General features: G+C 40.8%; 6 protein-coding genes and 1 long non-coding RNA gene across 12 annotated transcripts; 3 read left to right on the top strand and 4 right to left on the bottom strand.

Moving 5' to 3' along the window:
* Positions 1-4,750: 4,750 nt before the first annotated feature.
* Positions 4,751-6,393, top strand: LOC130095957 (uncharacterized). The gene is made up of 3 exons (XR_008808160.1): positions 4,751-4,907; positions 5,945-6,135; positions 6,305-6,393. It is a non-coding gene; the product is annotated as an uncharacterized LOC130095957 (long non-coding RNA).
* A 60,583-nt stretch (positions 6,394-66,976) lies between these two features.
* LOC130095946 (olfactory receptor 52K2-like) lies at positions 66,977-68,223 on the top strand. The gene is made up of 2 exons (XM_056262555.1): positions 66,977-66,983; positions 67,211-68,223. The coding sequence occupies exon 2, from the start codon at positions 67,212-67,214 to the stop codon at positions 68,199-68,201; it is 990 nt and encodes a 329-aa protein (XP_056118530.1). The 5' UTR covers positions 66,977-66,983; position 67,211; the 3' UTR covers positions 68,202-68,223.
* A 9,758-nt stretch (positions 68,224-77,981) lies between these two features.
* Positions 77,982-134,622, bottom strand: arrb1 (arrestin, beta 1). Its single transcript, XM_056262554.1, has 16 exons — positions 134,136-134,622; positions 96,618-96,648; positions 95,950-96,010; positions 95,440-95,484; positions 94,120-94,316; positions 93,920-93,979; positions 93,736-93,803; positions 92,719-92,854; positions 91,823-91,907; positions 91,651-91,723; positions 91,419-91,556; positions 91,241-91,324; positions 89,731-89,754; positions 89,266-89,336; positions 88,730-88,781; positions 77,982-79,064 (listed from the first exon to the last, which is right to left on the bottom strand). The coding sequence occupies exons 1-16, from the start codon at positions 134,153-134,155 to the stop codon at positions 78,953-78,955; spliced, it is 1,257 nt and encodes a 418-aa protein (XP_056118529.1). The 5' UTR covers positions 134,156-134,622; the 3' UTR covers positions 77,982-78,952.
* Positions 134,623-142,572: 7,950 nt separating this feature from the next.
* Positions 142,573-193,353, bottom strand: LOC130095944 (protein Atg16l2-like). Of its 3 annotated transcripts, none has more exons than XM_056262552.1 (18): positions 193,034-193,353; positions 192,212-192,281; positions 191,777-191,837; positions 191,080-191,153; positions 188,782-189,033; positions 186,590-186,655; positions 185,083-185,172; positions 184,931-184,984; positions 180,639-180,744; positions 178,990-179,095; positions 178,319-178,389; positions 175,324-175,395; positions 174,050-174,170; positions 173,814-173,919; positions 163,063-163,212; positions 161,836-161,883; positions 146,058-146,159; positions 142,573-143,718 (listed from the first exon to the last, which is right to left on the bottom strand). In XM_056262552.1, the coding sequence occupies exons 1-18, from the start codon at positions 193,167-193,169 to the stop codon at positions 143,625-143,627; spliced, it is 1,779 nt and encodes a 592-aa protein (XP_056118527.1). In that variant the 5' UTR covers positions 193,170-193,353; the 3' UTR covers positions 142,573-143,624. The 3 variants fall into 3 exon arrangements, 2 of the variants coding, with proteins under 2 accessions (XP_056118527.1, XP_056118528.1); XR_008808159.1 differs by having other exon boundaries at positions 143,701-143,718; positions 161,836-161,878; XM_056262553.1 differs by lacking the exon at positions 184,931-184,984.
* A 5,054-nt stretch (positions 193,354-198,407) lies between these two features.
* Positions 198,408-233,012, bottom strand: wdr62 (WD repeat domain 62). 2 transcript variants are annotated; one of them, XM_056262550.1, is made up of 31 exons: positions 232,614-233,012; positions 232,291-232,382; positions 230,653-230,715; positions 230,506-230,563; positions 228,361-228,531; positions 226,523-226,660; positions 225,880-226,062; positions 222,976-223,136; positions 221,875-222,064; positions 221,650-221,799; positions 220,209-220,372; positions 220,039-220,130; positions 218,909-219,034; positions 218,726-218,796; positions 216,121-216,242; positions 215,873-215,948; positions 215,650-215,761; positions 215,450-215,513; positions 214,534-214,656; positions 211,009-211,136; positions 209,122-209,183; positions 208,771-209,040; positions 207,766-207,920; positions 206,753-206,874; positions 206,508-206,633; positions 205,879-205,993; positions 205,602-205,704; positions 203,806-203,863; positions 201,131-201,838; positions 200,647-200,741; positions 198,408-198,750 (listed from the first exon to the last, which is right to left on the bottom strand). In XM_056262550.1, the coding sequence occupies exons 1-31, from the start codon at positions 232,743-232,745 to the stop codon at positions 198,505-198,507; spliced, it is 4,476 nt and encodes a 1,491-aa protein (XP_056118525.1). In that variant the 5' UTR covers positions 232,746-233,012; the 3' UTR covers positions 198,408-198,504. The 2 variants fall into 2 exon arrangements, with proteins under 2 accessions (XP_056118525.1, XP_056118526.1); XM_056262551.1 differs by having other exon boundaries at positions 206,523-206,633.
* A 2,189-nt stretch (positions 233,013-235,201) lies between these two features.
* On the top strand, positions 235,202-235,887 carry LOC130095983 (melanocortin-2 receptor accessory protein-like). Its single transcript, XM_056262598.1, has 3 exons — positions 235,202-235,325; positions 235,401-235,497; positions 235,802-235,887. The coding sequence occupies exons 1-3, from the start codon at positions 235,217-235,219 to the stop codon at positions 235,872-235,874; spliced, it is 279 nt and encodes a 92-aa protein (XP_056118573.1). The 5' UTR covers positions 235,202-235,216; the 3' UTR covers positions 235,875-235,887.
* A 1,191-nt stretch (positions 235,888-237,078) lies between these two features.
* urb1 (URB1 ribosome biogenesis homolog) lies at positions 237,079-287,929 on the bottom strand. 3 transcript variants are annotated; one of them, XM_056262547.1, is made up of 41 exons: positions 287,697-287,929; positions 287,034-287,173; positions 286,418-286,569; positions 286,066-286,195; positions 285,064-285,160; positions 284,897-284,982; positions 284,696-284,821; positions 280,913-281,037; positions 278,463-278,658; positions 278,160-278,297; positions 276,881-277,054; positions 276,684-276,792; positions 276,470-276,595; positions 276,277-276,389; positions 275,993-276,112; positions 274,032-274,148; positions 273,231-273,369; positions 272,264-272,434; positions 271,837-272,036; positions 271,083-271,295; positions 270,105-270,278; positions 268,420-268,685; positions 266,881-267,163; positions 265,620-265,881; positions 265,314-265,512; positions 263,417-263,594; positions 262,222-262,280; positions 258,728-258,918; positions 257,830-257,940; positions 257,676-257,739; positions 257,420-257,588; positions 251,529-251,637; positions 249,747-249,907; positions 248,996-249,107; positions 248,790-248,896; positions 248,457-248,600; positions 247,205-247,314; positions 246,932-247,129; positions 244,966-245,207; positions 241,961-242,512; positions 237,079-237,276 (listed from the first exon to the last, which is right to left on the bottom strand). In XM_056262547.1, the coding sequence occupies exons 1-41, from the start codon at positions 287,827-287,829 to the stop codon at positions 237,116-237,118; spliced, it is 6,657 nt and encodes a 2,218-aa protein (XP_056118522.1). In that variant the 5' UTR covers positions 287,830-287,929; the 3' UTR covers positions 237,079-237,115. The 3 variants fall into 3 exon arrangements, with proteins under 3 accessions (XP_056118522.1, XP_056118524.1, XP_056118523.1); XM_056262549.1 differs by having other exon boundaries at positions 276,881-276,997; XM_056262548.1 differs by having other exon boundaries at positions 280,913-281,034.
* Positions 287,930-288,358: the final 429 nt, after the last annotated feature.

Raw genomic sequence — 288,358 nt, 5'->3', positions numbered from 1 at the left:
TGGTCTCAACAACCTCGGTTGAGAGACCACTCTCCATGAGTTGGGCCCCCTCAGAGGCCAAACCCACAGTTTCCAAATCCCCTGCCGGGGGTGCAATATTGCATCCCCTGCCTGAGACAGAAGGTCTCTCCTGATCGGGACCTCAAAGGGAGGTCCGTCGAGGAGAAAAATTAGGTCCGCAAACCAAATTCAGCTCGGCCAGGGTGGTGCTACTAAATAGGCTTATTCCATCCTGGCGGAATCACTCCAGAACTCCTGGGAGCAGAGCAACAGTGGGAAATGCGTACAGACGTAGCCTCAGCCACGTCTGCACCATAGCAACCAGCCCCGAGGGGACTGGTTGAGTGAGGGATAACCAGAGTGGACAGTGCGTCGTATGCTGAGACGAGAACAAATCCACTTCTGCCTGGCCATAAAACTCCCATATTTGCTCCACCGCCTCGGGGTGGAGTCCCCTGGCCTCAGCCCCTGCCTCGACAGGGTGTCTGCTCCAATATTCTGGCCCCCCTGGAATATACACTGCCCTCAGACAGCGTAATTTCCTGAGGGACCAAAATAATAGGCCACCAACGTGTTGTCTGTGGGTCAAGAACCAGAGTTTCCTCCATATAACCAAGGCGCGGGGATACTGTCGCGTGATCTTGATCGTACGGAGTGGGTTTCCCCTCAGGGAGAACCCTCTGGTCCTGAGCCACCACTGTAAAGGTCTCACGTACAGCAGGTCAAAGGGTATCACATTGAACGCTGCTGCCCTGAGGCCTAACAGTCACTGTTCTAGAACAACACATGATGGCCCCTCAGGTCTGGGAGGAGATGTCTCAACGCATTGAAGACTACCATCATCTCTAGGCAATTCATGTGCCAAGCGAGAGGATGACTCCTCCCAAGCCCTGAGCTGAGCGGCCTTCCAATACCGCTCCCCAGCCGGTGAGGGAAGCATCTGTCGAGATAGCAACTCGATGGCAAAGAGCTCCCAACACCGGACCCTGGGTTAAGAACCAGTGTTTCCTCCATATAACCAAGGCACGAAGGCACCGCCGCGTGATCTTGATCATACGAAGAGGGTTTCCCCTCGGGGAGAACCCTCTGGTCCTGAGCCACCACTGCAAAGGTCTCATGTACAGCAGGCCAAAAGGTATCCCGTTGGACGCTACTGCCACAAGACCCAACAGTCTCTCGAACTGTTTTACAGTGCGTGACTGGCCTAGCCTCAGCTCTTTTGTGGCTGTTAGGATAGCAGCTACACGAACGGGCGACAGAGTGGCCCGCATCGTCACTGAATCCCATACCACACCAAGGAAAGTGGTTCTCTGTGCTGGAGAAAGCACACTCTTCTTGGCATTGAGCCTCAACCCCAACATCTGCATATGAGCGAGAACGACACCTCGGTGCCGAACCGCTAACTGTTCTGATTCCGCTAGAATCAGCCAGTCATCTATGCAATTCAGAATGCGTATACACTGCAGCCTGGCGGGGTCAGAGCTGCGTCTACACACTTCGTGAATGTGCGGGGTGATAGAGCTAGACCGAAAGGAAGTGCCTGATACTGGTGTTCTTTGCCCCAAAGAAAACCTCAGGAACCTCCTGTGCTGAGGGAGGATGGAGATATGGAAGTATGCGTCTTTTAGATCTATCGTGACAAACCAGTCCTCGGATCTGATTTGAGTCACGATCTGTTTGAGTGTCAGCATCTTGGACTTGAGTTCCAGCACCAAACACTCCAACAGACGAAGATCTAGTAAGTGACGCAGCTCTCCATCCTTTTTTGGAGAAATGAGATAACGACTGTAAAGACCCGACGCAATGTCGGGTGAGTACACCTGCTCTATAGCTTTTTTTGCTAACAGGGCCTTTACCTCTTGCTCCATTACCAGAGCCTGCTCGGAATGCACTAACGTGAGCAACACCCCGTTGTAGCCTGGAGGACGAGAACCAAATCTGCCTCTTACTACTAACTGCAGGACCCATAGAGATATATTTGGCAGTAGCTAATGCGCTGCAAGAAAATCTACCAAGGGAACCAGCCCCTCGAGGCTGGCCTCTGATGTAATAAAGACAGCCAGCTCGGGGACCTGAAGCATACTGGCAGGAACCACCCGAACTGACTGTTTTCGAACCCCCCTCAGAGGGCGCGAGTCCGACGCAACGTCGAGTTGACGCTGCGCCAGAAGCTCGCTTGGAGAACGCTGCGCCCCGAGCACCAAGGGTGGCGGGTTGGCAGAACGATCCCCTGAGGGCACCGAGATGGAAAGGGCACCGTATAATGAGGTGTTCACCATTCCACCCCGATTGGGGCTGCCCTCAACGGTCTGACGCCGGTGGCGCCAGACCTTTTCCTTCGAGCCGAAGCTTTCTCAGCATGAAGAACGGTCCTCGGATCCGGCTTCTGCTTTGAAGGCTTTGGCTGCTGTGTTGTGTATGAGAAACTAGACGGCTGGAGCTGCTCACGCCCAGCAGCCCCAGGGAAGGGACATAGCGAGGGAGAGATTATATTGTATCTTTCTCCATGATTCCCATCAAATTGAGCCAGAGGTGTCTCTCAGTGACCACAAGGGCTGCCATCCCTGAGAGATAAATCTGTGGCCCGACAAAGTTCTCACAAACCCCATCGGGCCAAACTCCCTCACTTCTGTCCAAATACCACAGCAGGTCAGCCTGATATGCTTGTAGCACTGCTATAGTGTGCAAGCAGGCTCCTGCTAGACCCACTGCCGTAAATGCTTTTCCCACTAGATTAAAAATAGTTTTCTTTAATGGTTTAGTGAGAGAAGCCGACACCTTCAGGGTCGATACTGAACCGGGAGACAGATAGCTCGCAAGCGTCTGTTCTAACCGGGGTATTGCCCCATAGCCATACTCTCTTAACCCCCTAATATCTGAATATACATGAATGTGGGGGCTAAAAAACAAGAAGAGTAAGGCTTTTTCCATGATCTAGACAGCTCGCTGTGCAGATCGGGAAAAATGGAAGGCCCCGTGATGGAGGTGAACAAATAGAGGGAAGGAAACTCGTTTTATTTTTTAGAACGAGTGCCCCCTTATTTCTGCTGGCCATTAAATATTTAATTTATCTACAGCCTTACTAAACACCTCCACCAGCTTATTTTTATATATATATTTTTTATATATAATATATAAACTATCAGATATATATATATAGGCTTATATATTTCTCATACGCTGGGGAAAGAGATGGCAAATCCACTTCCCCCATGATTGTGTACACTTTCAATGCCCAGCACATCTACCTCCTCGGAGGTAGAGCACTGAAGCATTGATTTCTCTCCCCGGGCGGAAGAGACCGCAGCGCGGGCTTCCGAGACCGGAGAGAGAGCACTGGATCCCTCGTGGAAAGGGAGGAGATAAGATCCGCGGACCCGTCTCCAACCCCGTAAAGAGATCCTATTCGTGATCCACAGGAATGCATTCTCCTCGCTGCCTCGGCAGACGCGGGTCCTGCACCCTGAGGATCGCGAGCCTGGCCACTTTCCTCGAAAAGTGACAGGCGGGAGTGGAGCATGCGAAGCGAAAGCTTCTCACAATGTTGCAATCAGCCCCCTCGGAGGCTGATACCGCATGCTCCACTCCCAAACAAACTACACAAAGCTTGTGTGTGTCCCCACCCGTTAAATAACGCGGGCAGGGAGAAGCACAGAGTTTGTAAAGTTTTTTCGCCATAACTCTTCCCAATAATATCGAACAGACAACAATAAATAGACAGAGACAGAGTAACACAGATCGCTTGCTGAGACACAGAAGCTAATGCCGCGTTTCACCGGATGTGCTCTTATGCCTTCCTGGTCATGACGTCACCCGCCCGTGACGCTGATTCTTTCCATTGGACTAGTTGACATTGATGCTCAGACGCATTCACGCTGGGGGCGTTCCCAAAGCGTCGATGACGCATCGCGAGTTCCCTCGAAAGGGAACATGTTATAGGTAATAATGTGGAGCTCATGTGAAATATATTTGCACGTTGTAATAGGTTTTAACATGTGAATTATGTTACCACGTCACAAATACTGTACATTTTTAGCTTTAATAGCCTTTTTCACACAAAATGCATAGAACATAAAGCTTATAATGCATGTTTAGGCCTAGGCCCACATTTGCCTACTAATGTGAAAATATATTCATGAAAATATTTTAATGATAATGAAGCGTATAGTTTTTAATCAAGTGAGTTTTTGCAATACTTTTATTTCAACACTGTTTACCATTTCTAAAGCTATATTATAAATATATTTTACATAATCAACAGTATAATATTATATTTGATATAATCAATAGGCTACTGCTTTCATATTCTATTTACAAAGCACTTTCAGGACATCTTTATATATATATATAGTGATGTTACTTTTAGGAGCAAGAAAATTGGCTGAAACTAACGTTAGCTCAATGGTAACGTTAAACACATTTTGATAAAAAAATGTTCTGTGATTTCAGTAGTAACAAAATAACCCATAACAGAGAGAAAGCTCAACGACTTCAACATTTCTGGAGAAAGTTGCTGCCGGAGAAGTAACGTTAGGACTCAGGTGAGCCGAGGAACCTCATTAAATAACCTCATTTTATTTCTCAAAATGTTTTTTTTAAATTGTTTATTTTAAGAAGGTTTTGCATCCAAACGAAGTTACACCGTATGAGCAAAACTAAATGAATAAGTAAACCCAAAAACAAATTCTGTTAAGAAATTATATTCTGTATATTCTTTAAATTCTTTCTCTTTTCTGCATTTCACCTCTGCTGTAGCTTCTTTCCTTTTAATAAACCTGGCATTGCATTGTTGGCTCAGTGACAAATGGCTTGTTGTGTTCTTAGATCCTTCAGTGCTGATGCCCTTCAACGTAGCGGAGTGGAGCTGATCTTCATCTCTAAAGCACTATTGATGAACCATATGATTAGTAAGTAAAACGCCAAACATACACTAATGTCAAACATACACTAATTGTCTTGGTACAAATGTTTATGTCTCTTATGTTCACCAAAAAAAACTTTAAAAACAATAATATTGTGAAATAATATAAATAAATAAAAACTATTTTCTATGTCAATATATTGTAAAATGCAATTAATTCCTGTGATCAAAGCTGAATTTTCAGCATCACAGCTTCACATCATCCATCATAAATTATTCTAATATGACGATTTGATGATCAAAAAATATTTCTGATTATTATCAGTGTTGAAAACAGTTGTGCTGCTTCATATTTTTGTGTTTTTCAGGATTATTTGATGAATAGAAAGGTTAAAATAACAGCATTTATTTGAAACAGAAATCCTTACTCTCTCTTTTGGTCAATTTAATGCATCCTTGCTGAGTAAAAATATGAATTTTTTCTATTCATTTTTAAATCTATCATTGACCCCAAATGTTTGAACATTAGTGTAAACTACCCTTCATATGTGTGTGGTCTATTTAACAATGAATCCTGGAGGGGAAAAAATGGTTTAAACTGTTACAATGGTTTACACAAACACATTAATCAGCACAACTGTTTTCAACATTGATAATAATCAGAAATGTTTTGGATGTTTACAAGGTAAGAATATATAGTATTCAAATATAAAAAACACTGACTCGTTAGGTCATGTTTTTTCATTAAAGTCAGATGATTTCCTATTAATTCAATAGAATATGGTGACTTCAATTTACATGATGTCATGAGCAATCAAGCCATTTATATAGATCAGTGAGTAGTGCCCAGCATATCTAAGTCCACTAAAGGAGATTTCTCGCATTTTACCCCTAAACTCTGGAATAACTATGAAGGTGAAAGAGTAACAAGACTCGAGCATGAACAATAAAAACTTGTATGCTAAAATTTACACTCACAGCTCCAAAGTGAAAACCTCACCTAATACGCAATAACGTTGAAAAGATCACGGTTTCTGTCCTGACGAAAATTTTCTATTTTTTATTTTATTTTTTGCTTTGCAGAACAAGTCTGTGACTGACTTAATGAACCCAGTTGCTTTGGATCATGCTCAAAGATGTAAGGGTTACAAAAAGTTAACCAGAACTCTTATGGACTCCATCTTCTCTTTCGAAGAGATGGCAGCATGAACGGAAAAAAGGGGGTTGTTGGTGAAAAAAGAGCCTTGACCTACAAAAGGTGCAGCTAATAATTGGTAAGCATGTCTGAATATCTTTTATCAATAGTTATTATATATGACAAGCACTGAGCGCGTCCGTCAGCGCCAGCCATAGCGCGGAAAGCACAGTTTGAATCTGGCAGTTATGTCACGTCATGTCGAACTTGTTTTCAAATTTTAATGTAATCAATCTCATTTCTTACAGACCATGTCAAAAAGAGGCACCCAGGCATAGGAGGCACTGAGATCAAGGTCTGCATGGCACAAAAGTTAAAAGATCTGAGGAGACGGGCAGAAAGGTAATATTCAGACGATCCAACATCCAAGTGTGATCCCCATGTGGTCTGTTCACATTTGCGAAACCGACATGCGCGAGGACTGACTCAGTTTATTCCTCAGTCTGAGTCTACATTGTGATCTATTCACAAACTGTCAATAGTTTCTTTTATAAATGAGACGCACCACTCGTCTTATACAGTTGTTGTTTAAGCAAGATGTATTTCCATAGCATATTTACGTAAAACGTTTAATGACATAATAACATTACAAATGAATAATAATTAATTATTAAGCCCCCATCCACTTTAGGCTTCAAAAATGCTTTTCAGAAACCTACGGGGTGACGTCACGGACACTACGTCCATATTTTTTTTTACAGTCTATGGTTTGCACTGCCCTAATCTTTGATCTTTTTCTATCCCAAAACAGGATGCCTGCTGCAGGAGACACTAAGGACTGAGGACTTTCACAAACGCACACCACACACACACACATGCGCGTATACCTGCGTTTTTTGCGGCTTTTTATGTATTTATGTATAATTTTAATTTGGTTTTGCTTTGTTTGTTTTAAACATTCAATTTGTATTGCATATTTTGAAATGAAATAAAAAGTGAATAAATTAAAAAAAATTTAATTTGAATTATTTGTTTTAATGTTGGGAAACATTAGGCTATAGACCCTACACAAGAACATAGGCCTACCGTTTTCTGTGGTATATTGCTTAATAATTTTTACATGGATTTCACATGAAGTTACAGGTTTACATGGTGTATAGCGGATTGTTGATGGGTTTCAAATGTCATTCCATGGGTTTCACATGAGATATTTTACATTTCACATGATATCTCATGGGTTTCACATGTGATTAAGGGTGCTTTCACACCTGGATCGATTTGTTTTGTTCCGGAACAGATCCGAAACAGAATACTTTGTTCCGAATCAATTTAATACGTCACTCTGTTCACACCACACTGTTGTAAAGCGGTCCAAATCGCGCACCCTTCCAGGGCTTTCCTTACTCCATTACATCACTACCTCATGCATGCAGGTCGCGCATTCCATTGTGGGACATCGTCATGACAACAGTAGCCTAACACAAAATGAATCGCGGGTTGACTTGGTGCTACGAAGAGGTGAAATGCCTCATAGATATTTGGTCGGAAGAACACATCTCCCGGATGTTGGACACTACACACAAGAACACCGAAGTGTACAAGAAGATCAGCTATAAAATGAGAGAGGGGTTATGAACGGTCCGTCGAGCAGTGCCGCGCAAAGGCGAAAAAACTCAGACATTGATTTGTTCCGGTTCGTGGGTCGGTTGTGTTCTCACTACAAACCAACTGCTCCAGGGTTCGTATGGAATCGAGCCGAGACCACCTCTTCTAGGCGGTCTCGGCTCGGTTGTTTTGTTCCGATTCAGAGTGTGATTGTTGTGTTCACATATAACCAAACGAACCGGGCCAAAAGGGAAACGCCCCTTTGTTTCGGAACAACGTCTCCAATCGATCCAGGTGTGAAAGCAGCCTAAATGTTTCACATGGGAATTTTACGTTTCACATGTAAGCTCATGGATTTCACATGGGAATTTTACATTTCACATGTAATCACATGGGTTTCACATGCAATCCCATGGGTTTCACATGCAATCACATGGGTTTCACATGTAATCACATAGGTTTCACATGTAATCACATAGGTTTCACATGTAATCACATGGGTTTCACATGTAATCACATGGGAATATACATGGGTTTCACATGTAATCACATGGGTTTCACATGCAATCCCATGGATTTCACATGCAATCACATGGGTTTCACATGTAATCACATGGGAATATACATGGGTTTCACATGTAATCACATGGGTTTCACATGGGAAAATGTTCCAAAAGCACACGTTTCCCATGTGCAAATTACCTTTAACATGTGCAAAGCACATGTGTTCCACATATTTCACATGTTAAATTTCACATGTGCAAAATCACATGTCCACGTTATCACATGGGATCACATGTGTTTTTGCACATGTGAAACTCATGTGGTTTTTCTCATCAACATCTAAACCTCTGTTAATTCTCAAACCGAACTGTAGATGTATGACAGAAAAAAAGTAAATCTGGTTAGTAATAAGTGAAGCAGGTAATGCTGTTTGTGGAGTTGTTTAATCCTCCTCTGCTGAGATCTTAAGAGATTTAATGTTTTTTATCTTCAGTTGATCTAAGTCTGTGGCTGAAGTCATGCTGATGGGTTTTTTTACCGTAAATTTCACAGTTTTTGTTTACATTGTGTGTTTTTTGCCCGTAATTTTAAGTTCCGTAAAACATAAAACATTGCCACCATATTTTTATGGTAAAATACTGGCAACCACAGCTGCTGTTTTTTTTTACAGTAAATTTCAAAGTTTTTTTTTTTTGCAGTGTATATTTTTACAGACTGCAAAAAGCTACAGAAAAGAGAAGCAAATGGACTGCTGGCACTCATAGAAGCAACTGGACTGGCAGCGAAAGGTGGATTTGCAATTATTGTTTTCTGTCAATATGCTGAATTTAGAGGTAAAAATCATACCCTATATATTTGTATTGACAATTCATCAATTAAATATTTACCATCTTAATTCTGCATAATTGGACAGTTTTAAATAAACACTGACAAAAAACTATACAACTTTTAAGGCTGAACGATATGACAATATATATACACTGTTAGACCTTACCAGGCTTGTTTACAGTAAAGTACTGGCAATACTGTTGCCAGTAATTTACTGTTAATTGTACAGTTCTTTACTGTAATCTACAGTATGTTACTGTTAAAATACCATGCACTAAATTAAAACTAATTAACTAATACTAGTTAAATAATTTCACTTACAGAAACCGACTGCCGTAAATTGACCAACTGTCGTTTAAATGTGTTAACTAAAATTTAGAATGCACTAATAATGTGAGCAAAGTATTACTGTGAACTTATTTTGAGAGCACTAAAAAAAATGTAAATAAAGAGATTTCTACACTTTAAAGAGTAAAAGTAACATTGATTAAGTGTTGCAGTGAGATAGCTAAGTGATTATATAAGTGATTGTTGATCATTAGTGATGAACACCTGCTGTTAACAAGCAGAATCACTGAAGGAAAGAGGAACACACGAACAGAAAATAGAGAAACACAAGAACTACAACTGACTTCCAGCCATTACACATTATTACACTTATTATTAACCAATATGACTTTATTTCTGTCATACATCTACAGAAGTTGTTATTGAGATGTTTAATTGAAAATGTTTGGTTTGAAGTTATCATTATGGAGATCAGTGTTTGCTTTAGTTGGGATGCTGACCCTTTAGTTTTTCTCCGGCTGCTTGAACTGTTTTTGCATGCCATACTTGTACACGCACGACTTGTGAATGCAGTTTTTTGATGATGATGAGAAAATCATCAAGTAGCCTGTTCATTCACTGATCTCATTTAGAGTTTAATCCTCTATCAAAAGTGTTTCATTACCGCCACTTTGAAACTACTGCAATAAGTTACAATGACAAGTATTTTTTTTAAAACATGATGCACAACAACAAAACAGAGCTACACTATCTTATAGAAACACAGATATCAAAAATCAGCACATGAATTTCAACAGTGGTGGCAAAAAAAAATCATGCTGCAATGCATGCTGTGAGTTTTATACTATCCTGTAATCCATTATGCATTGTGACATGAAACTTTTGATTGTCACCATTGTTGAGATTCATATACTGATTGTTGATGTATGTGTGTGTTTGAGTTAAGCAGTAGTTTCAAAGGTTTTAATGCACTATATGATTTCAATAACCTTCAGAATAACTGATTACAGAAACATTGCTGGATCTCATGCTGTAGATTCACAGATGTATGATTAATATTCAATTCAAATTTATTTGTATAGCGCTTTTCACAATACATATTGTTTCAAAGCAGCTTTACAGAAAGTGCATTTCAGAAATGTACATAGAAAAATACAGTTAGTTAATCATGTATTAATTTAGGGCGTAACATATCGCCGGCGTTGAGTTGTCTCTTCACAGGCGTTTAGTTATCTCATCGCAGGTGTTGGGGCATCTGAAGTCTCCGTGAGAGGCTGGATACAAACTGGAACTGACGAACGCTATTTACCGAGATAACAGCAGAAAAGCACATATAATAGTATCTATAATATTATCAAATATTAAATACCCATAAATTCAACGATTATACACAGGATGAGATCAGAGAATCAGACATGTCCAGGATGATTTTGATATAATTTCTTGCCATAAAAAAATATGCTTTATAAATAGACTGTTAGAGCATCCAGGACAAAAAAACTAACAGCAAAGAGTCAAGAGCCCAACTAAAGCAAATGCAAATCTCCATCATGGTGACTACAAACTTTATTATTTTCAATAAAACATCAACAACTAAATCTCTGTTAATTCTCAACAAGTACTTTTGTACATGTATGAAAGAAATAATGTTGAACTAGTTTGTAAACTGTTTTCACACTCAGTGGCTGGAAGTCAGTTCTTGTTTCTCTTATTTCTGTTCTTGTCCTTCAGTGATTCTGTTTATCAGGTGTTCATCAGTGTCTCAATTCATTCACTTCTTTTCACTCACTCAGTCAAGTGGACTATACTAGTGAACTAAATTAGGGATTAGTGAATGAGGGTATACACTCAAAAAAATGATATGTTGGCTTTACTTAACTTTTTTATGTAAACAGGTTCCACCGGTTCCACATAACTATGTTTCGTTGAACAAACATAATATGTTCATGTAACTTCAACATCATGGAATTTGGTCATTTTAAGCGACCCAATTAAACTCTGAGCTAATGAGTTAATTAAGTGAATAACTGAGTGATGATTGAGCATTATTGAAGACACCTGATGTTAACAAGCAGAATCTCTGAAGGAGAAAACCGGAATGTTTAAGTCACCATTATGGAGATAAGTGTGTGCTTTAGTTGGGCTCTTGACCATTAACTTATTAACTTTAGATTTTGTTTGGTTGTTTGGTTGAACAATAAACAAAGGTCATCTGATGGTGTTGGTTGTGTTTTAACATAATCATTATTTCACAATCATTTGACCTGAGTCACTGAACTTATATTAAACCGAATTTCTGAGTTAAGTTTACCTTACGAATAATAGCAGCACTGTCATTGTAGAGCATACTATTTTTAGACTTTTCAATGAAATTTAAATGATCAAATCAATAAATACAAAAGAAACTTCCTAAAAAATATTTTGAGTAGGCACACACAGACATCAAGAATCAGCCTGTAAATCTCAACAATGGTGACAATTATAAAGCATGTTGCAGTGCATTCTGGGTGCCACCAATCAAAACTCATTCATGGCTCCCATCATGCATTGCTGCATGAATAAATAATGAGCTTATGATCTGTTTGTCACCATTGCTGAGATTCATGTGCTGATTCTTGATGTCTGTGTGTGCCTACTCAGGATATTTTTTAAGAAGTTTATTTTTTATTTCTTGATTTGATCATTTGAATTTTATTGAAAAGCCTAAAAATAGTATGCTGTACAATGGCAGTAAGGTAAACTTAACTCAGAAATTGGGTTCAATATAAGTTCAGTGACTCAGGTCAAATGATTGTGAAATAATGATTATGTTAAATCACAACCAACACCATCAGATCTCCTTAGTTCATTGTTCATCTGGCTGCTATAACTCATGTACAGCAACCAAACAAAATCTAAAGTTAATAAGTTAATGGTCAAGAGCCCAACTAAAACAAATACTTATCTCCATAATGGTGACTTAAACATTCCGGTTTTCTCCTTCAGAGATTCTGCTTGTTAACATCAGGTGTCTTCAATAATGCTCAATCATCACTCAGTTATTCACTTAATTAACTCATTAGCTCAGAGTTTAATTGGGTCGCTTAAAATGACCAAATTCCATGATGTTGAAGTTACATGAACATATTGGGCCCTATTTTAACGATCTGAAACGCAAGTGTCAAAGCGCAAAGCGCAAGTAACTTTGTGGGCGGATCCCGGCGCTGTTGCTATTTTCCAGGCGGGATAAATGACTCTTGCGCCAGGCGCAAATCTAAAAGAGGTTGGTCTGAAGTAGCTTCATTATTCATAGGTGTGGTTTGGGCGTAACGTGGAATAAACCAATCAGAGCGTCATCTCACATTCCCTTTAAGAGCAGGTGCGCATGTTGCATGGCGGATTGCTATTATAACGGCGGATTTGCCAGGCGCGCGTCAGGAGCGGTTCACAGCCGAGGAGACCGACGTTCTTGTCAGGACCGTGAAAGACAGAGAAGTGACGTTGTATTGCGTGTTTTGCGCGCACCTGTAAACTATGGCATAAACCCTCATGCAGTAACACCCTCAGACGGCACTGTTTATTGACTGTCTGAAGTAGAATGCATGCAGAAATAACAAGAAATTCAACGTTCAAATCAGACTTATCTATCTATTTATCTCTCTATCTATCTCTCTATCTATCTATCTATCTATCTATCTATCTATCTATCTATCTATCTATCTATCTATCTATCTATCTAATCTATCGTGGGTGGGTTTCTCCCATCCCCATACAAATCAGCGTCGGTTAAACAGGCGTGGGAGGAAAAAAACTAAATTTTCATGGACACCACAATGATTTCCCTCATGTGTTAATATTTTTCCTTGTTATAATGTATGATTTGCAAAAATAAAAACTGCTGCATCTGTGTTGATGAGAGAATAAAAGTGTAAGCGCGTTGTGCACCCGCTACATTATGGCCAAGCATGCGCGCTTAAAATAGCATAATGAACAACGCGCGACGCGCCACTGACTTTAGACTAGTTTTTTTCTGGTCAGTGGCGCAATTGTTTTATAGAACAGCAAAATAGCATGAGGGAAAGTTTGCGCCGGAACACGCCTCCTCTTTGCGCTGAACCGCCCCGGGGAGCGCAAGTGTATTTCTTAGTTAACCGACGTGTGTCTGTGGAGGGAAAAGTCCGCTTTGCGCGGGTGCAAAATAGGAATGATACATGCGTCAGTGTACAAAGTCATTTGCGCCGAGTGCAAGATAGAGCCCATTATGTTTGTTTAACGAAACATAGTTATGTGGAACCGGTGGAACCTGTTTACATAAAAAAGTTAAGTGAAGCCAACATATCATTTTTTTTAGTGTAGGGTGTGACTTTGAACAGCGTCTGAGTGCCGACTTTGAGCGCTGTTCATTCACAGTACATTCCTGTAGGCTATTTTCTCGAAAACAACAAATGTTAAACAGAATGCACTATTTTCTACGGTACGATATATTACTGTTTAATGGAAAATGGTATGATACTGTCAGAATTTGGCCTTTTTTTACAGCAAGGGTTAAAAGTGTAAAATTGATATGTGTGATCACATGGATTTAGACCTACCTATATTGTATTTATATAAAGCGTTCACAGGCAAATTTGCTTTATGTATTTACCCAGCGTCGAAATCAGGCACATGTAAATGTCAGGAAACAAGATTCTTGGCTGCATGTCAATATCCATGGATCACTGGATCTTTGGTAAGTTGTAAGGAACACTATATCGAGTCCAACCTTTAGTTTAAACTGATAATCGTTATTCACACAGGAGGCACTTTTGACACTCAGTCCGGCTGAGGGGGCGTGTTCCGACAGGAAAGTGATGTCAATGTATTCTCTCTATAGAACACAAACCCCTCTTAACCCTTTGGGCCCTATCATATACCCAGTGCAATGCGGCACCAGGCGCGATGCAAGTGTAAGAAGCATAATTTTCACGTCCTGCGCCACGTTGTTTAAATAGCAAATGCATTTGCGACCATCTGTGTGCCCATGGGCTGCTAGTCTGAAAATGAGGTGTGATTGGCACGTTGCTATTTTGAGGCAAATGAAATAGACTGTGCCATTGACCAACAAAAACCTGGTCAAAAGTCAATAGCGCAGTATTTTTTTTTTTGTTATTTAAACAGCGTATTAGTAATGTGTGCCTATAGGCGGGTACACAACGCATGTGCACTTTGTCCCGTAGATGATCTGCTTTATGACGTGCTTTAACCTCGTGCCCAAGCAGATCCGTTTCCTCGCTAGAAAAGCGTTCAGTTTCTGTAGCTTGCAAATTCCGCCATGGTGTGAGCGCAACTGGCTTTTAAAGGGAATGGGAGATGAGACTCTGATTGGTTAATTGCACGTTATGCCCAAAACACACCCATTACTCATTAAGAGAATAGGGACAACCCTTTTAGACCATACGTCGGGTGGGCTGACCATTTTTTCCCCGTCGTTAAACTAGCAAAAGTGGATTCGGACAGGCCCTAAGTGCACTTGCACCGTGCGCTCAGATCGTAAAATCGAGCCCTTTGTCTTTTTTTATATTTTTTACCATTTTGCCTGTGTCAATACCAAATGCATACATTTTTATCAGTGTGTAATATCATACAGTTTTATCAGTGTTGCCCTCATTTCCTTTCATAAATCTATTTTACATTATAGGTACACAAAAATGTCCCCCATTGAAACGCATTAAAACTGCTATTTTTTAAGCCCAGGGCCATTTCACTATGAAAAAAAAATGATGCAGACTTTGTTAAAAGCCTTTCAGGTAACACTTTCTTTTAAGGGTCCAGAATTATGCATTAGTTAAGCACGAACACGCTATTAATTAATGATTAACTAAACATGTAGTAAGGACATAGTCTTAGAGCTCAAACATGACAATCTGGGGCTCAAGTCAGGGAGCAGACAGACTGGCTAAACTGACCGTCTGCTAGCTGTCTGACATCACCTAGATATCATAGAGACTGTGTCTGTTCCCAGAATTAGGACATACAAAAAAAAAACCTTTAAGGGAAAAAATTTGATTGATGTTCAACAAATTAAAAGCAGATATAATACGGATGAGCAAATGATAAAGCTTGGCTTGCTGAATATTCAATCCCTTACTTCAAAAACACTTATTGTTAATGATATGATTACAGATTATAACCTAGACGTGCTGTGTTTGACAGAAACCTGGCTAAAACCAGATGATTACATTGTATGGCCGTCTAATTCGATCCAAATGGCGGTACTCGATTAGAGGTGAAGGTCTCACGCGTGTTCCGTCTCTTCCCATGGCAAAGGGATTTTTAATTAAATGCAATACATTTTATCTTATGTATTAACTCGTTTCATCTGACTCCATAAAATGAAAAGGTTTTTCAATGATATCTGTGCATCATTAAATATACGTTAATGTTTGACTATTCCTTTTAACTCCAATGAAAATAAAGTCAAAGTCTGTTAGAATAATCAAATATAACAATTTATTATGTCAGGTAAATGTATTATTACAATTCCATAATCAATTGAAAGATAATCAATGCAAACCATCAAATGTTCTAGAACAAAGAGGAAAATCCTTTACCCGACATAGTGTGGCTACATGAGCTGAGAGTCGCGAGACCCTCAATCACACGGGCTAATCTGAATACAGAAAAACAGTCTCGATCTTCTAGCTGCATTTCCTTACCCAGACCTCATTTCATATGTAAACCTGAGTTCACAGTAGAAATTTACTGTATTCATATTCAATTATAAATTACGTTTGAGATTTGTGCTGGCTACTGTATACAGGCCACCAAGGCACCATACAGACTTTATCAAAGAATTTGCTGATTTTCTATCAGAGTTAGTACTGGGTGCAGATAAAGTCCTAATTGTTGGTGATTTTAATATACATGTACATAACGAAAAAGATGCATTGGGATTAGCATTTAAAGACATTCTGAACTCTATTGGAGTTAGACAACACGTGTCAGGACCTACTCATTGTTGTAATCATAGTCTAGATCTAATATTATCACATGGAATCAATGTTGATGCCATTGAAATTCTACAGCAGAGCGATGACATCTCAGATCATTATCTAGTCTTGTGTAAACTTCATTTAGCCAAGGCTGCAAAGTCGACTCTGTGTTAGAAATATGTTAGACCTATCACTTCTGCCACTAAAGATTGCTTTATTAATAATATGCCTGATCAGTTTCATCTTCTTAGCATCCCAGATAGCTTAGAAAAACTTGATATTGCGACAGAAACTTTTGGCTCTCTCTTTTCCAGTACTTTAGACACAGTTGCTCCTTTGCGCTTAAAGAATATTAAAGAAAACAATCCAACGCCGTGGTACAATGTGCACACTCAGGCCCTTAAGAGAGCAGCCAGAATTTTTTTTTACGCATTTCATGGAAAGAGAGCATGATTGCGTACAGAGAGGCCTTAAAAAACTGCTAGATCTGCTTATATTTCAACCCTCTTAGAAGAGGATAAACAAAACCCTAGGTATTTATTTGAAACAGTGGCTAAACTAACGAAAAATAAAGCTTCAACCCCAGACGCTTCCAAGCACAGCAGTAATGACTTTATGAACTTCTTTACTTACAAGATTGATGATATCAGGGATAAAATTATAACTATGCAACTGTAATAATAATAATAATAATATGTAAGGGTCAGACAGGTCAATTTAGCTCAAAGGGAATTATTAATTAATTTATAGGGAATTCGAAAAAATCACTTATTACGGCCGAGCAAATGACTCGTCCAGCGTTCATTTGAACGGGCCATAACTTTCAGCTCTGCAGCGGATATAAATATCCAAACTATAGTGAAACACTATTTATTAGCAAGGTAACTTAGATCAGCAGTTTAAGACATTAAATTCATAAGCACATAACACAAGAACAATTATCTTTAAAATACAAACAAGACTTTGTGTTAGATATTAGTTTCATGTGTTCGAATAATCAATCACACACATTTCGTAATTTTAACTGTAAAAAACTGTAAAAAAGCAACGGAAAATACATGTTAATTGCTTTACAGTATGCACCCTTACTATATACACAGGACATTTCATGTAACTTTGTACGGATTTTGGAAATACACTGTAAAAAAACCTTACCGTTGCATTTACCGTACCTTACCGTAAATAAATACGGTATAAATATTTATGTTTTACGGCATAGAAATAAAGTTTACGGTAAAAAACTGTCAGCTGGTTGCAAGCGATTTACCGTAAAAAATATGGTAGTAAGATTTTAGGTTTTACGGCAGTGATCTAAAGATTACGGTAAAAAACTGGCAGCTGTGGTTGCTAGTACTTTACCTTAAAAAATACGGTAGAAACATTTTAGTTTGCGTGGCACTGAACTAAAGTTTACGGTAAAAGACGTCTCGGGTTATGACTATAACCCTTGTTCCCTGAGAAGGGAATGAGACACTGCGTCGAGAATCGACTCTTTGGGGACGCTCCCTTAGCGTGCGCCTCTGAAGTATGAATGAAACTATTCCAATCCTGATTGGTGTTGCGTCATGACGTAACATTTGACGGCATTACCAGATGCATAAAAGCGACGCCGGAACAAACACAAACTAGCCTAGCGGTGAAGCAAGCCGCTCTCAGGCCTTGAGGGGCGTGGCAGAACGACGCAGTGTCTCGTTCCCTTCTCAGGGAACAAGGGTTATAGTCATAACCCGAGACGTTCCCTTTCCAGGGATAACCCCTCCAGAACTATTGCCAGGTCCCAGGCAGGAACCCTGGACCTGGTTGCCGGCCTCATCCTCCAAGTACCGCGGAGAAACCGAATGACCAACTGGTGCCTCCCCAGAGGCCCATCACTTAGTGGTGCGTGGAAAGCCGCAATGGCAGCCACGTACACCTTAAGCGTGGAAGAGAGACCCGCAGAGAAACGATCTTGAAGAAATTCCAGAACTGAAGCCACCAGACAGTTGACTGGATCTAACTCATGTTCTCTACACCAAGTGACAAACATATTCCACTTGAGGCCATATAATCTCCTAGTAGACGGAGCCCTAGAGCTAAGTATGGTTTCAACCACCCCGGCTGATAGACCAGCATTTAGGTACTGAACTCCCTCAGAGGCCATACCCACAGCTTCCACAGCTCTGGGTGAGGGTGGAAGATTGTGCCCTCCGCCTGAGACAACAGATCCCTCCTCAGAGGAATCTGCCATGGCGGAGCTATCAGGAGTGATATTATGTCTGAAAACCATACTCGGGTCGGCCACATTGGGGCAACCAGAAGTAGACTGATGCCCTCTTGACGAACCCTCTCCAGGACTCCCGGGAGCAGAGCGATCGGGGGAAATGCGTACAGGCGAAGCCTCGGCCAGGCCTGTACCATGGCATCCAACCCCAGTGGGGCTGGATGTGAGAGGGAGAACCAAAGTGGACAGTGGGATGTCTCTCGAGACGCAAACAGATCCACTTCCATCGGTCCAAACCTCTCCCATATTAACTTCACCACCTCTGGGTGAAGTCTCTACTCCCCGGGCCTCAGCCCCTGCCTCGACAGGACGTCTGCTCCCTGATTCTGAACCCCCGGAATATACATTGCTCTGACAGACAGTATTTTCCCCTGGGACCAAAGAATAATCTGATGCGCCAGTCTGCACAGAGGGCGCGATCTGAGTCCCCCTTGTCGGTTCAGATAGGCTACCACTGACGTATTGTCTGATCGTACTAAGACATGGTAACCTTTGATGTCTGGGAGGAAGCTCCTCAAAGCCCTGAACACAGCCATCATCTCTAGGCAGTTTATATGCCAAGAATGATGATGGTCCTGCCACAGACCCCTGGCAAAGCGGCCGTCCATGATCGCGCCCCAGCCAGTGAGGGAGGCGTCTGTCGAAACGGTTTTCCGGCGACATGACACTCCCAACACTGGCCCTTGGGATAGGAACCAAGGTTTCTTCCAAATTTGTAGAGAACGAAGGCATCTGCGCGTTACTCTGATTATACGAAACGGATTCCCCTTGGGAGAAAACCCCTTGGTTTTTAACCACCACTGAAGGGGCCTCATGTGTAGAAGGCCCAAAGGAATGATGCTGGATGCCGCTGCCGTGAGGCCCAGCATTCTTTGAAATCGCTTTACAGTGGATACCATCGCCATAATTGACTCGATACGTGCGGGAGACATTCGTGCCTGCATCGTAATCGAGTTCCACACGACTCCCAAAAACATCGTGCACTGGGATGGTTCTAGCTCACTCTTCTTTGTATTGAGTCTCAACCCCAATTTCTGAATGTGGCCAAGGACGACATCTCGATGCCGAACTGCCATCTCTCGAGACTGAGCCAGAATGTCGCCAGAATGTCGCCAAAAACTGAGCCAAAGTCGTCGAGATAATTCAATATACGAATGCCTTGAAGTCTCAGTGGAGCAAGAGCTACATCCATACATTTGGTGAATGTGCAGGGAGAGAGTGCTAGGCCGAACGGAAGAACCCGATATTGGTAAGCTTCGCCCCCGAAAGCGAACCTCAGGTATCTCCTGTGACATGGAAGGATGGAGATGTGAAAATAGGCGTCCTTTAGATCTATCGTGACAAACCAGTCCTCGGATCTGATCTGACTCACGATTGCAGGAATGGTTAACATTTTGAACCTGAACCTCCTCAGAGACTGGTTCAAAACCCTGAGATCTAAAATTGGCCTTAACCCCCCATCCTTCTTTGGAACTATAAAGTACCGGCTGTAAAACCCAGACTCCCTGTCTAAAGGATGAACACGTTCTATGGCTTCCTTTAGCAGCAGAGTCTGTACTTCTTGTTCCATCACCTGAGCCTGCTCTGGAACCACTGTAGTCTGCACCACCCCAGAAAACCTGGGGGGGGGCGGTGCGCGAACTGCAGTCTGTACCCTGATTTTATTATATGCAGGACCCATGCAGATATGTTGGGAAGATGATACCATGCCTCTACAAAATCTATTAGGGGTACCAGCCTCTCGAGACTGGTCTCTGGTGTTTTTCGAGCATCTTTCCCGACTCCCTGAAGCGGAATACCGGCAGGGTGTAGTCGATACGGTTCTTGTGACCATAATTGATGCTTTTTCTTTGTTAGAATATTTTCGCTGGAAAGAGATGCGGCCCGAAGCGTCGTTGACGGCGGGCAACATACATCGTTTCCTAGAGGGCTCCGCTGCGAGAACAACCTCTGCAGCGGAGGGGACAACCCTCAGAGGTCCTACCACTTCGGTTAGGACCTCTTTCCCGAAGCCCTCCTAGCCTGAATGACGTCCCTCAGGTCGCCTTTCTGGCTGGAGGACTTCGATTTCTGAGAGCGTTTCCTCTGTTGCCAATATCCAGGAGGAGGGGCTCTAGAGGAAACGCTCTCTCTCTGCTCTGCTCGGTGTGAGGAGCTGGCTGATGGCTGGGGCTGATCTCTTGGCCCCACCCTACTCGATTTAGACTTTGCCTTACGGGGGAGGTACTGCTGGAACGCCGCAGATTGTTTCTTTGCCTCCTGAAACCTGTCGACGACCGATGTAACGGCGTCGCCGAACAGGCCAGAAGGCGAAAGCGGCGCATCCAGCGGAAAGGATCTATCCTTCTCCTTGATACCAGATAGATTTAGCCACAGATGTCTCTCCGTGGCCACCATAGCTGCCATAGAGCGGCCAATGGCGCGGGCCGTCTCTTTTGTGGCCCGGAGAGACAGATCTGTGGCTTTTCTCAACTCTGCAATATCCTCAGGAGTTGGCCCCTCCCCCTCGTCTAAATCTTTCAGGAGGTCGGCCTGGTATGCCTGCAAGATAGCCATAGAGTGCAGACATGAACCAGCCCGACCTGCCGCCATGTAAGCCCTGCCTATTAATGCAGATGTATCCCTGCAGGGCTTACTAGGCAGCGCCGGGGTTTTTAAGGAAGATGCTGACTCAGGGGAAAGATAACCCGCTAGAGCCTCCTCCACTTTAGGCATCTTCCCATAACCCATGTCCCGTGCCCCCATAACATTGCTGTAATCCACCATACTGGGATTGGAGACACGGGACGAGTGCGGTTTATCCCACGATCTCGAGATCTCTCTGTGGAGATCGGGGAAAAACGGCAAACCCCGGCGCTGAGGTTGTGACCTGTGCTGCAGGAAACGCTCATCAAGTTTTCTTCTCACTTGCGTTCCCTGCTCATCATGTGGCCAGCTGATGTTAAGTCTAGCCACAGCACGAGTCACAACCTCCACCAGCTCCTCATAACCTTGGCCGTGAACTGGCGCACCCAAATCACGGTCATCCGCATCAATGCTGAGCACATCCACTTCCTCGGAAGCAGAGAGCTCAAGCATTGGGACCTGGTCGTGGGTAGGAGAAGCTGCGATGCGGGCTCCTGCACCACCCTCAGGGGCTACGGGATCCTCAGATGAAGAATGAGAAGGTGCCTCAGCAGTCTCATTCTCATCTGCAAGATCCCGCTGCGAACCCCACGATCTCAATCGCCGCGCCGCCTCAACGGACGCGGGACCAGAACCGTGGGGAACGCGAGCCTGACCGTGCTCATCAAAGCACGCCAGCCGGGAGGGCAGCACTCTGATGTGAAGTGCTTCACAGTCTGCACAAGCAGCTCCCTCGAGAGCTGCCCGTGCATGCTGCGCTCCCAAACAATTCACACATAAAGCATGTGTGTCTCCACCCGTGACATAACGAGGGCAGGGGTGCACACATGCTTTAAATTGTTCGCTGGCCATTAAATCAAACTTTCTGAGACAAACAACACCAAATAAGACAGACAGTTTTCAACACAGAGCGCTTGCTGAAGAGCGAAAGCTAGTTCCCTTTCGAGGGAACTCCAACTGCGTCGAATGACACTTTGGGGGAACGCCCCTCAGCGTAGCGCCTCTGAAGTATGAATGAAACTGAGCTGATCTCTGATTGGTGCAACGTCATGACGTAATGTGTGACGGCAGATAGGCGGAAGTTATAAAAGCAGCCGGTACACATAAGATGTTAGCTTTCTGTTCTTCAGCAAGCGCTATCTGTGACTGTTTGTCTTATTTATTGTTGTCTGTTACTGAATGAGTGAAATGGCGAGTGTGAGCTTCAGGAAGTGTGTGCATCCTTGCCCTCGCTACATCACGGGCGGGGACACACACCAACTGTGCACACAATGTTTGGGAATGGAGCACGCGCAGGCAGCTCTCGAGGGGGCTGCTTGCGAGGATTGTGAAAAGTTGACAATCCGTGTGCTGCGTTCCCGGCTGGCTATCTTTGATGAAGATGGTCAGCCTCGCGAGCCCCGTGGTGCGGGACCCACGTCCGCTGAGGCGGCGCGGCGACGCTCTTCATGGGGCTCGCAAAGAGATCTGTCCGGGGATCTCGAGGCTGCTGAGGCACCTTCTCGGGATTCATCGGGCAGTTCTGATGTCCTCGAGCCTCGCGCAGAAGCCCGCCCCGCGGCTTCTTCTGCGCGAGTCGAGGAGCCGATGTTTGAGCTGTCTGCCTCTGAGGAGGTTGACGTGCTCAGCATCGAGGGCGGGGATTTCGGGGACGACTCGCCGCCCCGTGTCCCCGCGTATGAGGAGCTGGTTGAGGTTGTTTCCCGTGCGGTGGCTCATTTAAATATCAGCTGGCCACAAGAGAGGCAGGAAGCGCAGACTAAAAGTAAACTGGATGAGCGCTTCCTGCAGCACAGGGAACAACCTCATCACCGGGGCTTGCCGTTCTTTCCCGATCTGCACAACGAGTTGTGTAGATCGTGGAAAAAACCACACTCTTCTCGTGTCTCCAATCCCCCTATTATAAATTATAGTAACATCATGGGGGCACGAGAGAACGGTTATGGGATGATGCCGCGCGTTGAACAGCCTTTGGCGAATTATTTATCGCCTGAGTCGGCATCATCCCTTAACTCTCTGGGGTCGGCGGTCTCGCCGGCGATACCAGCTCACTTTTTTCCTTATCAGTGCAAAAGAGACTCAAATTACTCTGTTAATTTTGATCTTACATATAAGTGTTGTACATCATTCGATCCTGTTAAGTTTGTATTTTTTTTGTGGAACCTCATAATAAAAACAAAGTGTTGTGCTTTTCGCCTAATAAAGAAAAATAAACATGATGCGCGTTCTGCGTTCTCTCTGTCAGTGAAGTCCATTCTGAAACGCGTCCGAAAAATCATCTGTAACTCTGCAAATACTCAGTCAAACAGGTATACAGGCACACAGGCATGAAGCCTGAATTATCTTCTTTTAAATGAAGTAATTTATATTAAAAAAAAAATTCTCATTTTATGTAATCTGTACGAAAAGAGAGAGATGATAGTCGTTCCCGTCTCAGCTCATTAAAGTTAATTTGACCACGCCCACGGAGCGCGCGCTCTATTCAAACACAAATGCTCTGAGGCGATCCACGCCCACATCAGCTGGATAACCACCGAAAGAGACTCAGATTTACGACGCTGTGAGGAATAATAGTACTATCTTAATAATAATCCTGGAAAAAATTACCTCAGAAGTAGGCTACAGGTAGTTTCATTTGGAGGAGCAACGGATCCAGCCGAGGAAATAGGTACATTCTTTATTTTCAAGTGCTTTAATTGTGCTAATCGCGAAATGGAATAAGTGTCTGTAAACAAAAAGACTGTTTGAATCGCGTTTTTGTGTGTGAATGAATGAACAGCTTTTACCTAACTATATTCCAATACTGAGATGAGTAAAAATCGACTGAAATATGTTGAAATAAAATATTTTTGTATAAGCAACGTATTAAACTGCAAATTAACATTTATATGTCCTAATCATAAAAACGATATGTTACATATGAAAGACAAGATGTCGTTTTTACTGTAAAATACTGCCACATCAAATAAGCTTGTTTGCTAAGATGTTATTATAGTATTTGTTCGATTGTAAGCTATATTCAAACTAATTAATCCGCAACTGTGAAATATGTATGATAAAATGTATACTTTAGTATATAATACAAAGAAAGATTACATTTGAAATATAGTTAAATTTTAATTGTTGTTGTAATTGTAACCTTTTTATTAAAATAGCAAAAATATATGTAGGCTACATATAAATAAATCTTAGGTAAATCTTAAAAGCTCAATATAAGCCTCGATCCTCTTTAAATTATTTGTATTGTGTTTTATTAGTGACACATTTGGGATACATTCCCAAACTTTCTGTAAAAACAGTATGATAATTAACTGCACAATTACTATAATTTTTTACATTTGATATTATACAATTTGCAAGCACAATTTGAAAAATAAATAAATAATTGGAACTGTGAACCAATTTTGTATTATATAGGCATATATATATATATATATATATATATATATATATATATATATATATATATATATATATATATATATATATATTGTCATTGCATTCTTGTGGCTCAGTGACACACCTGAATGAAAGGGTCATTAGTATGCAGCCCCATTATGCGCTCATTATGCGGGCCCATTGTCTTCTCAGGTGTGAATCACAGCAGGTCACACCCCTGCGCATATTGCCTTTCCAAACAAAAAGTGTCATTTTTAAATTTAAACCAATCTATTGTTTTATGTGAATGATAAGGCAGGATGATTTTCAGATCATTTTGAAGAAAAAACTCTAGGCCACAACATCCATTAGTCAAAAGTCTTGTGGACAGATATTTAGTATGTGTTTTGTGGCCTTATTTCAGAAACTTTAAGTTTTAGTTTTTTTCAATAACCACGCATAAACAATATTCTCTCAAAAATAACAAAAATGTACATACATGTTGATAACACATTATGGTAGCCCTGTTTGTGCTAAATAGAGTGTAATTACACCTTTGCCAGTAATATGTTTATAAGCAACTGAAAAAAGCACAAATGTCAGAGTATGTCAAAACATCTCAAGGACCCCAAAAACACCTTGGACCCCAGAGGGTTAAAGCCCCGGTGCTGCCCACTAAGCCGTGTAGAGACACATCAGCGCTAGTGGGCAGGGCTTATATGGCTGCGGGTCGGGCTGGTGCGAGTCTTCACACCATGGCTATGCTCCAGGCGTACCAGGCCGACCTTCTTAAGGACATTGATGAGGGCGAGGGTCCAACTCCGGAAGATATTGCGGAGTTGAGGAAGGTCGCTGATTTGTCTCTCCGAGTCACCAAGGAGACGGCCCGCGCTGTCGGCCGTCCATGGCAGCTATGGTGGTCTCGGAGAGGCATTTATGGTTAAATCTTACGGGCATCAGGGAGAAAGACAGGGCTTTCCTCCTTGATGCCCCGATTTCGCCTTCTGGCCTGTTCGGCGACGCCGTTAATACCGTCGTCGACAGGTTTCAGGAGGCGAAAAGACAATCAGCGGCCTTCAAACAATATCTCCCTCGCCGCTCAGTGTCCAAGAAGTCTGCCCCCAGTGGGCAGCCGCAGCCACAGCCATCAGCCAGCTCCTCCGCCTATAGACAGGCTCAAAAACAGAGCGTCGCGTCTAGAGCCCCCCCTCAAGGAGCTTGGGGGCATAGACAGCGCTCTCAGGCGAAGCCTCAGCCTAAGCAGGGCGACCCTAGCTATTCTAGGATTTCTGCGGGCGGCCCCACCCGTGGTGGAACGACCGAGGTCTTCTCCTTCACGGAGCCCGCAGGAAATTCGGGACACATCGGTATCCAGCGAACGCAGGCTGCACTGTCCGCCCCACAGGCTTGCGGTCAGGCAGCATTCGCGTCCGCCCATCGAGAATCGTTTTCGGTTCAGCCCTGCCGGGAATCCGCTTCAGGGGGCCGAGAACGAATCCCGATTAATACCCGAAGCCAGGCTCGAGAGCCTGGTTCCCTTGGTAAAATATTTCGATGCATGGAAAAATCTGGCGAATATTTCTCCTTGGGCCCTGCGCACCATTCAAAATGGGTACAGGCTGCAGTTCAGTTCCCGCCCACCCAGATTCAACGGGGTGGTCTGGACTGTAGTCGACCCAGTGCAGGGTCGGGTATTGGAACAGGAAGTAAACTCCCTGCTGGCAAAGGAGGCTATAGATCGTATTCCTCCACCGGACAGGGAGTCCGGGTTTTACAGCCGCTACTTCATAGTTCCCAAGAAGGATGGGGGGTTGCGTCCAATAATAGATCTCAGGCACCTGAACCGTTCTCTGAGGAGATTCAGGTTCAAGATGCTCACTATTCCCATTATCGTGAGTCAAATTCAGTCCGAGGATTGGTTTGTCACGATAGATCTAAAGGACGCATACTTCCACATATCCATCCTTCCATCTCACAGGAAGTTCCTGAGGTTCGCTTTCGGGGGCGAAGCGTACCAATATCGGGTTCTTCCGTTCGGCCTAGCTCTCTCCCCTCGCACATTTACCAAATGTATGGATGCAGCTCTGGCACCGCTGAGGCTTCAGGGCATCAGGGTGCTCAATTATATCGACGACTGGCTGATTTTAGCACAGTCACAGGAGCTGGCGGTTCGGCATCGAGATGTCGTCCTCGCTCACATCCAGAGCCTGGGGTTGAGACTCAACACGAAAAAGAGCGTGTTGACACCAGCCCAGAGAACTACGTTCCTGGGAGTGGTGTGGGACTCGGTCACGATGCGGGCACAATTGTCTCCCGCGCGGATCGAGTCCATCCTGACCACAGTGTCCAGGATAAGGCTAGGCCAAGCCATCACTGTGAAGCACTTCCAGAGAGTGTTGGGGCTCATGGCAGCAGCGTCCAGTGTCATTCCATTCGGCCTGCTGCACATGAGGGCCCTTCAGTGGTGGTTAAAAACCAAGGGGTTCTCCCCGAGGGGAAACCCGTTCCGCATGATCAGGGTTACGCGCAGATGCCTTCGTTCCCTATCTATGTGGAAGAAAGCTTGGTTTCTGTCCCAAGGGCCAGTGTTGGGAGCGTCATGTCGCCGGAGAACCGTTTCGACAGACGCCTCCCTCACGGGCTGGGGCGCGGTCATGGACGGCCGCTTTACGACAGGCCTATGGCAGGACCATCATGCCTCCTGGCACATAAACTGCCTGGAGATGTTGGCGGTGTTCCGAGCTCTGAGGAGCTTCCTGCCGGACCTCAAAGGTCATCATGTCCTTGTGAGGTCAGACAATATGTCGGTAGTGGCCTATATAAACCATCAGGGGGGTCTGAGGTCTCGCCCTCTATGCAGACTGGCGCATCAGATCCTCCTGTGGTCCCAGGGGAAGTTGTTGTCTCTAAAAGCAACATTCTTCCCGGGGAGTCAAAATCAGGGAGCAGACATCCTGTCGAGACAGGGGCTGAGGCCCGGGGAGTGGAGACTCCACCCCGAGGTGGTGGAGTCAATATCTCAGAGGTTCGGCCCAGTGGAAGTCGACTTGTTCGCGTCTCGAGAGACGACCCACTGTCCACTGTGGTTTTCCCTCACCCATCCAGCCCCGCTGGGGTTGGATGCCATGGTGCAGACGTGGCCGAGGCTACGTCTGTACGCATTTCCCCCGATCGCTCTGCTCCCGGGAGTTCTAGAGAGAGTCCGTCGCGACGGGATCAGTCTACTGTTGGTAGCCCCGTTGTGGCCGGCCCGAGTATGGTTCTCCGACATAATTTTGCTCCTGGACGGCCCTCCTTGGGAGATTCCCATCAGGAGGGACCTGCTGACACAGGCAGAGGGCTCAATATTTCACCCTCGGCCCGAGTTATGGAAACTGTGGGTCTGGCCCCTGAGGGGGCACAGTACCTAGAGGCCGGCCTATCAGCTGGAGTAGTGGAGACCATACTCAGCTCTAGAGCTCCATCCATGAGGAAATTGTACGGCCTAAAGTGGAACGTCTTCACCGTTTGGTGTAGGGAGCGTGAGGTGGACCCAGTTAACTGCCCAGTGGCTTCAGTACTGGAGTTCCTCCAAGATCGCTTTTCCACTGGTCTTACCCCGTCCACACTCAAGGTGTACGTGGCTGCCATTGCGGCTTTCCACGCTCCTCTGAGTGATGGGCCTCTGGGGAGACACCAATTGGTCGTACGTTTCCTCCGTGGGGCTTGGAGGATGAGACCTGCGGCTCGTACCAGGGTTCCCACTTGGGACCTGGCAGTGGTTCTCGAAGGACTGGCCGAGGCCCCCTTCGAGCCGCTGGAGTCGGCTGAGGCCAAGAACCTTTCGTTGAAGGTGGTCTTTTTGTTGGCCATTACTTCTCTGAGGAGGGTAGGAGATCTCCAGGCGCTCTCCATATCTAACGAGTGCCTGGAGTTTGCTCCAGGCAACATTAAGGCCATTCTTCACCCTAGGCCCGGCTATTTGCCTAAGGTGCCGTCCAGTGCGGCACGGCCTACGGTTCTGCAGGCTTTTCATCCTCCACCTCATGTGACGGCGAATGAAGAGAGACTTCACATGCTCTGCCCTGTCAGAGCACTGAGTATTTACATTCAGAGGTCCTCTTCATGGCGGAAGTCGGACCAGTTGCTGGTGTGTTTCGGGTCGCCCAGAAAGGGGCTTCCCGCCTCAAAGCAGACCATCAGCAACTGGATTGTCCAAGCGATTTCCACGGCCTATCAGGTGCGCGGTATGCCTTCACCTTTGGCCGTGAGGGCTCATTCTACCAGAGGCATGGCGTCCTCTAGAGCCCTTCTCGCGGGGGCCCCCATCCAGGAGGTCTGCGATGCAGCAGGATGGGCTACCCCTCATACCTTTATTAGGTTTTATAGTTTGGACATTCCGTCTACACCCGGCTCTCTTGTGCTCGCATCCTAAGTGTGCCTGTGAGCAGCTTCACACTAGGGCAGGCAGGGCGCGTTGTGGCGTAGTGGGTACTCGTTCCCCCAAAGTGTCATTCGACGCAGTTGGAGTTCCCTCGAAAGGGAACGTCCTCGGGTTACGACTGTAACCCTTGTTCCCTGAGAAGGGAACGAGAACTACGTCCCTTGGCCACGCCTTCCCCTGCCTGGGAGCGCTTGCTTCATCACAGAAGCTGACATCTTATGTGTGCCGGCTGCTTTTATAGCTTCCGCCTATCTGCCGTCACACATTACGTCATGACGTTGCACCAATCAGAGATCGGCTCAGTTTCATTCATACTTCAGAGGCGCTACGCTGAGGGGCGTTCCCCCAAAGTGTCATTCGACGCAGTTCTCGTTCCCTTCTCAGGGAACAAGGGTTACAGTCGTAACCCGAGGACGTTTATGTTTGTTCCGGCGTTGCTTTTATGCATCCGGTAATGCCGTCACATGTTACATCATGACGCAACACCAATCAGGATTGGAATAGTTTCATTCATACTTCAGAGGCACACGCTAAGGGAGCGTCCCCAAAGAGTCGATTCTCGACGCAGTGTCTCGTTCCCTTCTCAGGGAACAAGGGTTCCCTTTCGTCCTGGGAACTCCAACGTGTCGTCGGGGAGTTCCCTGACGAATTGGGATCACGCTAGGGAGACCAATTGCCTTCGAGTGAATTAAAACGAGCCAATGAAAATTGGCATGCAAGGTTTGCATTCCGCGACCTGCCTACCAACGCGGGTATAAAGGGCGGAAGTAAACATTGCGCAATGCTTTTAGCTTCGGAGCCGTCCGATTGTGTCCTCTCTGAGTGAGTGAGCTTTAAGAAATGTATCTTTCTTACAACTACGAGTCTGCTGTTTCGGGAGGGGATCTCTCTGTGTTGGTGAGATGGCGTTTCAGCGACCGCGCGGTTTCCTGTCTGCCGGCTGCGTCTATATGCTGTTAATTCAAAAAGCTGTTTTCACAGCTGGTAAACGGTTGAGTGCGCACAGCGGGCTTGCAGTTTCCCCGCTGTGTTGCCACGTTGGGTCCCTGTGTGCTTCAGCACGATAGAGAGAGTACTTTCTTCCTGAAAGAGCAACACGAGTGAAGATCGCGTCCTTTTCAGGATGACGTTTCACTTGTGTGTTTCTGGATGCGATCGTTTCCTGTCCTTATTTGACGGCCACGTTCATTGTTTCACATGCCTAATCAGTGTGTGAGACTATGTTCGTGGGTGGTTCGTGTTCTCTTAGGAGTGCATGACCACGTCGGCACGTTGTTCGCCTCCCCTTTCACGTAAAGGTTGGAGCAGCTCAGCGTGCCGTGTGCCGTCGAGCGCCGGCTGACAGGGGTTCTCTTACGAGAGTATCTCTCGTACTGCGTAATAGCTTACGCTAGGGGAAAAACTCTTTTCCGCCAGATATTGAAGCCAAAAATTATCCTTAATTTTTTATTAATGTAAAACGCTTTGCAGCAGCAAGCAGACATAGGCGAAACAGCTCGCGCGCCTATTGGTTGCTCTGCAGCAAATGCAGCAGCCTATCGAGAGAGACTCTGCGTGACGTAATGACCAATGGGGGCAATTCGCGCCCATATCGTCACGTCCCGCCAGAAGGGGCGTGGTCTCACCCTATAAATATGCTCGTTAGGCTGATACAAGCTGATTTTTACCTCTTCAGCGAAGCACACGCATCGCTGGATCCGTCGAAGCAAGCCTTTCAGCGGGACGAGCTCTGGAGTCGCTGGCCTCGCCGCCTTCAACTGCCGTACCTGCTGCGCTTTCCGGCGTTATATATCCTTTCATACTCTGTGTGTATTTACTCTGTTGAGAGTGTTTGCTCGCTTACTTGACGCGACTCACACTTCTCTCACAAAAGAGCTGCGTCTTTTTAAAGATGCCTTCCTGTGGCTCGTGCCGCGCCCCGCTCAGCGATGGAGACCGGCACGTCATCTGTGTTTCCTGCCTGGGTGAGGATCACGCGGCTCTCGCGCTCGCTGACGGCGGATGCCCTCATTGCGAGCTTTTGCCCATGGTGACTCTGAGGACTCGCCTGGCATCATTCTCCGAGCCTTCACCGCAGCCCGCCGTGGTGCCGCGCCGCAAGAAGCGCCGTGCCCAGCGCGCTCCCGAGCTTTCTCCAGCCCGCCAAAGCTCGCCGGTTCGCCCGCCAGCTTCGCCGGCTTCGCTCGAGTCGCTCACTGACGGACAACGGCCGCCGCCTGCCGCCGCGTCCATCCACGAGTTTGACGAACCCACCGAGGCGTGTTCTCTTCTGGCATCCGATAGTGAGGATTGGGCGAGCCCCGTGGATCTCCCCTCCGCTAGCGTTTCCCGCCAGACCACTGGTAAGAGAGCCGGCATTGAGACTGAGCTGATGCGTCTGCTCTCTCAGGCCGTGGAAAGCATCGGCCTCGATTGGGAGGCGCCCGCGCAACCGCCGCGCAACAGGCGAGCTCTGTGGACCTCCGCCTTCTGTCCGCGAGTTGTCAAGGAAACGGGCCAGCATCAAGACCGCGAGCCCTAAAACCGCGGCTAGCTTTCTTTACGTTATAAGAAATCTACCCCGCCCCCCATGGGCGTGCGTCACCGGCAAATGAGAGAAGAGTGTGTTTTAGTCCCCGCCGAGGCCGGACTAATCTCCATTTCTTAAACATTTCTCAGCTCCTAGTTTGAGCGGCTGAAAATGTCATTATTGCAGCAATGAGCCTGTTGTATAACACGCACACCTGCATACAAACGCCGACACACACAAAACTGTGATGACGCTCTCTTATCTGCTTGCACCAGTGTAGTTCTCCCTGTGGCCCAGTGGCGGAACCCGTAGCTTTCACGCGAGAGACCCGTGTTCGATCCCGGCTCTCGCAGCAGATAAAAATTTAGTCTCGCCGCGGCCAGACTTCTACCAAAAACTTTTCGCTCGTTCAGTTCCAGAAAATGCGACTGTTCCAGTGTATTTTGCAGTAAACAAGCTGGTACCACGGCCCGCTTGCCTGCACATAAAGGCCGTTTCCACGGCGACCCAGAAAAATCATGTAATCATTGTATTTCTGGTTTTCCGGCCACAGCCGATGGTGTTATAAGTGTAATAAAATGCTCACAGCCCAGTGTTCATTTCTACACACAAACACAGCCCGCCACGGTACAGGGCTCGCACAAATGAATTCGACGCATGTCAATTGTGCATCAAATGTAGTAAATGTGCCCACAACCCAGTGCCCACAAACACTACCACGGTTTCTGTAAAACGAAACCAACACAAGTCTTCCTAGCCTCCTAGGAAATCGACGGTGTTTCAGTCTCGCGTGGCCAGACTTCCACTGAAATTTTCGCTCGTTCAGTTCCAGAAAATGTGACTGTTCCAGTGTATTTTGCAGTAAGCAAGCCAGTACCATGCCCGCTTGCCTGCACACAAATGCTGTTCCCACGGCGACCCAGATAAATCACATAAATGGTGTATTTTCTGGTATTCCGGCCACAGCCGATGGTGTTATGAGTGTATTGAAAATGCCTACAACCCAGGGCTCATTTCTACACACAAACACAGCCCGCAAATATGCAGGGCTCGCACAAACAAAATCGCCTCATGTCGATTGTGCACTAAATGTAGTGAATGTGCCTACGTCTCAGTGCCCACAAACACTACACACCACATGTCCCACGGGTTCTGTGAAAACGAAACCAACACGCATTCAGTCAGCTCAGGCCGACGGTGTTTTTCAGTGCAGTAAATGTGCCCGCTGTCCTGCGCCCACATTCACTCACAGACATGTTAAGCCCCACGGGGCTCGCCCCGCTCTCTCTCCCTCAGCAAACTGCTATAAGGGTTTTGAGCGCGGCCAGGCTGCCCGCCGCGATCGGCGCGCCCCCCGCCTCACACACTGTAAACACAGTGTCTGCGTTACAGCACGCCGGAGCTCTCTTGCCGTCACTATGTCTCGGCCAGAGCCCAGATCTCATTCTACCCCTAGCTATTCACGCGAAAGTGTGGGCACAGCTTCCTGGGGTATCAGAATGGGTCCTGAACACTATAAATAGAGGCTATTCGCTACAGTTCGCTCGACGTCCCCGCCGTTATACGGCGCACGTCGAGACGACGGTGGAAAACGAAGTATCTCATCTACTTCGAGCCGAGATAGCGAAACTACTGAGCAAAGGTGCTATAGAACCTTTATCTCAAGCTCAGAGCAAAGGGGGCCTACACAGCAGATATTTTCTGGTACCGAAAAAAGACGGAGGTCTCAGACCCATTTTAGATCTGCGACAGCTGAACAGAGCGCTTGTGAAGCGCCAGTTCAGAATGCTTACGACCAGGAAAATCCTCGCGCAAGTGCGCCACGGGGACTGGTTTATGTCAATAGATCTGAAAGACGCCTATTTCCAAATACAAATGGCGTCCCATCACAGGCGATTCTTGAGATTCGCTTTCGGGGGCCAGGCATATCAATACACAGTCCTGCTGTTCGGCCTGTCCCTAGCACCTCGTACATTTACGAAGTGCATGGGCGCGGCGCTCGCACCCCTGAGACTTCAGGGCATGCGAGTCCTGAACTACTTGGACGATTGGCTGGTTCTAGCTCGATCACGATCGGAGCTCATAGAACACAGGGCCGCATTACTCGAGCACCTCGAGGAGCTGGGCCTCACAGTCAATTGGGCGAAGAGCTCACTGTCTCCCAGTCAGAGAATTTCCTTTCTGGGAACCGTGTTGGACTCGCTGTCCATGACAGCACGCCTGTCACCAGAGCGCGGGCTAAATATTCAGCGCGGCGCGAAATCCTTCTGCCACGGCGCGATAGTTCCGCTCAAAAGGTTTCAGAAAATGCTGGGGCTGATGGCCTCAGCAGCCTCTGTACTCCAGTTGGGCTTGCTCCGCATGCGCCCACTGCAGAATGGACAGCGGGTCTGTTTCGCCTCAGGGTCGACCTTCAGTGTATTTCAGCTCTGGAACCTTGGAAAATAACCGACTGGTATCAGTCAGGTGTGAGTCTGGGGACTGCTTCGAGTGTGAAGGTGGTGTCTACGGACGCCTCCACCTCGGGGTGGGGAGCGCTGCTCGAGGGCAGACCGCTAGCTGGCCTGTGGTCAGAACGGGAAAAGCTCCTTCACATAAACTGCTTGGAGATGATAGCAGTCGACAAAGCGCTACGGCGTTTTTGTCCCCAGGTAACAGGCCACCACGTCTTGGTCCGGTCGGACAACATGTCAGTGGTGGCATACATAAATCGCCAGGGCGGCGTCAGGCCACGAAACCTTCACAGGCTGACGGAACGCCTCCTGGTCTGGGCTCAGCACAACCTGCTCTCACTGAGAGCAGCGCACGTGCCTGGTCACCTGAATGTGGGACCAGACACTGTCCAGGAACAATGTTCCAGCAGGGGAATGGTCGCTGCACCCGCAGACGGTCCAGCTGCTGTGGAAAACGTTCGGCAGAGCACAGGTGGACCTATTCGCGTCCCACGAAAACGCTCATTGCCCGGAGTTTTTCTCGAAAAGCAAGGACGCGCTGGCTCATGTTTGGCCCCGCTGCCCCCTATATGCTTTTCCTCCTGTCTCGCTCCTGCCTCAGGTGTTGGAACGAATCAGGGAGAACGGATGCCCAGTGCTGCTCGTAGCTCCGCTCTGGACAAACCAGACGTGGTTCCCTGCCCTGATGCAGCTGACCAGCACTGCCCCATGGCCTGTACCATTGAGGAGAGACCTCCTCTCTCAGGCGGAGGGCTCGATTTGGCACCCTCGCCCGGAGTTGTGGTCCCTGCACGCATGGGCCATCAACGGGTACCCGCTAGCCTCCCAGAAGGAGTGTTAAACACGATCGCGCAGGCTAGAGCTCCGTCTACCAGGCGGCTCTACTCCTCGAAATGGTCTGTTTTCTCTGCATGGTGTCAAGCCCAGAGCTTTTCACCTGTGGAATGCGGGGTTTCGGAAGTGCTTTCCTTCCTTCAAGAGCTACTGGATAAGGGCAGGACCCCATCCACGCTCAAAGTATATGTGGCGGCCATAGCAACGTTTGCAAAACCGGTGTCTGGCCAGTCGCTGGGGAAAAACGACTTAGTCGTGCGTTTCCTTAGGGGAGCTCGGAGGCTGAACCCTCCCAGGCCCCCTTCAGTCCCGACGTGGGACCTTTCCACGGTCCTGGAGGCCATGAAAGGCGCCCCGTTCGAGCCAATCCAGCTGGTGGACATGAAACACCTGTCGTTCAAAACAGTGTTTCTCATGGCTCTCGCTTCAGTGAAGCGCATAGGGGACTTACAGGCGCTTTCAGTAAGCGCGTCGTGTATGGAGTTTGGGCCTAATGACTCGAAGGTCATTCTCAAACCAAAGCACGGGTATGTCCCGAAATCCCTCAATACACCGTTCAGGGCCCAGGTAATTTCCCTGTCCGCCCTTCCGGTTCTCAGTGAGGAGGAGGATGCGAGTCTCCTTTGCCCCGTCAGGGCATTGAGAGCTTATGTGTCACGCTCGTCTGTTTTCAGACAGACGGAGCAGCTTTTTGTTTTGTTTGGCGGGCGTTCCAAGGGACTCGCCGCCTCAAAACAGAGCCTATCCAGATGGATAGTGGATGCCATTGCGCTCCCTTACTCTGCGAAGGGCCTACAGTGCCCCTTGGGTGTCAGGGCGCACTCCACGAGAGGCGTGGCCTCTTCGTGGGCATGGTCGAGCGGGGTTTCCCTGCAAGATATCTGTACGGCCGCGGGCTGGGCCTCGCCGTCTACATTTATAAAATACTATAACCTGGAGGTACCCGCCTTACAAGCTAAGCTTTTGGCGGTCTAAAATTCAGTGCTATCTGCCCCGCTGTGCGGCCCAGATGCTGAGTTTACTGCAGCCCCATGAGTGTTGACACACGTATGGCCACCCAGATCAGGCTGAAAGCTTTCACCCTGGCTGCGCGTTTTATTGTCATATAATAGCCCCGCTGGGTGCTTTTTTATAGGGAATGACGCTTCCAGCCTCTCTTCCTACACTCTATGTGAGTTTATGGTGATTATGCACTACATGAGCCCTGGGCTTCGGCCCCCGGGACTTTGGTGTTGGATCCCTGTACGCACGGCGTGTTGCATTGTGTTCCCCTAGCGTAAGCTATTACGCAGTACGAGAGATACTCTCGTAAGAGAACGTACTCGGTTACTAACGTAACCTCGGTTCTCTCTAGAGAGGGAACGAGTACTGCGTATCTTGCCGTGCTTGGTATACGCTCTGGTTCGCTTCAGTGATAAAAACCAGCTTGTATCAGCCTAACGAGCATATTTATAGGGTGAGACCACGCCCCTTCTGGCGGGACGTGACGATATGGGCGCGAATTGCCCCCATTGGTCATTACGTCACGCAGAGTCTCTCTCGATAGGCTGCTGCATTTGCTGCAGAGCAACCAATAGGCGCGCGAGCTGTTTCGCCTATGTCTGCTTGCTGCTGCAAAGCGTTTTACATTAATAAAAAATTAAGGATAATTTTTGGCTTCAATATCTCGCGGAAAAGAGTTTTTCCCCTAGCGTAAGCTATTACGCAGTACTCGTTCCCTCTCTAGAGAGAACCGAGGTTACGTTAGTAACCGAGTACGTTGTCACGGCAACCCAGCGCGCGTCATTCGGCGCTCAAGATGCGTGGTCAAGATCAAGACTCGCGTGCCTCTATGAGGTGAGTCCCTTTGCTTATTTCCCGATCCAGTTTCTCTTCTGGTGCACCAGAGGAGGGCTGCTTTGGCGAATAACATTGGTGATCTGAGGGTTTCAGTGAGCACGAACCACTCACTCCTCTAGCGCATCGTAAACATGCTGAGATTGTGTTCGTGGGTGGTTTATGCTTTCTTATGAGAGCATGACCACGTCGGCACGTTGTTCGCCTGCCTGAGGGCTTGAGCGTCCAGCGTGCCATGTGTCATCGAAGCGATGGCCACGTTCACTATCTTGCATGCCTGGTTGACGGCCACGATCACGGTTTCACATGCCTAATCAGTGTGTTGAGACTGCGTTCGTGAGTGGTTCATGTTCTCTTAGGAGTGCATGACCACGTCGGCACGTTGTTCGCCTCCCCTTTTTTCGTAAAGGTTGGAGCAGCTCAGCGTGCCGTGTGCCGTCGAGGCTTTCGAATGGGTTTCTGGTCCTTCTCATGAGGGACCAGGCATTTCATTCGGGGCCCCAGGGAGGACAGATGTCGATTGCTACATCGGAGAGAGAGCGGTTATACTCTGAAAATGTTGCTGAGTTCCTACTATAATGGTGTGTTCTCATGCTGAAGATTCAGACTTAACGGCCACACTTTCCTGGGCTGTTCTAAAGTGCCTGGATGTGTGTGAAGAATTTTGGCAGTATGGAAGCATTTTGGTGCCAATATAGCAAGCCAAACATGCCTAAATCTGCAGAAGTTTTTCCTCTCTCACTACCACTGCACGTGCGTAGTTCTAACTCGGGGTTGAGCTGTGCTTAGTGACTGACCGTGATTAGTCACAGCGCTGGCCCTCGGTTAGACGATGTCCACACCGGTGGTCCAGAAGCACCTCAAAACCAGCCCGCTCGGAGTTTGTTTTCCCCCAGCTAAGGGAAGGGAAACAACCCTGAGAGGAGCGACCCAGAGTATGTGACGTTCTGCTCTTTGGGAGTGCGTGTCATTACCACTCCTTCCCCCGGGGGAGGGCCGGGTGGAGAATTTCGTTTATGTTCCGCCGCTGGTTATCCTGTAATCAGCGGTAGCCAAAGTTTGAGCAGTCCACTTCCTCTGAGTCGTTCACGGGCCCCAGCGCTCAGATGGCAGTGGGGGCTGCGGCCTTGTCACTCTCGTCTCTCGCTGGGTGAGGGGAAACCAGGACTCGATGCCCCCGGGCCTCGTTCCTCGTTTCCCCTCACGGTCGAGACTGGCAGTATAATAAGACCAGTTTCCTCCGTCCGAGAGGGTCAGAATGGCAGTGCGTGCTGCCCCCAAGCTGCACCACTCCCGTTCCCCTCTACCCAGCTTGCAGATAGCAGTGACGCAGCCTCGGCTGCGTCGCTCCGGTCTGCAGCTGGGCCCGGAGGCGCAGAGACCAGGACACGAGGAGTCAGGGCCTCGTTCTTCGTCTCTCCCCCTCCCTTCGCCACCGGGCAGCCCGCAGCAGAAAGCCTACGAGCTCTCTCTGCCGTCTGCCCCACGGTGGAGCGCCCAGACCCCGCTTCCAGTGGCTACATTGTCACTGGAGCCGGGTCCCGGCCTTCCACCTCGCTGCCCCTCCGCGGGTACGCCGGTGGTTCGGGTGGGCTTATTGGCTCGGTACCTGGAAGCCTGGCTAGCGCTTCCGGGTCCGTCTCGATGGCTCGTCCGCACCATTCGGTTCGGCTATGCAATTCAGTTTGCAGGCCGGCCTCCCAGGTTCAGGGGCATCCAGTTCACCCGTGTGCGGTTAGTGGATGTCCCTGTCCTGCGGAAAGAGATCGATGTCCTGCTGGCGAATGACGCGATCGAGCCGGTCCCTCCTGCCGAGATGAGGTCCTGGTTTTACAGCCCCTACTTCATTGTACCCAAGAAAGGCGGTGGGTTACGGCCAATCCTGGATCTGCGAGTTTTGAATCGGGCCCTGCACAAACTCGCGTTCAAAATGTTCACGCAGAAGCGCATTTTCGTGTGCATCCGTCCCCAGGATTGGTCTGCAGCGATCGACCTGAAGGACGCGTACTTTCACGTCTCGATTTTTCCTCTTCACAGACAGTTTCTACGGTTTGCTTTCGAGGGTCGAGCGTATCAGTACAAGGTCCTACTCTTCGGGCTGGCCCTGTCGCCCCGTGTCTTCTTAAAAAATTAAACTTTCATATATGTTAGATTCATTGCACACCAACTGAAATATTTCAGGTCTTTTATTGTTTTAATACTGATGATTTTGGCATACAGCTCATGAAAGCCCAAAATTCCTATCTCAAAAAATTAGCATATTTCATCCGACCAATAAAAGAAGTGTTTTTAATACAAAAAAAGTCAACAAAAAAAGTCAACCTTCAAATAATTATGTTCAGTTATGCACTCAATACTTGGTCGGGAATCCTTTTGCAGAAATGACTGCTTCAATGCGGCGTGGCATGGACGCAATCAGCCTGTGGCACTGCTGAGGTGTTATGGAGGCCCAGGATGCTTCGGTAGCGGCCTTAAGCTCATCCAGAGTGTTGGGTCTTGCGTCTCTCAACTTTCTCTTCACAATATCCCACAGATTCTCTATGGGGTTCAGGTCAGGAGAGTAGGCAGGCCAATTGAGCACGGTAATACCATGGTCAGTAAACCATTTACCAGTGGTTTTGGCACTGTGAGCAGGTGCCAGGTCGTGCTGAAAAATGAAATCTTCATCTCCATAAAGCTTTTCAGCAGATGGAAGCATGAAGTGCTCCAAAATCTCCTGATAGCTAGCTGCATTGACCCTGCCCTTGATAAAACACAGTGGACCAACACCAGCAGCTGACATGGCACCCCAGACCATCACTGACTGTGGGTACTTGACACTGGACTTCAGGCATTTTGGCATTTCCTTCTCCCCAGTCTTCCTCCAGAATCTGGCACCTTGATTTCTGAATGGCATGCAAAACTGAGCAACAGTCAGTGCTGCTACTCTGTAGCCCAGGTCAGGCGCTTCTGCCGCCGTTCTCGTTCAAAAGTGGCTTGACCTGGGGAATGCGGCACCTGTAGCCCATTTCCTGCACACGCCTGTGCACGGTGGCTCTGGATGTTTCTACTCCAGACTCAGTCCACTGCTTCCGCAGGTCCCCCAAGGTCTGGAATCGGTCCTTCTCCACAATCTTCCTCAGGGTCCGGTCACCTCTTCAGCAGCGTTGTGCAGCGTTTTTTTTTGCCACACTTTTTCCTTCCCACAGACTTCCCACTGAGGTGCCTTGATACAGCACTCTGGGAACAGCCTATTTGTTCAGAAATTTCTTTCTGTGTCTTACCCTCTTGCTTGAGGGTGTCAATGATGGCCTTCTGGATAGCAGTCAGGTCGGCAGTCTTACCCATGATTATGGTTTTGAGTACCGTATTTTCCGCACTATACGGCGCACCGGATTATAAGGCGCACCTTCAATGAATGACCTATTTTAGAACATTTTTCATATATAGGGCGCACCGGATTATAAGGCACATAAGATACTGCAGTCAAACGTTTGACTGGGTTTGCGTTATGCATCCACTAGATGTCAACAAATGTCAACAAAACAGTCAGATAAAGTCAAACTTTATTAAGCGTTCTGACAACTCCGTTCACTCCCATGGTAACGTTGTTCAAACGTTAAAGGAAAACTCTAAAAAAAAATTGTGATTGTAACAATCATTTTTTGTAAATTTGGAGTGCTGTCAGTACAGATAACAACAACAAAAACCGGTGTTGCCTAACTTACACCGTGTTATCCTCTTTTTAAAATTTGCACCCTGTTGACTTAAACGGGACAAGTTTTAAATCTGCTTTTAGCCTCTTAACAACCTTAATGTGTCATTACAAGTGCACAGCCATGTGAGTGAACACAGTGAATCTGACTGCAGTAAATGTGAAAGATATGAATAAAAATGATGTTTATTCAGCCAGCTCACATACCCGTATTTTCTTCCTGTTTTCGGTCGAAGTCCACAGTAGGCGATTGTCGAGTGCGCGCGCGCGATCATTGGTAACTAAGCAACAGTGGAGACTCAGACTGTCGGCTCTCAGCCGATGACGGTGCTGTTTGGTGTTCTGAGAATATCAGCTCAAATGGATAGTTCATCCGAATCAGATGTTGAACACACGGAGGAGGTTTGATCGCGCGCGCGCGAACTCGACAATCAACTACTGTGGACTTCGGCTGAAAACAGGAAGTAAATACGGGTATGTGAGCTGGCTGAATAAAGAGATTATTCCTGCCTTCGTGAACGCTCGGATCACAGTTGAGACTGATATATCAGCCCAGGCATCTACGATCCATTGGCAGATAGTGGCTCGCCCGGCGCTGTCTCCCCGTCTTGGTGAACATGTGTTCACCATCCATATATAAGGCGCTCCGGATTATAAGGCGCACTGTCGTTTTTTGAGAAAATTAAAGGCTTTTAAGTGCGCCTTATAGTGCGGAAAATACGGTAATGAAACAGGCTGGGAGTTTTTAAAAGCCTCAGGAATCTTTTTCAGGTGTTTAGAGTTAATTAGTTGATTCAGATGATTAGGTTTATAGCTCGTTTAGAGACCCTTTTCATGATATTCTCATTTTTTGAGATAGGAATTTTGGGTTTTCATGAGCTGTATGCCAAAATCATCAATATTAAAACAATAAAAGACCTGAAATATTTCAGTTGGTGTGCAATGAATCTAAAATATATGAAAGTTTAATTTGTATCATTACATTATGGAAAATAATTAACTTTATCACAATTATGCTAATTTTTTGAGAAGGACCTGTCCATCCATCCATCTTCTTCCGCTTATCCGGGGCCGGGTCGCGGGGGCAGCAGTCTAAGCAGAGATGCCCAGACTTCCCTCTCCCTGGACACTTCCTCCAGCTCTTCCGGGGGGACACCGAGGCGTTCCCAGGCCAGCCGGGAGACATAGTCTCTCCAGCGTGTCCTAGGTCTTCCCCGGGGTCTCCTCCCAGTGGGACGTGCCCGGAACACCTCCCCGGGAAGGCGTCCAGGAGGCATCCGAAACAGATGCCCGAGCCACCTCAGCTGACCCCTCTCGATGTGGAGGAGCAGCGGCTCTACTCTGAGCTCCTCTCGAGTGACCGAGCTTCTCACCCTATCTCTAAGGGATCGCCCAGCCACCCTGCGGAGAAAGCTCATTTCGGCCGCCTGTATCCGGGATCTTGTCCTTTCGGTCATGACCCAAAGCTCATGACCATAGGTGAGAGTAGGAACGTAGATTGACCGGTAAATCGAGAGCTTTGCCTTACGGCTCAGCTCTTTCTTCACCACAACAGACCGGTACATCGACCGCATTACTGCAGAAGCTGCACCGATCCGTCTGTCAATCTCCCGTTCCATCCTTCCCTCACTCGTGAACAAAACCCCAAGATACTTAAACTCCTCCACTTGAGGAAGGATCTCTCCACCAACCTGAAGTGAGCAAGCCGCCCTTTTCCGACTGAGGACCATGGCCTCGGATTTGGAGGCGCTGATTCTCATCCCAGCCGCTTCACACTCGGCTGCAAACCTTCCCAGTGCATGCTGAAGGTCCTGGTGTGAGGGGGCCAACACGACAACATCATCCGCAAAGAGCAGAGACGAAATCGCGTGGTCCCCAAACCTGACACCCTCCGGCCCCTGGCTGCGCCTAGAAATTCTGTCCATAAAGATTATGAACAGAACCGGCGACAAAGGGCAGCCCTGCCGGAGTCCAACATGCACCGGGAAGAAGTCTGACTTACTACCGGCAATGCGAACTGTAAGGGGTATACAGTCAAAGACCCAGAACCAGATATGAAGAATGAAGACCCGGAGTCAGACTTATAAAAAATTAAAGAAAAGTTTTACTGAAGATAGTTTGCATTTTCATCAGCAGAAGTCAGCTTCAAGACTCCCACAGGAGTTCGTAGGCCGCCCCACTTACAGTTACAAAGATCACAGCAGTTATACCATTTCCAAGGTCTAAGCTACGTCATTGCTTACAGGTTGAATGATTCTCATTGGCTAAGAAACATGAAAGCCTAAACAATTTAACACATGTGAGGAGATAGGGGTGCCTATCGCCATTAGTAAAGATAGTTGTCGTCCACTCATTGGATTTAGGTCTGTGGTGGCCTCGCAGGTTAGAGAAGGGCGCCGGGGTGTCTGGTCCGAACGTCCAGAACCTACATAGAATGTCATACGCACACACACACAAATAACAGACACTAGCAAATAACAGCTCCCATCAAGGCTGAAGAGAGTCTGAGCTCCTTATTATCAGTTAAGTATACCAAAACATAATGCTAAAACATTCACTCGTTTGGGAGAAAAACAGATAACTGACATTTACTCCCAAGGAAGGAAATATACTGGAAAGAATACATTTTAATACAACAATTCAAGTTTGATAGTAACGCTCAATATAGCTTGACCATATGTCCAGCGAAGAATCATATGTGCCCACGCTGCCTTTAGGACCCTCTAACCTTTCTACTGATCCCAGAGAAAGAGACAAACGGCCTTGTGGGTTCCGTGGCCTTCGTGTCCTGCGTGTACTAAGTGCAATCTCAAAGTAAGATTGGAATGCACCTAAAAGAAACTGGTTACTTGCATCCATGCATTTAAGAAAATATAATTTCACAAGCACAAGAATATAAAAATTATTATGTGATAATGAATATATTTGATTATTGATTTTTATAAAGGAAGTATATAACCATTCAAAATGATATATGATTATATATGTATTTGAAGAGGCAAGGGATTTTGACCAACCCTTCAGTCCCCCGTTTTAGACCAATGTGGGGTCCAATACCGCCACGTCTGGTCTAACCAGGGAGGTCACTACGGAAGGGAGGAGTGGTGATGCATGCTCCCCTGCCGGGTCACACTTGTCTCTTCACCTCGTCATGGACATGCTGGATACTAAAAATTCCAGTCCCCATTAAGAGGCTCTCCCACCTTCCACTCACAACAGGACATCAATGTCATTCTTCCTCAGTTTATCAGTCAGGTTAAAATTTTTATAAAACACATAACTGATTACGAAACAAGTACATATTTTTTCTTTGGAAGCCAGGCTAAATAAGCAAGCACTATTGCTGTATTCCTAGCATGGGCTAGATCCACAGTCACTACTCAGATCCTAAATAAAGACATTGTCTATAATCATGAGTACCAGAATATATGCACTAGTTTTTTTTATTTATAAAATTATGATTTCCAAATCATTTTATTACAAACAAAGTTGGATGGTTAATCCATTATTTTCACTACCCCTTTTATAGACCCTTTAGGTTTAAAACACAATGGTTGTCTAACTAAAAATAAACAACAAACAATAAAATATTAATAATTAAGACCCATAATAATCGATGTAAGCCCTTTAAGTCTTTACTGAAATCATCCTTCAGTTTACAGTCACATAGCATGTACCATTTTAATTGTATAACATCTTATACCCTTTTTTGTTTGTTTCAAAAATAGAAATAAAATAAAACAAATTCACATCATCATTTCAGTCATTATTTTACCACTAAAATATAGGATCGTTCCCCATTCTGCTTAATAAAGCTTTTGTTTATTCCTTATCTTTATATCACTTGAATCCCTGTCAATCATACAATGTCTTATTGTTTTTATTTTGAAACTCACTTTTTCATACCATTTAAACTTAATTTGACTTCCATAAATCCTATCAGAAATTGTATTTTCATAACATACATTTTTTTCTACTATATTTCTTCCATCTTGCCCTACATGCCAGTTCCTTCTGCATCCGAGTCTCTCACCACTGTCAGCCTACTGACACTTAAAGTTCCCTCGTTAGGGGAATCATGGTATTTTATTAATTCTTCAATACTCTTGTTTTCTTATCATTAGCTTCAACTTTATTTTTCATTATAACTACTTCTCACAGTATTTGTCTCAGTTCCACTTATCTTTACAGTTTTACAGAAACCAAAATATTATGTTACTCAGATCCCAGCCAGCCATATAGCTGCTTTCTCTTTTTACCTTTATTAAATTGTAGTTTTCTTAGACATCTAATGTCATACATACATTTAAGGGATTGAGAAATAAAACCTTTTCTTTTTAGAAGTTATATTCATTCGCCCTCTGGCCTTTCAATAAAAATGAGGGAGCTCACTCTGGATAATTTGGATAGTGACTTAGCCAATGTGCCACTTTGTCTCTCTGCCGTCAAGTCTATATATATATATTTTTTTTCCCTACGTTTAACCTTATGATCCCACCTAGTTGTCTATTTAAATTTAGACCCTCAGTTGAATTTAGACAAGAGTTTTACCCCAGAATGGACGGCAATCTTCTTTACAATTCCAAATTATATAAAATACTAATCCAGAGAGTAATTCAGTTCAATATCATAAATGACAAAAGCATTCATAATTACCAATAGCAGACAGAGATGGAGAACCACTTCAATTAAAGCTCGTCCCATGTTCTGCATTGTCTTTTCATCAGATTGTCTTAGAATTATCAACTTTTTTAAAGTTGGTCATTTCACTTAACCCATCTGTAATGATAAAACACTAATTCCAGAGGTTAATGACACAATATCCTCAAAATCAGGAAATAATAGTACCCCAAACTAATACATACAAGACATAAAGTGCTGTCACCATCATACGCACTCATACTAGACACACATATGTTAACTGTTCATTTTCAATGTTCATTTTTCTTTATATTATTGCTAAAAGATTTAAATTTTAAATAAGATTTTAAACTTCCCATTTTCCGGTAGCTTCTACCTAATTTTACATGGTCTCCCAACCAGTTTCAAAGCATGTCTTGTTCATTATTCATTAGAATTTAACAAGGTCAGCTGGGTTGTTTTGTTTCATTATCATTATTTTGCTTCAGCTTGCTCTAGCAGGCCGATAATGGAAAGACAGACACAGTTACCATCCCTTCCTCTGCTCAAGCAGTCTCTCTCACTATAAATAAATAATCTTTTTCAACAGCCTTCTAAGGCTGTAACTTAGACAAAATGTAATATTAAATTAATTACAATAACCTTTGACCATTCACCTTGTTATCCAGACTTTTCTCAAATCTACAAAAGCTGTCTTCATCTTTAGCCACCACCATGTCTAACGACCTTCAGGAGTTAAAACTATGTCATAGACCTATTAGTTCAAAATCAACACTATGATTTTCCTTGCCCATAAGGCAAACCAGTACATAAAAAGTTTTGCTACTGTCTCCACAACAACTAATGGGAATCACTTCATGGCCTCAGCTGGCTCTTGAAAGCCCACTCCTGTTAGCCCTTTATCTATAATCTCCATCAGGGTGTTTTCCCCTGGCATATTTGCAGACGATAAAAAAAAAAACAAGCCATACAATGAATGCGGTTTCTGGTGATTGGTATTAGAGGAACACTCACGTTTCGGGGTCAGACTGTCTGTAACTCCTCACAGCTCATCCGCCCTAACGATAAAGGATGCTGCTGGCCTCACAGTCATCCGCTCCACTCTCATACCTTTCTCACATAAACACCTCCATCTTGAGATGCCCAGTGACTTTACGTGATCCACTCTGGCTTGGGTTGCCCCCTGTCTGGCCAATAGAAGGTCTTACCCGTCATAGAGATGGCCACTCGTGCCCACTGGTGACCGCTCTTTCCCATCACAGGCTGTTTGCTTCAACAGAACTCAGCTGTTTTCTAGAGCTTAGGAAAGGCACGTTCAAGAGTCACCAGAGCCATTCGAATTGCCTAATAGTGTTCACATAGGGAGACAGGTCAATAACAACAGTATTTAATCACTTAAATCCATTAACTATCTTAAAAGCAGCAACCTAGCCACTTGGATTATACTCAGTGAATTCAGATCACAACCGTACATTCAGTGTACATTTCCGTCGGCCCCTCCCCCGTTTCATGGTGGGGACTAAGATCAGACAAAGAAGTTACTGGTCCTAAATTAACCTAATCAAAATGTCATCTCTATCTGTATTATTATTTTAAATACTTCTTTAAAGTCATTCAGTTTTATTTTTAAAACATCTCTGTGTCTATGATCCTTCAACTGAAACACTGTGCTTTACACATTATCACAGATACCAGTTTTTAGCTGACTCATTGAATGAGAGAGACTCTGAGACTCTATTGGATGGTACACTGCTCTCTCATATACTTCTAACATCAAACATTTATCTATCATCTTTTAACTCTATCCCAGCTTAAGGCATCTTTGCCAGAAATTATATACGGTTTCAAATAAACATATTATTTATATTTGTCTTTTGCCCACCTCAGGGAATTTAGACATTACAAATTTCCACTCAGATTGAGTCTCTGTCGCACTGGCAGTTTCAGGCACAGCACACATCAGATTTTAGATAAGCGAGCTGTTTCATTACAGCCAATAACAAACTTATCTTTTGAAAGCAAAACATCAGCTCTGTTCTTTTCATGGTCAACACTAGCAGGCCTTTTTTTTTTTTTTTTATCAAATGCCTTTCAACACATTTTACATTTAGCAACTATTAATCCAGTACGGCTTCTGCTTATTTGTTCTTACATAAAAATAATTATTCTAGTTCTCAATAACGTTTCATATTTCTCAATCTCAATTTTAATTGTCAAGTTCTCAACCATAGTTTAATATTTGACTTAAGTTTTCTCTTGGAGTTTATCAATCTCCAATTAGGATTCACACTAAGTTTGACGAGGCAAGCACTCTCTGCTTGTGATACTTTTGCAGTTATTGTAAATCATCTGTGAGATTAGTCTCTCTATATCATCTAAAACCTTTTTAAAATGTTGAATTACAACACAATCATCCTTTTAGTTACTTTGATATATTTTGCAACTCACATTTGTTGGAGTCATTAATTTTACATCAACCTGTATTCATCAATTCACTTATAAAAATTAGTATTATAGATCTTTTCTTCAAAAGGGTTCATGTGTCAGCCTCAACGGCTCCAACAAGCACGCCCTTGAAGCAGTGTGTGTCCCATTCAGGAATGTAAACAGAGCCACTGATTAAGCAGTTCTCTGTATTCTTTTACAGTCCACCAGTGGCGGATTTAATCATAATAACCCAATCATAATCTTCATCATTATTATTGGCAGAACATTAATTTTCATAAGCTGCAAAATATTCTAAGTTGTTTTCACAAAGTGTCTGTTTAACTTTAGTCGCTTGTCCAGGGAAATTATCCCTGACCCAGAATTTCTTTCACTTGCTTCTTGTAATCATCGTAAGCAATACGAGGCTAAACATTTTAATTTTTCAGTTTCTTTGTTTGTTTGTAGCCAGTCAAGTTTTTTTTTTTAAATTTCCAATCAGAATCAAAATCCTGACTACCATTTACTTAATCATTTCTGCAAATTTATTTAAAGTGAGGGCTTTAGAGCACAGCTGCTTACAGCGTTTGCTTTTCCTGTCTCACTATTTGTTTCAGGACTCTTCAGGTTACTGATTAAGTTATTACATTTTTCTGCCATATCTTAATCATGGTTCATACTCACCTGAAGTTATTGCAGAAATGGAGGCGGCGATCTTTGAACAACACAGCTTGGCTTCTGCGTGATGAAACTGCAAAGTATACTCCAAAATCACAGTTACATATACTGGTCCATGCCAATTTGGGTCACAACTTTTTTAATTTTTCTCTCGGAATCGTTCCTGATGCATCCCTGGCAAACAACCCTGTTATTGTTAGTATCCCTAACTGCCTGATTCACTTCACTAAGTTCGGGGATCCCCTATCTGAGATGGAAGAGATTGAGCAGGTTTACGGTGCCACTGGACCTCTAGCCCAGGGACGTGCTCTGCTGGGGTGGTGCTACACCAGTAATGCCCAGCGGGGCCCCCACAGAGCACGCTTTGCTTGCGCTGTCTACTGCCGTTACCCTTAACGACGCTCTCAGCGACTTCTTATACTGTCAGCAGTATAATTAACTTACTCCTTCACTCGCCTCATCGGAGTGAAGCTTCACTCGCCTCATCGGAGTGAAGCTCTCCCGCTCTCCTTCAAAATCTCTTCCAGTCAGACAGCCCTAACAATTAATAAAAGCTTACTACCTTGTTTGTTGATTTGCCAGGGGTGTCACCGAGAATAATTGCCAGCGCATCCTCCACCATAACTGTAAGGGGTATACAGTCAAAGACCCAGAACCAGATATGAAGAATGAAGACCCGGAGTCAGACTTATAAAAAATTAAAGAAAAGTTTTACTGAAGATAGTTTGCATTTTCATCAGCAGAAGTCAGCTTCAAGACTCCCACAGGAGTTCGTAGGCCGCCCCACTTACAGTTACAAAGATCACAGCAGTTATACCATTTCCAAGGTCTAAGCTACGTCATTGCTTACAGGTTGAATGATTCTCATTGGCTAAGAAACATGAAAGCCTAAACAATTTAACACATGTGAGGAGATAGGGGTGCCTATCGCCATTAGTAAAGATAGTTGTCGTCCACTCATTGGATTTAGGTCTGTGGTGGCCTCGCAGGTTAGAGAAGGGCGCCGGGGTGTCTGGTCCGAACGTCCAGAACCTACATAGAATGTCATACGCACACACACACAAATAACAGACACTAGCAAATAACAGCTCCCATCAAGGCTGAAGAGAGTCTGAGCTCCTTATTATCAGTTAAGTATACCAAAACATAATGCTAAAACATTCACTCGTTTGGGAGAAAAACAGATAACTGACATTTACTCCCAAGGAAGGAAATATACTGGAAAGAATACATTTTAATACAACAATTCAAGTTTGATAGTAACGCTCAATATAGCTTGACCATATGTCCAGCGAAGAATCATATGTGCCCACGCTGCCTTTAGGACCCTCTAACCTTTCTACTGATCCCAGAGAAAGAGACAAACGGCCTTGTGGGTTCCGTGGCCTTCGTGTCCTGCGTGTACTAAGTGCAATCTCAAAGTAAGATTGGAATGCACCTAAAAGAAACTGGTTACTTGCATCCATGCATTTAAGAAAATATAATTTCACAAGCACAAGAATATAAAAATTATTATGTGATAATGAATATATTTGATTATTGATTTTTATAAAGGAAGTATATAACCATTCAAAATGATATATGATTATATATGTATTTGAAGAGGCAAGGGATTTTGACCAACCCTTCAGAACCAAGCTCCTGCTTCGGTCATACAGGGACCGGACAGCCCTTAGCAAAGGACCCGGGACCCCATACTCCCGGAGCACCCTCCACATGCCGCCTCGGGGGACACAGTCGAATGCCTTCTCCAAATCCACAAAGCACATGTGGACCGGTTGGGCAAACTCCCATGAACCCTCCAGCACCCTGTAGAGGGTAAAGAGCTGGTCCAGTGTTCCACGGCCTGGACGAAAACCGCACTGTTCCTCCTGAATCCGAGGTTCCACTATCGGCCGCATTCTCCTCTCCAGTACCCTGGCATAGACTTTTCCAGGGAGGCTGAGAAGTGTGATCCCCCTGTAGTTGGAACACACCCTCCGGTCCCCCTTCTTAAAAAGAGGGACCACCACCCCGGTCTGCCATCCCAGAGGCACTGTCCCCGACCGCCACGCGATGCTGCAGAGGCGTGTCAGCCAAGACAGCCCCACAACATCCAGAGACTTGAGGTACTCAGGGCGGATCTCATCCACCCCCGGTGCCTTGCCACCGAGGAGTTTCTTGACTACCTCGGTGACCTCAGCTAGGGTGATGGAGTCCACCTCTGAGCCCCCAGCCTCTGCTTCCTCAATAGAAGACGTGACGGTGGGATTGAGGAGATCCTCGAAGTATTCCTTCCACCGTCCGACGACATCCCCAGTTGAGGTCAACAGCTGCCCACCTCCACTGTAAACAGCGTTGGTAGGGCACTGTTTCCCTCTCCTGAGGCGCCGGACAGTTTGCCAGAATCTCTTCGAGGCCAGCCGATAGTCCTTCTCCATGGCCTCACCGAACTCCTCCCAGGCCCGAGTTTTTGCCTCCACAACCACCCGGGCTGCAGTCCTGTCAGCTGCCTCAGGAGTCCCACAAGCCAACCAGGCCCGATAGGACTCCTTCAGCTTGACGGCATCCTTTACTTCCGGTGTCCACCACCGGGTTCGGGGATTGCCGCCTCGACAGGCACCGGAGACCTTACGGCCACAGCTCCGAGCCGCCGCTTCGACAATGGAGGCGGAGAACATGGTCCACTCAGACTCAATATCTCCAGCCTCCCTCGGGATCCGGTCGTGGCTCTGCCGGAGGTGGGAGTTGAAGATCTCTCTGACAGGAGATTCGGCCAAACGTTCCCAGCAAACCCTTACAGTAGGCTTGGGTCTGCCGTGTCTGTCCAGCTTCCTCCCCCGCCATCGGATCCAACTCACCACCAGGTGGTGATCAGTTGACAGCTCCGCCCCTCTCTTCACCCGAGTGTCCAAGACATACGGCCGCAGGTCAGATGAAACGACCACAAAGTCGATCATCGACCTACGACCTAGGGTGTCCTGGTGCCACGTGCACTGGTGGACACCCTTATGCTTGAACATGGTGTTCGTTATGGACAAACTGTAACTAGCACAGAAGTCCAATAACTGAACACCGCTCGGGTTCAGGTCGGGGGGGCCGTTCCTCCCAATCACGCCCCTCCAGGTGTCACTGTCGCTGCCCACGTGAGCGTTGAAGTCCCCCAGTAGAACGACGGAGTCCCCAGTCGGAGCACTTTCCAGCACTCCTCCCAGAGACCCCAAAAAGGCCGGGTACTCTGCACTGCCGTTCGGCCCGTAGGCACACACGACAGTGAGAGACCTATCCCCGACCCGTAGGCGCAGGGAAACGACCCTCTCGTTCACCGGGGTAAACTCCAACACATGGCGGCTGAGCTGGGGGGCTATAAGCAAACCCACACCAGCCCGTCGCTTCTCACCATGGGCGACTCCAGAGTGGTGAAGAGTCCATCCTCTCTCAAGGAGTGTGGTTCCAGAGCCCAAGCCATGCGTAGAGGTGATCCCGACTATCTCTAGTCGGAACCTCTCAACCTCACGCACGATCTCAGGCTCCTTCCCCGCCAGCGAGGTGATGTTCCACGTCCCTAAGGCTAGTTTCCGTGTCCAGGGATCGGGTCGTCGAGGCCCCCGCCTTCGACTGCCGCCCGATCCTCTCTGCACCGGCCCCTTACGGCTCTTCCTGCAGGTGGTGAGCCCACGGGAAGGCGGTCCCACGTCGCTCCTTCGGGCTGAGCCCGGCCGGACCCCGTGGGGAGAGGCCCGGCCACCAGGCGCTCGCATACGAGCCCCAACCCCGGGCCTGGCTCCAGGGTGGGGCCCCGGCTGCGCCATACCGGGCGATGTCACAGTCCTTGTATTGTTGTCCATCATAAGGGGTTTTTGAACCGCTCTTAGTCTGACCCCTCGCCTAGGACCTGTTTGCCTTGGGAGACCCTACCAGGGGCATATAGCCCCAGACAACATAGCTCCTAGGGTAATTCGGGTACTCAAACCCCTCCACCACGTTAAGGTGGCAGTTCAAGGAGGGGAGAAGGACCTGTATTTCTTCAAAACCCAACGAAACTTACCAATTCACACAATTAACGGAATGCATAGCTGATATAAAAAATTGGATGACTAGTAATTTCCTACTACTAAATTCTGAAAAAACAGAGATTCTAATTATTGGACAAAAAACTTCCAAACGTAATAACCTAGAATACTGTCTAACACTTGATGGCTGCTCTGTTAAGTCTTCGTCGTCGGTTAGGAACCTGGGTGTGCTCTTTGATACCAATCTTTCATTTGAAAGTCACGTGTCTAGTATCTGTAAAACCACATTTTTCCATCTTAAAAATATATCTAAATTACGCCATATGCTCTCTTTGACAAATGCGGAACAATTAGTTAATGCGTTCATGACATCAAGACTAGATTATTGTAATGCTCTACTGGGTGGTTGCCCTGCACGCTTAATAAACAAACTACAGCTAGTTCAAAACGCAGAAGCTCGAGTTCTTACCAGAACCAGGAAATATGACCATATTAGCCCGGTTCTGTCTGTTCTCTTAACGCATTATAGTCCTTCACGCATATTGCGTTCTCGAAATTCCGGCCAGTTAATAATACCTAGAATATCAAAATCAACTGTAGAACACAAACCCAGCATATACCCAGCGCAATGTGGCACCAGGCGCGATGCAAAGACGCATCATTTTCACGTCCTGCGCCATGTTGTTTAAAGGTGCCCTAGAATGTTTTTTTTATTATTTTAAAATGTTTCCTGGGTTACCCTTATAATGTTAGTATGTTTTTTAGATAAAAAATAATCATAATTTAGAAATAAATGGCATTTTTCCTAGCCTGCTTTTAGCCTCTGATTTGAACACTCTGTTTGAAGGGGCGTGTCTGCTGTGGGATTCAGTGTAACCGCGGCCACTGCTGTGATTGGCTGACATGCTTGCATATGAAATAGCTACGCATTACATGTGAAACTCTCTCCCGAATACTTTTACTACTGCTATTATACGTTTTTACTATAACAGCTATCGAGATTAACGAAACGTGAGATGTTTTTAAAGTATTTAGATCTATTCCCATCACATAAAATGTTGCCGTGATGAGCATTGAGCAGATGACAGTGTGTTGATCGCGAGAATGAAGATCTTATCATTGCAAAGCAGTTTCTGCACTCTCTCTGCTTTCACCAATGCAAAAACGATGATGTAAATACAGTAAGAGCTTCGTTGTGCAGTAACGTGCGTCATTGATTTCATAACGAGTTTGGCAAGTGTTCAGATAAACTCGCGCTGTGTGGAAAGATTGTTCTTTGATCGCTTTCTGTATATAATTTGTTCACAATTTAAATACGATTATTTTCATCCTACTAAAAGAAACGATGTGAAGCTGATATTTTAGTCACTGGCTTGACTTACTGATGCATAAACAGTATTGAACGATTTTGAGAGAAAGATTACCTGTCTGAACTTGAACAATTACACATCAGAAAGTGTTGCTTGGTAGCTCGATCCGAGGCCAGCTCTGTATTGGCCCAAGTTGAGAAAACAGTCGGTGAAATGTTTGGAAATTTCCAGAGAAAATAAAATTAACCCATTGTTTCTTCAGAGGCTCAGATGAAGGAACTAAAAAAATACTTTTGTGTTCATGTGTACATCCACACTGAGCAACTGCCATGCGTCGGCTGCGCAGTTCCGCCTGGCATTGAGGGCTGGCATTATATTGCAAATATTTGGAGGCGTACATATTAATGATCCCGACTATTGCGTCACAGTCGGTATTGTGTGGAGAACCGATTGTTTTTCAGGGGTGTTTTTCATAAACATGAACTAAATGAGAACGCGAAAACAGTCCAGTTTGAGATTCACTCTATGTCATGTCCATGCACTGAACTCTTGTTATTTGACTATTCCAAGGTAAATTCAATTTTGAATTATAGGTCACCTTTAAATAGCAAATGCATTTGCGACTATCTGAGCACCCATGGGCAGCTAATCTGAAAATGAGGTGTGATTGGCGCGTTGCTATTTTGAGGTGATTGACTGTGCTATTGACCAACAAAAACCTGGTCAAAAGTCAATGGCACAGTATTTTTTATTATATTATTATATTATTTAAACAGCGCATTAGTAATGTGTGCCTATAGGCGGGTACACAACGCACGTACATTTTGTCCCGTAGATGATTTGCTTTATGACGTGCTTTAACCTCGACGTGCTTTAATCTCGTGCACAAGCAGATCCATTTCCTTGGTAGAAAAGCATTCAGTTTCTTTAGCTTGCAAATTCCGCCATGGTGCGAGCGCAACTGGCTTTTAAAGGGAATGGGAGATGAGACTCTCATTGGTTAATCATTATTAGTTCATTTCTTCATTTTTTTTACCGTAAAAAATACAATAGCAATTTTTAAGTTTTACATCAATGAACTAAAGTTTATGGTAAAAAAAATGGCAGCTGTGGTTGCCAGTACTTTACCGTAAAAAACAATATGGTAGAAATATTTATGTTTTACGGCAGTGATCTAAAGATTATGGTAAAAAAAAACTGGCAGCTAGATGCAAGTGCTTTACTGTAAATAAATACGGTAGTAATATTTAAGGTTTTATGGCATTTAACCTCAGTTATAAAAAAAAAACTGCCAGCTGTGTTTGCCTGTAGTTTAAAAAGATTGTATTACAAACCAATTTGTCATAAAAGTTATTATTGAGAATTATCAGAGGTTTAGATGTTGATGTTTTATTGAAAATAATACATTTTGAAGTGACCATTAAGGAGATGAGTGTTTGCTTTAGTTGGGCTCATGACCCTTGATTTTCTAACTTTAGTTCCCTTTCGTTGTCACTCGGGGGTTCCGTCGGATGACGACAAATGGGGGTTTCGCTTAGAAAGCCAATCGACTTCAAATACTACAAAACGAGCCAATGGCAAAGAAATGCCATGGGTCTGCGGATTTTGCATAGCGTCACTCCACCTCACCTCGTGGGTATTTAAGGAGAACGCTGGCAGCAAAAAGGCATGTTTTCGCTTTGGAGCCAAGAGCATCTCTTCGCTCCACAGCCATTTCTGACTTCACTCTACGAGACGAGCCACTCTCTCCGGTGTTGGTGTGACGGCGATCTGCAGCGAGTTCACATTGCCTGCTGATCTGTGCAGTGATCTGCCAATGAGTGTGTTTCTCCCGCTCGCTTCAACATCGCGGAGTTTTTTTCTCCTCTCACAAAAGAGCTCGCACGCGGCACGTCTTTTTAAAGACGGCTCGCCCGTGCATGTCTGGTTGCGGTCGACTCATTTCCGATTTTGATGGGCACATTCTCTGCTCTGTGTGTTTGGGCTTGATCACGCTAGAGCAGCGTTTGTGGATGACTCACATTCTCCCCGTGGGAACGTGACCATCGCGTCATTACGGTCGAGACTCAATGATCTCGTTAGAGAGAGAGTCCCCTCATCCACACCCCGATCTAACACTCTTCACGTGAGGTGCTACTTCGGCTGGTGGCCAGGGTGACCTGAGAGTGTGAGTGTGGAACAAATCCGCTGATTGTTTGTCCGTGGACCACGCCCCCCTCTTCAGTGACGCAACCCGCGAGTGTTCAGGGGATTCCCCGGGTCTATTTTCGGATGCCCCGCGGGTTTCCCTTGACGCTCCAGAATCGGATCTGTTGTCCATCGCAGCATCACAGGGCGGGCTAGAATCTTCAGGAAAGGAAGATTCGACAGTGCTGCCACTTTCGGGTGTGCATATGGCATTTGTCGAGTCAGATCCTGAGATGACGGCCATGCTTTCCCGGGCCACTGCGAGCATCGGACTAGGGTGGAACATTTCACCCTGTCTGAGCGCTCGCTGCTGGACGATTGGTTTTGGGTGTGGCCGCTGACTCCTGTCGGCGTCCACTCCAATGCCTTTCTTCCCGGATGTGCATCAGGAGATCTCGAAATCTTCGAAGACCCCCATGTCTTCCAGCGATCCCTCGTTGATCTCCTCTGCCCTTCCTTCCCTCGACGGGGCCGCTGCCCATGGGTACACTGGGGTCCCCCCGGTTGAACGCTCTGTTGCGATGCTACTGTGTCCTCAGAGTGCTTCCTCTCGGCGTGATCCTAAGCACCCGTCCAAAGCCTGTAGTTTTTCGTCTACACTTGTGGCGAATTCCTATAGCGCTACAGGACAGGCAGCCACCTCACTGCATGCCATGGCCATTCTGCTGGTCTACCAGACCCAGATGCTCACGGACATGCACGAGGGCGGGACTGACCCAGGGCTCTTCAATGAGCTGCGCGCCGCCACTGACCTTGCTCTCCGAGCGACGAAAGTGGCCGTACGCTCCCTGGGTCAGGTGATGTCCACCATTCTGTGGCTGAACCTGTCTGATGTGAAGGATGTCGGGCGGACCCATCTGCTTGACACCCCCATATCCCAGGTCGGCCTCTTCGGCGGTGCGGTTGAGGGCTTTGCCCAACAGTTCTCAACCGCCCACGAGCAGACTGAGGCTTATTCTGCCCCGACGGCCCCGCCGTCCGAGCGGATCCCTCGGTCTGCCCACCGCCGAAGGCGCCCTCCTGCGGCTCCCACCCCGTCCGTTCACCCAAGCTGGCTCTGGAAGCCGCAGGAGGACGCCACAGCCCTCTCCAGCCCCGCCCCCCGCTATACACCGGGTTAAGCGGCACTCTTGAGATAGGCTGCTCAGAGATGGGACTTATCATCATTATCATCGTTTCCAGGAGCTGGTAGCAGGGCCACTCCTTTCCCTGGTGGAGGGCCGGGGAAGAATCCTTATTCCAGAAAGAACTGACTCTCCCGTCTCTGAGCACACAGAGTTCTCGGACGACACGGTGCGCCGCCCCCGGGCTGTGCACCCCTCGTCCTCCTCTGTCCCAGAGCCGGATGACAGTGCACGCCGTCCCCGGACCGTGCCGCTCTCATCCTCCTCTGTCGCCAGACCCCTGGCAGAGCAGACCCCCGTGGAACGTTCGTCCTTCCCTGGTCTCCTCTGTCAGGACGCGGTCTATGACTGTACCCCCACACCGGGCCGCTATGCCGTCCACGTCTGGGTCAGTCATACCACTTCGCTGCTCCACCGACGGTAAGTCTGTGGTTCGCATGACCCCGCTGGTACAGTTCTTGGGAGCCTGGCTAGAGCTTCCCAACCTGTCCCGCTGGGTCGCGCGAACGATCAGGCTCGGCTACGCGATTCAGTTCGCGCGGTCTCGCTCCACTATGGTCGGTGGCAATGCCCCTATCATGAGAGCGGAGGTTGCTACCCTGCTGGCGAAGGGTGCGATCGAGACTGTCCCTCCAGCCGAAATGAGAACCGGCTTCTACAGCCCGTACTTCATTGTCCCGAAGGAAACCGGTGGGTTACGGCCAATCCTGGACCTGCGCGTTCTGAACCGCTCCCTTCACAGGCTGCTGTTCAGGATGCTCACCGCCAAATGCGTTTTCGAATGTGTGCGGCACCAGGATTGGTTTGCAGCGATCGACCTGAAGGACGCCTACTTTCATGTCTCCATTCTCCCTCGTCACAGACCGTTCCTGCGGTTTGCTTTCGAGGGGCAGGCATATCAGTACGCAGTTCTCCCATTCGGGCTAGCCCTGTCTCCTCGAGTCTTCACGAAAGTCGTCGAGGCAGCCCTTGTTCCCCTCCGGGAGGACGGGGTTCGCATTCTGAATTATCTCGACGACTGGCTAATCCTAGCTCACTCTCGAGATCAGCTTGGCGAACACATGGACTTGGTGCTCCGCCATGTAGCCCGTCTGGGCCTTCGGGTCAACTGGGAGAAGAGCAAACTTTGCCCCGTGCAGAGGATCTCTTTTCTCGGTATGGAGATCGACTCGGTCGCCATGTCCGCGCAGCTTACGAGCGAGCGCGCGCGCGGTCACTGCTGACTTGCCTGAGACAGTTCGGGGGCAAGAGCGCGGTTCCACTGAAACTTTTTCAGAGGCTCCTGGGGCATATGGCATCTGCAGCCGTGGCAACACCGCTCAGATTGCTTCTTATGAGGCCGCTTCAGCTTTGGCTTCGCGACCGAGTCCTGAGGTGGGCATGGCAACACGGCACTCTCCGAGTACCAGTTACTCCGACCTGCCGTCAGACCTTCACCCTGTGGTCGAACCTCAGTTTTCTACGGGCCGGAGTGCCCCTGGAACGAGCTTCCCGGCATATTGTTGTAACAACAGATGCCTCTACCACGGGCTGGGGTGCCATGTACAATGGACGTGCTGCCGCGGGCTCCTGGACAGGACCCCACCGCCTATGGCACGTCAATTGCCTCGAGTTGCTGGCTGTACAGCTCGCCCTGCGCCGCTTCCGAGCCGTGCTCAGGGGCCAGCATGTACTAGTCCGATCAGACAATACCGCGACTGTAGCATACATCAACCGCCAAGGTGGTCTGCGCTCCCGCCGTATGTCGCAACTCGCCCGCCACCTCCTCTTATGGAGTCAGAAGCATCTGAGGTCGCTTCGTGCCATTTATATCCCCGGAGCCCTGAACTGTGCAGCCGACGAGCTCTCACGGCTTCAGCCCCTCCCGGGAGATTGGCGACTCCATCCCCAGTCGGTTCAGCTGATTTGGGACCAGTTCGGGGACGCACAGATAGATCTGTTTGCCTCTCACGACTCGACCCATTGCGCCCTGTATTATTCCCTGACCGAGGGCACGCTCGGCACGGATGCACTGATGCACAGCTGGCCGCGGGGCCTCAAATATGCTTTTCCCCCAGTGAGGTCAGGGAGGACGAGGAGCAGGTCATTCTGGTCGCGCCGTACTGGCCCACCCAGACCTGGTTCTCCGAACTCATACTCCTCGCGACAGCACCTCCTTGGCTGATTCCCCTGAGGAAGGACCTCCTCTCTTAGGGACGGGGCACCCTATGGCACCCTCGTCCCGATCTTTGGAACCTCCACGTGTGGCTCCTGGATGGGACGAGGCAGGCTTGGGTACCCTACCACCAGCGGTGGTGGCTACCATCACTTCCGCTAGAGCGTCGTCCACGAGACACGTCTATGCGTTGAAGTGGAACCTCTTCGTCAACTGGTGCTCTTCTCACCGAGAAGACCCCCGGAGGTGTTCGATCAGTGTCGTGCTTTCCTTTCTTCAAGAAGGGTTGGAGCGAAGGCTGTCTCCCTCCACCCTCAAGGTCTATGTCGCCGCCATTGCCGCACATCATGACCCAATAGAAGGTAAGTCTGTGGGGAAGCACGACCTGATCGTCAGGTTCCTGAGAGGAGCGAGGAGACTGAATCCTCCTCGCCCTCCTCTCGTACCCTCTTGGGACCTCGCAGTGGTCTTAACTGCCCTGCGCAGTGCTCCCTTTGAGCCTTTGCAATCGGTCGAGCTTAACTTCCTGTCAATGAAGACAGCGCTTCTGATTGCATTGGCCTCCATCAAGAGGGTAGGGGACCTGCACGCATTCTCCATTGACAAAGCGTGCTTGGAATTCGGGCCGGCTTACTCTCACGTGATCCTGAGACCCCGGCCTGGATATGTGCCCAAGGTTCCTACCACTCCCTTCCGGGACCAGGTGGTGAACCTGCAAGCGCTGCCCCCGGAGGAGGCAGACCCAGCCTTGGCACTGCTCTGTCCAGTACGTGCTCTTCGCATCTATGTAGACAGAACGCAGTGTTTCAGGACCTCAGACCAGCTCTTTGTCTGCTATGGTGGGAAGCTGAAGGGAAAGGCTCTCTCCAAGCAAAGGTTGTCTCACTGGATATTGGACGCCATTGCTTTGGCATACCAGCAGCAAGGTCGACCGTGCCCCCTTGGTGTGACCGCCCACTCCACCCGGAGTGTGGCGTCCTCTTGGGCTTTAGCGCATGGCACCTCGCTAACAGACATCTGCAGAGCTGCAGGCTGGGCGACACCTAACACATTCGCCAGATTCTACAATCTCCGAGTGGAGCCAGTCTCCTCCCATGTACTGTCTTTTTCAAGCTAACATGGGAGCCGTTCAGGTGTCTTCGCTTGCTCGCCATTCCACTCCACGGACTGGATACGTGCGATATTCTCCTCAGGTGAGCTTCCCCGAAAGCCCTGAGTTCCTCCAGCACTCCTGACATCGGCGCCAGTGTCTATTGCTTGCGTGTCGGCTAGGTGCCTCCCCGTGTGCATGGTCCCTCCCCTGAGTGACCCCCACATGTGTATTTCCACTGTAAGCCTCTTTGAGCATGTGTCTTTCCCTCGGCAAGCCACCTTGCCACCCCTGGGGTTGAAATATTCCACCTGCGGCTGGACACCCCAGTGATTCCCCATATGTATCCCTCGGGTCATATGTGTATTCTTAAGTCCCCCCCCCCCCCCCCCCCCCCCTCTGGGTTGGCAGTAATTGCATATTCCCCTAAAATCTGGGATATGCTCCCCAGTGTACCTTGGTATTCCTGTGCTAAATTGGAGTCTCAAGACAGGGATCTCAGATTTACGCAGGGCACTGAAAGACAGCTGAGAAGGTGGCGTGATTAGACTGGTATCCCCATTCGTCGTCATCCGACGGAACTCGGAGTGACAACGAAAGGGAACGTCTCGGTTACGGATGTAACCCTCGTTCCTTGAGATGGGAACGGAGACGTTCCGTCTTCCTGCCACTTCCGCTGTACCGCGGGGATCGCCTGAGCTCAGTCTTGGCTCCTCAGCGAAGAAACATGCCTTTTTGCTGCCAGCGTTCTCCTTAAATACCCACGAGGTGAGGCGGAGTTACGCTATGCAGAATCGCAGACCCGTGGCATTTCTTTGCCATTGGCTCGTTTTGTAGTACTCAAAGTCAAGTCAAGTCAAGTCACATTTATTTATATAGCGCTTTTCACAATACAGATTGCATCAAAGCAGCTTCACAGTGATAACATGAAAGTAGTACAACACAGTTCAATAGTATTGTTGAATATTAAATATCCCCAACTAAGCAAGCCAAAAGCAAGGCGACAGTGGCAAGGAACCAAAACTCCATCAGATTGGATGGAGAAAAAAACCTTGGGAGAACCCAGGCTAGTCAGGGGCCAGTTCTCCTCTGGCTAACAATCATAGGGTTTTAAAGAAGCTTTACAGTAAGTGCATATCAGAAAGTACCTGGAAAAAATACATTTAGTTAAACATGTAAGTTTTAGGGGATAACATATCGCCGGCGTTGAGTCGTCTCTTCGCAGGCGTTGAGTCGTCTCTTCACAGGCGTTGGTCTTCTCATCACAGGCGTTGAGGCATCCGAAATCCCCGTGAGAGGCAGGATACCAAACTGGAGCCTACGAACGCCATTTTTCTCGGGACAAGCGTCCCGAGATAACAGCAGAAAGGCAGATGGGAAAAAAATTAGCATAGCTGATGTTCATAATGATTTCCATTACACGGGAGTAGGTGTTAGAAAACCATAATCTCACAACTCTCCGCAACCCAAACTCTCCGCAACCCAACCAAAGTCGATTGGCTTTCTAAGCGAAACACCCATTCGTCGTCATCCGACGGAACGTCTCCGTTCCCTACTCAGGGAACGAGGGTTACATCCGTAACCGAGACGATTTTCTCTGACTGCTTTAAGTGTGTGTTTATGCATGCATCATAACTGCATGAAAATAAGAGAGAAAATGTGAACAGGTGTTGTTGACTATTTATTGATGATGACATAATCGTCATGTCGTGGCCTGATTCACTGATCTCACAAAGAGTCTTATCTTTCATTGTATGAGGGTTTTTTTATTCTAATAGAAATAAATTTTTTGAGTATTATAGCTCTGTGGCCCTACCACCTTCTAACCAGCAGTGACTGAATGATAATCTGAAGAACTTTAATAGCACATTGTGTAAAAAAAAAAAAAAAAAGGTTTTGACCTACCTTTAGACCGACACAGACATCAAGATTCAATGTATGAATCTCAACAATGGTGACAATCAAAACTTTGAACATCACAAAACAAGCTACTAAAAAGTTGCAACAAAAACATCATAAAGAAACAATAAAACAAAAGAAAATACTAAGGCAATTCAGCATAATTTATTCATGCTGCAATGCATGCTGGGAGATATTGATGAGTTTTGATTGATGGTTCCCATCATTTACTGCACTTATATCATCACTATTGTTGAGATTCAGATGCTGATTTATCAAATTTACAACTGCAAATGTCTTAAATGATAGTAACTTTTGTGTGAAAGTGGTTGTTTTGATAGACCTTTCATCTGAAATTGTCAAAGGTTGCAAGGGTTTGTTTTATTCGGTTGTGGATTTTGTGATTGATATCGCTGTCCTCTGATAGGATGCTGCCTAGTTTTTAATGGTTAAAGCTGCTTAGTTAGAAATATTAACTTATAGGCAGAGTCTGCTGTAGGTCTTCACAGCAGCAGCAAGGATGGTTTGCTGGTCTTCTGGGGAGAGAGAAGACCAGCAAACCACAATGGATATTAAAAAGATTTCTGTCTAGCCTGAAGCCAAGAGTGATCCAACAACTACTTTCAAGCTTGCCACGAAGAAGCTCCATGGACCATGACACATAGGAGGAAGATGTGTATTAACACACACTCTTATCATGCACCAAATTTATTATACTACTTTTAAAAATGAATGCTTTTCAATCAGTCAAAACTGTATTATATTACATAATTTATTATTTTTGCCAAGCTAAATACATACTTAAAGGGGTTGTGAATGTTATCATCAACATTGTTTCAACACCTGATTCTTTTTCAAATAAAATAAAATAAAATAAAATAAATTAGAAGTAAACAATCAGCAGCTGACCAATGATGCAATATAAACCTGGTGTTTTCTTTTTTTCAATACACAGTTATGATATCTCTTGTGATAAGTGGTCAGAGTCTAATTAACACAAAAATAAGATAATTGGACCCTTGTTGACGTCAACTGTATATCATGGTTCAGTCTAATCTTAAGCCTCCCCTTGAGTGCTACTTAATGTGTTTACCGCCAAGTGTTAGGTTTGACCCTTGTTATAGCAACAAAAACATATAGGGCCCTTGAGATGGGTCTAGCTAAACAACGTCCAGTAATGAGTGATGAATGAGAGCTTTCTAAGAGTTCTCTATACTGTCATAAGCGGGCAAAGTTACACAAAGTTTATCACCATGACTCTTAAATATCAGTCAGACCTTATAATAATTACAATAAATAGGAAAATAAAGCAAAAGCAAAACATATGTTTAATGGCCTGAGACACTGCTCCAATGCCCCTACTCTAGATAGGAAGAACAGTTTGGAACAATAATGGATATGGAAAATCACCATATGCACATTTAAACAGCCTGATCATATCCTGAACTTTGATATTTTAAAACTTGCCTTTTTCTACAACCTTTTGTACAATTTGATAACAGCAATGACAAGAAATCAAGGGACAATCTATGTTTTATTGTTATTTACATGTTTAATACACTTGCTAGACCTTGCAAATGCTTAAAGTAGGAAAACAAAATGAGTATAAAAGCAAATTCACAAATTACATAAGTGGTATGAAGGGCACAAAGCATTTTTCGGGAACTTGAAATTGACTTTTTGTGGGACACATTTTGCATATTCTAGATGTCGTATCTACATTGTAAAATTGTAAAAACTACTATAATGTAATAAAATATTTGAAAAATGTAAAATTTGGTCATTTGCAAAAAGTATATTGTCAGGACGCAACCTTTTAGCTGCCATCAACAATGAAAGGCCTGATATGGTGACATCCACCAGAATGGGTCATGCTAACCATCCAAACCCTAACCCCTTGGTAACATGCTTTTTTCATCTTATACATAATTAAGTCAATCTCTCTCACCATTATGTTCAGTTTAATTCAGTTCAAGAACTTTTAGTTTGTATTCCTTTAGTTCATGCCTTCCTTTTTTTTGATTTCCCGCCACTCTTAGTTACCATGGTCACGTCATTATTAGTTAATTTCTTCCAGCTGTGGTCTATTAATTACAATGTTTAGTTCACTATAGTTGTACCCCTGTCTTCACTCTTTGTCTGGTCATGTTCACATTTAGTGGTGTTTGCTAATGCCTGTTGCTGAATATATTTGCTATTAAACTTTGTTGGAACATGAACCACTCACGAATGCCCACTTCAGGCAGTCTGTACTGCAGCGAGTGAAATTCTCTTTTAGGAGAACTACAATGAAGGCAGAGAAAGCTCTTTTAGAAGCAATCGCTGCTGACGTGCCACCACCGACACTCTCTATAGAGCTTCTTCCTGGTTTGTTGTACACACTTGAACGATGATTGCAGAGCAGAATCGCGGGAAATGCTCAGCTCCGAAGCGAAAGTTTGAATGAGTGAGTTCAGCACGCTTCCATTCATATCCTCTTTACAGGGTGTGGTTTGTGATGCAAAGCCAGTTGCGCTCGCACTATGGCGGATTCGCTATTTACATGGCAGAATTTGCAAGCGGAAAAACTGAACTTTTCTCTAGCGAGGAAATGGATCTGCTCGTGCGCGAGTTTAAAGACCATCTACGGCACAAGTCGGATTCCACCATATCTTTATCATTAATCTTTTACATTGTAATCCATTTATTTTTAATACTTGGCATGTTTGTGTGCCGCTGCGCGCCCCTGTGTGTGTGTAATAAGCAGAGTGTTTCGATAGTACTCTGGTCTCTTGATAGTACCTAGAATATCTAAGTCCACTAAATGAAGTTCCTAAACGTAAGTTAGGGAGGAGTGAGCCAATCTAATCTTTCAATCAACAGCCTGAGTATATAAGCAGCCGCTCACCTCTCCCTATCATCAGCTGTTCCAGTATCCCTCCACCTCCCCAAACTCCACCTTCATCTTAGGTACCTTGCCCTTTTTATTATCAGGTCCTACATTTAGCCACTGGGGGGGTATATCAGAGCTCGAGTTGAAGCTGCTTCATCGAGCCCCTCTCCAGTGGACAGCAAGCCAAATAATTTTAACCTAATATCTTAAAGATTCTATGGGCAAACAAACTCGTTAAAGAGTGTAGAGCGTTTTCACATTTGACTCCTAAACTCTGGAATAGCCTTCCTGATAATGTCCAGAGCTCAGACTCGCTCTCCAAGTTTAAATCAAGATTAAAGACTCATCTCTTTAGCCAAGCATTCATATAATGGATCTCCTACCCTTATACTGTTATATCATTAAATTATTACATGGTTTAAATTATTACATTTTTAGCTAACTGTGACTTTGTATATTTACATTTCTGAAATACTTAACTAAGGGTGTATTCACACATGCCTTGTTTGGTTCGATTGAATCGAACTCTAGTTCGTTTCCCCCCTTGATGCGGACCTTTTGGGCAGGTGTGAATACAGCAATCGAACTCGGGTGCGGACCAAACAACCGAACCGAGACCCAGCTGAAGAGGTGGTCTCGGTACGGTTCCAAACGAACTCTGGTACGGTTCGTTTACGGTGTGAACATGAACCGACCCAATTGCAAGAAAGCACTGCGCCTTTGAGTTAACAGGCTTCCGTAGTCGGAGATTTTGGCATAATGGTTTGTGTTATTGTTGTTCAAGTGCGAAAGAAAATTCCATTCCGGCGCGCGCGCGCTTGTCTGGCCACACGATACTGTTGCGTGTCTTTCTGCGCGTCATGTGTGCGTCATTGGAATGGAATGAATGAATGAGTGTGTGCATCAGGACATTCACATACAGAGCGTTGTCTTTAGTCTAATCGCGCATAGATGCAAAAAAAAAGCTTTTGCAGTTCATATAATGTAACGATAGTTACAATACAATGATGATGCTGCTGCGTTAAACTGGACAAACTTAATCGCAAGCGTTAACATTGACAGCACTTGTTAGCAGTATATACAATAAGAATCTCATTATTTGAATGTGTGAACATGGCCCCTCTCTATGAATCAAAACTTTATACCTTATCCGTCTTCTGCGCAGTTTCTTCATATTGCGTTTAAGTACAGAATAACACAAAATTAGTAAAATAACAAATATTGCAGTATGAAATATCTCCATGCTGAGCCTTTTTTGCACTTCCTGATTTCCCTACTTGAGAATCCTTGTCCAATGAATGGACGACCTTAGCACACGTGTGGTTTTGTTTACAAATTTTGGTTCACTTCCAAAAAGAGCAGTGTGAAAGCGAACCGTACAAAAAAAAAAAAAATAATAATAATTTGGTCCGGACCAAAGCAAGTGAACTATCGGACTTTCCTGGTGTGAATACACCCTTAGACAATTACCTCTGATAACAGATCACTCTAAATTGTAATATGGACTTTCTGTAAAGCTGCTTTGAAATGATGTGTTTTGTGAAAAGCCCTAAACAAATAAACGTGAATTGAAGTGTACGCGGTTTGTGTACCCGCCTATAGGCTCATATTACTAATGCACCCTTTAAATAACACAAAATAAAATACTGCATTGACTTTAGACCAGGTTTCAGTTCACCTCGTTTTCAGACCAGCAGCCCATTGGCGCACAAATGTGCGAAAATGCATTTGCTTTTTAAACAATGCAGGGCGTGAAAAGGATAACTGTGTCGGGCTGAAACTAGCTAAAAACACTTGTCGCTGCATTGCGACGGATGTATGATAGGGCCCTTAGTTTACAGTTACGCTTAAAGTATTCTTAAATGTATACTTTTATAAACTAAAAAGTGGGCCAATTAAGTCCCAAGTATAATTGAAACAGTACACATACAACTTCTAGTACATTGATATACTTACTACATAGAGTATTCTTAAAAATATACTTGAACTTTACTAAAGTATAGCCTACTTAATAAAATTAACTTGAGTATACTTATTTTTTCATAAGGGATATATATAATTGCAAGTGCAAACCTGTGGATGGTTCTATTCCAACATGGGGATAGTTTACAGACTCATGGGAACACGGCATAGTGTATTTAGAGACCATGTTTTCATGTCAAGCTTTCATTTCACTCTTACATGCAAGAAAAATAGTTATAATAGCTAAACAAAATGAGCAAAGATTTCAGTTCATCAATGTAATGGGGACAGGTTAATGCATGAAAGGCCTATGTAATTAAACATAACATCATATCTTGTTTACTATATTACTACAATTTTCTGCTGTTTATATAATGAAACATTCATTGAACATCTAACTTGTAAAAGTCCGCTTGATTTTTTTCTCTCCACAACAACAGTACAAGAAAGATTCCTCACAAATAAGGTAAAATTAAGTGTATTCTAATCCTTTCATTATGATAATAGATGAAAAGCACATTCACTTTGCATTTTAATTCATATTGTGAAATTGAAATCGCAGAATTGTGAGCAATACTGTAGATTTTTTTTTTTTTTTATCACTCTGAAATGTAGCATTGCCAACTGGACATACATGGGGAAAAAATAGTTTTTATCTTTAGGCATTAATTCCTTTTTTATTATTATTAACAGCATGAAGAATCTGTCTGCACAAAATATTTCATTCACAGACTTCAATCTGATTGGTTTCTACGGCCTAGGAGAATGGAGGCCTTTGTTATTTATCCCTTTCTTTCTGATGTTTTTTCTGTCTATCACAGCAAATAGTATTCTCATATATTTAATCATATGTCAAAAGTCTCTGCATTCTCCTATGTATGTACTAATAGGTTTAATGGCTGTTGTAGACTTAATCTCGCCTATATTTTTTGTACCTAACATGCTTCTTAGTTTTTTGTTTAATTGGAGTGGGATATCTCTAACAGGTTGTTTGATACAAATGTTTTGCATTCATTATGTTGGATCATTTCAGTCCACTTTGCTTTTTTGGATGGCACTGGACCGTTACTTTGCAATATGCAAACCTCTTCATTATCATAAATACATGGAAATCCCTAACTTCCTAAAGTTTATTGTTGTGCCAGTAATGAGAAATGGACTCCTGAATGTCACCATGGTCTCTCTGGCTGGAAAACTGTCATTTTGTTTAACAAATGTGATTGATCACTGTTTTTGTGAACACATGGCGTTGGTTCAGTTAGCATGTGGAGATATATCTATTAATAACTTGGTAGGACTATTGTCTGCTTTCCTTATACCAACTGCAGATTTTATTCTCATTACTGCTTCCTATGCTGTTATTTTTATCTCTGTGTTTAGATCTGGTAAGGCCCAGATTAAGGCCATAAACACCTGCATTACTCACATCATTGTTATGACATGTAGTTTGATTTTTGCCCTGATTGCGTTTATGTCATACAGAATAAGAAATAATTTTTCTACCAGTAGTCGTGTATTTGTGAGCACAATGTACTTACTTTTTCCAAGTTGTTTTAACCCAATTGTTTATGGAGTGAGAACAAAAGAAATAAGACAAAAGTTTCTTCAGTTTATTAGAGAAGTAAAAATCTTTCCTTTGCAAAGAAATCCGTTTTTTTTTAAAAAAGATCAACAATATTGCTGATACTGTAACATTTTAAAAAAGGATGTGTTTTGTTAAAGCTATAAAGTTTAAAATGGCCATTTGAAAATATGAAAATATGTAGTTATTAATAAACATACTGTAAACACTGATGGTAATTTACAAGAATGATATCCTTGTGCACAATTTTTGTATACAGAACTGGAGTTATTAACTAAATCAATTAGCAAAAAAAAAAAAAAAACAGCTTTCTCCATCAGCTACATTTTTTTCTCAAGCCTGTCTGATAAAGCCTACTAAATTATAAATATTTTTTTTACTCCATTTATACTTTCTCTTAATAAGAGAAATACAACCTGTTACCTGTATATTTTCTACTGTGCTTACTACAGTATACACACCTCTAAGAAACCAATCTCTATGAAGTAAACAAAACTTACTACCAGAATATTGTAAAAATCAGGTATTCAACCATATAATCATTTTCAGTAATATAGGGTGTACCAAAGCTTAGAATCTGTAGTTATCTGTAATGATAGTCTGAGGTGTAAATTAAGCTTCATATACAGATTTGAGTAAAAAAAACATACATTATTGTCTCCCTCTCCTGGTAGTAGTCTGTATTGCTGGAGCAAAATAACTTTTCCATAAATACACACACATATATATATATATATTTATATATATATTAGGGCTGTCAAATGATTAATCACGATTAATCACATCCAAAAAAAAAAAAAAAATTTTTACATAATATATGTGGGTGCACTGTGTATAATTATTTTGTATATATATAAATACACACACATGCATGTATATTTAAGAAAAAAATATTATTTATATATAAAATATTTATATTTATATATAATATAAATTATATATAAATCTATATACAGTATATACATGAAAATATTTCTTAAATATATGCATATAAGCATGTGTGTGTATTTATATATATAAAATAATTATACACAGTGCACCCATATATATTATGTAAAAAAACTTTTATTTTGGATGTGATTAATCACGATTAATCATTTGACAGCCCTAATATATATATAAATATATATATATATATGTGTGTGTGTGTGTGTGTGTGTGTGTGTGTATGGAAAAGTTATTTTGCTCCAGCAATACATATATATTTCTAGCAAAGCTTTGGCCATGGCAATCATTACCTAAAACAATTGCCTGTGTTATTTTGTTGATGCCATCAGTCATTCATTTTAACAAATATATATAATTTCTTTAAAAACTACATTTTTAGATTGCTTGCATACAGTCTTTTCCCACACGTTCCCACACTGACCCACATATAGTGACGGCCCAGATGCGGCCCACATCTGGCACATGTGGAAAGATGATCTGGCCCACATGCAGCGTGGAATAACGGGTGGGTACATTGGGTGCCTAACTCCTGTTTGCCAGATCTGGGCCACAAGCAGGCCATAGCAATGCCACATGTCAGCCAAGAGCAAAGAAATAAACCAGAACTGGACCTTATCTGAGCCACAAAATCTGTGTATATTAAATGATGTTTTATTAACAAAGTTCGGGAGGAGCACGTTCAGTTAATTAACACGAGTGGAGTGCACCCAGCAATCAATGATAAGAGGTATATATAGATTCAGCAGTCTCACCTCACTCCATTGATACTCCATTTTCACACTTCTAGTCCTAAACACTTACATAGGGGGGAGTACTCTGGGTTCAGGCCAAACTCCGAGCTCGGAGCCCTCCCCCGGACAGCACACCAAATACGCATTAAACCTTATCCACTCTAATTGTATGCAAGTGTGAACTCGTGAAATATGGAGTCATTTCAGCCTTAATAAGCCTGTTAACAAGCAGAATCACTGAAGGAAGGACGAGAACAGAAAAAGAGATGAGCAGAAACACAAGAACTACAACTGTGCCCGTCGGTGTATGAATGAGTGAGTGAATGGGTGAATGTGAGGCAAATTGTAAAGCGCTTTGGTGGCCATTGGGTCTGTGAAAGCGCTATATAAATGCAGTCCATTTACCATTTACCATTTACCAACTGACTTCCAGCCACAGTCTTAGATGAAATCAACTGAAGATAAAAGAAGACATTAAATCTCTCAAGATCTCAGCAGAGGTGGATTAAACAACTCCACAAACAGCTTTACCAGCTTCACTTATTACTGACCAGATTGACTTTTTTCTGTCAGACGTCTACAGAAGGTTTTACTGAGAATTAACCAGGGTTTAACTCTAATGTGTTTCATTTGAAGTCACCATAACAGTGATTAGTGTTTCCAATAGTTATTCTCATTTCTGTTTCTTATTTTGTAATTTTATACACTTTATCTGGTAAGACCCACATGAAGACCATAAACACCTGCATTACTCACATTATTGTTATGGCAAGTAGTTTAATTTTTGCCGTGATTGCATTCAGAATAAGAAATAATTTGTCTACCAGTAGTCGTGTACTTACTTTTTCCAAGTTGTTTTAACCCAATTGTTTATGGAGTGAGAACAAAGGAAATAAGACAAAGGTTTCTTCAATTTATAAGTGAAGGAAAGGTCTCTCCATCTTAAGATATCCAAGTAAAAAAAATATGCTAAAACTATAACATTTAAATAAGGATGTACTGTTTTGTTAAAGTTTAAAATACAGTAGCTGTTATTGTGTAACAACTTTGAAAATATGCACATATGAGATGAATATGAATATGCACACAAGAATGAAATACCAATGTGCACTTTTTTCCATGCAGAACTGGATGGGCTCATAAAGAATTCAAATAAATGCACAGTACACAGCACTCTCTATCAGCTGAAAGGCAGTTTCTAACCACAGTACCTACCTGACACAGCCTACAAAGTACTATATAGAGAATACCCTTTTCAAGAGAAATAATACCTACATTTTCCATTAGTGCATTAGCAGTTCCTGACCAAAATGCTGTATCTGATAGCTTAAAGGAACACTCCGACTTTTTGGGACTTTAGCCTATTCACCTTATCCCCCAGAGTTAGATAAGTCCATACATACCTTTTTCATCTCCGTGCGTGCTATAAGTCTGTTTGACGCACCCACCGCTAGCCTAGCTTAGCACAAAGACTGGATGTAAATGGTTGCAGCTAGCATACTAATCCAAATAAGTGACAAAATAACGCAAACATTTTCCTATTTACATGTTGTGATTTGTATAGTCACTGAGTGTACAAAAAAACAAAGTCACATGAGACCCAGACATATTTTAACCGTATAAATACTGGGAACTATATTCTCTGAAGGCGAAGCACTGCTACTTGGGCGGAGTGATAACCGCAGCACCTGAGACGAGCCGTGGTGAGGAGCAGAGAGCGCGTCTCAGGTGCTGCGGTTATCACTCCGCCCAAGTAGCAGTGCTTCGCCTTCAGAGAATATAGTTCCCAGTATTTATACGGTTAAAATATGTCTGTGTCTCATGTGACTTTGTTTTTTGTACACTCAGTGACTATACAAACCACAACATGTAAATAGGAAAATGTTTGCGTTATTTTGTCACTTATTTGGATTAGTATGCTAGCTGCAACCATTTACATCCAGTCTTTGTGCTAAGCTAGGCTAGCGGTGGGTGCGTCAAACAGACTTATAGCACGCACGGAGATGAAAAAGGTATGTATGGACTTATCTAACTCTGGGGGATAAGGTGAATAGGCTAAAGTCCCAAAAAGTCGGAGTGTTCCTTTAAGCTATATAATTATGATATGATTAACTGCTTGTATGTTTTATATTCTAATCACGGAACACATACAGATGCACTTCAAGCAGAGGTCTAATTTAGCCTGACAGGCTCTGAATCAGAGGTGTCCAATCCTGCTCCTGGAGGGCCAATGTCCTGCAAAGTGTAGCTCCAGCTGCTCCAACCCACTTGCCTGGAAGCTTCAAGTGATCCGAAAGTCCTTGATGAACTGTTTCGGGTGTGTTTAATTAGGATTTGAGCTAAACTCTGCAGGATAGTGGCCCTCGAGGAGTAGGATTGGATACCCCATATCTAAATTCACACAATATTATCTTATATACAATATATGTCAGCAGCACCCTCTGCCCCTCTTAGCTTGATCATCACCTGCCGAAACCACACAATCCAACTCCCTTTATACCTTAAAGGTGTCCTACAGTGTTATGCCCTTTTATGTTAAGTTTAAGTCTTGCTATTGTTTTTGGGGTGTTCTAGGTTTTCATGCTTGACAGTTCAAAAAACGCATTATTTTTCACATATTTTACATTATTGCAGCACCTCTCCTCCCAGTCTGTCTCAAACACACTGTTTAGTTCCTGTTTCGATGAAGCCCCTCCTTCCCGAATACGAAATGTGCTGTCATTACAAAAGCGAGAGCCTTGTAGCTAAACACTTCGGAGCCACAAATAATAAAATATATACTTACAGGTTGTGATCCATAAACAACTTTAAACTTTATCTTTCAGGAGAAACTATTGTGCTTTGCCGTTATTGTACTCTCTTAGGTTCTGGAAGCCATATCTTAAAATATGTCTGTGCCTCAAGAGAAACACCAGTAATGTTTTTTTTTTTCTTAGGCACATATACATTATATATATATATATATTTATTTCTAAAGCACGTTTAAAAACAACACAAGTTGACCAAAGTGCTTTACAGACTCAACTGTACAAAACAAAATAGACAACAACACCTTAAACAAAAAACACAACATAAAGACCACATATAACTAAGAACACTTAAAAGCAGCCGAGAAAAAATAGGTCTTTAACCTAGACTTGAAACACTTGATGGAATCACAGGATCGAAAAAGGAAGAGAATTCCAAAGACGCGGTGCTGCTACCTCGAAAGCACGATCTCCCTTGGTTTTTAACCGAGCTCTTGGTACATTTAGAGTAAAGCTTTGCGGGGATCTAAGTGGTCTAGCCGCAACATGCTGCTGTAACAAACTCGAAATATATACGGGGGCGAGCCCATGTAGACCTTTAAAAACCATTAATAAACACATTTATAAAAGCTACTTAAATGCCCTAATTTAACTAAGGTCTAATCCTGACTCAATCAAAACCCTGTCTGGAAAACCAAGCCTAATGGGCATTTTAGTTATTGACTTAGTTTTGGTCAATGAAAACAGTCACATTTTCGTCATGCTGCATAATGGTTAAACTGATAATATTGATTATTATATATAGTAGAAGATTTATTTATTTTTACATTTCATTTCAACTTTTTCTTTGAGATTGGCAGACAAACTGACAAAGTATGAACTTGTAACTCATCTTCCAGAAGTGGTTCTGTTTGTTCTTTTAGGTAGGCTCGACTCAGAGTGTCTGCGATGTACAACTCCTTTCCAGGCTTGTAACTAACACGTAAATCATATAGCTGCAGTCTCATCAGCATTCTCTGCAGTCTCGGAGGAGCTTTTTGGAGAGACTTTTTGAACATCGTCTCCAAGAGCTTATGATCCGTCTCCACTTGTATACTGTCTTACCATAGACATACTGATGGAACTTCTCGCAGCCATAGACAATCGCCAAGAGCTCTTTTTCTATTTGGGCATATCTTTTCTGTCACTCAGTAAGAGACCTTGAGCCGAATGCAGTCCTTCTTGCAGCAACACTTCTCCCAGACCTTCAGCGCTTGAGTGCACTGACAGCATTATCTCTTTCTTGACATCAAAGTACTTTAACACTGGGGCGTTGCTCACAAGTGACTTCAGTCTTTCAAAGCTCTTGCCATGCTACATCTCCCTCTAGCAGTTTCCTCAACGGAGCATTGATGTCTGACATGTTTGGAACGAACTTGTACAGATACTGAAGCAGGCCTAAGAACCTCATTAGTGCAGCTTTGTCCTCTGGCTCTGGCATGTTCTGTATCGCTCTGACTTTCTCTTTGTCTGGCTTCAACCCTTCTGCAGTCAGAATGTGTCCAACATAGCTGACTTCGGTCATCCTGATCTTGCAGTTGTTTTTGTTCAACTTTAGATTGATGTTTCTGATTCTGTCTGACAATTGTCTTAGTCTCTTGTCGTGTTGTTCCATGTCTTCACCCCACACCAGAATTTCATCCATGTTCACGACTCCATCTAAGCCTTCTAGTCTTTGTGCAATGCATTTTTGAAACACTTCTGGAGCTGACACTTTTGCCAAATGGAAGCCTCAAAAAACGGTATCTTCCAAAAGGAGTGTTGAACGAATAATTTGGAGCTCTCATCATCCAGGGGTACTTGCCAGAATCCATGATTGGCATCAAGCACTGAGAAGACTTTAGCATTTGGCATCTCAGCTACTATTTCTTCAATTGCACGCAATGCATAGTGTTCTCTCTTGATGGCTTTATTAAGATCTTGTGGATCGATGGAGATCCTGAGTTTCTCTGGCTTCACGACTGTAACCATACTATTAACCCAATCAGTGGGCTCGGTTTGCTTCGCTATGACTCCAAGATCTTCCATCCGTTTCAGTTCCATTTTGACCCTGTCCTTTAACGCTATGGGTACTTTTCATGGTGCGTGAATGACTGGAGCAACATCTGGATTGAGCTTTATGTGATGCAGTCCTGGTACACATTCTAAACCAGTAAACACATCTTGATATTCCCTCAGAATGTCAGTTTGGTCTTTGTTCTCTACTTTGTACACTCTTTTAATCAGTCCAAGTTTTGAGCATGCTTCTCTTCCCAGAATTGTTGGTGAATCTTCATCTACAACGTGGAATTCTAGATCAAACTCAGTGTCTTTGTAACCACATTTAAGCCTTACTTTACCCGTTGTCTCCATCGTGTGGCCAGAATATGTAACTAACGTGCATTTGACTTCTTTAGAGTTGTTGTCTTGTTAGAGATTTTCTTAAAATATTTAAATGACAACACGTTGCACTCTGCTCCTATATCTAGCTTAAAGGTAAGTATGGATTTGTTTATTCTGAATTCTTGAGTCCATTTCTTGTTTTCACTTTCCATGGTAGAGACTGTATTCATTTGTGTCAGCCATTTGCTATAGCTGTTTGCTCACTTCGTTGAATTTCTATGGTACCTATAAACAATTCAGCATCTTCTTGTTGTTCTATCTCATATACTTTTTTTCTCAAATCTTCTTGGTTTGCCTTTTTGTTGTGGTGTTTTGCACATGCGGCTAAAATCAGATACGTAATATTCTTTCTTGGCTCACAGTATTCTCTAAACTTCTCTTTGAGGACTTCAAAATCATCCACATCATCATCAAAGTCCATGGTATTAAATACCTTTATGGCATCATCTACCGCCACGTGAAAAAATGTCACAAATTTGACCTTGTCACTCTTTTCTGCAATGCCAGTTGCAATTAGATACAGATCAAACTTTTGAATCCACGTTCCCCAGTTTTGCGCCAGATTTCATTTGAAATCCAAACTGTTAGGAGGTTTCCACTGATCCATAGTTTTCTTCTGACACCATGTGATGTTTTGTGGATGCAAGTTTGAATAATTCACGAAGAGACACTGGTTTCATGCGACTTGCTGTTTCACTGAACTTTCTTATTCTTCTCTTTTATAGGTTACAACCCAACACATACACATCTTTAGACTGAGAGCGCCATCCTCAGGTAAGGAATAATAATACCGTACATCACAGTAAAAAATATAAAGTAGTATACAATATATAAAAGATAACCATTCTTTTTTGGGACTGGGCTAGATAAGGCTCCGGTGTGGCTCTGTTTTGGTTTACTTAAGGCTGATAATCGATACCAAGAATAAAACCTATTCTGTCTCAGGGCAGGGCTAGTTGTGTGTTATTAAATGGATGAGGGTCTGGTTAAAAGCTGGTGTTTATATGCTTTATTAATAGCTGAGAATCGGTGCACCTATTAAAACCAGTTCTGGCCCAGTTCAGGCCCTGTAATGGTTATTAAATGGCTGAGACTTGGGCTAGTGTTGGCCCATGTGTGGTCCATGTCTTCAGTCCGGATCCGAGCCACTACAGGGCCGTCATTCTTTGCGGTATGTGGACCGAGGGAAAAGGGCTTCTGTGGAACAGAGCTGGGCCAGATAAAATTTGCTATGTGGGAGTAAAACCAAAGATTGCCCGTTTAATATACCCCAAATGAATTATATCTCATGTTTAACCACTATCTACATACAATTCCCGAAGGACTGGCCGAGATGACACTGTTCTCTGCAGGTTCATGAGAGCTGAATGGCAGCTGACGGCCTGGAGCTCACATCTCTAAAAACTTTTGTTTTTAGTTGTAAAATAGGCATATGTAGTTATTAAACCTCACATAGGAGACTCATAGATAAACTATGAGTCACATATGTGAGGTTTAAGAACTACATTCTCGCCTAAAAAACTCTTAAAACTACATTATCGTGACACAATAACAGTAGTATTTGTAAATGATATGGTGGAATTGGTAGACCGCCATGACAGTCGCCGCAAGTGGAGTGATACAAACAGTGAAACGGTTGGAGTGCTGATACTGGGGGAATATCGCACGGCTGGAAAAGGCTCCCAGCCAATCAGATTCGAGAACCAGAAAGAACTGTTGTCTAAATATATATATATATATATATATATATATATATATATATTAGGGCTGTCAAATGATTAATCACTATTAATCACATCCAAAATAAAAGTTTTTTTTACATAATATATGTGGGTGCACTGTGTATAATTATTTTGTATATATATATAAATACACACACATGCATGTATATTTAAGAAAAAAATATTATTTATATATAAAATATTTATATTTATATATAATATAAATTATATATAAATCTGTATACAGTATATACATGAAAATATTTCTTAAATATATACAAGCATGTGTGTGTATTTATATATATAAAATAATTATACACAGTGCACCCACATATATTATGTAAAAAAAAACTGTTATTTTGGATGTGATTAATCACGATTAAACATTTGACAGCCCTAATATATATATATATATATTAAAGTATATATACTGTATACATAGAATATAAAGAAGAAACAAAGACTTTGATATATACAACATAGTATGTATTTAATATATTGTAATTTCTACTTACATTTTATCATCAATATAATTTTCTTGCCTTATGTCAATAATCAAGTTTATTTATTTTAGAATTGTGGTTTATCCAGCACATGGAAATTATAATATATCAGTTCACTGAACAATCCATTTTTATTTAAATTTCTTTCTTTCTATCTGTCTTTCTTCCTTTCTTACAAATGTTTCATTCACAAAACATACAAATTATTGACATGTTTCATGCAGTAAGTCAAGGCCTCATTCATATAGAAAGCACATAATCTTTGCAATGTAAAAATGGCTACATTTCCAATCAAGAGTCTTTTGATTTTAGTGGCTCTCCAGCTCAGAGAATTACTGGATGAGTCTTGAAGAATTACTTGATGAGTACAAGTTTGAAATTGTCCATAGAAGATCTAAACGAATAGTTTGCCCCAAAATAAAAATTCTGTCATAATTTATATAACTGCATGATTAAAATTAAAATAGGGACCGGAGCTTTCAAGTTTCCGATATGGCCATATGGAGCAAAATCCTCTTTAAAGAATTATAAAAGTGAGTCTGTACACTTAAATATCTGTTTGTTCTTCTAACAATGCAAATCTTTTTTTCACTGAAAATCTTGGCATCTGCCCAACATCTCCTTGGCTAGTTCAAGTAGTGATTTCTGATTTAACAAGTTTTTTTTTTTTTTTTTATGAATGTAATGTTTAATCTGAATCACACTAAATTATTAATTCGCAAACTTGGCCAAACTTCTTGCTTTCTTTACACAACTGTTAATTGAAAAAGCCTCATACAATATATGGGGTGAATTTTAATGATTATTTTATGGTGCTTTTAAAGCTTTATTGACACTTGAAAGCTGCAGTCCCTATTAATTGTGATAACACTGGAAAAATAACCAGTATATTCAAAATTTCTCCTTTTCTGTTCCACAGAAGATAGTTTTGAAACAGATTTAAGGATACATATACTTTATTCAGACTAGATATTGTAACTGGAATGTTTGTAGCACAACTATTCATTGGTGCTTTGTTTGAGAAGCTTCAATTATGTAAAAATATCATATAGTAATATATTGTCCCTTTGAAGATATATAGGCATTGTTTACAATTAAATGATTTCATAGAAACCCACTTTTACAAACGATTGAAGAGAAAAAAATGTCATAAACGGTTGTTGCATTGTCATGTATCTTATATATATATACCCATAACTTTTACCCATACCCATAACTTTTTAGATTTTGATACATTGGTTCTTTTGAAAAGTGGAAAAAAAGTTCTCAGTTGAGACACAAGACATTATAAAGATTATTCAATTTGGCAGCTTTTTATAATAAAAATACTAAATCCAGTTCCTTTTTGAGTAATTAAAACAGATCAAATTCCATACATTAAATATGGTTTAATACTAAGCCACGGCCCTCAAACTCCTCCTCTGTTCTAATCAAAGGCAGAATCTATGAAACAAAGCAACATTAAAGGCATGCTACCACTGACGTTTGATTTAGCTATGATGAGAAACCATTGCCTCAACCCCAAAAGACCCTCAAATATCCGAGGCACTCAGTGGGTGGCCTATCAACTAAAACCTCACCTTCTAATCGCTTCAACGACAAGGTCACATTTTTCTACACTTAAGTTTTTATTTTACACCCTCGCATGATGGAAGAGACGAATGTGAACAAGAACACAACAACGTCACCACTGTGAGTGTGTTAAAGGGTGTCCCATTTTTCCAGGTTATCTCGAAAGGGTCTCTCGTATCGTCACAACACAGGAAACTCTTATCTGCGCGTCTATCTGTCATTCAGTTTGGGCGAATCGGCACCCTCCTCTTCTTCATCTTTGTCGTCTTTTGCCCCGATCAGTCGTTGCCGAGCAAAGTCCTCGAAGATGATGTCATCATCACTAGGGACAAACAGTCAGAGAAGAATTCAGTTGTTGTGTTTCCCTAAAAGCACTTTTTGCCCTGTGCATTACACACTGTTCTTGTTACTTATAGACAAAAAAAAAAAAAATGACAGAGCTAAAGAATTTGTAGGCAGAAGCTGATTTTTTTGTTCTTTTAGTAGATGCCTTGATGCTTTTGTAGAATTTTTTTTTAATATATAAATTGAATATATATTTAAAATAATTATATATTTATATATAAATAATATTACAATAAATTATACACTACCGGTCAAAAGTTAGGAATAATTACGATTTTATAATGTTTTGAAAGTCTCTTCTGCTCACCATGGCTACATTGATTTGATCGAAAAATACAGAAAAACAGTAATATTGTTAAACATTATTACAATTTATATTTACATTTTTAAATATTTGAAAATATTATTTATCTGTGATCAAAGCTGAATTTTCAGGATCATTACTTCAGTGTCACATGATCCTTCAAAAATCATACTAATATGATGATTTGCTGCTCAGCAAACATTTCTGATTATTATCAATGTTGAAAAAAACAGAAATCTTTTGTAACATTTCTATTTTAAATTAAAAATGCAAGTGGGTCGCATATTTGTCTTTCGCTTCGGAGCCAGATGGTGAATGCTGTTTCTGCTTTATCGCTATCCACTATTGTGTAGCCACGGCCATCTCCCCTGTGCGCTTCGGCACCAGAGAGAGCAACTTCCTAAAAAAGCTAACACAGTCTGACCCTGCATCTTTTTCAAGATGTCATTCAGACCATGTGCTGACGAGAGAGAGGAGCGGGGAGTGGAGCGGTGTGATTTTGAATGGAGTACGGAGCGGATTTTTTTTAAAGTCGGAGCGTCGTGGTTTTCATTCGCTCCGAGAGCGCTCCACTACCGCTCCATCACGAGTACAATTCATGCCAACGGCTCATTATAGAACTGCATTTTTAGTAAGGATTCACACGTTAAACACATTACTCTAGCATGGTACAGAGATGGATCACTCAAATCAGAAAAAAATGAGAAGGATGTGAATGATGACGCCGATGGACATGAGTGGCTGCGGGAGGTTATTTCTCAAGCCTACTGAATATGATCGGGCAACACTATCTCATGAAAGTGCGTATCTATAGCACATATTTTATTTTTTGTGCCATTTATACATAAAAAAAATTTTTGCGTGCAAATGAAATGCACTAAACCCCTTGCCTTGGTTATGATTAGGTGTGTGAAGTGCGTGAACGCCATAAAGTGCGTATCATATGCACGCGAAAACTGCGTATCCTAGGCTTAGGCTATGCAAGCAAAAACAGGTTTTTGGCGTATAAATGGTACGAGAAATAAAATGTGTGACGCACTTTCATGAGATCGAGCTGGATCGGGTGAAAGCACATTTTAAACAGGTAACACTTATTCACACACCCAATCGCTTTCTCACGATTGCGTCTCAATGCATTGCATTCAAAAAATGTAATCTTACAGTGCTGTCGGTTTGATTTCGAACGAGCAGAAAACTGTAAGAAATGTAGTGACCCGTACGTAGATAACTGATGAAAACGTTATTTTCATCTTTCCAAACAAAATATGCTCTGCAAAAAGCAGCAATGATATTTAACTTATAATGCTGATAATGTAATAAGTCATAAGTTCGCACACTATCCAATAAACCACATTGAAACTATTCTCCTAATGATGTTTAAAAAAAACAAATAATAGTAAGCCTATATAGGCTATTACGATGAGGAGAAATTTTGTGAGATTTCAAAGCATACTTAAATAGTTATTCGCAATTTCCTCGGGGAGCAAAGACGGAGCGGTATTTCTGATATCAGTGAGCGAGGAGTGGAGCGGGAGCGGTAAATGGTGAACCCGGAGCGGATCTGGAGCGGAGTGATTATTAAATGCTTGGAGCGCGGAGGGAACATTGTTGCCGCTCCACTCCGCTCACATACTCTGATCGGAGGGTGAGCTAATGGAAGATTGGTATCTCTGGTTGGCCCGTGCTGGTTCTCAGCGCCCCGCCCCGCCCCAGTGCCTTTCTTTCCAGAAGTGCATGATGAGGTCACTAGATCATGGACGGCACCTTTTTCTACCCAAAACCGGTCTGGTGCCTTTTCCTCCCTCACTAACCTCGATGGCGGAGTGGCTAAAGGGTACGTGGAATGCAATTGTGTCCCAAGACGGCTACCCTGTGCGTGTAAGTTCTCATCCGCTCTCACAGGTAAGGCTTACTTAGCCTGCGGAGAAGCTGCCTCTGCCCTGCATGCCATGGCGCTCCTGCAGGTCTACCAGGCCAAAGCGCTCAAGGAATTTCATAAGGGGAGTTCTGACACAGGGGTTATGCAGGAACTGCGTACAGCGATGGACCTCGGCCTACGGGCAACGAAAGTCACTGCACGCTCCCTGGAGCGACACCTGAGGCTGAACCTGGCGAATGTACATGAGCCAAACAGGCAGCAGGCGGCAAAAGCAAGAGGAGCGAAAACAAAAGAGCAAACTCTCCCCTGTGCAGAGGATTTATTAAAAAGGGTTCCCTATCAGTCGGTCACTCTCGACGAACGTAGTGACCGACAAATAGGAATCTCGCTAGAGAGGCCAATCTACTTCGAGTGAAACTAAACGAGCAAATGCACATTGGCGTGCAATCATTTGCAACAGCTGCTCTGCCACGCAGCACGGGTATATAATGAGTAGCAGGTGCGATTGCACTTCAGCTTTTTGCTTCAGAGTCGAGCACTTCGATGCTGATATCTAAACAGAGTATGAACAAGTTTTCAGGATGATCTCACGTGGCTGGTGCGGGCGATACAGCGCGGCAGTGGGGTTGATTTTCTCTCTATCTTTTCTTGCCTGTAAAAAAACTGAGCAAAAACAAAAGGGCTGTTTTCACAGCTGGTAAGGTGCGCAGTGAGAGCGCTGAAAGGCCGTTCTTACGGCTGGTGAGGTCGCCAGTGAGAGAGGCCGCGCACGACAGGTGCACATTCATGTCCGTGTTCGCTGCGACCGTTTCCCTGTGTGCTTCAGCACCAAAAGAGCAGTTCCCTAAAAGAGCTTACACGGGCAGATCATTTCTTTTAAAAAATGTCACTCTACCTGTGTGTTTCTGGATGCGGTCGTTACCTGGGATCCCAGGTTGGCCACGAGCACTGTATCGGATGTTTGGGCATTGAACACACTGAGGCAGCGTTCGTGGATGAGTCATGTACCCATTGTGGGAAGATGATCATCTCGGAGCTGTGGTCGAGACTCTCGTTCCTGCAAAGGGGCAGAGTCCCTGCGCCTCCGCCTTTGATCTAACCTTCCTCTGAGGGTTACTTCAGGCGGTGGTGCAGGTGACCTGAGGATCACGGTGAGCGCACTTCCTTCGGGGAACCAACCCCCTAGGAACCCTCACCCCTCCCACGTAGTAGAGCCAGTAGAGCTGCCAACGGAACGTGCTGGACCATCGACGAGGTGTGTACCAGTCGTTTCCTTCGGTGCTCCCCATGATGAACAGATGTCAATCGCTGCATCGGAGGGTGGGTCAGACTTCTCTGCGGATGACGATTCGTACCCGTAGATGATGGCCATGCTTTCCCGGGCCGCCAAAAGAATCAGGCTCGTGTGGAACCCTCCACCGTGTCCCCAGCCCTCGAGGCTGGACGATTGATATCTCAGGGTGGTGCGCACTGGTTCTCAGCAACCCACCCCGGTGCCTTTCTTCCCGGAGGTGCATGAGGAGCTCATTGGGGCGTGGACGGCACCTTTTACTGCCAGAAACCATCCCGGTGGCTCCTCCTCCCTCAGGCGGCTAAGGGTTACACGCGCATCCCACCAGTGGAGTCTCCCTTCCCGGGCCTGTAAGTACTCGTCGGACTTAACTGGCAAGGTGGGGAAGCCTGTGGGGAAGCCGCCTCTGCCTTATACGCCATGGCGTTGTTGCAGGTCCATCAGGCTAAGGCACTGAAGGACCTGAACGAGGGTGGTCATGATCCCCAAGTTCTCCAAGAACTTCGTGCCGCGACGGACCTCGCGCTTGGTGCGACAAAGGTGACCGCACGGTCGGTGGGTCGTGCGATGTCCACTATGGTGATCCATGAATTGCCATCTCTGGCTGTGTCTGGCTGACATGAGAGAGACTAGGCCTGTCGCGATAATTAAATAACCGTCTGATCACGATTATTAGATCTAACCGCGATTGTTTCAGACAACCGCGATTATTGCGCTCTTTTATAGGCCTACGGCACAAGGGGGAGTCATGGACCAAAAGAAATAGACAAGCACTAATTAAGTTTTCCTGCAACATATTCAAAGTCATCTGAAGCCATTCCAATGCTTAATGTGAGCGACAGAAGTATATTTACATTGTTAAATTAAAGTTCACGGAAACTCGTCTTCCCTCCTCTGCGGCTGTCAATCATTCTCTGTTCAGCATTTAGCACACGACTAGTCCGGTTACGACAGGATGCACGTTAAAACTCTATCCAATATTGTATAATCCAAATATTGTATTTTATGTATTTGTACTTACTTATCTAATGTATTTTTTTTTTTATCTATTCGTCTTTTTTATGTACCATGCACCTTATGCAGAGGCTCCGCAATTTCGTTGTACCTTGTGTACAATGACAATAAAGTATAAAGTAAACAATATGATATATTCACATTATAATGCTTGATCTGTAGATAAAGCGCTGTGGATTTGCATAAAATGACTTTAGTTGGAGTTTATTGCTGTTTCTAAACGACTCGCTATTGTGTCTGTTCACACAGCACATGGACTATGAATTGGCATCAAACGCACAATAACTGGAATTTAAAATTGTGAGGAAACAAATGATCAATAAACTGTTGGACAGATAGACACTAGGATTTATGCGCTTGACATTTCTTTGCTTTGTGTCGTGAACTTTTAAATGCGCACTTGTGCAGCGCTGTGCACTGTCTGTGACTCCATGTTGCTTTAACCACATCATTCTGCACCCACAATGCAAATACGCCATACGTGCTTTGTGCCACTTTGTTTTGAAGTGTATTATCATACTTCATGCATGTCATATTATCATGGTTTTGCGCACTGAAAGATTATTAAAAGCCTATCTTGTTCTGTCGTATCTATTATATCTTGTTGCCCCATTAAAAAGCTGCACAATTTTTTTAACATTTAAAAAAAGCATCTTTTAATTTTATATTATTTGTGTGTAGTATATATATTATTTACATTGTTAAATAAAAGTTTGTCTCCCCTCCTCTGCGGCTGTCAATCATTCTCTGTTCAAAATTTAGCACGCATTATAATTCTTTACTTTTTATATTTTTATTTTATTTTACCTTTATTTTACCAGCGGGGAAAAATCACATTGAGATTGCAATCTCTTTTACAAGTGAGCCCTGACCAAGAAGGCAGCACATAGAGGATACACTTTAACAGACAACAAGTAACAAACAGACAGGGACAGGGTTTTTTTTTTTTACTTCCATATATAAATATAAAATTGTTAAATGTATGAATACATGAATGAATTTTATAAGAGTACTAAAAGTAATGTGTCATCTGTTTTTCTTAACATGTTTAGATTTTTATAAAATTACTGTGCAGATTTTTTCAAGAATTACTTTTTGCTGCTGATTTACAGGTCCTTCTCAAAAAATTAGCATATTGTGATAAAGTTCATTATTTTCCATAATGTAATGATAAAAATTAAACTTTCATATATTTTAGATTCATTGCACACCAACTGAAATATTTCAGGTCTTTTATTGTTTTAATACTGATGATTTTGGCATACAGCTCATGAAAACCCAAAATTCCTGTCTCAAAAAATTAGCATATCATGAAAAGGGTCTCTAAACGAGCTATTAACCTAATCATCTGAATCAACTAATTAACTCTAAACACCTGCAAAAGATTCCTGAGGCTTTTAAAAACTCCCAGCCTGTTTCATTACTCAAAACCGCAATCATGGGTAAGACTGCCGACCTGACTGCTGTCCAGAAGGCCATCATTGACACCCTCAAGCAAGAGGGTAAGACAGAAAGATATTTCTGAACAAATAGGCTGTTCCCAGAGTGCTGTATCAAGGCACCTCAGTGGGAAGTCTGTGGGAAGGAAAAAGTGTGGCAAAAAATGCTGCACAACGAGAAGAGGTGACCGGACCCTGAGGAAGATTGTGGAGAAAGACCGATTCCAGACCTTGGGGGACCTGCGGAAACAGTGGACTGAGTCTTGAGTAGAAACATCCAGAGCCACCGTGCACAGGCGTGTACAGGAAATGGGCTACAGGTGCCGCATTCCCCAGGTCAAGCCACTTTTGAACCAGAAACAGCGGCAGAAGCGCCTGACCTGGGCTGCAGAGAAGCAGCACTGGACTGTTGCTCAGTTTTGCATGTCATTCGGAAATCAAGGTGCCAGAGTCTGGAGGAAGACTGGGGAGAAGGAAATGCCAAAATGCCTGAAGTCCAGTGTCAAGTACCCACAGTCAGTGATGGTCTGGGGTGCCATGTCAGCTGCTGGTGTTGGTGCACTGTGTTTTATCAAGGGCAGGGTCAATGCAGCTAGCTATCAGGAGATTTTGGAGCACTTCATGCTTCCATCTGCTGAAAAGCTTTATGGAGATGAAGATTTCATTTTTCAGCACGACCTGGCACCTGCTCACAGTGCCAAAACCACTGGTAAATGGTTTACTGACCATGGTATTACTGTGCTCAATTGGCCTGCCAACTCTCCTGACCTGAACCCCATAGAGAATCTGTGGGATATTGTGAAGAGAAAGTTGAGAGGCGCAAGACCCAACACTCTGGATGAGCTTAAGGCCACTATCGAAGCATCCTGGGCCTCCATAACACCTCAGCAGTGCCACAGGCTGATTGCGTCCATGCCACGCCGCATTGAAGCAGTCATTTCTGCAAAAGGATTCCCGACCAAGTATTGACTATTGAGTGCATAACTGAACATAATTATTTGAAGGTTGACTTTTTTTTTTGTATTAAAAACACTTCTTTTATTGGTCGGATGAAATATGCTAATTTTTTGAGACAGGAATTTGGGGTTTTCATGAGCTGTATGCTAAAATCATCAGTATTAAAACAATAAAAGAACTGAAATATTTCAGTTGGTGTGCAATGAATCTAAAATATATGAAAGTTTAATTTTTATCATTACATTATGGAAAATAATGAACTTTATCACAATATGCTAATTTTTTGAGAAGGACCTGTATACACTCACTAAGTTTAATAAAAAAAATGTCACAGCTATTGAATATATTTATTTAATATTTAAAGGTGTTAACTGTGATCTTACACTGCAAAATGATAACTTACAAAGCCTTAAATTGATCACAATTATTTAATGAATGAAGCACACCAAAAATGTATGACAACGCCCTAAAACAGCCAAGTAATTGGCATTATCGTCAAATCCCTAAAACTGGCAATTAATCGGCATAACCGCAATTATTTTTTAGGCAATTAATCGTCAGCCAACAGGCCTACGGGAGGCCGACAAAGTCAGGTTCCTTAACTCCCCCGTGTCTCAGACCGGCCTCTTCAGCAACGTGGTCGAGAACTTCGCCCAGCAGTTCTCAGCTGTACAAAAGCAGATTGAGGTGATTAAACATATCCTGCCGCGGCGGTGACCTGCATCACGAGCTGTGCTCCCGGGAGAATGGCGACTCCACCCCCAGGCGGTTCAGCTGATCTGGAGAGAGTTCGGGGATGTTCAGGTAGACCTGTTTACCTCCTCAGATACCTCCCACTGCCAGCTGTTTTACTCCCTGACCGAGGGAACACTCGGCATGGACTGGCACACAGCTGACCCCGGGGCCCCTCGCAAATATTCATTTCCCCCAGTGAGCCTACTTGCACAGACCCTGTGCAAAGTCAGGGAGGACGAGGAGCAGGTCCTTCTGGTGGCTCCCTATTGGCCCATCCGGACCTGGTTCCCAGAACTCATGCTCCTCGTGACAGTCCCTCCCTGGCCCATTCCTCTGAGGAAGGACATTCTGACTCAGAGACGGGGCACCCGCATCCAGACCGTCCAGCGGAGGTTCTAGGTGACTTACACCCAGAGGTATTTAACAGCATCACTTCAGCGCGGGCGCCGTCTACGAGACGTGCGTACGCCTTGAAGTGGAACCTGTTCGTCGAGTGGTGTTCTTCTCACCTAAAGAGGACCCCGAGCCCCCGGCCTGGCTATGTGCCCAAGGTTCCTACCACTCCCAAACAGAACCCAAACCACTCTCCAAGCAGAGGATGGCCCACTGGATAGTGGATGCCATCGCCTTGGCTTACCAAGCACAAGGCGTGGCCTGCCCGCTCAGGTTGCATGCTCACTCCACGAGAGGTGTTGCATCCTCCTGGGCGCTGGCACGTGGCTCCTCGAAAACCGATATCTGTAGAGCTGCGGGCTGGGCGACACCTAACACGTTCGCTAGATATTATAGCCTATGTGTAGAGCCGGTGTTCTGACGATTCATGCTACCCATCGAGATTTGCTACTTACTGGTTATGCGCATGTGCAGACTCAGTTTTTTTTAACAAAAGGTAAATTTTCATGTGTTATAAAGTAATTTCCCTTTTAAAAATGCCAACTACCATATGAATATTTGTACGGTCAGTCAGCTGAACAAGAATAACTGAAAGTTTCAGTTACTAAGGAAAGGTGTGCTTTAACAAGTCAAAGATGAATATTTGATGATAATTTTTACTTTTCACACCGTTTTAAAAATAAAAACAGTAGTTTACAGTATACAGTAGCTACTCATAACTTAGAATTGTGTTATAATTGTATTTCATTTAATATTAATCGACATTCTGTGATCGATTCGCGCTACGGTAGCATTTTTCGACAAGGCAGCACAAATCGTCAGAACACCGGTCTGCTCCCGTGTTCCCACCCTAAATGGGTAGAAGCACTGAGAGGCCCGGCTCTGTCGGCTTTCTGCACCCTACTGTGCACCCTTTTAACTCCAGTGTGAAAAACCTGTTGAGTCCGCCAAACGCTCGTTGGTTTTTTAAGACCCCAACGGATCCTTCAAGGCAGCGCTGCATGGAAGGCGCTCCTCGCCCCCTGCCACGTTTCAGCCAATCGCAACAATGGTGCTCGCATTCAACTTTGAGAACCAACGAGTGATCGATCTTGACTCCACTCAACTTGGTACGGTAAGTTGCATAGAGCAATATTCTAAGATCTGAATTCATAATGAAATGTTTTATTATTAAAAAAAATTACTATGCTTTGAAATATAGCCAACACTAGCTGCTAGGGATTTTCTTTGCCGCCGGCCGAACACGCTCAGCTATCTAGCTAACTGTAAACAGATTGGCAATTGTAGATTTTGCAGCGATTGGCTGAAACGCAGCAGGGGGCGGGGAGCGCCTTCCATGCAGCGCTGCCTTGAAGGATCCGGTGGGGGCTTAAAACACCAACGGGCCCTTCAAACACCCTTGGCCTGGACGTGGCGGAGCGTTTCTTACAAAAACATGACAAATCTTAATTAATTTTCCAAATTTTTGACCGGTAGTGTATATGACTGACAGAATTTTTGATTAAACAAAATAAATGAATACATTAAATTAAACCACCATCCTAAGACATATGTGTAACTATTTATGACTATAAAGCTCAAAGCATTTTAGTAGTTTAAAATCCAATTAAACAATAAGACTTTCACTTACTTTGTGTCAAATTCAATGAGATTTGTGTCAATGGGGGCATCGTTTTCTGGGGCTAGAACAGAAAGGTTACAGAAATTAATATTGATTAGAACTCTGTAGGTAATATACTTAATTTCTCACTTAAAAAAACTCTGTATACGCCATTTATAAAGGTCTCCGCACACAGAGATGACACAGAACAGTCATTATTTTTAGAGTAACTAAATTTCCCCCCGCTGGCACCTTTTCAACCAAACAACAAAAAAAACAATAATTGTTCGGATAAATAAAAAATATTGAACTTTTGACTGGAATTGACTGAAAAGCTGAAATTCAGTACTGACATGTTAGGACATGAACTTTAAATGTCTTATATTTAAGTATTTGATTTTTTTAATAAATATTTACATTTTAATTATATTTTTATGTTACTCATAAAAATATATTTATATTTCCTGTACAAGTGAAAGTATGTGTTTTAGGTGCCAGAACATGCTAAAATAAATCATAACTAGTTCAACAAATGAAAGCAGATAAAAAGGCAGTCTGGCAAATACCATCTCTGTAGAATGATTCCTCCAATGGTTTGGGATGCATTAATGTAAAGGGGAGCTCGACTGCAACATCACTGGAGAGGGAAACACAAATCATGCATCCAGTAGACATGATAACCAAATAAACGCCAGCCAACGCTGCTCCCAAACCTCAATCCCACCACTCATGCGGTGCTAACAGAGTGCTGGAACCACTGGCCTAAAAGCATCAGCACAAATGGTCCAGTAATTGATGGCATCTTATCAAGTGTCTGAGCCTGTCTGTGTTTCTGGCCAAAAGCTTGGCTACTTATAGGAATCTATAGTATGCACAATGGGCTGTGTAAGACACACTGTTCAGTATACGGTCATGCAGTCTTAGTAATGGAACAGCTTGAATCCGGTTTCAAAGTGAAGGTGTCAAACATTTACACACATTACACAGAAACAGAAGAATTTCTAAAGGAATGAACAAAAATAGCACAGTACCTTGAGGCAAGATCTCCCAGCAGTCTGAAAAAAAAAAAAAATTAAACATGATCTCACTGTATTACAATAATTAAGGCATTATTGATTTGGTGTGTCATATCGACTCGGCAAAGTCATTTTAATGTAACCCTAGAATGCATAAAGAGTGTCAAATTGATCGGTTAGCGTGTGATTTTTTTGGTATGTTTTTCCGTTATTAAATTATTTGATATTCTATGTATTCCTTCTAAGTCATGTTTTGAGCCTCATTTACATATTTGTTGGTCATGGGTTCAGGAAAATATTTTTTTTGTTTTTGTATCACTAACCCTTAATATATAAATATATATATATATACTGTGTATATACTGTATATAAACTGTATATGTTAATAAATATACAATGTTATAGTGAAGTACAATTTTGATTTCATTTTTTATTGTATATGTATATAATATATAAAAAATAAATAGATTTTCTTTTTTAAAAATCCACTGAACCAGTATGGGTCATCTTGAGCCCCTTAATGCATTAGTGCAAGTTTTAGGGTCATGCACTCTGGGGCTAAAATAAAAAGCCATTTCCAAGCAATTTGACTAATAATGTAACAAGATTTTTACACTTTCCAAAGGTTTTTTGAATGGTCCTCCTCTCTGCTAAACTCACAGTTACATTGACAGAGGCTGCGTCCGAAAATCGAATAGTCTCTTGAGTAGGTACTTAGTTTGAATAAGTAATTACTTCATGGCTGCTAAAAAGTATGTTCTATGTAGTATGGAATATGTGTAGTAAGAATGTAATCTGGACAAACTACATCCGCCATGTTTTCATTATCATGTGATCTACCAGCATCATTTTTAGTCGCATCACTGCCATTTACAAATCCTCTCCCGTGGCCTCATGGGATAGTAAAGAGTCCCATCGTAAACTTCAGAATCTCGCCGGAAGTACGAGGTCATCTGATCTGAGTACTTTTTTATGAGTACTGCGAATTCGGACATACTTCTTTTGTCACATACTGTTTTTCACCTACTATATAGTAGGGGAGTATGCGATTTCAGATGCAGCTAGGGTGTTGTGGGTGTTTTTTGCTGTGCAGTTGCAAGCATTTTTCGAGTGATTGCTATGTGGTTGTTTACTTGCCCATGTCAAAAGAGCCCATCTTCAAGTCTCTCTGATATTCTGTGACTCTGGTCCAATGTGCGTCTATGGGATCTACCACCCACCACCCAGATTTATGGTCTACCACATAAAAATCAACCCGTCCTTTGGATGAGATGTTAAACCGAGGTCCTGAATCTCTGTGGTTATTAAAAATCCCATGGCACTTCTCCTAGGGGTGTAACCCTGGTGTCCTAGTGTTCAATTGCTTAGAAAAGTGATAGCACACCCCTTCCTCAACCAGTTTGCGGTTTCACATCTAGCACAAATTCCTGGCAAGTGCTATGTACATTTTTGTTAACCGAATTGTAAAGTTTGAACTTTATTCCACCATCACATGCCACACAAGATGAGCAAAATGCAAACTTACCCTCCGCGGGACACCACCAGCTTCACTTTCACCTTATATGAAACAATGATGCCCAGAATTTCTTTATTGGCTCCCTCTCTTAACCTTTCAAGAGAACAATGCCATGGAAAGGTGAATTCATAAACATGACAAGAAACACAACACACTTTCAAATGGAAGAATCAGAGATTATACTTACAATGTACTCGATGCTAAATTTGTGTCTTCATGTTTGAGTTTGCCATCCAGAGCCAAGCCGCGTTTCTCTCGGTTATTCGCCAGGAATGGGGTGAGAGTATATACTTTGCAAAATGTGGCACTGGGAGCCACAAAATCACTAGAACACGGCACAAAGCAGAGAGCAATGAGACAGATGTCAAGGTGTGTTCTCATCCGGATTAAGCGTATGGTTTAGTTTGCAGTGTACATACTCTGATTCCTCTGTCGCCACTGGACACTTGTACTGGGCAGTGTTGAAGAGGCAAATATCAGCATATTGACGCACTGCAACGTTTTATAATAGAAATAAATGTTATTGCCAAGAGTTTCTTAACTACATACTGATGTAAATACAAAGTCCATCTATATAAATAACTGAATGACCTGAAATCTTCATTTTTTTTACTGTCTTGTTTGTGTTGTTTGTGACATGGACGTTGACACTAATTGGTTCACCATGATAGTAAATCTGAAAGACATTATGCACATACAGCATCATGCAAACAACAAAACAGCAACATAGGTCCAAAAAAAAATCTGTACTCTGCCTCAGTTTGTGTTTCTGAAAAAAAAATTGTATAGTCTGATATGGAATTAAATTATTATCTACACTCATTTGCATCACATTACGTTTATTACTTTGTCTATGTTAAAATTGTGTGATCCAAATGGATGGACATTTCATAAACAATTCAAGTATATAAATATTAAATTTAAGCCTAAATATATGTGATTCTCTTTCTGTTCTATTCTCTTCAAGGAAAGACTCCAAACCTTTTTTAGATACTTTTTTTTTTATTTTATTTTACAATAAGCAGGCATAGGATTTAATAATATGTCAAGTCTGTAATGACATGCTGAGACCCCAGGTCTAAAATATTAATAAATCGAATGAATTTTCATAATATGCCAGATATTTCTGTGAACGCAGTACTGATTGTAACAATACACATCCATGCCAAATGTCTTTTTGGATTTGATTTATAGTTATATTTTAGTTAAAGCTTCAATAATATCTGCATGAATTTCTAAGTTTAGCATAGGGTCATATCAAAATAATTTAAAGAGAAAATAAAAGCTTAATTTCTATTATTATTATTATTATGATACTATACTATACATAACATTGCACCTACAGCATTTCAGTTGTAATGCCCTTTTTCCATCACTAGATGTAGATGTAGATCAGTATAGCAGAATCCTACTGCTGTTGCCTTTCCTCAATCAATCGTCAGCTATTTCATCTTATTCAGAGCAGCTGAATAACTACACAAACCCACCTCTTTGTCAAGTGAGGCCTCCAGGTGTAATGGTTTGTCTGACATGAGAAACTGCCTTGTGGTTTCAGCCATTGGCTGCGGGCCCGGCTTCTCTGGAGCATACTGCACTTTTCTGATGACGAGACGCACTGAATTCCTGTGGAAAGGCCAGTAATAGGAGAACCATATCATAATTTGTGACATTTATTGACTTCAACAAAAATATATGTTGCAATCTATGTAATAAATCTCTGCGATGTTCTGGTCTTTTTTTTTTTTCAGACATTTTTCCGGATCATTTAGACCATAATCTTTCTTCAACAAATCGCCTTTTTAAAGTATCATTTATATACATGGCACAAATGGTGTGAGACTATTTATGAGTGTGAGCAAGAGTAAAACACTTATGGAACAAAAATGGAAATATACTGCAAAAAATAATGCAATATATTACATTATACATGGGAAAATAGTGATTATATTTTTCAATATACTGCAATATATGCATTGACCATGTGGCTATATTGATACTATATTGAGAATTGAAGACAAAAATAGCATTACATGTAATATTCATAAAGTTTTATCCTTTATTGTGTACATATATTGCACATACATAAATGTGAATGTACACAACAGATTACAAGTTCCCAGCATGCTTTGCTTCTGACTGTTAAACGAGAGTAAACGTTAAAATGAAGTGTTATTTAATTGTGTTTTGCTCAATATTAATATATGGGGGAGATCTGTTAGTGTTTCATGTTCTATTATTTTGGAATTTAAAAGGTTTTCTGGTATGTGTGAGTTTTTGGGGTTCCCATTTTGCTGAAGAGTAGAGCCTGTGGTTCGGTTGACGATTGGCCGAAGACCATTAAGAGTATATCTCGCTTTATTTAAAAAGTAACAGCTGTGCTCTCTTCAGCACAGTGATAGTCACCTTGATAAAAACTGTAGTACATGTTTTCCAAAAACACAATTAACAATGTTGCACAAATGTGTGTCTGTTATGCAGTTGGGTGCCATTGTGAAAGGTTATACCTTTTGTGGATTTTTTCTTCAACATTTTCTGCACAAAAAGCTTTGACTTCAAAGTCAACCCCGCAGGCCTTTGCAGACAAGAAGAAAGAAAATGTTACTCTGGAGAGTGCAGAATTCTGAATAGCCCTTTTTACCCTTTAATAGCCCTGAATATCTATAAAACATTATTTGCGGGAAAATGTACCTTTCCTGTATCTTCTGGCCCTGGTTGTAACGTGACAGAACAGGGTAAATTCGGAGTAATCTGTGAGTAAAGGTTTGACATTTAAACTTGAGATTGGAGATGAAGGGACCTAATTTAATCAACAGTGAATCCAATAATCTCTGCACAGCATAACATACAGTAGTTGCCATTATATTAGGGAAATCAAAAAGAAGTTTCACCTCGAAGGTGAAGGGGTAAGCATGTTCTCCGAGTTTCTTTATCAATCGCTCTTGTAGACGTGTCAAGCCCTTTTTCTCTTCAGGCACGGGAGGAAATGCCTGGATGTTGGCCACAAAGAGGTCTTTGCGAAACGTCAAGCCAAGAACGTCCAAGTCCTCCCGTCCATAGCGGAAAGCACACGTCAGTGTCACAAAAACTGTGGGAGAATTGAAAAAAAAAAACAGAGTAACATTAACTGTATAGTTAATGGATTTACAGTCAACTTTGTTCTCCCAGTTCCTAATAAAAGAAAACCAGCAACAAATGGAACAATTATTGACATAGACTAAGTGTACAAAGCTATAAAATGAATGAGTGATGTTTGAGTTTATATTGAGATCTCGGATTTATGATGATTCCAGACTTTGGTATCTTTAAAATCTGAGTATGGTTTATAACACTGAAACCTCTTCTGAATGTGCGATTAACAGGGTCTTCTTCTTAGGAGAAACATCTGTGCATCAGGGAACTTCTGCAAATGATCTGTTCTTCGTTTAAAGCGCCCCCATTATGCTATTTTATAAGGTTCCTTCCTTTTTTGGAGGTCTCCTACAATAGGTTTTCATGCATCCATGGTCAAAAAACACTTGTCATAATCTACATTGTAGCATCACCTCTTATCTCACAGTGTCTGAAAGGATAAAGGATTCAGCCTCTCTAAATTACTCCTTTCTGATTGGTCAGATGGCCCTTCCTCGGCACATGAGTGATACGAATGGTAGTGATTGTGTCGGTTTTACCGTATCAATTCGAGCAAGATTCCTCATCCTTTGGAAGTGCATGTAAAGTGGATTTGCTTTGACAGTGCAGAGAACATAGTCTTTTCGAAATGTCGACAACACAGATCAAACTCTTCCAGACTCAGCGACAACTACAGTGTGTAAGGGTCAAAGTAGACTATGTTTTGCAGGCAGCCATTGAAGACCATAGGCTGGCATTATGCAGATTTGTTACAAACCCACATACGTTCGAGCAGTAAGACAGACTGGAATTAATAACGATTAATTCCAGTCAGTTCAGAATCGATTCTTTCTTTGGGGAGAAACTCCATTTATCCTGCACTTTGATCGTTAAAATTTTGCAGACCTTTTACACTCACAAACAGCTTTTAACACACTACATGATGTATAACATCCGAAAAAAAGCATAATAGAGGCACTTGAATCTTGTTTAGGAGGAACAACTGTGATATAAACCCATTGCTTTTTTTTTATGAGACCACATAAATAACATATTGCTATACCATGGCTCTTAAAAAATGGGGAAAAAAGGCTCCTCACCTTTTCTTTCTTTCAAGTACTCTGGATCAATTAAAACCACACCATCTGCAATAGGAAAAAGATATTTTAGGGGTAAAATGCCAGCTGCATAACAGCTTAGCTATGAAATTATTGTTCTTTATTACTTTAATTTTTAAATTCAATTCATCAACTATTTAAAAAAATGAAATGGTAAAATCGTGTTTTCTTTGATGAATAATTTAGCCGATAATGCACTATTATAAGGTCACACTTGATATAAAATGTCTTTAACTATGTACATAAAGGTTTAAGGTATAGTGTACTTATTGTGTTCATGTCTTTTACTGCTATTGAGGTCAGATACGGGTAATGTTAGGGACAGGTTTGGTGGTATAATTAGGATAAGTTGGAAGGGAACAGTTTATAAGTAATTACAAATTAAGTACACATACTCATTTATGACATATTAATTACAAAGAAATTACAATGTAACATGTTTACTAGCATAAAGTTAAACAAAAATTTAAGATTGCGATTCGTATTGCCTACCGACAGGATCCACAAGGTCCACATGGTCAACGAAATCCCTCTTACCAAGGTACACAGTTAGCTGAAAAGACAATCATATCATTAAAATCAGCAAACGCAGAACAATTTGAACTGAGCTAAAATGCCAATTTGCACCATTGTGTATGCACAGTTCTATATTTATCTTTCATTAAGCTTATCAAAATAAAATGCTTTTATTAAGTTATGAGCACTAATTTGTTCATAAGGTGCATTTTGATCAAGACCAATTCGAAAATATATGTTTACATATAGTTGTGTTGTGCCGATCCTTAGAAAAGCCTTTCCCAGCTTTGCAGAAGGCTGGATACTGAGTCACATGCCCCTCTTTCATATTCGCCCCACGCCCGCTTCCTGCTCAAGGACTGTTGTGGCGCACCACAGGTCTCCCTGCTAATGATATAGACTCCAGGCTAGGCTAAATGCTAACCGCACAGCCATTGTGAGCTGGTACCCATCAGTCTGGCTCACCATCACAAGAATCAAATCAAATTTTGGAACAAGAGATACTTTGTTGCTCAATATTTGTGGTTGTTCAGACATAACCATTTCATATCGGCTATGCTGTAGACACTGACAGAAAAGCTTTGAAGTATCAGATTCTAAACAACAGTGGGCATGAAGGAGGGACAAAATGAACGTAATATTACCTTTCCATTCGGACTTGCCTTCTTGAACACCCTGTGGAAATACAAGAGTGACACATAAGAAATAGCATGCATAAAATTACCCCTTGACAGATATCACTGAAATAGGTGTCTTGAGAAATCACATTTAGACCCCTAAATCATTCCTTCTGGAAGCTCCTTACTTTGTGTTGTTACATTTGCTTAAATAATATATTAATACACACACACACACGCACACAACAGTTCATTCTGGTTCTCGAAGTGTCTGTAAAGGATGTGAAGAGAGTTTCAACCAGTATAACAAAAATACTCTTGCTTTGGGTCATGAATTTTAACCTTGTCATTTATATGCATGATCTAACCATGACAGTGATACACATCACCAAATAGTACGGTTTAGGCTTTTTACTACACCAAATTGTTATTAAGGTTTTGTAATTCTCAATATGTCTCAATAATGAATTAATATCTCCAACTTAGCAGTATATCCAACTGTATCCACAAACATACAATACACCCATCTCCAGGGATATATGTATTATATAGTGTAGTAAATCTTAGCCATGATTATATCTTTGCAAAATGTATTATAGCACAGCTATATATTAAACAAAACAAAAGAGAAACTGAGGGTGTTATGTACACAGAGAACTAACGAACAAATAGGGAATGGTGTGTGATAAGATAATCAGTAATTCAATGAATACCCATGGCGACAAACGTAGAGAATAGAAACACAGGAATTGCCCATAAACTAATTAAGAGTCCTTGAAAAACTAAACAGAAACACTACAGATTGAGACTATACTGTATGTATGCAGAAAAAGTTGGATATTCTCACATTAAGTGAGATTTAGAGTAGCAAATCTCAACTGCTTGATTTATACCGTTGCACAATGTAAACTATTTTATCGCAAAGCTCTCTATATAAAGTTGGAAATGTACATCAAACTTTATTCACATAGGCCTACATTTTGTATACTTATGTATGGCGATAAAATATAGCAAATCTCAACTGCTTGATTGTTTGTATCATCACAAAATGTAAACTATATTATTACCCAGTGATAAATGTAAAGCAATATGTACTATGTGTATTGTGAAAAGTGCTACACACAAAAAAGAAATGTACTCAAATTTCTGATGCCATTAAAGGGTAACTAAACACTAAACCAATTTTTTTTAGTTAATGATCTGTAAGACTGGGGCTTTATTAATGCTGTTCATTGATTCGAGTAACTTTTTTGAAATTTGGGTATAAGGTGTTTTAATTCTACAATATATGGTGTAAAAACGTCTGAGTGCTGCCCTCTTCAGGTTGAACGGTGGCTACTGCAGTTGAATTTTCCTATTGGATGTTTGCGGTAGTTCGTGACGGTAGCGGTGAGAGCTGAGGTAAGCAGGTTTCAGCTTCCCACGCCCTTGGTACGAGCTACCACGTCCATGGCAGTATAAAAGCCATCTTGTTTCGTCAAAACCACTGTAGCGAGTCAGGAGTTGGAATTGCGAGTATTGAAAACGATCAGGATAGAGTATCCGTTCATCCCCTCTATCTCCGCTGGGCTCCGCCCACTTCTTCAGCATTTTTCAAATATTGCCAGTGGGTGGAGTCAGGCTCTGACCAGGGGTTTAGTTACCCTAATGCCGAGTTCAGACTGCACGATTTTCAAAATAATCGGGTCACTGTTGTTTTCACATTGCATGACTATCTGGGGTAACATTCAGTTCCTGCTGTGTTCACACTGCACGATGGATCGGCGACTGGAGGTTTCACACTGCATGACTTTACAAAAGAAAGAATCGCCGTAAACTTCTGCCTGGTCCGCAAACTACATTTCACAACCAAACAAACGTGAGAAGTGATAAGGAAATAACGGAAGATCACGCGTGCGTGAGACCGGAGTTCTCGCGCGACACTGAATTTGTAATTAAAAATGATAGCCTACAAGAAGATTGCGATCCAAATTGTCTGTGCACTGATTAGCGAAAATGAAAAAAAAACAGTTTATGCAGGAAATGGTTGGGAAGACGAGGGGAGCAAGGACTGTGTTTTGCAAAGAGAGTTGGGGGTAAATAAATAATTTTGCAAATGACGTCCTGCTGTTGCTGCTGGTCACGCAAATGTTTGTGCTTTGTTTCTGTTTGATATAATTGTATAGGCCTATTCTATTAAAATACTGATATTCTGGTCTATAACTCCTCCCCGAACAGCCTGCTGTCCTGTATCTTGCTCTCTCGTTGGCTGTCGGTCATCGCCGATGTAGTTTTCAGTCAGAACACATTCACACAGCAGGATTGTGAAACGCCGACAGGTCCAGATATTTAGCATGCCAAATATCTCACGGGCGTCGGCGACTCATCGGCGATTCTCTCAGACCGCGTCTTTGCTCATTCACACTGCGTGATTGTCACTCGCGTGAACGAGCACCGATTTGCCTGTGATTTCGGGCATTTGTTGGCGATTTCTCAAAACCTGTCGGCGAGCCAAAATCGGGGCTAAAATCGTGCAGTCTGAACTCGGCATTAGTAGTCAAACAGCTTTAAAAAGGCCACCTTAGCTGCAGTATTTGCAAAGAAACCTTAGCAGTTTTTCTTACATAGAAGTACTGTTCATTTTCCAAGACATCATTTTGTCTTTGTGGAAAGATTGACTGCCTCAGTGGCTCTGAAATAATACCAAATCTATTAGATCCTCACCCACAGTTCAGCCATTACTTTCACAGATAGCACCCACCCTACACCAAACAACAATAAATGAAGTCGTAAATCAGCCTGTGCTGATGTGATGGCCTACATTTTTAAAGGAAGGCGTTTTATCTGTTTGTATATGGCCTAAACGAAATGAGCTGTTTTCGTTCTGGACAAAGATTTAGGGTGCCACCCTTTGTAAACAACAACAGAAGAAACAAATTAAAGTCAAATACACAGAGACACTGGCTATGTTCAGAATAGAACACCTAGAGAAGCAGGATCTATGTGCGCAGCTTTATTAAACAAAAAACAAACTTAAACTTTGACAAACAGATACTCAGGGACAATATCGGAAACTGAACAACCAAAACAAGTAACGTTAATAACTGACAAAGAACCAGACAGAACACAGGGTTTACATAGACAGAACTGAAGAGCAAATTAACAAGACACACCTGAACTGAACTAACAATCAATCAAACACCATAGAAACAAACAGACAGGGGGCGGAGAAAGACAGAACTGAATTAATTGCCAGAACTCAGACAGAAATCAAAACAGACTGACAATGTGACAACTACAGTAGCAAACTGCTTAGGTTATACGGCAAATATATCCTCCGCAATATATCCTCCACTGTATACTTCCTCTTTTGTAATCGATAAAACGTTTTAAACAATAGTATGCCTCAATAGTATGCTGCATGTTACATGATCTGCATTTAGTGAAAGGTGTAAATGAAACCTTGAAAATAAAATAGTTCATCTGCATCTTTAATCTAATTTCGTTTCAATATAATTATCATTAGTCTTTACGTAGATGTCAAGATCATGTTCTGTTTTGTTGAGTTTCCGTTGGTTATGTTCCTGTTTGTCTGCCTGATTTCTTAGTATGTTACCTCATCTGACTTCTGAGCTGTAATGCTGCCTGAATCATAATCATACACTGTTGGTACGTTGGCCAGAGGAGAACTTGTTTTATCCCAAGTTTTTTTTTTTTCTCCATCCTGCCACTGATGTAGTTTTGGTTCCTCACCACTTTGACTTTTGGCTTGCTTAACTCAACCACGTTGGTTAATGATGTCACGCAGGTGGTGGAGTAATAACTACTGAATCTGTTGAGATCGAATTAATGTTAGATGTTTTTCTCTAAATTACGGACATGGCATCTGAGGACTATTTCTAATTTTTCTCAGTTTGCTCTACTTCCAGGCTCGTTCTTACGTCGTAGGAACATGCGCGCATTGGGCACTCTTCAAAAACGGTGCTTTAAATCTCTTGACAAACTCAAAGATGTAAATTACATTTGTATGTATTCTAAATAAAAGAAACAGGTTGCACTAAATGTCAGCTTGCTCACGATACGGATTTATTAAGTCCCCATGTCATGCAAACAAGAAACTATAACCACAGGTCAAGAGCTGTCGTTCCAACCACACAACTCTGCGATGCTGTTTGCGAATGTTCGTTAGAACTATGTTTTCGGGAAACAACGACTCGTTGAACTATGCTGATAACGACGGAACTTGCGACCATAGTTGGCTAACGATGCTTTCGGGAAACGCACCCCTGAGCTGGACGATGACATCACTGTTTTCTCCAGAGCTGCTGTATAGATAAATTAACTAATTTAACTAACTTTTTTACTACAAAGATGAACCATCACTGAACGAACTTAAGCTGGACTATGACATTATTTTCTTCTAGAGCTGCTGTACAGCCAAAACACACTTGTTTGCATTATTTTCCTGTTATCACTGTGAAGCTGCTTTGAAACAATCCCTCGTGTAAAAAGCGCTAGAAATAAAGGTGACTTGACTTGACTTCAGCTGTGGTCTTAATTAGTTCTCTTTGTTTGCTCTTTGCATTTAAACCCTGTGTTTCATTCTGTTCCTTGTCTGGTATCGTCAATGTTATAGGCTGTTAAGTGGTTGTTTTGATCATTCTCTAGCCTGGTTAAAACCAGACCATTCTCAGTTGTAACTGAGTTATGGTCTGGCAAAGCGTCATAGACAAATCATTTCCAGAGGGGCGTCACCAACAGACGTCGCGGATAGACCTAGAACCAATCAGAGCGATGAATGAGATGACGTATGCAGAGTGGCGGAGAAACATCTCCGAGTGTTGTTCTTTGCTCGGTTTTTAACAAAAAGGGAAACGTTCAAATCGCTTAAAACAGACGCGATAGCTGATTCGAACGAGTGATGTTCGACGGCGGCATCCATCTTTGTAATGTAGGCTACAAAATCTGCTTCAAAACCCCAGCGCTGTCGTCATCGTGTAAAGCCCGCCCCAACGTTGCTGATTGGTGCCTCGATTTCGACGGATTGGAAACGGGCTTGAATGAGCTCTTTGCCAGACTAACTTTCAGAGCAAATCTAAATTTGCCGGAAATTGTCTGGGTTTTCCCAGGCTAATTATTCTCCCCCGATCTCCTGTATTATTTGTTGGGTTTATTATAAGGACTGTTAAGTTCGATTCCTTTTTGTTGTGCGCTTCACTTCAGCCACAGCTACGTGACAGCTGTTCCCCAAAAATGAAAATTGTGTAATCTATTACTTATCCTAATGTCGCACAGTACTGAGAATGAACAAAGAATCTTACTGCGTGAGAACAAATCTTACTGGTTTTTGCGGAAGCTCAAATGTGTTTGCGTGATGCGCAATAACAAACCTCATTAGTTCTCATTAGTGTCAAGCATGCACGTTTAAGCTTCCATTCACCATTTTTGATGTGCTCTATTTGCATTGATTAATGTTTATATGTGAATAACAGCCTACTTTATTTTTATTCATCATATAAAGCAACCGTGTGTCTTCAAAAGACTTGGGTTAAATCGCTTGATGCACAAGGATTTCTTTATGAACTTTTTGAAGTGTCAACATTTCGGAATGGGCTTTCAGTGTAGGAACAAAAATATCCCAGGTTTCATTAAATATATCGTCATTTGTGTTTTGAAGTCTTATGGGTTTGGAACGACGTGAGGGTGAGTTAATTTTCATTTTTGGGTGAACTAACCCTTTAAATCTTGGCAGTATGATCAAATAATCAAGAAGCAGTTTTAAAAGTGCAGCTGATATTACTCTTATTTATTTGTGACATTAGAAATGGAAGGTCTAATCAAGCACATTGCATTGTGGGATACAGTGTCATAGATACTATCCCTAAAGCCTTTGCTAGTTAAACTGCTCTAGCAGACCAAGGCTAAAGTTAGCCAGGTGAGGCGCAAAAGCTTCTCAGCCTGTCTTTTCAGTGTCCTATGTAGTGATAGCCTACAGGCATGTTTATTCTAGTTAAAGGGCTTCTATTAAATTACCCTGCTTTCCTCTCTGTTAAGCCCTAATGCTGCTGTAAATTAGCTGTGGTGTCTCCAGAAATCCCTCTGGACACCAGCTCTCAACTTTACATCCTTATTAGAGGAGTGTCCTCATTAATGGACGTTGAGCTTTCAGAGGAAGCATTTTGGTATACGATAAAGAAGTGTGTAATGATGGGGATCTTACAGGCAGTTAGCAAAAAGCTGCTTACTATTAGAGCAGGGAGTGTGAACCATTAGTGGCTTCAAAAACACAAGTTTGTGGGATTTTTATGACTTTAGCATTTGAGAACAAATTTGAAGTGGTTTTAATGGCACTGATGTACAAAATGTTTTTGTACAAAACTGATATAAAGAGACCACAATATTAGCTTCCCAATAACCCCACTTAAGGTGGCCTCAAAATGACTAATTATGCCAAGCTCTAAAAGATTTTATCTGGTAGAAATTATGAGTAGAAAATGTTTTTAACAAATATTTATCCAATAAATCATGAATGGCTGGAAATGTCATGTAAATTGATTAAAAAAGAGTGTGATCACTGAAGAGCATTCAGTTCTCAAAACTTCTGATATATTTAGTTTCTGTAAACAAAAAAAAGTGGTCCCACTTAATATTAAGCGTCTTTAACTACTAGCCTATGTACTAACATTTAACATTTAAATTTTAAATCATTTGAAATCATTTCTGGTATAAGGCATGTGGTCAGTGTTCACATCCCTCACTGGAAGAACAAGCTTCCATTTTCACTTTATTAGGGCCCGAGCACCGATGGTGAGAGGACCCTATTGTTTTTATTACTGTTTTTTGGAAATAGTGTGGTTTGAGACCTCTAATGATTCTTTTTTATTTTACATCATACAATAATCGTTTCCTACGATTATTTATAATTTTTGAATGAAAACAAACACATTTTCAATGTGGTCTAAGATTTATGTTTCTTATGTGGTATTCTCTGAGTTATGAAAGGTCATGTAAAACAACGTTAAGTTACTTTCACTCTCCACAAATGTTATTGGCACCACAATTATTCTTGGCTCCTGATTGCAGTTTTTTTTAACAGCATATGATAAATTAATGGAAAAAAATCAGTGATGGTCACTGTTTATGTTACCATGGTACAGCTGGCACTGCTTAAAAAAATAGAGAAATGGACCCTGAAAGCACATTGGCATTCAGTGAAAGAGACAGTCGGCATGGCAATGAATGATGCCTTTTAACACACTCAGTGGCATGGCTCTAATTAAATAGTTTTGTAATGCAAATGACCATATTAGGGCACTGACTTTACAATATGTTTTATTTACAACTTACAACAAAAAAATGGGAAAATGTTGGTTAATTAATAAAATCCCACTCGTCAGTCCACTACATGCCATGTAAGGTAATATTTTGGCCATTGCAAAGTCACTGTACATGATTTTTGAGAATACATTTTTCAATATTTTTTAAACAATACAAAAAATCTGTATGTGCAATAAGTATAACTTTATATTAGCCTGCTATGATAATCATAAGAGATTATAGTTAATAATGATATTAAATTCTCAATAGGAGACCCTGCAGAAGTGTTTATAGTAAAATGATTGTAAATATCAACTATAGTTCAGTATAGTTCGTACTTAGCCTTCTGTAAGCTACTGGTAAAATCTCTGGCTACATATACTACAATTATCAAGTAAAAAAGACAATTTTTCAAGACTAACTAAGATACGTTTACACGACAATGATGTACTAAAAACGGAAAAGTCTTTCCTTTGTGTTTTTCACATACAGACGACAACGTTGTCAAACGATCCCCATTCATTCACACTGATCCAAGAAAACGACTAAAATGCTGTATTCGGCCACTAGGCAGTAGTTGGCATGTCACTTTGTAAAAAAAACACTACACGCCTATAGACTGAACACGTAACCCGTATTCGCGTGACATCACCGTTTTCACAAATTTGTGTTTTTGTAGTTTACACGGAGATGATAACAGTATAGTTTTCAAAAACTTGCACTTTAAAAAGTTTGCGTTTGCAGGCCCCCAAAATGGCATTGTTATGTAAATGAATGGCCAAAACACAGAAAAAGTTTTCCGTTTTTAGTTGAAAACAGTGTAGTGTAAACGGCCCCTTAGAAATGGCTGGTTGTTAGGGAATTGCTAGGTGTTTGCCAGAATGACTGATAGTAGGGGTGTACATGTTTTCTACCCAAACCGTCATGCTACGGCCATCACGGTTCGGTGCACACAGTCAGACGACGAACACAGTGAGTAAAAGACCATTCACACTCCAATCACAAAGGTGGCGTGCGCGGTAATACAACCCTGTTTGCTAACCGCCACAACAACAACAAAAAAAGCAGAGGAACAAGAGACGATTTATGCACCAACCCAAAACAAGGGCACTTATTAACAAGTCCTTGGTAGTTTGGACTTGCCAAGTTCGTCTCAGGATTACAAACTCCCGAGAACGGGAGGATGCAAGTTCAGTGATTCTGCAAATGGTACAGCAGCGTTCTTGATAACGTCACTCATCTCTCCGGTTACTCAGGTTATCTGTACCTATATTTACAATAAAGCTAAATATGTACACCAACCTGCCTCTTTTTGTTTTAATTGTAAAAATCATAAACGTATTAATAGCCACACAAATGTGGTTCAGGCAACACGTACATTGATTATCTTCACTGCATATATATTTATAACCAAACCAAATATAAAACACAAGCCCTCCTATTTCCGTATATAAAGCAAGCAATTCAGGCAAACGTACAACTATCCGAAGTATTCTAGAGAGTTTCGCATGTAATACGTAGCTATTTCGTATGAAAGCATGTCAGCCAATCACAGCAGTGGCTGGTTACACTGAATCCCACAGCAGACACGCCCCTTCAAACAGAGCGTTCAAATCAGAGGCTAAAATCAGGCGAAGAAAAATGCCTTTTATTTCTAAATTATGACTATTTTTGATCTAAAAAACATACTAACATTATAAAATAATAAAATAACCCCATGTCAGGGGACCTTTAACAAACACAGTCAAAACAGCCAAAAAAGACAAAAGAAATAATAAGAGTTAAGAGCCCAACTAATGGAAACACTAATCACTGTTATGGTGACTTCAAATGAAACAGAGTTAAACCTGTTAATTCTCAATAAAAACTTCTGTAGAAGTCTGACAGAAATAAAGTCAGTCTGGTTAGTAATAAGTGAAGCTGGTAATGCTGTTTGTGGAGTCGTTTAATCCTCCTCTGCTGAGATCTTCAGAGATTTAATGTCTTCTTTTCTCTTCAGTTGATTTATTCTAAGGCTGTGTCTTAAGTCAATTGTAGTTCTTGTGTTTCTGCTAGTCTCTTTTTCTGTTCTCTTCTTTCCTTCAGTGATTCTGCTTGTTAACAGGCTTATTAAGGCTGAGATTACTCCATATTTAAAACAGATTTTGTGGCTCAGATAAGGTCCAGTTCTGGTTTATTTCTTCGCTCTTGGCTGACATGTGGCATTACTATGGCCTGCTTGTGGCCCAGATCTGGCAAACAGGAGTGAGCCACCCAATGTACCCACCCATTTTTCCACGCTGCACGTGGGCCAGATCATCTTTCCACATGTGCCAGATGTGAGCCGGATCTGGGACGTCACAATGTTGCTATGTGGGGGATTTGTTGCTTTGTCCTGTTGTACCAAACCCGCATTGAACCGTGACCCCAAAACCGAGGTACGTATCGAACTGTGACTTCTGTGTACCGTTACACCCCTAACTGATAAATATATATAAGTGTTTATCCCCCATTTGTTTGTCAGCAAAAGTCTGCCAGATGATGCAAACCGAGTCATTTTGCATCATCCATCTTGCCAGCCGTGAAATTCTCCCTTTAAGGGTTCCTCTTCAGTCACCAGCTGGGATCATTAGCCATGGGACCAAGACATCCTACTACAGTACCATGAGCCAAAAAAGTCATGTCTTACTACCAAAGAGTTGAGAGCAGATTGGCAGCTACAGTGCTCCTGAATATGTCATGCGTATGCAAACACCTGGGAAGAGAAGCAGCCATTCAACTTGCCTCTCCGAAATCTCCAGAGTCAAATTGTCTTCATCTAAATCAATGGCTCATTCAGTGGAGCCTCTTATTATGCTCCCTTGGCTCAGGCACTGGCAGCCAGATAATGACAGACAGTGATTTAGATCATTTATGGCAATTACAGTGAAATATTCAGCCTTTTCACACCAAGCTTTCCTGAGAGAAATAAAGAGGAAATGATCAATAGGAAAAGGCAAGGCTCTAGAGTTACAAAATATTCATGAAGAAGAAAGGGCAGGATGTGAGATGTGATTATAAATAGAGCTTCTTCATTCTGTTCTGTCTAAAAACTGGTCATAATAGTCAGAACCTTTACAAGAGGTGTCCATGTTTTATACTCACACTGGAAACATTGGGGAAGCTACTTTGAACTATCTATCAATAGGGATAATAATTAAGGTGATAGCATCAAACTAAAAGCTTCAGAATGTAATTTCTGCAGACTGGAACAGCAAAAACATTTTCCAATACTCCCCATCCGGTCAGCCATCGATCGGAAAACAAACAAAAAACAGATAGCCCCGCCCCCAAATCACACCATTTGTTGAGTCAATGTTGATTTGTATTACTAGACTAGTCTGGAAATCCAGACCCAAATCCGAAAGATTAATCGTCTGGCATTGAGTAATGAAAATCGCCCAATTCGAGGGGCGGCACCAAGCATGCATTTGAAAATCTCACTGCACGCAATTGGATAACACTATGACCAATCACAACAATACATGGGGTGACGTATCCAGAGCGAAGGAAACGAGTTTGTTTTGGAGAATAGTTTGACTGAGAGACGTAAATGGAGCCTAATGGAAATGGAGCAACAAGACGACTTTTGACGCTTTTGCAAGGAGAATATGAAAAAAGTCATAAATTTACTAATGACTTCGACGTCGCAGCGCTGTCGTCATCTGTTTAGCTCGCCTCTGGCCCGCCTATATCAGATACACCGACGTGATCGATGCAGCTCGGCTACAAGGGCATAGTTAAAGAGCATAATTACTCAATGCCAGAGTGACTCGCTGAGCAAATTCAAATTGTGCTCTCGCGAGAACTCTGGATTTCGAGGGTATTACTAGACTACATTAATCTGGATATCAGATTACTGCTGTTTTCAAGCATATCCAAATGTTTCACTAGTTCGCCTGCCCATTCAGCCTTAAAGATTAATAGTAAACTAACTTGGCTTGCTGTCCTTGGAGGAGGCTCGAACCTGAGGCTCGGCTTGAGATCCGAGATTTTTGTGCATATCCGATTGAAATCCATGTCACATGGTTATTGTGATGTTCTCACGCCACTTACAATGTAAATCTCAGGCACTGTCATAGGAAGCATGCTGAAAGTCGCTGCAGAAACAAGGTTGTGTTGTTGCAAAGTGCCAGAAGAGAATGGCAATATAACGGAGACATGTTTTGAAACTGATGAAGACGACAGCATGGAATAAAGCCACACATATCAGCCTTCTATGTTTCTGCCGCTGCCTCAGAAGACGCAGTAGTCCAGCGCGGCGGCTACACATGGTCATGCTGTAAATAACGCAAACCCCTCCATGTTGCGGTTGTTGTTGTATACCCACCAACACAATTTCATTGCCATAGAAACCAATGCAGATATTCCGGGAAATGAAAGAAAGCACTGGACACACAAATCGGAGCTTAACTTTTCTATTAAAAATTATGAGGCCATATGAATAAAATAAAAAAATATGATTAAAAAAAATTATTTTCATACACTGCAACATTCTGTAAAAAAAAAAAAGGTCAATTTTGATTTCAATGGTGACTTTAAGGCCTGAAATATGGTGTATCAGATAAGATAGACACCAAAACGTACTATTGCTTCAAAATGATTGTTTGCAGATACATTTTATTTTTTTTACCTTTATTTTTATTTGTTTCTCATATTTCAATATTTCATCAAATGATGGCCATACGGTGCATTTCAGATTATTGTGACCATGGGGCCCTATTTTAACGATCTGAAACGCAAGTGTCAAAGCGCAAAACGCAAGTAACTTTGTGGACGGATCCCGGCGCTGTTGCTATTTTCCCGGCGGGATAAATGCCTCTTGCGCCTGGCGCAAATCTAAAAGGGGTTGGTCTGAAGTAGCTTCATTATTCATAGGTGTGGTTTGGGCCTAACGTGAAATAAACCAATCAGAGCGTCATCTCACATTCCCTTCAAGAGCAGGCGCGCTTGTTCTAAAGTGGATTCCTATTATAACGGCGGATTTGCCAGGCACGCGCCAGGAGCGGTTCACAGCCGAGGAGAGCAACGTTCTCGTCAGGGCCGTAAAACACAGAGAAGTGACTTTGGGGATGGAGAAACCCACCCAAATTAACTTCTGTTAAACAGGCGTATGATAATTTGGGTAAATGTGTAAGCTACATGTATGCTTTTATAATGAATTGTCTATCTATCTATCTATCTATCTATCTATCTATCTATCTATCGTAATAATGTATGATTTGCAAAAATGAAAACGGCTGCTTAGATGAGAGAATCAAAGTGTATGCGCGTTGTGCACACGCTACATTGATTATGGTCAAGCATGCGCCCTTAAAATAGCATAATGAACAACGCGCAACGCGCCACTGACTTTAGACTAGGTTTTTTTCTGGTCAGTGGCGCAATTGTTTTATAGAACAGCAAAATAGCATGAGGGAAAGTTTGCGCCGGAACACGCCTCCTCTTTGCGCTGAACCGCCCCGGAGAGCGCAAGTGTATTTCTTAGTTAACCGACGTGTGTCTGTGGAGGGAAAAGTCCGCTTTGCACGGGTGCAAAATAGGAATGATACATGCGTCAGTGTACAAAGTCATTTGCGCCGAGTGCAAGATAGGGCCCCATATGTCTTTTTGGCATTTTAATATATCCTTTAATATCCTTAATATTTTAACATTTAAAGCTAGAAAGTTGAAATTGTCACATGATCAATATATACATACTTGCAGAAGGTCAATAAGATATGTATGATGTATACATGATTTATTCATTTCTTTGATTTTTAATACATCCTGGCTGCTTCTACAAACCAGGAAGGAATTAAAAATTAATTATATATTTAGCTGAGCATATGACGTGGTCATGCCATAAACCCTGATTCATCTGGAAGGAAATGTGTTTGGAGAGATTTTCCCAGCATTCATGTCCTGTAATAATGTGTTCATGAAAATGTTTGCCTTTGACATGCAAATCAAGAAAGATCACAGTTCAGTTATGTATAATGTTTTTGTGGATTTATTTTGATTTTATATTTGACTTTTTTATTCTACAAAGCAGAAACATCTAATAAAAATAATAGGATTTTATGAATGATTATAAAATAACATGAGATTTATTACGAACTCAGAATAACAAGCCAACATGTGAGACAGTGTGCTACCCTTACGGAACAAAAATATATGGGAATATACTGCAAAATATAATGCGATATATTACATAATACATTTCCATATGGGAAACTAGTGTTTATTTTTTTCAATATATGGCAATGCATTGACCATGTATGGCTAGGCTATATATTAATAAATATAAAATATTTATAAATGAATACAAAAATAGCATTACATGTAATATTCACAAAGTTTTGACCTTTAGTGTGTACATATATTGCACATACATGTTCCCATATAAATGTGAATGTTCACACATACACTCACCTAAAGGATTATTAGGAACACCTGTTCAATTTCTCATTAATGCAATTATCTAATCAACCAATCACATGGCAGTTGCTTCAATGCATTTAGGGGTGTGGTCCTGGCCAAGACAATCTCCTGAACTCCAAACTGAATGTCAGAATGGGAAAGAAAGGTGATTTAAGCAATTTTGAGCGTGGCATGGTTGTTGGTGCCAGACGGGCTGGTCTGAGTATTTCACAATCTGCTCAGTTACTGGGATTTTTCACGCACAACCATTTTTAGGGTTTACAAAGAATGGTGTGAAAAGGGAAAAACATCCAGTATGCAGCAGTCCTGTGGGCGAAAATGCCTTGTTGATGCTAGAGGTCAGAGGAGAATGGGCCGACTGATTCAAGCTGATAGAAGAGCAACTTTGACTGAAATAACCACTCGTTACAACCGAGGTATGCAGCAAAGCATTTGTGAAGCCACAACACGCACAACCTTGAGGCGGATGAAAAGTTATTAAAGACATCGTTAAAATAGTCCAAGTGACTACAGTGGCTCAATCTTAAGTTTATCAAGCGACGAGAATACTTTTTGTGCGCAAAAACAAACAAAAATAACGACTTTATTTCAACTATTCATTTCCTTCTCTTTGGGCCTCTAGTCAGTTAACGTAGTGTGATTCCGTAGAGCTACGTCACACGTAGGCTCACTATTGGCCGACGCTGGTCATGTGCGTTATGCGTGTGACGTACAACAACAGAAGCTTACGCTATTACACTAGTGAACTGACTCGAGGCCCACAGAGAAGGAAATGAATAGTTGAAATAAAGTCGTTATTTTTGGGGGTTTTTGCGCACAAAAAGTATTCTCGTCGCTTGATAAACTTAAGATTGAGCCACTGTAGTCACTTTGACTATTTTAACGATGTCTTTAATAACTTTTCGAGGCCGGCAAGTTCAATCCCTGAAGAAGCCTATGGACTAGTATGGAGGAGTGATCCAGCTCTCAGATTTCATCAAAAATATCTTAATTCGTGTTCCGAAGATGAACGAAGGTCTTACGGGGTTGGAACAACATGAGGGTGAGTAATTACTGACAGAATTTTCATTTTTGGGTGAACTAACCCTTTAACACAATATATTATTCTGTATATTTTCAAATATACTGTTAAACCATTTAATATATTGATCATTCATATATGGGAAATATATTTTCGTTCAGTAAGGGTATGCACAAACAACAGCCGACAATGAACAGCACATAGGAAGGAACTTAAATGATGATTTACTAAAAGATGAACAGCTGTGATGTTTATTGTCAGTTGTTCATAACATAACGGTGACAATTAAAGGTTAATTTTTTACAAAATTCCTAAGCAGTGCCAAAAGGAATTGCTCAAAAGAACAATATTTATATAAAGCCACAAACTGTTTAGAGAAGTCAACCTACAAATGGCTTAAATATAGTTGACAAACTGTTGCTACGGACACAAGGTGATCTCGAGTACAATTAACACTGGCTTTTTGATGATGATGTAAGCCTTCTTTTTTTAAATTGCATGCAAATTACTACCTACATTACTGAAATAGCCATACATAACTGCCATTTAAAAATGTTATTATATTATTGTTTTTACTGTATTTAGTCAAATAAATGGAGCCTTGGTGAGCATAAGATTCCTTCAAACTTCGTTCAAAAAATCTTACTGACCCCAATATTTTGAACGGTGTATATGTAGACTATCTATCTATTGTTTTGGCACAATGTATTTCAGATAAACCAACCCCTAAAATACATAAAAACAACAAACTGTGGTATCCTTGAAGCGAAATGTCTAATTTATAATATTAAGCCTATTAATATTCTATAACCATACTATTCATAATATTAAAACTGTATTTGGTCAAATGTAACAATACATCTTGGTGATCTTACAGAGGGTCATGGCTCCCTAAGATCCCACTGCAGACTGAAAGACTGATATAAACAAGGCAATTACAACGTGTTTTGTCTCAGAATTCTGGGTCATAAAATACAGCACAGTAGACTTCACCACATGCAGCCATAGGAATTCATTCTTTTCTCAGAATAAATAAATAAACAAATACTTGCAGCTGTCTCTCTGACCTACATTTAGCCTCATTCACAAAGCCACATTTGAGTCGACTGAAGGAAAGACGTATCGAGGCGCATTTGAAACTACATTTGATTAATCGTTTTGCTAAAACTTACACACAGTCTTCAGAGAGATGATAATTTTCAGATGCATAACCAATGAGACCAAACAAACTTGCTTATGATACAATTGAAGCTGTAATTGTTGGGCTTTGGGATTATTTTTAGAAATGTTTTCAGATTTGCAATTACCTCAATATTATTTTAAGTTTATGCATGTTGATATATTAGCAATGTGTCACCTAAATGTAATTTTATAGAAAGCTGTATGCAATTACGGACCCACCACAGCTCTACAATGGCTGATTTGGCCATACATAGACACCTGGCATTCCCTAAAAGCATTAGATTATGTGTTAACATAAACATGCCAAAGACAAAGGTTTCATGAAAATAAACCTGAGAGGCACCAGGAAGCTTTCAGCCCATAATGTGCTATCTCACTGAGGGTTTTAATAGCCAGGGAACATAAAGTAAGTGATTTTAAAGTGTATGTATGAATTTTTAAATATGGTGCATGCAAGACTATATGCAATCTTTACTGTACTCTTTAAGCTAAAGCAGCAATACTGACTGGCTACTGGTGTCATTAAATAAGTTAATTATTTAGACCTTGTTCAGACTAAATTAGTTAAAATTTTCTCATTGTGGGGGTAGAATGTTCTGAAAAAGTTTTTATTTAATTGTTATCAAGGCTCACTAAATTAAACAATAATTCATCCAATAATGAAAATGCTGTCATCAACAGACTTTCCTTAGACTTTCTCACAAAGTTTGCAGGTTTTCTCTTGTCTATACAATGGGAGGGGATGGGGATGGATGCTATAAATTTCCAAAAAGGATGATACATGTATCATAAAAGTAGTCCATGATGTCAAGTACTCAAGTACAGTATGCTCCTCTAGTTAGCTAGGAAAAACAGAAGCAAAAAGATGCATCCAAGCCTGCCCTTTCAAGCTCTTTTGTAATTTTGATACCCAAATCCCGAGTTGGACGAGCCATAAACTTTAAAAATGAAGGAGGGGAGAATGATTGCTGCTGTGGCTGCCATTCTTTATTAGTTTTTTCCCCGATCCCGGTCTGAATTCTGACTTGTGATGCAGCCTGAATCATAATCACACCGTGTTCATTCGTTGGCCAGAGAAGAACTGGCCCCCCAACTGAGCCTGGTTTCTCCTAAGGTTTTTTCTCCATTTCTGTCACCTGATGGAGTTTAGGTTCCTTGCCACTGTTGCATCTGGCTTGCTTAGTTGGGGACACTTAATATTCAACAATATTATTGATCTGACTGCACTGACACCGTTGTATGGGAACGTCTAGGTTACTAATGTAACCCCAGGGAACGGAGACTTTATGTCACACTGACGTCATGGGGTCTCGCCTGGGAGCGCATTTATCTCTAAGTGGTAACAGAACGAGCCACAAAACATTGGCCAGTGAGATTTGCATGCCGAGTCACACCTACCCTGACATACGGGTATAAATAGCACCGGCATTACTCACTTCATTCATGTCTTGCTGAGGAGCAGAGACAGAATCCCGGCCATTCAGCGGTGGTTCGGGGCTGTGGCAGGGGGGAAATATCGTTTCTGTTCCCTCCTTCAGGGAACGGAGGTTACATTAGTAACCTAGACATTCTCATTCAGTCATGGGGTCCCTATGGAAGGCGCCATAGCTACTGAACTGTGTTACGAGTGTTGGAGACCCAGATGCTGGCAAGCTGCCCCATGCCCTTTTGGAAACTGCTCTCACAATGCCGTAACCTACCTAGCGAAGTAAGCCCGACAGGTAGTCATCCATACCAAATGGGATGGAAGGGACAGGACTTACTCTGGGGACAATCGAAGCTGACCACACCCTGCCCGAAGGTAGGTAACGTGTGGTGGTACACATACGGACTGACCCATGGGGCAGTACTACATATGAAAGACCTCTGCAGTAGGTCCTACTTAACCAAGGAGGAACTACTACCATGTGCAGAGACATGGCAAAGCAGAACCACCCAGGGAAAGACACTGGTTTACAGAGGGGGAAACCGTATCATGGATAATACACATATGGGATTACCGAACAGGAAATCACAACATATGGGCATCTATATGGCATGCGATGAGTGCTGGGGCCGAACATGAGAAATACAAATTCCCAGAGTAGAGGCAGTGAGTATGGTGCACCCTATGGACTAAACACGTGATGCGCATGTGCACGCCGTCTGCGTTTTTGCGGGTTTGCGTTTTTGAGGTTTGAAGTGAATCAATCAATCAAAACTAACTTTAGCTGGACAATAACTTTATTCTACAGCTGCTGTAAAGCCAAAGCAATCTCTGTTACTGTAATTTCCTATTATTACTGTAAAGCTGCTTTGAAACAATCTACATTGTTAAAAGCGCTATATAAATGAAGGTGACTTGACTTACCTGGCTCCGTGGGTCCTGTGAGTACAGACCCAGTATGGCCCAAAGGTTTTGGAAACTTTTATTGTGAATGTGGGTACCGAGGGCCCCAGGGCCAGCAGCAGAGCAGAAACTAAACTAAACACAAGATTCTCCACCCAGAAGCAGTGCGTTCACCATGTCCTGGATCAGGGCAGCTCCCTCCATCTCTGGGCCACCCGTCCGAGGGCCGCTTTGATGTGCACTTTGAGAGTGTGTCGGTCTGGAAGAGCAGCGTCGCCTTCCTGCGGGTGGCTCGGAGTGGACGGGATGCCTCCGGTCTACCCAGAGCCGGTGCAGCCGCAGGGGGATGCCCGCGGCGACGAGCAGGCTGGGGGCTAGGCTGCGGCAGCTTGGTGGCAGTGTCACGCCGGGGGAGGATGTGCTTTATGGCCTCTGTCTGCTTCTGGACTGCCAAAAACTGCTGGGCAAAGTCCTCAACCGTGTTGCCGAAGAGGCTGGCCTGGGAGATGTGGGTGTTGAGAAAGCAAACTTTGTTGATGTCCTCAGCCAGGTCCAACCAGAGATGAAGTTCCTGGACCACCAGAGTGGACATCGTCTGGCCAGAGCTTCCGTCGTCTTATCCGCCTTGGATGGGAGGCACAGACCAGGTGGAATCCACCTGGTGGCAGCACTTTGCGGGCACAAGTGCACCGCAATTGCACACTCCACCTGTGGAATATCCCCTTAACCCTTGGTGGAGGCAGAAGAACGGCTTCGGGCAGTAAAAGGTCCCTTCCACGTTTTCTGAACCTCCTCATGCAACTGATGCCCACGGCCCGGAAAAGCATGGCCATCAACTCTGAATCGGATTCAGCGTGAGCAACCACCCCAGAGGGGGGCAGCTTAGCTTCCTCATCCTCACCAGAGGACAAAAGCCCACTCCCCGATGCAGCGGTCGACATGTGTCTCACTCTGTGCTCCGGATGAGGATCAGAAGGTGCCTCATGTGAGGAAACCGCACCAACATTCGGTAACTCGATGGCACATAGCATGCTAGAGGAGAGGGTGGTTTGTGGGGGCAGGCAAGACGAAGAAGCTCCCACTGTAGCCATCTCCCAGAGTGCTAACCAGACCCTGAGAACTTCTACTATGAGAAGCGGCGGGGAGCTGGGTAGCAGCAGAGGGGACTCGTGCCTCCGTATTGAAGAAGGAGAGTCGAGACAGTAATGCCAACATGGACATCCTCTCGCAGTGAGAGCATGCACCATCCACGAACGCTCTCTCAGCAAGCTGTTCCCAGGCATGAGAGACAACGAACACACGGACGGATAGACATCTTGAAAAAGACGCGGACGGGCGGTGCTTGCTCTTTTAGCCGAAACGCCCAGGGGCGAATGCTGCAAGCTGGATGCAAACACCGCTGTAAATGTGCCTTCACACCGGCAGAGATATCCCACTACAAGCTGCAGACAAAGTAGCAATTATAATTGCTGTTTTCGGAGTGTTCTCCTAATAGCAATTAAAATTGCTGTTATTTGCTCTTTAGAAATTTACTCTTCAGTAGAGGTGAGTTGGAAAGAGCGATCACTGTGCAACTGCTCGGCTGCCAAGGTTTTTTTTTTCGGTTTTTTTTTTCATAACTGCTTCATAGATTAAATGAAGTAATTTAATAATTGATGATCTTTACAATCGAACTGAATCAACACTAAACTGACTTCAGCTGAACAACAGCCAAAATGCATAATTTTCCAGTTATCACTGTAAAACTGCTTTGAAACAATCTGTATTGTATAAAGTGCCATAGAAATAAAGGTGACTCAACTTAACAACAGCTACATCCCCTTGTCTTGTCGTTAAAGCAGTGCAAATTTTCATACATGAATAATCATTTGAAGCATATTGTATGCTTTATACATAGTGAAAAAAGCCTCTTTTTTGACTAAAGAACTTTGAACACTTTGCAAAATTGTTTTCAACATTGATCATAATAATAAGAAAAGTTCCTGATCAGCAAATCAGAATATTAGAATAATTTCTGAAGGATCATGTGACACTGAAGACTGGACTAATGATTATGAAATTCAGCTTTGACATCACAGGAATAAATTACATTTGAACAGTGTAAATATAGTGCTGCAGTGATGATGTGTTTTTGTAGGCCAACCGGGAAGTTATCACCCTAGACAAAAAACAACTAAGAAAATAAGTTTTGTGATTAACAAAAAGTGTAAGAATCTTACAAGAAATCATAAGTTTAGTTTAGTTTAGTTTGGGGTATAATTTAGTTTTTAGTTTTTTTCTATGCTGTTTATTGTGGTTAGTCCAGGTGTAGCCTTTATACTGTTGACCTGCAAAACTTAGCAGGTTAGGCTGATTATCCAAGGAAGATTATTAGTTAAGCTTGTTAAGAAGTCCCATGCTGGTATTTTCAGTGGGGTATTATCCTCCTTTAATCAAAAATAAATAAGTTCTACTTCCATAGTGGATTGTCTTTTTCACATCTAAAGCTATTATCTTAATAGCATCAAGCTAAGTTCAAACTCAAACTGTACGTTTAACAGCGAAACGCCTTCCACATTTCCACGACATCTGAGAACAGGTTAAATCTGTGTTCAACTGCATTCCCTTCATCCCATGCAGCCTCCAGCCCTCGGCCTCTGAAGACACAGGATGTGCACCCAGGAACAAAGAGCATGGGTGGGATCGAGGCAGGTGGGGGTTGACTGGGGGAGGAAGCGGAAAGGATAGATGACAGGCCCTCTCTGTTTAGCACGCTAAGCATGACTTCTGTCGGTCTTACACATGCAAGTCTTCATTCTCCAGACTATCTGGATATCAGCATCTATTCTGACAAGGAGGAAAGTGCAGAAAACACTTAAACACCATCCTAACAATAGAGACAGACATAGGACGGATTCACAATATTTGGCACTTTGCACTGCCTAACTTTATGTACTTGACTGTAACCAACAATTAAAATCATACAATATTGTCATCATTTGGAAAAACTTTTGAATTGATTTTTATTCAAGTAAAAACCTTTTAGTTACAAAACTAATTTAATGATCAAAAAAGTACTGTAACTGTGCCAAAAATGTTTAAAAGCTTAAAATTTGTAAAATACTGTAACTGTCTGGACCCTTTTCATATAATGGGCAGACAGATAAACTCATTGCATTTTTAAATTGTTGTGTTTTTGTCAACCATTTAACCATGTTACCAAAATATTTAAGAAAAAATAGTGTATACAGTTGAAACCTTTGGGATCAGATCTTTGTGTTTTTGAAAGAAATATTTCATGCTCAGCCAGGCTGCATTTATTAGATTAAAAATAAAAACTATAATACATTATTATAATTTTAAATAACTATATATTAATTTATTCCTGGGATTCAAAGCTGAATTTTCATCATCATTACTCTAGTCTTCATTGTCATATGATTATTTAGAAGTCATTCTAATATGCTGATTTGCTGCTCATGAAACATTTCTTATTATTATCAATGTTGAAAACAGTTGTGCTGCTTAATATTTTCTGAAAACTGCAATGCATTATTTTCAGGATTCTTTGAAGAATCGAAAGTTCAAAGGAGCAGCATTCATTTTAGATCATCTTTTTTAATAATGTAAGATTTTGCTGTCACTTTTAATCAATTTAATGCATCCAATGACTCCACGTTTGCTGTAATGAAGTGCAAAAAGAAAAAGATAGAGAATAAAAATAGTCTTTAATAAAATAAACAAGGAACACTCAAGAGATCATAGGAGCACAAACGAACACAACCACATTAAACTAAGACAATACCGGACAAGGAACAAAGGAAACGTCTCTGTGTCTTACTTGGGAACCCATTTTCACAAAAATGGCCAATGATATTGGTGAGTGGAATTTGTATGCCTAGCCACTTCCCAGACATACAGGGTATATAAGACGGCGGCCAATGCGGCAGATGCCATATGCCCCAGGAGCCTGTTGTCTTCCCCTTAGCATATTTAGGCAGTTCAGCACTGACTGTGCACGCTCGTTCATGAGACGCGCCATCATATTGACTGTGTCCAACTCCATATCCAAAAAAGAGATACTCTGCACAGGAGAGAGCTTGCTCTTCTCCCAGTTGACCCGAAGCCCCAGATGGCTGAGGTGCCTGAGCACCAGGTCTGTGTCCGCACAACAAATCTCGAGAGTGAGCTAGAATGTTGAGAAGGCGACTGCCCACTTCCCTTAACGGGACAAGGGCAGCCTCTGTGACTTTTGTAAAAACACGGGGAGACAAAAACAGCCTAAAGGGGAGGACCTTGAACAGCTAGACCTGACTCTCGAAAGCAAACCAGAGAACTGGTCTGTGTCGAGGCAAAATCGAAGTATGTGGAAGTATGTGTCCTTCAGGTCAATCGCTGCGAACCAATCTCGGGGGCTAACACACGTGAGAATGTGCTTCTGAGTTAAATTCTTGAATGGGAGCCATATCCCACCGCCTTTCTTCGATACGATGAAGTAAAACCTGACTTCATCTCTATGCTGGAGGGACAGGCTGTATAGTGTCCTTCGCCAACAAGACTGCAATCTCCACTCACAGGACAGGCATGTCTTTGCCTGCCACCGAGGTAAATAATAATAATAATTCGTTACATTTATATAGCGCTTTTCTGGGTACTCAAAGCACTTTATATTGAAGGGGGAATCTCCTCAACCACCACCAATGTGCAGCATCCACCTGGATGATGCGACGGCAGCCATATTGCGCTAGAACGTCCACCACACACCAGCTTACTGGTGGAGATGAGACAGTGATGAAGCCAATCAGTATATGGGGATGATTAGGAGGCCATGATGGACAGAGGCCAAGGGGCAAATTTGGCCAGGATGCCGGGGTTACACCCCTACTCTTTTTCGAAGAACATCCTGGGATTTTTAATGACCACAGAGAGTCAGGACCTCGGTTTAACGTCTCATCCGAAGGACGGATAGGACGCTGCTGCTGAACCTGGGGAACGCCTGGAAAACTGAATAGCATAGCTGAGTCTGATTGTCCGAATGAACCAGCTGAATGGGATGGGAAGTGCTAGCCAGGCTCCCTAGCTTCATGCAAGCGGCACCAGAGGGACAACCGATATACCTGAAGAGGGGCAGCGAGGAGTGCTGGGGCTCAACCCGGAAAGCATAGTGTCCCAAAGTAGAGGCGGGGAGTGTGGTGAGACACTTACCCGGCTCCAAGGATCCCACGAGGGGCTACCTAGAGACGAGTGAGGAAGCAGAACGCGACCTCTTGGCGAAAAGGAGGGTTAGAGGCTGAGAGTTAGGACGAGCAGCGTCACTAACTGCCATACTGCACCAGTATGATTCAGAGACTGAGGAAACTACTCTTTTATTGAAAATGTAGGTTGCTAAGTGGAATAGAAATTAACTCTTTTGAAAGAAACTAAATATTCTCCACCCGGCCCTCTTGCAGGGAAGGAGTGGTGCTATCACCACCTCCTGATTCAGTGCAGCTCAGGGCCACTTCGATGGACGTTTGGAGGGTTTAGTGGTGGCCTGAGGGATGTACTGTGTCACCTCCCTTTCTGCGGGGGTGGGGGCTCAACGTTTCGGCCGAGGTGTTGCTTCTGGTGGCGCCAGAGCAGGTGTAGAAGCTGCAGGGGAACACCCTCAGCGACGAGCAGACTGGGGGCCGGCCCTCGGCGGTGGTATTACGGTGGGTCGGATGTGCTTGATGGCCTCCGGCTTTTGTTCAGTTCCTGCATCGACCCCGGCTCAGAACTACCCTCATGCATTTCTTTAAGTGCTTTGGCCTGATGTATCTGCAGGATGGCCATCGCACGCATGGCAGAGGTGGCCTGTCCAGTGGCACTGTAAGCCTTAGGAGCCAAGGGTGATGTCAACCGCGAGCACTCAGGGTAAGGTGGAAGGTTTCACTAAAGCCTGATCCCTGTTGTCCCCCTGGAAAGCATGGCCGTCAACTCTGAAACTAACCACTGTGGCCCTGTGCTGTACAGAGAAAGCAAGCTGGGTGGCAGCAGAGGGGACTCCACCCTTCACAAGGAAAGAGAGTCGTGATCGCAATGTCGTCATGGTCATATTCTCGCAATGAGGACATGAACCACCCATAAAGGCCATGCTCAGCATACATGCGGCCCAAAAGTGTGACAGCAATTGTGGCTGTCAGCGAGGCCAGGAAATGATCGCATCCAGAAACACACAGATGGAAAGGCATCTTGAAAAAGACCCATGATTGCTCTTTTAGGGAAATCTGCTTTTTCACACCAGGAGTCCAGGAGGGAATTGCTACACTTAACTGCATGGGGATGGCAAAACATCGCTGTATGCATCGTAAGTTCTTCCAGCAAGAGAGTTTTGACTCCTCGGCTCTGAAGCAAAAATCTGAATTAATGGATGCAGGCACCACTTTCTATACCTGTATGTCTGGGGGAGTCGCTAGGCATAAAAATTCCACTCACCAATTTCATTGACTTTTTGAAAAGTCAGAGGTGATTGGGGCTACCAAGTTAGACCCCAAATGTCAGTATCGACATAATGTCGAAATTGACTGACAGAAAATGGAACAGAGGGCTTAAATACACAGAGAGGATAATCAAACTGAACAGAAACAGGTGTGAGGGACTAATTAACAAACAAGAAAACTAACTAGAAACTCAGGCAGGCAAAACAGGAACAAAACAGTGAAAAGAAATCAAATGAATATACACGTTACAACTTGCTGAATAAAAGTGATAATTTCTTTCAAAAAAATAATAAAATAAATTAAAATTAAATCTAACGGACCCCCCTGTTTGCCTTTGTTTGTTAATGAATTTTGTTTTTTAATGTTTACTGCTATAGAAAAAAAAATATCACACAAATAAGGATTTTAAAAGATAATTAAGAATTGTCCTACATTTAGGTAACAAGGTTGCATTAATATCTAACCTAAAATAAAATTAACTTAAAGAATATATAAAATAATATACTTATAATGTTTATTCTGACCTCCTAAGATGTATGATTAACATTTTCAGAAGGTTAAGCTCCTCACTGTCAACTGCACTGCAAAAAAAAAGAAAATTACTTTTAAAATTGTTTCTGACCTTAATTTGTGCCCTATTCCTGGAGAATACCATTTGCATCATCTTTTGTAGGCCAGAGTAAAGCAAAGCTGCCACAGCTAAGTGAGCAATTAGCGGGTCAAGGCGATCACTGAATAACCTCTGCTGCAGTGGCGTAACGAGCCAACACTGGGCCCTTATGCAGGATTATCAAGGCGGGCCCCCCTACTACAACACGTGATGACGCAATGTCCACGAGCAGGCTAACATGAATAGGACAGGATAGGATCATAGAGACACAGGCAGCATATAAGAGATGAGATGACTGACAAAATCAGGAGTAGCCTACGCGCAAAAACAAAACAAAAAAAACAAACACTGCTGGTGACGGCGCACCTTGACACATTGTTACTCACTGCTATGACTACACACACATAGGCCTAGGTCCAAATACATAAAAAAAGATGCTCACTTACATTATAGCGGCATTTTACGGGTTTCCTCTGTGCAAGTTGTCGAATTAAATCCTTAAGATCTAGATGGCGCGCACAGGCATTCTCAATTGACAGTATGGCAATTCGCTTCACTCTCTTGCTCCATCTCAATCTCGATCTCCCCCTCCTGTGTCATCTTTTTAAACAAGCTTCCTATTTTTGGTAATTTATTAATTAATTTGTCAAATTCCTCTTTTCGTTTGCGCTTTTGAAAGCCACTTTTGTGTTTGTAATTTGCCGACTCCATATCTGTCTCAAGTTTTTTTTTACTGTTTTGCACGCAATACTCATGTTCACCCGGGGATTCCCCAGTCACAATTCAAAACAAATTACACCAAAATCCATCACTGTTCGTTTCAAACATGTATTTAATGAACAGTAAAATATGTTGTTGTCATTATCTATTCAAATAAATTCGCGAAAAATTTAAATGCGGTCAGACTACAAGTAGTAAAATGCGATAGGGGGCCCCGCCCCCGGCTGTCAATCAATATCTTCCAGTCACGCGGATTGGTCCGGGCCCGTAAGCAACCGCGTACCCTGCTTACCGATAGTTACGCCTGTGCTCTGCTGTACTAATCAGATGTTGAAGAAGAGAAAGCCATTCTCTAGCAGTCCATGAATAAAGAGAACAACAGGGCAAAACACAGGGGAAGACAACCAGTTTATTGGCAGCTGCTTGAGACTATCTTGCTGTGGCAATAGATTTTGCTCACGGTTATGTCAGAGGCTTTCAGCCTGAATCAATAAATGAAGTCAGTGCTCTTAACAAACAGTGGTCGTGCCCTTTCAGATGGTGGGCTGAGAGCAAAGCCTCTCCCCTTACCACCTCCACTCATTCACTGGCAAACAACTGCCATCCTTTACATTAAGCCAATAGAGGTGCTTATGATAATCATCAAATAAAATGGTAGTGGTATTTATTGTGATTAAAGCATCTAAGATCTGCAGTTCAAAGTGAAAATAAATTGTCCCACTCTTGTTAAAATGGACTGAAACGATATACGATACACTATAAAAACACTGGCTGCAGTTGCCAGACCTTTATATTACAAATAGAAAGACAGTTTTTCAAAGATTACAGGATGTGATTTTTAATGGACAAAATTCCATCAAAACACATACATATTCTAAATTAAGGTGGTAGCCTACTCTTTGCTTAATATTTATTAATTATGAACTATTAGTAATTAATATATCTTTTACATTTTTTTTGTATTTTGTAGGTCTTTTATGTGTACTGCCTTGTTAAATATTATGCACATTTTAACCATATGGTAACATATAATACAGTTAATCACTTAACAGACTGTAACATTTTAACTTTTTCAGTTCAAATTACTAAGATGTTTTACAGTGTACATTAACATTTTAATGTAAATAATTTTTTTAACAGAGTTTTGCTTTTTTGGCAATTACATGTTTTGTCTTATTATCAAAGTAATTTATACTTTTTAAAATATATTTAAAAAGTAATTTATAGTACATTTACGTGTATTGTTTTGCTGAGTATTTTGCCAATTTTTACCATATGGTAACATACAATACAGCTGATCAATTAACAGACAGTAGTATTTTTACTTTTTTCAGATCAAAATATGAATACGTTTTACAGCGTACATTAACTTTTTGCAAATACATTACTTTTGGCTTATGACCAACACAAAAAAAAACATCTGAATTCAAAGAGCTAGTTGAGCAAAACATAAAGTCTGTATGTTTGTGTCAGCTAAGGGAACAGCACAGAGACCACAAACTTGATGTTACCTGGCATATGACAAATCTAATTGCTTCCTCATGTCATGCAGGTCAAAGGTCAATTGAATATATCCAGCGATTTGACACATTTAACAATAAAATTGTGTCAATCATTCTGATGTGTCCTGTCTGAAGACTGTTCACAACCAGTAAGACATTCCCTGCCTGATACTGCTCTGATGAAATACTACTACACATTGTTTATGTGCAACTTTATGACTGACTTTATTTTAGTATCACTGATATACTATAGTTATTGTTAATATTTTAAATTAGAAATTGTTTTTAATATGTTTTTATTTTAACTAATTTTATGATTTTTTTATAAGGTTTTGGTTTAGTTTTAGTTTTAGTTATTTTAGTACTTCAACTTTCAACAAAAAATGAGAAATGTTGCTTTGGCAACACACTGAAATAAATGTTTTTTGTTTTTTTTAAGTAATACAATTTTTTTTATGGGATTTGGTTTTAGTTTCAGTTTCAGTTAACAATAATAACCCTGAACTGAGGCAATATTCAAGCATGCTCTCCAAAACTGGTTTAATATGCAACATTGAAAAATCTGATTCTTTTCTTTGTCAATTGGTTTGTTTGTATGGCACATGATCATGAAGTGGTTGGAAATGTTGACCTACTGACCTCTACTCAGTTATATAAATGAGGTTCCCTAGGGCCCCGGTGTATCTGATGGGGCCCAACAAGATAATCAATAATAAGTGCAGATCATTACTCCCGATAGGAAGATCATTTAATAACAATCAAGTGTAGCGTCAGTTCTGGCAGGTCACGTTAGTCAAGCTCGCATCAGCTGACTCTCAGCTGATCCCCGTCTACCTATAGGAATACGACGCCTATCACTGTATACATATTTAAGCTCCTTCAGTATTATCAGCAGCTATCGCGTTTCTCAGGAGCTAATTACCCTCCTCCCTCCCCAGCTCCTCCTCTCATCAGTCAGGATTTGGCATTCTGATCACCCCTGAATCAGAATAAAATTCTCTAATTATGTTGTACATTAAAATTAATTAATGATATCTGCAATACATTCATGTTGGTTCTATTATGTTTGGGGTTATTGCTGCTCTTATCCATGCTAGGCTGCAGGGAGTTCTTGCCCAGAACAGAACCATACCGCCAATCCAAACTGTATGCTAATTGTCAATCGTATTTGACGATAGTGGTCCTGACAGAACTGGGGTCTATTTTCATCAAGACCAACAAACCCTTAGGCTTCCTCTGGTCATACATTTAAAATGACATTGTCCATTTAAATCTCTCTTAAAACTCTATTTGTTGGTATCTTGTAGTGTAGCTAACTTGTATGGCAGAGCTGCTTGACTGCAGTTTTACTTAAACATTACTGGTAGCTTTGCAAACTCCAGTTTCAAAGTAGCTTCTTCAACACTGGAAGGTGCACATAACTGATCCCTGACTACTGTAAATGAGATCAGATCTGCAAAAGGGTAAAAAAAAAAATGATTTTACATGATTTTGATTTCTCAATGATCAAATTAGGTAGCCTATATTTAGAAATGCAAGAGGGTAAAAATTATTTCTTTCTTTACGAAAACATGGAGTTTTGATTTCTAAGTGATCAATGTACAGTATGTACTGTATGTATACGAAGTGTTTTCACACATGATTGTTGGCTGTAATTGGGAAATGATTGTAGCATTTATATATTGCCAAAAGTTTTGGGACGTCTGCCTTCACATGCACATAAACTTTCATGACATCTCATTCCAGATCCGTAGGGTTTAATATGGAGTTGGCCCACCCTTTGCATCTATAACAGCTTCAACTCTTCTGGGAAGGCTTTCCTCAAGGTTTAGGAGTGTGTTTATGCTGTTGTTCCCAATTGCTTTCACTTTGTTACAATACCACAATCAGTTGACCGTGGAATATTTAGTAGTGAGGAAATTTCACAAATGGACTTATTGCACATGGTGGCAACCTATCACTGCACCACGCTTGAGGTCACTGAGCTCCTGAGAGCGGCCCATTCTTCCACCGATGTTTGTAGAAGCGTCTGCATGCCTAGGTGCTTGATTTTATACAACCATGGAAGGGATTGGAACAACTGAATTCAATGATTTGGAGGGGTGTCCCAATACTTTTGGCAACATAGTGTAAATGGCATAGTACCATATATACATAGTATATAGTAACACATAGTACATAGTAACAGTATAAGTGTTACCCGCATTGAAGAAAACATTTGTTTGAAAGTCTAAAGACACTTATAAAGTGCAGTATAACAGCAGCTTTTCTTGAGTAATTGCAGTTTTCTTACAAAAATACACAAAATACAACAAAAACGTTATAGGATTAAAGATGTGCCTTCTATTATTGGATTCCAAATCAATTTAAACGATTGGCCTCTTAACGGATCCCGCACAAGAGACAACTCATTGTAGACATACAAACTGTGATTCAAGTGCTCATATGGGAGGTTCAGATTGGCAGGAGGATTCAAAAGCTACTGAAGAGCTCTGTGATACTCAAACAGTCCCACACAAAGACACTTAAAGCATACAAAATATTCAAAGTGAACAATGAATCAGAAAGAATACTAATTTATTTTAAATGTGGGAAGCACAAGTAGGACGCCAGTGCTGAAATCACTGCACAAGAGATCCATAAAAGAACAATTCTAGAACCAAAGGCTTTTGAAATAAAAAGCACTTCAAGTAACAATAAACCATTAAGGGCTATAAAAATGGTAAACTTGCTTACTGCACCGGAAACTCAGAAATCAACTCTGAATTTTAACGAGCGCATCAGTGCTGATAGCCTGATACAATCCTGAATTAGATTAAGTGCAAAAAAAAAAGAGAGAATTTTTATCTCACAAAAAAGCACTTAGGAGTTGCAGATAATGCAAAACTTTATCACACAAAACATCAACTGCCAGTCAGGCCTGAGGCCTAGTTTCTGGATTTAATGGGGTGTCGATTCAGAGGTAACATGGCTGATAATGCAAGTCCATAGATTTTCAGGGGGTTATATGTTCCTACAACTTTCAAAGAGCAGAAGCAGAATTGATTCTTTCACAACCATGTTTTATTTCATGCAGTGTCTGGCTCTAATGGTCAAAGAACTGACATATGTAAGGAGTTTTTTGTCCGTTTTAATCTAGGAACTCTAAACAGGTTATCCTGGTTACTCCAACATTGGCAGCTAGCCAGTAACAGATAGGATCTTTCTTAGCTTTAAGTCGCCTTTCAAGATGAACTCAAACTTATCAAGTACTGATAGAATATGTGAAAAATAACAAGTATTAATCCTAACTTGGAATTCACAAATATTCATTTAGGACATGTTCATTCATTATAAAATAACTAACTTATTGATTATACAACTTGAAATGCTAAAAAAAATGTATTTGTAGCAGTTATGTTCAGTTTGGTTTCATTGTTACTGTCTTCTGTTCCTTTTTAGCCTGTCTTAGTTCTTAGTGTTCTTTGTTCTCATTTTCCCGCCACTAGTTAGTCTTCTTGGTTACTCATTGACTAGATCACACCTGATAGTATTCAGTTCTGTATCTTGTGTAAATATAAGCCCTTCAGTTCCTTCTGTTCCTTTGTCCGTTATTGTTTGCACAAGGCACAGTTTCGTACAGTTTGTACCTTTGTGGATTTCCTGAGTTTGATTATTTTAATAAATCTGCTACCATTTCATCCTTTGTGCCAATCTCTTCATCATTATCGGACTAGAACGTGACAGAATAACGGACCTCAAAAGAAAATCAAAGTCGCAGCTATCAATGTTGCGCCACAAAGCTGTAAAGGACCGAATAATCATTTTATTTTCCAGGATGGCAGAAGCTTAGAGGACTATATGGAGGAGTTTCTTAACATCTGCCACCAAGCAACATGCGATGAGCTGACCCTAATGGAAGGTTTTCCTTGTGGGCTGGAAGACATCCGCCCTGTGATGCCCAAGGGCGACACCTGCTGGAGTTTGGAGGAATACATCAATTTCACTCTATGGGTGGACGGATAGTCCCTTTGCTGTCGGCAAGGTGGAGGAGAACATCGCCAACGTTTAGCCCCACCCCCACCCAACATCCATCGTCATGTCACTGAATCCAGAGCCCAGCCAGCCATCAACCCCATGCACAAACATTTGTCCAGAGCCCACCACAGACGGGGAGCTCACGCCTGCCGCAATGAACGAGCCAGAGCCTAAGTTGAGGACAGAGCCAACCATCGCCCGGAGTCCCAGCCCCACTGTGAGTCTGACCGGGTGTGTGAGCCTGACCGGGTGTGTGAGCCGGCACAACCGTGCATCGCCGTGGGACTTTTAGTGGAGTTCAAGGGTATGGAAGAAAACCCTGCCCATAATCCTGCCACTGAGGTTGAGCTAAAACTGAATCTCCCGTCTCGAATGGTCCCGCCCAGAACTATGTCTCCAATGTCGTCTTCATCAAAAAAACACTTTAATTTTCTTATAATATACATTGCATATCACCTCATTTTTCAGAGTCTGAAAACAGTTTGTTTGAAGATTCAAGCTGTTTCTCAATATGCGTTCTTCAGCGATCTTGTGTCCTTGTGTTCTCGCTCTACGTCATCATCAACCGCTCGAAGTTCAATTCCAATAGTCAAGAACGCAAGTACAGTGGAAGCATGAAAGTGCCCGGATGTGTTCTTGATATCGAGGATGCATCGAATGCAGACTTGAGATTATCGAACCATCAGAAATCCCAGAAGACACTGCAGGCGGTCGACATACGGAAGTCGGTAAGCTTTAAACTTCTCGTTCTCACTTAAGAGATGCCCGCTGCAAATACATGACGGCTCGTGAAAGTAAACATTTGTCTGTTTGTTTTGCTTAATTTTGATAAAGTGATAGCCTGAAGAAAGCCTGCAGTAATTTTTATTGGCATATAAAAAAAAATCTTAACATTGACAAAGCATAGGTTACACACAGGCTAGGCCTACTCATTTTCATAAATACACACGGTAAAATAAAAAGATATAAAATTATATTAAAATAATGTCTATAATAATATGAAAGAAATGTTTTAATAGGTTGTGAGATTTGTTTGTGATGTTATGTTGTATTAATTGTCCATTAGCAGCTACTTATAATATGCTGGGACGGTCAGCTGAGCAACAAGACTGCAGCACATATCAATTCTTACAAGGATGCGTGTCCTCGCGTCCTTCCGAATTCGTTCTTTCAAGGTCGCCTGGCAAGACCGGTCTCCATGAGAACGCAAGTGCGTTCTTTGCGTTTTTGGATTTGAGAAACAGCCTCAGTCTCTTTGAACCACAACTTTCCGAGAGCTTACTATGCTCTGATTGGTCAGATGGCCCAGTATGTTGTGATTGGTCTACTGCTTACAGCGCATGTTGGACACAAAACTCCTATTACCATATCAGAATCTCAGCTCCGGAGTTTTCCTCAGCGCTTGATACACAGTAATACAACGATGGCGTCGGTTTTACCATATCAACTCCAGCATGAGTCCTCATCCTCTTGAAGTGCACGCAAAGTTGATTGAAAACAGCACCTTCTCGACATGTCGCTAATATGAACTTAACTCTTCCAGACCTCAGCTACAATTAAAAGGTCAAAGTAGACGTTGTTCGCCTATAGAGATCATAGACTGGCATAATGAAAATTGTGTTACATTGTTATGCAAGTATGTAACAGTAAGTGAAACTGGAATTGCTGACGACTCCTTTCAGTAGTTCCGAATCGATTCTTTGTTTTAGGAGACAATAACTTTATTTGTAATACACTTTGATCTATAAAACTTTGCTAGCAAACTAACAAAATGCTTTTATCTTAAAGTCCCCCTGTGGTGAAAATCCAGCTTTTAATGTTGTTTATATGTCTATGTGCTGTTTTTAATATTTTTAATATGAATTTACACATGGTTTGTCTCAAAGCATAAGTCAACACCATTGCTAAGTATTTTCTACTTACAACTGCAGTGAACCAAAGACAGTTTTAAAAAACGCGGTTTGAAATCGCTGGTGTTTCTGACGTCACAAACTACCTTATAAGTTAACCAATCAGATCAACGTGCAGGTGGGCTTTAGCATATCATTAACAGCGAACTAGCAGGGGAGTCTCAAAAGATTCCAGGTTATCCCGAAATGTGTTTTGTTGATTTTTGTTATGATGTATATTACGATTGTATGATGTATGATGCCTTTCCGGTATATATTTTTGTTATGATGTATAATATTACGATTGTATGATGCCTTTCTTGTTGTTCAAAGCGTTTCTGATGATTGGCGAACTGATAGGGCAGACTGAGATGGCGAATGGGAACATAGTTTGTGTAACATTAGCAACACACTATTAGCTGTTTGATAACATAGTCAAGCAAAAAAACTAATATTAATTTCCATTAAAGCTGCTCCTCTTTGTCGCCATCTCTGTTCGAAATCTGCAATTGCAGTCATTCGCGGAATTATCAACTTTACGTGAGTTGTACTTCGACACCCTCGACATGGCACAGCGCGGATGAACACAATGTTTGAGGAGACTGTGAGGCTGTCAGTCACCGCACCGGTGTGGATACTGGCATTCAGAATCACATTATTTTTGGAAGTATGACCAACATAATCATTTTCACCGGAAAATGTCATCTGAACTAGTAAGAAACATCCACTTTTGTTCTGATTCTGACATTGCAGTAAATCGCGCTGATTAAATCTAACAATCGCTTATAAGTTATCATATCACACAAAACCGTGCAAATTATACTTTGTTCTCAAATTGTTAATGTTAACAGCGTCAGCATTGCGTGACTACATGTAATGTCCTTCCGATATGTATCCTTGTTTTCGCATGGGCCGGTTGCAGTCTCTTTTTTTCTGTAAAACGTTAGCCACTCCGAAGTCCGAACGAAGTCTTTTGCATTTTACAGCGGGTGAATCTGTTGTCACTGGTGATTGTCGTTTGAACCTTTCTGGATCCGCCATCAAATTGAGAAAAGGCTATAAATCTCCACCTAAAACAACCTCACACGGAATATAGCCTACTAGCCGAGAAATAGTTACAAATTGCTATGAAACTGCATTGGGCACATCATTCTCCATTCAACATTCAAACAGAATGTCACATTCTGGTAAGGTAAAACTCTGTAAAACTCTCTTCAAAATGTTCTAACATTCTTTTTACGCATAAACTGAACATAGAGGCCTGTGCTTTTGTTTAAAAAGACTGTATTTTGCTGGATATTTTTGGTGATTCTGAATGATGTGGTTTACCAATTCACCAATCCATAAACTGACACTCACATTTTTACCAGCTAACACACACATTCTACCCTCCTTTTCTCAGCTTTCAGAGGCAGAAATTTCCAAACTCCTCCTTTCCAATTGCCCTACTACCTGTCCGCTTGATCCTATTCCCACTAATCTACTTCAAGCCACAACACTGATGGAAGCACTGAAAGTTAAAGGTTTAAAAATATGTCCTATTTTAATAAAGGATATTGCCTAAGAGATGGGTTGTAACTAGCTCAATTATAAAGCCAGATTCCCCCCCCCCCCAATTTTTTTTGCAGCAATGCCATATAAGAACTATTTTGGGTTTTTCAAAGATCCTAACAGTAAACAGTAGGGGTGTAACCAGGGGTTGAAGTGGGCCGGAACGGTCCGGAACTGTGTTCCGGCACCTCAGATATATGAATAAATAAATAGATTCATTAATCTCAACGAATCTCGCTGGTCCCGAGATGGGCCGACCGACCGACCGACCTCCCTTCCTCCCCACTGAACGCGAGCGATTACAAATGCGTGAAATGCACTCACGGTGGTTGAGCGCAGTAAAGTTAGTTTTAGGTTCGATATTTCGCTGGACATTTGGTTTCCCTTGCCACTGTTCTATAGGGTCGGCACGCAGTCTTACAAAGATATCAATAGCAGGATTAGTTTTAACATTATGTAACCATTGTACATCGACATTAAATATATATAGTAATGTGGGCTGGTGGTGTGGCTACAGTGCCAGGGCTCAATTTTTGTCCCAGTGTTCAGCAATTTTAACATATATCGTCATCATATCAGTGTTGATGGACCAAAATAAAACCATTAAAATATCAAGTAAATCAGTATTGTGATACTTGGTGCCAGTGACACTCTTGTCCCAAAAAGTATTGCTATACCACGATACTCAATATGTTGTCCCACGGTGAGACATTTTTCCCTGTTGCACCTACACAAAATTTGAGGGTTCCCCCACCTGCCAAATCCCACTTTAACCACTGGGTGTAACAGTACATGTTTTCTTCCCAAACCTTCACGGTACAGATGTCAGAGTTCGGTGCATATAGTCAGACAACGAAAACAGTCAGTCACAGGCGATCCACACTCTAATCCAGAAGGGGGCACGCGTAATGCAACACTGTTTGCTAACCGCCACAACAACAAGAGACGTGCACCAACCCAAAACAAGAGTTCAGATGGCACGCAAGAGCTTGCTGTGGGGCTGCAAAAAAGCCACTGTTTCGATTATTTTTTAAAAATTGAAACACACTCCACTAACTTCATGAAAAAGGAAACCGGGATGGCAGAAAGAGGCATCCTGTCTGCTTTCTTTATTTTACAAAAGCACAATGTTTCGTTTTTATTGTGAGCGTTGAGTGTACACAAATAAAAATAGACTGAACCGACTCTCTTAAGGGGGGACTAAATGCCGGTAGGTGGAACAAACTGTAATTGGGGATATGTTGCTTTTTGTACCGAACTCATATCGAAACGTGACCCCAAAACCAAGGTACGTACCGAACCGTGATGTACCGTTACACCCCTAGTAAACACTTCTTAAAATAACCATTTTCCTCACTGTGAAGAACATTTCAATAATAAGAAAAAACGTTTTACACCTTAAAGAGCCTTTTGTGCAATCAAGGTTCAGTGGATGTTAAAACTTCTTCAAAGAACCACAGATGCCAATAAAGAAAAATTGTAATCATGTAGATGATTTTGATGAATGAACTGTTGAGTTATATCATAAAGCTTTGGGCTTTGAACACTGACCACCAGGCTCACAATCCTGCTGAGAGTTTAGAAACAGTGGGTATGTCCTGGTCAAATGTGTCCTTGTGTGAAGTGTCAAATATCAATGGAAATGGCACTATGCCAAAACAGTTTGATACCTCCACCAACCTCTAAAACCTTCAAAGAGAAGGTTTCTTTATTCATTAAAGAAAATGAATAACAGATTAAACAAATGGGTTACATTTAGGCAGTGGTTTCTGAAGGGTAGCAATTTTGTTCCTGCTTGGGTCACAGAGAGGAGGGGATACAAATGCAACTGACCATTTGGCTAATTGTCCATTTAGCATAGCAAATAGGCTGTGCTGTGCAAGTGCTCAAGAGGGCAGGTCCAAATCCAGCCCGTGTCCCAATCACATTCTCCTCCTCCACTTACCTGTCCAGTTTCACTGTTTTCAATTGAAATAATACAACACTGTTTTTTTGTTTGTTTTTTTCAACTGTAAAATGCTAGTTAAAACCTGCTAATTGGTTAACAGTAACTTCCCTTAGGCTACTATATACGGGAAAACTGTAATAGATCAAGTCTTACATTTCATCTAATTCTTCAGTAAAATATTGTTAAATGTACCGTTTTTGCATGCAAAAAGAACAAATAATAATAATTTACAGTGAAAAGCTGTAAACTGACATAATATGAGTTTGCTGGGTTTTTTTCTTCATTTTAATAATTATGTTTCTTCTTAGTTTTTTGTTATCAGTTATGTACATTGAGCTGTATGTTACATCTTATGTTGTTAAATTTATGTTCATTGCATTATTTTAGTGTCATGTGATGATGGTGTTTTGTTTTGCACCGTATGCATTGCAAACTGACAGTAGCTAACTGACTGCGTTGAGCCACTGTGATGTTAAATGGGCAATTACATCTAGAACATAGAATAAAGAACAAACCAATAATAAAAAAAAAAACACTGAGCAATTGTACTGTACAATGTCCTCCTGTAGCAGCTAATCCATCTGAAACACACGGCTTACCTTGTGCCTTTATCACCCATCGCGAGGACCTGCGTGTTCCACAGAAACTCTTCTGCTAGTGTGGAAAAAGATGAGGGGTTGTCGAGAAAAGAGAGGGGGGCAGAGCCGATGGAAAACAGGAGGATGGAGAGAAAGACTGAAAGAAAGATAATTTACTACGCTGCGTTATAGAACCGCTGTCACTTAGGCAGCTCTCCTTGCGGTTTGAGAGCTTTCCAGATGAATCCAATTAAAGGAGCATCTTCCACTGCCGCTTGCCAACAGACAAACCCCGCGTTTCCAAATAAAACAAGCGAAAGCCGGCGATTCTTCGCTGCCTTCCTGTTCTGCTCTGGTTTAAGAGTCCTTCAGGTGGGAATTTATAATAAAAAAATAAATGCTGTTGTGTAGATCCTAAAGCTATAGAAGCGTCCGTTTGATATCCACACTGCCTCCGTCTACCAGAGCTCTCACCCTCCCTTCCGCTGTGCGTATTCTCTCTCCTTCTCTCACTAACATACACTCACTGTCTCTCCTCCTCACTGGGTGTGTGAGGGTATGTGTGTGTGCGGGTGCTGAGTTGAGGTGAGTGGGTGATGATGATACTCTCCAACGCAGAGCAGATATAATTCTCAGCTCGCCATCACTGTGTGAAACGAGCGCGCGCGCTGTCTGTCGCCGAGGCGACGGATGAAGCATTATTTAAATCTTGACTTTGACATAATTTAAAGTGGGGTCGCATTTCAGTTCTAAACTCCCTTAGCAATAAATCAATATTGGACAGGATAAAGCATACAATCAGCCATTGAGTGGGTTTAAGATGGTTTTATTAATTGAGAAAATCATCCGAGATTTTTATCACGTGAGTGTTTATCGAGTGTTTATCACGTTTTTTTTTTTTTAAAGAGTTGTTACTGGCAGCCTAAAGTATCAGTATCAAGTTATAAATTCGTTTCATTCAGGAACTGAAATTAAGATTTCTAAAAAATAAAAATAAAAAGATCATCAACCCAATGGGTTACATTGCTATGGAAGTTTGTTTCCGCCACAAAAAAAAAAAAAAAGGAAGTTATGACTTTTGATCTTACAATTCAGTGTTTTTCTCTCAAAGTTGTGTGAAATAAACTTGCAATTGCGAGAAAAAAGTCAGAATTGCGATAAAAAATTAAGAATTGCGAGAAAAAAGAATTACGTGAAAAAAGTTAGAATTGCATAATATAAAATCGCAATTGCGAATTATAAAGTCAGAATTGCGAGACATTTTTCTCACAATTCACCCTTTCGCTGGGAGTTTGATTGACAGGCGATCTGACCAATCATAATCCCGCCATCCGCCATTTTGTCCGACTAAGCAGTCAGGAGAGTTAAGCCTAGTTCACACCACATGATTTTAAGCCCGATTTAAGACCGATTTGCAAATCGTTGAGCTCGCCGACAGGTCATGGTGTTATCGCGTGCAAATCGCAGGGGATTAGGCATGTTCGCGCGTTGTGTTCTTCTTCGTCTTCTTCGCTGGGTATTGGCGCGCGTGCTGTTTCGCATCATTTCCGGTTCGTTTTATCGCGTGATTTTTCGTGACAAAACGTGGTTTGTAGACAATATAGAATCGTTGGGTGACAGAGTTGTTGTCAACTCGTGTAGTGCGTTACCTCCTGTTGAGGATCAATCACGTTGTGTCGTGTGGTGTGAACTAGCTCAACAACTTGAACACTCCTGATTTCACAGAGAGCAAGTCATGTAGTGTGAACCGCACAGTTCAGCCCGTTTTAAAATCATGTAGTGTGAACTAGGCTTTAGTAGATTAACGCCGGTGAACTTGAACTTGAAAAACGGTGTGTACTGATGTCTTTCCGCGGTTGAAACAACATTCTTTCTGATGTTCATTCATGTTTATTTGATACTATAAATGAACTAAGGATTGATCGGTTCACAAGCAGCTTTAACTGAGGTGCTACAGCGATCTGTCATGATGACACATTAAACTAAAGAGTCACAAAACGGTAATTATTGTTAAAATTTCTTAACGAAAAGACAATATTTGAAAGCTGAGACTTTGTTTCATATCAAAAGTAACCTGCTCTGTCCTGTCTGTCGCGCGTTGTCCATGTCCTCTCTGTTCCACGATGTATATATATTGAGAACTAATGTGTACTGTGTAGCGTGAGAGTGCTGTGGCTTGTCGGACGTATAGCAACAGTATAAAGAGGGCAGGTCTTTAAATGGTCAATTGCGAGTTTATAGCCCCTTTCACACAGCAATCCTGGTAAATTACCGCAAAATTATCAGAATGACTTTACCGGTAAATGTACAAATATGCTGTTCACACAAGCAACGGCGCTCTAGCTTTTTACCGGTAAGAGACCATTCACACATCAGCAGCAAAATACAGGTAAATTCTGTGATGTCAGTCATCAGATATTATCTTTAATCGCAGTGCCGTTGTCTTCATCCGATCATCAAAGATGATCATTTAGCGCATATTTAAATAGAAAACATAATAAAAAGTTTACTGTAAACAGCGCAGAGTAATCATATCATCTTCATAAGTATTGCAGACTTCTTACGTCAGCACATTATGACTTTGTAGGTGATCATACCGGTAATCTTCATTCCACGTTCACACAGAGCACATTACCGGAAATTTACTGGTAATGTTACAACTTCCCTTACTGGTAAAATGCCGGAACCAATTTACCGGTATTTTTGAAAAGGTCCTGTTCACACATGATCTGTTACCAGTAATTTACCGGTAAATTACCAGTAAAGACTGTAAGTGTGAAAGGCTTATATCTCCAATTCAGATTTTTTTCTGCAATTATGAAATTTTTTTCTCAGAATTGCGTGATATAAACTCATAATTCTGAGAAAAAAAGTCAGAATTGCGAGATGGAAAGTCACAATTGCGAGAAAAAACTGTCGCAATTACCTCTTTCATTTTTTATTCTGTGGCGGAAACAAGCTTCCATATAATTGTCATGATTCTGCCATCTTGTCTTTGATTTCACTGGTCTTGTGGCAGGATCATGGCAGACCCATGTTTTATGTACAAGCGCATGGTCTGTTATTTGGACCATGTGCTTGTGTTGTCTCGTCTCGTTACCCCGCCCCCTTGTTATCCTCGTCTTGTGATTATTGTCTAGTCAGTTTCACCTGTCCTCGTCATTAGTGTTCCCTATTTAATCCTCTTGTATCTGCTGTCTTTTGTCGCTTCATTGTGATTGTTATCTGAGTGTTAATCCTTGGTCAGAGTCTGTGAGTATCTTGTCAAGAGTTTTAGTCCTGTTGCGCTATTGCCTGTAAAGATGATTTGTGTTCTTATAGTTATCTGTCTCAGTCTAGTTAGTCTTCATAGTCCTGTCTTGTTTTGCCCCCTCGTGGGTTTTGTTTTCCTGTTTTTTGTATCAATAAATCCTGTGTTCATTGCATCAGCTGTCTGCGCTTGGGTTCACCTTCCTCCACATAACAGAATGAACCGACCACGAACGAACCCAGCAGACAGTATGTCCTCCCGACCCCGGCTACAACCGGAACAATGGTGGTTATCGGCTCCCACCGATGAAGAGAGGGTGGATTGTCCGGTCCCGTCCCAGGGTGAGTGGATCCTGAAGAATTATGCCCGACTCTGGGATCATTACTCCGGGAGGGTCCGCTGTCTTCTTCCTCGGGGTCTCCACCCTCTGCCTGTCTGCCAGTGATCCCGGAGGGTCGTGTTTTGGCCGTCATCTCTCAAGGGGATCAGGCTCTCTCCGTTTCTTCTCCCGAGGTTTCATCCACACCCGCAAGTCTCCGTGGAAAACGAGGGAGACGGATTTCCTGGGAGTCTGCTTCGGAGTCTTAAGCGATGGAGTCTTCCCTGCCTGAGACAGCCCTCCCACTTCCAGTCATGGACCCTGCTGCGCTTCTTCTGCCGATCACCAGTCCAGCTGTGACATCAGCTCCGCGTCCCAGAAGGAAGAGGAGGAGGAAGGGACCCTCTTGTCCTCCGTCTCTGTCTTCCCATGAGCCCGCTCCAGCAAGCGCCGTCCATGAGCCCGCCCCAGCAAGCGCCGTCCATGAGGCCGCCCCAGCAAGCGCCGCCCCAGAGGCCGCCCCAGCAAGCGCCGCCCCAGAGGCCGCCCCAGCAAGCGCCGTCCCAGAGGCCGCCCCAGCAAGCGCCGTCCCAGAGGCCGCCCCAGCAAGCGCCGTCCCAGAGGCCGCCCCAGCAAGCGCCGTCCCAGAGGCCGCCCCAGCAAGCGCCGTCCCAGAGCCCGCCTCAGCAAGCGCCGTCCCAGAGCCCGCCTCAGCAAGCGCCGTCCCAGAGCCCGCCTCAGCAAGCGCCGTCCCAGAGCCCGCCTCAGCAAGCGCCGTCCCAGAGCCCGCCTCAGCAAGCGCCGTCCCAGAGCCCGCCTCAGCAAGCGCCGTCCCAGAGCCCGCCTCAGCAAGCGCCGTCCCAGAGCCCGCCTCAGCAAGCGCCGTCCCAGAGCCCGCCTCAGCAAGCGCCGTCCCAGAGCCCGCCGAGAGAGTTGCGGCCGATCTAGCCGCTAAGGAGGTTCTGCGAGCAGTTTCAGCTCGTCAGGAGATGCCCGTCATCATTGCGGCCAAGACCCTTTCCGATTACCTGTCTCGTCGCTATTCTTGAACCCCCTGTCTGTCCTGCCTTGTCCTCAGCTCCCAAGCCTGTCTCTGTGAGCGCTGCACCCGAGCCTGCCGCTGTTATTGCTGCACCCTGTCCTGCCCCTTTGCCTGCTATGTCTCACGTCAGGAGTCCCGGTTCCGCATCCTCTGTGTCCTCGTCTGAATCTGTTGCTGCTAATTCCCGGTCTGTTTCCCCGTTCGTCCCTGTCTCCACCAGCCCCTGGACTGTTTCCCCATCTGTCCCTGTTTCCACTAGCCCCCGGACTGTTTCCCCGTTTGTCCCTGTTTCCACTAGCCCCCGGACTGTTTCACCGTTCGTTCCTGTCTCCACTTGTCCCCGGACTGTTTCCCCTGTCACCATTAAACCCCGGACTGTTTCTCCCAAGACCTCTACTCATGTGTCCCCGTCCAAGCCTGCCCGGAGTTCTCGTCCTCAGCCCTCCTCCCGTGGACCCAAGACCCCCAGTCCTCCCATCCACCCTGGACCTCCCCCCATGAACTCTGTGTTTCCTCCACCTCCTTTGCCTTGTATGTTGTTTTTGATTTTTCACCCGAACCCCGTTATTGTTTATTCCTGTTTGCCATTGTTAGTGTTTTCCATGTTTTGTTGGTGTTTATCTATGTCACAGTCTGTCTTGTCTTGTGTTTAGTTTCCCCTTGAGGAGCGTCTGGAAGCCGCTCCTTAAGGTGGGGGTTCTGTCATGATTCTGCCATCTTGTCTTTGATTTCACTGGTCTTGTGGCAGGATCATGGCAGACCCATGTTTTATGTACAAGCGCATGGTCTGTTATTTGGACCATGTGCTTGTGTTGTCTCGTCTCGTTACCCCGCCCCCTTGTTATCCTCGTCTTGTGATTATTGTCTAGTCAGTTTCACCTGTCCTCGTCATTAGTGTTCCCTATTTAATCCTCTTGTATCTGCTGTCTTTTGTCGGTTCATTGTGATTGTTACCTGAGTGTTAATCCTTGGTCAGAGTCTGTGTATCTTGTCAAGAGTTTTAGTCCTGTTGCGCTATTGCCTGTAAAGGTTATTTGTGTTCTTATAGTTATCTGTCTCTAGTTAGTCTTCATAGTCCTGTCTTGTTTTGCCCCCTCGTGGGTTTTGTTTTCCTGTTTTTTTTGTATCAATAAATCCTGTGTTCATTGCATCTGGCGTCTGCGCTTGGGTTCACCTTCCTCCACATAACAATAATAGCCTAATGATATTAATATTTAAAATTACATATGACATCAGATATTACACATCAATACTCAGCATTTCATAATTACTTCACTGTTATGACAAAACGTGTAACTCTTAAAGCAACACTAAGTACGATTTTTTTTTTACCTTAAAATGTTTCCAAAATGGTTTCAGTGGTTCATTCAGTCAAAACAGAGTGAAAGGCACTTCTGGATTCGCTTTGCGGTCCTATATCTGCTATAACCACGCAATGTAAGATTGCCAGATCGGGTCGCGTTTCTGTAGTTCTAATGAGACATAAGAAAACTACAAATTTGACTTGCTTTACGTCAAGCGTTAAAATAGTCATTATTTTGTTTTTCTTCGTTTCTTATGTCACAATAGAACATACTTTCATGAAATCATGCAACATACTCTACCTTATCTGTGGACATCGTTCATTCCAAAGCCGGTGCTGGATAAACAGAGCGTGCGTGTGACAGTAGGCTAAATTATTTACAACAGCGGTAATGGACAATTCCGCTTACAACCTGTAGGGCGACCGCAGAGGAAAAGTTACTTGGTGTTGCTTTAAATACATTAATATTCTAAAATGAATGCTAAAATCATGTTATATTGGCACTTTCCACAAATAGGATAAAGTTTGGTGTCCCATTACACTTTTATTAGACACCAATCCAAAGTTGTTGTTTTTAACACATTTTAAACACATCAAATCTCCCAAACATTTAAATTTCAAACAGTTACTGTAAGAAAAAAACTCTACAAAGTGATAAATCTCCAACCCTGTTACAGTACTTACAACACAGTTACCCGGTGTATGTACCACAGTTCAATATTTTACTATTTAATTCTGATGTTCATTTAATGTAGAAAACATTTGAAAGGGTTTAAACTATGTCTTGACATGAATGTTGATGTTTCAGGACCTATTTTTAACCTACAGTATTAATAGAAAGTGCCTATTAGAACAAAGACAAGCATGGACTTATTCTTATTTGCTCTTGTTCTTTACTTTCCTGTAAACAACAGACTTTATCATCAAACTCACTTTTGGTCCTTACTCTGTGGTTTTGCATGGTATAATATTATTATTTTTTTGGTCACAAAACAATGATAAAACTAACCCTAACAATATAATAATAATAATAATAATAATAATAAAGAAAACACTTTCCCCAAGCAGTGCAATAGCTCTTTTCAGAGAAAAGCGAATACAAAAATCCCTGTTTTTGTAAGAATTTTGCTGTTCAAAGTAATTAAATGTATAACAGTTATTCTCATATAGTCAACTAAGATATCCACCAGATGTTTTCTTATCAACAGATGTTTCTCTGATACTTAATCTCATGTAGTGGCTTCATCAATTTTGATTTACTTAACCAGATTATTTAATGTGTTCAAGCAGGTCATGAAAAACATTTAAACATATTTAATCAATCATTCAATCTATGATTGATTAAATTCTTTTCTTTTTTTGCATTGTATTGCAACATTATTTTCCTGACAGTTACAGTAAGTACATTTCCATCTCAATTCTCATTACTACATGGTGAAAAATCTGACATTAACATAATGCACATATACGGTACTGTATGTATACATGTAAACTTATAAAGTAAAGTATTTTTAACTTGTAAAGTTTTAACTATGGTAGAATTGGTTGTACTGTCTTTTATTTATTCTGATATTATTATTTTTTTTAAATAATTGTGAATAAATACCTTCTTGTTTTCTTTTGATTCCAGAATAAAATATAACCTTGGCATGTTATAATTTTACAATAACTCACAATACAAGGATTTACTGTAAAATCAGTGGTTTCTGTGGCACATACTAAATCATAGCAACTAGCACATATGTCAGTTTTAGGTTAATACATATTCTAGTCTTTACATTAAACTCTCTGGTCCAACAGCTGACAAGAGTAAGATGGGCATTAGACTTTCCTCAGCTAGCCTATAATTAAGTTGCAAATGAACGCAGCAGATTAAATGACATGCCGTTCTGTGAATTACGCTGGACTTGTGTGATCTCTGATGGCTGTAATTTGGTTCTTCAAAATCAGTCAGAGACAGAAGGCCCTTTTAAAGGTTAATCTGAGCGCAGTTTAGCAGTGAGCATACTGGGTCTCTACGGCAGCACTAAAGAGTGTGGCGGAGGGCAAGGCTTCCTCTCATTCATTTTTAAAACACCAGTCCCTTTTTATAATAAATTACCAGTCAATCCAGTATAACTGAGCTCTTCCCTGAGGCAGTGATTAACAACATAAGCTGGGGTTTAAATGTCTGAGACCACTAGTGAAAATGTTTCTATTTTGCATTTTTCTAAATTAATACTAATTCAAATTTGTCAAATAATTTTAGCAGCATAACAATTTGAGTATTAAAACTCAAAATATGATATTCGGTGTGTGTCTTCCTTTTGCTTTAATGACAGCAACACTCAAGCTGTATGAACTTTGTGCAAACCTGAAGATCATGTTATTCTGCACGTGATATTAATCATTATCATAATGATAATGTCACAAATTTGATTTAGTAGATTTCATTAGTGATCTATATCAATAAGATGATCAAATAAATCATAATAAATCAGATTTTCATTGTGGTTTCATTGTGGTTTCATTGTGGTATCTGTAAGATTTTTAAGACAAAGTCACTTCTGCTCACCAAGGTTGCATTTATTTGATCAAAAACACATCAAAAACAGTATTATTTGCTATATTATTATAATTTAAAATATTTGTTTTATTTTAAATATATTTTAAGTGTAATTTATTCCTGTAATGGCACAGCTGAATTTTCAGCATCATTACTCCAGTCTTCAGTGTCACATGAACCTTCAGAAATCATTCTAATATGATGATTTGCTGCACAAGAAACATTTCTAATTATTATCATTGTTGAAAACGGGTAATATTTTTGTGGAAACCACAATCCAATGTTTTCATGATTCTTTGGCGAATAGAAGATTAAAAGAGCAGCATTGCTTTGAATTTTTTTGTAATATTATAAATGTCCTTACTGTCACATTTGATCAGTTTAATGCATCCTTAAATATTAATTTCATAAAAAAAAACGAATATTTATACATATATTAGTAATATTTATACCTCTTTTTGCATTGCATTCAAGAATCAAAGTCATTGTGCGACAATATACAATGGGCTTTAACCAGGCATTGAAAATTATGTCTGTGTTTTGGTCTCTAAAAATAGGACTGATATGCGAATAGGCTGGGGTCGAGTTTCCACGTATTCAGAAATGTGCTGTCATGTTCTTAAAACTGGTTGGTTCCATTTTGTTCATGTTTCCCTTTGATATCAAATCCCAGAGGCTGAAATATCTGGTGTATGTCAAGAGAATTTTAAAGTGGCTGGCAATTATAGTAAGAAGTCAAGCAACAGGAAGGCCTACAAATGCTTCGCCACGTCCTGCGTCAGTAATTCATTTGTAACAAGGTCTCAAAACAAAACCCAGACAGCTCCGCTCGACAGTCGCCAGACCCCTGTAACATTAGCACATCTGTTTGTGCTTTTGAATGACACGGCTTCTTAGCAACAACGACTGTCACAGGACTGAGGGTCTTGCTCTTGACGGAGTGCAGAGTGTGAGCTTTTCCCAACAAGGTTGTGTTGTGATGACATCCCTGAGTGCATTTCCAGGAGTGATTTCAGTTGATAAGATGGAAAAAGGGAGCCCATGTCTGGTCTCAGATATCACTCCAGAGCACAGCTCGACGGCTCTTGTCCACGCTTACCATGTATTCGCCCGACAACGACCAGGCTACAGCGCTTATTGGAGCACTGCAAAAAGAATTCATTCTTAGAATTCAATTTTAAAGGCAAAATTAAAGAGATAATTCACCACATCCCACAAACAAAAATCAGCAAAAGTGGAATTATTGACACAAAAAGCACCATAAAAGTGGTCCATACAACTAAATTATGGATTCCAATTATTCTAATGTCATCCTAAATACCAAGACATAGCTATGTGTGAGAAACAGACATAAATTTTAAGTAACAGAGTGCACTAAGTGCAAATAGCCTGCATTGTTGGCAGAGGCTATTTACATTCGGTTAGGGTTAGGGGTGTAGGGTGGGCTTTATTGTCCCAATAAGGCGGCATCCATTTAATAATTTTAATAAATATGATAATTTAAACTATGTTATTATTGCATATCGTTTAATGTACAACAACACTGAGGTGCAAATAGTATCTGCCACTATTTATAAGTATAAATGGCATCTAACTACTATTTACACTTATTGCAAAGAAAATACTGCTATTTTCACATAGTGTAAATAGAATCTATCGCTATTTTCTTAGTGTAAATACAGTTGTAATCGAAAGTATTCAACCCCCGTTGCAAATCTAAAACTTTCAGCTGTTTGCAAGGAACAAATCAAACAAAAGTAATTGAAATAGCTCAACACAACAAATGTTTCAAGTGGTTTCCCTAAATTCGTCTGAAAATGCAACTTTGAATGACTTCTGCAGTCTCAAAATTATTCAACCCCTTCATGTCAAGCATCTTAAGTACTTAGTAGAACAGCCTTTGCTTTTATGACCTGCTGCAAACAAGATGTCTAACCAGACACCAGCTTCTGGTAGTGTTTCTGACTAATCTTAGCCCATTCCTCATGAGCAATGGCCTCCAGTTCAGTAATATTATTGGGTTTGCGTGTTGCAACCGCCTTCTTCAAATCCCACCAGAGATTTTTTATGGGGTTCAAGTCAGTACCTGATGGCCACTGTAGAAACTAACAGGACTTCTTCTGCAACCAAGCCTTGCTGGAATTTAGAGTATGCTTGGGATCATTGTCCTGTTGGAAGGTCCAATGACACCTAAGCTTCAGCTTCCTCACTGACGGCATGACGTTTTCGCCTAGGATTTCCTGATACTTCAATAAATCCATCTTGCCTTCCACACGCTGCAGGTTTCCGGTGCTAGAGGATGTAAATCAGCTCCAGAGCATCACCGAGCCCGACGATGCTTAGCTGTAGGCAGAGTGTTCTTTTCAGCATATGCTTCATTCTTCTTCCTTGAAGCCCTTAATTAGTTGTATCAGGTGTGCTTGAGACAACACCTGTTTTGCAGATTTGTGCTGTTATGAGGGATTCTATTCAGGGGGTTGAATAATTTTGAGATTGTAGAAGTCATTAAAGGTTGCATTTTCTGTTGCTATTTAAACAGTGTAAATAGCAGCTGTTGCTATTTTTACTTGGTGTAAATAGCATCTATCGCTAAGAAAATATGCTATTTTCATTTAGTACAAATAGTCGCTGCCAAAAGTTAATATTTGCTGAAAATATTTAAATATTATTGATATAATATTATTTAAAACCTGTCACACTTTAGAGTTCATCTAGTCATAATGACAAATTTTGACATAATGATGGCTTATTTGAGAGTGACTCCACTGTCTATTGTCAACAGTGTAGCAATGTATAAAGCATAACTCACACTGAAGTCACTTTCAAACCAAGAAGCTAACTACTGGTCAGAACAGCAAATTCACATGACCAACTTGAACATGAGAAAAATCTGCATGGGCAACTTTTTCACCCTAAATGCGTAGATACCTATTGAAATGACTGTAATTTGCCTGCGAAATTTTGCAGAGCAACGGGTAAATGTGACCGCACCTTAACTACTATGCATCATTTGAAAAAACGTAATAACTTAGTTGAGCAACTGGCATTCGAACCACATTGGTTCAACAGTATACAACAGTCCTTAATTACATCAATTCTGCTAATTAATTGCTTTAAGATCGAATTTACTATCTATATATATATATATATATATATGTATCCATTTATAATATATATACAGTATATAGAATGACATATATACGTAGATTGTACACCATGTTAGTTTGCTTATTTTACTAAAGAGCATGATCTAAGTCTAGATGTCATACTAACAAGAAACTATGCTTCTAACCACAGGTTGAGAGCTGTAGTTCCAAGTTTACGATGCTGTTTGTGAATGTTCGTTGGAACTAAAGTTTTGGAGAAACTTTGGTTTCTGACTCATTGAACTATGTTGGTAATGACAGAACTTACATACAGAACATACTTTTACAAAAAGAAGTATTGTTGATTAGTTGACCATGGTGGCCCATCTCTGAGTTACCTGTGCATGTCTGGAAGCCGTTTTTCTAGGTTTCCTGTGTTCACATTCCATATGTACATGGCACCGTCCGCAGAGCCAGCTGCCAGGTAATTGCCATCCGGACTGAAATAGAGAGAAAACCCACAATTGTGACTGATGACTACAGACTGATACACATTACTCTGGAACTTATATTCTCTTGCCGTATAAATCCCTCAGGCAAGTGATCTGATCAAATTCACTGAAATGTCAGGAACCTATACAAGACATATCCTAAGTCTTTTCCTAAACCAAGTGAAAGACCTTCCAAGAATGCACTTTAAGGCATAGTAGCTTTTTTATTTTATGCTAAAATTATGCTGCCTTCAAAGATAGTAGTTTTGGACAACGTAGTTTTGGACAAATTAGACATGGCATTGAACATGGCATTGAATGTGTGATCGCAATGAAAAAAAGATAAGAAGATGGGGGACGGAGTCTATGAGAATAGAGTCCAATGTTGAGTGTTTCCAATCAGTTGAGGCTCCATTTCAGACAGGATGCTGTCTTAGCTGCCTATGGAAGAGCCATAAACTGTAGCCAATAATCATCTGGACACAATTTTTTGATTTTTTTTTTGCTCTATTCCACAACACTGACTTCAAAAGGTACTGTAAGCGATTTCAGCTTTTCTAACTTCTGCTAGACTCCATTAAGTCTCTCCATAGCCCGCCCTCCGAAGACATTTCCAAAAGCACAAAAAGACTAACAAGCAAAGTGTCACGGATGGAACAGGAGTCAGACCGGTGGTAAGTGAAATAGTGTTTATTACAGGATTGCAGAAGCAGACGGAGATATGGTGAGTATTCAAACAGTTGATAATCAGATGGGAACTTAGCTGCTGCAGGTTAATTAGAGTCTCTGTTACAGATGGAGATGGAGAGTCACATGGAAGGGTTGAAGACGGATGGCTGAAGGCTGAAGACTGAAGAAGGCATACGATGGCAAGGGTGATGAAGATGGTCCAATGGATATTAGGTAAGTAGCAGGTTGATAGCATGGGTGAGTCTGTGTGTCATGTAGAGACGAGACCAGACAATGAGGGTGTGAAGGGGTGTCGAATATAAAGGGAGGTGAACTGATGTGGTGCAGGTGATGGTGATTAGAACTTAGGAGACAGTGAACGAGTGGGAGGAGTGAGTGAACGAGTGGGAGGAGTGAATGAGGAGGAAGATTTAGCCTGTAGGTGACTTCGTTCAGCTGCCTCTGCACTGTGAAAGGACCAATGTATCGAGGACTCAGCTTACGGCAAGGCAGGCGGAGGCGAATGTCCCGGGTTGAAAGCCACACCTTTTGTCCTGGCTGATACTGAGGAGGTTCCGAACGACGACGATCCGCTTGGTCCTTGTGCCTCTGCACTGCCTGCTGGAGTTGCACGTGAGCCGAGTCCCATACCCTCTCGCTCTGATGGAACCAGTAGTCGACAGCTGGAACCTCTGAGGGCTCACCCGACCAAGGGAAGAGTGGAGGTTGATAACCCAGGACACACTGAAAGGGAGTGAGCCCAGTGGTGGACTGCCAAAGGGAATTCTGGGCGTATTCAGCCCAGGGGAGGAACCGGCTCCAGCTGTCCTGGTACTGGTGGCAATAGGATCTTGGGTAGCGTCCGATCTCCTGGATCTTCCGCTCAGTCTGGCCATTTGTCTGAGGGTGGTATCCAGAAGACAGGGTGACAGTAATCCCGAGGAGTCTGAAGAACGCTTGCCAAACCCTTGAAATGAACTGTGGACCTCTGTCCGACACAATGTCTTCAGGGATGCCGAAGTTTCGAAACACATGATTGAAGAGGGCTTCAGCGGCCTCAAAAGCAGTAGGAAGTCCAGGCAATGGGATTAACTTGCAGGCCTTCGAAAAGCGATCCACAACGACGAAGATTCAGGTGTGGTTGTTGGATCTGGGAAGATCTGTCATGAAATCAGTTCCAATGTGGGACCATGGTCGTTGTGGTATAGGAAGTGGCACAAGCTTGCCCTCCGGGAGTCTTCTGGGGGTGTTGGTAACGGCACAGACTGAGCATCCTCTGACGTACCGGGAAACATCCTGTGAGATGGACGGCCACCAGTACCGGTTACTGAGGAGCGAGAGGGTACGCCTGCTACCTGGATGTCCAGAGCCCAGAGCGGTATGAGTGGAGTCCAGAAGGGCGGCGCGAAGGTGAAGAGGTACAAAGACGCACCCCTCTGGACCTCCCAGCGGAGCGGGATGAAGACGGTTCGCTTGGGAAATCTGCTCGTCGATGTCCCAGACGATCGGGCTGACGAACACGGCTGGAGGGAGAATAGGTTCGGGTAGAGAATCTTCGCAGGAAGAATGATGAGGACGGGAGAGAGCATCCGCTTTGCAATTCTTACTTCCAGGTCGGTATGACACTATGAAATCAAAGCGGGTAAAGAAGAGAGCCCATCGAGCCTGACAAGGATTTAGCCTTTTCGCTTCTCTGAGGTATTCCAGGTTGCGATGATCGGTCATTACCTTGAACTGGTGGTTAGCTCCCTCCAGCCAATGCCTCCACTCCTCTAAAGCCAGCTTGATGGCGAGCAGTTCCTGATTCCCGATATCATAGTTCCGCTCCGCCGGGGATAGCTTCTTTGAGTAGAAGGCGCATGGATGGAGTTTGGGAGGATCACCCTGCCGCTAGGAGAGAACCGCTCCAACTCCTGTTGAGATGCGTCCACCTCAACGACAAAGGGAATCTCAGGGTTAGGATGAACCAAGATTGGAGCGGTCAGGAAAGCTTCTTTGAGTTGCTGAAAGGCTAAGATGGCTTCAGGAGATAAGGACAGAGACTTGGGCCGGCCCTTTAGAGATGAGGTCAGAGTAGAACTGATGTGACTGTAGTTATTGATGAATCTTCTATAGAAATTGGCAAAACCGAGGAATCACTGAAAATCCTTCACAGTAGAGGGCTGGGGCCAGTTCCGGATAGTTTCCACCTTCCTCTGGTCCATCTGAACTCCATGTTGGTCAATGATGTAGCCCAGAAATTGAACGGTGGTGGTGTGAAATTCACATTTCTCCAGTTTTAGGTACAGTTTATGAGCTCTCAGCTTCTCCAGGACAAGAGAGAGACGTGGCGTTGATGCTCAGAGAGAGGAGTAGATGAGAATATCGTCAATGTAGACAACCACAAATCTGTTGAGATATTCCCGGAAGACCTCATTCATTTACCCTTGGAAGACTGCTGGAGCATTGGACAGTCCGAAGGGCATGACTCGGTACTCATAATGGCCGGAGGGCGTGATGAATGCCGTCTTCCATTCATCACCCCGACGAATTCGGATCAAGTTATACGCACTGCGTAGATCTAGTTTAGAAAAGATGCGGGCTCCACACAGCTGCTCCAGTGCTGCTGGGACCAGAGGAAGGGAATAACTAAACTTCACAGTTTGAGAGTTGAGATGATCAATGCACGGCCTCAAGCCTCCGTCCTTCTTAGCCACGAAAAAGAAGCTGGAAGCGGCAGGGGATGTAGATGGACGAATGTACTCTTGTTTAAGGGCTTCCTCCACATACTCCTCCATGGCCTTCTGCTCTGGGATGGACAGAGGGTAAACACGGCCTTTAGATAGAGTAGCTCCAGGTAGCAGGTCGATGGTGCAGTCCCATGGCCGATGAGGTGTTAGTTTGGTCGCCAACTGCTTGCTGAACAGATCCTGGAACACCCTGTACTCAGCTGGAATCTCCACCTGGTGTTGGACCTCAGGACTCTCAATGGAAGTGGAACAAACGGGAAACTCTGGCTTTTCCTCTGAAGATAGAGAAGCAAAGGAGAGGATTTTCTAGATCTTCTTAACCGAAGCTAGACAGGAATGGAAACAGTCTTCACCCCAACGAAGGACCTCCCCGGATTTCCAGTCGATGGTGGGTTGGTGTTGGACCATCCAAGAGCGTCCCAGGATGAGCTCAGCAATGGACTCCTCCAGCACCATAAAGGAGATCTCCTCCGAGTATAAGCAGCCAATGCAGAGCATCAGTGTGGGGGTGAAATGGCGACTTCGACCTCGACCCAGCGGCTTACCCTGGATGGTTTGAACTCTGAGATCTTGATGACTTCGGTGTTTACGGACGTTCAGTTTTTGTAAGAGTTGCATGGAAATGAAGTTCCCCGCTGAACCAGAGTCGAGGAGGGCTTGTGCTGAGACACATACACGAGAGGTTAACAAATGGACAGTAGTACGGTTCAAGGTTGCAATCTTGGGAGGAATTTGAATGGTGCTTACCGTCGGGCGTTGAGGTCGAACAGGACAGGTGTTGATGAGATGTTTCTCACCCCCACAGTACAGGCAGAGATGGTGTTGAATGCGACGCTGCCGCTCCGTGGAAGAGAGATGAGTGGAGTCAACTAGCTGGAATGACCTGAAGCAGAAAACCGCTGCAATCCTCCGCCTCTCCAGTGAATGTCGCTGGCTGGGCTATGGGACTCGCAGAGGCAGTTAACGAAGCAGCGGGTGTTTGCGGAAGTGAATGCTGGCGTGCAGAGTGAAGAATATCTTCAGGACCGGTGGGTGGATTAGCTGGTGGAGAAGGAGTTAGAGATTGGCTAACAGCCTGAACGAGTTCCGCGAATGGATCGCATGGTGGATTCCCCACAGGCTACGCTGGATTCTGCATTTTTGGTCTGGTTTTCTGTCACGGATGGAATGGGAGTCAGGCAGGTGGTAAGTGAAATAGTGTTTATTACAGGATTGCAGAAGCAGACGGAGATATGGTGAGTATTCAAACAGTTGATAATCAGATGGGAACTTAGCTGCTGCAGGTTAATTAGAGTCTGTTACAGATGCAGATGGAGAGTCACATGGAAGGGTTGAAGACGGATGGCTGAAGACTGAAGAAGGCATACGATGGCAAGGGTGATGAAGATGGTCCAATGGATATCAGGTAAGTAGTAGGTAAGTAGCAGGTTGATAGCATGGGTGAGTCTGTGTCATGTAGAGACGAGACCAGACAATGAGTATGTGAAGGGGTGTCGAATATAAAGGGAGGTGAACTGATGAGGTGCAGGTGATGGTGATTAGAACTCAGGAGACAGTGAACGAGTGGGAGGAGTGAGTGAATGAGTGGGAGGAGTGAGTGAAGCTGGTGGAATCCTGACGCAAAGAGCATTTCTGATTGGCTAGTTTTATGATCGGCTGATTACAGCGTCTAGGGCTGTTTCTCAAATCCAAGAACGCAAAGAACGGACTTGCGTTCTCGTGGAGACCGGTCTTGCCAGGCGATCTTAAAAGAACGAATTCGGAAGGACGCGAGGTCACGCATCCTTGTAAGAATTGAGATGTGCTGTGATCTTGTTGCTCAGCTGACCGTCCTAGCATATTATAAGTAGCGGCTAATGGACAATTAATACAACGTAACATCACAAAAAAATCTCACCACCTATTAAAAAATTTCTTTCTTTAGACAATATTTTCATATACTTTTATATCTTTTAATTTTAAGGTATATCTTTTTATTTTAAGGCGTTCAGTTGTGAAAATGCCTATGCTTTGTCTATGTTAATATTATTTTTAATATGCCAATAAAAATACTGCAGGCTTTCTTTAGGCTATCACTTTATCAAAATTAAGCAAAAAAATGGACATATGTTTACTTTCACAAGCTGTCACGTATTTGTGAGCTTGCAGTGGGAAGTGAGAACGAGAAGTTTAAAGCTTACAGACTTCTGTACGTCGACCGCCTGCAGTGTCTTCAGGGATTTCTAACGGTTCGATTTCTAACGGTTCGATTACTAACGGTTCGATTATCTCAAGTCTGCATTCGATGCATCCTCGACCTCAAGAACACATCTGGGTACATTCATGCGTCGTCTGTACTTGCGTTCTTGAGTATTGGAATTGAACTTCGACGGTTAATGATGACATAGTACAAGAACACAAGGATACAAGATCGCTTAAGAACGCATATTGAAAAACAGCCTAGGTCTGTCACAGAGACAGGTGTGATTTCTTAAGACACATATTTCAGTGATATCCGTCAGGTAGCACACTTAAGTATTGGCTTCTGAAAATTGCCATCACAGGAATAAATTACATTTTTAAATATATAAAATAGAAAACAGTTACTTTAAATTATAATAATATTTCACAATATTACTATTTTTGCTGTATTTTGATCAAATAAATGCATCCTTGGTAAATGTAAGAGACTTTCAAAAACATTTTAAAAAAATCACACAGACCCCAAACCATTTGTGTATGTGTCACAAACTGGCTGTAGCAACAGGCCCAATGAAGAAGATAAAGATCCAAGACAGTCTTGGATTCAAACAGAGGCGGGTAAGCAAATACAACCATAACATAGACGAGACCGGACAAATAAGCACTGAAAACACAGGAACTTACAGTATATACACAGATGAACCAAGGTAATTAATAAGGAACAGCTGAACAGAATAATGAAATCTAATCAGTAACCATGGTGAAAAACTCAGGGGGGAAAACGGCAAAAAAAAGTCCAAACATAACAGAACCGTGACAGTACGCCCCCTCCCGAAAAGGTGCGACCTTGTGCCAACAGAGGAAGGAGGAGGCTCTGGTGAAGGACGGGGACCCAGGAAAGGTGTCAACTGATGAAACCAGGGTGGTGTTAGAAGGTGGGAGGAGCCAGAGAGAAGCCTGTGCGGAATCCCAGAGTCCAGCCAGGATGGAAACCCATGGCGGCGTCAAAAAAGGAAGGAGCCATGGCGCTGATTGATGGTGACAGAGTCAATGGTGGTGGAGCTCCAGGCGCAGATAGAGAGCCGATGGAACTGGGTTACTCTGAAGGCTTCAGAGGCCACGATGGAGCTGCAGCGATGAAACCCAGAGGTATAACCGAGGTCCGGGAGGGCTGAGGCAGAGCCAGAGGGAGGGTGGAGCCTGACAGAGCCAAAGGGGTGGAGAACCAGAGCGCAGCAGACCGTGGCGCAGGATGGGTTATGTCTGACCGAGGTGGAGCTGGTGGTCCGAGAGAGCCCTGTGGAGCTGTAAGAGGAGCTGTGTCTCTGGTAGAGGAGAGGTAAGGAGGAGCCAAGGTGGAGGAGTCAGGGTGACGAGCCAAGGTGGAGCCAGGGGATCCACATGCCCAGGAGTAGCTAGCTCACGGAAGATCCGAGGTAGATCCATGCTACTGAGAGGATGCACAGGGGACAGCGGAGACTGGGAAGGAAAGGCTACCGTCTGAAGAGAAGACGTGAGAGGGAGGCTGGGTGGGATCCAGTGGCGTAGCGCAAATCCAAGATGTGGAAATGACGTGTGCATGTGGAAATGGAAATGACGTGTGCAAAATCTAAATCACTGTCCATCATTTTGTGAGCAATTGTTGGTAAAGAAATTTTTTGCACACTATTGGAAATATTTTCATTTTAAAACCATTAAGGCAAGCCAGTGGATATCACAAAAGCAATGTGCAAACTTTGCTTTAGAGTTATGGCAGTGAAGAAGTCTCAAACCCCAGTCATATTTAAAAATTATCCTCTCCAAATTCAAAGCAACTGTCCATAGAGTCCAACAGAAACTCACTCACATTGGCGAGAGTTTGGGCGGGGTTCTAATCCATTCCCTCGATCTCCACTAAAACTAAAATAGGAGTCTAACAGCGGTAGACGATATTGCTGAGTCACACACACTGAGGGGCGGCAGTGGCTCAGTGGTTCATGTGGGTTGTCTACAAACCGAAAGGTTGGTGGTTCAATCCTCGGTTCCACCTGACCAAGTGTCGAGGTGTCCATGAGCAAGACACCTAACCCCGGCTGCTCCCGACGAGCTGGATGGTGCCTTGCATGGCTGCCGTCGCCCGTCGGTGTATGAATGAGTGTGTGAATGGGTGAATGTGAGGCAAATGTAAAAGTGTGAAAGCGCTATATAAATGCAGTCCATTTACCAGTCCATTTACACACCTGATCAGACTCACTGTGGTGCTTCAACTCCAGGGCAATTGTTGGCGCAGTCATGCTCACAGGCTCCTCCATCGCGGCAAGTGGAAAAACCCCGTCTGTGGATGGCTCTGATATCATCTCCATGCCTTGAGAGATTCTCCACACAGCATATGATGACCTCCCTCCATGTTCTCTAGAGCGGTAATAGTTAGCCCCAATCCAAAATAGAGACTTCAGGGTTCCGTCATCTAAGTTCACTCATTGGGCTAGTGTGCAAATGTGAATGGAATAATCCATGAATGAAAGTCCTTCCTGGCGAGTGAAGTGAAAGCTGTAGCATATTTCATATTTAAATTAATTTGTTTTAAGACGAAAATATTATGTCTGATTTAACCTGACCAAATCAGGATAAATCAACAAAAGTAATTTTTAAGGTCCAGAATAGCTAGAAATAGTGCCTTAAGGTTACAACTGTAATTTTTGTAATTAATGCGGCAGTGGGCAGCCTAACAGAGAAGTTTTGGCCAATGGGGAAGATGTTGAGTTATATGCCTGGCACAAGGGAAAATGTTGGTGTTGATCAGGCCCGGATTGGCTAATCGGGAGCACCGGGAGAATTCCCGGTGGGCCGGTTTGTTTTATTGGCCAGGAGGGCCGGTGTTTTATTGTCATGGCACTGGGTTGAATGCTTTACATAGGCTCCAGTCACAGCTTTCTGAGTGTATATTTTTCAGAGTGTATAATGAACGTTGTGAAATAATTGCCTAATATTAACTCTAATTTCGTGCTGCAATGATTTGCATATCGCGAGGATAACCGACCTCATAATCTGAGCTGCTTCAGTATTAAAACACCGCTCGTCGGCAATGGCAAAATGTTTGAGATCAAAGCAAGCGGGATTTATGTTCACACACAGAAGCGCTAGCCGCGGCCGCGCGCGAATACCAACGCGACGTTTCACGAGATAAGATGCAAGTGGCTAAACTACGTAAACAGCTGTTTTAATTACGAAATAAGTTTTAAACGACCGAAAGAAATAATCAGTTTGTAAAGACTGTATCAATCAAAACTCAGCTTCGGGAAGGGGAGATTTACAGGTAACCTAAAGATAAAGAGACTGAGAAAAGAAGAATGAGAGAAGATGGAGATGAGAAATGAGAGCAGAGGAATAGCCTATTGCATACTGTGCCCAGATTGAGAATAACTTTATTACAATAGATTCCTATTTAACACAGACATACATATGTTCTTTGCCAATGAATGATGATCATCAGTGTAAAAATAAGCTCAATTTAACAACGCAAGCACCTATATAATATATTGCCATTGTTATTGTATACATATATATATGTGTATACCTCGAATGTGTTTATATTTCCCCAGTATCAGCACTGGGACTTTTCACTGTTTGTATTACTTCACTTGTCTGGGTGGGCATATGCCCCCGAACCCCCAAGATCACTTTTCGGACCTCTGTATTTATAAAACCTTGTATACGGCTATTGCACTGAATAGAAATTTATATATTTTTAAAATACAATGAATAACAAGGCAGTACAGAACACTGCACTATTGCAGACTTATATGCTGAGATGTTGATGCATACAAATGCATCAACTGCATTTGCATCAAATGCATCAACTTATATGCTGAGATGTTGATTACATTTTTTTAATATAGTCAGACGGGAACTAAAGTGGGCCGGTCTAAGGCATGAAACTCCAGGGCTGAAAATGAGTCCCACTCCGGCCCTGGTGTTGATGAATGATAAAGCGACCATTAGGTTCCTGCTTGTGGCTCTCGCTCAAATGTTCATGCCAGATCTAGCTGTGAAAAAAAAAGCCACAGAGCATTCTGGCCTTGCTGTCTCCATGGAAACAGTGTATATGTCTATGCAGGGAGGTGCTAAAAAGACTCATCTGTAAGACTCAGTTCTCATCTTACATCATATGGAGCGTGTTGCATTTACTTTCTAACAATGCTGAGAAAAGTGCAGGGTCAGACTATGCATGAGGATAAAGGCTGCAAAAGCTCTAGGATAATAGAAAATACATCTGTAGTTATGTGTACTATAATAATAGTAATGTGTGTTTTTTTAGGCTAGAAGAACACAACAACAATCAATTTTGGCAATGTAACCAAATCTACAGAGCAAAATAAGAAATCATATTTTGCATAAAGAATATGAATGTGAAATATAAAAGTTAGATTCCAGATGTGAAAAAAAATCCCAAGAAAAACTGATTTGTAGCTTCTGGAGGAGCTGCAGGCCAGTGTGATTTCACCTTTGCATAATTGAAGAACTACACTAGCCATAATTCTGGAAACATATCCACCAATCAGAGAAGTCACTGTTACCATGGATATGGAATTCGGGATAAAAATGCTCCATTGCAGGGGTCCACTCCTAAAACACTACAGTGTAACTGAATCTCCCTACACTCTAAAACAACTTATATATTTGTTTCAATATTTTGCAATAAACAAATAAACTAAAATATATTGAATTATATAAATATATTGAAAAAACAAATTATGTTTTTGTTCATATTTTGAAATACATTTTAGTTTTATATTTTCTGTTTTTATTTTAATTTTAAAGTTTTTGTGTGGTTTTGTCATTTTATTAGCCGTTCTAATGAAAATGCCTGATGCATAAGGTCATGAAGTTTGCACAAACACAAACCCTTTGGCCTTAAGGAACCGAATAAACCAGACGATTCAAGCCTGGGTACAAATCATAAATGTCTATGGAAAGGGCCAGCCTGACACAACACAAACAATTAATAAATAAAGTCCCAAGAGACACACACTCCTTTCCCACGGAGTGGGTCCTTTTACCCGAGTAAAAAGCCACTGTCTTCGAAGCCACGTACACCTTAAATGTAGAAGGGGATAACCCTGCTGAGAGATGCTCCTGCAAGAACTCCAGCACTGAACCAACTGGGCAGTCCTGGCTCTGTACGGTGGTGCATACCATGAATTTGTTGATAAGGGGCTGGTCTACATCTTGGGCTAGGAGTAAAATATAATGGCCTGGAGAGAATGTCCTGGTTGGAATCTCCCAAGGAGAGGCCATGTCTGCACCATGGCATACCAGCCTTAACAGAGCAGGAGGAACCCGAAGGCCGACACTTTTTAGGCTTCCGTTACCTGAGAGTACCTGAGAGCCAGAAATACAGCCTTCATCTCAAGGCAATTTATGTGCCAAAAGAGATGTCTTCCCAAACCCCTTGGGCTGGGTGACCATCCAGAATGGCACCTCATCTTGTAAGAGAGACATAGTAGTCACTGTCTTGGGATGACAATATGCCCCCTGTGGGAACTGGCGAAGGCCTCTGTGTGTTGCCCTTATCTTCTTCAAGGGGTTGCACAATAGGTAGAGCCCCTTGCTTTTTAGCCAGAAATGAAACGTTCTCATGTACAGCAGCCCCAAAGGTATCACATTGGTGGCAGCTATCTTAAGACAGATATTTCTTAAAGGAAGAGGAGCATGTTCTATGGCATCTTTTGCTAAAAGAGAGTGTAACTCCTTTCTCAATAATGGAACCTGCTCTTGCTTCACTATAGTGGGGAGCACACCATTGAATTGAGGACGAAAGTGCTTACAGAGGAAAGAAGCCTTGAAGGTAAATGTTCTGAAGTCTGTGCAAAAGATCCTGGCAAAGCATTTCATTTCTGGCTAAAAAGCAAGGGGTTCCACCCATTGTGCACCCCCTTGAAGAAGATAAGGGTAATGGAATTGTCTGTGAAGTCTGTGAAGATCTGTCCTTCTTTTGTGGTTTCATCCACATGGCAAAACTTGTTTTTCTTGGTAGTCCTTAGGACTTTACGATCATACACACTTGTGGATGTGAATGAAAGAGAACTGAGTTTCTGATTGGCTGAAGCAAACCGCTCACAGGCATGCAGGAAGAATGGCAGGGTGACGCAGTAATGCCTGAGGCATCCTCTTTGGAGGGAACTCCATGCTGAGTCTGATGACAATGCTATGGGGAACAAAAAAAACATTGTGCCATACTTAAAAATGCCTATCCTAATGTGAAACTCTCTGGGCACAACTTGATGTGAAGTTCAGGTCCAGGCTACAAAACCTGATAAATGTGTGGAAGGAAGACCAGCCTGCAACATCACACACTTCTTGGAGGGAAACTCCTGAGAATAAAACTTGCAAAGCCACCATACTCCTGGTAGAGTGGACTCACACAACCAGAGGCGAAGCCAGGTCACACACCTCATAAACTGTAGAGATAGCCTCAACAATCCATTAACTGATTGTTTGCTTAGAGGCTGGGGAACCCTGCCTGGGTGAACGGAAACATATCAGCAGCTGGTCCGATTTACGCTACTGAGCAGTCTGTAAATGTAAGTCTCAAGGGCCTTAACTGGGCACAGCAAATTAAGCTTTTCTTGGTCCATCGACATGATAGGAGGAGGATGAAAGGCCTGCAAGGTGGTTGAACGTGTTATGTTTGTTGGAACCTTAGGCACATAGCCTGGTCTAGGGTGCAAAATCGCTGTGACCCTACCCGGAGAAAATTCTAGGCAGGAGCAGGCAACTGAAAGGACCTGCAAGTATCCTACCCTCTTAACCCTCTGGGGACCAGAAACGCGCCGGCGCGTTTTGCTCGTTTTTTTTCACATAGCAGAAAAATAGACTTAAAGTACTACCATCATTTCTGTTCATATAGAGTTAAGAAATATGAGAAAATAATCTGTTAAATGTCTACTTTTTTATGTGCCCACATACAATCGAAATAAAATATTGTGCTTTTGTAAAATAAAGAAAATAAACAGGGTGTGCGTTCTGCCTCTCGGTCACCGTGAACTTTTTTTCTGGAGCACGTCTCTAATCTTCAACACAACTCAGCTAATACTATTCACCCAGCCATAAGCAATATATCTTTTAAATCATTTGAGTTTGTACTTTTAAATGATCCGATTCAAAACTAAAATTATTATTCTCCGTTTATGTCATCTATATAAAAAGAGAGACGTGTCAGCCCATCTCATTATCGTTCTCTCAGCTGATTATCTGTGGTAATGTGACACGCCTACGGAGAGCACGCGCTATTCAAACGCAAATATGTGAAGCAACACATTGAGACGCGTTAACGCCCATGAACTCTGAAAACACACATTATTTTTTAGTCAGATTAATCTACTGTCGTCTTGCGCGGCTATATGTGGAACAATCCTGGGACATTTACCACTGGGTTATTTTCACTTCGAGGATGAACAGATTCAGCTGAGAAGTAAGTGTTTTTTGCAAGTGCTTTGTTCTAATCGCGATATAGAATAACGTAGTGTCTGTAAACGGAAAAATAGCATACTGTTAAATGTGAATCATGTTTGTGTCACACAGTTTGTGTGTGTGTGTGTGAATGAATGAATGAACGCACAGATACGCACTGTTACAGACTAAATAACAGACAACATTTCGTTGACTCGTTTTGGATAAAGTTTTTACTCTAAAATAGACATCAAATAAGCTTTTTTAGGAGTTTCTGCTCATATGTTAAATATATAGTATGTTTTGTCAATAAACTAATCAACTAAGATGTTATAGTGTTTGTTCAAGCTATATCAAAATAATGAATCCTCAACTTTGAAATATGTATGATCAAACTAAGACATTTATGGAGAAAGACAATTTTCTTTTCAAGATGTTTCCAACTCTAACTTTGAACTGAAATAAAACCATGTCTATATGGTGAAGGGTGTGTGATAGAAGTGTCCAGACGTATGCACCCTGTATTTTCCTTATAATATCCAAACAATCTAAAAGCCATTCTTTTTTAAATCTCCTCATTCTTTGTGCAAGGCTCCTGTAATGATATGGCCTGATAGCACCTAATAGGGCCATTATGGGAGGGTCTTTGTCTTTCTCAGGTGTGGAATGCCATACATATTAATGAGAGATCAAGCCTCCTGCATAAAGCTTACTCAAACAAAACACGTCATTAAAAATGTAAAAGACTTTATTGACTTATCTGAATGAGTAGTCAGGATGATTCTCACATAGTTTTGGAGCAAATATTCTAGGCTATGTGATACAATTTTCAAAAGTCTTGTGAAGAAATAATCAATATGTGTTTTGTGGTCTTATTTCAGCAACTTTCATTTTTATTTTTTTCAATAACCACGCATAAACATTATTCTATTAAAAATACAAACATGTACATACATGTTGCTCAGATCTCATGGTAGCCAAGTTTGTGCTATATAGAGTGAATTTACACCTTTGCCATTAACATGTTTATAAATAACTGAAAAAAGCACAAATGTCAGTGCATGTCAAAACATCCCAAGGGCCCCAAAAACACTCTGGTCCCCAGAGGGTTAAGGGTAAACTTCCAAGTCCAAGGGCTCGAAGCTTGCCAGAGATAACCCTTCTAGAACCACGGCCAGATCCCAGGTCAGAACTCAACCTCAAAGTGCCACGAAGGAAACGAGTGAAGTGGTGTCTCCCCAAAGTCCCATCGCCTGATGATGCATGGAAGGCAGCTATGGCCTTCATGTAGTCCGTAAGCGTGGAAAGGGAAACACCGGGTCCGTCAGAAAAACAATCATGGAGGAACTCCAGCACTGAAGCCACTGGGCAGTTAACTGGGTCCAACTGTTGTTCTCTGCACCATAAAGTGAATAATCTCCACTTTCAGGTGTAAAGTTTTCTTGTGGAGGGAGCTCTAAAGTTTAGGATGGTCTCAAAAACCTCAGTTAAGAGATCCAAGTATGTTGATCTGCCTCAGGGGCCAAACCCACAGTTTCCACATCTCCGCCCAGGGGTGATAGGTTGAGGATATTGAGGAAAATATTACCCCAAATGTTTGAACCGTAATATTATAATTAAAGCAACACCAAGTAACTTTTCCTCTGCGGTCGCCCTACAGGTTGGAAGCGGAATTGTCCATTACCGCTGTCGTAAATAATTTACCCTACCGCAGCCTACTGTCGCACGCGCACGCACACACACGCTCTCTGTTTATCCAGCACTGGCTTTGGAATGAACGATGTCCACAAACAAGGTAGAGTATGTTGCATGATTTCATGAAAGTATGATGTATTGCGACATCAAAAACGAAGAAAAACAAAATAATGACTATTGTAACGTTTGTCGTAAAGCAAGTCAAATTTGTAGTTTTCTTATGTCTCATTAGAACTACAGAAACGCAACCCGATCTGGCAATCTTACATAGCGTGGTTATAGCAGATATAGGACCGCAAAGCGAATCCAGAAGTGCCTTTCACCCTGTTACGACTTAATGAACCACTGAAACGATTTTGGAAACATTATTTTAAGGTAAAAAATCTTACTTAGTGTTGCTTTAATATAATCCATAATATAATTATATATTTTTCCTTAGACTACAGTAATCTTAAATAGGCTTAATTTTCATGTTAAATGTATATTTTAATATTTTCATTTTGAGGTGAAATATTACCTGCACAAGTTTTGTGAGATTCACTTGAAAATATTATGTTATATATAATATAACACCACAGCCAGAATCATCCAGATTTTTACCTGAGAGAAAATAAGATGTGAGTCCTGCTGAAACTAGAAAGTGACAAGACTAACAAATGAAATCTATCTCACCAGATATCTTTACTCAAAGGGTCAGAGTCTTTCCCCGTTCATTACAGTAGCAGGATTGGATTTTCCATCTATGTGTAAATCCACATGACCTCTCCAATGACTAAGAAAAAAAGTCAGGGTTGGTGTAGATGCCTGAAGCGCTCGACAGCACAGTGGCACGTTTCAGGGGTTGTAAGCATCACAACGCATGCCATCTCGAATGAGACATAGCACAGACATGTCCTATTACTGCGCAGACAGTGGTCTGCAAACTCCATATTGATAGATGGCTAGCGACGGCTCATAGCGTCCTTTTTGATGTCACTCACCTGAAGATGGCCTTGGTGCTGTCACTTCCACATTTGAAGCCCTCTGCCCTGAAACAACAAAGACAAGCAAACAAAATTAAAATTCTTGAGTGTTCCGTAAATTGAACAACGAAATGAATCACGAATAAAGCTCATTCAGCTTTATATACAGTAAATATACTTTTTAGATGCTTCCGGCCATGTTCTGTATATATAACTAGTATCCTTGTTTTTACATTTTGACTTGCTTTAAAACAAAGGATAATGCTGAAAGGACTGTGGCAGCCACAGCTGTATCAGGGTATTGAATATTCATGCTTTAAATAAACAATTAATTTGTTTCTCCCTTGGGACTTTAATAAATATTGTGAGTCTATTTCAAAGCAATTGCAGTGGCTTTAAAAGAAGGTAGTTTCTCGTTCCATAATTTAAAAAGATTATAAAACGTTTTTTATTGTAATTCATTAAAAAAGCTGAATTTGTATCTGTATTTAGAAGTCATCTGTCATATATATATATATATATATATATATATATATATATATATATAAAATATCATATATACAATACCGTTGAAAAGAGGTAATATTATGAACTCAGCTGGACAATGACATCACGGTTTTATCCAGAATGGCTAGATATATAAATTAACTAAATTAATAACTTTTTACAACAAAAATGAACCATTACTGAACTTACTTAAGCTGGACTATGATGCTATTTTCTTCTAGAACCTTGTTTCATTATTTCCCTGTTTTCACTGTAAAGCTGCTTTGAAACAATCTGTATTGTAAAAAGTGCTATATAAATAAAGTTGACTTGACTTGACTAATATGAAGTATTTTAATATATTTTAAAATGTAATTTAGTCCCGTTAGAATTTTCAGCATCATTACTCTACTTTTAAGTGTCACATGATCCTTCAGAAATCACTCTATGTGGTGCTCAAGAATGATGCTCAGTTGTGTTTGGTGCTCAGCTATGTAAATTTGGCAATACCATGATCTAACGTTGTACTAGAGGAACGCTTCAATACTGAGAGTCAGACATTATTCTTAGATTTTCCTAATTCACTAACCGGTGGGGGGGTTATTTGCTTGCCACATGCAGGTTTTACTGTATTTGGTGCTCACCAAGTGTTCATTTTTAACCCTGAATAAAATATTTTTCAGTTCTATGTGTGGTACGCAGTTTTAAAAAAAATCACAGCCACCTGTGCATAACCTCGTCTCAGATGTGTGTTTCTACCTGAAGGCCACCCTGTCGTTACTCTTTCTCAGGTCAACCAGCTGCAGGACGTCGTCCCGGGAGCAGCTGAGCAACTGCCTGTGGTTAGGGCAGAGGTCCAATGATGTCCCTATGCCCTGAAGAGGCACTTCCTGCGTGCAGGTTGCTGCCCTACGGAATACAGACATGGACTCATCAACCAAATTTCATTATATTTTAGTGCAACTTATAATTAAAACCGGTAAACATAACAATGAAATACTTGTTTTATAACCATTTATGCTATGAGAATTCTGCTAATAAGTTTACATTCCACTTGCAGTCAGAATATTCAAGATGTTAACAATATTAACAAAATAAGAGGGATCATAAAAATGGCATGTTAATTTTTTTTAATACTGTCCTGAACAAGCTGTTTCACAAATCAAATGTTAACAAATAGTCCAGGCAAAAAAAAAGGCAAAATAATAACTTAATTTACACAAATAAATCATTTAAAAAGTTGGCATACCCTTAACAAGTAACCCCGATCATCCAATTCAAAAGGTTTACATGTGCTGGCTCTTAATGCATATTCTGCAAGGGGTGTGCAAACTTATGAGGAGAACTGTACTTTTATTTTTGTAATTTCAAATTTTTAATTAGAGCAGCATTTGTAAAGTAGCTAATGTCTTCAATTAAAAGTTGTTATATTTTAAATTTTCTGGAAGAGGCAGACACTTTTTTTATAGGGCTGGAAAAATAGCACAATCATTTCTGTGATTTCTATTTGCTTTTTAAAGCAACACCAAGTAACTTTTCCTCTGCGGTCGCCCTACAGGTTGGAAGCGGAATTGTCCATTACCGCTGTCGTAAATAATTCAGCCTACTGTCGCACGCACGCTCAGTTGTTTATCCAGAACCGGCTTTGGAATGAACGATGTCCACAGACAAAGTAGAGTATGTTGCATGATTTCATGAAAGTATGATGTATTGCGACAACAGAAACAAAGAAAAACAAAATAATGACTATTGTAACGCAAGTCAAATTTGTAGTTTTCTTATGTCTCATTAGAACTACAGAAACGCGACCCGATCTGGCAATCTTACATAGCGTGGTTATAGCAGATATAGGACCGCAAAGCGAATCCAGAAGTGCCTTTCACCCTGTTACGACTTAATGAACCACTGAAACCATTTTGGAAACATTATTTTAAGGTAAAAAATCGTACTTAGTGTTGCTTTAACACGTTAAAAAACGTCTCGGTTACGTATGTAACCCTGTTTCCCTGAAGAAGGGAACGGACGCGTTACGTCAGAACGGAACTGACGAATTGGGATCTCGCCTGAGAGCCTAATCACCTTCGAGTGTAAACTAAACGCGTGATTTTTTTTCCAAAATCCCGAAATCCCGCCCTGCAGCCGATTCTAAAGTTTTCATTGGTCATGTCAATCACTGTACTGATTGCCTACACCAAACACTGATCCCTAAACCTACCCGTCACTGTAACCTAAACCAATGAAATCGGCTGCAGGGCGGGATTTTCGCTGAAGTGGAAAAAAAATCACGCAAACTACACGAGCCAATGTACATTGTCGTGCGAGATTTGCATCCCGCACCCTGCCCCGCTGGTATAGATACGCAAGCGCGTGCAATCGCACATTCAGCTTTTCACTGAGGAGCCAGGCTGGTGACCTGGCCGCTCAGCGGTGGTGCAGCAATTGTGGCGACGGAACGTTGCGTCTCCTTTCGCTCCTTCAGGGAACAAGGGTTACATCTAGGGATGCAACGATTACAGATTTTCTAAGTACGATTATTGTCTGAGAAATAATCACGGTTTAACGATTATCACGATTATTATGCATCAATTAATTTCACAACACTACTAATGTATAATATCACATGAACACTCAGCACTAGATTTTAATGTGTTATTTATTGCTGCCACAACACAGAACAAAATTATAAAATGGCAAACAATAATCAATCTCTTCCTTTGGAATTAAAGAGAAGTGCTTTGTAAACATCCAGCATTTTTCTTTTAAAAATAACAAATTAAGTCAAAGGCTGCAGGACTCTTTGATTGAAATAGATCACAAAATTATTAAGTTTTTAGTTTGTTCTAAATTTATTTTCAACCTGAGGTAGAAAACTTGATAACATGAAAACAATATCTTGTTGGTATTTGACTTAAAAACATAAATAAAGGGATAATAAATCCCAATGAAAATAAGAATAAACAAAGTATTTGGCTGGCTCTATTGAATTAAATGCAAGCTAAATATTAGGCCTATGTATTTCTTTTAAAAGAAAACATATATAGTCCAAATTTTATCCACCAATATTATTGTACTTATTTTAATACTCTTTTTTAAATTATTAATCCAAATTTTACATGTGCCTTTAGAAAATCATCTATTATAATCTCATTATTTTGGTTTGTTTGTTTGAAGTTTAAGTAAAAATTATAGAAAGAAACTGAGAATATCTCTCATGCAGTGTTATTAATAACTGAAATGCAGTTAATTGGTAGTCCTAGAAGTCTACATGATCTTATGTTAGTGTTTTACACCGGGCATATTAAAACAAAGCCTAACATTTACTCAACACAGACAGGAGAAAGCAATAGGATATTAAGTTAAATGTTCACTGACTGAAACTCTTGAGAGCACGTCACATTCGGTTTTCCACAGACTTGCGTAACCAAAATATTCCGCTGTTTTTTGTTGTTGTTTTTTTTACGTTGCACTGAAAGCTGAAAGTTGCACGCCGTGCTCTCCTTTTTCCAAAGCGCTAGGGCGGTTGCGCTCCGGAGGCGTCTGTCATTGCTGTGTTAGTTCTTGTCACTTGACCTACATGCTTGCGGCATTCTGAAAAGTAGAGATGTTTTTATCTAGATGCGGCGCGGACGCGCTTGGAAAAAACGAGCGCGTCGCTTCCATTATGAGCGCGCATACCGCGCGCTTACATTTGAAATAACGAACTTGAGCGCGCAAAAGACGCGATATGTGAACACGCACTTAAGGTGTTTTTTTCGGTGGAAATAGAGCGTCGCTGCTTAGTCCCTCTGCCATAGTGGTTGACGAGCACGGCACTTTAAGCTGGTGCACCGCTGGTGTAACTTTGTTTTCGTTTTGTGTTAGGTGCCAAAGTTCCGTACTTTGCAGAACACTCGGTGTAGCATAGTCTTTACGATTAATTAACCGTGACGTTTTAAATCGCGGTTAATTGTGAAATCCGGTAATCGCTGCATCCCTAGTTACATCCGTAACCGAGACGTTCCCTTTCAGTCAGATACATTCGACGTTACGTCAGAACATGCAAATCTCGCACGCCAATGTGCATTTGCTCATTTTGTTTATACTCGAAGGTGATCCCAGCTCTCAGACGAGATCCCGATTCGTCAGTTTCTATCTGACGTAACGTTGAACGTGACTGACTAAAAGTGAATGCAATTAACGCAGCATCTGGGGGGGGGGGTTGGTTCAGTTTGTAAAATTGCTCATTAGTTTTCACTTAAATTAAAAGTTATGATATTTTTTATGTTCTGTAATTTTTAAATAATGACATATAAAACAATCAAACAGTTCAGGCCTAGCTTTTAACCATACTTATAATTACTCGTTTTAATCAACACAAAAACATGGCATTTGTGCCTTTTAAAAGACACCACAGTGTTTTCTGTTTGGGAAAAGTGACACTAGTTGTCATTATTGCCATCTGGCCTCGTATTATTTGCGTATTGCAGATCAGGACAGATCAGGCACCGTGATGCTGAAGGCGCACCTGAAAGCCTGAAATCTGTCAACTGCGATAGTTTGTCTCATTACACTATGAGTGATGGACTTAATAAGACAAGAGAGACGACTGCAGATGTGCAGCCCGGGGTCTTAGTCTGCTCTTTCCTTTTATATGCTAACCAATTATCATTTGGACACGGATAAGGGGAAAGATTTGGAATCTCAAGGCCTTTAACATATAAGACGTCTAGGGTGTCGCTCTGTAAACCAGAGGAGCCTCGTCTTTCTAAACGCGTTGCACAAGACAATGATTTGAATTTCAACAGCAGAGACAGGCATTAGTGTGTATTGCCTCTTGAAGCGGCATGCGATCTTGTGTGCATGCATATTATACAAGAGATGTTTAGTGAACACGTCTGTCATTCAATTGACACTTGAAAGTAACTCCAAAAGATTAAAAAAGGGTCAAAGCATTGCATGGAGAAAAACGCAAATGTCATAATATTGCACAAATCCCATTACAACAAGATGAGAGGAGAGACAATTATGTGGGCTGACAGTTGCTAGGAGACGAGCGAGCCGTCGGCTCCTTGGCAGCTGAAAGCTGTGGTTGCTGGGAGTGAATGAAAGATGTCAAGGACTGAGACATGGTGTAAATAATGGCTCTTTTTCTACCTCTGTGGCGTCATATATATTTGTAAGTTTCGCGAATTACGCTCGCCGCGAGGCTTTGTAAGAACACAGCTTCGCTGGACTGACATCCTTGTTGCTATTATTTTACATCTCTTATCTAATCCGAGCAATCGAAACCCACTGAGATGCTGAATAACGAGGGTTATGCAACAAATGCTCCGTATTATTACAGGGTCGCCTCGACCGCTACAAGGTGATTTTCAAAGCAGCCTTATTCAAGAAAACCCGACCAGCTCCAGTGTGACATAAGATTTATGCAACAACATTAATATTTAGCAGCGAATGATGTAAGCTGTTGTTACAGCATCACTGTAATGACTCAAAGACACCTGTTTGCCCTTGTTGTTTAAGCCAAGGCACAACCAGAGTCAGATTTGAACTACTAGATATCACCTTGCCCAGTTGAACAACAGTACATTAAGACTATTTGTAAGTATTCCACACATTTTCTAAAATGTTATGTTTAAATATGCAACTGAGGCACTTTATCATTAAAAATGCACTAATTTGCATACTTTTCCAGAACAAAAATCTGAACATTGTAAAGCCAGTTTCAGTTCTAGTTTCATTTTATTGACATTTAGGAGTTTTTACAGAGGGATTTTGGATATCTCTTTTTATCACTTCATAAATCATGAAACTGTGTAAACAGCCTGAAAATAAAATTGTCCCTGTTTTTAGGAATAATGTGTTATGTAAATCAGGCGAATGATACATGAAGAAACCCCGCTATAAAAACCTTCAGAATATGGATGAATAAAACTGGAAAGTCTGGTGTATGTATGTGAGTTTTGACTCAAAAACTTTGAGTAAACCAAGATATGTTTTGTAATAGAAATCTACAGATGCAAATTGATAAAGTGTAGTAAAATAAACACTTACATATGTCTTTTGGATCTTTTCTCTCCACTTGTCTGACAATGACAAAATGAAACTAAAATAACCAGTGCATGAAAAAAACATTCCCTTTGAGTTACTTTTCCTCATAGTAAAGTACTCTTCCACAACGGTGGCTCTATGCTTGGCTTGCATGTGTTGTTGACCTTCAGAGTAATATTTGTTGTTGTGGACAAGTTTGTCTCCTGTCATGTTTTGCATGAGATGTCTATGTTATGGCTAGACGTCACGTCACTTTCAGAGTAGACCATTGATTATAATGAGCAATGTGGTTTTGTCATGTTGAGTCACAAAGTGCTGCTCGATTGCAGTGTTGATGTGCTTTTTGAGTCACACAATTATAAGAAAGGGAGAGTGTATTTGTCACCAAGCAATCTGTGAGTGAAATCTGCATACGAACGTTTTCACGAATAAATCATGATTGACCAAAAACAAAAATGTATTCTAAATATTCTAACAACTGAAAAACACATGTGCGCAAAAAACCCTTACATTATAATATAATATAATATATTATTCACAACGGTTTGTTGAGGTTCTCGATTCTGATTGGCTGAGAGCTATGTGATATTCCACCTTGTTTCACCGCTTGTATCAGTCCGCTTGCAGCATTTCTCACAGCGAGTGTCATGGTGGACGAGCAAACCACCATCATTTTACAAATACTACTGTTGTTGTGTCACGGAATGTAGTTTTAAGAGTTTTTAGGCGATAATTACGTTATTTAGACCTCAGGATATGCGATTTATATATAAACATATAGCGCATTTTTGACAATTTGTTTGGACGTTTTTGGAGATGCGGGTTTCAGGCAGTCAGCGGTCATTCAGCGCGGCCAGTCCTTCGGGAATTAGCCTCTGGCTCTTATGCAGATGTTAGAGTGTTTAAACATGGGATTATTGAACTTGAATCCTATACTATAACTAGCGCTGCATTTGTACTTTTGACTGAACTGTTTGCTTGTGTCTATTTCCTATTGTTCAAACTTCTTATACTTTTATAATGGCTAATATCGTTTATTTAAATATGTTTTACAATAAATAATGTATTATATAAATAACATGCAGTATTTGGTAATGAGAAAAGGTCTGTTAATGATTGTGATTTCAACTTCAGTGAAAGTTACATTATTACACCGTTAGATGGCAGCAAAGTCAGTAGCAAAGACTTTTATATTTAAAGGACGAAACTAGGTTGTAAACAATAAGACTCAACTTACAAATGCACTGACTAGTGCTGTCATGGGAAATCCCCTTAACTGTTAAAAGGACAAAGACAAATACATCGCTTTCCTCAGTGGACATTCAAACTGATTTTGTGTTTGCAACTGTATATATATATTACAGTTTAAATCGATTTTTTGCATCACGGTATGGAAACTGGGGAGGAAAATCTGCTTATTACTTGTCATGAAAAAAAATGTAAACCATCAAAAAATAAACAGGTTTCATTTTCCTTAAAACAAAATACAGTTTATGATTTTGAGCTGATATATGAACTGAACATATTCTTAGAAGGTTTTGTGAGATTCATAGCATTGAAGGGATAGTCGACCCCAAAAATAAAATGATCTCATAATGCTAATATTTGGAACTTTTTTTAATTATAAACCATCATTTCCATCTAAATGTCGAACACATTTACCAGAGGGTTTACTTCTTGTGCAAGCCTCACAATGTGCTCACGTTTACACCAAGTGTAAACTCAACCATCTTGTGAACATGGCCTATGATGGTTTATAGTCAAAAAGTTTAAAACATTAGTACCGATCATTTGGTTTCAGAAGACATCAATTCATCCACTAGGGTCTTATGTCATGATGGCTGTATGTACTTTGAGGAGCATGAACATTTGGGAACCCATTCACTTATATTCTATGGACTCACAGAGATGGATTATTTGTCTAAAAATCTTCTTCTGTGTTCATCTTAAGAAAGAATGTCATATACATCTGGGATGCCATTTCGTACGGACCATCCCTTTAAAGAACTATCATGTTTTTGACTGAACTAAAACCATCAAAGCATTTAGCCTAAAGAGAAAATCACATCTGGAAAATGAATTCCATGCAGATCAGCACGAATGCCTTAGAGAGCATCAGCTGTCAACACGTGTGGAAGACGTTTCTGTCCGTACGACTGGGCCTGTGGAGAACCCAATCTCGCGCATTACCGCCAAAGCGCTAACAAGCCGTCTCTCGCCAGCGATGACACCACACACACCTGAGGCGACACTCTTTTAGGTCACCGTCCTAGCCTGACACGTGGTGACGGACAGCGAGCACTGCCAGCTGAGTTCATTATTCACGTTTTAATTGCACCGACTACACTCGAGTCAGTCCTGGAAACCTGGACGGTTGCTGTGAAAAGCACTATAGTGATCAACACATTTATGATGTGAAGGTTTTTACATTGCTACAAAGCCATCAAACCGCCGCTTGTTTAACAAATCCGCCTTCAACGATAAATTTCAAAGGCTATTACTCTCGGACAAGAAAAAAAATGTTAATAGCTGGTCTGTGTACACAAGCAGACTCAGACCCTCTTTACACATGGCAGCAATATCCGTCTCAGGTGATCTGATAACAAATGCTTTATAATAACAAGTGATAACAGTGTTTACACCACAGATGCTGTGTCACATGCTTTACCTCCAAATGTACACTACCAGACAAAAGTTTTGGTTCGGTAAGATTTTTAAGGTTTTTAAAAGAAGTCTCTTCTGCTCAACAAGGCTGCATTTATTTGATTAAAAATACAAAAAAAAGAAAAAAAAGTGAAATATTATTACAATTTAAAACAGCTGTTTTTATGTGCATTTAATTTATTGTAATTGTAATTTAGTGTAATTTATTCCTGTGATCAAAGCTGAATTTTCATCATCACTCCAGTCTTCAGAGTCACATGATCCTTCAGAAATCACTCTAATAATATGATGATTTGATGCTCAAGAAACATTTCTGATTATTATCAATGTTGAAAACAGTTATTTACATTTTTATTTCAGGAATCTTCAAAATAACAGCATTTATCTGAAATATAATCTTTTGTAACATTAAACACTACCGTTCAGAAGTGTGGGGTCAGTAACAATTTTTTTTGGGGGGGGGGGGGGAATAAAATAAATCAATAATCTTATTCATCGAGGATGAATTAAATTGATCAAAAGTTACAGTAAAGACATTTATAATGTTACAAAAGATTATATTTCAATTAAATGCTGTTCTTTTGAACTGTCTATTCATCAAAGAATCCTGAAAAAATTGTACACAACTGTTTTCAACATTGATAATAATAATAAATGTTTTTTTGAGCATCAAATCATCATATTAGAGTGATTTCTGAAGGATCATGTGACACTGAAGACTGAAGTAATGATGATTAAAATTCAGCTTTGATCACAGGAATAAATTACATTTTAAAATAAATTAAAATAGAAAACAGTTATTTTAAATTGTCATAATATTTAACAATATTACTGTTTTTTGTATATTTAATCAAATAAATGCAACCTTGGTGAGCTGAAGAGACTTCTTTTAAAAACATAAAAAAATATTACCGATCCACAACTTTTGCCTGGTAGTGTAGTTTGAGAGATCCACATGTATGAAGAAGGATGTAATACCAGATGTGCTGTAAACCGGGTAGAAAGTAAATCAGAACACTTGCTTATTCTGCTTTGCGCTCAAGGTTGCATCCAATCTCTATGGAAGCTTCCACAATGGAATAAAAAAAAAAAAGTAATTATGAATTTTTCTCAAAATTTTGAGAAACTTTTTTTCTTGCAATTGTGAGTTTATATCTCACAATTCTGACTTTTTTTCTCAGAATTCTGAGTTTAAACCTTCCAAATGAAAACATAAATATAGTCCTAAACATATCTACCTCTAAACCTAACCCTACCCATAACATTTTATCTAAAACCAGAGGGAAATGATAGTGAATAACACTGATGTAGAAGCACATAACCCTGGTTGTAAGCCTAAACTTGACATAAACTGTAAACTAAGTCCCTCAAATCTGATTGGTTGATTGAAATGTTGTTCCAGGACCAACAAGGTTATTGATCCTGGAACATGTTCTACTTGGTGAAATCACTTTCTCCGTGGCCATTTACACATGCTGTCGGTTTAAAAAGCCATGTAGAGTGAACAAAGACAGCAAATGTTAACCACACTTTATACCAATAGTTTTTCAACGCGTTTTTTGTGTTCACACCCAAGCGATTTTCGCTGATGATGAGCCGAGTGAACATGCGAATTCATTCCCTGACATTAGATGGCGCCCATTTGCTCTGCAATACCACTCCATAACATTCTCTTTTATCAAGTTTTTTGTAGTCGCTGTTGCGTTTGTCATAGTTCTTTATGTTCCGACACCAACGAGACCAGCAGCTCTACATTCATCTTGCCTTGCAGCTTCCTCGTCTTATTTCTTCCCGGCAGTGTAGACGCTACCAGAGCCCGTCTAACGGAGAGCCTTAGCACTTCCTATTAGCCCCATTGTGTATCATCTTGGTTGCAGTTCCATTAGAAATCCAGTGGAGGTGATCGCGGGCGAGTGCAGAATGAATGTGAGTCTATGGAGCTAAACGGCTAAATGTATCTCTTTCTCCTGCTTGTCGTTGAATCAACATATATTTTATTGTTGATTCCGCAAGTTCAATATAGATTATAGGCCAAAAGTCGAATGAACGAGTACTTATGTCCTTTCGATTTCTTACAGGTTAGGCCGTTGTTGGCCGGAACACGCTATAGCATTCTGCTATTATGTGACGTCATCACATTTTTGAACGGATTTTTAGAACATATAAGTGATCTTAAAAATGCAATTTTCAGCTGAGTGTATTATCTTAGCCCTCCCTTTTGAATGCAACTTTCAAATTACTTGACAAAAAATTACATCCTGAGAAAAGTGGATTTCTGGGGGTGAAACCCCATAGACTCCCATTCATTCTGCACTCGCCCGCGAGCGCCCCCGCATGGACAGAGACGTGTTACTGCAGCCAGTCCAGTAACCGGAAGTAACCACAGTGCCAATTCTCTTCAATTAGACATTCTCTGATGCTACTTGGCGTATATCTTCTTCGCCGTTACGTATGTGTGCTCGGCAAGACCGTTTTGTGTTTGAGCGCCCCCAAGTTGTGTTTTACTGTAACTTCAGAAGCTCCAGACACGTGAGCAAAAGCACCAATCTCATTGGTCGGATATTTTTTGACGCGGCGCGTCAAACTAAAAAAACGAACCCGAGGCGTTTTAAAAAAAATGACGCACACTCATATTGGCGCCCTTTGTTTAGTCACGAGGCGTTAAACGTCGGCGAATATCGCGCGCGAAATTCGCCGAGGTTTAACGCCTGTTCACACCTTAAACTGATATTAACATTTCATCATAAGCATGTATTGAGATCATTTTTGTATGTTGTTAAAAAGATGTGTAGGTGTTGTAATTGCCCTGTTCTTACCTGCTGTCCCAAAACCGTATTTTCTTGTCATAATGGCTACTGATGATAAGGTACTCGGAGCACACAACGTCACTACAGAAAGACAAAACCTCAATGGTTTGTATGCCTGTGAGTAGTACAGAGAGAATTATGAAATTAGTACCTGATCTGTGGTAATATGTTGAGCAATATTATTGCAGACAGATGTGAAAAGTCTCATTGTTAATGCATGAGCGATTTGTTATATATGTACATACACGCTGCTCGCTGGAGGTCCCATATCTTGACGGTCCTGTCCGCACTGCCCGTGACCACCTGCCTCTGACTGTATTTAAATTTGGCTGCCGTCACTTTACGAGAATGACCCGTCAATGTAACCTACAACAACAGCAAAGTACTTCTTAATGAGAGCTTGAACACAATCTCCATGACATATTCCAGCCCAAACTAAAAGAAAGAAATAAGAAATTCTATTTTTATTGCATTAACAAAATGAAGACTATTTCTAGGAATTATTATTATTATTATTTATTTTTTTGCAATTTCATGACAATTTAATTATTTATATTGTAATTAGAATGATTTATTAAGGACACTGAGGTAATGGTAATAAATTACAATTTATACTTAATAAATTACAATAAAAAACACTTTAGATTTGAGGGATATATTCGGAGAGATTCACCCAAAGATTTACTTCCTTTCACTCCCTCTCTCTCTCTCTCTCTCTCTCTCTCTTACACACACACACACACACACACACACACACACACACACACACACACACACACACACACACACAGTGATAGAAAGTAGGAGCATTTTCTTAAAGGATATGATGTTTCTCATTGCTCTATCTAGACTCCTGATGGTGTGTTTCTTAATATTTGTGACAATAAAAACATAACAATTAACAAAACATTATTACGGTCATATCTGACCCAGTTCTTAATGTTCCACTTTTTCATTTGTCCTCTTTTATTGTCTCACTTTCTGTCACGCTAGTACATTTTCAGACACAGTCTTTATAGGACATATGGGTCATTCCTGGTATGCAGTACCTTTTGAACTCTGTACCTTATAAAAAATAGAATTGAAGTAAACATTTCTATATAACTGCATATCACAATCCCAGGCACCTTTTTACAAAATGTACCTCTATGATCACATATAATTGTTATATTTCCTTAAAAGAACTTATATGATTTCCACCTTTACAAAAAGTGAGATTAGGCTAATATTTTATACAATATGTTAAGACATATCTGGGCCAATAAAAAGTGTAAGAATGACACACGTCTGGACTGTTTGCCTCAAAAATGACGAGAGAAGCTGATTCCTCCCCATACAACTCTCCCATGCACGCCTAACTGTCATGTAAAACACAATGCAACCTAAGCAGGCACAGCTATACACATCTTTAAAATGGTTCATACTGGTCCGTCTCATCTGGTGGTGCTCTAGAGTAATTCAGAGAGACAGACTAACCCACGGGAGGTTTGGGTGGGTAAGAGGTGGGAAGCTCTGTTACCTTGGGAACGCTGTCCTCGATCCTCCAAAATAGCGCTGACTTGTCATATGACGCAGCTAAAATCCGAGTGCCCTGATGGAAAAGCACAGTGACACATCCCACAATGCATTAGCACAGTAACCAACCACAGCATAATCAACTCAACAGCCTTACAGGAACAGTATCCTTATATTGCTGACGAAGATCCTTCGAGGGCTCTTACAGGCCTTACTGGCACGTGCTAATTAACAATGACTCGGAGAAGTCATCCGGAATGCTCTTCAGCTCATCTAAAGCAGAGGTTTTTATCTTAAGAGCCGTTAATTGGTTCTTCCAAGCCGGAAGCGCATCCAATTGATGTGTCTTTCCTATATGCAAACCTTATTTATTCCCATCCCCATCTCAGTGTTACGTGCATTGGGAATTTTCTTGTGCCCTCCTCCTCCTCCCCAGCACCACCTGTCTAGATCTGTTACCGGTCTCCCCGCACTTTACGTTGCACCAGCTTGTGTCCTAATCCCTGTAATTCTGAGCATGTTTCATGTTTCCCTGTAGTTCGCTCATGCCAGAAGCAGTGTAGCAGATCTAGTCTGCCAAGACCTATCCTACCTACACTCTAATCTAATAACTTTATCTAAATATCTAATAATCTAAACACTTTAAATTAATCTAAATGCAAATGAAATCCATTGCGAGAGTTGTTTTGACTTAAATATGATTAACGCAACCATTTACATTTTCACTTTCAATCACTCTCATTCTGCTTTCTAAAGACTAATTTGAAGACATTCAAATGAATTGTGATTTTTATTTTCTATTAACAGTCATTACATTAAGAAATCATAATCACGTCTGAATATGGAAAATAAAATATGTATTGTCTTTTCTTGTAGCTTCCTATGAAGTTTCAATAAAATGGGGTGTGTGTGCAGTTGCACTACTTTTGTGCATGATATAGCAGAGCAAAAAGCTGCATCATCATATCAAACTACTTGCAATCAGGTTAAACCATTTGTGTGGTCAGTACTTGCACAAAAAAACTAGGTAACGCTTTAGATTACAGCCCGGGAAGTACTGTGTAATTATGAGGAATTTACAGTGTAACTTTCTGTAATTATAGTGTACCTTTAAAGTACTTGCATGTAAGTATAAGGGAACAATATGTAAAGTTTGGGGAATAAAGGGGTAACAACCAGGAGAATTAAAAAATATATTTATACTGTAAGTATTATAGAACTAAGGGGTACTTATTCTACTTCTATTATGATACAACAATCTTATATTTGGGAGCAATTTAGCGAGAACATACACTGTGTAACTTTTTGTAATAATTGTGAACCAATACATACTGTATAGTTGTTGTTGTTGTTGTTGTTGTTTTTTATAGCAAAAGTGCAGATGTTTAAGTTTGGGTTTACATGTTTCAAGGCAAGAAAAGCTAAGACTATTGCAATTTTAAATACTGGGAAATATATCTGGTTACAGGGTAAGTGGTGCTTGTATAATAAATAAAGGTTTCTGAGTCAGTGATATAAGATTGTGTGTATGCATTTTTATTGTACTTACACCTGTAACTACATGGAACAAGAGGGTAACAAGCACCACTTTAATTTACGGCCCGCAATGTCACACTTACCCTGTAACTACATGGAACAAGGGGGTAACAAGCACCACTACATGAAACAAGAGTATCTTTCCCCAATATTTAAGCAAAAGTTGCAATAGTTTTCGTTTTCAGTGCACTTTTGTTAAAAAGATTACTTTATAAATGCATAGATATGTACCCTGTAATTTTTAAAAAGCCTATACAGTATGTAGCCTACTGGTTCACCATTATTTCAAAAAGGTACTCAGTGTATGTTCTCGCTAAATTGCACCCAAATGTAAGATTGTTATATCATAATAGTAGAATAAGTACCCCTTAGTTCTATAATACTTTCAGTATAAATCATTTTTTTAAATTCTCCTGGTTGTTACCCCTTTATTCCCCAAACTTAAAATATTGTTCCCTTATACTTATATTGTAAGTACGTTGTAGGTAGACTATAATTACCGAAGGTTAAGTTGTAAAATTGCTTTAATTATGCAGTACTTTCCGGGCTGTAATCTAAAGCGTTACCAAAAACTAAATTGAAATAGTCGATTACAAATGTTCAGTTTAGGTCTGCTCTTATTGAGTCAAAGTTTTCCATTGATTTGTGTAATTTGTACAACCAATGTACAAATTACATTGTGCAACCAATCTCAGACATTTTTAAAGAGTTAATTACAACTACCGGTCCGGTCCTAATGAGCGAATTTGAATCAGTCTTTGAATCGGACGCATGTTTTATTTCCCAGTGCGCATGGAAATGATCGCTGCAAAAACTAAAGCAAAATTCATGCAATCAATGTAACACAACATTTATACTTCGAGCAAGCGAGTGTGGCGAACTAGAAAGCTAACATTATAATCAACAAAGCGTAGAGAATAAGCTTGTGCTGGACTGCAGGGTTCATACTGGAAACTGTGTAAACCTGCAGGGACTGACAGCTTCAGTGATGGTAAAGGGGGCCACTCTTGTACTGTGTCTTGTTAAGGCCAAAGTATACTATTTTCTTTACATGTACGCTAGTGTATACGTACAGTTAAAGGTGTAAACCTTTCAAAGCATACTCCATTTCACAGAGTGAAGCAAAACACAGGCGGTCGACATGCGCTCTAGAAAGTTGTATCTTTGTCAAGTGTCTACGCTATTTTTCTCCAGAAGTTAAGACTGAAAAATGTCTTTGTATTCTTTTAAACTAAAGTTGCGGATATCTCATAAACCCTCTCACACAAGCGCTTTGTCAGTGTGGGTGTCTGTTGTTTTTTTGTTGTTGCTCCTGTTCTGTCTCTTGAGTTCAGTAACAACAGCCCCGGCGAGTGTTGCCACCTTGTGGAACAACTGATTAGTGCAAAACAAATTCAATGCGCATGTGCCGAAATTCTGTGTATAATTCATTTAAACAGAATTATGTGTGTGTGTGTTTGTACCGTAGGGTCGAACTCAATGCTGGTGATGCCCTCATTACTTCCATCTAAAGTCCCTCTGTTCTGAAGAGTTCCTGCGTAAACAAAACACTGCACTATGTTACATCAAGCCTGGGAATATTCACTAACTCCTGTTGTGTGTCTATTGACTGCATAATAGAGCTCATCACATGAGATCATAGTTTATCTACACACAGTGATGCTTGCCCATGCTAAATGTGCGGACATGATGGTGGGGTGCTTTGCCAGGGCTTTTCTCTGTGGTTACTAAAGTGCTTGGAGTGGTTTTTTATTGGGTTGCATTGTGACATTCTGGTCTCCGCAAAAAAAAGTGATTTTCTTACTCATCATTTTAGTATTTTTTTGTTTAAAATATCTACAAATATATAAAATAACGTTAATTCAAATGCAAAAAACAGATTTTTTTTTCTTGTTTTAAGAACAAATCTCACTTAATTTGATACATTCCTCAGAAAACAAGACTTCTTATCTTGTAGTCTCAAGTGAATGTATGTTTAGATATTGTGCTGACACCTGCTGGTGGCCACAGGCAGTCACATGTACTGACTAAATCATTGAGTATCACTTGACGTGGTTCTTTATTATCTATCTGAACTCTATATATGTCTATATGTCTAAAGCTGACAGTGAAACAGATCGGTTTTGTGATGTACCTCCTTCAATGTCCCACAGTTTGATGACTCTGTCAGTCCCTCCTGTAGCCAACAGGTTTGAACTGGTACTGAACCGCACCGCGTTGATTCCCAGCTCATGAGCATCCTGAAACCACAAAACATACATTCATTTCTAATTCTTTACATTCACATGTATTATACAATGCATGTATGTATTATACATTTACATGTATTAGACATTTTTTTAATACAGAGCAACATTTCATTTAGGTATACATTTAATCAGTTCATGCATTGAGTGTTATAATCTTTTAAACACCCCTAGCAAATTCCCAAATCTGCCTAGCAACCAAGCAACCACCCAGAGTCCCCTACCCTGTCATGCAATCGAACCCATTAGCAAGGATGTATTTAATTGCTCGTAATTGACAGTAACGACATTTATAATGTTACAAAAGATTTTTTATTTCAAATAAATGCTGTTTTTGTACCTTTCAATTCATCAAAGAATCCCGAAAAAATTTATCGCAATGCCCACAAACATATTAAGCATCAAAAACATTGATAATAAAAATAACCATTATTAATAATTTAGCTGCAATAATAATTGAGCAGCAAATCCGCATATTAGAATGATTTCTGAAGGATCATGTGACACTGAAGACTGATGTAATGATGCTGATTTGACATCACAGGAATAATTTAATAAATATATATTTTTTTAAATTCAAATAGAAAACACTAATTTTAAATGTTTATAATATTTAACAATAGTACTGTTTTTTCTGTATTTTTACATGCCACCTCAAGGTATAATCTTGTTGTTAAAAAAAACATTCTTTTAACATGGTACAAGTCCAAATACCAAGGTACAACAATGGTCCTTTTTGTTTTAGGTATGCATCCCCACGTGTCTGATTTGAAGGAACTTCACTAGCTTCAATAGGAACAATAGCTATCATGCTCAATGTTATATTCATACAGTCACTTATGTGAAACTGAAGAAGGGGAAGAAACGTTGCTAAGGTGTGAAAATGATAACAACAAGCAGTGTATTTACGTACTTTACACTCAAGGGGGGATTAAAACAGCGGGCGATAAGCACTGCAATATTTTGCCATCGAGAATACAGCAATCTGAAGGAATTCTTGATGAAAAAAATTATGAAATGACAGGAAATAGTATTTAAATCCTGTCGTGCCAACAACCAAAAGATCAACAGGAAATGCAAATGAGTAATTGTGACACATGTCCATTTAAGGAAGTGTAAACTCCTCTCCATGCCACAACTAGGGCTGGTTCCTGCTGTCAGCTATTCAAATGAAAATGGGTGTCTGCACATGACAGAGCTGCAGTGTCCCACAGAAAGACACTGTTTCACAGCGACACACAGACGCTTTGTTCCACAGCCTCATCATCCACAGACCACCAGCTACCACTATGTGCTTGTAAAATATCATCCCTTACATGCTATGACCCCTTTAAGAACCACAAGATTAATATTATTGTCCATTTAAATATCATCACTCCATCGACACAACTGTTTCCTTATCATTTTAACAAGGTTATATAGGTTCCTACTTGTTTCATAGCCCAACAGGACCATAATATCAACATGTAATATAACAGCACAACGTATGGGAGAAACATGTTTTGTTGTTGATCATGTTGTAAACGGTAACACGCACCAGTGTATAAATTGCCTTGGTTGGGACTCTGGCAACCAGACAGACTCCTAATGGGATAAAGAGATCCTCTTCTGACCTGCAGACTGATTTACCTCTGATCTTCCTCCTGGACACACAAACAACAGAAGAATGATCAATAATACTGAAGGGTAGCACATCTTATATATACAGTAAAACTGAGCTACAGTGTTGAGGGTCACACATTACAAGTACCATGTGTTTCGTAATCACTTTTGAACTAAATCTGGCCAAAACGTTCATTTGGAGTTCGTTTCGGGAGTTTGAAAAGCTGGTAAGCCCCTTTGAACTATCATTGGTCAGTGGAGCTTATGTAATAGAGGTTATGCGCGTGACGTCACCGCCGGCCGGAGTGACTGCGGTTACACACACCGAGTGGCAAAAAGTCTTGAGCGGCAGCATTTGTTTTCAGCGTGAATGCAGCGAAACACATCTAAAACAGGAAAGAGCTTTGCGATTTACTGTACAACTAGATTTGACAAGAAATCTGAGGGATATTTTTACAGACTGCCGAAAGCTACAGAAAAGAGAAGCAAACGGATCGCTGCAGTTCACAGAAACATCGACTCCAGGCAGCGAACGCTGGATTTGCAGTTATCATTTTATGTCAATATGCTGAATTTAGGGGTAAAATCATACCCTATATATTGTATTGTTATATATTGTATTGACAACTCATCAATTAAATATTTACCATCATATATTCTGCATGATTGGACGTTTTTAAATAAACAGACAAAAAAACTATACAAGTTTTAGGGCTGGACAATATGATATATACACTCAACTAAAGGATTATTAGGAACACCTGTTCAATTTCTCATTAATGCAATTATCTAATCAACCAATCACATGGCAGTTGCTTCAATGCATTTAGGGGTGTGGTCCTGGTCAAGACAATCTCCTGAACTCCAAACTGAATGTCAGAATGGGAAAGAAAGGTGATTTAAGCAATTTTGAGCGTGGCATGGTTGTTGGTGCCAGACGGGCCGGTCTGAGTATTTCTCAATCTGCTCAGTTACTGGGATTTTCACGCACAACCATTTCTAGGGTTTACAAAGAATGCTGTGAAAAGGGAAAAACATCCAGTATGCGGCAGTCCTGTGGGCGAAAATGCCTTGTTGATGCTAGAGGTCAGAGGAGAATGGGCCGACTGATTCAAGCTGATAGAAGAGCAACTTTGACTGAAATAAGCACTCGTTACAACCGAGGTATGCAGCAAAGCATTTGTGAAGCCACAACATGCACAACCTTGAGGCGGATGGGCTACAACAGCAGAAGACCCCACCGGGTACCACTCATCTCCACTACAAATAGGAAAAAGAGGCTACAATTTGCAAGAGCTCACCAAAATTGGACAGTTGAAGACTGGAAAAATGTTGCCTGGTCTGATGAGTCTCGATTTCTGTTGAGACATTCAGATGGTAGAGTCAGAATTTGGCGTAAACAGAATGAGAACATGGATCCATCATGCCTTGTTACCACTGTGCAGGCTGGTGGTGGTGGTGTAATGGTGTGGGGGATGTTTTCTTGGCACACTTTAGGCCCCTTAGTGCCAATTGGGCATCGTTTAAATGCCACGGCCTACCTGAGCATTGTTTCTGACCATGTCCATCCCTTTATGGCCACCATGTACCCATCCTCTGATGGCTACTTCCAGCAGGATAATGCACCATGTCACAAAGCTCGAATCATTTCAAATTGGTTTCTTGAACATGACAATGAGTTCACTGTACTAAAATGGCCCCCACAGTCACCAGATCTCAACCCAATAGAGCATCTTTGGGATGTGGTGGAACAGGAGCTTCGTGCCCTGGATGTGCATCCCACAAATCTCCATCAACTGCAAGATGCTATCCTATCAATATGGGCCAACATTGCTAAAGAATGCTTTCAGCACCTTGTTGAATCAATGCCACGTAGAATTAAGGCAGTTCTGAAGGCGAAAGGGGGTCAAACACAGTATTAGTATGGTGTTCCTAATAATCCTTTAGGTGAGTGTATAACATTGATATGAGTGTGCACATGGATTTAGGCCTACCTATATTGTATTTATAAAGCGTTCACATGCAAATTTGCTTCATGTATTTCCCCGGAGTCGAAATCAGGAAACACGATTCCTAATGCATGTCAATATCCATGGATCACTGGATCTTTGGTAAGTTGTAAGGAACACTATATCGAGTCCAACCTTTAGTTTAAGCTGATAATCGTTTGTTTTACTCGCGTTTTCGCAGTTTCTCCTATTAACTGCAGTCACGCAGCAGCTCTTCTGCCTCTCAGTCCGGCTGATGGAGTGTGTTCCTGCGGGAAAGTGACGTGAATGCATAACCTCTATAGGTAGGTGTGGCTCAGAGGCTCCGCCTTCTTTGAGGTGTCAATCTGTTCAGTCCGTCGATGTCTCACTTTATGGGAGGAACTTTATTCTAATTGAAAAAGACACTAACAGTTCGACATTGTTTAATACTCTAAAGCTGCTTTGTTTGAAAGCAATCTATTGTATAAAGTTGTGTCTGGAGTCTTTTGCTAACGGTATCTTGCTGCAAAGGTATGTCAAACTTTTTTTTTTACCCCTAAGCGAAGAACGAAAAAAAAAAACATCGCCTAGTGTATTTAATGACCTTAAAGTTGAGGTCACATTAGTGAAATTTCACAGGCAAAAGAAATGGGGAAATCTTTCACAATCGCATGCAATTCTATTGAAACGATTGGATTTCAACCGAGAAAATACGTTTAACAACGATGTGACCGCTGCTTAACACTTTTTAAAATAAGTAGTATGCATTTAATTTCAAGGTTAGCAATTTCCAGACTTTTGTTCTTTTTTTTTTTTTTTACTATTTTGAGGATTCTGTATTTATATATATATTTACATAAGGAACTGAGAGTACTACAATGTTATTGGCAGTTAAAAGCAACCAATTGGCCAAAATATTGACTATATTCTATAACTATCCACCTTTAACTTGAATGTGTGAGGCTTCCAGTGTCATCCGCTTCAAGTTAATTTAGCTATATAAAAGCAGTCCATTATGTTGCTTGATACTGATAATTGTTATCATATTTTAATGTATTATCATAATCTTAAACACAGTAGTTTGTGACGCAAACAGTTTTACCGTTTACCGTTTACATGCTAATGAATATGAAGTCTTGCACATGCACAGAAAATAGCATTTTGTGTTGCAAAATCAGGTGGATAGTAACTATTGCTGCCATAAACTTTACACATGGAAGAGGGGAGAACGATTGCTCCTGTGACTGCTATTCTTTATTCGTTTTTTTTTTCACAACAGCTACATTGCCTTGTCTTGTCATTAAAGCAGTGCACATTTACATATATGAATAATCATTTGAAGCGTATTGTATGTTTTATACACAATGAAAATGGCCTATATTTGACCGAAATTCCAGAATTGTTAGCAAGCTTACTAGATAGATAGTGGAGTGAATGTTTATATGATTGTCAACAAATGGGATGCTACATTTTTATAAAAAATTAAATATCTTCATAAGCTTTGGCTTTTATAAGATTTCCCTAATAAATAAGCAAGAATAAACCTGGTATCTTCCATTATACCTATTCGTTCCGACAACAAAGCACTTGAATATGACGAGCTCTTAATCACGACTTCAGAAGTGGGAAGTAGGACATTTCCGATAGCGTGTGAAGGTGGCATAATTACTGCAAAGCATAATAATAATGTTTCTGTATCATGTTTAAATATTATTGTATTTATTCAATTTTAAATATTTCAGATTGGTTTATCATATCAACGTAAACATCAGTTGCCAAGTGATGTGTGATCACATGCTGCAGGTGCCTATGATCAAGATGCATGAACTAGTTTAAGGAGTATATTCAAACCATATTTATATATTTACATATTTTAAGTTCAGTTTAACTTTCCAAGCATTCATTTTTTTGTGTGCTTTTTATGCTCATATTCAAAAAATCATATTCAACTATGGAATTTCCTTTTGGCAAAATTTTGTTTTATGTATGTTTATTGGGTATTGCTCTGATCTGCATACATTTTCTGTTTTAAATATTACTGCTATATTTTACTACTATTTTTAGTAATTATCTATGTGTTCTAGGTGTATTTCTGTGTACTTGTCTGAAGCCTTTTGTTTTTACACTAACTTGCTTAGTTTGTCTCCTGACTAAATAAATACGTACGTTACTTTAAAACGTAACATTCCCCAAAACTCCCAACTTATGCTATATACAGTGATATATCAGCGCTTTAAGGGCTTTTACTAAAACTTACTCAAAGAGTCCTCTGATGGAGCTGATGATGCGGGGGGACGTAGCTGAAGCAGACCTGAGGGAAAATGTACAATTCTGGACAATCTGAAGAACTCTGAGATGGAAGATCAAGAAATCACTGTAATAATTATGCATAAATGCCACTACTGTTACCTGAAAAGTGGTCCATGGGATCTCTGGACTCTCTCTGCAGTTTCACATTTGGGGGATGATTGTTCGGGGGGTGACGCATTTCCAGACTCTCTGACAGGCGAAAGCAAAACCATTAATGAAAACTCTCGGAATAAAAACAAACAATGCATGATGATCCGTATGTTAACTTTATAATGTTGTTTATGCTGCCCACATATGCTGATTAAAGGAATAGTTCATCTACAAATCACTTATTCACCCTCATGTCATTCCAAACCGAAACACAAATACATAAATGACAATGCATTCTTTAACATGTCTCCTTTTGTGCTTAACAGAAGAAAAAAGTTGGATCGACATAGGGTTGGGTATCGTTTGGGTTTTATCCGATTCCAGTACCTACTCGGTATTTTTTAAACGGTTCCGGTGCTTAAACGGTTCTTAAATCGGTACTTAAGAAAATGAAACCGCACACACTTTATCAAAAAATAATACCCTTTAATTTACAGGGCCAAACTGGACACAATATTAACTTAAATCTTTAAACAATATAAATACAAGTAACATATGGTAATAATAAAACCAATATAAAATAAAAATTCATATTTACATAATATCAAATGAAACAATATTGTATCAAACAATGTAATAATACTGGAGATTAATAGAGATTACTAGCAGGCAGAGGCAGAGCTGCCAACTCTCACGCATTGACCGTGAGACTCACGCAAATGACCCTTTTCACACAGAAAAATCGCGGACAAAGAGGACACGGACAGACAAGACAGAGAAGGTTACTTTTGATAGGGAACAAATCCACAGCTGTCAGATTCTGTCAATATTTTTACGAGATTCACACAATAAATAACGTTTTGGCTCTTTGAAATGTGACAGATCGCTGTAGCGCGTCAGTTCAAACGGCACGTGATACAGCAGCCTACAAATCCACTGCTTCTTTGAGTGAACCTATGAAAGAGAACATCTCTGGTTACTGGTGTAACCTATGTTCTCTCAATAGGGAACGGGACGCTGCCAAGCTCCTCGCGCTGCCGACCAGCTTCCTTTTTCGGCAGAGAAATCTGAGGAGCAGATGGCGCGCGCGCGCCAACATATGACGACGTAAGTGCGTCGATGCGGCGCCCGCGCCATCAGCCAATGAATTGGCTTGATTCTATATGGGATTCAGACTATCGGCACACCCAGAGGGCGTTCTGACACGTAATTTTACACGTGAAATGCAGCCAAACCTTGCGAGAAAGAGCGCGCTTGCGAGACAGAAGAGACTGTGCTCCAAACTGTGTAGCACACGCACGGCGGAGAGAGAGCGAGCGAGAGACCTTGTGTGTGTGCCTAATGAAGTTAGGCACCGAAATCAGGCACCGAAATTTTCGTTCTTATTCGGTCTGGTTACTACCGTCCGTTTACGTCGGAACCGGTTCCCTATTGGCACCGAGTTTCGGTACCCAACCCTAGATCGACATGAGGTCAGATTTACGTTGCAGTGTCACTTTATACAGTTGTTACTTACTCGTTAATATTCACGTTCTTACTGGCAGCCATCTGAAGCTCTTTGTGAATACTGGCCTCTCTGGCTCTAAGAAAGAAGAGGAAATGTGATCAAGAAAGGATGTGGTGTTTATGGAATGGGCAAAATTCGCTCTCAAGATTTAGGAAAAAGGAACATACAAACGAGCTGCCAGCAGAAAAGCACAGCAGCTGAGAGAATGTGCTCAGTGGACTTTGAAATATGGCCTTTGTTTAACAAAACACCAATTCATCATTAACTACATTAACCATCTTCTAAGGCAGCCATTGAATTTTAACTAATAATGTTTCTACTGTTGTATGACATGGCCTTGGTGTCGCTTATTCCTTGCTGACAGATGTTGCGTATAGTACAACGACCTCAAAACTTATTTGGACACTTTTAAGAACGTAGCTTCCCCGCATTGTAACACATATAGGCCTGGTTTCGCAGACAAAGGCTGTTAAATTAGAAACTTTATGTAGATTTTATAAATGTGCCTTAGAAAAAAACACTATTGGTTTGTATTTTGAGACAAAGCAATGGCATTGGCATTTTTTAAGATGTGTCAGTGCAAGTTGCTTTCAGTTAAGACAACTCAAACTTGCGTTTTAGTCTGGGACTAGGCTTAAGCCATTCCTGTAAAACCGGGCACTGAAGTCGACTTATGCTATTTTGGATTTAACATTTCATGTAGTGTGAGTGTAAAAGTTATAAAAGTTGTAAAAGATCAAAGTGCAAAATAAATGGAGTTATTGAGTTGTTAGAAGACGCTGAGAACTCGGGCTGGAATTGATATGGTGAAATTGTAGCCATCGTTACTGTTCTTATCACTCTGTGTCCAATCCCTGAGGAAGATCCGGAACTGAAATTCAGATATGGTAATGACTTGGCCATCTGACCAATCAGAGCAGAGTAGACCAGTTACAACAGACTGGGCCATCTGACCAATCAGAGCAGAGTAGACCAATCACAACAGACTGGGCCATCTGACCAATCAGAGCAGAGTAGACCAATCACAACAGACTGGGCCATCTGACCAATCAGAGCAGAGTAGACCAGTCACAACAGACTGGGACATCTGACCAATCAGAGCAGAGTAGACCAATCACAACAGACTGGGCCATCCGACCAATCAGAGCAGAGTAGACCAATCACAACAGACTGGGCCATCCGACCAATCAGAGCAGAGTAGACCAATCACAACAGATTGGCCATCTGACCAATCAGAGCAGAGTAGACCAATCACAACAGACTGGCCATCTGACCAATCAGAGCAGAGTAGACCAACCAGAACAGACTGGGCCATCTGACCAATCAGAGCAGAGTAGACCAATCACAACAGATTGGCCATCTGACCAATCAGAGCAGAGTAGACCAATCACAACAGACTGGCCATCTGACCAATCAGAGCAGAGTAGACCAACCAGAACAGACTGGGCCATCTGACCAATCAGAGCAGAGTAGACCAATCACAACAGACTGGGCCATCTGACCAACCAGAGCAGAGTAGACCAATCACAACAGACTGGCCCATCCGACCAATCAGAGCAGAGTAGACCAATCACAACAGACTGGGCCATCCGACCAATCAGAGCAGACTACAGGAGGAAATGAGAGTTTAGAGAACCTGAATCCTTGATCAAACTATTTCAGACACTGTGAGAAAAGAGGTGATGCTGCAATATATTATGAGAAAATGAAAGTGTTTTTTGACATTGGATGCATGTAAATGTATTAAAATGATGCCATCATTTACTCACCAAGAGGTCATTCCAAACCTGTATGACTGACTTTCTTGTGCAAACACAAAAGCAGATATTTGAAATAATCTTTTGCCCATTCAATAAATGTCAATGGGGTTCAACATAGAACTAGACCACATTGGCTTTCATTGTATGGACAAAAAAATAACCAGTAAGATATTTTTCAAAAATATCACTTCCACAGAAGAAAGTACGTCATACAGGCTTGATGATGAAAGATTTTTAGTGTCGGGAATGAACAATCCCTTTAAATCCATTCTGCAGAATTAATGCACAACCAATGGCATGAATAAGAAGATGGGAGTGCATATTTAGCTTTTCTCATCGGTGACGCAGTAATCAAATGTTTCACCTTCAAGAGATTATTGCTATGTATAATTGTTGTGTGTAAGTGTAGCCCTCTAACATGCGCCCCACCCCCCCTCTGACCTCACTCTCTTCTCGTTACGATGGTTCATGCGGGCCGCAGCCTGCTGTTTTAGCTGGATCATGTTCTCCAGGATCTCGGAGCTGTGGAGTTTCTCCTGTCGGTACGTCCTCTCCGTGTCCTGGTGCCGCTCCAGCAGGGAATCATAGGTTTGTTTCAGGAGTCGGTTTCCAGTCTGCACCTCAGCCACGCGCTCCTGAAGCTCACTGTGCTCTGAGGCCAGAAGACTGAGATGCTTTTGGACCTCATCCAGCCTTATTTAAAACACAAAACAAATTACTACAGATATGCAAGATGTATGATAAAGTGGTTCCACTTTCCAATACTTCAGGAATTCGATTAGATAAACTGTATATTGCAGAATGTTCAGTGTCTTTTTCTGAAAGTGAAAAAGTCAAAGTGAAGCCATATTTTAGCTTTGTGACCAAAATTTAGGAAATTATCCACTGATAATCACTGAAGATTCAACAGCTTGAGGATGAATAAATGGCAATTTCTACGTATAAAATATGGTTTAAATCTCTCTTTCAAAAAAAAAAAAAAATACATTTTTGTTCTTTTTTCCAACAAACTGTCAATAAAGACACAATGGGAGGTCTAACTAAATAGCAAATGAAGTGTTTATTCATTATACACACATTTTATTTATATATTTTATATATATATATATATATATATATATATTTTTTTTTTTTTTTTTTTTTTTTTTTACAAGTTTGGAAATTTCTATTTTGAATAAATGCTGTTCTTTTTAACTTTTATTAATTAATGAATCCTGGAAAAAAAGCATTACAGATTAAAAAAAATATATTAAGCAGCAACTGTTTCCAACATTGATAATAAATCATCATATTAGAGTGATTTCTGAAGGATCATGTGACACTGAAGACTGGAGTAATGATGCTGAAAATTCAGATTTGCATCTCAGATATAAATGATATTTTATTAGTATATTAAAATAGAAAAACATTTTAAATTGTAATATTTCACAATATTACAGTTTGTTCTGTATTTTGATCAAGCAGAACTGACTTCTTTCAAAAACATAAAAAATAATAATGTTTCCAAATTTCTGATATACACTGTGTGTATATATAATGCAATTTTAAATAAACCTATAGACCAGTAGTGGCAAGCAGAGTTGAGACTTGTAGTCTAAATGTTGATTTGTAGTTATTTCATAACATAATAGCACAATAAGTTCATATAAATCAAATCAAAATATTTGTTTAATATATTTATTTGTAATATTACAAAAACAGGTAACTGGGATAAATGGTTTGAAAATGGTATGTGACAATTGTGGGGTTTTGGTAACACTTTACTTGAAGGGGTGTGCATAAGACTGACATGACACCTTCATAACCATGACATGACACAATGTTATGAATATGAAGAAAGTTTTATGCATGTTTATGACAACTGTCATTAAGTGTCATTTATTAAGTGTCATTAAGTGACATTTTTAATGCAAATATGACATTGTTTGAGATGTCTTTGTTATGACACCTTGACATAAACAAATACATCATAACCTGTCAGTGTCTTTGTCATGACAACTTGACATTACTAAGACAACACAACCTGTCATAAACATGACATAGCAGATTAATTATCAAACTTAAGAAACCACTTAGCTTTATTAGTTAACATTACATTAAACTGCCAGGTGGTTGTTTTTGACATTGGCTGTCATGAAGCCATTATAACTGTTTAATGACAAATTCAATTTGTACCACTGTAGTTGAGGTCACGAAAAATATTCATGACACAGTTATAATGGCCTTATGACAGCCAGTGTCAAAACCAACCACATGACAGTTTAACTTAATTTAATGTCAAGTTGTCATGACAAAGACACTGACAGGTTATGATGTTATGGTTTATGTCAAGATCTTAAACAATGTCATATTTGCATTCAAAATGTCATTATTGAGCAAAAGACACTTAATGACAGTTGTCATAAACCCTACTTCATATTCATGACATGTGTCATGGTTATGAAGGTGTCATGTCAGTCTTATGCACACCCCTTCAAGTAAAGTGTTACCGGGGTTTTTTTTATACTACAATCAGTTTTATATAATTATGTGTCAATATTGACACAGTCATAAATGTGGGTCATGCATTTGATGTGCTTTATTGTATGTTCATTTCATCTTAAATCACTTAAATGACTTTAACCCTTTAAAGTCACAATTGTGCCCTATTTGTGGAACGTGACAAATTTAAAGGCTGGTGAGATGAGAATGATGTACGTTTAGTGTGTTTTTGAGGTCTAACAGAATAAGGAGGTTTACTTGGTATGTTGTTCGTCCAGTGTCGCTTCATTCACCTGGAGTCGCTGCTGCAGTCCCACCACTTGGTATGCAAGCTGCCAGAACAAAAACAAGTGGAAAGCCGAAAAACATATTTCAGAGGGGGGAAAAAGCCATGAATGGAAACTCAGACAGTGTAGCTGTGCACTTCATTACTATATTAACACATGTTTAAAGGAGTTTTTAAAGCTACAATAGCTGGATAAAGGGGAGAGGACCTGTGTGTCGATAAAGCAAAGATACGCAGCAGGTTTTATCACATGCTTTCGCAAAAATGTTGCCACTGATCTTAGGACAGCCTCAATGCGAGATTAGGTGTAAGAACTGGTTATGCTCGGTTCTCAGACTAACTAGTGAAAAGTAATGTTCACATTTACGTTAGACTAATATGCTTTGACTATGAATATGCTTTGACTACACGCTTTGCTTCTACAGGCGTGAAGCCATCAGCTCAGGAGGATCTTCGGCTTGCTTGCATAGGTTTGATGGCGTGACTGTCTGCTAACAGGAAGAGATAACAGCAGGAGACTTGTAAACCTGTTTAGAGAAACGGGTCGCAACTTGTGCCATAACATTCAGTTTGTTCTATAAAGGTTCATTGGTAATCCAAACATCAAGCTGCTTTTGTATGAGAGGCTGATTGTGTTTTTCCCACACATACTGTACCATCATCTCATACCTCGCCGGTGGTCGTCTTTAGAGACGTCAGTGGATCTTCAGATGAGGGGACCGCTGAGGGCCTGCAGGGGCCGAAAAACAGCATTTAGAAATCAAGAGCAGGAACAGACTGGGCATGAGTGTTATTTATATGGCACTCCAATGTAATTCAAAAGAATACATGCTAATGCTATGTCAAGTCGACAACGGCATTTTAAAAAGACATAATTGGGGGGAAAAATACAGGAAATCCATGATTTCACACATGGATGTGACGATCAAGGATTTTTCCTGTAGTCTAAACATGTGCGTCATGTGGTAACATCTAAATTAACTAGTTTTATTAGTGTCAAAAATATTATTTAATATGACTGCATCTAATGGTTACTCCAACGAATTATATTTTAGGGTCAGTCACTTTTTACAGTAGCACATTATGACTCAGAGTAAAGCTTACCTTGACCCTGATCCCAGAATGCCTTTGGTTATGAAGGCTCTTTGCTTGGACTTCTCCAGCAAACTGTGATCTACAAGAAGAACAATAAGACAAACGACTTCTGAACATACATCCAGAGCATCATCTTGATATATTTGTTTGAAAAAAGGCTAGCTGATGTTTGCATGCACTCCAAGTGTGTTTGTTAATGAGATTTTTCATTTGCACCCAAGTGTCAAGATTCACAGAATGACCGAGAACTTGCACAACTCTGAATCTGCTTTGTATCAGTGTTATACTCAAGATATGCAAATTTTAGGCACATTTTAATATTCTGTTCTTAGATCCAAATAAGTGTTCATAAAAATGGAGCATGGAGAAATTTCATATATATAAACTGCATTATAACTATGTTATAGGTTAAATTCTAAAATAAAACAAAATACATAAATATAGCACACATCCAACATTTAATAAAATATACATTGTAGAACTATATACACGTATATATTATATACATTTTTAAAATACTGTTTTTAAATACTATATATATTTAAAACCGCATTTAAAAAACGTATATGAATCTAACATAAACAAATCACAACATATAATACTAAATTATAATGTAAAACATGTTGTGTTTCGTATTTTGTGTATAATACATAATTAATTGTATTAAATTGTTATAAGTTCCTAATCTTATTTCAAATTAAATCAATTTAATCAACCATAAAGACATGACAGATACAAACGTCTACTGCATCCAAAACAAGTTTCTTCCTTCTCATAACACTGCATTGCTTTAATAAGTTAACTGATATTAATAACATTAATAAAGCTTACATGACTCTATAATGTCCTGGAAGACGCTCGTCTGTGTCCTGTTGCGATGTTTCAGCTGTCTAATAATGTGACGCTTCCATGTTTCGCTCGGTTTAAGTTCAGAGTTTCTCGCGCGCTGCAAGGCAGCCATGATCATAAATAATAATAGTACAACAACAACCTACATTCTTAGACATAGTACATAGGTTTACGCGCCGTCATCTGGAACTTATAAGTTTGTGTTTCCATTCTTATGAAGAGAATTGACAGGAAAGTGGCAGAAAGCGGCGCGGCAGCTGTGCGCGCTGAGACGCGACGCGTCACTTCAGTGTCTGTCTCTGTGTGTGTGTGTGTGTGTGTGTGCTGTAAACACATGGAGGACCCGCCCGCTTCTGTGACTTCTCTGCTTCTGATGAGTAATCATGACTAATCTGTGCGCGCGTCTCAAGCGCAGAAACAGAGCGAGCAGCGTATAAAGAACAGAAGATAAAATGGGCGTGGCCTATTGTCCTGTATCATGTGACATGAGTCACTTTTCTAAGCGATTAGTCATGATGGACCAATCACAGGCGTCGTGATTACAAGTTGCGGTTATTTTAAACAATTTATTCTGGGGTACATTTTTATTTCTGTGTCTGATAACTCCCATAGAAATTAAATATTTAAAATGTTATACATTTAGTGTACTAATGAGTAAAAAAAAACGTCTTGAAATTTGAATGCTGCTCATGGCAGTTCGCTTTTCTGAGCTGTAAAGCGCCTCCTGTCGTGACTAGCTTGCGTGTGCTGTAGAAAATAGTTATATTTGCGAGTAACATTGCCACCCAATGCGGAAAAGTGCTTCAGCTGTACAAACACTTCCCTAAAACACTCCGGGCTTCTTTATTTAACACTTCAGCACAGAAACCTCAGCTCACACACACACTATTGTGATTTAATGTGCATGACTGACAGCCACTACGAGGCTGACAAGAGTCGCACTTCACAGTTCATGTATGACAAACACCGTGGGTTTTAAATATAAAATGTCAGGTTAGTCTTAGTGTAAGTGGAAAATATTGGGTAACACTTATTGTATTGTCCATTACAAAATGTACCATGGTTTCTGCCAAAGGCTACATATTACTTTGATAGCAGTTTGCAAACTGGTGTCCAGTCCCAGACAGATCCAGCCCACATCTGGTACGGGTTGAATCCACATGTACCAGATGTGGGCCGACGACACTATGTTGCTGTCGGGGGTGTTGCCAACCACCAATTTGCAGGGGAAGTTGCTAAAGACAGGTCGATTTGTTGCTAAAAAAGTTACTAAATCACGTTTTGATCTCATTGTGCGATGACGTCAATGCATAGAATTCACAATAAGATTATACTGTAATATAAAATAATATACACTTTTTCCAAGTCATCTCAATGGCAAAAAGTACCACCCTGTATGTGTGTGTGTGTGTGTGTGTGTATATCTATATACAATTATATTGATAATAAAATGTAAGTAGAAATTACAATATATTAAATACATACATCAAAGTCTTTGTTTCTTCTTTATATTCTATTTATATTCTATGTATATATACACTCACCTAAAGGATTATTAGGAACACCTGTTCAATTTTTTATTAATGCAATTATCTAATCAACCAATCACATGGCAGTTGCTTCAATGCATTTAGGGGTGTGGTCCTGGTCAAGACAATCTCCTGAACTCCAAACTGAATGTCAGAATGGGAAAGAAAGGTGATTTAAGCAATTTTGAGCGTGGCATGGTTGTTGGTGCCAGACGGGCCGGTCTGAGTATTTCGCAATCTGCTCAGTTACTGGGATTTTCACGTACAACCATTTCTAGGGTTTACAAAGAATGCTGTGAAAAGGGAAAAACATCCAGTATGCGGCAGTCCTGTGGGCGAAAATGCCTTGTTGATGCTAGAGGTCAGAGGAGAATGGGCCGACTGATTCAAGCTGATAGAAGAGCAACTTTGACTGAAATAACCACTCGTTACATCCGAGGTATGCAGCAAAACATTTGTGGAGCCACAACACGCACAACCTTGAGGCGGATGGGCTACAACAGCAGAAGACCCCACCGGGTACCACTCATCTCCACTACAAATAGGAAAAAGAGGCTACAATTTGCAAGAGCTCACCAAAATTGGACAGTTGAAGACTGGAAAAATGTTGCCTGGTCTGATGAGTCTCGATTTCTGTTGAGACATTCAGACGGTAGAGTCAGAATTTGGCGTAAACAGAATGAGAACATGGATCCATCATGCCTTGTTACCACTGTGCAGGCTGGTGGTGGTGGTGTAATGGTGTGGGGGATGTTTTCTTGGCACACTTTAGGCCCCTTAGTGCCAATTGGGCATCGTTTAAATGCCACGGCCTACCTGAGCATTGTTTCTGACCATGTCCAACCCTTTATGGCCACCATGTACCAATCCTCTGATGGATACTTCCAGCAGGATAATGCACCATGTGACAAAGCTCGAATCATTTCAAATTGGTTTCTTGAACATGACAATGAGTTCACTGTACTAAAATGGTCCCCACAGTCACCAGATCTCAACCCAATAGAGCATCCTTGGGATGTGGTGGAACGGGAGCTTCGTGCCCTGGATGTGCATCCCACAAATCTCCATCAACTGCCAGATGGTATCCTATCAATATGGGCCGACATTTCTAAAGAATGCTTTCAGCACCTTGTTGAATCAATGCCACATAGAATTAAGGCAGTTCTGAAGGCGAAAGGGGGTCAAACACAGTATTAGTATGGTGTTCCTAATAATCCTTTTGATGAGTGTATATTATTTGTAAAAGTAATATTATAAACATTATGCATTTTTTTATGATCAGATAAATACAGCAATTTTTTAATACAAGATTGAATTACTGAACATTTACACATTTTTGAACAATTACATCTTATGTATTTTCTTATTAACAAGTTAAACTACACATGCTGAACAATTCTAGTTTTAAGCTATAGTAGTTATAGTCAGTGTTAAGGGTAACGCATTACAAGTAATGCGAGTTGCGTAATCAGATGGCTAGAAGTAACTAGTAAGTAACGGATTACTTTTAAATTTACAACAAAACATCAGAATTACTTTTTATAAGTAACGCAAGTTACTGTACTTTGTTTTCCCATTTCTGGCCTGACAGTTCTCCTGAATCGTGAGTCAGTGCAGAGCCGTTGTGTGTGAACATGATGCTTATTGTAGTTCTAGACTATGTGAACAATGAACATGCATTTACTCATCTCACTGCACAAAAACACATCCAGTATTCCTCAAAATGAATAAAATCAGTGAAATGCAAAATCAGAATATTACAAAAACCTACAATAATAAAATAACACACATACTTCATGTATTTAATCTCACTTTATTAGCCATACAGACTTGAATGTGCACTTCAACTTGAGGCTTATTCATTTAACTTTTGGTGTGAAAGGGCCTTTACATTTGACAAAAAAAAATAATTTTTATTGGTATCAAAAAACAATCAAGCAAGTCCAGCCCAGGTGAGAAAGATTAACGCAAAAGTAACAGAACGCATTACTTTCCATAAAAAGTAACTAAGTAATCCAATTAGTTACCTTTTTAAGGAGTAACGCAATATTGTAACGCATACCTGTTAAAAGTAACTTTCCCAAACACTGGTTATAGTTTGCTCTGCTGCACGAAGAAAAGTCCTTAAAAACAGGCCACAATACTGTGTTAATATGAAGGATTTTTCCACATTGATTTTTTACAGGTGTTTTATCCATATTTTAATTTAAGCATTGTGTTTTGTGTTTTAGGGTTACAGGAAATGATGTCCTGGCAGAAAATCACAGCTGTTTTTCTACATATTTTTTTCTTACAGTGTAATCAACAATTATAGGTACAAGCTAATAAAAAGGTGCATCATAAATGAACAATTGTTATTGAACAATTGCAAGTGCCTTTTTTATCATCTGACGTCACTTTTCAAAAGTTGCTAAAAGTGGCCAAATAAATAGTAAATATTGCTAAATTTGTTGTTAGGTGCTTTTTGAACCAAAAAAAGTTGTTCAATCTTGCAACAAAATTTCTAAGTTAGCAAAACTGCCGGTGTCGGGAACCGCAAGGGAGTGCTGTGGGGTCTGTGAAAAAGTTTAGAAAAAAATCTGCAATAAATGTAGTATTAATTTTTCACACACACAATTATGTGTAAATTCATACATTTGAACTACATCAGTGTTTTCCAAAACCAAAGGTAATTTACAGAATACATATTAAAATACTACACTCTTAAAAGGAAAGTTACTGCTAAACAAAATGTTTATTAAAAATGTTGGCATTAATTACAAAAATTAAACTAAATATAAAAATTAGATGAAAAACAACTGAAAATTAGAAATGTTGCTTTTAAATAAAGTTTTATTTGATGTACTGATTTACTAAAACTGATTTAGAAATAAAAATGACTAAACTAAATATAAAACAGACTAAAATAAAAATACAACTACAGTAAGCAGGAAAAAAGAACTAATTTAATAGAAACAATTTTTTTTAACAAATAATGTTTTAGACAGATTTATACTATTAATTTTTCAGTATGAATTGGGTCTTTATACATGTAAATATATAGATGCCCTGGCCCGAGGTAGATCATATTTGGGGGTCTGTGTCATTTAAAAGATAGAAAACACCTGGTACAGAATGTTTATCTCTTATCCAAGCTTTAAAAACGTAAAATAAAAAAATAAAAAATCATGGGGTCGTAACACTTTTCCAAAATGCAAAATGATTCCTCTTCCTTTTCAATGGACTGAATAGATAATTTGTAAAAAAAAAAAAAAAAAAATTAATAATTTCAAAATCATAAGGAACCACAAAAAACAATAATATTTAATAATAAAATGTTTAATATTAAAATAGAGTAAATGGCTGATTAAAACATATTTACAAAGCTTTCCTAAAAAGTTAACTATACATTTTCAGTAAAAAAAAAAGAAAAAGGATTGCACATCAACATGACAAAGCATAATCAGCACACCAGTGGCAAAACCAAGCAAACCGTGAGTCTCAGCCTGGCGCTTCAGGAATCATATCTATATTCAAAACACGACAACGGAACAACTCGTCGCTAGTCTGCGTGAAATGCTGTGAAACTACAAAAAGCATCAAACATCGAGAACTTCAACACAAAACTACAAAAGTACATAATTCAACTGTTTGTATCCTAAAAGTAACACTGTTTCAAAATTCTACATGAAATATGGAAAACAAACAATTGAAGGAAAAGGTCCTGAAGGGTTTGCCTTGATAAATCTTTAAAGGATAAAAATAATTAAAGTGTATGTGAGCAAATACACTGATTGAAATGTAGTGTAAAAAAAAAGCCAGTTTTACAAAAAGCATCAAATATGCTTATTTAAAAGCATAAAAGCAACGCAAGACATTCAAAAGTTTAAAGGTGCTTATGGGGGTATGGCGTTAGAAGTTCATTTCGGCCAATAAAACAAGCCGTTACTCCAGTGCGGGCGGAGCTCCTTTTTCAGTCATTCGCAGTAAGAGCATCTCGGAGTATTTCTCCAGGAGGGCCACGGCCCGGGCGTCCCGCAGCTGGCGGCCGGGGGAGTCTTCCGGGACGGGACGGGCGCGGGTCTCCTGTGGGCACAGGGAGAGTAACTCGCACTGTACGCCCACAAACACCTCCTGCAAAATACTCTTCATCTGTTCCTGCTGCTCCGACAGCTCCGGGATGGAGCACAACTACAGAGGGAACACAAACAGTTTGACCGTTAGATGGATGTAAGTGTGAAGAACGCTATAGAAAAGGGGAGTCCTCAGATAGCGGACCCTGGCTTGGTTCCATCCACACAACAGCCACGTTTCCATTACCATTCAAATTGCGAACTGAAAATATGCATTTTCTTTTGCATTTAGACGTACATACAAGTCAATCATTGACTTGATCATGACGTGGTGTGTTTAGACAGACGGAGTTCTTTATTAAACTCGTAAAAGACAAAAGAATAACGGGAATACTGGATTCTAAACAACAAAGAAATAACAATGGCTAGTGACTTTAAGGGGGTTCAGGGTTTTCCTCTTGCAGTATCTTTTGTCACATGGCCTTCTGTCCTACATGGGTATCTAAATGTAAAAATAACAATAACCTGATAAAACCCAATCTTACCTTTTAATATTCTTATTTAACTGGGCTCAACTGATGAATATTGTTGTTTCTTTAGTTCTGACTCACTGCTTTGGCTCTGAGGGCACACGATACTTTATTCTTTGCTTCTATTTTGACTGTTTGGGATTTGTGTTATTTTAGCACTGCTGCCCAGATGGAAATGTATAACCATTCCAAAGAAATATTTTCCGAACCTCCGCTAGGAAGGAAATATAGTGACCGGACCTTTTGGAAGTGTAATTGAACACCCCTGTTATATCATTTCTACAGAAAAATCCAATATGTTGCTTTATTTCTGGCAGGTTAATAACAGTCGTGTTATATACATACACATCTTATTTATATTTATTTAAATATATATATATTAGTGCTGTCAAACAATTAAAATATTTAAATCGCGATTAATCACATTAATGTCATAGGTAACTCGCAATTAATCGCACATTTTTATCTATTCTAAATGTCTCTTGATTTCTTTTTGTCCCATTATTTTTTCTCATTTTAATGCTCTTATCAACATGGAAAAGTGGATCGGCTTGCTTTGTGCAAATGTTTTTTATTGAAAACAACATTGGCATATACGTGTTCAATTTCACACTAACATTCTCACTTGGAGCAAATAATCTCTCACACAATGTAACACTGTCCATCAATAAAACGGTGAAAGAAATACTGTCGAGGTCCTGATATTGTCCGTTAATCGCACAATAAAAAAATTTACGCCGTTAATAACGCTTTAACTGACAGTCTTATATATATATATATATATATATATATATATATATAGAGAGAGAGACTTTTAAAGAAAACTGGGACATGAATGTTAAGGCAACTCTGTACAACAATAGAATTACAGAAATTCATTTTCTTAATGCCAGTTTGCATGTATAAATTGATCCAACAATTTAAAAACATAGTTGTTAAAATTGTTTTCATTTAAGATTTTTTGAAAAGGGTTTCTTCTGCTCACCAAGGCTGCATTTAATCAAACAGTAAAAATGAATTAAACTACTTTTGTGAAATCTTTTTTATATTTAATATTTTAAAATATTTCTGTGAAAGCTGAATTTTCAGCATCATTACTCCAGCCTTCAGTGTCACATGATCCTTCAGGAAGAAAAAAAAATCCGTATTTTTTATTTTCAAGCCATTTCGTATTACCATCATGCTGAAAACAGTTGTGCTGCTGAAGATTTTATTCTTTAAACTGAATTTTTTTCAGGATCATTATTTCTCAGGAAGAAAAAAACAAACAAACACTACGCCTGGTTTCACAGACAGGGTTTAGATTAAGCCAAGATTAGGCCTTAGTTCAATTAGGACATTTAAGTAGCTTTCACAAGTGCTTTCTAAGAGCCTTAGAAAAAACATTACGGATGTGTGCATCTTGACAAAACAACGGCACTGACATATTTTAAGATATGCCGGTCCAAGTTGCTTTCAGTTCAAACGAGAACAAGAGAAATCACCTCGCTGTAAAAGCCAGTTGCTTTATGGATGGTGTGCCAGAGTTCATTCACCATCTTCTTACACATCTGGACACTCAGCGACCCTGCAGAAAGACCTGACGACAAAAACAAACCAATCCCATTAATAACTGCGGGTACATACGAAAAAACAACCCTATGTTAGTTCGAATTCAGGCATATAAACAGATTAACCTAATGGCAAAAACCTGATTAAGCCAATAATCAGACAGCAGGCATAAACCCATATTAATCTCATTTTTGAGCAACGTAAACACGAATTTGGATCTAGATGGAAGCATCTATTCGTATGTATTAAGGAATACTTCAGCATCTATGGAGCATCTCTTTCAGAATTAAGACTTATTTTGACGGAAAGCCACAGGGAGACCTTAAAGCTTCTCTTTGATAATAGATTATCACGGATGTTGAGCTCTCAAACGCGCGTTATAAGCAACCCAAACTCAGAGACGGAGTTACACATTACCTGTGTTCTCCCCAAGGCAGTCGTTTCCTGTCGAATCCTCTCCGTCTAGAGTTACTGCGATCTGACCCGAGGTCTGTGTGTTCTCACATGACCCTGTAAACTGCAGGTCTTCAACCACCGTCGACACACTGGGCTTCCCGGAAAACATGTCATACCCTGTCGAGAACCTGCCTGAAGTCTTTGTGGGCAAACTCTGCTCAATATGAATGATCTGCTTCCGACACTCTTTCCCCAGTGACCGCATCTCAGTGGGCGTCACCAAAGCCTGTCGACACGGAGACCCGGGACCTTCAACTTTCCCCAGACGGGTCTTCAGCGACACCGGAGACGAACTGGCCCGGCCGGGGCCAACGAGGTCCAATCGAAGCGCTGCCCGGGCACTGTGGTTTCCCAAGGCCGGAGTCGGATGAGGCGGTCCCGAGGGAAGAGGAATAATGTTCTCTTTGCTTTGCTCTACGGTTGGGTCCAGTGACGAGGACGGGGTGTTTAGCTGCGTTTCCTCCGACACACACACGTTCAGAGCCTCCACAGAGGTGCTCTGCGCGATCTTAGCGCGGGAGCTTGCAGTGGGTCCCATGTAGCTTTGGCGGGAACGTGTAACCGAGGCGTCTGCATCTTTGGTGTTGCTGGCAGATTTGGTGGCAAGAATTGTTGTGGCGTTGACGGTATTATTGGCAGCTTTGGAATGAATGGTCTTGTTTGAGATTTCTGAAAAGAACAAAAAGACGTATTTGGATTGGTGTTCTTTTAATAAAACTTCTAATGTAGCTTTTAAAGCTGGTAGTTCAAACCCCAGTTGCACAAAGAAAACCAAGAACCACAAACTAAAAGAGATAAACTGAGCATGAAAACACCAAGGCTGCGTCCGAAATCACACTCCACGAGTAGGTACTTCACGACCATTGAGAAAGGCATGTTCTTCTGCACAGAGCATGAATGTGTGTAGTATGAATTTAACCTTGGCATACTACGTCTGCCATGTGGTCATTGTCATGTGACCTACTAGTGTCAGTGGCGCAGCTTTATTGCCATTCAAAAATCTTCTCCCGTGGCCTCATGGGATAGTAAAGTGTAGAACTATCCACCTACCGTTTAATGAATACTGTGAATTCGTACCGGTTTTCATCTACTATATAGTAGGGAAGTATGCGATTTGGGACGCAGCCAAAGACACCCATGTGAAATTATTCTGATTACTGACTTTAAAACCCCAGACATAAAAAAACAAACACCCAAGACACTCTTACAGACCTCCCAGAGCATTTTTCCAGCGTAACAAAGATAAGTTTTGGCAAGATTTCCGGGAAGACATCGAGGAGCGTTTCTTGGTAACTGAAGGACAAGATTTTTAAAATTTAAAATGACTAAAACAGTGCCGGAACATCCAATATCTTCTAATTCAACAGCATTTCTGAGAGGAAAAAAATGTTTTTTTTTTTTTAAATGTTGTTAAAGAGCTTAAACCAATAAAATCCATGTACTTTCTTGCTGAAGACTGAAGTTACTTTACATGGAGAGGACTGCCTCATCGGACCAGACACGTTGAGATCACACGACCAGTCAAATTCTATTCTTAAAGGGGTGATGAACTGAGAAATCAAATTTTCCTTGAGCTTTTGACATCTAAGAGGTCATCATATTATAAGAATATCCTGTAAGTTTCAGAACTGAAAACGTCCTTGTTAGTCCAATAAAAGCTTTTGACACCAGGCTCAGCAAACGACTCATTTTTCAAAGTGGGGAACTATGACGACAAAGAGGATAAAGCCTACTTCAACACGGCCGGTTTAGCCCCGCCCACCGATTCGCGCATTACACGCATAGCTAAATGACATAGGCCTACCTCATTATAATATGCAAAACTGTTATCCACTCACAGCAGTGGGCGTTTACTTCCAAGTCTTCAATGCGAGACGCCCATAAAAACAGAGCGTTTTTGAGCTAGGCTCAAAACTAGGGTAGAATATAGCCTATTACTTATTCATTTTGATGTTTTTGAATGTAAAAACCAAGCGGACGTCATAAGTTGACCTCAGACAACAATATAAATTTTTTTTTTTTAAAGCCAGTTCATGACCCCTTTAAGGCCCCGATATACTTCAACCAAAATAGAAGAATGAACTGGAGTTTGAAACCAAAGTGAATTTTCGGAAAATGTTTGCTCTGGCTGGTAAACACCTTTGAACTACCATTGGTACATGGAGATTACGTAATACTTAGGTGTAGATCTGAGGCTCCGCCTCCTTTAACATGGGAATCTTCTCCATTTAATTTCTTCTGTTCAGTCCTTGAGGTCAGAACTCCACAAGTAAAAACACGAACACCCTGGAGAGCTGCTTTATAGTAGACACTGAAGTTCAAATTGTAACAGACAATTTTTTTTTCATGTTTAATGCTATAAATCATCTTGCTTTAAAGCAATCTATTGCATAAAGTGCTTTCTTAACTGCTTTTTTCTCACTGCTGTCATTTTTGTTGCAGGTTTACTATCATTAATAGGAAAAGCATCATTCATCTAAATGCATCTTGGGACAGCGTTGGGTGTTGGCTAACAGTATAATGCTACGCTCTCTAGCTTTTTTGCGAACATAAGGGTCTTGAACCTCCCTGTTATTGGACACTTTCACTCACAGTCAGAAGTAAAATGCATTGTATTAACAGGTAGCGGGACATACCACTCTTCTCGTTCTCCTCAATGCTTCCACTGTTGTTTGAAAGAAGCTTTGACTTGTCCTTAAAAGCAGGAGAAAAAGAAAACATTAAGTCAAGTCATCTTCATTTATATAGCGCTTTTAACAATGTAGATTGTTTCAAAGCAGCCTCACAGAGATAAATATAATTTAAGGCAACAGAGATTGGTTTGGTTTTATAGCGGTTCTTGAATAATGTTATTTTCCAGCCAAAGTTAGTTTTGATTGATTCACTTCCGTCGAAATGATCATTTGTTATTAAATTAACAAAAAGTCCAAAAGACAAAGACAGTAATGCAAACGGTTCGATTGAAAAGTACTCCATTCAATAGAAAAAACTGTTTCTATTGACGTAACCAATATTATCATCTCCTAACTCCTATCATCTCCAACGTTTCTAGCTACTGTATAGTTTCACTTAGGAATTAGAAGTAGTGTGGCTTTTAGTTTGTCTATGCTCCATCAGCTTTGAGGTCATCTTTACTAAAATTGTAATTAACCCTTTAAATCTGTTCATCATATAAAGGTAGTTCACCCAAAAATGTAAATTCTGTCATTAATTACTCACCCTCATTTCGTTTCTGACCCCCCATAGACTGCAACGTAATAACCAATTTCAAGGCCACGAAAGGTAATAAAGACATTGTTAAAATAGTCAGTATGACTACAGTAGTTCAACCTTAATTTTATGAAGCAATGAGAACACAAAAATAATGAATTTATTCAACAATTTCTTCTCTTCCATGTCAGTCTCTGACGCTGTTCACTGAGCACCACAACATGCGTGTGATACTGAAGCTGGCCAATAATGAGCCGGCGTTCTGAATACGACCCAGAAGCGCTTCACTGTGTTGACCATGTGAACAGCGCCAGAGACTGACACGGAAGAGAAGAAATTGTTGAATAAAGTCGATATTCTTGTTTTTTTTCGCACAAAAAGTATTCTCGTCACTTCGTTAAAATAGTCCACGTGACCGCAGTGGTTCAACCTTAATTTTACTACCTTTCTGGGCCTTAAAGTTGTTATAGTCTATGGAGGGACAGAAAAATCTCGGAGTTCATTACGGGTTTGGATGGACATGAGGGTGAGAAATTGACAGAATTTTCATTTTTAAACTAACCCTTTAATTTAACATTTTTAGGTGATTTATATTCTTTTTATTCACATTTGATCAACACACATCCTGTACATAGATCACATTTGAGCTACTGTTTACCATATTTGATGATGCGCTCTATGTACAGTATGTGCATTGATCAATGTTTCAGAAGACTTGGATTAAACTACATCATAAAAAGTAATCTACATTAAGCAGTGTTATGATCTTGGTGGAATGGAGGGACCAAAATCATTCAGGTTTCAAATATCTTCACTTGCGTTGCAAAGATGAATGCAAGTCTTATGGGTTTGAAAGACATGAGGGCGAGTAAATGACAGAACTTTCATTTTTGGGTGAACTAACCCTTTAAAGAGTTATGAAAACCTAAAATCACATTTTTGAGATGCTAATGTACATAGAGGTTACACATGGAAAAATAAATGGCATCACAGATTATTTTTAACAATAAAGAAGAAGTGGTTAAATTTAGGATTGCTTGCGCCATATTCTTCTGGCTTTAAAAACTAAAGCTGAAGAAATGTCACAATGACGTGGCATATTAGCGTTCAGTCTGAGTCTAGACCGGTATGAAGAACCAGCGGGCTCATATTGTATAAACACACACACACACCATTCAGACTGAAGAGTACATGACATTATTCATGAGAGTGAGTATCATACCATTGTTGCGTCGAGGGTTTGGCAGCCGGCACTGGACTCGTCAGGTATACTGGGCAGACACGCTGCGAGCCGACACACAGCACTGCTACTAGACCCTACAGCGCTGAAACACCAGACACAAACTACATTATAAATGCCATTTAAACTATGACTCGCCACTACAGCACACACAGTTACTTCCCTCATTTCATTACGATCTAAAAAGGGAAGGGATAACCAGAAGTGCAAACTCATGTTTCTCCATTACACAGCTTGACGGCACGCTGTGTGGACTCACCGGAAGCGGCTCTGGAAGCGGGAGAGGAAGCGTGTGGAGATGCTGAGACGAGGATTGAGGAAGTTACCCTCTGTGCCGCTGGGCTGCAGACAGCTCAAGTCTGTGTTGAACTTTTCTACAAGACAGTTTCCACAGCGGATTAGATCAGCAGTGATGATTTCAACATCATCTTAAGACTGGAATACACTACATGACTAAAGCATCACACAGTTTCCCACTGCAACGCAGACAGTCACCGGATTACAGTACGTCACAAGCGACAAACACAGATTCAACATGTGGGGTAAACTGATCCAACAAAACCCAAAGTGTCTGTTGCCATCTTTCCGTACAGTGTGAATTGGTCTATACACTAAACATGTACCCAATCATACACTACGCAACTGTCAACTCTGCACACTGGCTCTGATTTTTGGCAACTAGCATTGACTGTAAATTAGCAAAAAAATCGTAAAATGTGTGTAGTGTAGTAGTGTATTCCAGCCTTTAGTGGAAAACTAATGAAGCCCTTTGAGATATGCTTAATATGTGAAAAGATAAGAATCATGCCTAGCAAACATGACATTTTTGAAGCCAGTTGCTTTAACACAGTAGGGCACTTCAGACCAGCACAAGAGCTGAAGTTGTACCATTAGCAGCCACACCCAGAGTGTCGAAATGTTGGCGAAGCAGCGTTCCAGATTCTTCTTCATCCTCTTCCTCTTCCACTCCTGAGCTTCCCGTGGAGCTCACCTGACTGAGGGAGTCCGTGTCCTCTAAAGAAACCAACACAACAGATAAAGTCACAATAACAGGAGGATCTTCAACTCTTCAAGGCCACTACTAGTGTGTTAGGCCACACACTCTCCAGCACACAGCGTGTAATGTCACGTACGGTCATGGGGCTGGTCACTGTGGGAGGCTGGACTCTCAGCAGAGCAAGCGCTATCTGGGCTGAGCTCCTCGTCCTCAGGGTCACCACCTGACCCTTCACACAGAGCTTTAACATCGAACTCTCTAAAGGGAAGAAACAAAACAACAAAACATTGATAATACGTTAAAAATGCTGACTACCAGGGACTTTCATATGGCAGAGTCTAGTTTACTATGGGTAAAAGAAAAATCCAGTTTCACAGCATGTAAATGGGAGGACCAGGGTTGTAAGACACTGTCACACTTGGTTCAGTAGCTTGGTCCCATTTAGAGCTTGAATCCAGCTCACCCACTTTTCATAAATTGTGCAAAAAGTAGAAGTCACCTTTATTTATAGAACGCTTTTTACAATACAGATTGTTTCAAAGCGGCTTTACAGTGATAACAGGGAAATAATGCAACAAGGTTTGTTTCTAGAAGAAAAAAGTGTCATAGTCCAGCTCAAGTAAGTTCAGTGATGGTTCATTTTTGTTGTAAAAAAAAAAGTTATTTATTTAGTTAATTTATATATACAGCCGCTCTGGCGAAAACCGTGATGTCATCGTCCAGCTCAGTTCAGTTCTCATATATAATGGTGTCAATGCAGGCAGATCAATAATATTGTTGAATATTAAGTGTCCCCAACTAAGCAAGCCAAAAGCGACAGTGGCAAGGAACCAAAACTACATCAGGTGACTTAAAAGTACCTCGAATTAAATGAACTCAAATGTCACTCAATGTGGGGGACTGGTAACGGTCACATCAAGCCAACATTGGGATACCTCAGGGCTTGATACTTGGACCGCTTCCTTTTCAGTATTCACCACAATGTCACTAACTCATCATCCAGGCATTTTCCAATATTAAAACAAAACCAATTGCATCGCAGCAATTCTCATGTTGCTGGATAAGCATCTGCTAAACGAATAAATGCTAATAAACCTATTCCCAAAATGGAAAATGAACCAAAGCCAGATGTTGTCATAAGTGGTTTACCCTTCTCCAGTGGATAGAGCAGTGCTGTTGGCAGGGTACAAAATGTATCCAGTCTTTTCTGGTGAGCTGTGCTTGGGATTGAAGTTTTCCTCTCCATGTGGCAACTGCAGAAAATCTGGCCCTTGGAGAGAAGAGCTAAACGCATCTCTGGAAACCTACAACAAATAAACAAACACTTTCATGTTTCAGTTATAGCAGCAGCAGACAATTATGTGGTTACAATTGTTAGTGAAGTTACTCGTGTCAAGACAAGCATCGCTACTACTATTGGCTCATTCTTTGAGCAATAGATTTTAGGTTGTTTGTCACACTAGATGGCTTGAAATATTACTCTCCAATATCCGGCCACGTGAAGCCAGCCAGGGATAAAAGACCAAGAGTACCAAACTAACAATCAGGGTTCAGACAAATTTTCACCAATAAATGTCCATGTTTTTTTCCCCAGTAGTCCATGATCAGTTGTTAAAGGAATAGTTCACTTGAAAAATGAAAATTGTCATCATTTACTCAGCCTCAAGTTGTTCTAAATCTGTATGAGTTTCTTCTGCTGAACACAAAGGAAGATATTTTGAAGAATGACAGTAACCAGACAGTTGATGGACCCCATGTCTGGTTACTGACATTCTTCAAAATATCTTCCTTTGTGTTCAGCAGAAGAAAGACAATTATACAGGTTTGTTTGAAACAACTTGAGGGTGAGTAAAAATGACAGATTTTTCATTTTTAAGTGAACTGTTCCTTTAAGGATTGAACAAATATTACCATTATTATTATTATTATTTAAATGCAAGCAATCATCACCCGCCCCGAGAGCAGGCAAGACAGGACAGAGCTTTCTGGAGTGATTTCACTGTTCTAAATGACTTGTCGGTAAACAAACATTTATATAATAAAACGACACATTGAAAAAGACAAACTGTCAGCAGTCTTAAGGAGTTTGATTCATACATTGCCCATTGCATCATCATGAACTTAGTTTAGCACTGCAAAATTAACAAAACTTACACTGCAAATTTTTTCCTCTTCCTCTAGATCATCGTCTTCGACGCCTTCATCCAACAGACTATCCAAACTCTGTGGGTGGAAGCACGAGTCTTCCTCGAAGTCCTCCTCTCCCACGGCTCTGCTGGGAGTGTGTGACAGGGGAAGCTGCATGCTCTTCATCTCCAGTACGGTGCGGATGGCTAGTGGGTCTGACTGCACTGCCCAGCGTCCCTGAGGCTGGTACTGAGCTCGATTATCTACGCCACTACCATCATTCTCACCTCCTCCACCCTGCGATATCAAGCAGATCCGTTAGTCTTGACAGAATTCAATATGCAATGACATATTTAATGAGAACAGGAACATACATACCAGTCTGCGCACCCACATGGGCATTTTGCCATTGGTTTGGAGCACCACAGAATCCAGAGATGCTAAAGTGCAACAGTCAAGACCATTAAATACAATTTTAAACAGAATTCAATACATTTTGCTTGTGAAATTGAAATAGGGCCCAAAGATTCCCACCATGTGTAACACACACTGTAAATTCCTGTAAATTTTTTTCTGGACAAAAGTTTGGACAAATAAATCAAAAGTAGGGCGGTATAATTAATCAAATCACAATGTGGACTAGTATCTGTGAATATTAACATGCAAAAAGACAGCTATTTAAAAAGTGTTATTTTGGTGTTTTCACTTGATAACTAGGGGTGGAACGGTACACAGAAGTCACGGTTCGGTTCATACCTCGGTTCAGACATCACGGTTCGGTACGATTTCGGTACAATGGAGGGAAAAGCAAAACAAAAATGCAGAAGGCATTGTATTTTTTAAATAAGTTTTATTAATAAAGGCATAGAACCAGTTTATTTGTAGTGCACTGACAATAGTTTAATATAATTAGTTTATTAATTAAATTAATAAAAAGACAAAAAGACCTTGCGATGTGTTTGGTAATTGTACCTGAATTAATTTAAAATTAATTTGCTATATTTCAGATACATATATTTGTTTTCCTTAATTTTAATTAACATTATTAATTAACAATGTAACATTATTCTCATCTGAATTATAAATAATTGATTTCTGTATAAAATAATATTACCATTAAAAACGCATACGATTTTCTTTTTTAATCAATGTAGAATGTGTAAGATTAGTGCTCCGAGGACAAGAAATGGAAACCAATGCCATATGATGAATGTCTAAATGATGGGACCCACAGACTGTTTTGAAATGTAGTTGGATAAATATGTTTTGCTTTTAAAACAGTGTATGTGTGTGTGTGTGTGTGTTGCGAGTGTACACAAATATAAGTAAACACTTTGCAGGTTTAATGATCTGAATGAACAAAATGAGGGAGTATGTTTTTTATGTTTCCACTGTTCAATCGCGGCCGCGCCTCTCTCTCTCTCTCACACACACACACACACACACACACACACACACACACACACACACACACACACACACACACACACACACACACACACACACACACACACTCTAGCATTGCAATCTTGACATCGCAGCCTGTTCATTATGCGGTCACACCAAACGCGAATAGAGCGTTAAATTGCGTCTAGTTCGACGCTAGTCCAAAGCGAATAGGACGCGCGTATAAAGCCAACGTTTGAAGTGAACGCGCGTTCAGAGCTAGCCGATGGTACAGATTATGTGTCCCTAAAGAACCCGCGTATCTAACAGTAGTTCCGCATTACATTAATTAATTTTCACACGAGTTTTATTTATTTTTATACCGTGTATTCTCCGTGTAAATTCGTGCACCGAACCGTGACGCCCGTACCGTTTCGGTTCATTACGAATACATGTACCGTTCCACCCCTATTGATAACATTTTAAAATATTAATTGTTAATGCCTTTTGAAATTTTGTATTAAATCATAAATCCAGAAAAATCCAAACACAACACAGAATTTCTGAATGCCCCTATTATTGTAAAAAAATGCATACCTTATTAAATTGTTAAAGTTGTATGAATTAAATTTATTAGAAATGCTTTTTGTTTATAAAACTAAAACAGAATCCAGAAAAATTTAAACAGAAAACTTTTAATAACTTGTTAAGCTGTAGATGTTGATTTCCATTAATTAGACACGTTTTTTATTACTAAAATTTAAATTCAATAATTAAATAAAAAAGAATTTGGGGAAAAAATAAAAGGGATTTCCTTGGGCCCTAACTTGATGTGATGGAGAGGCCCGATAACACCAGAGAAGAGCCCCATCAACGCACCATCCGTGGAGTCGAGTCTGTCTGGAGTCCTGCAGTCGTCCACAGCATCTTCTGGATTCTCCTCCTCCTCCTCCTCTTCCTCCATGTGAGGCGGTGCAGTGCAGGGCACAGCGATGTAGGTCTCTCTCCTGAACAACAGTCATTTAAAGAGAGTCAGATAGTCATTCCCATTTATGACAAGATATCAGTTTTTAAAACGCATGTGCAATTCTTGTAAACATACAGTACAAATTGGCTTTCACATTAATTTAAATAAATCATGGCCTTTTGAAGATGAATAAGTCACAGAGTGCTGCAGGGACGATATATTTTTGTAGGTCAAAACACAAATGAGAATTTTAGCACTTCCGGATCCATCGTCCTGAAGTCAATGGGGTTTTGGTTAAATGCCTGAAATAAGGTCTGAGTTGAACACAAGCCCAAGATATCTTCACGTTTTATTCTATGACATAAAATATATCAGTAATATACACCCTTGTGATATTTTTTTACTTGTCTTAAAGGCGGTTTCTGACAACTGGCTAAATGTGTCATTAAATGTCTTCACGGCAAACAGGTAAACTCATCTAACTCACGGGTTGCTTTCACAGCCTCGTTGAGTTATGATCACGCAAACCATTTTAACTCAATTTTATGGAAAATGCTTTTTAAAGACTGAAAGAAACTGTTGGGAAGCTTTACTTCTGCCGATTGTATTTAGTCTTGTTATTCGCTGCCCTGCCAAAAAAAGTCACTGTTTGTATTTAAATCGGTAAATGTTTAAGAGTCTATGATTGGATCATTATTGCAGTGATTATAATTGTTTCTATGATGTTATATGTTTGGCAACAGTTCTTAACTCTAATTGATGGAGTGTGTAGCTCTTCATTTCTTAGAAAAATCATGGCCATATTCCAGGATGACAATGCCGAGATTCATCAGGCTCAGATTGTGAAAATAGGTTGTGAGGGAGCATGAAGAATAATTTTCACACATCATGAATTGCCACATCCGAGTTTAAATTGATTGAAAGTCTTTGGGATGTTCTGGAGGAGGCTTTACAGAGTGCTGGACTCTAGCATTGACAATACAACATCTTGTCCAAACATTGATGCACCTCTTACATCACATTTATTTCAATTACCATTAGGGGTGGGCGATATCTCGATATTTAAAATATATCGAGATATTTTTTAAACACGATATGGATTTTGACATATCGTATATATCGATATATTGTTTATATTTAATCCTGATTTCGCCACTTTGCTTGTTTGCCTTCTCTGTGCTGTGCTCGCCCCCGCCTCCTTGCTTTTGTTCCCCCTCACCTCGCGTGTTGTCTCATTCAACAATTGTCTCATCCGCAACCAGCCCGGAGGCTACAGAACTCCGAGTGTGTCTGCGCGCGAGCGACAGAGCACGAGAGAAACCGAGTGTGAGCATTAATTGCATTAGTAAATTGGTAGCCTACATACTACAATATATAATTACTATATAAGAGGCATGGAAGTTCGATTAATGGACTCCAGTAATCAGAAGGCTACTACAAACGTCTTGTTTTAATTGCAGGGCTCGAATTTCGGCGCGGGTATTGCGCATAATTCTAATCATTCCCGCAGGTCTCCCATTTATAATGCGGGAAATTCCCGCAATCGTAATCCACACAGATTATAAAATCAAATCATTCTTTTAACAACTATCTGCCAGACGCAATTTCACAAACAGCGTGAGTGTTCAGCGGTGCCGCTTCTTTCTCGTCTCTCATAATGTGTTGTGCAAGGCAAGCATCAAGAGCTGCGGCCATAACACACACTCACGTTTAGGAGTCGGGACATGATGGATATTCACTCGCACAATCGGGCCAGCAGTGCATCGTGACTGAAGTTTACGATTTGCACGTCTTTTTAAGTCTTACCAGTTTAAACATTCAAGCGATTTTAAACTAATCAGTGCTCGCGCGCTCTCTGAGAAATTATTTTCTATGCGCACATTCATAGAAAATCCGCCTTAAGAACAGCTGGCCAGTAACAAAAGTTATTTTTCGCGGATTATATTGCTTTAACACGCTAAATTGTCAATTTCGGTCGTCGTGAGTATACTCTAAACATAGTCGGTTTTGTCTTTAATAAGCATAAAACGCATGCCAGTATAATGAACACAGGATCCGTGCACTAGCTCTTAAAGTGACGGAAGCCATATGTGTGTGTCATTCATTTTGTTGTCAATACAACAAAAGATAGCTTTAAGTTAAAGGAATCAGGATTAATAACCTATGTATTTAATTTATTCAGGACTAAAATACTACTCAGTGTTATTTTCCATTTGATTACTTTATTCAGTTTCTATGAATCACGTGATTAATAATGATGACGAAATTCAGGCCCTGTGTTTAATTTTTCTCATTTGGTTACATTCTGTTATGGAAAATTAATTTTCTATTGATTGTAGGCCTATAATTTGAGTTGTATTCACATCCATTTTCCTGTAAAGATATCGAGATATATATCGAATATCGAGATATAGCAAAATATATCGAGATATATTTTTTGCTCCATATCGCCCAGCCCTAATTACCATTGTTTCACAACTTGAGCCTGATGAATCTTGACATTTGTGAAGATTATCATGATGAAAATAAAATAAAGAAAAAAAGTCATAATTGCAGCATTATATTAAGCTGTATTGTGATTTACCGTGACTGCTTTAAATAATTAAGATTTCATTATAACATTTAAAGTCCTCCTGTGGTGTAAATCAAGTTTTTATTGTTGTTTATGTCTATGTGGTGTTTTTAATATGCTTTAAGACAAACACTGTACAAATTCATAAATCAACACAATTATCTCCTTAAATATATATTCTCCTTAAAACTGCGGTGAGAAAACACAAACACTGTTTGAAATCGCTAATACATTTAGCAATATAACAGGTGCATGATGTATATAATGATGTTATATGATGAACTATATGATGGGTCTGCAAATAATAAATGAAGGATGTAGAGTTACACAAGCTATTTTAAGGCATGAATAATTTTTTTATCACAGAAAAAAAAAAAAAAGTTTCAATGTGTCATTTTGGTGATCAAAGATGAGTTTTAAGGGATAAAATGATTGACTACGGGGAGACTTAAAGACTAAAATACAGTGGTCAAAAAGGTCAGCAATCTATCTGTGTAGTTAGCGATGTATGAAGCACAGCTCAGTCAAACCATGCTTTTTAAATCCATGTGTCTAACTTGAACCAGTTGCGAAATGTACAAGGGGAAATCTTTCGCCCTCACGCGATTGTACATTTTCCTATTGAATTTGTTTGAATTTCGTGGGCACAAAATCCAGTCAAAGTAAATGTGACAGCACCTTAAACTCAATGTAGTTTTTTTTTTTGCACTGCCCACCCCTAGAAGTACGTTTGCAAAAAACCTCTCTCTATACACAAATCACACACACGCATCAACTCAACCTGGGTCTACGCAAACACCCCCAGCGCGAATGTGACACAGGCAGAGATCAGATTCGCAGTTTTCATGGGGCTAAATGACTCTACCTGATGGCTTCTTGTTTGCTGGGGGCCCGTTGAACCCTCAGGCCTGCTTTCTGCTTTCTCTCCGCCAACCTCTTCCTCATGGAGTTGGTCATCTGAGAGTCCAGGCGCCACACAAACACACAGCTGGACACACAAACACACATTACACTGTGATCTGAATCAGTGAGTGTGTTTTTAACACGCACTGAGGTAAGGTTGAGCAGAGAATATTTTCAAGAAAGAATTTGAAGCGTTGCTGCTAATGTGAGAGACTAATACTTTTGTGACATTTTGATATTCTGTACTATCTAATTTACTTTAGCCATTTAACAAAGCTTGTGCCTTTCAGCATATGTGGCTCAAAATGGACTTGTAATCTCTAAGCTTTACTACTCCCAGCTGCTCACTCAAAAAGATGAGAAAATACACTTTCAAACATCAAAAACATTAAAATATAAAAACAAAGTAAACATTGCCATAAGTCAAAAAAAAAGAAAAAAAGATAATCATAAGCAATACAAAAGCATGGTATTTATTGATTGCTCTGAACAACAGCGCCACATTTAGACTTTGAACGTTCAGTGATCAATTTAATTAAATCATCGCCTATTGAAGTTTAATAATCACATGAAGTGTATTGATGATTCCTGTTTATCCATGCCCAAATTTAAGACCTCTTAAAATGATAATTAAGACTTTTGTTATAAGATTTAGGATATAAAGCTTTTTACAGCTTTAAATTTGATTAGACAAGACTTTAAGGACCCACGGGAATCCTTCAATCCACGTTTGCATGTTGTTTGATATCGGATTAAAAAATGTTAAAATATTTAAAAGGTCAAATACTGTAAATACTTTTTTTTTTTTATACTGTATAAAACAGTTTCTGGAAAAATCAGTAGTAAAATAAAGTAAAAAACCAATTTAAAAGATGTACCTGTCACCAGATACGGTGATCAGATGCCGGCAGTCCCGGCTGAACTTCATTCCTGTAACAATTTCTGAGGGAGAATAAACGTTTTTTTAATAAATATACATACACACACACACATATATATATATGTACTTTATTTTTTTTACACATACATATTTCTGAAGAGTAAGAATGAAATCATTGATTAAGAAAAATAAACGTACCCGAATGTCCAAATAAGGTGGCCACACATTCGCCTGACTCATAGTCAAAGATGCAGATGTTTTTGTCTGAACAACTGGTGGCCAGAAACATGCCAGAGGGATCCAACTGGACCTGAGAGCAGAAACACAATCTTATTGCCAACAATGCAAAGGGTTTTGACTGCAAACATAATTTACTCTGTGTGTATAATGCTGTTTGTGTAACTAACTACCACACACACACCTTGAGCAGTGTCCCATCATCATTCAGGGAACCCTTGAAACACTTTTTCATCTTGCCACTCCTCACATCGTACACTCTGAACATACAAAAGAACATATATTAATGCATATAACTCTTTGAAGATTTGATAAATGTCATTGTTATGCTTAAAAGCAGACAAATAATTATTGTACCGAGCATAAAACAAACATACATAAGAACTGACCCTTTCAACCAGAAGTTCACAGTACTAATGTTATAGTACCTACCTAATGTTGCGGTCCTGGCACGCAATGGCCGTGTGTGTGCGCGTGGCGTCCAGGTCCATGTCATACAGTGTGGTCTTCTCCACTATGTGATGTGATCGTGAGAAGTTCAAGCCCTCTGAGGTCTTTGAGAAGAAACACAAAACAACAATAGTCAGAAAGTACATTTAAAAAAAGAGACTTTAAAAGGTACATTAATTAAAAGCAAAGCCAAGAAATCATTTTTCAGATTAGCCCTCTGACACATGATGTCCACTACAGTGGACAGGTCTTTTAAAGCCTTTCAACCATTTAGTTTATTCCCCTCCATTTAAAATTCCATTTTAATGATTTGATTCAATTTTAATAGGTAAAAAAGCATGTCAAACTAATTTAAATCATGGAACTTACACCAATTTACATACATTTATTAAAAGATTAGCAAAGATAAAATTAGGGCTCTTTGTGTTTTTCCTCAAATTCAGTATTTTTTGTAATTTAACTATTTATTTATATTATCCTAGCATATATTTAGATTTTTTTTAAGTATAAATATATATATATACACATTAAGATAACTATGTATATATATTTAAATTAGTGCTGGGCAACGATTAAAAAATTTAATCGCGATTAATCGCATGATCTTCTTGCGATTAATCGCGATTAATCGCATTGTTACGCGCAAAATTGAATAATGAATTCTAAAGTAGTGTATTGTGCACTTTTGATTTAAATGTACTGCTACAAAAGTGCAATAACATGTGGTTTGCAAAAACTTTAAACAAATAAGGTGCTTTTATACCAGCAGTATTCCCTTTACACAGTATCAATAAAATATTTCTTGTAAATCTCAACTTAAACATTAATGTAATCAAATCAAATATTTAAACAAAGCTATTTGCCCCCTGGCAGTGGCAAATAGCTTTGTTTACATTACCTTTATCTAGCATTACCTTTAGCATTACCTTTTATCTAGCTTGTTAAAACGAGTCCTGTTTTCTTGTGTGTTTTTTTCTGAACAGGTATCTTGTATCAGGGAGCAGCAGAAACAGTCTATGTAGTCAAAGGGTCATGATCACTACTACAGATATAAGTCGACCAACGTTACTTCTCTGATAGCAGCTTAGGTTTGGTCATGGCATGCCATGGTTTCCCACCTAAGATTACATTAAACAGAGGTAAAGCCCAATTTATACTTCTGCGTCGAACTCACGCCGTAGCTGTGTAGCGCGCGTACCCTGACGTGCATCTCTCCAAAAATGTAACGTCAATTCTACGCGTACCGCAAGCGCTGTGATTGCTAGAACCGCTCCCCGGGTTTCACACTCTCCCTCTGCATGTGTAATTGCGCGTCAACGCGGACAACGACGCAGATATATTTATGAAAACCAAAGCGTAGTCTATAGCGTAGAGGCTCCGGCGTAGGTCCGACGCAGAAGTATAAATCAGCCTAGAGTGAGGTGAAGTGGTCGAGCACAGGTGCAGCGACAAGCGGGTGCGTTCCTGTGAAACTGTTGCGGTCATGCTCGCCTCACGCACGCGCCCGCGCGTTGCCGAAGTTGAATTGTCTAACTTTTTTGTACACGACGCGCAGCACAAATCATTGGAAGAGAGACTGATCCTCGGCTCGCTGTTTGTGAGTTTCCAGAATCTAAATTATCAGGATATCAACAGGAGGGAATTCACATGGCAGAGCATCCCCGCTAAACTAAACGCAGGCCTATCAGGTAAAGTTATGTATAATTTTAATTTAAGTTAAAAAGGCTACAGTTGCATAGCGTACAGAAGCCGTTGCCATGGTTACTATCCATAGAGCGCCTGTCATTCACTCGCGGAGCGCTGTCTCCCTTTCTGTTCACCTGAGAGAACCTGCCAAAGCCTCTCCACTGCTTGTTTGGGTGGGTTATTTGCTGGCTGACCAACATCCCACCCCTCCTGTGATCATGGTTTGACTGTAGGCCTATGTGTATTCAGAGCCAGTGAGCAACGGACTTTCAAAATAATAATAAAAAAAACTCTGCGTTAACGCGCGATAAAAAAATTGTCGGCATTAATTAATAAATGCGTTAACGCGATAATAACGCGTTAACTTGCCCAGCACTAATTTAAATATAAAATTAGATAGAAAAAATGTATATATACATTTATACTTTTTTTTTAAATCTAAATATATGCTAGGAAAATATAAATAAAGTTAAATTACAAAAAAAATACTGAATTTGAGGAAAAATACATCATAGAGCCCTAATTTTATGTTAAAGAAAAAAGTTTTTTTTTTAAAAAGATTAAAAAATGTTTTATATTTTTTTTTAAATCTAATATAGAGTACCATATTAATTTATTTAAATCATTAAGCATTTTTTTCTTTCCCTTCTTGATTTAATAACTGATGTATCAGAGGGTAATAAATTGATAATATAAAATAAGTAAATAAAAAACTAGAATGTGGAGTCCATGGCATATTTAGCCGGCATAATTGTTGTTGAATATCTCCAAATGCATGACCATATTTTGGATGATCTGCTCATCTATCCGAGTGAAACCTCTCTGCAGTAGATACACAAGATATACCTCTATAACATTATAGCAGTAACACCAATCTGAAGGGTAACCACTTCATCCTCACCTTCTCAGCAGATCGAAAATAGATGCTCTTGTCAGCGCCACAGCTGACCAAACACAACTCTGAATTCAGACCTGCAAAAACACGTGCACGAAAGACAAGAAACGTAAGAAAAGTCAGAATAGCCGAAAGATTTGGTGGAAACCAGCAGCAAATCTCTTCAGTGTATGAACATTGAGAACTGACCTGTGAATTTGATGGCAGTGATGGAGGCCGAATGATCGTAAACCGTCTGCACTAGGTTGCATTTCTTCTCCACGTCAAAGATGTGAATGAGCCGATCACGACTTGCAGAAGCCAACAGATGCAAACCTGACAGGAGAAACACACTCTTCTGCACTGTAGATAATGATAATGTGTAGTGTTTTACACTACAGTGAGCCGATCACGACTCAGCTCAGCATGTCTAACACTAGTATACATTTCTCCTCAAACTTAGAGTACCGGTAACTTCACAGATTTTCAACCCGCGTTGTATTGTGATGACAATGTCGGTAGTATATATAAAGGAACAATGTTTACTACTATTAAAAAAATCGAAATGTCATCCGGCGGACTTGTGAAAGCTTTCGTGAAACCTACAGATTATATTTCCGCACTTCGTATCCCCGCCCACAGACCGTCAGATCGACAGAGGGTTATTAACAGAACAGTTATTGTAAGGGTAGGGTTTACTATCTCTGAAAATGGTAACGTACTGTCAACTCTTTAAACAGAATTATGGAACACTATGACAACAGCTTTCTGTCTGAATGCGAGTGTTTTGCGTCGGGCCAAACTGACAGATTGCCAGTTTCTTCCAGTTTTTTCCCTCCTTTTGGCATTAAACGTTGACCACAACCACAGAGGTTTTTTACATTCTCCGTCGCGGCGTTCTCTCCGTACTCTTTTCAGCTTATAGCCACTGCCCACAACACGCTTTATCCTTCACTGGAAACCGAAAGTAACTCGCAAGAACTCAAAAAGTCGACACCATTATGACTGAAAGTTTGCTAAGAGGCATTTCCTACTAAAGCAAGGCGGTATTTGACTCTGGTCAAGCGTATCTATTGCAGACTGATGGGAGTGGCCTCGGACAGCAGCATGTCCAGTGCATTATGGGTGTTTTCCTACCTCTTTGGCAAAAGAGCCTTTTTTCTCAGTTCTCTCTGGTAAGGTAGCACCAAATTTATTATAAAAAATAAATAAAAAATTCAAAAACCTTTCTACTGCATAGGCAGCCTAGTTTTATTGAAAGCTCATTTTGCCAATTGCAAAGTATCCCTACTAGTTGTTGTGCATTACAAAATATGCATTTGAAATAAAGGCTCACTTACCGGTCTCATTAGGAGAGAAGGCTAGACACAAGACCTCCGAATCATGAGCCTCGATTTTCAGCAGCTCGTCCATAAACTGCAAGCCGAAGATCCTGAAGAAGAGACCATCGCTTCAGCATATATATAGATGTAGGATTTCGTTCTCTGCACAGACGCCTCACTCCCCTCACCTCAGGTTCCCACTGCGGTCTCCAGCTGCCAAATGCTGTCCATCTGGGCTGATTCCCATCACCCTGATCCCAGATTTACCATCCTGACCTCCTCCCTCAGCTTTCTCAGCCTCAGCTTTGAGGTACTGCGTGTCATCGTCCACATATACTATCCTTACGATGTCCTGAAACACATTCACATACAATAAACCAATGAACTCAAGAAGACACTGGCAAACCATTCTGTCATTATTTACAATGATCTGTCATCCTCCATATGAATCAAGTGGATTAATCCAAGTCCTCTGAAGAGACACAATGTATATGATGAACAGATTTAATTTAGGCTTTTATTCAGTTATACATATGGATATTTTTCTTACAAAAACGCATCGCTTCACTTCAGAAGGTCTTTATTAACCCCCTGGAATCTGTGTCACTTTTATAATGGGCTTCAAAATCTCGGGTAACATTCACTCCCATTATAAAGCTTGGAAGAGCCAGGATATTTTTATCATGGGATAGTTTTCATTTCTGGGTGAACAAACCCTTTAAGGATATTCAACCCAAGCCATCAAACTGCCGTCAAAGGAGGAACGCCATTCCAGAACAGAAGCATATTTTCAGATTTTGATTAAAGACAGAAAAAAAAATAGTTTGTGTATTAACTTGCACACATTAATTGTCCACCACAAGACTAATAATGTGCGCTAACAAAGTAAATAGGGTCAATTTGGATTTCATTACAACTTTAATATCTTAATTTGTGTTTCAAAGATGAACAAAAAGTCTTTTAGGAGGACAACTGATGACTACGACTGTGAACATAACGTCATGAATCCCAAGTACTGTAATTTGTTCAAGCAATATTATCAAATAAACCACGGCCTGAATTTAGTTTTGGAAAACGAGGGGCGTTAGTAAAACTAAGCGCACTACCTGCAAAATCACATTCAGGCACTGATTAAACATATATTCTATTATACAGATATCTGTGAAACCAATTTCCATGAGTTTTCCAAAAACTTTCTGGGTTTATTTATTTTCTTCAAACTTTTCCAGGCCTGGAAATTGCCATTTTAAAATTCCATAACTTTTCCAGGTTTTTCATGACCGTACGAACCCATAACAAATAAATAAAAAGACAAAATATGCGTTCTCTGCTGTTCAGACAAATTAGGAAAATATTTGTGTGAACTGTGATGACCCGCCGTCTAGCAGTAGTGCGTATACGTAATAGTCTTTAAATTTTTAAATCACGTCTTAAAACTTTTTTTTTTTTTTTTTTTTAGATTAGCCTATCCTGGTTGATTTTAGCCATGTTATTGGGTAATTGATTTTACAAATCACTTTTACTTTTTTTGTTGTTTTCCTCTGTATAATTATGCATTTTATTATTTTAAGGTGTCCTTGAGTGTCTTGAAAGGCGCCCACAAATAAAATGAATTATTATCATCCTTACCTGGCTGTAGAGGTTGTGTCGAAGGCCGAGAGCCGAGCCGTGACTCTGCGGCGACTCACTTTTCCACAGGCGGATGGTGTTATCAGATGAACAGGTGAGGAAAGATCCGGGCGACAGACACGCTGATGAATCTTCAAGATCAGGGTAGGTCTGCAGAGGATATTATGCATTCATAAACTGGCCTTGTTCTGATAACCTCAACATGAGCTGGTGTGAGTAACGCACCTCCACACTCCACACACACCCGCTGTGGTACAGAGCTGAATAGACCTTCCCAACATTGCGAATGTCCCGCACGTCCCACACGTACACACTGTGGTCATTATACACACACGTCAAGTGCCTGGTCACAGGGTCAAAGGTTAAAGCCAGGGTATCTGGATACTGTGCTTCTGGGTTTGCACCGAACAAATGCCTATGAATAGAGAAGCAATCAAAGAAAAAATTACATTTGATGTTTAACAAAAAATGTTTGAACAATTATACATACGCGATAATAACGGATTTATTTTGCCAACATTATTCACACCAGTGTTGTATTGACACTATTATAGTTTTTGTTAATATTTTGAATTTGGTTTTATTTTTTATACATTCTATTTTTATATTAACTCTAGTTAAAGTTTTAGTAATTTTGTTTTTTATCATTTTATTAGAAATATGTCTATAGTTTTTATCAGCTATTTCATTATTTTTAAAAAAATATTTTAAGTTAAAGTTTATTGCAATTAATGCAAAGTAAATCAATTAATCAACATTTCAAGTAAAGCTAATTCCTTTTACAACAATAAACTTGAAATAGTTGTGAAGTTAAAGCTACATGTCTGAAGTATCGTATTTTCTGGAATACAAATTATGTTTTTTTTAATAATCTGAATCATAATAATAACAACAACTTATAAGCAAAAGTTAAGGTCCACTAAACATTTTTACGCGTGTGAAAGTTGCTTTTACATGGATTTCTGGATACGTGTGAAGTACAAAGAATTAAAGTCTTAGTAATGGCAGCGAATATAGAAACATTTCGAAAGGTACGTGAGATCATATATCCGGATTAAGCCATATGCTTGCTTTCTATTCTGTTTTGCAAGCTTTGAACAATATTTTACTGGACTACACGTGAAATCTTGTTTCTCCTCCAACATAGTCCATTTTTTTTCCTCCTTTCGTTTAAAGTAGAAAAACTGTGGATCAGGTATAGTTTTACTTAAACTCAATTACAGAAACCAATCATTAATCTTAGTTTTTTGCATGTGACGGTAATGTGAGCCCTTTAAATCAACAAACGTATGGCGTTTGCATCTGGCCTGAGAGTCTCACTCTTACCCCGGCTGTGTGCCCTGAGACACATCGACCCCCAAGCAGTGCGGCCGGTGCAGAGTGGTGATGTAGCGCAGGTCCTGAGGGCTGAACACGCGCACCGTCCCGTCAGCACAGCCGCAGAAAACAAACGTCTCGCTCACCGACAAGCCCTGTGCTGACGTCGTCTACAGACGCAAAACAAAGACACACGACAGCATACTTTATACATGGCATCCTATAAACCCTGTCCTATTTGTTGTGTAATAAATGCTTGAATATTTTGTAGGGTCTTACTGGATGTGTGCAAATGTACTTTTTAATGGGGATTACTACAAATTACAAGGAATATTAGATTCAGATTTGTTGAAGAACTGTTGGTGCTCCAGGAAGGGGAACAAAACGCAAACAATTGTAGGTTTTTCCTATCGCTTTGAAGAGATAAAATTCCACATCCAGGCACTCGCATAGATTATCATCTATGTCTGGATCTGGAATTTTATCTCTTCAATGCGATAGGATCCACATGCAATGATCAACTGAAATGCATTGTGTATTAAAATTATATATAAATATTTAAAATGATTGATATAGAGCAATTTAAATAGATTTATATCAGCTAAATATATTCATGCCTCAGTTAAAAAAAAAAAAAATGCAAATAAATGAAGTTCAGAGGGCAATTGGGAATGGACTGCTGAAAAGGTGTCAGATAATGTAGATATCAAAAATATGTGGGGTTAAAATGTAGGGCTGGACATTAACACAAATTTGACAATTCGATTAGATTAAAAAGCTTGCGATTCAATTTGATATCAGTTCATTTGGAAATATATCGGGTGCAATATATGTAAAGTTTCTCAAGGATACAAATCTACAACTAATGCTGTAAACTATACCGGAACCCTGTCAGTTGGTATATTACTATACAATATTACTATAATATTAAAGTATAAAATTACCAGCTGATTTGAATACAAACACTAAAGCTGCAGTAGGGAGTTTTGAGAAAACGTTGACTTAGCCTGAAAATTTGAAGCAGCACAACTTACAGGTCCCACCCCTTGCTCTCTGCTGCGCTACAGCCCTCCCTCCACAGCTCGTCCTCCACAGCGGAGCCCGTCGTGAACGCGCAGGCTAGTAAACAGGCCCACCGATGACGGTGGATAAAAAGTTATATGGCACATTCACTAATAGGGGCTAAACGTCAATAATATGCTTCACATTGACTATGGCCTGCCCATACTTTGACTACAAACTTGGTCCTCAAATCATTATGTATTTTGCAATAGCCTACATGTAACTTTATAACGTTGCACTCTTTCTATAAGTTATAAATAGCTAGTAAGATAACGTTAATATAACGGTAACTAACGTTACAGTATGCAAGTAATTATTCTAGCGATATATAATGCTAGATAAGGTGTGCTAGTACATTATTTCAGCAACATGACAAGCCAGTGAATTAGCAGGTTTCAATTGTTGCTTAGCAGAGTGCGTGACATTTTATCTATATGTTATGCGGCTAGAGTTTTGACACCGAGTCAATGGGCTCTGTGTAATTCTTTCTTTTTCGCTTGTTTATCGTCATCAGTCTTTTTCCTTTTACCTCTTTGTTTTATGAGCAGGTGTCACTCGAGAATTGGCAGTTTAGGTTGTTTCTCCGTCATAAGCACAGCTGCAGCTCGCCGGCAATCTTGAGTTTGAACGACGGCTCGCGCTCCGGCGCTCGCGCTGTGCAAGAGAGGGGTGTGATCAGCGCGTACACGAGCGTGATTGACACTGCTAAGACATTCCTCCTGGCTCTGATTGGTTGTTTCTGACCGGGAGCGTGTATTTCTTGCAAATGGCAATAGGACCACTAGGAGGAGCCAGAGGAGCTTGATTTTTACACAGATTATCTGTCTCATATTCTACTGTCAGGACATAATGACAGTTTTAGCAAATACATGTTTTCAAAAGTTACCTACAGCAGCTTTAAGTTGTACATAAGACCGTTTTTATAATAAATTACTTTGACAATTGGTGTCATAAAAACTTTCGACTTGGCTGGCATTAAAAAAAAAATTTAATATGAGAAATGAGAAAGAAAAAAACACTAAACTTATTTACAGTATTTATGTGACAAAATTAATTGGCAAAAAAAAAGGCAAACTACAGCGACATTTTATTTTACTATGAAAAAATGTAGTTTATTTTGTGCTGTAACTAGTAGTAAAGAGGAAGAGATGAGATCATTGCTGCGTGTTCGCTTGAACTAAGGCGGTAACGGCCGTCTGCCATGCCACAATAAAGAGACAGGATTTAATAGCTGAGACTTTTGTTATCAAAAGTAACAAAGCTTATTGCCATTTCTTGGATGGGAGGCGCAATATAACTAAGGGTACGTTTACAAGACACCGATATGCTTAAAACGGAGAAGTTGTTCCTTTGAGTTTTCCACGTACAGACGACACCATTGTCTAAACGATCCCCATTCACACGGATCCACGAAAATTACTAAAAACGCTGTATTCCTCTGCCAGGCCATTAGATGCGATGAAACACTATAGACTGAACACATATACGCATGTGCATGACGTCATCGTCTTCAGAGATTCACGTTTTTGTTGTTTACACGGAGAACGTTTTCAAAAACTTGCACTTTGAAACTCGTTTTCAAAACTTGTGCTTTCAGCCACTCGAAACGCCGTTGGTCGTGTCAATGAACGGACAAGTTTTCCGCTTTTAGTTGAAAACGGTGAAATGTAAACAGCCCCTAAATGTTTAGTGCAGTTTTGTTCATGCATCAACTGAAAACAGCAAAGACTAAAAGATGGATTTGAGAATCGATATCGGATTAAAATCAAGAAGTGGATTTCGTCAACCCAGCCCTATTAAAGGGTTTTAAGTGGATCACAGAGCAATGAAAAGGCACAGTGCGCAACTTGCCTTGAGATCAACCCAGGAGTCCAGCTGCCGGTTGCTGTTGAACTGGCACAGCAGACCCGTGTGTGTGATGCAGTAGGTGCTGCTGGCCATAGAGCCGCGGCCACACGCCAGACCGCAGAACTGACTGTTCTGGTGCTCCCCGAGCAGCCCCGAGCGACCAATCAGGGGCACCGTACTGTTAACCTGCAGGACACAACAGGTGACAATCTCCACAAATGACATGAAGAAAGCGTGTGCATATGTTTTGTGCTCTATTTAGTTAGAAAACAAAAACCCAGTCACAGAAAGGATGTGGGCAAACAAAGGAAACTGCACTAAACACTTCGATTCATATCAGCACTCAACAGGTGTAAGATAGTGGCGGATGCTATTCTCACCTCAGTGTGTTGTAGCACATTATAAAATAGCACGCAATAATATAATCATATACACAGAATATGTTTTTTTTTTACTAAAATCATAAATGGATGCTGCCTTATTGGGTCATTACTTGTCCCAGTCCCTAAAGCCCACCTCTACCTCAAAGTCCATAGTCTTTATTTAGATTAACTTTTATAATTTTTAAAAATGCTATTGAAGACTACAGATGCACTGGAAATCCAGTCTAAATTTAGACTGTAGCAACATGTGCCAAGCGTCTCACCCGTCTTTCCTTTGAGGCGTCAAGGTACCAGAACTTAACATGCCTGTTCCCCGCCGTTACAAAGTAGCTGTTGTCCTCCGAGAACGACACAGCGAGCACACGGCTGGACACCTTATTGGATGCGATTACAGTCCCCTTCTGCAAGCAAGGAGAAGATTTAAAAGCATTATTTATATATTCTTGTAAACCAAACTCACAAGCTGCGTCCCGATTGGCAGTCCCCTATGCAGCGTCCACTGCTCCCTGAACACGTTAACATTCACAAAATTCACTCTAAACACCCTGCAACCTAAACAAACATCACTAGAGGAGGTTAATGTGCCATCAAGTGGAGTCAGAAACATCCTCATTTTGAGTTCAGAGCACATGAACGAGCAAGTGAGTGACGTCTTATTTACTAACTGGGAATCTCAAAATTCCAGATGATATGCGAGTCGCAAAGTGTCCATTTTAAACATAGCGCAATATAACGTAGATAATATTATGTATCTATAATCTCTATATTGAGAAAAAGAGCGAGCAAGTCTGTAGGGAATGATGTAAAGTCACTCAGCTTTCACACTAAAACATTTGCTTGTTTGTGATGCCACAAGTGATAGAAATTAGAGATGCACCGATTGATCGGCTGGTGACCGGGATTGGCCGATTTTCACGTGATCGGCGACCGGCCGGTCAGCCCGACATATGCCGATTTTATGCCGGTCAAATGCACTCGGGCGCCGCATGATTAACATCACGCAACATCAGCATCACACGTGCACACGGAACGCACATGTAGGAAACCTCGTGAATTACGGCCGTTTCACACCGCATACGTGAGCAGCGCGTATTATTTCCGGCGTGCCTGTTAATCAATGAGTGCATTCACACCGGGAGCGTCGAGCAGGAGCAGCGGTGAAGCGCGGGTTTCGGCGCAGAGTCTATTTTTGCTGCACTGCTCACGCTCACTTAAAGTGAAAGCACACTTTTGCTGGACAAAATAAATATGATTTCACACAAAAGTGCCCAAAATGCACAGAATTTGCATGTCTGGTGTGTTTTAACAAGAACTGGAGTATATGTCAGAAAAGAAAATGAATTTTCTTTTTGAAATGAACAAACTTTTTTAGTTGGATATTGGATGTGAAAAGATGGAAATGGTTCTTCCATAACACTGCACTTCAGATGTGTGTGAATTTCCCACACAAGGAGTAATTTATATAGTCCTATTTTATAGCGATTACTGTTCAAAAATGTTCTATGCAAAATGTCAAATGTTCTACTAAAGAAAAGAGAGAAAATAAATATTTGTGTGTGCTGTAAAGTGGTTAGAAAAAATGAAATCGGTATCGGCAGGTCAAACTCTGAAAAATCGGAAATCGGCCTAGAAAATTGTAATCGGTGCATCTCTAATAGAAATGAGTAATTTTGATTTTGAATTCAGGTTATGGTTCACAATCTAATAGAATACTTCAGCCATCCGCGCAACAATTTATCATCATGAGGGTCCACGGACATCCATGGGCAGCCCAGTTTTAGTGAGCGCACAACAGCGCATGCGCGAGGTGAATGTGTTGAGACAGAAGCACAGTTGTGATTTGTAGTCGTCGAAGAAGAGTGATACAAAGACGACACGCTGTTCCAAGAACTGTGAACAAAGCAGCATTTCCTTCATCTTTTTGCTTTGGTTCTTTTTCTAAACTTCGCATGCAATCTTCTGTCTTTCCGAGCGAATGTCCTGTAACCGACGACTCAGTGCTAACGCGTAAACATTATAGGAAGAGCTCTAGAAGGACGGGATTTAAACTTTGGACTCAAGTTTGGTTGGAAGACGAAAAACTATTCACTATTCAACCAACCTTCCACTCCCAGACGCTGACGGTCCTGTCGTGCTGGTATCCCACAGACACTATATAGCTCCCGTTGGGGGAGAACGACACACACGCCACCCCGTACTTGTGGCACTGGACCTCTGCCACCTGCGCCCGCTCTGCCACGTCCCACACACGCACACAGGGCATGTGCCCGCTCTACACAGATGAAGAGGAGGAAAAATAATGCATGAAATCATAATAAATATGTGAGACCCGAAACCCAGATTTGTCTACAATACTATACAGTGTAACAGAGTGCAACAGCCTATTTATTTTTCTTTATAGGGTCGGGGAATTAGTTTTAAATGCTAACTTGTACACCTTTTAACACAGACTTACTGTAGGCTAAGAGGTTGTTCATCGATTACATTGTTGAAGCCATCAGTTCACATTATTTTACATATCGTAACCGTCGTGTTTAACAGCGGCATCTATGGTGAAAAACTACATTACCCATGATTCTGCAAAGATCTCCACCAATCAGATTCAAAACAAGCAAAACACTCTAAAAGAACTTTAGCCACGCCCACTCCCACAATGCACTGCAAATTAAGTAATAGAGTCAGGCTGTGGCCCAAATGACACACTATATACTATGTACTTGTACTATATACAAAACATCTAGTGTATGAATCTTATATGGTTATTTTGACACTATTTACACTACAAAACGGCCCAGAATAGTGCATAAGTGCACAAATTGGGAAGCACCTTCTTCAGTCTCCCTACACTATAAAACTGCTTAAATATTTTATACATTTTGCAATAAACCAACTGAATAAATTGATTCTACACACATGTATTTATAACAATAGATTTATATTTGTTTAGAGTTGTTTGCGAGATGTCATTCGCAATGCTTCATGGGATTGTAGTTCTTTTTCTCATTAAAAAGGTTAAGTACAGTCCTGTACCTTTGTATCGTTATCCGATTTTTTCCGGTTCATGGTTATTACTCATTAACAAACTTTTTTGAATCCCTAGGTGAAAAATGAAAGGAAAAAATAAAAAAGTAGACGTGCGCTCTATTGTGGCCAATAACGAGATAAACGTGACTATATTAAAAGTCCCTTTCAAGGAAAGTCTGTTCCCTCGGCGGCCATATTTGCAACACCTCCGGTCAGCGATTTTTGGCATCCAAGACAAAGTCCTGTCTACTTGAATGAGGGAATCCTGAAATCTCAAACTGCTTGCTGAACTAAATAACATTTCAAATCAACAGCAAAATCTGACATCAACCGTCCCATAAATGTTTCCTATGCTCAAATAGCATAAAAACCTTATATTTCACAAGCACGCGTCTCAGAACACTGGATGTTTTTATGGCAACAGGAGCTTCTAACAGCAGCTGCAGTGACTTTCTATATATAAAGTCTTTGCTATATTTAAAACATACTCATTTAGGCTAATGTAGTAGGTAATTTGGATCATTTTATTCGTACACACTGCAGAAATGGTATGAGTAGTATGACAGTATGCCATTTCAGATTTGATTTTCATTTACTAGTTTTCAACACGGTCAGATAGTGAGAAAAGGCATGAGTGGAAAAAGCAGCCACTGATAAATAATCATGTGTCAGAGAATGTAGGACAACATGTGCCTTTCAAAAGTTTAAATGGTGACTAATCCTCCTCTAAACGCAGCTGCAGTGATATGAATCTTGTGACTCGGCTCACACTTAAACCGGTGAAGAAATCCTTCACATAAAACTGAGAATTCGGCATCGCCGCTATTCCAAACCCATTTAAGACTATTCTTTAGGAAAATATCTGAAGACGTGTTTTTTTTTTTTTTGAGGGAACTATTCTTTTAATTATCTGCAAACTCCCTTATGAAATACGCAGCATTATTAGTCAGATGCCTAAAAAAAGCAAAGCAAAAGCATTGCGCTGCATTTGTGATCTGCTGTCGCTACAGCGATTCTCTGTTGGTTTTCCAAGTTGGGACAGACACTGGGCCTCACTATGACGAGCAGGAATGTGTCGGAGCGCAGGGAGAAGCCCAGGCATAAGCCCTCCTCTACCACATATACAGAAGATAACCGTAGGAATCAGCGAGAGCCTGTCTCTGAGGGCATTCGGCACAGTCGTCATTCTTCTGGCCCTCGTTACACATCTCAGGACACTTACCTCACCAGTGACCAAATATTTTCCATTCTGCGAGAAAGCCAAGGCACTGAAGGTTTTCCTGAGCAACAAACACATGATTCGGATTTAATTCGGTTTCAATGTACAACACTATGCCACTGAAGTAAAGATAATACGCGTGTTGTTTACCTGGATGTATTAAATATGTGAGTCTGCTTGTTTTTCTTTGGGCTCAGGATGACAATAACACAACTGAAACACACAACATCGTATCTGCATTAGTTCACAGGTGAAAGTGATCATTTACAGTTTGCATTAACTACTGTTCAAAAGTTTGGAGTAAGTAAGTTTTTGAAAAAAGTATATTCTGCTCAACAATGCTGCATTTACTTGATTAAAATACAGTAAAAACAGTAATACTGTGAAATTATCAATATGTAATTAAAGTATCATTCAATTCACTTTTTAAAGAAAGGCTGCAGGCTTTTCCTTAGCAATGAAAGTGAATGGGGACTGGAGCGGTCAAGCTCCAAACATAAAAAAAGGACCATAAAAGTCATCAATACAACTCTATATTTCAAGTTTTCAGACGTCATAAGAAAACGTTATGAAACAAACTAAGATTTAAGGGGATAGTTGTTCACCCAAAAATTTAAATTAGCCCATGATTTACTCACCCTCAAGCCATCCTAGGTGTATATGACATTCTTCTTTCAGCCGAACACAATCAGTTATGAAACAATATCCTGGCTCTTCCAAGCTTTATAATGGGAGTGAATATTACCTGAGATTTTGTAGCCCAAAAAAGCACATCATAAAAGTGAAGTGATGCGTTTTTGTAAGAAAAATATCCATATGTATAACTTTATAAACTAGAATCACTGGCTCCCGGTCTCGAGTGTAGTTCTGGCTGCAGAATGACGTCCGACAGTATTAATCGCGGAAGGGCAGAAGATAGAGCAAAATAAAACACCGGTCACAAATTAGAAGTCTTGAGTTTGTTGCCCAACCCTGTTTGTTTGAACCGCGAGAGGAGTCTACTCTCACCTAAGCTTACGCTACTCCTACGTCGGGTCAGAGGTCAATCTTCCACCGGACGTTACCCGAACCCAGTGACTACAGGCTTTAAAGTTATAAATATGGATATTTTTTTCTTACAAAAACACATCGCTTCAGAAGGCCTTTATTAAGAGTTGTAAGGATTACTTTTATGATGGATGCTGTGCTTTTTTGGGCTTAAAAATCTGTTATTCACTTCCATTATAAAGCTTGGAAGAGCCAGGATATTTTTTAATATAAGTTAACTCCGACTGTGTTTGGCTGAAAGAAGAAAGTCATATACACCTAGGACGACTTGAGGGCGAGTAAATTATGGGATAGTTTTCATTTTTGGGTGAACTTCTTAAGTCGTTATAAGTTAGGAAACAGACACAAGTTGACTCGTATAGCACCAAACGCCATTGACTCGTGAAGAACCATCATTGATGGCACCACATTTGATACGATATTGGACAGCTCTACAGCGAATTTCGGTTTGTTGCCAACACACAAAGCCATGTCTTCAGAAGAGCAACACAACACACAAACCGTATGGATTACTTTGGGCCTGTCAGTTTTGAGATTGACAGCTCCAGTCATAATTCACTTCCATTATAAGGAAAAACAGCAGTCAGGATATTTTTCAAAGATGAACTTTTTGTTTTACAAAAGAAGACCAAAAGAACGTCAAATGTGTGAGTAAAGGGCAGTCTTCGTTTTTGAGTGACATACGCCTTTAAGTGTGGACTTCGACACAGAAAACACGTATAGAGACAGTCGTGACTTTACCCTGCAGGATAGGCCACTAAACCCGTGTTGTGGTCGCAGGTTAAAGCACTGCTGCTGGAGGCACTGATGCCCAGGACCTTCTCCAGGACGACCTGCAATCACAATACAACTTCATGAAACATTTCACACAACTAGTTAACCATCTCATGCACGTCAACATTTAACATGCATGCTGGTCAATGCAATGCGATAAACAGGGTGTGCAACGTGCAATTGTGTATGAACGACACAACAACTATAACCAACTTCATGAAGACGAGTGTGAAAACAGGAAGAGTCGTTGAGTTTTGTGGCCTGTGAATCATGAGTCGTGTTGTTCATACCCGGTTATGAATGTCTCGTCTGTCTCTCTGTCGAGTTTTTCTCCTCATGTTCGCTGGGATTGAAACGCTGTTATTGACTTTCCTTGCTCGAGAGGTCAAACTACTTGCGTTTAGACTCGCTCCATCCGCCATAGCGCAACACTCTTCTTTAAAACGGCTCAATAAATAACGTTAAGCCACACAGTCTGAAGTCACATATTCGTTTGTAATTAAAACGCGTTAAATGCTGAGCATTGATCAGAAACGCGAACGCTCGGATATTTTATACTCGCTATAATACTGATTGTGGATTAAAAGTTTTAGTTTGTAAAGTTCGATGAAATGACTTCTATTTGTTTTTCGGCTGAAAACGAAACTTCGACAATGTACAAACAGCTGTAAGCGATGAAGTCCATGTAATGTGATCTGAGACTGGCCGTTTCAAACATACACCGTGTGCTGTGATTGGATGAATCGCGCACGGGAGGCGGGATCATTCGTGTAGCTCACTCACTATTGGTCGGTTTATGTATGGGTTTGCCCAGACGTCTTAACTTCTTATCATCAATGCAAACGTTGTGATCATAAATCCATCACATATCATTTTTGAACACATAATCATTAATCATAAACATAATGAAAGCAAGAATCATTTATAGTTTTTCAAAATTACAGTTACATAAAAATTAGGGTAGACACTACATTACATGATGATGAAAGAGTTTTTGAAATGTAACACCATGTTTGATATTTTTTAAATTATGTAAACAGGGCACAAATACATTTTTTTATTTTTGGATGCTAGCTATATTTTGACTCAAAGCTCTCACCAGAAGTCATTTTACATTTTATTTTTGCCGTAAAATACATTGTAGTTATTAGCAGAAAAAAACACATCTTTCTGACGATCATTGTTTATTCTTACGAAATAATAACATAAATAATAATAGTATTAATAATTATTATTATAAAAACAGTATTATTATTAATAACAACAATTATTGTTATTTAATAAAAAAACATCAATGATAATAATAATCAACAATAATAGTTATAGTTATAATTATTATCATTGCTGTTGTAATTATGATTTAACAAATAATAATAATTCTTATTAATATTATAATTAGTTATTATTAATAATTAAATTATTGGTAACAACAATGATAATAATGTGTTTATTTATTAACTTAATAATAATAACAATTGTATTGATTTAATTATTCATTAATTCTATATTATTTATGTTAATGATCATTTATTTACTGTTATTTATTTAAAAAATGATCAATTATAATAATCAATAATAACAGTAATAATCATAATTATTATTATTGTTGCTGTAATTATTATTTAGAGCATAAATAATACTATCCTATATTCATAAACATCCTTCATAATTAGTAATAATCATTCTAATTATTGTTATAATTTCTATCAATAATTAAGTTAATAATAACAATTAACAAAAATAATAATATTATTATTATATATTACAGTAATAACAATAATCATTTTATTTATTAAGTAATTCCTTCATTTATTCATCCATTCATTAAAAGAGAAATTCACCTGTATAAGAAATATCCTATATTCAGAAATATTAACAATTATTAAGAATGTATTAGTATAAACAAGAATTATAATAATTATTATTGTTATTATTATATCTGTCATTTAACAAATACATAATTATTAATACTTATTATATAATAGTTAAATTAATAATAAAAAAATTAATTCCTTCCTTCATTTGATTCATCTTTTTTTTTAACTGAAGAGAAAATCACCCGTATAATAAATGTTACTGTTTAAATCAGATACACAGGTGAAACTCGAAAAATTCGAATATCGTGCAAAAGTTCATTTATGTCGGTAATTCAACTTAAAAGGTGAAACTAATATATTATATAGACTCATTGCATGCAAAGTGAGATATTTCAAGCCTTTATTTGTTATAATTTTGATAATTATGGCATACAGCTTATGAAAACCCCCAAATTCAAAATCTCAGAAAATGAGAATATTACATGAAATCAATAAAAAAAAAAGAAATACATTTTAAATACAGAAATGTCGGCCCTCTGAAAAGTATAATCATGCATATGTGCTCAGTACTTGTTTTGGGCCTCTTTTGCCTGAGTCTCAGCCTGAATGCGGCGTCAGCCAGTGGCACTGCGGAGGTGTTATGAAGACCAGCATGCTTCAGCTCTTCTCTCATGTCCCTCATCTCTCTCACTGATTCTCTATGGGGTTCAGGTCAGGCGAGTTTGCTGGCCAATCAAGCACAGTAATCCCATGGTCATTGAACCAGGTTTTGGTACTTGCTGGAAAATGAAGTCAGCATCTCCATAAAGCGTGTCTGCTAGACGGCTAGAAATGTCCCGGTAGACTCCGGACTCAATAAAGCACAGTGGAGCAACACCAGCCGATGACACGGCTCCCCAAACCAACACAGATTGTGGAAACTTCAAGCATCTTGGACTGTGTGCCTCTCCATTCTTGCTCTCATCAGAACAGAGGACTGTATAGTGAAAGGGGGAGTGGCTTGACTGTGTTTAAAGATCAAGGATTTAATCACTCAGGTTTCAGATTCACACACAACATCACCGAATCGAAACACAATGAGGAACGCCACCAAGTCTGAATCTGAATACGTGCTGGACTACGAGTACTACTACGATTACGTGGACCCAGTCTTTGTGAACGCCACTGCACTGAAGTACAACAGATGTGAGCTCCTTTAACTCTCTCTCTCTTCTAGATCACAGGTCAGCCGATGGGACGTCTAACTCGTTCTCTCTCTAGATTCAGTTGTGCTGATATTCTGGATCATTCTAGCTGCGTTTATTGGCTTCTTCTTCTTGATTTTGTCACTTATATCACACACAGGGCAACTACCAAGGTAAGAATGAAAAAGCTCATTTCACTGTATAAACATGTTTATTATATTTATCACACTGTGGTCATTTTAGATATGCTAATTTTTCATTGTTTACAAATATTTTATTTGTATTTGTGCACTTGCTTTGTTCATGGTTTCTAATTGAATTGAATTCTCATACTGCTTTTTAATAACCAACAAGACATGTTGAATCTAGACATACTCCGCTAATTGATAAAAGCCTTCTAGATAGTCTTTAAAGCTTGACAAAAGACCAACAAATATTTTATGAAGTGAATATTATTATATTTTGATTTGTTTATAGGGGTCCTCGTGTCAAAAAATCAGGTTTGCCGTTGATGAAAAGCTATGGATCTCCTCAGAAAAGATACAAATAAGAAGCAACTTCATGAAGACTAAAGCCATGATGAGATCTGATTCTGTACACGAGTGAAAACACACAATGTAGAAAAATCCTTGCCTACTAACTGACATTAAACCATGATATCCTGATCAATGTGTCCATCTCATATCTCTCATATATATATATATATGATTTAGTAATGGAAAATCAGATGTACGTGATATTTCTGAAATTTAACACTTATTACATACAGGATTTACTAAAAAGTAACTACAAATATATGAAAAAAAAAAAAGATTTATTAACATGTGATCATGTCAATAGATAACTGACAGTTTTGATATTTCAGCTGGTAATCTCAAAACCATGGAATTATGTTTCCGTCACAGAAAATAAAAATAAAAAAAGGTGATTGTGACTTTTTATCCAACAATTCTGACTTTTTTTTCCTCGTAATTGATATGATCTCGCCATTCAGAGACATAAAGTCGCAATTCTGAGATATAAAGTCTCAGGTCTGAAAAATAAATTCATAAGTGCGAGATATAAACTCGCCATTCTGAGAAATAAAGTCAGAAATGTGAGATTTAAATTTGAAATAGCAAGAAAAGGTGAGAATTGTGAGATATATAGTGGCTATTTTGAGAAATAAAGTCGCAATTCTGAGATATAAAGTCCGAAATGCAAGATATAAACTCTCAACCGCCAGAAAAAAAGGCAGAATGGTGAGATATAAACTAGCCTTACTGAGAATTAGACACAATTGTGATTTATAAAGTCTGAATAGTGAGATTATACAAACTTGTCATTCTGAGAAATAAAGTCAGAAATGCGAGATATAAACTTGCGATTGCGAGAAAAATGTCAGAATTGTGAGATATGAACTCGAAATAGCAAATTATAAAGTCAAAATGATACATTTTCAGAATTTGACTTTATAACCCCTAGTTTGTATCTCACGATTCTGAGAAAAACTGAATTGTAAGAGACAAACTCGCAATTCTGAGTCTCTTTTGGTGGCAGAAACGAGCTTCCATACAAACGGTCAAATATTGGGTGGGGTTTTTTTTTGGCCGTACCAAAAAAACCAAAAAAAAGTCTATCAATGCTAAACTATAAAACACGTGCAATGTAAAAATGCAATCATACTGAAATCATTAATAGGCACAAAAAAAACCACAAACACAAAAGTTCTGTTCATCTTTTTTTATTTTAAATTTATAAAATTACAAAAAGATCCACTTAACATCTTCTATTACCCTTTTGCGCAGCGTGTCAGGGGTCGAGCGCGGACAGGATCTCTCTGCACATGAGCAGTGTGTGAGATGTGCCCGTCCTGGAGCGCATCAGCCTGGCGTGGGTCAGCAGGAGGTCAGGTGACCGAGCGCCGCTCCACAGCTCATAGATGTACAGAGACAGCAGTTTCAGACCGCTTTCTGACAACAACACAAACAAACAATGTTTCAGTGGAGAAACATACGCCACAGTGATCATAGACCGCTTCAACAAATGCATTTTTCCCATTCATCATCATCTTAACAGGGTTTTCAAAACACACTCTTCAATAAAGAGCCATAAACCAAACTATCCAGCCATCAGAGGAATAGCACACGTTACCATCTTTGCTCTGAAGAGGGGGAAAAGCATCTTAAACTATAATATCATTACAGTGAGTGAATGAAACTCATCAAACTGCATGTGACAGAAACTACTGTACGATACAAAACTATTCACATAGTAATTTGATTAACTTGATTACAAATATCTAAGTTTGGGATCTGTACGATTTTTTATGTTTTTAAAAGAAGTCTCTTCTACTCAAGGCTGCATTTATTTGATTAAAAATACAAACAAATATTATAATATTATAATAATATTGTGAAATATGATTACAATTTAAAACAGCCGTTTTCTATTTTAATGTATTTTTTAAATGTAATTTATTCCTGTGATCAAAGCTGAATTTTCATCATCATTCCTCCAGTCTTCAGTGTCACATGATCCTTCAGAAATCACTCTAATATGATGATTTGATGCTCAAGAAACATTTCTGATTATTATTATCAATGTTGAAAACAGTTATTTACAAATTTTTTTCAGGATTCTTTGATGAATAGAAAGTTCAAAAGAACAGCATTTATCTGAAATAGGAAGCTTTTGTATCATTAAACACTACCGTTCAAAAGTGTGGATGTATTAAATTCATCAAGTTACAGTAAAGACATTTATAACGTTACAAAAGATTCTGTTTAAAAAAAATTAAATATAACTTTCTATTCCTCAAAGTATCCTAAAATGATTTCTGAAGGATCTGGAGTAATGATGCTGTAAATTCAGCTTTGATCACATGAATAAATTATAATTTAAAATATATTCAGTCATTTTAAATTATCATAATATTTAACAATATTACGTTTATTGTTTATTTTTAATCAAATAAATGTAGCCTCGGTAAGCAGAAGAGACTTCTTTTAAAAACATTAAAAATATTACAGATCCCAAACTATTGAACAGCAGTGTATTTCCATATATATTGCAATAAACTTAAAATACAAGAATGACGTCGTCAAAATCAAAGTTGTGGTCGTCTTTTCTTCCCTACTGTGATATATCCAAATGAAACGAATGAGAAAATTAGGATGGGACTTGATTTTGTCCATAAGGAATCAATTTTGATTTCATGGTGACTTTAAAGGGATAGTTCACTTTGAAATTAATTTTTGGTATGTTTTAGTTTACCTCAAGGGCATCCAAGATGTAGGTGTCTTTGTTTCCGCAGTATTTTCAATTTTGATATTTTTAGGTCAAACCGTTCTTGTCTGTCAGTCATATAATGCAGGTCTATGGTCACCACCTCAAAGAGCATGCACAGAGAAGTCCAAATTAAACATGATTTATTGACTCGTAAAAAATTGACTTTCCGGAAAAGACCGAAGCGCCGGCGCCCTCAGATCACTTGGACGTGGCTGTGTTTGCAAGAGGTAAAAACGATATAAATACTGTTCGTTTTCTCACACAAACCGCTCGTTTCGTGTCTTAGGCCATCAATGTGTACTTACATTTACGAGTCATTAAATCATGTTTAATTTGGACTTCTCTGTGCATGCTCTTTGAGGTGGTGACCATAGACCTGCATTATATGACTGACAGACAAGAACGGTTTGACCTAAAAATATCAAAATTGAAAATACTGCGGAAACAAAGACATCTTGGATGCCCTTGAGGTAAGCTGAAAAATATCAAAAATTAATTTCAAAGTGAACTATCCCTTTAAGGCCTGTTCACACTAAGGATGATAGCTATAATGATCACGATAAAGATATCGTTCTAAAAATCATTCTACATATAAAAGAATAGCAGAGTCCACACCACCATATAACGATACCGGCACAGAAAAACAATATCGCCAGCGGATGAACAATAAACACACTGACAGCCAATCAGAATCCATCCTGCTTTAAGAGCTCGAGCATTTAAAGCGGCAGACGACATCAGAACGACATCATGCGCCGCTGTGGACACTAAATAGGGATCGTTCTTGATGTGAACCGGCCTTCGCAAAGCTTTCCTCTTCCATGGCTTTTCACGATTACGAAACGAAATTGGCAACGAAGCTCATGTGACGAGAAGAACCAGATATACTTGAGATTTGTGACATCACATCCTGTTTTTGGCTCGTTTAGATGTCTTTGCTCCAAGTTGCGTTCACATTTCAGTCGAAGCACACCAAGGGCCCTATTTTAAGGGTCTCTAAGCCAGGGGTGGGGAACGTTGGTCCTGGAGGGCCAACCCTAATCAAACACACCTGCACCAGCTAATCAATGTCTTAAGGATCACTAAGGCTACAATCAGGTGAGTTTTTTTCAGGGTTGGTGCAAAACTCTGCAGGACAGTGGCCCTACAGGACCAGCGTTCCCCACCCCTAATCTAATTGCATGGTCTAAAGTGCACGGCGCAAGTGTACTCAGGGCGTGTCCAAATCCACTTTTGCTTGTTTAACGAAGGAACAAATGGTTGGCGCTCCCGGCGCATGGTCTAAAAGGGTTGTCCCTATTCTTTTAATGAGTAATGGGTGTGTTTTGGGCGTAACGTGCAATAAACCAATCAGAGTCTCATCTCCCATTCCCTTTAAAAGCCAGTTGCGCTCGCGCTATGGCGGATTCGCTATTTACATGGAGGAATTAGCAAGCAGTAAAACTGAACGCTTCTCTAGGGAGGAAACGGATCTGCTCGTGCGCGAGGCTAAAGACCATCTACGGGACAAGCCGGATTCCACCATATCTTTATTCATCTTTTACTTTGTAATCCTTTAATTTTTAATATTTGGCATGTTTGTGTGCCGCTGCGCGTCCCTGTGTGTGTTATTAGAAGAGTGTGCGCGTGTTGTGTACCTGCCTATAGGCTCATATTACTAACGTGCTCTTTAAGTAACAATACTGCGCCATTGAGTTTAGACCAGGTTTCAGTTGGTCAATGGCGCAGTCCATTTCAGTTTCCTCAAATATAGCAACGCGCCAACAATGCGCCTGAACACACCTCATTTTCAGACCAGCAGCCCATGGGCGCAAATACATTTACTATTTAAACAACGTGGAGCAGGACTTGAAAAATGATAAATGCGTCGGGCTGAAACTAGCAAAACACACTTGCGTCGCGTCTGGAGCTGCATTGCGACGGGTGTATGATAGGGCCCTGAGAGTTCGTTGTCCACTTCTTTTTCCACCAAGGTTCGGATGCCACTCATTAAAATGATCCGCACTAACACAGCTTGTTTTAATCCAAGGGCGTAGGTTTAGGGGGGGACGCTAGGTACTAGTCCCAATCAATATTTTGAGATGACAAATTTGTCCCCACCAATATTTAGCAAGCTCCTTTGAACTGCTATTTTGATATTTGCGCTGCTATTTGGATCGATTCCAACGGCCAGGACGACGACAGTACAAGATACGCCGTAATTTGATTGGCGGCGGGGTGTCTGACAGGCAGGCTACACGCGCGGGCCGGGACTACTTTTTGTGCTTGCACTCACTGGCAGCGAGCGGGTGGTGTGTGCGTGTGTGTGTTTGTGTGTGTGTGCGCGCGTGACGACGCCGACGGTAAGTTACCAGGGCTGTCTGTCTCTCTGCATGCCATATACAAAGGCCAGGGTAAAACATTTTAATATTCCGTTTTTTGCCCCTTTTTGTACTTTGTAGATCAGCTATGTCACCCAAGAAGAAGAAAGGGGACATACGAAGCTTTTTCATAAAGCAGAGTGTAAGTAGGCAAAAATAACTAGCCACACAAATAACTAGCAGTAGTAGTGAGTGACTGACCATGCTTTCAAATGCAGATTCTACTGTGGAAAATAGTTTTAACTGGTGATTCTGGTTACCCAGGATATTGTTACAGTTAAACCTAGCTTCTGCAATCTTTCAAGGTTAGGAGCATTAATTAGCGGTGTGCAGCACGGATAGACTCATGAATCATGATAGACGTTAGCAAGTCACTGAATGTTAATTAGCCTACCTTAACTTAGAATCTTGCAGTCATAAACAGTGGATCATCTCAGACATTTTTCGTTTCTACATTCTGTTTATGTAATGTATTTGTGAGTGTAGCCTACTTGCTAGACACATGTCTGGAAAAACATGTTGGCAATGTTAAAAAGGCAAAAGTAAACACTGTTGGTTATTCAAATATAATGAATCATTATTTGTTTGATAATATCCAAATAACAATATCTGGTAGGAGGATAGAATATATCAATAGAATTTGATATAGAATAGAAGATACATAATAATTTATGTTAAATAAAATGTTTGGTTGTTCAGCATTACAGTCTCAGGTTTTTATTTTTTGAGAGTGCATTTTTGAGATTATACAGTTATACTAGCTCTTTATTGACAGTATACAGGATGGTGTATCGGGGGTCAGGATACAATATAATGAGATGAGATGAGATGAGATGATGGGGGGGGGGGTCAGATGGGATGTCCCCACCAAAGCTGAGACCAAACCTACGCCCATGTTTTAATCGAAGTGTGAACATGCTAAATCTGAGACCACAGTGCTAAAACTCAATGTCTCTAGAGAGGAAAGACTGGGATTGACTGCTGTGCTCTATGGCTGTAGCCTTACCTTTCTTGGCACCATCCTCTGTATTCGCAGGCAAGCAGGTTCGTAACACCGTCTGGTGGATGACGTCGGGGAACCCGCCGCGCGCCTCAAGCAAATGAACCATGACTCTAGAGAACAGCTGAAGGGTGTCCACTGTTGAGCCACGCTCTTGCGCTGTGTGGTGATATAACCTTAGAAAGTCCTTTCTCGTGATTTCATCAGACAGAACAGCGTCTACATTTGCAGAGCGCGGCAGAATGACGCTATTCACCCATTTTAAAAGAGCTGAGGTGCTGCTGTCATCATACGGGCTCTCGGTCAATGTCTTCAGGGCCCACTTGAGAATTAAACATGCAGTTGCGACGTTTAGATTGCTTGAATCAGGTTTGTCTACGGGTTCAGGTTTGGGTTCCCAATGTGTGAGGATGTTTCTAAGAAGTGGTTTACACTCGTCCAGCAAAGCCTGCTCCAGTTTTTCCCCTTGTCCGTCTACGGTTTCTGTCTGTTTTTCCATCTGAAATTGAGCGTGCTTTGCTGAGTGGCATTTTCCTTGCCCTTTCTCTCTTCCAGAGCCTGAATAAACACATGAAATGTTTAGTTAGGAACAAGAATGTGTCAAAACATGTGATCTGTGTATCTAACATTCATCTAGTTTCCACAAGGCCAAGGACTGTCCGTGTTCACTGCCGTTCAAAAGTCTGAGGTTGGTCAATGTTCGTAATTGTTTTTGTAGGAAGTCTTTTAAGCTCACCAAGGCTACATTTATTTAACCAATAATACAGTAAAAACTATAATAATGTGCGATATTATTACAGTTAAAAAGAACTTTTTTAGTTTTACTTATTCCTGTGATCAAAGCTGAATTTTCAACATCATTACTCCAGTCTTCAGTGTCACATGATCCTTCAGAAATCATTCTAATATGATGATTTGATGCTCAAGAAACATTTTTGTAACATAATAAATGCATTTACGGTCACTTTTGATCACTTTATTATGAACAATATTCATTTCTTTCAGAAAACCCAAACATTTTGAACGGTAGTGTATCTGCCTGCATCCAGAGAGATAAAGGAATAAAAGGAACATGATTGTTAAATTCTCCCTGTAGTCAAAAATTGTATCCCTTAAATCTCATCTTTGATCACAAAAATGACATATTGAAAGTTTTTTCCTTGAAAATAAAAATCTTCATGCCTTAAAATATCTTGAATGTAACTCTACACCCTTGCCTCATTTAGTATACGCGGTTCTATGAATATGTAAATGAGCCCCGCCTCCAATCACTCACTCAGCTCAGAGATCCACTGGTTGACGATCACACGTTGATCTGATTGGTTACAAGGTAGTTTGTGACGTCAGAAACACCAGCGATTTCAAGCCGTGTTTTTGAGACTGTCTTTGATTCACTGCAGTTTTAAGGAGAAAATACTCAGCAATGCTGTCGACTTATGAATTTACACATGGTTTGACAAAACAACATTAAAAGCTTGATTTTCACCACAGGGGTCTTTAAAAGTAGATAAATATAGCCTATAACTTTATAAAAGCACCTACATAAAATCTTCATTTAAAATGTGTGCATTATTGGAGCAGTATATTTGTTTAAAGATTATGCTTTCCGTATTTTTACAGTCATTTCAGCATTTATAGAACTGCCACGGCGCTGAAGTTTCTAAATGTGCAAATCACACAGAAAAGAATGGCAAGAGATTTGTTCATCATGTTAACACGTTATTTAAATTTCGTGGCGTTACTATTAAGTATTTAAATGTTTAAAATTGACCCAATGTACATTCTGTGCAAGTGCCACGCTGAACATCTGATTTACTAAACGGCAAATTAGCGTGAGAGGGCAATCCCACAAGTGCAGATGAATGTGTAAAGTTCTGGAGGTGAATCTACTGACAATGCGAGAATTTAAGAACATTTCCATAATGACCACCACAATCTACCAAGAGCGTAGGGCCGCAAACAAGCAGAGCCGATGAGAATCAGGTGTGGGTAATCTACTAACAATACAGGCGCATCAAAGTAAAATAACGATCGGATAATGTTCGTCTGACGTTCCAAATAAATGAGTGGATAAAATTCTGTCCCTTCTAGCACACGCTTTCGGTTCCTCCTTCAGCAACCATCACAGCATGTCAAGCGCAAAACAAGTTAAGACAAGCTTTTTGGGGGGTGTTAAACGGACTTGCAAAAACCTTAGGCCCCGTCCACACTACTGCGTTTTCGTTTAAAAACGGAGACCTTTTGCTACGTTTGCACCTCCCGTCCACACTAAAACGGCAAAAACGGAGACCCAAAACGGACAAGTTTAGAAACGCTGCCGACCCGTTTTTCGTTTTGAATCTCCGGAGGGCGTTTTAGTGTAGACGGGACAAAACGGAGGACTTTAGAAACGATGACGTAGTAGAGGCTCCCGCTCAGCTCTATGCTTGGGTGTCATCAGTCATGGCGTATATCTTTGCTAGCAGCGGTTGTACAAGTAAATTCTGCATTTTACAACGCTATAACTGCCTACATGCGCTGGAGTCAAGCTATTATTCGAGCGATCTGTGACAATTCCCCGTGTGCAGCGGCGGCGTTGACTGTACATGGAGCGTCGGTTTGGGGTTAACCCAGAGCATGGTGGGATCATTTTATCAATGAAGTTGTGTTTACACCGGCACGCGCATGCCCAGTGTTGGTGAATGGTCACGTGATCCGCGTTTTCAGTCGTTTTAATGTGGACGGAGATCAATTCTAATACGCAGCTAAAACGCTGGTGTGGACGGAGATCGTATTCGTTTTAATTCTCCGTTTCTAAACTAAAACGCAGTAGTGTGGATGGGGCCTCAGTCAATCACGTTGCATTATTCATTTAAATACTCTCCTCTCATACATTTTGAGCTGATGCAAGCTGTTAGTAAATTTGGCCCTTAGACATTTTTTCAAAAACTTATAGAGCTTTCAAACGACAGTGACAGAATTGGACGAACCCTTTAACTCGTACTGAACCTGTAATGTGTTTGGACTCTTACCCATCAGCTCTTTGACTCTGTGTTTGTTGATGAGGGTCTGAAGAGCGGACAGCAGTGAGGCGTCCCGGGCCAGTGTTGCCCAGCGCTGCAGGAGACTGAGCACTTCAGAGCACGACACTTTCTGTGGGTGTAGCGTCAGCCAGCCTGCCTCTGTATGAGCGTTCAGAGCTGTCCCATGATGCATCAGTACAGAGTCGAGTGTGTGCAGGACTGCCTTCAGCTGAAGCGCGCTCACACCACTCCTGAACAGGAACAGAGAAAGAGCAAGTAGTTCATTAAAACTATATTCTTGCTTTTGATGAAAAAAGTGGTGATTGTGTGTGGTCCTATAGCTTGTTTTCATATGACGTCACGCCACTGCGTTGCCATGGCGCGAAATGCAAATGGAGGCCAGGAAGTGATTGGCTGTATTTAGAAAGCTCTACACAAACTCAAAATGACTATGTTCTGCGTCGTTTATGGTTACTTAAATCGATGAAACCACGAGGAGTTTTTATCGTGTACCAAAAGTTGTTGTTCATAAGGGGGGAAATGCAAGAAATTGACCGAAAAACTCCGGAAAAACGTCTTGCAAACCTACGTCTGCGGTCGGGAGGAGCCGAATGGGAAAATGCCTGTGTGTGCAATGATCACTTCATCAAACGTGAGTTAATACAACTTAAGTGGCTATGTTTGTGTAACGTTTCCGAACTTTGTAAAGTCAAAGTATGTCTGTAAGACGAGGTAGTTGCTGATATCTACCGCCTCGATGGCAGAAAAATCTTTCAATTCAGTTGAAAAATCACTCCTCTTCATAACGTAATGATCACGCCCAACATATGTTTGATTTTTTGTTTATATCTTTCTCTTGTAATAGCGTGTAAAGTAGTACAGTACGGACTTTCCTCCATCTCGTCCATTGCGCTCTTCACTCCCTGCCCTCCATCTGAATTTCGCGCGTCATCATAATCACGTGACTGAAACCCAGCTATTCTGCTTTTTTACATGTTCAACTTTCTTTAGTGTGTAATGTTGCTGTTTGAGCATGGAAAAGGTCTGCAGAGATACAAAGCACTCCAAAGGGAGTTATTCTTTACTGTATGTCAGCGCGCACTGTTTCTGAACTCACGGAAACGCCTCGTTTAAAGTCTCGAGTTTTCTTCTGTCAAAATATTCCTCATTTAAATAATTCCCGCCTAAGGCAACGCAAAAAAGTGCCCTGGTCTGGTTGAGTTGTGTTATAGTGCGTTGAAACTCGCGATTATGGCATTTATGACATTTCCAAAACACATGCTCGAAGCGCTTGACCAATCACAACACACTGGTCCATCCGACCAATCAGAGCACATTGTGCTTTTAAGACGGAGGGGCTTCATAGAGACAGGAACTAAACAGAGCGTTACTGACAGACTGGGAAGGAGAGGAGCTGCAACAATGGAGAGTATGGGGAAAATAATGTGTTTTTTGAACATTCAAGTATGAAATGTCCAAAAACAAAATAAAGACTTTAAAAAAGGGGGCATAAAAGGTTAACAGAATCTACTCATAACATACTCAAGTATGCAAAATGTTTCTAGCCAAGCAAGGAAATACATTAGTTTTCTTGTAATCTGTCGTTCCTCAATCTGCATGTTTTCCCACATTTCAGCCTGAACTGTTTTATGAATGTATCATAATGCGATGTATACTTGCATGTTATGTGACAATTAACCATCATCAGAGAGCTATAAACGTGAATGTGTCCTTAAATTATTCAAATATTAACTTATATTATAAAATATATTACATCTAAGGGGTTCTGCCGAGAAAAAAGCTTGTGAATTCCTGTCATAAGGCGTAGAGAGAAAGTGGAAAACGTACACGAAAAACGAACCCATGACTGTTTTTTGGCACAGGAAAACCATTATATATTATACCATTATTATAATATTGTAAGCTGACCTCATGGAAATAAATAAAACAGAGGTCATATGGATTGTTCACTTACCCCAGATGTCTGATGACTGTGAGCAGCGCGCACAGGAACTCGTTGATGATCGGCAGAGGAAGACATTTGCCTGAGGTGTGTGTCCGCTCTGGTGTAGTGCTGTGTGCTTCTGCTTTACCCTCTTTATTACCCAGATTAGTGAACCACAGAGCATGAAGCAACTCGATGACCGAACTCAACAGCTTACTGTCAACATTCCTACAAGAAACAAATCTAATCAGTTTTTAACAAAGCGCTGAGACTTAAAGCACATGCCAATGCTTAAATTAATACCTCTTTTCTATAATCTGTAATATCCATGTTAGGACTCCATGCTCTTTGGTGAGGACATACGCTGCTCTGTTGCCATGAGCCGTCTGCCGCAAAACATTCATTATCTGAATCTGGAACAGCATAGCAGAAAATTGTCAAATCAACAGTTTTCCAGAGATCCCATGCCATATTACACAACAGGTATGACTATATGTGACAATTAGAAAACTTGTATAGTACTTTATAGGGCTTTTCACACTTCAAAAATCCTAGGTATTAATAAGCTGACGTTTCACACTGCAACACGCGATACATTGACATAAAGGTAGAGCCTTTATGTCAATGTATCGCGTGTTGCAGTGTGAAACGTCAGCTTATTAATACCTAGCGCTGCGCATCCTCATGTTATATATGACATCAGCTGCACCACAAACAGTAAGTTCATTTTTTTCTGATTGGTTATTCCAGGATTTGGGGCTGTTTCTGATGTGTTTTGATGTGCAGTGATAACTGGAATCACTTAGATCATGAAAATACAGTTAAAAGCAAGCACCAATCTGCCATATGCATAACATTAGAATGAGAACACTACTGTAAAAGAACATTGTAAATTATTTGTGCTTTAGTTGCCCGTGTTTCAGCGTTGTTGTTATGGGAAGAGCGCATCCACAATGGGAGTTGCACATTCAGACGAGCACGGTCGTATTCACGTGCGCATTCTTGTCCTTTTGTGCAGATGCAAGTCGTAATATGACTTTTATGTTGCTGTATATATCAGATTAATCTCATATAGGATGCGTTTGGTTGAGTTAACCCTTCTGTTGACCTATTTAGACCAGCTAAGCTTACATCTTTTAGGACGTCAAATTTCAGTTAATACATTTACAATTTACTTTCGAATTACTTACTTGCGTACTAACTAATTTAAACCCTAAAATTAAGTTTAGGATATTAAAACATTCCTTTAAAAATTAACAACAAAAAGTTTTTTTTTTTTTTTTTATGGATTCTGTACTAATCAAGAAAAAATATTTTATATATATTTGTTTTAAACAATATTAGAGCTTATTGTATTCTGCAACTAATTCTCAGATGCAACTTATTTCGAGCAGTAATTTCACACTTACAGGGACTGTATCTGAAGGCAATGGAAGCACGTTAAGAGTTTAATCTGCCCTACATTGTTGCTTCTCTCACTAGCAGCACATCTGAACACACACACACACACACACACACACACACACACAGAGAGAGAGCGGATGTTGCTGTGCACCTGAGAGGCCTGGTCACACAGCGGCGTGCTGCCGAAGCCCAGCAGGGTCTGATAGATGCCTTGCTTCTCACAGAGCTCGTAGCACAGCTTATCCCGGACCCCTTCCTCCAAAATACTCAAACCCCACTCGCGCTCCATTTTGTGCTGGACAGAGAAACAGAGACAAATCAGAGTCGAGTCTTCAGCAACTACAACATTCATTGGCTAAAGACATGTTTACTTGAACATTTTTGAATGTATACTATATTACCAAGCGTACTGTATTTGTCACCCATGAGTTATTTGCTATGCAACCATAAGTGTCCAGTCACATGATCTCTGATGTTTCATTACCTCCAGATCAAAGCTGTAGAAGAGTTTGAAGAAGTCAGGAATTCTCTTGAGGTCCAGAAACTGAGTTCCCAGAAGAAATCTGCTCACCACCATGTACATGTGTTCCTCTACAGCGGGGAAAAGTTGAACTCAGGGTTTTGGCAAACTTCACTCTGATTCCAGATCTCTTATTATGAGATAACGTGTCAAGTGATGAACACACTCACCAGGTCTCAAGATTTGCTGAGCGACTTTAGCAATGAAGGCCACGTGTACAAACGGTACCTGGAGGTTTCGCTTTTGGATCCCGTTCTTAACGGTGTCAAGCAAGTACAGAAGCTGGATATTATATAAAAACATAAATATTAAAATAAATAAATAATATAATAAAAAATTTAAAAGTTGGGGTCAGTAAGATTTAGCATTTATTTGATACAATAAAATACAGTAAATAATAGTGTGATATTATTTACAATTTAAAATAACTATTTTCTATTTGAATGCATTTTAAAATATAATTTATATGACGGGAATGCTGTATTTTCAGCAGATATTAGAGACACTTCAGTCTTCAGTGTCACATGATCCTTTTTACTCTAATATGCTGATTTAGTGCTCAAGATTTTTTTTTACTATTATCAATGTTGTACTTTTTTTTTACAGGATTCTTTGAAAAAGTTTAAAAGAACAGCAATAATTTGAAATAGAAATCTTTTGTAACAAATGTTTTTACTGTAACTTTTAATCTATTTAATGTTTACGGTACTCACAAATCTTACTGAACTCAAACGTTTGAAGGGTATATTATATACAAAAATGTAGTGTCAAATTTTATAAATATTTCCCATTATTACAACACTGAAAGCAAAGTATAAAACTGCATAAAATACGGAAAAAAAAGTACAGAAATGGAACAATCTTCAAATAAATCTTACAAACAGTGATATTTGACACTTGTAAACAGTAACACATCTCTACCTGTCTCTTCTCTCTGAATCGAGCGCCCTCCAGGTGCTGATAAAAGGATCCCAGGACTTGGTACCCCGCGGCCCTCACTTTAGGGTCACAGCTGCTCAGGGCCGCCACTGCGACACCCAAAGCATGACTGGAGACGAACTTCTGGCAGTCCACCGCACACTCTGATGCGGGAGAGACAGGTCACAGCACGGGTGAACAAATGGAAATACACCACAAAATGTGTGACCTTGAAAAAGCAGGCTTGCAGGCAAATGTTTCAATCTGATGAAATGTTTTCAGATAAAAAAAAAAAAAAAATTACTTGACATATGTCTAGATACTGACTAAAATGTTCACAATGATTTTGTTGGCCATATAAAATTAATAATTAATGAATGTGAATATTGTGTTGATCTTATGGCAGATTTAAAGGGGTCATGACATTGATTTTTTATTTTAACATGTTACTTGAGGTACACTTTAAATTTAAATATATATGTGTATTTTTGAAGGGCGGCTGCTTTAAGGTTTGTCAGTAAACAGACACTGTTATAATTGGCTAACGTCGGTTCATAGGAAACAGCATCAACGCCCACTCACTATTAAACATGAGCTAGTGTTTTAAAAACATTATCCATATAAAATCGTAATTTACAGACAAAGCATTATGAAATCATTACTTATGTGCTGTGATGCAGCTGCTAAAGCCAGATGAAATACAGCTGACTGCTTCATATTTCAACAAAAGTTTATTTGCAAACTTTCCGTTACACTGTGCCTCGTTTACAAAACAAAATGCTCCGAACAAACATATAATGCTCTGACGTGATCTGGGACGCTATTAAATAAACCATCCACTTGTTTCTGACGGTGGGATCCTTTTGAAGATACAAATAAGCTGTTTAAACTTTCAACGTGAACGTCCTTTAACTCTTCATAGGCAAGACAAGTAGTTTGTTTAGGCATGGTTTGTAGGGAAATTACAAACCTGCGCACACATATTCAAACGAATTTAACTATAGAATCAATTTTGAATGCGCATGTGAACGCCATCAGGTCACAGGTTCGCGTTTAAAGTCTGTTTAGAGAGAACGCCGGCGTCTTAGTGGCCCCTAATGTAATAACAAATTATAATTTTGCTGGAAGTGAATCAATCAAAACCAACTTTAGCCGGAAATAACATTATTCAAAATCGCTGTAAAGCCAAAACAATCTCTGTTACCGTAAATTGTATGTTTATCTCTGTAAAGCTGCTTTGAAACAATCTCCATTGTTTAAAGCGCTATATAAATGAAGATGACTTGACTTGACTTCATTTGACTTGTTGTTGTCGACAGGCTCAAGTGTGTGTGGATACATCAGAATCTGAACAACACAAATCTGTAAACTGTATCCAGTGTAGACAGCGTCACTGATTATAATGGCTTCTGTTTGCTTTAGACGTGATGCTCACATCCAGGGAAAGCAAATGTCAGCCGTTAAGCGACTAAGCGCCACTGGGCGGGGCTTATGGTTCAATGATGTATAACTATTCGTTGATGTCTTGCTCAGGAGGCAGTCGTATGCAAATGCATTTGCCTGTGACGTCACAGATCCCGTAATATGAAAACGAGCGACTTTTGGAGCTTGATTAAATAAATGCTCGACTGATACAATAAATAAAAAATAAAAAAATAAAAATCACTAATAACAGCCGGCAATATGGTCCCAATACATTGTATACAAGTGCTAGACAAAGTACCTAAATACTAGTAAATACACAGAGCCAGAAACCAGCATTGTGGGCATGTCATGTGAGGTTACCTGGGCGAAGGATGAAGCTGAAGAGAGGGAGGAGGAAACAGGGGTCGTACAGAGATGACAGATCGAGAGGACTCTTGCCTTCCTGCGTGTACACCGAGTTTCTGCTGCCCTGTAGAAAGAGTTATGTGATGTTCATGCATAGCTCAGCCTTTAAAATGGTACAATTCATTTATTTTCCTACTTCTATAAAGTAAACAGGAATAATTCAATTTAGAATTTGTTGTAAAGGTTAGTTCACCCAAAACTCTGAGGCTTCACATTGTTCATAAGGAGATTGTAAAATAATTCCATATGAAACAAGCGGTTTAATTGAAGTCTTCTGAAGAGAAAAAAAAATCACTTTATATGATGAACAGACCTCATTTAGGCTTCTATTTTACATATAAACAAAAGCAAACAGGACTAAAACGGTTTACTAGCTTACTACTCGGTTGACATTGCACTCACCGAGGTCTTCCTTGTTCAACTTAACACAAATATCTAATCAGCCAATCACATGGCAGAAACTCAATGCATTTAGGCATGTAGACATGATCAAGATGATCTGGTGAAGTTCAAACTGAGCATCAGAATCGGGAAGAAAGGTGATTTTGAATTCAAAAGAAGTGAGTTTGAATGTGGCATGGTTGTTGGTGGCAGACGGGCTGGTCTGAGTATTTCAGAAACTGCTTATCCACTGGGATTTTCAGGCTTAACCATCTCTAAGTGAAAATATTAATTTAGCAGCACTTCTGTGGGAAAAAATGCCTTGGTGCCATCTCTGAACACACAACACATCAAACCTTGAAGCAGAAGAGCATCTCTGAACACTCAACACACCAAACCTTGAAGCAGAAGAGCGTCTCTGAACACTCAACACATCAAACCTTGAAGCAGAAGAGCATCTCTGAACACTCAACACATCAAACCTTGAAGCAGAAGAGCATCTCTGAACACTCAACACATCAAACCTTGAAGCAGAAGAGCGTCTCTGAACACTCAACACATCAAACCTTGAAGCAGAAGAGCATCTCTGAACACTCAACACATCAAACCTTGAAGCAGAAGAGCATCTCTGAACACTCAACACATCAAACCTTGAAGCAGAAGAGCATCTCTGAACACTCAACACACCAAACCTTGAAGCAGAAGAGCGTCTCTGAACACTCAACACATCAAACCTTGAAGCAGAAGAGCATCTCTGAACACTCAACACATCAAACCTTGAAGCAGAAGAGCATCTCTGAACACTCAACACATCAAACCTTGAAGCAGAAGAGCATCTCTGAACACTCAACACATCAAACCTTGAAGCAGAAGAGCATCTCTGAACACTCAACACATCAAACCTTGAAGCAGAAGAGCATCTCTGAACACTCAACACATCAAACCTTGAAGCAGAAGAGCATCTCTGAACACACAACACATCAAACCTTGAAGCAGAAGAGCATCTCTGAACACTCAACACATCAAACCTTGAAGCAGAAGAGCATCTCTGAACACTCAACACATCAAACCTTGAAGCAGAAGAGCGTCTCTGAACACACAACACATCAAACCTTGAAGCAGAAGAGCATCTCTGAACACTCAACACATCAAACCTTGAAGCAGAAGAGCATCTCTGAACACTCAACACATCAAACCGTGAAGCAGAAGAGCATCTCTCTGAACAACACTCAACACATCAAACCGTGAAGCAGAAGAGCATCTCTGAACACTCAACACATCAAACCTTGAAGCAGAAGAGCATCTCTGAACACACAACACATCAAACCTTGAAGCAGAAGAGCATCTCTGAACACTCAACACATCAAACCTTGAAGCAGAAGAGCATCTCTGAACACTCAACACATCAAACCTTGAAGCAGAAGAGCATCTCTGAACACTCAACACATCAAACCGTGAAGCAGAAGAGCATCTCCGAACACTCAACACATCAAACCTTGAAGCAGAAGAGCATCTCTGAACACTCAACACATCAAACCTTGAAGCAGAAGAGCATCTCTGAACACTCAACACATCAAACCTTGAAGCAGAAGAGCATCTCTGAACACACAACAAATCAAACCTTGAAGCAGAAGAGCATCTCTGAACACACAACAAATCAAACCTTGAAGCAGAAGAGCATCTCTAAACACTCAACACATCAAACCTTGAAGCAGAAGAGCATCTCTGAACACTCAACACATCAAACCTTGAAGCAGAAGAGCATCTCTAAACACTCAACACATCAAACCTTGAAGCAGAAGAGCATCTCTGAACACTCAACACATCAAACCTTGAAGCAGAAGAGCATCTCTGAACACTCAACACATCAAACCGTGAAGCAGAAGAGCATCTCCGAACACTCAACACATCAAACCTTGAAGCAGAAGAGCATCTCCGAACACTCAACACATCAAACATTGAAGCAGAAGAGCATCTCTGAACACTCAACACATCAAACCTTGAAGCAGAAGAGCATCTCTGAACACTCAACACGTCAAACCTTGAAGCAGAAGAGCATCTCTGAACACACAACAAATCAAACCTTGAAGCAGAAGAGCATCTCTGAACACACAACAAATCAAACCTTGAAGCAGAAGAGCATCTCTAAACACTCAACACATCAAACCTTGAAGCAGAAGAGCATCTCTAAACACTCAACACATCAAACCTTGAAGCAGAAGAGCATCTCTGAACACTCAACACATCAAACCTTGAAGCAGAAGAGCATCTCTGAACACACAACAAATCAAACCTTGAAGCAGAAGAGCATCTCTAAACACTCAACACATCAAACCTTGAAGCAGAAGAGCATCTCTGAACACACAACACATCAAACCTTGAAGCAGAAGAGCATCTCTGAACACTCAACACATCAAACCTTGAAGCAGAAGAGCATCTCTGAACACTCAACACATCAAACCTTGAAGCAGAAGAGCATCTCTGAACACTCAACACATCAAACCTTGAAGCAGAAGAGCATCTCTGAACACTCAACACATCAAACCTTGAAGCAGAAGAGCATCTCTGAACACTCAACACATCAAACCTTGAAGCAGAAGAGCATCTCTGAACACTCAACACATCAAACCTTGAAGCAGAAGAGCATCTCTGAACACTCAACACATCAAACCTTGAAGCAGAAGAGCATCTCTGAACACTCAACACATCAAACCTTGAAGCAGAAGAGCATCTCTGAACACTCAACACATCAAACCGTGAAGCAGAAGAGCATCTCTGAACACTCAACACATCAAACCTTGAAGCAGAAGAGCATCTCTGAACACTCAACACATCAAACCTTGAAGCAGAAGAGCATCTCCGAACACTCAACACACCAAACCTTGAAGCAGAAGAGCATCTCTGAACACTCAACACATCAAACCTTGAAGCAGAAGAGCATCTCTGAACACTCAACACATCAAACCTTGAAGCAGAAGAGCATCTCTGAACACACAACACATCAAACCTTGAAGCAGAAGAGCATCTCTGAACACTCAACACATCAAACCTTGAAGCAGAAGAGCATCTCTGAACACACAACACATCAAACCTTGAAGCAGAAGAGCATCTCTGAACACTCAACACATCAAACCTTGAAGCGGAAGAGCATCTCTGAACACTCAACACATCAAACCTTGAAGCAGAAGAGCGTCTCTGAACACACAACACATCAAACCTTGAAGCAGAAGAGCATCTCTGAACACTCAACACATCAAACCTTGAAGCAGAAGAGCATCTCTGAACACTCAACACATCAAACCGTGAAGCAGAAGAGCATCTCTCTGAACAACACTCAACACATCAAACCGTGAAGCAGAAGAGCATCTCTGAACACTCAACACATCAAACCTTGAAGCAGAAGAGCATCTCTGAACACACAACACATCAAACCTTGAAGCAGAAGAGCATCTCTGAACACTCAACACATCAAACCTTGAAGCAGAAGAGCATCTCTGAACACTCAACACATCAAACCTTGAAGCAGAAGAGCATCTCTGAACACTCAACACATCAAACCGTGAAGCAGAAGAGCATCTCCGAACACTCAACACATCAAACCTTGAAGCAGAAGAGCATCTCTGAACACTCAACACATCAAACCTTGAAGCAGAAGAGCATCTCTGAACACTCAACACATCAAACCTTGAAGCAGAAGAGCATCTCTGAACACACAACAAATCAAACCTTGAAGCAGAAGAGCATCTCTGAACACACAACAAATCAAACCTTGAAGCAGAAGAGCATCTCTAAACACTCAACACATCAAACCTTGAAGCAGAAGAGCATCTCTGAACACTCAACACATCAAACCTTGAAGCAGAAGAGCATCTCTAAACACTCAACACATCAAACCTTGAAGCAGAAGAGCATCTCTGAACACTCAACACATCAAACCTTGAAGCAGAAGAGCATCTCTGAACACTCAACACATCAAACCGTGAAGCAGAAGAGCATCTCCGAACACTCAACACATCAAACCTTGAAGCAGAAGAGCATCTCCGAACACTCAACACATCAAACCTTGAAGCAGAAGAGCATCTCTGAACACTCAACACATCAAACCTTGAAGCAGAAGAGCATCTCTGAACACTCAACACGTCAAACCTTGAAGCAGAAGAGCATCTCTGAACACACAACAAATCAAACCTTGAAGCAGAAGAGCATCTCTGAACACACAACAAATCAAACCTTGAAGCAGAAGAGCATCTCTAAACACTCAACACATCAAACCTTGAAGCAGAAGAGCATCTCTAAACACTCAACACATCAAACCTTGAAGCAGAAGAGCATCTCTGAACACTCAACACATCAAACCTTGAAGCAGAAGAGCATCTCTGAACACACAACAAATCAAACCTTGAAGCAGAAGAGCATCTCTAAACACTCAACACATCAAACCTTGAAGCAGAAGAGCATCTCTGAACACACAACACATCAAACCTTGAAGCAGAAGAGCATCTCTGAACACACAACACATCAAACCTTGAAGCAGAAGAGCATCTCTGAACACTCAACACATCAAACCTTGAAGCAGAAGAGCTACAGAAGCAGAAGAAACACACCGGTGACACTCTCTCAGCTGAGAACAACAAACTGAGGCTACAGTTCACCAAAACTGGACAATAGAAGATTTGAAAAACATTGCCTGGTCTGATGAGTCGGGATTTCTGCTGCAACATTCGGACGGTCGGGTCAGAATTTGGCATAAACAACATGAAAGCATGGATCTGTCCTGCGTTGTATCAGCGGTTCAGGCTGGTGCTGGTGTAATGGTATTTTATTGGCACACTTTGTGCCCCTCAGTACCAATTGAGCATCGGTTAAATACCACAGTCTACCCGAGAATTGTTGCTGTCCATTTATGACCAGTGTATCATCTTCTGATGGCCTCTTCCAGCAGGATAACAGGCCATGTCACAAAGATCAGATCAGATCATCTCAAACCATTTTTATTGAACATGACAGTGAGTTCACTAAACTCGAACGGCCTCCACACTCGCCAGATCTCAATCCAGTAGAGCATCTTTGGGATGTGCTGGAACAGCAGATTCACATCATGGATGTGCAGACGACAAATCTGCAGCAACTACGTGATGATATCATGTCAATATAGACCAGCACCTTGTTGAATCTCTGCCATGAAGAATTAAGGCACTTCTGAAGGCAAAAGGGGGTCCAACCCAGTACTAGCACCAAAGTTTGGCTGGAATAGACTTTCAATGGAGAGACAGAAATCTTTTCGATTTCATTAAAAATATCTTCATTTGTGTTGTAAAGATGAACGCAAGTCGTACGTGTTTGGAACGACATGAGGGTGAGTAATTAAAGACATAATTTTCATTTTTGGGTGAACTAACCCTTTGGGACAGATATATTATAATACCTTAAAATACTGTATGTCATTTACTCTCGCCTGTTGTTACCTGAAGGATGATGCGTCGCTGCTGTGGGAAGTGTGTCACGGTGTTTAACATCATGTCTGCGCTAAGCAGTGACAGCAGCTGCTCTGAACTGGGCTTCTGCCACAGGGAAGGTCCCAGGCTCTTACGGGCTTTATGGTGCTCCACCGCGGCGGGACCCCAGAGCACATACCTGACCACAAACACATGCAGTAAACCACCGTTTTCTGTTTGTGGAAATCATCTTCAAACGTGTGATGTGAAATATGCTGAAACGTACTGAAACTCCGTGAGACTGATGTTGTTCTTCTCATACTCCTGGAGCACAAGTAGAAGCTTCTGGTCTGCGATAACCAAAAAACATTTCACTAAATCACATAACTGACTTCATACAAAGTTCAAATCAAATGAATCATGTCAAGTGGGTAATTTACCTGTGGTGCTCAGCGAAGCTCCATACGCACCAAGCAGCACGAGGAAGTGGTTGCTGTTACACACTTCAGGACATTTTTTCACCAGCGTAAGCAAGAAAGATACCAATGATTCTGGAAAACATTAATATTATTATTATTTTAAACAACAATCATCCAGAAGAGGTTGTTTGAATCCATAATCCTAAATCTAAGGAATAGTGATAGAGGCAGAACCCTTAGCAAGACGAAAAAAAGAAAAGAAAAAAAAACTTGATACATTTTTTAGGAGGAACATTAGGAGTGTAATGGTACACATATTTGCACTGACAACTATAGGTAGCCTATGGGTCTTTCGGTCCGGCATGCATGTGTAACAAACGAAAGCATTGTTTCAACCACTGAAAGTGAAGGACATCTGTGTGTGGAACGCAGAGGTTTCCAGCTAAGATGGGACAGTACTGTGTGTATATTGATTTAAGCTGCAAAAACATCTGAAAATATTGAGCTGTTGTGGGAAAAGTGGACAATCCAAGTTGTCCTAAACATTAGACATGCTTTATATTAAGCGCTTCAATCTAACTCATAAGCCTACTTTTTAAAGCAGACTGCCCTCCTGTCAGAAGTGTGTCATTTCATTTTAGCAAGCAAGTCTCCGTTAAACTTCACAGACTTCAATGAATGAGCGAGGATGCACATGCAACCCCAACAGGAATGCAATAATTCTGAAAATATTTTTCATCTAGAAGTAGAAGCACTTCAAACATCATCTTGACTTTGACTTTAAACTGATCATCATTCATTTAAAAATGACAAAAAAATATCCAAATATTTATGTTTAGATGCCAATCAAAAGATAAGCTTCATGCGCCACAGGAGGAGGACATTGAGCTGCTGATATGGTTGGTCTCTGCTTCATTACCTTTAGACGGATGAGGACTGTGGGACTCGTTCTGTGTGGCCAGCATCGTGGGCAGGAACAGAGAGTGACTGGTGGTCATCATGTGGATGGTAGACATGGGCAGCAGCTCTTTAGGGGTCTCTGGTCTTCCATATATGATCTCCACAAGGGTGTTTAAGGTCCCCAGAAAGCTTGAGTCACTGTATCGATACCTGAGAGTGGAATTTTAAGAGCAGTTTTAGTTAGCCAAAACGCACACTGATAGTGTCATCAGAGTAAGCTAGTAAACAATTTGTGTCCTGTTAGCTTTTGTTCATTAAAAGGGCCTTTCACACCGGGTAGTTCTAAGATTCAGATTCAGATTGTTTTATTTAGTGCCACGTCTACGGTGTACATTTTAGGACATCCTCAGACATATGAAAACAAGGCATCATGCCTCAGTCTAAAAGGCTTCAGTCATTGGACAAAACGGCATCGCGCCTCAGACTGAAAAGCTTCAGGTCTCAGGAAAAACAATGTCAGGTGTCAGGTCTCATACAATTAGGCATCAGACGAAACAGCCTCAGACAAAAAGGCATCAGACTAAAATAGGGTTGCCGCGGTGAGGAAAATTTCCCACCGGTTAATCGACGTGTCACAACACCGGTAATCCCGGTGTCACCGTTGGGGGCGGGGCGGGGGGGTTAAATAGCTTTTAAATGCGTGCGCGTTATACTTTCACTTTCGAAATAAGCGTCAATTGGCAATTCAGCGTCAATTGCTTGAATGGACAAAAAAACAACAACTCGGCTCGCTGATAATAAAACTTTTATTTATAGACAGAACTTTTATTAGCATAACAAACGAATAAAAAAATAACCCCATGCATAGGCTGAAAATCGTCAAACTGTGGGCCCAAACAAATAAGAACCATAAAACGTTTATTAACGAATAAGAAAATAAAACAAGCCTAAATAAATTACACATTCCGCCATTATCTTGCTTTTCTGTAATTTGACTCGTTCTCATCTCCACACGTGCTAAATGGAATCCTGATGCTTGCTGATCTGTGACGTGACTGGCTCTTGGCACGCTGCGCACTGCGCAGTTCAGTTTTTAATTATAATGTATGCTCTCTTCTGAACTAAATCATTGATAATTATTATTTTTAATTAATTCAAATAAATATTTTAGCAAAAACGAATACTTTAAAAAAGTCAAGACATCGCGGTGTCACGGTGGGAAAGTGATGTCACCGGTGATGGGGCTTAAAACCGGTAACACCGTCAACACCGTCTATCGCGGCAAGCCTAGACTAAAAGGCATCGGACGAAACAGCCTCAGACAAAAAGGCATCAGACTAAAAGGCATCGGACGAAACAGCATCAGACAAACAGCCTCAGACAAAAAGGCATCGGACGAAACGACATCAGACAAAACAGCCTCAGACAAAAAGGCATCGGACAAAACAGCCTCAGACAAAAAGGCATCGGACGAAACGACATCAGACAAAACAACCTCAGACAAAAAGGCATCAGACTAAAAGGCATCGGACGAAACAGCATCAGACAAACAGCCTCAGACAAAAAGACATCGGATGAAACGGCCTCAGACAAAAAGGAATCAGACTAAAATGCATCGGACGAAACAGCATCAGACAAAACAGCCTCAGACAAAAAGGCATCGGACATAAAGGCATCGGACGAAACGACCTCAGACAAAAAGGCATCAGACGAAACAGCCTCAGACAAAAAGGCATCAGACGAAAAGGCATCGGATGAAACGACATCAGACAAAACAGCCTCAGACAAAAAGGCATCGGACGAAACGGCCTCAGACAAAAAGGCATCAGACTAAAAGGCATCGAACGAAACAGCATCAGACAAACAGCCTCAGACAAAAAGGCATCGGACGAAACAGCCTCAGACAAAAAGGCATCAGACTAAAAGGCATCGGACGAAACAGCATCAGACAAAACAGCCTCAGACAAAAAGGCATCGGACGAAACAGCCTCAGACAAACAGCCTCAGACAAACAGCCTCAGACAAAAAGGCATCGGACAAACAGCCTCAGACAAAAAGGCATCGGACGAAACAGCCTTAGACAAACGGCCTCAGACAAACAGCCTCAGACAAAAAGGCATCGGACGAAACAGCATCAGACAAAACAGCCTCAGACAAAAAGGCATCGGACGAAACGGCCTCAGACAAAAAGGCATCAGACTAAAAGGCATCGGACGAAACAGCATCAGACAAACAGCCTCAGACAAAAAGGCATCGGACGAAACAGCCTCAGACAAAAAGGCATCAGACTAAAAGGCATCGGACGAAACAGCCTCAGACAAAAAGGCATCAGACTAAAAGGCATCGGACGAAACAGCATCAGACAAACAGCCTCAGACAAACAGCCTCAGACAAACAGCCTCAGACAAAAAGGCATCGGACGAAACAGCATCAGACAAACAGCCTCAGACAAACAGCCTCAGACAAAAAGGCATCGGACGAAACAGCCTCAGACAAACAGCCTCAGACAAACAGCCTCAGACAAAAATGCATCGGACGAAACAGCATCAGACAAAACAGCCTCAGACAAAAAGGCATCGGACGAAACGGCCTCAGACAAAAAGGCATCAGACTAAAATGCATCGGACAAAACAGCATCAGACAAAAAGGCATCGGACATTAAGGCATCGGACGAAACGACCTCAGACAAAAAGGCATCAGACGAAACAGCCTCAGACAAAAAGGCATCAGATGAAACAGCCTCAGACAAAAAGGCATCAGACGAAACAGCCTCAGACAAAAAGGCATCGGACATAAAGGCATCGGACAAAAAGGCATCAGACGAAACAGCCTCAGACAAAAAGGCATCGGACGAAACGGCCTCAGACGTCACTGGTAGTTCCTATAGTGCTGGTTTAGACCGACTCTGAAGTAGAAGCTCAATTAGTTTCTCCAAAAGGAGTTCCTAGAACTAAATCGTTCCCAGTTCCTGCGGTGCGAATAAGCCAAAATCCGGGTATTTCCGCCATTAGTTCTAGGAACTATGAAAAGGTTTATACAGTGCGAAAGCCCCTAAAGTCCCCCTGTGGTGAAAATCCAGTTTTTAATGTTGTTTATATGTCTATGTGGTGTTTTTAATATGCTTTAAGACAAACCATGTGTAAATTCATAAGTCGACAGCATTGCTGAGTATTTTCTGCTTAAAACTGCAGTGAACCAAAGACAGTCTCGAAAACACGGTTTGAAATCACTGGTGTTTCTGACGTCACAAACTACCTTGTAACCAATCAGATCAACGTGTGACCGTCAACCAGTGGATCTCTGAACTGGTGTGAGTGAGTGGAGGCGGGGCTCATTTGCATATACATAGAACCGCGTATAATACATGAGGCAAGGGTGTTAAAGCTATTATACATTCAAGCTATTTTAAGGCATGAAGATTTTTTTTTGAAGGGAATTTTTTTTATGTAATTTTAGTGATCCAAGATGAGTTTTAAGGGATCAAATGAGGACTTTAAGAGAAAAGACACTTACTTCAGCCCAGACTTGACAAAGGTGTTCCAGTCTGATGCAGTGATATTTTCTGGAACGATCTGCAATAAACCAAACATGCAGTAAACATCAGCTGAATGTTGAGCTATTTACATAACAAAAATGTGTAAGTGTACAAAATATTGTACAAATGTATATAACTACATTATGCTTGTGTGGCACAAATGTTGTTATTAGCACAGTTTACAACAAATATTTAATATATGTGAATAAAATAAAATAAAATATGCAAGTTTCAATAGTAAAACAAAAACACGTTATCATGAGGCTAGTTTGAATCACTTTTCAACTTTAAACATCTAAATCTGGAAACCTCATTAACTTTTGAATAATATTAAAAGAAAAAAATGTGAAATAACTATCATTAAAGTACTGTTTACATGGAGCTAACCCCACCCACAGGAATTATGATGATAACCTTAACCAGCTGTTCATCCACCTAGAACGGTAAAGCCTTGTTTATACTCGACGCGTCCGCAAGAGCGCGAGTCTCCGCTGACTGCGCGCGGACCTCTCCAAACGGACGAGGCGTTTATACTTGACGCGCTCGCCGTTGTGCTATTCTGTGAAACGACAGGGGGCGACTCGTAGTAATTCTCTTCTAAACCACCAGGAATCAGCAGTGAAGAAGTAGTTTGCCGTTTATTAGTAGTTTATTAATTGCTGATTCATATAAAAAGAGTATTAAATGTAGTAGGTTTATTGTACTTTCACTGCATGTAAACTAAACAACTGAAGCCTTATTGAAGAGTGTTAATTTCATCAGCAGGGCTTACTTCTGCTATTGTAGGCTTATTTTGTAAATGTAAGCAGTTACTTTAGACAAGTGCAAACTGGGTGCTTAATGCAAATGTGTTCCTATTCACAAAATGAGAGGCTTTTATGGTCGCCCATCAATGCAAATGTCTCTGTGTATAGAAGGATCATAAACATGCTGATACAGACGCACCAGTTCGGCCAAATTCGGCTCGAAGTCGTTCATCTTCGGATACGGCGCCGCGCGCGATGTTACAAAAAGTGCCGTGCACACCGGCAGGCGAAATGGGGTCTTGCGCACCCAACGCGCACGACCGCCCACACCGCAATGACGTCATTTTTGCCGCGCGCACCTTCGCGCTCTTGCGGACGCGTCGAGTATAAACAAGGCTTAAGAAGACAGTGATGATACTGGACCCACCAGGAGTGACTCGAGTCTTGTCAGCACGGTCTCTTCATGAAGGGACTGAGGGTCTTTCTGCTCTTTATATGCAGCAGCCAGCCAGCGGAGAGCGGCCGAAAGCAGACACGTCCTCCACTGACACAGCTCCTCTGCACTATCAGACAGCTTCTCACTGACGCAGTCTGCCAGCTTCCACCTGAAACCAGATGTGCCAGCATATCAAGCTTCAGGTCAAGACCACAACTATTAAAGTAGGATGTCAAATATTTAAACTTATTAAACTTCCTGGAAGTTTGAATCATTTCCACGGGTCTCTTTTTTAATGAATGCATTTTTTAATCATCTAAAAATGGTAAATACTTAAATCTAGCTGTTTACAATTAGGTATTGTTTCATTAGTGCAACTTTTTTGTCAGATGAACCCTTTGACCAAAAATGTTTAATTCTTTAGTATAAAATTATAAATGTTTAGTAACAACCTCAGATTTGATATTTCGATAATTGTTATACTTTTTTAAAATTATTATTTGCTTTATATATGTATTTTATACATATGGTTTAGTTTGACAAAAAGAGTGGTGAGTTTGGTAACACTTTACAATATGGTTCATTAGTTAACATTAGTTAATGTTAGTGCTGTCAAACGATTAAAATATTTAATCGCAATTAATCGCACATTTTTATCTATTCTAAATGTCTCTTGATTTCTTTTTGTCCCATTATTTTTTCTCATTTTAATGCTCTTATCAACATGGAAAAGTGGATCGGCTTGCTTTGTGCAAATGTTTTTTTATTGAAAACAACATTGGCATATATTGTGTTCAATTTCACACTAACATTCTCACTTGGAGCAAATAATCTCTCACACAGTGTAACACTGTCCATCAATAAAACGGTGAAAGAAATACTGACGAGGTCCTGATATTGACGAGGGGGCGGAGAATTCGCATCAGCTGTGTGTGTGTGTGTGTGTGTGTGTGTGCTTGGCCATCATCAAGTGGTGTTTCAGACTGGACGTGCTGCGATGATGATAGCTCAGTTCACAACGACAAAACACACAGATCACTTTGGTCTCGTCAATGGGACCATTTGGCAACTTTTTAAAAGTAAACTTTCCATTCAGAATCTTATTGGCATCCATTTCGGCGTCTCTCGCTCGTCATCCACTCAAAACGTGGCCGGCTCGCAGACCCAAACAAGTGTGTGCGGCGTGCCTGTTGTTTTGTTTACGGTCTAGCTAGATCCGCTTGCGCTTTCAAAACGTCCTCGCGCGGCGCAAGCCATTGAAATGAATGGGTTTCATAGCGTAGCGCCGCGCATGCCGCGTCCTGTTGCAAAAGCATGTGAAAAAAACTACAAAGTTTTCTAGGCCAAAAAGACTGTTAATCGCGCGATAAAAAAAATGTACGCCGTTAAAATGGGTTTGCGTTAACGCCGTTAATAACGCGTTTAACTGACAGCCCTAGTTAATGTATTAACTAACATAAACAAACAATAAGCAATACACTGTATGTGTTACAGTATTTATTAATCTTTGTTAATGTTAGTTAATATAAATCCAGCTGTTCATTGTTTGTTCATGTTAGTTCACAGTGCATTAACTAATGTTAACAAATACAACCTTTGATTTAAACAATGTATTAGTAAATGTTGAAATTAAGATTAATAAATGCCAAAAAAGCATTGTTCATTCTTAAGGGCCGTCCACACCGGGACGAATATCGGCGCGCGTTATTCGCCAGCGTTTTTCAACCCGTTTTTTTGTGTTCGGTGTGCACACTCACATTGGCACCCTGTTTAGTCACAAGGCGCTAAACGTCGGCGAATATCACGCGCGAAATTCGTCCCGGTGTGAACAGGCCTTTAGTTGATGTTAACTAATGAACCTTGTTGTAAAGTGTTGCCATGAGTTTACCTTTGATGACTGTCTGGTTTCTGAAGGACGGCAGGAAGATCTCTGATGAGTTGAGTGAGGTCGGCGTTCCCAGCAGCCAGTCGGATGAGACCGGACAGGACGTCCACATGCAGGTCGCTCGTAACTTCCCCTCGCTGCACCGCGTGCCACAGCTCAGACAGCAAAGCTTTCTTCAGGGCCTTCAGGACTGATTTATGAACTGTATGTAGCGATAGACAAGACGACATGAAACCTACTGTATGTGCGTGTCAAATTCAACACGAACAACATTATTTGAGCCTCTGCAAAGAAAGCAGCAACACTGACTGTCTTTAGGGCGGGTGGGGTCATCACTAATGGCTCTCCTCAAGTAGGCGTCGAGTAGGAACAAGAAGCCGCTGCTTCGGGAGCTGATCTGCGCTAGGTTAGACGGCTCCAGGCACCAGAGCTCGAAGCTGAGCACGTGTGTGGAGCAGTTCTGCAGGAGGACGGCCCCAATGGCCTGGGCTGAAGGACTCTCTCTCTGGATGCAGTGCAGGAGAACCTCCGTCTGAATGAGTTTGGCCGTGCCTGGCTCCCGGGACAGCACCTAGAGAGAGACGTTTTTTACAGAGAGTGTGCAAAAAGACAATGGCATCTGCAGGCGCATTATCACTACTCTGAAGGCCCTCGATATACTTAAAGCAAAAATCGTGGAACGAACTGGTTTTGAACAAAATAAGGCAAAATAAGGTTTGAAATGGCTTGCCAAGCTGGTAAACACTTTCAAACTACCAATTACGTAATAAGTACGTGTGGCTCTTACTTCTTTAGCCCTATTCGGACAGGATTAGTTTAACAAGGGTAGATGGAGTAATGTAATTTTACCACAGGGCGTCTGTAATATCATTGGCCAATTCGCACGGGATAAGATATCTCAGTGAAACTAGCAGAAGTGGGAGGGGTAACTCAATCACGTGTGCAAACACATATAACCTATATTTATATATATAAAACAGTTATTGTCTAGTCGAACGATGTATTAATTAACTTCAGATTGGATTGTGTTGGTAATAGGCACTTACCTAACGCTAAAAGAAGTTTCGTGCCTCTAACAAGTGCTTTCGATCTTCTTTCTGATCTGAATGGTGTGGAAAACACTTGAGTTTTGCCACAGACTTGTCCCAGCATCTAGAACTCAACTAAATGCTTTATCAAGCGTCTTCATACTTGAAAAACTGCGGAAAACTACTTTTAATTAGGAAATTATGGAATATTTACAGCGGGTTTATTCGCACGGGATTAGGTCATTTTTCCGGACCTTTTTACTGAAGGTAAAAGTCGCTGTAATCTTTACTGACATTGTCCGTAATGATCACTGAGATGCACATTCGGACGGGACTAAAATCACAGAGAAGCTCTGGTGATAATTACTTTACCCCGCCTCTCCATGTTAAACTAGTCCCGTCCGAATAGGGCTTTTGACGTGAAAATCTTCTTTGCTTAAAGGGATAGTTCACCCAAAAAATGAACATTTTTACCCCTAGGTGAAGAACTTCGCAGTGATTACATCGGCCCCTTGAGTGTGAAGTTTCCCCGTGGTGTGTACCTGTAGCAGGAAGTCCTCGAGCGGCACACACTGGCAGGGCGTGAGGAGAGCAGCCAGACCTCTGAGGTGAGCCTGGGACAGAGACACACATCTGCTGTGGTCTTCAGAGAGCAGCTTCAGCACGGCGTGCCCGTACACGCTCAGCCGGCTCTCAGGGGCCACCAGGCTCTTCTGAGGGAGCAGCAGCAGAGCGGACACCACCTCCGTCAGGCTGGACGCCTCCATGAAGTCGTGCAGAGACAGCAGCGCTCGGACACAGAGGGACTGCTTTCTGGGACAACTTCTGAAGACCAAAAGGGATTTTTCAGTGATGCACCAAACAAAAAAACTACACTGCATTTCGCTCATACTATTTTTGACTTGTGTATACATGGAATACCCAGAAAACCCACTACGAATGCCAAAATGGCCATTACACAACTACAGCACGCTGAATATCACATCCCATAATGCAACACACTCAACTCGACACTTCCTTTCTAGTGTCATGAATGAATTAGAAGTACAGCAACCATGATTTTTAACGCCTCTTCATTTGATAGACTATTATGCACCATTTTTTGTAAATTTGAATACAAATGCAAATGAGATGATAACTGGGCGCCACTGAATTGTAGTGAGGTCTATTGTTGCACAATGTGTACTGTATTACATACTATTTTTTTAATTAACTATGCAATATATAGTAAGAGGTATGCTATTATTCTATTGTGAAAATCTGTGATTCAAAACAAAAAGTCAAACTTAAAGGGATTACTTTAAATTAAACAAATCTAAAAAAATCACTGGCAATTCAAACCCATAAGACTCTCGTTCATCTTCGAAACAAGATCTCCCTCAAAAGTCCACACAACTAAAACTTTGACACTTCAAAATGTTCATAAAGCAGAGCCTCTGCAGTGTTTTAGATTTAAGACCTGCACAAATACAATTAACACCGTATGTCCATACAGAACAAACCCACATCATTTCTAAATAAATCATGCATCTCAGATTCTTTTCCTTTATTAAACAGGTTTACTTCAAAACAGAGTAACTGCTAGTTTAAATACTCAATACAAGTTTTATTCAATATATACTGTGTGTGTATTCAAATTGGTTTATGTACTAATTTATCAATACATACGAATTAGAGGTTGATCTATATTGGATTTTGCTCATAAAGAAAGGCAATAGGCAACACACATATTACTGTGCTGATACTTGTAAAACCTTATTTACTGGGTGTATTTTAAGCATAATGCAGGACTTTTAATTGAAAATAGAGCAAACAATAGATCATGAGCAACCGCTTAACGTTTTGACTTTGAACATTCAGCGCTCGCTTTTATTTCACTCAATGAAACGTGTTTGCGTGACACAAAACAAACATTTGATGAACGCTTATGGGTTTGGAACAAGATGAAGGTGTGTAATTGATGGGTGAACTATCCCTTTAATATCAAAGTAGTATTAATTGTACTGTAAAATAGAATGTAAACAGATACCCATTCTTTTAAATAGTATTTAACCTAGCAGAAAGCGCATGTTTTGACATACTTGCTTCCCCTGCGGTGTAGTTCTGTGAGCACGGCTCTCTGCACGGCGGTCAGGTATGAGCTCGCGACCTCTAGGGCGTCCAGGTCTCTGAGCGCGCCGGCGCTGGACTCCAGCAGGGTGAGCGTGCTCTCGCTCAGACACGCACACAGACGCTTCAGTCTCACTGGATTCAGACTGTGAGGAGGGAAACAGCTCAGCTCCAGAGCCAGGAACCACTGCTCCACTGCGGGGTGTTTAAACACTGATCTGAGGACAGCCAGTGTGATCTGGAGAGCAGAGGAGAAACAATGACTACGTTTACATGCAGCCAATTTTCGGGTTATGGTCGGGTTAAGGTCACTATTCGGGTTTCTGAAACATTAGGAATAACCCGTTTACATGCGTGAGCAGAGAGAGTTTCTCCTGTATACATGGAATTGCAATATCCCGATGTAAACGGCGACGCACGGTTAGCGTCAAGACGTACGGACAACCTTAAGACGCAATATGCGTCATTTCCGATTCTTCTTCCTGTATCCAAAGACAACAACAACAGCAGCAGCACGCGGATAATGAATAGTTCGGGGCAGATAGCGATCGCCTTTGGTGCTGGTACTGACCTCGCTCCAAAAGTATGCTGTGCTGCGTCTCGCCATGTTTACTTCCGGTATGCTGCACGCAGGTTTTTGTATGCGCCGAGAAGTTTCTCTACTCAAAAGACCAAGATTCCCTGCGAATAGAACATGCGCAGAACACACATCACTATGGGGATATGCCGATGCGCGTTTACATGACCAAAAATTCGGGTTAGAAAAGGGGTACCCCAGGTATGATATCCCGGTTTTTAAAATCCGGGATATGAGCATATTCGGGTTTTTGCCGGTGTTTACATGGCCGTGCGTTTTGAACGGGTTATTGGCTGCATGTAAACGTAGTCAGTGTAAGGTTTCTGGACTCGATTCCTACATTCGCCATATTGGGGGGTGAGGGGGAATCGAATTGTGATTTTTCTGATTAAAAAAAATTTGACTGCCATTTGCCCAACAAATGTTCTGTTGTTCTGTCATAATATTTTTTTTCCTGTGTAAAAAAAAAAAAAAAAGCGAAAACACAAAAATAAATGTGCAAATATATGAATGCGGCCCCTCGACGCCTACTTGATACAGGTTTGCTGTGCTTTTTTGTAGGGCTGCACAATTATATTGTATTATAATTTTGTGATTATATATGGCTTTATAATATTAATAACAACAATAATCGTCTATCTATCTATCTATCTATAAAAAAATAATCATAACACTAATATTACAATTAATTGTATACAATAATTTAATATCCCTACAAACACACATAAAAAAAATCTAAAATAATAATTCATCACATTTATATAGCGCTTTTCTGGACACTCAAAGCGCTTCACATAGAAGGGGGAATCATTTCCATTTCATGGAAAAGCACAGGGAGCCCTTTAAAGCTTCTCTCCTGTCACAAGTAAATGAACAGTCCCGCGCTTCACTCCGAAACACGCAGCGCATATATTTAATTAAATCACAGCCTTTGCGATTTGATAACCATACTAAGCAATATGCGATTACAGTCTTATTTTAATTAATCGCGCATTGATTTTACTTAATTAATACGTTTTCTGAAATAACTCAAGATATTTCTTTAAATTAAAACCAAACATTAAGATCAAGGCTGGCTACCTGTTTCTTATCAATGTTCTGCGCAGGGAGATGGTTTGTGTCCAAAAACAGGTCCCCCTCGTCCGGCTGTCCCGCGGACTCGGGTTGAGTCTCTGCGCTCAGCAGTTTGAGGATGAGAGAGTTCAGCACTGCCATCAGACGACCCAACACCTCGGCTGCCGTCTCCTTGGGGAGCTGCGGGCCAACACAGTGAACATCATTCAGGACACGGACTCTCTCCTCAGACAAACCCCTCAGACTTCCGAGATTTAAGGTAATATTTCAAAACTTTAACAATTATAAGCACTAATAATAACTGAGCAGCTAATCATCATTAGAGTGATTTCTGAAGGATCATGTGACACTGAAGACTGGAATAACAGCTTTGACGATCACAGGAATAAATTACATTTTAAAATACAAAACAGTTCTTTTAAATTGTAATAATATTTCACAATATTACTGTTTAGGTGAGCATAAGAGATGTTTTTCAAAAACAGTAAAAAATATTTTGTCTGGTAGTGTATATTCAGGGATTCATTGCTTTTTTTTTACTAGCTAATATGAAACATATTTAAGAAAATCAATCATTTTAGATGTCAGTATAGTTTTCTGAAACTTTAAAGGGAGAATGAAAATTATGTCACCATTTACTCACCTTGAAGTGTTGTTCATTACTTTCTTATGTGGAACATCAATTATTTTGAGAAATATCTGGGGGTTTTTTTACCATAAAATGGAAAGTCAATGCTCAGCAAAATGGTTTGGTTACCAACCTTCTCTGAAATATATTTTTATGTCCCACAGAAGAAAGTAAGTCAAAGTTTGGAACAACACGAGGGTAATGAAATGTAAAGGGTAATGAAAAGTAAATGATGCCAGAATATTATTTTTTGTGTAAACTATCCCTTTAAAATCTTGAATCGGACACAATATGCCTAGTTTTTAGTTTTAGTTCACAGAAACCACTCATATATATATTTTTGAATGGCTCAATACCGAATTGAAAGTGCCGACGAAGTGTCTGAGGTAGAGAAGCACTTGATTGACAGCCACTGGGAATTGGGACACATCCAGAGAGGACAGAGCGTCCTGTGCTGCCTCCTCAAAAGAGTCCCGTAGGAAAGCATCTGCTCCTTCACTATAGACGGCCTTCAGCAGAGCGGTGAAACCAACGCAAGATCGATCCTCACCGAAGTCTTCAGTCATGAACTGTGGGAAAGATTGACAAGGCAATCAGGAAAAAAATGAGCTTTGAAACTCCAGACAGCCATTTATATAAGAAGCATTTACCTAAATTTGAAACGGTAACACTTTACTATAATATTCCATTTCACAACATTAGTTATATTATTAGTTGCTTATTAGCATGCATATTTCTAGGTGAATAGTTAATAGTGAGAATTGGACCCTAAACTAAAGTGTTACCTACTAACCAACATTATATATATATAACGTTTTGCTGACATGGTCTGAAGAGTCATATTTAGTGAGAATTGGACCAAAAGTCTAGGTTCATGTAGTTCAAGTAGTTTTTAATTACTGTTTTGCGCGTGAACCAAGGAATCTATCAAGACCAGAGACAGCAAATTTGCTATGATAACAGACTGTCCTCATCTGTGTGCCAAATTTCATAACGTTTCCTTTGTACGGGTTTACAAGCTTCCATACGCTCAAAAGAAGCAGCAGCAACAGAAGATAAAGGCTAACAATTGCACTGCACTTTAGGTGCTTGGCCCCTAATGAGTTGTACCAGTGTCTTGCGTGTGTTTTTGGGGAGCCATTGTGAGTAGTAGTGGTAGAAGGTGAGGACAGAGGCGTGAGGAGGTGATGAAGACTCTGATGAGTTGAGCTCTTCATCGTAGTGCTGGAGGGTCAGACACAGAGCCAGCGGGTCCCTCTGACAGTGCAGGACATCACACAGGACTGATGCCATGTACTCGTACACCACGCCTGCACAACAGACAGAGCATCAGCCACACGAACGCGTGGAAATATGATGCATGAAGAGCCGGGGGTGAAAACTTTTGAACAGGATGAATGAAGCCGACTTCTTATTTTGTTTAAAGATCATGTTTTTTCACCTAGTACTGCCTTTCAGAAGCTACTTCCGTTCACTGATGTTTCTCAGAAGGCAAAATAAGAACACTTTACGCTGACCTTCAAATTCGAGACGTTACCTTTCCCATCTTTAAAACTCTCTGGCAGTTTGTTGCGAGCCTCTAGCACAGCTGGTATGATGGCGCTAAACGGGAACGTCTGGAGGATGATGTCTTCGGTGAAGGAAGGTCCGATCTCTTCAACGTCCCCTTCGCTGCCCTCCACTATAACATCCACCATGTCGAGCACATCTAAAACACAGAGTAAAACACACGTTTAACCTTCATCCTTCCCTCGCGTCCTGGAACAAATCCTTCCCTCGTGGGGTCAAAATGACCCGAAGCCCTAAAATTATACTTTGTTTTTTTTTTACAGAAAGCTCATTTCATTTTGATAATATCTTTTTTTTTTTTTCTTAAAATTACTAGATTTGATCAATAAATAATAAATAAAAAGTAATTTAAGCACATTCCTCACATTCTTTCAACTTAAATTCAAAATAACTCACAATTTCATGCATGACCCTTTTAATTCAGCTCAAAATATCTTAAATTGGGTGTCTTTCCCGACCTCTTGTGGGAAAAGAAATTATATAACATGATATTTCATGACTCTTGCCACTGTTCCGCTGGGTCCTAAAGTCAGTTGACATCAGTATGCATTCAGATACACTTGTAGACATTATAAAATCATGTTTGGTAAAGTTAAATCATTTTTAGTTTGAATTTTGAGCATTTTTAGGGTTTTCTATGTGTACTGAAGCATTCCTCGCATCCCATTCATTCCTTTGGGGGTCAAAATGACCCGCGAGGGAAGGATTTGTTACTTTTTTAAATTTCAAAACTCCTCGAATCCATTACATTTTGTGTGTGTGTGTGTGTGTGTGTATTCCTGGTTCAAGTGCGACAAAAGTCCTGAGGTCTTGGACCCCTCCGATGAACACTAATTGACAGAATTAAACCCAGATTAATCCATATTTACATCCCTAACAGTGCCAGCATGACCTCAGATTGTAGAAGCATATATAAAAATGTGTGTAAAGCTAACCGTCGATGTGTGATATGGGGATGCTGGCTTCGTCCCCCTCCTGGCCGCTCAGATTGGCCTGCAGGAACGCTGCCTCCTGGACCGCACTCGCTGCTTTCTCAGTGTACACGTGTGGGTCACACACCACGCGCATCAAAACCTGCCGACACAAAACATCCACTTCAAATCACACGTAATGGTGACGGCATCATATTAAAAGTGGATCAGAGCATAACCTGTATGTGAATCAGGTAACAGATATCACCAAACTTCCCCAGTTGATTCATCACGCTACATTAAGACAAGTGTTTTGTATTACAAGTTGAGCCTTTAAAGATAAGGGTGAGTTCTGGTTTATTGGGACACTTTTTGACTCGGAAAAAGTGTCCCAATCAACCTGAATTCATCCCTATTTATTGCAATTAAAATCTAGACACAAATAGTTAAAACGTAATAAAACAAACACTTTTTGTACGCTTTCATTCGAATAGTCTGAAAATAGACATATGATGGAAGCACAACATCTCAAAATTAACCAGGGCATTAGAGTGTCTTTACTGTTACTTCACACCGCAATTTTGTTTTGACATTTTAACCGCTTTTTAGAACGTTTTTTTAAAACTCTAAAATTAATATTAATATTTTTCACTTCAAAATGAGCTATGTATTTGATTAGGATAAAAACAAGTCCTTCCCAAAATATTTTCTCACTATGAATCATGAGTCACTCGGCTATTAATCGACAAAATATCATCTTAGTATCATTCGTAACACTGACACGGTTATATAAAAAGCCCAGTAAAAGTGGTCAGAATGCAGTACATGGTCTAAGAACTGAACAACGGCCTCCTGCTGGGATGGGTCCAAACGTGCCAGACGGTCCAGCCATAACTCCAGCTCCTTCCACGTGTGCTCAAACACACCACTGTCCCTCAACACCTGAAAGCAGAGGACAACAAATCAGCACCCAGCAGACCATTTAAAGTCCCCCTGTGGTGAAAAACAAGCTTTTAATGTTGTTTATACGTCTATGTGGTGTTTTAAATATGCTTCAAGACAAGCCATGTGCAAATTCATAAGTCGACAGCATTGCTGAGTAGGAGAACAGCTCTGATTGTATCCGCTTTCTTGTTGGATGAAGCATCTATGGACTTTTAAGGTACTCAGCTAACTTAGCTAGTTCTTTTTATCGTTGGAGTTTTGTTCAATTTAATTATCGAAATCTTAGTGAGAAGAAAAATAAAAAAGCATCAATCTGCATATGTGATGGACATCTGTTACGCTCATCTTTGCTCTCGAGTAAAACATCGCTATATTTAACAAAGCACATCCAAAACACCTGAACCAGAAGCCATGCGGCCTGTTTTACAGAATACGGTTTACAGAATAATATGTTTGTTGCGCAAAACCCCTCCACTGTTTATCCTTTTGACTTTTTCCTACTTTTAAACACCATCATTTTGTTTTTGACATTTTAAACACTTTTTGGGAGGATTTTGCAAAGTTTTAAAATCAATTAATCTTTTTTTAACACTGTAAAGTCTTGTTTCACTAGTTGCATTACATAGTATTACATAGTTGAACAGTATTAAAAAAAATAGTACAAAGAGTAACAGCATTGTGAATCATGAAACGACATGGATGTATAATAAATAATAAAAATAATTTTTATTTTTGGTAGTGCTGTCAAACGATTAAAATATTTAAGCGCGATTAATCGCATTAATGTCATAGTTAACTCGCGATTAATCGCATTAATGTCATAGTTAACTCGCGATTAATCGCACATTTCTATCTATTATAAATGTCTCTTGATTTCTTTTTGTCCCATTATTTTTTCTCATTTTAATGCTCTTATCAACATGGAAAAGTGGATCGGCTTGCTTTGTGAAAATGTTTTTTTAATTGAAAACAACATTGGCATATACTGTGTCCAATTTCACATTCTCACTTGGAGCAAATAATCTCTCACACAGTGTAACACTGTCCATCAATAAAAGGGTGAAAGAAATACTGACGAAGTCCTGATATTGACGAGGGGGCGGAGAATTCGCATCAGCTGTTTGTGTGTGTGTGTGTGTGTGTGTGTGTGTGTGTGTGTGTGTGTGTGTGTGTGTGCTTGGCCATCATCAAGTGGTGTTTCAGACTGGACGTGCTGCGATGATGATAGCTCAGTTCACAACGACAAAACACACAGATCACTTTGGTCTTGTCAATGGAACCATTTGGCAACTTTTTAAAAGTAAACTTTCCATTCAGAATCTTATTGGCATCCATTTCGGCGTCTCTCGCTCGTCATCCACTCAAAACGTAACGTTAACCTACTATTTGGCCGGCTCGCAAGCCCAAACAAGTGTGTGCGGCGTGCCTGTTGTTTTGTTTACGGTCTAGCTAGATCCGCTTGCGCTTTCAAAACGTCCTCGCGCGGCGCAAGCCATTGAAATGAATGGGTTTCATAGCGTAGCACCTCGCCCTGTTGCAAAAGCATGTGAAAAAAACGACAAACTTTGCTAGGCCAAAAAGACCGTTAATCGCGCGATAAAACAATTAACGCCGTTAAAATGGGTTTGCGTTAACGCCGTTAATAACGCGGTTAACTGACAGCCCTAATTTTTGGGTGACCTATACTATAATAATAATCAATATAATAAATGATCTTAGAATTGCAATGAAATATGTAAAGATAAATTAAATGATCTACAATTCTTGTTATTGGTTGTTAAGCAACGATCAAAGGTTTTTTTTGTATGTCTTCTTCTGTTGTTGTGTGCGGTTGAACTCACCTTTAGGACCAGCATCCTGGTTGAGGTCTTCAAGTAGCTACTGTTACAACTTACAAACATCTTAAGTAACAGATAGAAGACTGATTTCTCTCCTTTCTCTTGATCTGGATCTGCTAGTTCCTGTGCCGGAAAAAAACAAGAAAAAAAGTGAAACTCTCGAAAAACCAAATACATAATCTGAAAAACATCAGCAACTGTTGAAAAGACATAAGGTCACGTAAACCTGAATAATGTGACTATAAAGCTAGCATACAAGCGCAGCATCCAAGAATAAAAGTTCTCACCTGAACGCGGAACCAGGAGAATTTGCTTGCAGGAAGTTCAAGAGCCAGTTGAATAATTTGATACTGTAGAACTGGAGGAACTTCCTGTTTCATTCCCCTCTCCGTCACAATGCCTGCAAACGTTTCAATGAGTCGCTTACTCCTTCCACAGCAGGTCAGAAGCTAAAGGCACTATATCTGTTCTCAACTGTACCTTTCAGGAGTTTGCTGAAATCGAATTTGCTCTGGCTGACGAGGTGAGGCACGACCCGCTGATACAAACACATCACCTGGAGCAGAAGAGCTTTCACCAGAATGAGCTGTGCATCGTCCTGCCGCGCTGATGGAGAAACAACACTTCACGTTTACAGTGTGGGAAACAACAACAGCAAGTCTATACATAAAAAATAAAAAAAAAAGATTATTACGATGTTCTTTGGTCTGTTTTTGTTCCGCGTTCTTCGTCTTTGCTACATCTCCCTTCTCTTTTGAGAGCGACTGCCAGTTGGAGACGACACACATCATGTCCGGTAGAATCTGTGGCGCCAAAAGGATAAACACTGATCGTTTCTTTATTCCCTCGGTTTAAACCCTTTCATTCCAGTTGTTTTCCCACCATCCTCACCTTGCTGAGCGCCTCTCTGTAAAGCTGCACGAACTCCTCCATCACGGCCGGGCTGTGAGCGTCTGAACTCTCCCAGGCGGGTTTGTCCAGGCAGAGCTCAATGTTCTTCTGCGCTCGCTTGAGAATAAACACCAGGAGGGAAAGTGTTGTGTGCTGGACCACCAAGTTATGTATCTATTAGAGGAAGAAGAAATGTCTCAGATTATTTTAAAGGGATAGTTCACTTTGAAATTAATTTGATATGTTTTAGCTTACCTTGAGCGGTTTGTGTGAGAAAACGAACAGTATTTATATAGTTTTTACCTCTTATAACGCACAGACCGAAGCGCCCGCGCCCTCAGATCACTTGGACGTGGCTGTGTTTACAAGAGGTAAAAACGATATAAATACTGTTCGTTTTCTCACACAAACCGCTCGTTTCGTGTCTTAGGCCATCAATGTGTACTTACATTTACGAGTCATCAAATCATGTTTAATTTGGACTTCTCTGTGCATGCTCTTTGAGGTGGTGACCATAGACCTGCATTATATGACTGACAGACAAGAACGGTTTGACCTAAAAATATCAAAATTGAAACTACTGCGGAAACAAAGACACCTACATCTTGGATGCCCTTGAGGTAAGCTAAAACATATCAAAAATTTATTTCAAAGTGAACTATCCCTTTAAGATGACATAAAAAAAAATGAAAACCAAGCTTTTTAATGTTGTTTATATGTCTATGTGGTGTTTTTAATATGCTTTAAGACAAACCATGTGCAAATTCATAAGTCGACAGCATTGCTGAGTATTTTCTCCTTAAAACTGCAGTGAACCAAAGACAGTCTCAAAAACACGGTTTGAAATCACTGGTGTTTCTGACGTCACAAACTACCTTGTAACCAATCAGATCAACGTGTGATCGTCAACGAGTGGATCTCTGAGCTGAGTGAGTGAGTGGAGGCGGGGCTCATTTGCATATTCATAGAACCGCGTATACTAAATGAGCCAAGGGTTTAGAGTTACATTCAAGATATTTTAAGGCATGACGAATGTTTTTTCGAGGAAAAAACTTTTAAATATGTCATTTTGGAGGGACAGAAAGCTCTCAGATTTCACTAAAAAGATCTTCATTTGTGTTCCGAAGATGAACGAAAGTCTTACGGGTTTGTAACGACATGAGGGTGAGTAATTAATGGCAGAAATTTTCATTTTTGGGTGAACTATCCCTTTAATAATGCCCAATAACGGGATAGCCAAAAACTTCAGATGATGTGATTGGTTAAATCTACCACTTACATTGAGACCCTGAGTGAAGAAGACTTTATTGCACACTGAAGGGAAAGACGTGACCAACACCATTGCCAGCAGTCGAGGTAAAGGAACCATTTCACTGGTCTGGAAAGCCTTGGACACCTCCGGCTGAGCCTCATAGATCTGTAACAACATCAAACCTTGAGCAAGTAGCATCTGAAAGATCCGTTAATGCTTAACATCATTAAGAGGTACATTTTCCCCGTTGTTACATGAAACGAAAGCACTGCACCACATGACATAAATCACATAAAGCAACCAAAAGACATAGAAAGGAATCAGACTCACTTTCTTGAGCAGAGTGATGTTGTCCTGCCAGGCTTTGGCGATTCGTGGAGAGAACGAGAACTGGGTTTCTTTGAAGTATCTGGTCAGTATATCAGGACTGCCCTTCAGAACACTAACAACCAGCTCCGCCACCATCTCGTCCTCCGTCGCCTGCTTCAGCCCCACCAGGAACTGCAGGAGAACGATGTTTCCGGCTCTGGGGATACAGTGTGTGAGTGTTTTGGGCACAGTCTATCTTTTTTTTTTTCATTTGGGAGATTATTTTTGAAGCGTTTGTGCTGGTATTGTCATATTTTACTGGCACAAGTTGATAAAACAGTGTTTTAAGCATATGTGACCCGATCTGGCGAAATGAGTCGGAAGTCGCAACGTTCTATTTTAAGATATGGGCCGATTATGTGGAAAAACAATGAAATAATAGATTTTTTTTTTTGTGCTAATTTCAAAGAACACACATTCAAAAATAATCTCCCAAAGTTTCGTAGTCCAGATAATTGAGTAAAGGTATTTAAATTACTATTAAAGTGTACAAAGTTTTACTAAATTCGCTGGAAATGAACATTGCTTTTCTCAACTCCTCTCGTCACCTCTGAGCATTTCCCGGGTATCCCCTGAAACGTCACTATCTCTGCTCTTTAAATGGTGTTACACGTTGTATAGAACCAATCAAAAAGCTTAAAAATGTACACAAATGCTGATCATTTGTCGATGGGAAGCCGTTTCGACTGACCGGCACGCGATTGGTCCAGCCACCCTCCTGTCAGACTCGCAGCGAGCGCTCTGTGTAATAAACAAGCTAGCAGATCTCCTCAGAAAGATTAAATATTATTAATTTGAGAAATGTCGCTGTCAAAAGCGAGCAAAGTTGCCAAAGCGTCATCAAGCCCCCTGGCCATTGCACACTGAGTCCGCGTTTTTTCGTATTGATTCGGTGGCTCCGAATTGTCAAAACACCATTCAAACTGCTTGCTACGGATGCGAAAAACTTACGATTGTTTTTATATAACGGATGAAAGTTTCGTAGTGTGCAAGCGTGATTGACATAACGTGATTGACAAATGTGAATGAGTGTAGCTATTTATCTGCAAGGAGAATCCATTACAATGTGTTTGATTAACCCAATATTTAACTGTTGGTAGGCCTATCTCCGTTATGAATTTGTTACGCTGTTATTGTCAACTAGCCTACACTAAGATATGATTGCATAGACTAGCATTATTTGATCTCTGTTTCCTTGTCTCTCTGCCTCTCACTTTCTCTCACACACACACACACACACACACACACACACCCTCCCTCTCTCTCAAGCAAAAATGTAGCACCTCTGTTCAATCTTTCTGATTTTAGTACATTTTTGTAAAAGGTAGGCCTACTGTTAAATTATTTATTCAAATAAAAACTTTAAAACTTTAAAATAATTTGAGCTTCAGCCTGGTTTAATAGCATTTATATATTAATGTCTTTGGTCAAATTAAGCTGTAAAATAAATAGTTTATCCCTTTAAATGTAATGGATTTTGAAAGATATCAACAAAAAACGGGCAAAAAACTTTAAAAGCAATTTTCTCAGGTTTTCAATTGGAAAAAGAGGGCAGACGACCATAATTCAAATATGTATATCTTTACAACCATTCAAGGTATGACTTTGACTAGGATATCAATTGAAAGCTTATGGTCTCCCCTTTCCATTAATACCAAAATCTCAATTTTTAAATTTGGGTCACTGTGACTCATTTTGCTGGATCAGGTCACATATATGGATCATTTCTAATTTTGTATTTAGGTGATAGAGTGCTGCAGGGATAATGTATTTTTGTAGGACAAAACACAGGAACGCATTTCTGGTTTCGTCGTCCCGTTTTTTATTGGGTTTTTGGTTAAATGCCTGACATAAGATCTGAGGTTAACACAAGCTCAAGACATTTTTGCATGCTATTCTATGACATAAAATACATCAGAAATACATCCTTTTGATTTCTGTAAAGCTTTTTACTTCTTAACAAGTGGCTAAATGGGACTACAGAGGTTATAGAGGACATTAAACGTCTTCACGCCAATCAGATAATCTCATCTACTCACTAGTCTTTTCACAACCTCATTGTGTTTATAATCACACTGTTGCAAATGGTTATAACTTGAATTTTCAGGGAAATTGTTCTTAAATAAATACTGAAAGACTTGTCAGAAGCTTAGTGATGGTGAAGTCGTGTGATGTAGATTTACTTTTTTACTTGTTCCTTCTGCCAATTGTATTTGGGCTTCAAAAGTTGTGTATATTAGTGAAGATTATCATGAACAAAACGTGTAAGATTCATAAACTTCTGTTAGTTAAAGAGCTTATTCTCTATCCTAATTCTGGGGCAGTCGTGGACTACCCATTGACCCTGTTAAATAAACTAAGAAATACATTGCAGCGGCAAGAATGCCAACATGAGCATCTCAAGGACTCACCTTCCAGCGGTGCCCAGGCTCGGGTCATGAAAGCTGATCCCATGTTTGCGAGAGCAGCATATGTCCAGCAGGAAGTTATGCACCAGCTCCCTCACTATACGCTTCCCTGCCTCTTCATCCTTCTGTTTACAAAAGATGTTAATTATGGATACAAAAACTTAGACAATATGAAAAGCCATTGGCAGTGTGTTCAACATTTGTAATGTAACGCCTTTGAGCATAACAGAACATTCAGTGGGAAATGTAGGACGAGACTTGTTTGACATCAGAGTTTGATTGGATAATAAGGAGTGAAATGGATGTTATGGGATTATTAGTTCATATTTTCTCCCATCTACAACCGTGGTTACAACAGAAAAGAGAGTCTGCTCAATTCAGCGTGAGCCGAACGAGAGTCGCAGCACAGATCAACAGCAGGAGTCGGATATCATTTATCTCGAGAGTGAGGCGAGCTGACTGACAAGACGATGGTGGAAGACTTGCTTTCAAAGCACAATGTGAAAGCGCCAAATTATTTGGCAAAATTTTGGATTTAAACCCAATGCTAATAAGGAACCTGCAAAGGATTAGTTGTGTTTTTCATTAAGAATAATGATGAATCCACCATTTAAGCAATTTAAGCCCCGAATTGGCGCTAATTTGAAGCGGCCGCATGGGCATTCATCATAACGGTGCGTCTATGCGCATTTTACTATTATACTATTCTGTGTTACTGTTAAGCCCCACAAAAGGCACAAAAACATTATAAAGCACCATAAAGTTTTCGTGCACTATCTTATAAGTGTTCTGAAGCCTTTCTATAGTATAATGTGAGATAGAAATGAATATTTAAGTCGTTAAATTCAAGTTCACGTAAACTCTTCCCTCCGCTGCGGCTGTCAGTCATTCTCCATTCGGCATCAAACAGCGCGTCGCGTTCGGTTACGACAGTCAACACGATGAAACTCTCTCCAAGATGATTCAACGTTACTCTTATTATACTTGATCTGTAGATAAAGGTCTATGGCTTCGCATAAAATGACTTTATCTTGCTGGACTTTATTGCTGTACCTTAATCACTTTCTCCCACGTGTCTGTTAGATCACAACACTAGAGTAGAGTCAGAGCACTATAATTGTTCTTCACGCGCATAGTAACTGAAATTTAAAACTGTTAAAAGAAAAGGCTCAATAAATGAGTAATTCGTTCATTTTGTGTTGACCGCGCATGCGCAACATCCTATGGGTTCTGTACTGGAAACCAAAATGATTAGTTCATCTCTTGAGTCTTCGGGCTCGGGTCCAAGTCTTTAGTTCTTCCTGTCAGTTCCATAGAGGCTATGCTGTCGGTACTAGAGAGAGAAATGATTAGTTCACCTCTCGAGTCTTTGGGTCTGATTCTTCGTTCTTTTGTCACGTGATGAATGAAGGACTCGAACCCGATGACTCAAAAGATAAAACTAATCAATTCTGTATCCGGTACCGACTGCTAGCTCAGCTTATTTGGTGCTGTCACGTGATTAACGAATGTCTCGAACCCGAAGCCGGTGAACTAATCAATTCTGTATCCGGTACTACAGACTGCATAGCTCAGTTTATGATGATGTTACGGGATGAACGAACGGCTCAGATCGGGAGATGAGGTAAACTGACAGACTGCATACGCACAACCGGCACATCCGGGAACTTAACTTAACTTAACTTTCAATTTCGTCCCCGCCCCTTTTTGGGGGAAAACAAACTAGACTTCCCATAGACTTCAATACAAAATAACGGCAAAAACCAACGTCCGTACACAGCCGACAGGAGTAAATAACTTAAGAAATCACTTATATAAAACATGTCAAGTAATTATATGTCCACCCTGTCTGCCATAGAGCGTAAAAGATACATACACAAACTTAATTTGGTCAATTTAAAAACATGTCCGTTTATTCTCCCAGCGTCAAATTGGTGTAACAACCCCACCCAGTGAGGTTATATATATTATAATGTATATTATAGGACAAAATATATACATTTAAAGACGTTTACTTTCAAAAACTAAGTAAAATCATTCACTGGCTTACCATATGGTGACTCGATGAAGTACGATAAGAGTAAATGTCAGGGTAAGACCATAGACAGTAAAAGAAAGACTCTGGCCACTGGGTGGGGTTGTTACACCAATTTGACGCTGGGAGAATGAAGGGACATGTTTTTAAATTGACCAAATTTAGTTTGTGTATGTATCTTTTACGCTCTATGGCAGACAGGGTGGACATATAATTACTTGATATGTTTAATCTTAGTGATTTCTTAAGTTATTCACGCCTTTCGGCTGTGTACGGACGTTGTTTTGTGACGCTATTTTGTATTGAAGTCTATGGGAAGTCTAGTTTATTTCCCCCAAAAGTGGGCGTGAATCTGTTCAAAGACATTCAATGACGTAGCGCCAGTTGTGCGTATAGCCTGAAGACCAAGATAAATTAATTAATTGTTTCTGTTTCTCATAATTTGGCCTTTTCCTTGCATTGCAATTTTTTTCTTATTCTAAATGCGATCAACATTTGATGTGTTTGGGGAATTTGGCTGACATGTAACATTTTAAATACATTCTGCTGAAATGAACGAAATGACGTGAAAAAAGATTCGTTCATTTTGATGAACGAGATTCAAAGATCCGAGTCAGTAAAATGATCCGAACTTCCCTCTACGAATGCGACGCTGCACACTCCATGTGGCTTCAGACGCATCATTCTGCGCTCGGGATGCGCATAAGCGCCGTGTGCCGCACTGTATATAATCATATTATAATACTTTTGCGCAATGAAAGATTATTAATAGCCTTTCTTTGTTCTGTCCTATCTATAATACGTTGCTGACTCATTAAACAGCTGTGCTATACACTTAAAAAATTTCTTAATTTTATAGTAGGCTTTCATGAATGTATTTTACAACAATACAAAGAGCGATGTGTAACGTTTTACCAGATTTCGTGCTACACTTATTGTCTCTTATTTGTTCCCCACTAAATGTTTTTTTCACTAAATGTTCAGATTTTATACAATTATTGTGCACTCGTGAATTTTCTAGATTAAATTTTACTGCTGAATTATCCACTAATCTAGTTCATAATAGCATCTTTGTCATAGATTATGATCATATATTTTTTTTATTTGTTGTTTTTCTTTATAATGAAGTTGTCTGTATTAAGTAGATTGTGTTTAACACACAAAATAATGATTATCAGTTCAACACACAAAGTTATAGAAATTATACTTGATAAAAAAAAAAAAAACTGCGCTGGTATCGGTCGATACTCAGAATTTTTGGTATCGGATCGGTCCTGAAAAAATGGTCTCCTTGCATCCCTATAAAATATTATGTAGTCATTTAAATTAGTCATATTTAACTTTCTAATACAGTCAAATCTATTGGATAATTGTAAACCTAGAAATGAATGGATTGGTATTTTAAGCAGGATTCGATTTCACGGCCCAAGTATATGACGTGTTGCAGACTGTATCTTTAGAGACATAAACAGACATAAAGTTTCATGATTTAATGTACTTTATGTATGCTTATGAAATGTGGTCTACTGTATGTATAAGTATTGTTGATTTGTTTTAATGTATTTGATCCGACATTACACCTGCCCGAGGACTACAGTTGAAAATGAGCCAAGTTGGCTAAACTGGCACATTGACATAAATGTTTATTAATGTGCACTGTCCCAGTAACTCGAAACTGTATAAATAAAAATAAATATTGACTAAAATGTCAGAGATGGTGTGATTGGGTGCAAGTGTGTCCAAATCTCCACCTCTTTCTCATCCATGCTGACATCCACAATCCCGTTCCACTTATAGAGGGAGGCTATCTGTCTCAGTACAGAAGCACTGAAGAAACGCACTTTCTGAGTTTTCGTGATGGTCTTATTCTGCACAACCTATGGACACATATAGTACACAGTTATACACAGCATCTCACAGTGGTAAATGGCATTCGTGCGGGAGCGTCTTACTCTGGTTTGCAGGGTGGACAGAATCAGGTTTACAATGGATATTCTATCATCTGTAAGTCCATTGGTCAAGATTTCAGACAAGAAATCTAAAGAGCAGGAGACAATTTTTTATTTTTAGACAACTCAAAAGCAAAATTCATAACGCACACAGATTCAGTCACTGATACCTTTAGTCTCCAGTATCTGGCCAATAGTTGTATTGTCTCCAGACATCAGGAATGAAAGGACAAACTGAATGTAAGCCATTCTAACATCTGGCTTTCCCTGGAAATATAACACAAAATAACACAACTGCATGAAAAAGCAAACTACACAATACAGCAAATCTCAACTGCTTGATTGGTATCGTCAAAAAATTAAAACTATCGGCGAGAGAAATTAAAGTTGGATTGATTGTACATTATATTTACTTGCATGCATACAGTATACTCATGCACAGCAATATATACCATAATAGAGTCATATATTATAGCAAATCTCATCTGTATGACTGTTCATGTAATCACAAAAATTAAACTGTATTACCGCAAAGCTCTTCACATAAATACTATATGTAAAGTGAAATATATTGCGAATCTCAACTGCCTGATTTTGTAGCCAAATGCAACTATATTATTGCCCAGCTCTTTATATAAACTAGAATATATAAATATGTCCAACTTTATCCACATACATACAGCCCTTTTACGTAAAGCAATATATAATATATAGCAAAACTCAACAGCTTGATTGCTTGTATCATTGGAAAATGTAAAATATATGTAAACCCAACTCTAATCTGCTAAATATGATTATAAGGCATGAGAATATTAACTTGTTATAAATATTAATATCATGACTTTCAGTAAAGCCGCTTTAAAACCATGTGTATTATGAAATAATGCTATATAAATACATTTTGACATTTAAAAAACTAACAGGGAGTGTTTTTATCACAGCCTGTCAATGTTTCAATTGAATATGTGTGTGTATTTAATGTATATACATATGTATTGTAATGTATGTTTATATGTGTTTCACCGGACTGAATTGCCTGGTTAAATAATTGACTTAAGTGTTAGTATTAGGCAAAGAGGGTGTTATTTTGGTCCAGAAAGTACATTTGTAAGACACTTTAGATAAAAGCGAATGAATGAAAATGTAAAGTTTGCAGTGTGTGAAGCACTTACCGTTTTGTCTCTTCTCTGAGCGAGGTTAGTGAGACCTTTGCTGAACTGCATTAGGCCGAAGATCTCCCTCGCCGCCTCCGCACCCTGAGACACCAGAGCGGACAGCAAACACAGACACTGACGGACAAACCTGTCCAAAAAGAAAACAGGTACGCAAACAACGTTAAGTGCATTTGCAAAAACTTTGGTTCAAAAAGTGGTTCGTTATAACATGCACTGCATATCAGTACCCGAAAACCAATAAAGATACTGTCCTACAAAGATGATCATGAAAAAAAGGCATCGTTCATGTGTAATAATGAAAAAGTTAAACAAGCATAATCACACAGACTAGGATTTGCGTGAGAAATACCTGTGATTGTCAGAATGTAGAGAGGAGAGCAGGAGTTTGATGTGAGTGGAGACGGTCTTCCTGACGATGTTGGAGCCCACCATGCTCAGCTGAGACAGATCACTGGCCGTGCGCAGCAGAATCATCTCCAGACTCTGGAATATCAGCGTCAGCTGCAAAACACATTACATGCAATTCATCAATGCCAAACGGCACTCTTTGTGGAGCGAGAAGAGCTAATGTTGGCTGGTCTGCTTTTTATCACACAAATCGGACTTTTTCGAGTTTATATCTTGAATTCCTGAGAAAAAAAAGTCAGAGTTCCAAGATGTCAACTCACAATTCTGCCTTTTTTCCTGTTGTAAAGTTGTAAAATATAAACTCAGAATTGCGAGAAAAAAAGTTACATTTGTGAGATATAAACCGAAATAAAAAATTGCAGATAAATTGCAATTATCTTTTTTTAATTTCAATTGTGTCTTTTTTCACGCAACTCTAAGTTTGCAATTAAAAAAGGTAATTGTGACTTTATCTCACAACTTTAAGTCTGAGTTTATAACTTGCGATTCTGACTTTTTTTCTCTTAATTTTCAGAAGTAAATAGATAAACAAAACAAAATTCTAATGCATGACTTACTTCTGACTCTGAATTATTTTCTTCCTCCAGTAATCCGAAAATCTCTGAACATTCAACTGAGATTTTGATGTATCCCTCGACTACATCATAGAGTTCAGTGCTGGGGAGTTTCTTCGCCATTTTTATGAAGGTGTCCAAACCTACATGTATTACAGAAGTACATGTTAATATGCCATGATAACATTTCTTTCCTTAGACACTGTCATGCAAATAATCTAGTATGTGTATATAGACATTGATGAACATTATGTGCATCTAAACTTATCTACCTATGTACACACACACACAAGGGTATATACACTACAGGGTATTTATACTTACATTGCAAAACTATAGAAAATAATCAAAAGAGTACACATTCATTTACAAACTGTTGCTTGATTTAGCAGTTTCAATGAATGCAATACTTGTATTAATAAATGGATATATAATTTATACATTGTGTTAAGTAATAATTTCGTATTATTCTGTATTTTTGACTTAAATTGCTACCAGTTGTAGTACGCATGCACAACAAAATATGAAAACAAAATAAAAGTCTGGGGAGATGAACACTGTAACATGATATTTGCCGTTTAGAGAACATTATTGATCAACAATGTACACGAATCGAGCATTTGATTTTTCATGTTTTCATGTGTAAGCTGATGGACAAACACTCACCCTTTATCGCTTTAGAGGAATCCTTCAGCATGGACTTAAAGACAGCGCCGTTAAACTCGCTTTCCTGTGTTTTGGTTTTCTTTGGTGTTGTAACGGACTCAGGAGGATCCCCATTTTGACGTTTAGTAGCCATTGTTATATCCCAGTAAACGAAAATATACACATGGAACGGCGGAAGTGTAAAACTAGAAGAGATAGAAGGACAAAACACGTGGAAACGCGTATCTAATGAATATTAAGTTTGACGTGCTGACGTTCATCATAGAGCGTCATCAGAGCGTCAAGAAAACTAATTAATATTCATAAGTTAAAGGGATAGTTCACCCGAAAATTTTAATTTTGTCATATAATGTACTCACCCTCAAGTTGTTTCAAACTTGTATGAGTTTCTTTCGTCTGTTGAACACAAAAGACGATATTTTGAAGAATGTTGGTACTCAAACAGTTGATGGACCCCATTGACTTCCATAGTAGAAAAAAATACTATGGAAGTCAATGGGTGCCGTCAACTCTCTGGTTATACCAACAACGTTATTTAAAAATTTCGTCTTTTTAAAGGCAAAAATTATTTATCTATTATGTATTTTATTCATTTAATATTTCATTGCCTATTTTATTTAATATTTGAATGGCCGTCAATGGAGAAACAGGCATTTGACACC

This window comes from Rhinichthys klamathensis, unplaced genomic scaffold (assembly GCF_029890125.1).
Source record: "Rhinichthys klamathensis goyatoka isolate OS25496 unplaced genomic scaffold, OSU_Roscu_1.1 h1tg000194l_1, whole genome shotgun sequence".
NCBI classification, from domain to species: domain Eukaryota; kingdom Metazoa; phylum Chordata; class Actinopteri; order Cypriniformes; family Leuciscidae; genus Rhinichthys; species Rhinichthys klamathensis.
Note: the sequence above shows the minus strand (reverse complement) of the source record. Positions and strands in the feature narration are given on the sequence as shown.

Coding starts and splice junctions, on each gene's coding strand:
- arrb1 (XM_056262554.1), bottom strand. CDS start 134,155: ATGGGTGATAAAGGCACAAG. Junction 93,980..94,119: donor CTTACCCCTTCACCTTCGAG/GTGAAACTTCTT, acceptor CTTTACTCACAG/ATTACTCCGAATTTACCCTG. Junction 93,804..93,919: donor GGCCAGAAGATACAGGAAAG/GTACATTTTCCC, acceptor TTGTCTGCAAAG/GCCTGCGGGGTTGACTTTGA.
- LOC130095944 (XM_056262552.1), bottom strand. CDS start 193,169: ATGATCATGGCTGCCTTGCAGCGCGCGAGAAACTCTGAACTTAAACCG. Junction 185,173..186,589: donor AAGAACGTGAATATTAACGA/GTAAGTAACAAC, acceptor TTCGCCTGTCAG/AGAGTCTGGAAATGCGTCAC. Junction 143,719..146,057: donor CGGCTTCCAGACATGCACAG/GTAACTCAGAGA, acceptor TTCTTTTTGCAG/TGCTCCAATAAGCGCTGTAG.
- LOC130095946 (XM_056262555.1), top strand. CDS start 67,212: ATGAAGAATCTGTCTGCACAAAATATTTCATTCACAGACTTCAATCTG.
- LOC130095983 (XM_056262598.1), top strand. CDS start 235,217: ATGAGGAACGCCACCAAGTCTGAATCTGAATACGTGCTGGACTACGAG. Junction 235,326..235,400: donor TGCACTGAAGTACAACAGAT/GTGAGCTCCTTT, acceptor TTCTCTCTCTAG/ATTCAGTTGTGCTGATATTC. Junction 235,498..235,801: donor CACACAGGGCAACTACCAAG/GTAAGAATGAAA, acceptor ATTTGTTTATAG/GGGTCCTCGTGTCAAAAAAT.
- wdr62 (XM_056262550.1), bottom strand. CDS start 232,745: ATGGCGGATGGAGCGAGTCTAAACGCAAGTAGTTTGACCTCTCGAGCA. Junction 211,137..214,533: donor AGCAAACAAGAAGCCATCAG/GTAGAGTCATTT, acceptor ACTGTTGTTCAG/GAGAGAGACCTACATCGCTG. Junction 209,184..211,008: donor CAGACTCGACTCCACGGATG/GTGCGTTGATGG, acceptor GTTGCACTTTAG/CATCTCTGGATTCTGTGGTG.
- urb1 (XM_056262547.1), bottom strand. CDS start 287,829: ATGGCTACTAAACGTCAAAATGGGGATCCTCCTGAGTCCGTTACAACA. Junction 249,908..251,528: donor CAGCTTCATCCTTCGCCCAG/GTAACCTCACAT, acceptor CTCCCGCATCAG/AGTGTGCGGTGGACTGCCAG. Junction 248,897..248,995: donor TCAGCAAATCTTGAGACCTG/GTGAGTGTGTTC, acceptor TCCCCGCTGTAG/AGGAACACATGTACATGGTG.